The sequence below is a fragment of the Castor canadensis genome, chromosome 12 (assembly GCF_047511655.1).
Source record: "Castor canadensis chromosome 12, mCasCan1.hap1v2, whole genome shotgun sequence".
Taxonomy (NCBI): Eukaryota; Metazoa; Chordata; class Mammalia; order Rodentia; family Castoridae; genus Castor; species Castor canadensis.
Genome location: NC_133397.1, coordinates 36235915 through 36488169, shown reverse-complemented (window position 1 = coordinate 36488169; position 252255 = coordinate 36235915). Strand labels below are relative to the sequence as shown.

Sequence of the window (252255 nt, the reverse complement as noted above, 5' to 3'; positions counted from 1 at the left end):
CTCCCTATCCATAAGGAGCTCCTGGCAGGGGTAGAGATCAGTGATAGAACATTAAAGGGGTTTAGGGCAGAAGTGGCTTCTGGGAGCTCCAGCCATCTCTCCACTTAGGAGCTAAGGAAGCTTCCTAGGGGAGTGGTGCTTACAATCAGTTATGGAGACAGGCCCTTAAGAGTGTGCAGTACTTGTTGGTTCAGCATGTCCCAAAGCAAGAGAAGGGGGCTCATTGGCACTTGTGCTTGGATGAGTTGGCACAGAGCAGTGTTGGCAGGTACTGTTGGGCGGGCAGAGAGCCATTGAAGAATGTAAGTCGGGCACGACATGCAGGGCCTGTGCTTAAGGAGGCTCACTGTCCACTGTGTCAAGGGTGCAGGGAAACCAGGGGCAGTAGGGCCAATTAGGAAACTCTTGTGGTCATGATGCAGGTAGGAAGTGATGAGAGAGATGAGTGGCGGGCCGCTTTTTGTGGGAAGGGGTTCCATTTTAGACTTAATGATTTGAGGGACCTGGGCAGTATCAAAGTGGAAATACCTGCATGCTGATGGCCCTGCCTAGAGCCCTGGGGAGAGGCCCCATAGTAATCCAAATGGGCAGAATTTGGGAATTCTTGGCTTGTAAGTGGAAGTAGAAGCTAGGTTAAAAAAGGATGTGAAAATCCTGAGGATCGAGGGAACAGAGGAAGTAACCTAGGCCTAGTCCCTGAGGAAGAAAGAGGGTTGAGGGCCCCAGGGAGAGGTATGAGTGTTAAATGCCTCCCGAGGTCAGGTGAACTTTAAAACTGAGATGTGTCCTGGGAGAAGTGCCTGTTTAATTTGGTGTTAAGGAGCCTCTGGGGATTTGGAGAAAACCTTTTGGTGGTTTAGGGGGAAGTGCAGGCTACAGACTTCTTGGTAAGTAGGCTGCAAGGAGGGTAGACATAATTCTGACTTTGTTCTCACTGTAGAAATTCCATAACCATTACCTTTGGGTGCACCAGAAGTTATCTATTCCTTACAACAGGATTCCCAAAAATGAATCAGAGTTTTATCATTCATATGGTTTTCGAAGTACTCTGTCATGCTGATTGATGTTCAGTTGGGTGTACCTATTTGTGGCATCTTCATATTGTCAGTTTTAGCACACCTTCATCAGCACTGGATTTTACTTCATTATATTATCTTCCTAATGCAACTAATGAACAATGGCTTCTCATTGTGTAGAACTGCAGTACAATGGACATATTTTATAGCTATGCTTAGTTTCTGCCAACCAGATCAAAAACCATATATTGGACCGAAGGGTTTAAAATTTAAAAAATTGAAACAGAAAGCAAGCTTGTCAGACCATCTGATCATTGCTGTGGGGCTGACTGCTCCAGTACTATGCTCCTGGATAAAATGCTTAATTAATCTCTCTGGGTCTGTTTCTTGACTAAGAGTTTGTGGATTTTGTTTGTTTGTTTGTTTTGTGATACTGGAGCTTAAACTCAGGATCTAGAACTTGCACTCTACTTGAGCCACACCACTAGCCCATTTTGCTTTTAGTCTTCTTTTTTTTTTTGGAAAGGGTCTCACATTTTTGCCCAGGACTGGCACCCAACCCAGATCCTCCTACCTATGCCTCTCTCATAGTGGGACGACACGTACATGCCACCATGCCTGGCTTGTTCATTAAGATGGGGTTTTGTTAACTTTTTGCCTGGGCTGGCCTTGAGCAGAGATCCTCCTGACCTCTGCCTCTTGAGTAGCTGGAATTACAGCTAGAGTGCTGAAGTTTCCTAAGGTTCTTTCCAGTGTTAATATTTTGCTGGTCAGCTCTGTTTCTCTATTTGCATCTCCCACCCACAGTTGGCCCCGTATAAACACTGGGAAACTGACTGAAAGTTTTGGTATAGTCAGAAAACCAACAGAACAATAAGGACTCTTAAGTATTATGTTCATTAAGAAAAAATAAGTAAGCTGGGCATGATGGCACAGGCCTGTAATCACAGTACTAGGGAGGGAAGCTGAGGCAAAAGGATCATGAGTTCAAGGTCAGCCTGAGCTAAGGAGGACCATCTTAAAAGAGAAAAAGAATTAAATCGCAAACAGTCCAAAAGAAGAAAGTATCATCTGTAATGCTGTTCCTTCACTCCTACCCTACTGTTCTGCAAAGTCCTACTTATCCTTCAGGTCTTAGTTTAAATGTTTCTTTCACAGGGGACTTGTTGAGCCCTAAAGTAAATTAGATTCATTAATGTTCTCTCATCTCATTGGTCCTGCTTTACTTATTATCATTTCTAAGCTATAAATGCTTCACCACAACAGTGACTGTATAGGTGTACAGCCCAGCACATGATCAGTGCTCGGTAAATGCTGAATGGACACATCAACGCAGTCATTTTTGTAACATTTGGCATATTTCCTTCTGTGCTTTTTCTGTGACTATGTCTATGTATCAACCTGTTTTCTCCTTCTAAGAATGAGGTTAGTTTATATTGCTGTTTCATTATTTATTTTTCATTCTCTTAAGTCATTTTTGCATGCAGGCTACCATTTTGTAGTGGTCCATTCCCAACCCATAAGACAGTCCTTTGAGCAAGTGCTGGTCTGGGTTAGGGGTACAACCTGGGACCTAGAAAACTTATAGAATCAACCAACTCATTTTTATAAAAATAAGTCATCAGACTGCCCAGATGGACCAGGTGTTGGAATGGTCAGAATGGTTTAGCACTGAGGACAGTGGCCCGGAGGAAACTGGATGGAGTGACCAAGAAAGCTGAGGAAGAGAGTGATGGCCAGCCTCACCAGCATGCTCTCACATACGTTGTTGCTTACTTATTGCAATAATTCTGTAAGGTAGGTATTATTAACCTCCTCTCAAAGATAAAGTATGTCAGGGTAATGGATTAATATTCCTAAACATGCTAATTATTTGTGGCTCAGCTGAGTACAAACCTGGATCTTCTAATACTGAATCCTCGCTTTCAGGTTTTTTTGTTTTTGGTACTGGGGTTTGTACTCAGGGCCTATACTTTGAGCCACTCCACTGATGGGTTTTTCAAGATAGGATCTCACAAACTATTTGTCAAGGGCTGGCTTCAAACCGTGATCCTCCTGATCTCTGCCTCCTGAGTACTATGCTTACAGGAGCAAGCCACTGCCACCAAGCTTGAATCCTCATTTTCATAGACTACCCTGTGGTAGTGCAGGAGTTCCATGTTATAGGTAGACTAGAAGTCTTGGCTCTCTTGCCTGTAGTACTGGCTCTGTGATTTGACCTTGATGCATACAGCCCGTTGTCTCCTCACCACTGCTATTTGTCAGTCTTGCGTAGTTAGTTTATTCTGTTGAAGCTGTGTCCCTCAAGCCCAGAACATGAAATCAGTGGGTCATCTTAGTTTTAATCTGAAGGCTCAAAGTTAAAGTTGTATTTAGCTGAGGGCCAAGGCCAGATTTTCCAGCCCTGATTTTAGCAAACCTTACATTCAAAGTTTCCACTTCCTTGGGTCTTTATCTTTTGCAAGGATATGAAGGAGTACCATTTGAACTTTATTCTGACCACCTGGGAAATAGCACATGAGAACTTCCAGGGGCCTGTCAGGAACAATGTGACACAGTTTGAACAGCTAAAATCACAGTAGCATTTTCAGTTAGAAACCAAGAGCAGTCACACAGAGTAGCATTATACTACAAATGACGTGGCTGAAACTGAATATATCCTTAATCACATTTAGACTCAGGGAATGGGCTACTGTGATAAGCTTCAGCTTTGTTCAAAAAGGAACACTATTCCTAACCATCATTAATTGTTATAAGCTATAAAATCTGATACAGAAGATTAGGAGAATTAAAGCAGGAAAAAAATAAGTGCAAGAGTCTCATTTAGTCACATACAGCTTCCTGTAGTGTGATTTTAATTCTTTAATTGCTGCTCTCTTCATTTATGGAGAGTCTGTGGCTGCTGACTACCCATGGAGCTAGCCTAAGCTTTTCCTAATAATTTTAAACTACACATTTACTTGCAGGCTTTAAAATGGTTAAGCTAGCTGGACTGTGGTGGCTCATGCCTGTAATCCTAGCTACTCAGAAGTCAGAGATCAAGAGGATCATGGTTTGAAGCCAGCCCCTGCAAATAGTTCATGAGACCCTATCTCAAGAAAACCCATCACAAAAAAAGGGTTAGTGGAGTGGCTTAAGGTGTAGGCCCTGAGTTCAAAATCCGGCCCTGCAAGAAAGTAAAATAAAAGTTAAGCTAGTAAAGTTTATGATACCTGTTCTTAACCACAGTTTTAAGAAAATGCATACATTTCCAGAGGTTCATTATTTCTCTTGTGCATCACACAAGAGAAGGAAGCATTTATTTAAAAAAAAAAATTTTTTTTGATGATACTGGAGTTTGAACGCAGGGATTGAACCACTCTATCATCCCTATTTTAAAAAGTATTAGTTTTAATCTGAAGGCTCAAAGTTAAAGTTGTATTTAGCTGAGGGCCAAGGCCAGATTTTCCAGCCCTGATTTCAGGAAACCTTACATTCAAAGTTTCCACTTCCTTGGGAAACTTAGTTGTAGAAAATCATTATAGCAATTTAAATAAAATAGGAATCTATAAAATGAAACATTTTCTTTGTTCTAAATTGAACCCAATAGGCATCCACTGGTAATGGTTTGTTGTGTGATATTGCCAGATCCTTCTAGATTAAAAAAAAAAAAAAGCACAGAGACACTAACTGAAATGTGGGAACAATCTGAATGTCCATCAACAGGTGGCTGGATAGTGTGGACATAAAATGGAATATTATTTAACCTTGATGTAGAATGAAATTTTAATACATTCTACAACATGGATAAACATGGATATGCTAAGTGAAACATGCCCGGGACAGATACTGTATGATTCTGCTCACATTGAGGGCAGTATGAATGCATATAGAGCTTCTGTTGGAATGGGGAGAGAGTGTGTGGGTGATGGCTGCATGACTTTATGCATGCACCTATTGGAACTCATGTGTTCACTTAAAAGTGGTTAAAATGGTAAGTCTTGTTATATATGTTTTACCACAATAAAAGAGAAGAGCACAATATGCGATTTTTATTCTACTTAAACATTTAGAAATGGTAACTGATGTGCTGGAGGTGTTGCTCTGTGGTAGCATGCTTGCCTACATGGAAGAGACCCTGAGTTTGATCCCCAGCACTGGAAAAAAAAGAAGAAAGAACAGTCTGATAGAAAATATTTTGTTAATGTAGTACAGTATCAAACTGATAGCTTGAGGTGTATATTAGCTACTTTGGATGAGGTTATGCAGCAATAACCAACAAACTCCAATTCTAAAGACCTTATAACCACAGAGGTTTATTTTTTGCTCACCTTCCATGCCTTTCAGAAGTTGGCTGCAGCTCTGTGCCACACCCTCTTCATTTGTGGATCCAGGATGAAGGAACTGCCCTTTCTGGACCATTGCCATGCTTGTATTAAGAGGAAAAAAAGACAGCGGGAGCTTGAGACTCTTAAACTTCTGCTTTGAAGCGTCATACTTTATTCACATTTTACTGACAAAGCTAGCCACATGATCCTGTGACCTTGTGGGGTAAGAAAATGTAACCCTCCAGAAGAGAGGGGTGATCACTATTTGGGAGTAAATAATGCGATTACTATAGGGTTGTAACCAGAAATCTGACACTTGTCGGTGGTCATGAAGGAAGGGAAACGTGTATACAAGTGGGGCCTCACTATGAGCTAATGCAGGATCTAGACTCACACTATCTGGATGGGACAAGAGCCCTGAATCTAGTGTGAGGTCTTCCTCTGATCCCTGTATCTACTTAGGTTGGCTCTCAGCACCAGAGAATACACTCGACAGGAAATGGCATAGCAGGATGAAACTCCCAAGAGAAGCTCTCAAACATAAATTACCAAGCACTTGGGAAGATTAGTGCTATAAAAGAGAATTTACTAATTTAACACATAGAGAATTTATATCAAGAAACAAATAATAGGCCAACCCAAAAGACTTTACAAAGTATGATTAAAATGCCTAAAGATGTAGCAAAGAGATTGGTGTCAGTGAAGACTGGCTTCAGGAAACAATGAAAGAAAAACAAATAGGTGTAAAAAAAGATAATTGTTTATTTTTTGAAAGTTTTAGCAAGGATTTATTTTAGTATAACAGGATAAAGTATAGATGGGGAGTGGGAAAAAAGAGAGAAACATATCCTGTTCCCACACAGAAAATGGGAGCAAAGACTCTGAAAAAGATAATTATTGAAATTAAACACTATGAGGTTAGACACATGTAAAGAGAGATTAATAAATCAGAAAGTGGAACTGAGGGAAGCTCTTAGAGTCAGCTGATGACATGGAGGATAGATGGAGGAGCCAGCCTACATGAGCAAGAATTTCCAGAAGGAGAGAATAGAGTGAATTAGGTAATACTTGAAGACAAAATAGTTAAGAATTTTTCAAGAATCGAGAAGGACACAGTTGCAGGTTGAAAACACTTACTGAATATGAGGCAGCTTACAAAAAGAAAAGCTACATTTAGTACTTTTCAGTGGGGTGACAAAATACAAGGAATAAAGAGAATTGTCCTAAAAGCTTCCAAGGGAAATGACAGCCTATCTCCAAAGGAATGACACTTAGAATAATGGCATGCTTCTTACTAACCCAAACTGTTGGCTGAAACAGATGCTCCTCGACCTATTATGGGAGTACATACAGATAAACTCAAGTTCAAAGTATTGTAAGTTGAAAACGCGTTTAAACACTTAACCTACTAAGCTTTGTCGCTTAGCCCAGCCTACCTCTCACGTGCTCAGAGCTGGGCATGGTGTGGTTATCTCTGTAATCCAGCTGCTCCGGAGGCTGAGGCAAGAGGATCACTTGAGCCCAGGAACTTGAAAGCAGTCTGGGCAACACAGTGAGGCCAGGTCTACAAACAAACAAGCAGATAAACACAACAACAACAACAACAAACCTACCCAAACAACAACAAAACTTCTCGGAATACTTAGACAAAAACATCTAACACAAAGCTTATTATGATGAAAAGTTGAGTATTTTATGAAACTTATTGAATACCTGTACCCAGAAACTTCTGTACACTTAGTAGTACACTGAGAGTAGGAGTTGTTTCCCTTGTGCTCGTGTGGACACCCGGAGGCTGGGGCTCACTGCCACTGCCCAGCATGGCAGCAGGGAACTGTACTGCAACTGACAGCCTGGGAAGAGATCAAAATTCAATGCACAGTTGCTTCTGAATGAATACCACTTTTGCACCATTGTAAATCTGAAAAATTGTAAGTTGGGGACCATCTATAGAGAAGGAAAATAATTTGATTTCTATACCTAGTTAAGCTGTCAAAATTGTGTGCCCAATATTTTAAGACCTTCAAGAACTAAGAGTTTATGACCGACAGACGTTTACTGGAAGGACAACTAAAAACCGTGCTTCTGGGGGAAAGGAAAATGAATCCGAAGAGAAAGTGCATGATACCACAAGCGAAAAAGAAGAAAAGAAACTGGAAACCATGCTGACAAACTTCGAATGCAATGATTATAATAGCAGTATTTGTGTGTTTAAAGGTAACCTGACAATTACAGTCTAGACCACAAAAAGATAAGGGAGGAGGTATTTTAGAAAAATGTTAAGATACTTGCTTTGTTTGAAGGAGGCTAGAAATACTGGTTAGCTTTAGACTTTGCTGCAGAAATATAAAATAAAATACTTAAAATGTAACCTCTGTCACTAGGAGACTAGAAATAGGACATATAACTTCTTAATCACTAGAAGAAGAAAAATAAAGAATTTTATCAGTCCAATAGAAGAAAGCAAAAGAGAAGGAAAAAAGCAAAGATGAAGTACTGTAAATTGAAAATACAAGATAACAATTTTATTTCCAACTACATCAGTGATCACAATATGACAAGATTAAATTCCTTTATTAAAAGAAGAAACTGGGGCCCGGCACTGGTTGCTTACACCTGTCATCCTAGCTACTTGGGAGGCAGAGACAGAATTGCGGTTTGAGGCCAGCCCAGGCAAATAGTTCACAAGATGCCATCTCTAAAATAACCTGAGCAAAATGGACTGGAGGTGTGACTCAAGCAGTAGAGTGCCTGCTTTGCAAGTACAAAGCCCTGAGTCCGAATCCCAGTCCCAGCAAAACAAAAGCAAACCAATATAATAATCATATGTAACTATATAATAATGATACCAGACCAATTAACATTTAAGGATAAAGAAATTAATATATGCAAAGGATATTTTACACTATAGAAAGACAATCTACCAAGAAATAAGCATCATGTATTTTTGGGCTGAGGATGTAGCTCAGTGGTAGGATGTTTGCCTAGCCTGGTGAAGCTCTGGGATCAACACTAACATTACAAAGTAATAATAGCAATAATAATAATAATAATAATGTATTTCTTTACATCCAATAGAAGAGCATTATAATATATAAAGCTGGATTCCCCAGTGCTAGGTGGTAAAGCACTTACCTAGCACACACAAGGCCCTGGGTTCAATCCTCAGTATTGCAAAAAAAATAAAATAAGTAAAAGATGGGCATGGTGGTGCACATCTGTGATTCCAGCACTTTGGAGGCAAGAGGATCATGAGTTCCAGGCCAGCATGGACTACATAGTGAGACCCTAACTCAAAAAACCAACACAAAAGGCTGACAGAGTGGCTCAAGGACCTTCCTAGCAGCATAAGGTCCTGAGTTCAAACCCCAATATTGCCAAAAAAAGTCAACATAAATAAATAAAGAAATAAATATATAAAGCAAACCTAATAGAATTTGTCAAGTTTGCAGTTATAATGAGAGATTTCAACACAGCTATCTAAAGCATTGATAGATCTTTGTTTTTAGAGGTGCAAACAAAGTATAATGACAGAAACATCGTACTGTACAACTGTCACATAAAGGAGCCCTGAGTCAGGCAGGGTTCAGTTCAGAAAACCAGATCACTCCAGGTACTTTGAGCACAGAACAGCATAGGGAATTAGCTGCTTCCAAAATCATTGCCAAGCCTGAAAATAGTGTAAGTATTCACAGACATAATTTTAAAAAAATAGCTTCTAACAAGTTTCTGGCAAATATGTATTATCTGCATCTATTGGATAAAAATATTTAGATATATTAAGAGCTGTGGATTAATGATTTCAGATCATCATAGCCACAATGCAGATGTGGTAATGCCTGGAGGCTGCTGCTACCATTTCCTCATGTCTGCAAAGGTGGTGGCTCCCCATTGGAGCCCCTCAAGCAGGGGAAATCATTTCATCCTTGCCTGCCGGCCACCACAGCAGCAGAACCAGGGTCTCCACCTCTTTTCTACCTTCGCATCTGGTATGTATGCATGTGTGCAATCAGAGATAAATCAGATCCAGAACTCTGGCTGTCACATAGTCCTAGCTGTCACATGAATTTTTTTTTTTTTTTTTGCTTTTCAGCCCCTGTAATTAAGAGGGAAACAGAGAAGAAGGTGAGAATGAATGCTAAGTGCCAATTGTTGGAGAACAAACAACTAAAAATTGTGGCAGTGAGAAACAAGTGAGACCCTAATGAAGAAAACTTCAGACTGCTGCTGAACAGGCAACTGAACATATGGAACAGTCCATGTTCTTGGATCAGAAGGGTGAGCATCATAAAGAGGTCAGTTCTGTACATTAATTTATAACTGTAATACCTAGCAATAAACATGTCAGCTCTTTTAGAACCACAGATACTAATTATAATATTTGTGTGGAAAAATAAACAATGGTGAGCAAAATTGAACAAATGAATCAATGTAGGGGAATCAGTCCTACCAGATGTTAAAACGTAGAAATTCTATCAGACTGGTGGTGTGACTCAGGTGGTAGCTTTGGAAGTGTGAAGACTGAGTTCAAACCCAGTCTCACCAAACAACAAAACAGACACACAAAGAAATTCTCAGAAATGAACAGAGAACCTGAGCATGATGGCACATGCCTGTGACCCCAGCATTTGGGAGGTGGAGGCAGAAGGATTGCAAGTTTCAGGCCAGCCTAGGCTACACAGTAACACCCTTTCTCAAAGAATGAGAACAGTGAAGTGAGTACTGGAGAATGAATAGGCACAAATCAAAGATTAAATAAGAAAATATATTTGTGTTCACTTTTTTCCCTTTAGCAGTGCTGGAAGTGGAACCCAGGACCTCATACATGCCAGGCAAGTGTTCTTCCACTGAGCCACACCCCCCATAGGTATGTTAAATGTACTTTCTCAAATCAGTAGGAAAAGATAGACTGCTCAATAAAATGTATTAAGACAATCAGGAATCCATCTGAAGAAAGAATTGGCTCTCTACCACAAAGCAACACATCAGAAAAATTCCAAAGTGGTGAAAGGTTACAGATAAATGTAAAACATAGAACTATAAAAGGACTAGAAGGAAACAGGAGAATTTCTTCATAATCACAGAGTAATGAGGCCTTTACAACTTTGACTACAAAGTTCTGCAGAGCAAAGGGAAGAAGTCACCAAAATGCTTAAAACAAAGAAACTAATGGAAAAACATTTGTATCTTACATCCCAAAGGACCAGTCCCTCTAGTATATTTAAGAGCTTGTAATCAGCAGGGCATGGTGGTGCATGCCTGTAATTCCATCTACTAGGGAGGCAGAAGCAGGAGGATCTTTGTCCAAGGCTGGCCCCAGGCAAAAGAGGAAGACTCTTTCAGAAAAATACACTAAAGCAAAAAAGTCTGGGGGTGTGGCTCAAGTGGTAGAGTACAAATGTGAGTTTAATCCCCAGTAACAAAAAAACAAAATGAAACAAAAAAAAAATAGAAAATAATCAACAACCACTCAGAAAAATGATCAAAAGATGTGAAGACAGTTCACATAGGAAATACTAATTTCCTTAAATACATGAAAATATGCTCAACATCATTCAGAATAAGAGAAATGCAAATTAAATGTAGACTGAGATAATATTTTTCACCTATCAAATTGTCAAAACTTCAAAAGTTTAATAATATACTCTGTAGGTGAAGCTTGGGGGAAACAGTGGGTGGGAGTACAAATTGGTTCAGCCACTCTAGAATTCCACTTTTCCATTTTTGGAATAATGGTAAATGCATGCATCTGACCAAGCAGTTCACTTCTGAGAATTTACCTTACAGATAGATCCACATGTGAGTCAATGTGTATATAAGGTTATTTGTTGTTCATTGTATATAATAGAAAAAGACTGTTAAAAAGTCCATTTGCAACCAAAATATGGTCAGGTAAATAACTTATGATACAGCCAACAATGAAGTACTGGGTATCCATAAAAAAGGAGGAAGCTATGGCCCCAATATAGCAAGACCTCTGAGAATTATTATTATTATTATTGTAGTACAGGGGTTGAACTCAGGACTTCACACTTGCTAGGCAGGTGCTCTACCTTTGAACCACACCTTCAGTCCTTTTGCTCTGGTTGTTTTTGAGAAAGTGTCTCACTTTTTTGCCCATGTTTGCCTGAACTGCCATCCCCCTATTTTGAGCTTCCCACTATCACTGGGATGGCAGGCGCCCAGCTATTGATTGAGATGGGGTCTTGTAAACTTTTTGCTCAGGATGGCTTCAAACTGCAATCCTCCCTGATCTCACCCTCTCAAGTTGTTAGGATTACAGGTATGAGCCACTGGTGCCTGGCTCAGAAATATTATAGACTCAAGGAAGCTAGTTATATCACCTTTTGTGTGGCAAAGGAATGGGAGATTAGTATAGATTCATATTTGATTGTATAGATAAACTCACCAAAAGTTTATGTGGAGTCCAAAAATGTAATGGTGTAAACTGTGTGATCACATGGTGGCTGCAGTCTAAGGTAGAAAGAAGAAAAATAGAGATGAACCAATTGTAATACATATGTACATGGAAATGTCATAAGGAAATCCCCTATGTAGCTATCTTAAACAAACAAAAATGTCATTTTATTTCTTTTACAAAATTGGAGAACAAGAGGGCAGAACAGGTCCTGCCTGTCTGTGAGGGGGAGTTGGTACCAGTGGGAGAGGGGAGGAGGTGGGGAAAGGGAACGGGAGGGTAAATACAATGCAAACATTGTGTACACGTGTATATAAATGGAAAAATGAGACCTGTTGAAACTACTCCAGGAATGGGTGAGAGGGAGGAATAAAGGAAAATGGTGGAAGGGGTGAATTCAAGTACGACATATTGTAGGAACCTTTGTAAATGCAGTGTAACCCCACCCAGCACAACAAAAAGGAAGGAAAGGAGGGATGGAGGGAGGGAAGGAAAGAGGGAGAAATAATGGCTGCAGTTAGTGTTTGCAACTGGTCACTTTGAAGACCTGGAGGTCCAGAAGCCAACTGTCAGTTGTAATACAGCCAAATAAGTGGTATTGGGGCACAGGGATTTTATTTCATTTGCATAAAGACAGTGGATGGATAAATAAGAATTTAAGAATAGAGGACCTGCAACTGAGCTGCACTGAGTAGATGGATCCTTCTCATTGTGTTTTTTGTTTGTTTTAAGGCAGGTTTTTGCAGTATAGTCCAGACCGGACTTAAACTCTCAAAGTAAGCTGAGATAAACAATTTGAAAGGAGGAAAAAAATGATTTCAGGTGACAGTTTCAGAGATTGACTGGCTCCATTGCTTTGGCCTGAGGTGAGATGGAGTAACATGGCGATGGGTGGGTGTGGCACAGGAGGCTGTTCAGCTCATGGTGGCCAGGAAGCAAAGAGAGGAGAGTGAGAGGAAAGCATGGGGTTCCAACATCCCCTTCAAGGACATGCCCCAATGGCCTATGTCCTCCATCTAGGCTCTGCCTCATAAAGGTTGTACCACCTACCAGCAGCACCACCAGCTGGGAACCTAGCCTTCGATACAGGAGCCTTTTGGGGAACATTCGCTATTCAAACTATATCAGAAAGAATGAAAGAATAAAGAAAAAACAGAAAACAAGCCAAAAAGGCTATGAATAAAACCAAAAGCAGGCTTTTCATTTTTAAGACAGAATAGGCAGACACTTGGCAAAAGTGACTGAGAAAAGGGAAGGGGGCAGAGACAGACAGGATTAGGTCAGCAGCGTGCATGTGCCCACTCATACCATAGAGATTTTAAAATCAGGAGATGTGTTAGACGTGGCTGATTGGCACTTGTCTGTGGTTCCACCTCCTGGAAGGTGTCTTCCTGACTGCAGAGGCTGGGAGGCTGAGCACTGTGTTTCCCTAGGTTTCCAGGGAGAACTGGGGTCATGACTTGTCTGCACTTGCATGAGATGTAGTTGGCAGGAGGGAAGCAGTGGCCATAATTCTGCAGCTTTGGACTGGGTTTGTCTTTGCTGCCAAGTAAGGTTGTAGAGACTCAGAATCAGGATCTTGCTTTGAGGATTTCTGGGGCTGGCTGTAGCAGGCACAGTAGCAGCTGGAGTACTCGTGTGTCACATTGAGTCACAGGTTCTAAGAGTTTTAGCCATGGCTTCCTAACCCTGGATTATAGCCATAGCTTGTGCGACTGAACTCAGTTTTCCCAAGAGCAGATTCTGGTTGCTCACTTCCTGATAATGCCATAATGGACAGCTTCCGGAAAAAGTTAGTTCTAGAAGGTTCTGGGAGTCATCTCTGAAGCTCAGTCCTCTAGGCCTTTCAATACTTCATCGAGTTCTCTGTATTAAAACATGGGTTCCTGTTTGTATTGGGACAGGCCTTGGGTGGAGCTCAGTGCTAGAGCTTAGCATGCACAGGCCCTGGGTTCTATCCCCAGCAGTACACACACACACACACACACACACACACACAAAGGAGGTATTGTCAAGAACTTTGAAAACTTAAGGGAATGGATAATTTCCTAGAACATATGGACCCAACAAACACTGAAAACAAGAATAAACTAATAATAGTAAAATAAACTGAATAGGTAGTCAAAACCACTGCCCTCCCCTAAAGTAAAAGCTACAAAGCCAAGGCTATTTTATGGGCCAGTATTCCAAGAAAAAAATAACCCTTGGATTATTCAAGTTATTCCAGAGAAAATTAAAATAGAAAGGGTCACTCAACCCATTGTACTAGTTACTAGACAAGTAAGGTGCAGTAAAAGAAAACGTCAAAGGCTGGTGGAATGGCTCAAGTGGTAGAGTGCCTGCCTAGCAAGCATGAGGCCCTGAGTTTAAACCCTAGTACTGCCAAAAAGAAAAAAGAAAAAAAAAAAAATCAAAGTCAACTTTTAAGGGGACATAAATACAAACTTTGTAATTAAATTATATCAGTACATTGAATCTAGCATTATATTAAAAAATATCATCATGACCGTCCAAGGGTTTATTTCAGGATAGCTTTAAAATATGTTAATTAATTCACTGCATTAACAAATTAAAGGAAGAACAACGTATGATTTAAATAGATCCAGGAAAGGCAAGATTCAATAGCCATTTGTGATCAAAATTTCTTGGCAAACTAAAAATCAAAGGCCTTCTGAACTTGATAGAAAATGTCTCCCAAAAGCCTGCAGCGAGTGTCATTTCTCATGGTGGGCTGGGAACATCTTCACTAAAGCCAGGAAATGTGAAAGGATGCCTGTGGTCTGTTACTAGAGGGCAGCACTAGTCCTTAGTCCTCGACACACAAAAATGGACCAGCACCGGTGGCTCACACCTGTAATCCTAGCTACTCAGGAGGCAGAGATCAGGAGGACCACAGTTCAAAGCCAGCCTGGGCTTGTGAGACCCTATCTTGAAAAAACCCAGCACAAAAAAAGGGATGGTGGAGTGGCTCAAGGTGTAGGCCCTGAGTTCAAACCCCAGAACCACAACAAATAAATTTTTTTTTTAAAATGGTACTACTAGGGTTTGAACTCTGGGCTTTGCACTTGCTAGCCAGGCACTTTGCTACTTGAGCCACGCCTCCAGCATTTGCCGTACAATATTACAAAGAAATCAGGAAGTAGTAAGTAGAACTAATAAGGATGTTTGTAAGGCGTCTGGATTCAAGCTCAACATAAGGCAATATTTCTTTATATGAGAAATAACCAATTAGGATATAAACAAAAATAGAAATAAGCAAAAATAGAGAGAGCATTCATATTAACAAGACATGATACTTACAAATGAAATGCAAACTCATCTTTAAAAACTATAAGAAAGGACTGGGGGAATAGCCCAGTGGTACAGTACTTGCCTACTAAACACAAGGCCCTGGGTTCCATTCCCAGCACAGAAGATGAACAAAACAAAAAACTATAAAAATATATCTAGGAACACAGGAAGAACTGAATAAACCATGTTTATAAAGGGAAGACTCAGTAATCTCAAAACAGTAATTCTGCATAAATTCAATGTGACCTTAACAAAATTTCCCAGAGGATTTTTTGGTAGCCCTTTGACAAATATTCCTTAAATTCACATGGACAATGAGTGGCTATGAAAATCCCAACCCAATTTGAAAAAGTCAAAGCATTGTCAGTCTAGAGTAATTAAATGGTGGTTAGTGATACAGAATAAACAAATAGATGAGTGGAACAGAATAAAGAGCCAGAAACAGAGTTTAAATAGTCTGAGATCTTGTCGTATGATAGGTGTGGCCTCACAAATCACTGGGGAAAGGTGGATGCTTAATAAATGGTAGTAAGAAAATTGCTTTTATGTGAAAAGATTGAAAAGAAAATCCTAAAGAGCTGAGCATGAAAGCCAACTTTAAAATGATTAAATGCAAAGAATTTGTATTAGAGTAGCTAGGACATAGTATTTGCTTATTTATTAATTATGGGAATTGGGTCCTGTGATTCTGGAGGCCTAAAAGTTCCAGATCGGCTCTTTAAAAACTGAAGAACCAGGAAATTTAGGGGGTTTTTGGTAGGAATGGAGTTTGAACTCAAGGCTTCGTACTTTCAAAGCAGACACTCTACCACCACTTGTGGCACACCTCTAGTCCATTTTGCTCTGGTTATTTTGGAGATGGGGGTCTCAAGAACTATTTGTCCCAGCTGGCTTCAAATCTTGATCCTCCTGATCTCAGCCTCCCAAGTAACTAAGATTATAGGAGCAAACCACTGGTACCTAGCAATTAATTTTTTTGAATATGTAAACCACAATTCTAAAGGTTGAAACAATGTAACAGTTTAGTCTTTTCTCTCCCACCCTGCTCCCCTCCTCCCACATAAGGAATCGTTTTTATTTGTTTGTGATTTTTGTCTTTTCATTGTTTATCTGTATTGGTTTTTCCCTCTCCTTCCTACATGAAAAGTAACGTATTACTATATCTTGCTTTTTCTTCCACCACTATATCCTGGAAACTTTCTGTGATAGTTAGATTGCCAATTTGACTGGATGGAAGGCAAAATGACTAAAATACTGGTAAAGTACATTGTGGGTGTGCCTGTGAGGGAATTCCAGAGATGATTGACATGTGGGCCAGCGAATGGGGAAAGACCTGCCCTGAATGTGGGTGATACCACCCAATCTACGGGACCAGGATGGAACAAAGAACGAGGAAGCTCACATGCATGCAGAAACTTGACTCTTAATTGAGTGGGAGCTTTTTATTGTTTGTCTTTTTGTTGGTGTTTGCCCACAGACATCGGACTCCCAATTTATTCCACCTTTGACTCTGATTTTGCACCACTGACTCTCTAGGAAGCCCCCAGGCCTTCTGCCTGGGATGGAGGTCTGCATCACTGGTCTCCCTGGCCTTGAGGCTTCCAGCTTCTGGACCTGAGCAGCTCCTGGTTCCTCTAGCTCTCCAGCTTCTGATCCTGTAAGCCAAGCTAATAAATCCTCTCTTCTAATTCTGCTTGCAATCTGTTGGCTCTGCTCCTCTAGAGAGCCCTAATAGACTACCCCAGTAATTAGAGTCAGTGATTAGAGGTTTTTCTCACTGCTGTTTTTCTAATACCATTTATGACTGTATTTTAGTTTATTCAACTAGTTCCCTAAATAGTAGACATGTAGGTTCTTTTTTTTTTTTTTTTAATGTTTTACTATAAGGAACACTGCCCCCAGTGAATAACCTGTGTAAGCATTTTAATGGTTACAGAATGTGGCCTGCCCTTGCCTGTCCGAGGCGTTTTGTTTCTGTTTGTTCAGTGCTGGGGACGGAACCCAGGGCTTTGTGCATGCTAAGCCCCTGTGCTACCCTTGATTTCCAACCTCAGCCACCATCCATCAATCACCTAACAGTTTTTAAAGCAGTTGCCTGGAACTCTTACCCTCCATCTTCCTGCTCTGAATTCTTTCTTCTTGGCTCCAGTCATGTTCTGTGACCTCCCAACCTCAGTCTCCCAGCCCTGACCTTGAGGCTTGGGTGTGAACTGTCCAGGATTAGAATCCTGACTTTCCCTGGGGTCTGGAATTGGTTTTCCTCCGCTCACACTGGGCCCTGTGGCCAGATTCAAGTGACTGCAGGAACACAGCCTCCTTCTGGGGAAGATTACATTATAGTTTCTTTTTTCGTTTATTTCATTGTTCTTGTGGTGCTGGGGTTTGAATTCAGGGACTTCTGCATGCTGGGCAAGGGCTCTACCACTGAGCTACATTTGCAGCCTATGTCATAGTTTCTGTTGTCATTCCCTGGTTGTTTTTTGTGTGTTTCATTTTATTTGTGTATTTATTTATTGTGGGACTGGGGTTTGAACACTGGGCTTTGTACTTGCTAGACACTTGCACCCATGCCTCCAGCCCTTTTTGTTTTGCTTTTAGACTTTTTTAGGCAGGGTCTTGGGTTTTTGCCTCTGCCAGCCTGTACTGTTTGCAGTCCTCCTACCTATAGCCTGCATAGCTGGGACCACAGGTGTGTACAACCATACCCAACTTACTGGTTGAGATGGGGGGGGGGGTCTCACTAACTTTTTGCTCATGGCTGACCTTGAACCCTGATCCTCCTAATCTCTGCCTCCCAATAGCGGGGATTACAGGTGTGAGCCAATGAGCCCAGATGGTTTTATTTTTTATTATAAAAAATTTAAATACACAGAGAAAAAGTGGAACACTGAAATCTCAATATTTTCCCTCCCCTAGATTAAAAAATTCTTGGCTGGGTGTAGTGGTGCAAACCTATCTTCTCAGCTATTTGGGAAGCAGAGATTGAGAAGATCAAGGTTCAAGGCCAGCCCCAGGCAAAAAGTTAGGGAGACCCCCATCTCTACAAATAAACTGTGCATGGTGGGTCATCTGTAATCCCAGCTACAAAAGAGGCATAGGTAGGAGAATTGTGGTCTGATGCCAACCTCAGGCCAAAAGAAAAGAAAAACAAAATTCAAGACCCTACCTGAAAAATAACTAAAGCAAAAAAGGGCTGGAGTGTGGCTCAAGTGGTACAGCCCCTGCCTAAGCTCAAGTTTCCAAGTTCAGACCTCAGTACCACCACCAAAAAAAAACTTAATGTTTTGTCATATCTGATTCATCTATTTTTCCTGAGCTAGGTAAAAGTAAGCAGTAAAAGAATTAATAATTTTAAAAAGTTAATAATAATTCCTCAATTTCCAATATCTATCCCATAATAAATATCCCTGGTTATTTCAAAGTCTCATCTCTAGCTTACTTTTATAGTTGGGATCTGATCAAGAGCCACATAGAGCATCTGGTTGTCACATCTCTTTTCATGTAGCACAGGCCACTCCCCCAGCTTTGCTATTCTTCATTGAGCTGACTTGTAGAAGAGATTAATCGGCAGTCTGTGACGTGTCTCCATCCTGACTTGTCCATCTGTTTTCTTTTCTTTTCTTTTTTTTTTCACTGTACTGGGGTTTGAACTCAGGGCCTTCACCTTGAGCCACTCCACCAGCCCTATTTTTGTGAAGGGTTTTTTTTTTCTTTTATTATTCATATGTGCATACAAGGCTTGGGTCATTTCTCCCCCCTGCCCCCAACCCCTCCCTTACCACCCACTCCACCCCCTCCCTCTACACCCTACCCCCTCAATACCCAGCAGAAACTATTTTGCCCTTATCTCTAATTTTGTTGTAGAGAGAGTATAAGCAATAATAGGAAGGAACAAGGGGTTTTGCTGGTTGAGATAAGGATAGCTATACAGGGCATTGACTCACATTGATTTCCTGAGCGTGTGTGTTACCTTCTAGGTTAATTCTTTTTGATCTAACCTTTTCTCTAGTTCCTGGTCCCCTTTTCCTATTGGCCTCAGTTGCTTTAAGGTATCTGCTTTAGTTTCTCTGCATTAAGGGCAACAAATGCTAGCTAGTTTTTTAGGTGTCTTACCTATCCTCACCCCTCCCTTGTGTGCTCTCGCTTTTATCATGTGCTCATAGTCCAGTCCCCTTGTTGTGTTTGCCCTTGATCTAATGTCCACATATGAGGGAGAACATACGATTTTTGGTCTTTTGGGCCAGGCTAACCTCACTCAGAATGATGTTCTCCAATTCCATCCATTTACCAGCGGATGATAACATTTCGTTCTTCTTCATGGCTGCATAAAATTCCATTGTGTATAGATACCACATTTTCTTAATCCATTCGTCAGTGCTGGGGCATCTTGGCTGTTTCCATAACTTGGCTATTGTGAATAGTGCCGCAATAAACATGGATGTGTAGGTGCCTCTGGAGTAACAGTCTTTTGGGTATATCCCCAAGAGTGGATAAATACCACATTTTCTTAATCCATTCGTCAGTGCTGGGGCATCTTGGCTGTTTCCATAACTTGGCTATTGTGAATAGTGCCACAATAAACATGGATGTGCAGGTGCCTCTGGAGTAACCTGTGTCACAGTCTTTTGGGTATATCCCCAAGAGTGGTATTGCTGGATCAAATGGTAGATCAATGTCTAGCTTTTTAAGTAGCCTCCAAATTTTTTTCCAGAGTGGTTGTACTAGTCTACATTCCCACCAACAGTGTAAGAGGGTTCCTTTTTCCCCCGCATCCTCGCCAACACCTGTTGCTGGTGGTGTTGCTAATGATGGCTATTCTAACAGGTTTTTTGAGGTAGGGTCTCACAAACTATTGCTCAGACTGGCTTCAAACCATGAGCCTCCTGATCTGTGCCTCCTGAGTAGCTAGGATTATAGGTGTGAGCCACTGGCGCCCGGCTTGTCCATCTGTTTTCTCTTGGTGACATTTCCTCATTCCCTCGCCCTTGTGTTTCATTGCCTTCATTGTTTGTGGTGGTAAATTCTGTCCACCTGGAAAGGTCTCTGTGGGTTCATATTGCTCTCTGTCCCATGGAGGGTTTTCCACTAGTGTCACCAGATGTAAAGTTGGTGTCCCTGGTCTGCTGATTACTATGGGTCCTGTTCTTACTGGCTGATGTCAGTAAGTCACATTCCCAAGAAAGTGCTTTCAATCCTGCATGGAGTGGGACACCTGAAAACCAAAGTGGTAAGAGTTTGGGGGCCTCAGTCTGCCACAGGGAAAGTGGCAGAAAAAAGGAAAGAAAAGTCTTTCCATCCTTGTGCTCTTAAGTGAAAACAGCGCCTGTGGATTCTTACATCAGAGGTTCCCTGTTCTCTCCAGGTACAGGTAAGATGGTCACCTGGGAGAGGGAGTCTGGAAGTAAAAAATGACTTCTTCAACAGCTTTGCCACCAACCCTGCTTCTGCCCTGCCTCATCACTGTTACCTGGTGACTGGAGCTTTGGGGTGCACTGTGGAAGGGCGGGCTAGCAGTGTCCTGTGACCTGCTGGTTTGCCCTCCAACTTTCTTGGAAGCACCTAAATCACTTGTCTCCTTCCCACCTGCTTTCCAGCCTCCAGGGTTGTCACCGTCCTTGTCTTTGTGGGCTGTGTTCGCCACAGAGTTCTCTACTGTCACTTCAGAGGGTGCACGGGGGTGGGGGTGGGGGGTGTCTAAATCCATGCATCCAGTCCAAAATGCTTTGGTTAGTCTGACAGGTACTTTGGTTGAGAAAAGTTTGCTCCAGCTGCAGGGCCCTTGGGATTCTGGTATAGATAGGTGAGGACAAGGCCAAGGGACACTGAGTTGCCCAGCACTATGTTGGGGCAATTTGGAATCTGTGGAGAGAAGTGAGTGGTCCGAGACTGGTGGGGGGAAAGGAAGATGTGAGAAGGGTGCAGGGGTGACAGGGGCCTGTGGAAGGTCAGGTCAAGATAAAGTAACACAGGTAAGTTAGAGCACTAGGAGAGAAAGGTAGCTTCCTGTGGGAGGGGCAGGATGAAAAGATCCCTGATAGTCCCCTGTGGCTGCTGTGCTCCATGCTGGGGCAGAAACCTTTGTCTGTGACACCACTGTCACCTCAGATAAATAGCACATTTCCCAGCTTCCCTTGCAGGAAATCATGGTCATGTGACCTAGTTCTGGTCATTAAGATATAAGCAGAGTTATAACCAAGTCCTGGGCAGTAAATGTAAGCAGGTTATGTCAGAATCCCAGAAAGACCAGTTCAAGGGACTTAGGTGAGAGAACCTCTTTTTTTTTGCTGATCTGTCTTTCCTTCTTTTTCCAGACTGCAATTTGGATGCAATGCCTGGAATCCGGTAGTTATTGTGCGTTATGAGCTATTCTTGAGGAAAGAATTAGGACCCAGGTTTAATAATACTAGGTAACCACCATTACTGGGTCTGGACTGCTTATCTCTGGACTTTTTAAATGTAAGACAAATAAAATTCTTTTTTTGTTTGTTTGTTTTATTATAGCAGTCACGTATCACATGCCAAGTGCTGTTTTAAGTGCTTGGCTTATATATTAACTAATTTAATCCTCACACCACCAACCCTATGAGGCAGATACTATTATTAATCCCTGTTCTTCAGATGAGGACTAGTCCTGAAGAGCCGAACTAACTTGCTTCAGGTTAATTGACCTGGGTTTAGTAATGACAGTCTGGACCTTTATCTGCCATGCTTTGCTGCCTTGAGCTGTGTAAACACAGCCACCCCCACTCCTAACTGGTGCAGTTGTGCACAGCGGCCAGGGCCTGCTCCCACCAGTCTTGCATTACGGAGTCAGAAGACAAGGCGGCAAGCTCGTTCCCTCCCCGGATGCCTCAGAAGTAAAGGAAGGGACCTGGGTTCAGGTGGTATAACAAAGGCTCAGGGAGAAGCAGAGACGAGGGAAGGAACCAGGTACCCTGAAGGGGAGGGACAGGAGGACTGCCACACGGACTAAGAGCAGATGGGGAATGAGCCCCCTTTGTCAAGATGTGCTAGAGGACGATGGCAGAGAGAGCCTCTTGTTCGTGCCTGCAAAGCATTTCCATCTCTTCCAGTCTTTTTAAAGGCAGGGTCTCATAGCCCAGACTGGCCTGGAATTTACTATTCCATGCAGGCTGGCTTCAAACTCATGACCCTCCTGCCTCAGCCACCCAGTGTCTGAATTACAGATGTAAGCCACCATGTCCAGTGGCCTTCATCCATCTTGACTTCATCTGAGTTGAACTGAGGCAAGAATTCTTTAGCCATTTTTCAGATGCTGTAATTGTTACGAATAAGGAGATCCCCACTGAGTCTGCTGTATCTATGATAGGGAAAATTAGGGGCCAAATTTTAAGAACCTAGTAAGAGTACTTGGCACCATAAACCCATCTTTATTGATTGAATTAATCTAAGACAAGAGATACAAAGTGTCAAAAAGGGAGGTCTCTTGATTAACAAGGAGGCAGAGAAGAAAAGCTTTCTCTGAGGGCTGTAGAGAGATATGAGGGCTGTTCCTGTTGTCACTTCATCTCATAAGTTTCAATCCTTGGTCCCCAAGCTGATTGTAAATAAGCCAATTTTAAGGAAGCTGTTGCAGACTGGAAGGTGCTGGAGGCAGAGTGTGAGGTCACACTAATTAGCTGTGAGTTATGTGTGCTCTCCAGGTGATTTGGTTTGACCTGGATGGGTAGGCAGCTCTCCGGGGCTTGTCTCCTGGTCACAGGAGTGATGACAGTTGTGGGGGCTCCCAGAGGAAAGCATGGCTTGCCTGGGGGAAGCTATCATCTCAGTGATGCTGTCCGCTCTGATTTCCCCCTCATTCCTAATAAAGACACAATGCTTAATGTGGCAAACGGGCCCTGTATTTGGAATGCAAATGTGGCCTGCAGAGCCACATCCTGGCAGAGCTGCCTGGGAGGAAAACAATCACCAGAAGACTGCTTCCTTAAGATTCCCTGGCAGAACCTGTGAGCTCTGCCACCCAACACTTTCCCCCAAAATGAGGGGGTTGGTGATGGCCTGGGGGAAATCCTGCACTAAAGCTGGACTGCCCAGAAAAACCAACAGGTATCCCCAAGGAACCTTGCTGAAGAGTTCAAACTGGACTTTCAGAGAAAAATGAAAATATAAGTGAATCAGTCCTGGTTGGAGACAGATTTCGAGTTTGGAAGAGAACTCAGCCTCCAAATGCTGGGCTGAGGATTGCTGTAATAGCTCACCAAACACTTGCTAAGTTTTTGAGTCACCTAAGAGAAATGGGTCTTCTTCCTAAGGAAAGAACAAAGACTTCCAACCTGACAGTTCTGAGGAAGGCAGGGCGCTGCTCCAACAGATCAAAACGGCCTTATTCAGAGGAGTCTGATAAACAACCTGCAGCCCTCTCCTCCTGGCTTTATTTTTTTCCTTCTGATCATTGCTGCGTTTCATGACTTCTCATGCCTTCATTCATTTTTGCCTCTGGGGAGAGGGTCATGGAGCAATCAGGGACACATCCAGGAACGGAATATTAAAGGCACCATCCTTGTTCCACATTAGAGAGAGAACATTGTAGCGCCAGGGAAAATGAAGCAATTCATTCACGTAGGATGGCTCAGAATAGATTGCTCCCCGAGCTCCACAGCCACCATTCACAATCCAGAGCTTTTCTAAAAGAGTTGAAAAGATTGTATTCCTAATCCACTTTTCCCCCTGGAGCTTTGGAAATATGGCTCTGTAATTTAATGATTACAGGAGATGAGCAGAAGAATGAACTAAATGAGATAACATCAGCTTGCTTTGTAATGAAAGGCCAAATTTTCCAAATATAGAGCAAAATCCAATTGTTGTGCTATTGTTTCTAAATGTTTCTGGCATGACGTTCACATGAGAGACCCAGTCAGAACACACATATGTTCTTTCACCCATAAAGAGCTTTCTCTTTGTCTCTTTACAAAATCAGAATAAACCACAAGTCATTTTCCCTAAATCACTAGCATACTGGCAGAACAGCACAGGCTGGAATAAGCCAGACCCCAAAACAATGAGCAATAACTACAAGTTAGCAAGTCCCCCAAACTTCAGAGTGTTTCCTTTGGTTAATAACAAGACTTAAAAGTGATGCTGTACAAAATACAAGCTAATACCTTGGATTGGACCCAAAACAGTAAAAGGACCTTTATGGAAAAAAAACTGGTGAATTGCCAGTAAAGTCTGCAGTTTAGTTAATAGGAATGGATCTGTGTTAATTTCTTAGTTTTGACAAATGCACCATGGTCCAGTTATCTCAACATTGGGCTGGACCGGGTGAAGGGTGTGTAGAAACTGTGTTTTTTTCTGTAGATACAACTTTATTCCAAAATAAAAAAATTATTTGAAAAAAAGTGAGAGCTTTTGTTACTGGTGGGGGTATAAGTGGGTAAAAACACTACTTATCTGATACTCTACAAGTGCCTCTTGACTCGTAATTTCCAGGAATTACAAGGAAATTGCCAGGAATTTTTCTTAAGGAAATAGTCAAGGGTGTTCATTGCAGCATTCTCAGAATGGGAAAGTTGGCAACAAACCACAAGGTCAAAATTAGGTACCACAGGAGCAATGGCATAGTCACACCAAGGAATTTGCCAAGTTATCAACAGCAATGCTGGAGAGTTGAATTTGATAATTTGGAAAGAATGTCACCATATGTCATTGCATGAAAAAAGCAAGTTAGAAAGTAATCAGTGTGGTGTGCCCTTATTAAAAAAAAAAAATCTAGCTAGACTTGGTGACATAACTCTATAAACCCAGCTACTCTGGAGGCAGGGTAGAAGGATGGAGATTCAAAGCCTACCCAAGCAAAAGCCTGAGCCCCTATTTGAAAAACAAATTATAAGAAAAATGGCTGGGGCACGGCTCAAGCTGTAGAGTACTTGCCTAGCAAGCTTGGGCCCCTGAGTTCAAATCCCATAACATACACACAATTCATGTGGCTGGGTGCTAGTGGTTCATGCCTGTAATCCTAGCCACTTGGGAGGCTGAGATTGACAGGCTCCCCATTGGAGACAAACCTGGGCAGATAGTTCTCAAGACCCCATCTCCAAAATAACCAGAGCAAAATAGACTGGAGGTATGGCTCAAATGGTAGACTGTTTTCTTTGCAAGTGCAAAGCCTAGAGTTCAAACCCCAGTTCCACCACAAAAGGAAAAGATTAAAAAAAAAAAAATTCATGTGCTTAGAATAATGGCAGAAAACACACCAAGGAACAAATACTGTGTTTTGTTTTTTTAGGTAAGTGAGATTGTTGGGTTCTATGGACTGAATTATGTCTTCCCAAATTTATCTGTTGAAGCCCTAATTCCAAGTGTGACAATATTTGGAGACTGTACTCTTAGGAGGTAATTAAGGTTACATGAGATTGTAAGGGTTCTAGCCAATAGGATTAGCGGCCCTATAAGGAAAGAGAGAGATCCCTTGCTCTCCACATGCGTGAATCAAGGAAAACCATGTGAGCACACAGTGTGAGGCAGCTGCCTGAAGCAGGAAGAGTGTCCTCACCAGGACACAACCAGGCAGGTACTGTAATCTCAGATTTAGAGCCTCCAGAACTATGAGAACATAAACTTCTGTTGTTTTCAAGCCACCCAGTCCATGGGATTTTATTATGGCAGCCCAAGCTGACTAAGACAGTGAGTATTCTAAATGTTCTTGTTTTTGCTTTCTTATTTTTCTGCAGTGAATTACTTTATTATTTAAAGAACAGTAAGTGTAAAAACTTTATTCTTAGGGCTTCACTGTATTAACAGAAAAACAACTCTCTGGGTCTCCTTTGAGAATAGTCTGAGCAGACTTCATACAATCATCCAGAGATCTTTTCCTCCAAGAGATCCTTTCCGTGTGGAGTCAACCTGCTGTCCGGCTCCTTATGCCCCAGATGCTCAGGGATGGGATGTCACCCCACATCCCTATCATCACTAGTAATTTATAATTCACTTGTGCCATGATTTGTAGTTTAAAATACACACCTGAGCTGGGCAGGTGATGCATGCTTTAATCCCAGCTACTCGGGAGGCGAAGGCAGGAGGATTGCAAGTTCAAGGCCAGCCCAAAGTTAGTGAGTCCCTATCTCAAAAACAAAATGCAAACAAAAGGAGCAGGGGGTGTAGCTCAATTATTAGAGTGCCAGTGCTTGCCTAGTATGGGTGAGGCCCTGGGTTCAATTCCCGGTATTACAAAAAATGAAAACAACCAACAATGAAGCCCACACGTATGTGTAACTTAGCTGATTGTCTCAAGCAGAAAGCAAGAAAGGTCATATCACTCCTCACAGATAGGACTTGGGGAGGGTAAGGAACTTGCCCACAGTTACAGGGCTAGTGATGGTGGGGACAGACCAGTGTTCAACTCTGTTCTTATTACTGCCTGACTAGCTCTCTATCCCACCAGTTCTGGCCCATCTGATGAGTAGGATTCAGAGACCTGACTTACTCCTCCAGAGTCCCACACCAGGCAAATTCTGGTCCTTATAAATTTCATATTGGAAATAGAAATATATTCCATTCTCCCGCTTCCGTGCCAACTGTGAGCTATTCCTGGGCTGCACATTTTCTGAACCCCAAAGGCTGTGCAGGCTTTGACAGAGTCTCGATTCATTCCTCAGCATCCACCTGACTGCAGGCTGAAACCCAGATACTGGCCCCAGAATGCAGGCAGGAATTTGGACAATGGCTCAGCCAGAGCTGGGAAAGCCAGGATCTGTCAGTGCTGGGCCCCAGCTCCAGCCCTATCTATTTATGTATTTGTCCCACATTAGCAACCCTGAGCTTGGATAAACATCCTTAAATTCTCTCTGGGATACTGCAGTTCTTGCATTTGTGAATGAGAGCAGTTATAGACATCAGCACTGTTTGCGGATTTCTTAATATTTGAGGAGTTAAGTAAAAATTAAAGCAGCAGAATGGAAAAACCAGGAAGCATTTGTATTAGCCTGGGAATTGCTACTGCCTTCTTTGACTCTGGAACTTAGGATAGGGAAATAAAGAATATTGTACTATATGTGCATTCAATGGACATATATCAGTATTTGAAATGTACAAGACATTGTGCCAAACTTGAGGAGAGGCAATGGAATACAAAAATATTCTCTGCTATCCAGGCAAGGACAGTCCGCAGGAGAGACAGACATGTGTTCAAACATGCACTAGCCAAGGCAGTCGGGTAGGTGGAAGTGTGAAGGGAATTATTTTCATTGTCATTTTCACTGGAGGCTGTCCCTGACATTTGACCAGACAGAATCTGTCTGACCTGTGTCACACTGTGAGCCAATGAGATCAGACTCAGGATCAACCAAGAGGGGCAAACGCTCAGCCCTGCTTACTCAGAATTATCCCTCTAGAAAGAAAAGTGCTGGAGGTTGGGCCAGGACACACTCCCCTCCAACTTTTCCCCCCATGCCTGCCAGGGCAGAAGGGCCTTAGCAAGACTGGGAGGGAAGCTTCAGTGAGAGGAGGCAGGAGTGATCTGCCTCCTCTTGCCCATGTCCCCAGTCACTACCCACTATGGCAGAATCAGGTGCAGACTTTTTTTTTTTGAGACAGGGTCTCCATATGTAGCCCAAGCTGACCCTGAATTTGAAATTTTCCTGTCTCAGCCTCCCAAGTGCTGGGATTACAGGAAGCGTGCCACCATGCCCAGCTTAGGTACAGACTCTTCAGTGTGGCTTCTAATATCCTCACCAAGTAGCCCAACATGAGGACACATCTCTCCCACTCTTGCTCACCTTCCTGCTTGCTTTCCTTTATGGGAGACCAGAATATGTCTCTATTTTCCCCAAATAGGAAGGATTGTTGAGCTGAAGACAATTAAGAAGCAGATGCAAGGCAAACTCTCTGCTCCTCCATTTGCCTACAAGCAAGACATAGACTTACAAAGACAAAAGCACTCTGCTATTTCTCTACCAGGAAGAACAAAGTATAGCCATAGGAAGGCTTTCCATTTCTTCCTGGAAAGCCTTAACGCGCCTTAGTCTACTGATGGCACATGCCTAGAATCCCAGCACTTGAGGCTGAGGCAGGAGGATCACTTGAGCTCAGGAGTTCAAGATCAGCCTGTGGTACATAATGAGACCCTATCTCAAAAAAAAGAATATAAATAATAAGTAATAAGCCTTAATAACTCTCCTTTAAGCCTTAATAACTGCCCCTAGTTGCTACCTAGAGACACTCAAAGTTCTGTTCCAAACTGGGTGTGGCTCTGCAGTGCCTCCTTGGGAGGCAGAAGTCTAAGGCTGGCCCTGGGTAAAAATGCAAGACCCTACCTGAAAATAGCTAAAGCAAAAAAAAAAAAAAAGGGCTGGAGAAGTGGCTTAAGTGGGAGAGCACCTGCTTAGCAAGTGCCAAGCCCTGAATTGAAACTCAGGTATACCACCAAAAAAAAAAAAAAGAGAGAGAAAAAGGTCCTTTGCCTTATGACATCTAAAATGTTACTGTTCTTTGTTGAAGATGCTGTATAAACTGGAATTCCAAGCCACCTCTTTGGGAATTTCTCATTCCCTGGGTGTCTCTCAGATATATGTGAACCACCTGTTAACAAACTTTTATTTGTTTTTCTCTTATTAATCTGTCTTACGTTACAGAAGTCAGATCCCTGCCACCTTGAAACTCTTCTTGCTGGCCCTGTGACTTTCTGCATCAGGTTCCCATGTCCCTTTTCTCTGCTGCTGAAATCCTGTGCATCTTTCTCAGCCTCTATCTCTCCACCAGTACCCCTGCTATCTCCCAGCGCTCACCTGGCCTTGTGTCACAGCAGCTGGATGAGGGCCTCCCGTAGGTCTCAGTAGCTATTCCTTCCTTGAGGGTAAGGACTTGATTTTTTTGTCAGCATTCCAAAGGCAACACTGTGACAATCATTTTGGCTTCCTCAGTCTCACACATCCTTGGTGATGATAAATATTTCTTTACTGAGATTAAATTTTTTCTCTGCCACTGTTAATGCTTAGTAACTGGCCAAGAAATCTTTGTGGAATTGATTTGAGGTAAGACCAGCATTAGGGAGGCATTTGTTCCCCAGTTACTCACAAGAAATCGAGGAGGCCTGAAGTTATAAATGACAACTGGCAGTCCAGTTGATGGCCCATGGGTCCCAGCTTCCTGCAAATGGCAGCCTCAGCATCTCCAACAATCAGTCTTCTGAAACTGGGCAGACTGGCACCCCACAAACCTGGGGGAGGCAGGTGGGCAAGAGAGGGGAAGGGAAGCTTGGAGAGGCTGATGTATTTTTGGAAGGGAAGTGAGCATTTCTGCTTGAATATTACCACACACTCCCTGCTTTTCCAACATTTCCTCCATAAGGCCAGTAGTGGAATCATTTACGGTGTTTTCAAATGTAGGCAGGACCTTTCACCTGAGCGGTTGTGAGGTTTAATGACCAGTTAAACTGATGACTTAGGAGGTTGCTCTAATAACTCTGTTTTTGCAAATGAAAGAAAATGACCCCAAGCAAAAAACTAGGTGTTTTTTTTAATTTACTTTTTGTTTTTTGATTACTGCACAGTGGGTTCTGAGTCAAACCAGGACTGGAGATTCCATTCTGGAGGTGTAAATATTGTTGTCCATGCATTCTAGAGCTACGTGCTATGGTGTGCATTGTGCTAAGTTCTTAGGCCTCTCCCCCTCACCAAGGCTGTCTCCAGAGAGACCCTGCAGTGGAAGAGCTAGGAGGTTGTGTGACCTGTGGCAGAGCTCCCTGTGCAGCCTGTACACCTGGGTGTCAGGTCTGCAAACACTTTGAGCATCAATCAATTCACAGCCCTTCATTGATTTCCTCCTAATGCCTCCAGCATAGCCAGCCAGGAAGCTGGGTTTATGAACCTAGGAAAGTTAACCAAGGCATTGACGTTTCAGACTCTGTTTATCTGACCTATTGACTCCACACTGGTGGCGGGAAAGCTTAGGACATCAGAAACTACTACAATACAGCTGGGCTCGGTGGCTTCTATAATCCCAGCTGCTCAGGAGGCAGATGTTAGGGGGATTGTGATTGGAGGCCAGCCTAGGGGAAAAAGCTAGGGAGATAGATCCCCACTCAACAAAACAAACCAGCCATGGTGGTGCTGTAATCCATGGTATGTGAGAGTCATAGGCATGAGGATGGTGGTTCAAGACTGGGCCTATGCAGAAATGTGAGTCCCTATCTGAAAAATAACTAAAACCAAAGAAGGGCTGGAGATATGACTCAAGTGGTGGAGCATCTGCCTAGCAAGCATGGGGCCCTGAGTTCAAACACCAGTAAATTTAATAGCACCAAGTGCCAACCAGAGACTTGAAAGGGACTTGAGGCTGGTAGGGGCCTTTGGGGGTGACTTCCAGTCTCATGGCCCATTCAAGTTGGATTTTAAACTCTACCAGTGGATTTCCAGGCTAGCCTGGCCTCTTGTAGAAAAGCACAGATGGACTATAGCTGCTTATCTCAAAGCTATTGGGAAAAGTGATTTATTCTTTGAAAAAAATCATTTTTTTTTGAAGACTGCAGTGCCTCCCACTGCCCAGGCTGTGTATCATAGAACAAACACAGTCTGACATCCTTCGGGTTCTGTTTCAGGGCATTAATTGAATGGCAGTGGCTCTTGGAAGCTCTGCTGAGGACGAGACTTGTCCTGTTACATAAACTTATTCATTTGCCTGGGAAAACATGTGTTATTGTTTTTTGAGTAATGGTTAGAAAAGTAAAGTAATGTGTGACTATTCTATTATTTAGGTCCCTTGGAAAAATGGTCAGAGCCCTAAGAAGCTCCAAGAACTGCAGAATTCACTTTCCTCCCAACCAGCTTGGGTTTTATGATCACTTTGCACAAGTTGAGGACTGGTCCTGTGCCACCACTGCTGAGAAGATAATTAGGAGAAAAGTCAGTGGCAGAGAAAGCTGTCACAGCAGAGTGGCTCCCTGCTGCCCTCAGAGTGTGGATGTGGGGAGCAGAATTCATAGAGGAGATAAACAGTGAGGCCGAGCCAACTATTCTATGCAGAGATATTCTGCCAACAGCATCACCTACCAAATGCCCATCTCTCTCCTTCTTCAAGTCCCTTACCTGGAGACCAGGCAAAGAGGACACCTCTGATTATTACAAGCACAATAAAGATGACGAGGCAGCTAATTCAATTTCATTCACTAAGGTAGCAACTAATTTAGTGCCAAAGCTGGTAAAGATTTTGTGCATAGTGCTCATCCCCTGAAAATGGAATGCCAATTATTTTTGCAAGACAGATTATGTCGTTGAAGAGATGGATGGTGGGTGGGCAGGGAATAACTGCCAGGGACCCCAGTCCCAAGCTCTGGCTCCCTTCTTCTGGAGCCTGCTGCATGAAGGGGCCAGTGTCTGCAAGGCAGGCCTGTGAAGAGACACAAAATGCAAATTTCTATTTGCCAAAGTAAACAGAAATGAGGCCTCCTTCTCCACTGTGTGACAGGCCAGCAGAGCCTTCTGGAGTAGGAGTACGTGTGACGCTTATTTATGGAAACACTGTGTTCCTTAAGGTTTTGGATAGAATGAGATACTGGGTATTTCTAAACTGTCAGTCACCGCTGGTCTGCCAGCCAGCAGCAGGCATGGTCCCCATGTTTCTCTTAGGTAGGGATCTGTTTGCTCCCTTTTCTCTTTTCCATCTGTTTCCTCCCCTCTGGTACTTGTTCTATTCCAGAGCTGACCAGATAGCATCCCAGGCATCATGCATTTTATTCTTCCAGGAAAAATAATTCACATTTAATCTTTCATGGGAACACTTAGCACAGGGCCTGGCCCATAACAGACACCAACAAGAATTTATGAGATGAAGCCAGGCACGGTGGCTCGTGCCTGTAATCTTAGCTTCTTGGGAGATGGAGATCAGGAAGATGGAGGTTTGAGGCCAGCCCAGACAAAAAGGCTGTGTGAACCCTCTCATCCTTTAAAAAACTCGGCCCAGTGGCCTGCACCTGTCATTCCAGCTATGCAGGAAGCATAAATTGGAAGATCGTGGCCAGGACAGTTCTGGGCATAAAAGCAAGACCCTATTCAAAAAATAATGAAAGCAATGTCTACCACTTGACATGGCTCAAGTGATAGAGTGCCTGCTTGGCAAGAGCAAGACCCTCAGTTCAAGTCCTAACTCAAAATAAATTCAAATTCATTTAACTTATTAAATGAATGAATGAAAAGAATACATCTGTATTTTTCATTTTCTCTTTAAGAAACTAGACAGAAGAATTGACTTCAGGATCATTCACAAACCCTTTTCCAACTGTTGTAGGAGCAGCCACAGTGATGGCTGGCAGGGACTGGCTATCTTGTCATCTTGAAACCCCAAGAAGTGGCATTCTGCCACCATGGTGCCTGGCAGGTCACTTGATGTCTTTGTGCTCAAAAGAGTCTTGTCACTCATGATAGCCAGTTTGATGGCCCTTTTCTTCAGGTCCCAACTCAAGAATAAAGTGATGAAGGGGCTACTCACAGAGGCACGTCCTGGTATGGGGCATGCATTGTCTGAAAGCAGTCAGATAAAACCAAATTAATTATAAGGAGAAAAGAAAGTGACAAAAAAGAGCTCATCCTAACAGAAGGAACTTGATGAATTTATAATGACTGAGATTTATTTTCTTTTGAGACGAGACCATTAATTATCAATATGGACTGTGACTGAAAACTGCTAAGTGCAACAGTGAGGAGGTAAGAGAGGGAAAGGAGAATTTTAGTTAACCAAAGTCAGAAATGCCAATGGGGTATTTTCTGTACGTATTTCACACGAGGAGAATCAAGGCAGCAGGTGCTTTGGAGGCTAAAAAGCAGTTTTTCTCAAGGGGCTCAACCACAGCACAGGGTAGAGCATGAATATTTCCTACAATTATATACATACGTACATATATATACACAGACATATGTACATACATATATATGTATATATATTATAGGAATATTCTTCTTTTTGGTAAGTTTTTTAAATACTGCAAAAGTAAATGGAAGTCAAAGATATACATAGCTGCACTCTAAGCCTTAATATTGATCACATTGAGTAGATAATGTTGGTGTCATCATAGTCCCTTGGGTCCCCCCCTTACGTCCCCTGAAAACAGGTGTCAAACCAAGGAGCAATGAATGTGCCCATAGTTCCCCCTCCATGAGACAATACTGAGGGGACTCAGAATTTAGGGGACTGAGCCCAGGCTCAGAGACCTCATCAACACATCCTTGGTTGGCTTTCTCCCACATCCATTTCATTAACTCTACTCCCCTCCTGGAATCATCTCCAAATAGAGTACTTGCGCAAGTTCTTACTTCGGGACTTGGAACCCCACCACATAATCATCTCCTAAATGTCCACTGTCCAAACTCAGGACCCAGGGAGGAGACACAGTGGGCTCCTCCAGCCCTCTGCCTCACAAGCTCCTCTGAGCAAAAGTGCTCCCTTTACTGCTCGGATCTCTGGTGCAGACCCCAGCTCTCTTCACACCAAGTCCACATTCCTACCAACACACCTTTTCTTGTTTATTTCCGTAAATGCATTGTTAAAGACATGCCCTAATTCATAATGTAATATTTATTCCATCACCATTTGCTCAAGTAAAGTATACCATGCAGACAGATGAATTGCACTGGTCTCTCTCCTCAAAACTAGAGGTGGGGGGAGGGGGCAGTTGTAAAATAGTTGCAATACAAGGTGCTGAGTGCTAGTATATCGATGAGGAAGAAAGGTGGGGTTGACATCAGAATCCAGAATGCTTTTCTACGATAGAAACAATATGATGGTAACCAGGCAGATGTGGTAAGGCTGAATAATGGTTCCCCGAGGATGTCCGCCTAAATGTGTTACTTCACTCAGAAAGAGGGATTTAGTGGCTATAATTATGGAATAGAATTTTTTTGCAGTACTGGGATTTGAACTCAGGGCTTCACATTTGCTAAGCACTCTGCTATTTAAGTCACTTCGCCAGCCCATCACTGCTATAATTAAGTTAAGGGCCATGAAATCGGACATTGTCCTGAATTATCTGAGTGGGCCCAGTGTAATCACAGGGGTCTGAGAGGCTCAACTAAGATGACAGTGTGTGTAGATGTGAAGTGGCTGTGTCGGACCGCTCAGAGCCCAGGACAGTTCAGAACCTCTGCTAGAAGAGCTGTAGTTGGGATGGGAGTGAAGCAAACATGACCTGACGTTGAAGAAGGAGGAGAAATGAATGGGGATGTTGGGGGAGGGGGTCAGCAGCACATGGGCTCTGGACAGGCATGATTTAAAGGCCCTGAGGCAAAATGAGTCATGGCTGGGCTGGCACTGCAAGGACACTGGTCTGGCAGGAAATGAGACAGAAGTTCAGAGAAATTCAAATAATTATTAGGCAGGAAATATGGTAACTTTTTTTTGCTGCTTTGCCATCTGCTATAAGTGAGGTATACCCATATCCACTCTCTCTGAGTCCTTTGTACAAAAGCTCCATGATGTACCTGGGCACAGGACCTATTTTCCAGTCTCCCTTGCAGTGAGGCATGGCTGTGTGGTTAATTTCTGGCTAATGGGTGTGAGCATGCTCTCCGCATCTCCTTCTTCCCTCTCCATTATAGCAGTGATGACAGCAGCTGGAGCAGCCATTTTAGACCATGAGGTAGATGAGGGTGACAGAGTGACATAAAGGAAGCTGGGTCCCTGTGTCTGTAGATCCCTCATCAATGCTAGACCCCATTAACTTCTATCTTGCTGTTATTGTTTTCACCTTTATTTTAGCATCTGAAAATGTACCTTCACTAAAACTCCTGCTTTAAGCAAATTTAACATTATAACATTTCCTAGTATTCAGAATTCTACAGCCTGACTTCATGATAAAGTATTTCACTTTGCATATGTGTCACAATTTACTTAACCAGTTGCTTACTTTTGATCAAATGGTTTATTTCCATCCTCTTTCCCCCTACAGTGCATCTCCTTGTGGACACATCTTTGGATATAATTATGATATTTCTAATCATGAATCCATAGAAGTGGAATTTCTGAGTGAAAGACTACACACATTTTTAAGACCTTAACTTCCAGAGGTAACAGAACTATATGCATGAGGAAAGATTCCTCTGAACCCTTAATAACTCTTAGTGTTAGAATTAACATAAAAACCCCATGAGTCCACATTTTCTTTTGCTTTTTTGTTTTTTGGTACAGGGGTTTGAACTCAGGACCTCAAGCTTGTTAGGCAAGCACTGTTGGTACCCAAAAGCCACAGTCTGACGAGGTCGCTGTGGCTTAGCAACATTCCAACAAGGTCGGAATCTGCAGGTGCACCATGTCTCTGTCACGGTGGGAAGGAACACTAACTGGTTTCCCTCGACTGAAAAGAAGTTTATACTTAGTCAAGGACACTGGCAGTAAGAATGCAGGGTGGAAAACACAGAAAGGTTGTAACTAGGTCTGAGTGTTTTGATGTTTAAGTCTCTTCCTGTTTTGTATAAAGCTTGCTGAGAAAAATAAAATTTTGCCAGTTGGTCATCAGCCTTCTGGCCCTCTCAATGTGTGTTTTGTCATTCCCTTCCTGAGTGAGTGAGTCCCTTTGTGTGTCCTGTCTTGTTCATTCTTGCCCTGAGCCCTTTCGGGTCAAGGACCTCTGCAATCCCAGCAAAGTACTCTACCACTTTGTACTTCAACTGTTTTTCGAATAGGGTCTTGCATTTATGCCTGGACCACGATCTTCTTGTTTACAATTCCCAAGTAGTGGGGATGACAAGTGCACACACTGCTGCCCAGGTTTTTATTGGCTGAGATGGGGTCTCACTAACTTTTTGTTTGGGCTGGCCTCAAATTGTAATCCTCCTGATCTGTACCTCTTGAGTAGCTAGCATTACAGGGGTGAGCCACCATGCCCAGCTGGACCATAAGTTTTTGAAAGTTATAGAAAATTAGGCAGAACGAATAGCCAAGGCAATACTCAGTCAAAAGAACAATGCAGGAGGTATCACAATACCTGACTTCAAACTATATTACAAAGGAATAACAATAAAAACAGCATGGTACTGGCACAAAAACAGACATGAAGACCATTGGAACAGAATAGAGGACCCAGATATGAAGCTACACAACTATAACCAACTTGTCTTTGACAAAGGAGCTAAAAATATACAATGGAGAAATAGCAGCCTCTTTAACAAAAACTGCTGGGAAAACTGGTTAACAGTCTGCAAAAAATTGAAACTAGATCCATGTATATCACCCTATACCAAGATTAACTCAAAATGGATCAAGGATCTTAATATCAGACCCCAAACTCTTAAGTTGATACAGGAAAGAGTAGGAAATACTCTGGAGTTAGTAGGTATAGGTAAGAACTTTCTCAATGAAACCCCAGCAGCACAGCAACTAAGAGATAGCATAGATAAATGGGACCTCATAAAACTAAAAAGCTTCTGTTCATCAAAAGAAATGGTCTCTAAACTGAAGAGAACACCCACAGAGTGGGAGAAAATATTTGCCAATTATACATCAGACAAAGGACTGATAACCAGAATATACAGGGAACTTAAAAAACTAACTTCTCCCAAAACTAATGAACCAATAAAGAAATGGGCAAGTGAACTAAACAGAACTTTCTCAAAAGAAGAAATTCAAATGGCCAGAAAACACATGAAAAAATGCTCCCCATCTCTAGCAATAAAGGAAATGCAAATTAAAACCACGCTAAGATTCTACCTCACCCGTTAGAATAGCCATCATCAGCAACACCACCAACAACAGGTGTTGGCGAGGATGCGGGGAAAAAGCAACCCTCTTACACTGTTGGTGGGGATGTAGACTAGTACAACCACTCTGGAAAAAAATTTGGAGGCTACTTAAAAAGCTGGACATCGATCTACCATTTGATCCAGCAATACCACTCTTGGGGATATACCCAAAAGACTGTGACACAGGTTACTCCAGAGGCACCTGCACACCCATGTTTATTGTGGCACTATTCACAATAGCCAAGTTATGGAAACAGCCAAGATGCCCCACCACTGGCGAATGGATTAAGAAAATGTGGTATCTATACACAATGGAATTTTATGCAGCCATGAAGAAGAACGAAATGTTATTATTCGCTGGTAAATGGATGGAATTGGAGAACATCATTCTGAGTGAGGTTAGCCTGGCCCAAAAGACCAAAAATCGTATGTTCTCCCTCATATGTGGACATTAGATCAAGGGCAAACACAACAAGGGGATTGGACTATGAGCACATGATAAAAGCGAGAGCACACAAGGGAGGGGTGAGGATAGGTAAGACACCTAAAAAATTAGCTAGCATTTGTTGCCCTTAACACAGAGAAACTAAAGCAGATACTTTAAAGCAACTGAGGCCAATAGGAAAAGGGGAACAGGTATTAGAGAAAAGGTTAGATCAAAAAGAATTAACCTAGAAGGTAACACCACGCACAGGAAATCAATGTGAGTCAATGCCCTGTATAGCTATCCTTATCTCAACCAGCAAAAACCCTTGTTCCTTCCTGTTATTGCTTATACTCTCTCTACAACAAAATTAGAAATAAGGGCAAAATAGTTTCTGCTGGGTATTGAGGGGGTTGGGGGGAGAGGGAGGGGGTGGAGTGGGTGGTAAGGGAGGGGGTGGGGGCAGGGGGGAGAAATGACCCAAGCCTTGTATGCACATATGAATAATAAAAGAAAAAGAAAAAAAATTAAAAAAAAAAAAGAAAATTAGGCAGAAAAAATTTAGACTTGATTGGCATTAGGACAGATTCTTTTTTTAAGAGACAGCATATTGCTATGTAGCCCATGCTGACTTTGAATTCACTACGTAACCCAGGCTGGCTTCAAACTGAGATTCCACCTTGAGTGCTGCAATTATAGGTGTGCACTATCACACCTGGCTCAGGATCAGATTTTTTTTTTTCAGTACTGGGATTTGAACTCAGGGCTTTCACCTTGAGCCACTCTACCAGCCCTATTTCTGTAATGGGTTTTTTGAGATAGGGTCTTATGGAACTGTTTGCCCAGGTTGGCTTTGAACCACAATCCTCCTGATCTCTTCCTCTTGAGTAGCTAGGATTATAGGTGTGAGCCACATGTGCCTGGCATGATCAGATTCTTGACTGGGGGAAGGCATGATAAAGAGAACTTGAAGAAAAAGTTCTAGGCTAAATTGGAGAGAAAGAGACTGAAGTCTGGGCTACAGTACCTGGAGGAGCCCAGGGCTGAAGTCTACCTCTGAGGGGAAGAAGAAAGCCAGGAGAGATATTTCCATGAAAAACTTGAGTGGGACACAGGTGGAAGATGGAGGTGGAGAAGAGAACAGGTAGTGTCCAGCCCTAGGTCTGAGAGAAGATGTGAGGAGGAGGAATTGAGACCTTGAAGTCGAAACACATGGAAGCAGTCCATCCATTTGTTAATGAGTATTGACTGAGCTCCTACTCTGTGCCAGGTAAGAGAGATGAAGCCCCTCCTTTCATGAGCCAACAGTCCAGAGGGAGAGAGGGACAATGTGAAAGATAAGTGAGTGAACAAACAGGTTGCTTTTGGATTGTGGTGAACAATGAAAACAAAGAGGGAGGGTGATATGCTAGAGAGTAGAAGAAGAAAGAGGATGAGGGGAAGGCTGAGTGGCTCCAGAGGGACAGGAGAGCATCCTTTCTTACCCTCCTCAGACTCCCAGAGGGCCTGGACCAGGCCTAAAGCCCCTGGTGGGAAGACATCTTAGCTCCACTTCTGCCTTGGACGCTGGTGAGGAGCCCTAACCCACAGCTCCAGCTGCCTGACTCAGGTGTAGCAGTGTAGCGGAGGCCAGGCCTGCAGTGTGTGGGGCACAGCACACACAGTCAGAAGCAGAAATGTTTTAGTAGCTTACTCATATCAGCTCCTTTTCCCTGTTTATAGCTTCCTCTTTCTCAGACTTTGTCCAATTCCGAGTCAGCAGACACCTTTGGGACTCTCAGTTGTGACCTGCACCATCTTGAACAGAGAGCTTTGCTTTGTCACTCTCAGTTCTCATGGCCATATTAAGAAGTGTCAACAGGCTGTCATTAGGGACATGCAAGTCCGAACCCCACTAGATATCACTTCACAGCCATCAGAATTGCTTTTATAAAACAAAGAGAAAATGTCAAGTGTTGGCAAGGATCTTACACATTGCTTGTGGGAATATAAAATGGTACAGTCGCTGTACCATTGGTGCAGAAAATGATATGGTGATTCCTCAAAAAAACTAAGCATAGAATTAATTACAATCCAGCAAGTCTACTTGTAGCATACACCCTAAAGAAGTGAAAGCAGGGGCTCAAAAATGTATTCGTACATCCCAGTTCACGAAAGCATTGTTCATAATAGCTAAAATGTAGAAGCAACCCAAATGTCTATCAACAAATGAGGACAATAGAATGTGGTATGCACATACAATGAAATATGATTCAACCTTTAAAAGGAAGAACATTTTGACACATTTTATAGCATGGATGAAACATGAAGACAGAAGTGAAATAAGCCAGTCACAAAGGACAAATATTATCTAATTACTCACATATGAAATTCTCAGGGTAGAGAAATTCATAGATACAGAAAGTAGTGCTGGGATTTCCACAGGCTGGGAGGAGAGGGGAAATGGGGAGATAGTGTTTAGTGGGTACAGAGTTTCAGTCAGGGAAGTTTTTTAAAAGTTCTGGAGGTGGATGGTGTGATGGTTGTAGGGCAATGTGAATATACTTAATGTCACTTAACTGTATCTTAAGATGGCTAAGTGGTAAATTATGTAACGTGTATTTTAACACACACACACACACACACACACACACACACACACATACACATACCTTGTGAAGAAGTCAAGGGTGGTGTTCTAGCCTGTAAACAAGCATGATAAAACCTACCACTTACGCATTATTTTATTCTCTCAACAATGCCAAGATAGGCACTACTTTTATCTGCATTGTACAAAGCAGGAAATTGAGGCACAAAGAGGTGAAGTAGTTGTGTGAAGTTTCCAGATAATAGGGTACAGTTGGGACTGGAATCCAGGTGGTTGGCATCAGAGTCTAATCTTTAGCCCTCAAGTTGCATCCTCTTTCTAGAAAAAGACAAGTCCATTGGCCAAGTAGGCAACAACTTTTCATGAGGTGCTGCTACAGGTTGGATCTGGATTTCAACCAATGGCCATGTCTTAAAGGCTTGGTCACCAGCCTGTGGAGCTTTTAGGAGGTGATAAAACCTGTATGAGGTGGGCTCCAGTGGAAGGAAGTTAGGTAGTTGGGGGATGTGCCCTTGAAAGCCATATTGGGACCCCTTCTTCTTTCTCTGTCACTTCTGGCTGCCATGAGGTGAGCAGCCTTCTCTGCTACATGTTCCCACCATGATGTCCTATATCACCACAGGCCAAATGCAACAAGGCCAAGTGCCCATGGACTGAAACCTCTGAAACTGTGATTCATAATAAATCTTCCTCCTTTTAAGTTGTTTATTGCAATCATTTGTCAGAATGACGGGAAGCCAATTCACACAGGAGCAAAATGCAGGTTCTGCAAAGCACGAGCACTACCATCTTACATTTATGGGATCCGGAGAAGCCCTGTATATTTTGTCCAGTTCTGGCTTCCCACTCCTCCACAGGGATATTTTGGGCAGGGACAACGGTGGTTCCTAGTCCTTTCCACGGTACAATCTAACACACTGTCACCTCAACCCTGCACTTTCTCTCCCTTCTCTTAGAACCCACTGCCTTTTTGACGTGAAAAATGTACTATAACGAGTCTACTGGCTAATTAATTAAAATAGAAAAAAATCCCAGTCTTCAAATCTGAAGTGATTAATTACATAAGCATTAAACGCCCCTGCACACTCAGAACATGTCTTCAATTTAAACTTTCCAGAACATTATTTTCTGCTGATGTCTGTGTGTGTTTTGCCCATACGAGGCTGATTTCTCATACACCCCAGTCCATTTCACAGCCGATGGCCCCAAACGGTGTTTATCCTGCTCATTAGGAGCCTATATCAATTAAGCAGGCCTGGCTGAGCAACCTGTCCAGCTGGCACGGCCTGGTCTGCTGTGTCCTCTCAGCATCCTGGCATCCTCCGGCTGCCTGGGGTATCCCAGGCCCCCTCCCCAATCCTTAGGGGCCACTGCTGCAGAGCAAGTCTTTGGCGCAGAGTTCTGACATCAGAGGGAGATGCCTGTGGTGCTTTCACTTTATGGATTTGTAAAAGCTTGTTGCTTGACTCAGACACGTGGCTGCCAGCTGCCAGCGTACTGCATCTTTCAGTTGCTTGTTTTTAACTCAAAGAGTCTGGGGCCTCTTCCCATTCCCCAGCTTTCCAGAGGTTGGTCTGCTGCTGCAGACCAGTGCCCTGCGTGAGACCTTTTTGTTCCCTTCACCTGTGCTCTTCAGCTTGACCTATGTCCCTTGCATTGGCTTCAGAGCCTGCTGTGCAGGGGATGCTGGGTCTTGGCCCTGGGTGTGCAGCAAGAGAGGCTCCCTTCCCTGGTGCCTGCTGTCTGTGGGCAGAAGCCACTTTGTCCTCAGGGGAGTGGCCTAAGCCCAGGTGTGGGGCCCAGATTCCCTGAGGGAGCTGGTTGCTGGACAACGGTCAGCAGCACCTGCAACGTTTCTCGGAGGAAGACACGGCCATTTCACAGACGGATAAGTTGAAATGCAGTGAACTCCCTGGTGGAGTAGTTGAGTAAATAGGAGTGGGCCACCAGACCCGTCATGAGCAATAGAAGAATGAGCTTATGCCTTTGGCTGTGAAATCATGGCACAATGCTAGAAGCCTACAGAGATAAAGTACTGTGTAGCTGAAAGGTGGGGTTACTAGTGGTGGGCACATGCTAAGAATGACACTTCCATTTTCTAGAAGCATAAAATGATATTTTTCTCACTGAAATTGTGAAAAAGAGAAGCTATTATGGTTCAACATTTAGACAGGCATTAAAGCACTTTTCAGTACAAATTGAAATTATTTTGTTTTACTCCGGTTTCTTGAATTCATTAGCAAATGAGTTGGATTTCCCTCTTCTAGGACTTGGACAAACAGGGAGGTTGCTTTTAGCAGAAAGTTCTCCTTTCTCCTTCCTACCTTAATCCCCTCAAACTTTACTGTACTGGGTACGGTACTGTATGCAGTACACATGGCTGTCTAAATAAAAATGAAATAAAGTTAGAGATGAAGTTCTTCAGTCACCCCAGCCACCTTTCAAATGCTCACTAGTGCTGGAGGTGTGGCTCTCCCAATAAAGCACCTGCCTCAAATGTTTAATGGCTGTATGTGACCGTGGCTACCATACTGACCATATTACCATCATTCTTTCTAACAGCCTGCCAATCCACTTTTTTTTTATCGAAGTTAGTTGCATTTTTGGTCATATTTATTGAATAGCCCACCACCAATGTTTTAACTACATGGCTACATCATGAAGTTGTTTCTTCCTTATGTGTCCCTCCCCCCCTTTTTTTTTTGAGACAAGGTCTTGCTATGTAGCCCAGGCTGGCCTCAAACTTATGATCCTCCTGTCTCAACCTCCTGAGTACTGGGATTACAGATGTGTACCACAATGCCTAGCACTTATGTGAACCTTTGTAGGAATGAAAAAGTCCCCATGACTTTCTAAATGCAGAGGTCCACAAGCCTGGGAGAGGGCAGCAGACCAGCATCTGGCCCATACTCCAACTTGCCTCTCTGAGCCAGAATCCCACTGCTGCGGTCCCCCACGGTCCTTTCACTTTACATCCTTCTCAGCCTGACTCCACCCATTTTCTTCAGACTCCATCTCATCCCTTTATTGGTAGTCCAGTGTCAAAGGGGCTGAGTCTTGGCCTGAACAGCCTGTAGGGGCCCAGCCCCACACAGGACAAGTTGCAAAGCCTCTTTTGTGCCCAGGGGGTATAGTTGAATACTTGCCAGTCTCCAGTGTTTGTCAGTTCAGGTTACCTACATGCGGCTTCAGCAAGGGAATTTAATAGAGAATTCTTCACTACACTATTTACAATCAATATAAAAATAGGTTTGCTTTGTTTTGAATCTCAAGGCACAAAAATCCTCACCAAGAGTTGTTCTTCTTGCATCATTTAACTTGGACTCCTACCAGGCTGCTCACCCTGAAGCTTGCAGGATAAATGACATTTTTACAACTCACCGGAAATGAACTATAAGTTGACTGACCATGAGTGCTCTCCTGGGAGAGTGTGGCCACCACTGTCTGTTCTCTAATTTGATCATCAACTCCTGGAGTGCATATAGCTGGGGATAGACAGCACTGGGCAGTCCTAGTGCCTGAAGGAAAGTGGCCAGGTGGCTTGGTTTGCACTGCTGAAGTGAAGACTTTGTACTGGACATATTGGCTGGATGGTCTTTCAGATCAAACAGCAAAGTACTACTGTTGAGCCTTGTAAGGCTCTACTGGGGAGGTTTCCCTGGTACCTGTTTTTGTTGTGGGTAAATTCGAAAAGGCATCCAGTAGATGAAAGCACCATGTAAATGTAGCCTCATTAGCCTGCTGAAAAAGCAGTAATGCTGTACTCCATTGTTCTGAAAGGAGCCTTGGCAATTAGAGCAGGCAGAGGAGAAATTATCAGGGAACTAAGTTATTAGATCCGTGCTATGGAACATTAAAAAAAAAAAGGCTCATTTTCCTGAGAGAAAATTTAATGCAATCTCTTCCCTCTTTTAAAGCAACTGAGGCCACCCTGTTTGCCTCCAGCAGCAAGTGGGTGCCAAAAACAGGGGGACATGAAAGGGGATATGTCACAGAGAACATGGATGGGGTGTGTGCCAGGCAGGACGATGGCTGAGTGAGGAGCCAAAAACAGTAGGAGAGAAAACAATGAAGTGAGACCTGCCCAGACAGTAAACAGGCAGAGCTGAAGGGAGCAGCTGGGCAGGTCTGGAGATGAATGGGAGCGGCTAGGGTCCAGGAAGACTGGGACACTTACTGGGGTCATTTTGATAAGTCTAAGAGTCACCATTTGTGGGAGCCTATGATGTGCCAAGGCTGGGGAGTATCAGAGAAGAGGGGTCACAGGATTTGGCAGAACACTACTCTATCTTGTCTGCTCAGTCACTGCTACTGTCTGTATTAACAGCAATTGTTACAGTTTGGTAAGTGCTTACTGTGTCCTAGGTGTGCATGTGAACACACTCAGCCCTCACAAAGCAGACATCACTCCCATTTTATAGATAAAGAAACCGAGGCTCCAATGCAGTTAAGTGAAGGAATCTTGTGGCAGTGAGAGCGACCATCAATTAAACACTGCTGGTCATTAGTGTCACAAGAGCTTTCAAATTGCAGGATTAACAAGGCCCTTACTGCACAACAATGCAAAGTGTTTTCTGTGTGACTTGGCAGAAGTTCTTATGAGCTTTCTAAACAATACACAATGTTCGAATTCAATTGTTGCCTGTATTATTCATATTACTAAATCATTTATTTTGACTGAAAAAGTGGAATTGGTTTGGAGAGAACTTAGTGTAACCTATTCTTTAAATTTGTGAAGATTTTTCTAATACTCTTAATGGTTCTTTTTAGTGGGTGTGGGAGAGCTGGGGACAGGAAGGAATGTGGGATATTAACAGGCAAACATAGAAAGTATTCTTCATTAAAAAAAAGAAAACACGTCTAGAAATGATTGCTCCATAAACAAAACATGAGTGCACACAGCAATTTCATGTTCTCGTTCCACCCACTCAGTTGTTCTTAATGATTCAAGAACAGAACTGCCTGGGCAGATTTACAGGCTCCCTGTTCCTGACATCTGTGCAGCCTGATGTGTTCACAGAGTGCTTGCTTCTGCTCAGGGGGAGAAACAAACACCTTGGGTTGATTTTTACCTTTACCATGATTTGAATTAAAATAAATGTGGTTATTCTCCAGTATGCATCTGTGGAGTGTTAAGAGAGAGTAGTAGTACCAAGCAAGAGGACAGGATAGTCTTAAAGTCTGGGGGATGAATGAAGTGTGAGGATCACACAATTAAACGCAATGATCACGTCTTCTTTCAACTCTCCTGGTTATTACAAAGCTGAGCTTCAGCCTATGTCTTTGGCTGGAAACAAATTGCTTTCCTGAGTCAGAGTGCCAATGGATGCTCAGTGAGGGATGCTAAGGACAGGGGTGTGGCTGGGGGGATTCCAGGCTCAGGGCCAGTTTCCCTGACTGCTTTCCAAGTGTCTGAGCTGTGGTTTGAGGGATGTAGTACTTCCTCCTGGTCCTTTTCTCGTTGGGGAGATTTGCCTGCCATTTGACACTTCCTGTGGGTTAATAACTTCCTCTTAGGCTGTTTTCCATAGCCTTTAATTTCCAGACTGTAGCCTTGTTCATGTCTCAGAAGAAGACCCAAGCTGACTTTCCCAGCCCTGTTCTCCACACCAGCCATTTTGGAATCACTTGGCAAGCCTTGAGTAGGCTGGGAGCTTTATTATCTGACAATATACAGATGATCCTATGATTCATCTCTGAAACTCAGTTGCGAAGTGACTTTTCCAAGATAACTAAGCTGACCAGTAGGAAGGGCTGAGACTTAAATCCAGCTGGCCAGGTGCCTGCCACCCTTTTTACATGGTGAGCTTAGGGCCATGACTTTGAATTTCTATGTAGCAGAAAGTAAAGAAATGCCAGGGCTGGTTCAATCCCTAGCACCAAAGGATCAAAACAAAATAATAACAAAATAATGCCAAATCTCCACTCTGAGCAGGAAGGGGAGGCAGATGAAAAATGGATTTGGCATTTGAAAATAATCTGATTTTTAATTTTAATGGCAATGCTAAAAGGTTGACTGTTGTTTTAATGGGACACCCACCTCCTCTCTTTGCCCTTCAAGGTTTAGAGATAGATTCCATGTTTTTGGTGGCTGTTTTCATATTGGGATCCAACTGACAGTTCTGGCCTGCCTGTCTCATGGCCTTAACTGACATTTACTACTCTATAGGCAAGGAGAAAGGAGGAGAGACAAGCAAAAGGGTGCAAACGGGATTGAGGACATAGGGATTTTTAAGTTACAATTTTTAATTGCACCTGGCTAACTTTATGCAGACACAAATTCCAATAGATTGAAAATCCTAATGCTTTAGGTCATGTTAAATTAGTTTTTGGTTTCCATCAGTGACTACAGATCCAATTTTACTGTTTTATGCAATATTACTTCCCATACAGGCTTCCAAGTATTTATATATTTTCTTTAAGGTTTTTCCACCATATATCATCTTATTTAATCCTTGTACTCACCCTGTTAAATTTTTTATTGTATGGTCAGGAGATAGGCTAAGGAACTGTACAAGGTCTGAAATCTAGAGGATCAGGATTCCATTGGAATTTGGACATTCAATGGTTCTAGATCACCCCACATTTCATATTGGACATGTTCAGGTAGATTTTTCTAAAGACAAGACATTCTGTTACCTCAGAAGAAAATTATTCACAAATCATCCAAATGAAGTGTAGGAGTATGGTGGTTATTTATTTAGGTGCGCTGGAGATCAAACCCAGGGCCTCCTGCATGTTAAGCAAGGGCTCTAGCACTGAACTACACTCCCCACCCAGGTATTTGGTTCTTAATCTTATTTCTATTTGATCACCAATTTTCATGCTGTCAGGGCACTCATGGAAATAACTACGCAGAGTGGCTGTCCATTCTCATAGCAATGTGTAGAGGTAGAGTTCATTCATTTGTTTACTCTTGTTGGTTTGTGAAAAACTACTATAGTGTTAACCCTAATGAACCAAAGGCCCTTGAGTCACCCTCCCTGTGGCCTAACACTTGGAGATCCAATAGCTTTTCACATCTACTCAGTGATGATTAAAGAATATTCTAAATTAACTGATAGTTTGGGATGTAAGTACATGGAAACATTTTAAAATTCTGATTTTTATGCCTTTTAGGGATTTTTGTGTTATTTGCATATATATACATATACACACACACAGACACATTCACACACTATATATATGGGCTTACAAAAGTAATGTATGCACATTGAGAAATATTTCAACACTCAGACATATGTGGCTCAGAGTGAAACTCCCAGGGATTAAGAGCAACACTCCATCCCCAAAACTAGGGAAGGCCACTGCTTTCCTTTTATGTAGAAAACAGTATACATACCATATTTTTATAGATGATGGTAACGTAAAGTAGCACAAATCTTGTTCTGAATCTTGAGTTTTTCTATGCATAATTAAGTGTATTTAAAATGATTTAAAATAAATTATGAGTCATACCTCAGCCTTTCTTTACCAGTGAAATGAAATGTGATGTGTCAAAATTGAGTTAGATCTATAATCTCCGTGGATGTGCTTTTGACTTGCACATAACAAGAAGCAGGCAGGCAAGAGTGAGGCAGTTTCACACGCTGTATTGACATTCAACAACGAGAAGGTCAGAGTAGGGAGTTGATGTCAATATGTTCATCCTGAACTGCAATAAAGCTGTCCCAGCAACTGCAGTCCCAGCTGCTGTCTCTCCTCTTTCGGGTGAGAAATATGCCACTTAGACCCTCCACACTCCTTTGCTATGAAGATACGAGTCTTTAAGGATGGTTTAGAGCTGCTTTTCCAATCTCGGTATAATCCTAGATTTCAGGTTCCAAAAGCAAACTTCCACACCAGCTAGGGCTTCATTTGACAAAAAGACTAAGAGATGACAGCTGAGATTTCTGCCATATGAAAATTGCTGAGTAATTGCACAGCATGTCACATTTGAAGTATCACAAAGCTAGCTTAGCTCTCCATTTTGTTTTCCAACGTTTTACTGGAGATACTTTTCTTGGGGAGTATCAGTAGCAGTTTTAAATGTTGGGTAAATGTAGTCCCTCTACCTTTTCTTTTTGACAGATAGGGTAGACACAAGCCATGATAAAAATAGGTAGTACTTCACTGTAACACCACATTAGGTCTATTGCATTTTCTGTCAGAGACACTACCTTAGAATGGGCATAACCCATGTACAAACACATCCTTCCTTAGGCTAGGAAGGTTCTTCAGTTTGCAGTTTGGTGGCAAAGAAACAATAAAGTGGGAGAAAGCAGGGTTTCTTGGGGGGCCTCTATCCTGGAAATCATTTCCCAATGATAAATATCCCTAGGACAAATGCTTATAATTCATGCATCTGCTCCCAACAGACAATACCAAAGCCAGGTGATGGATGAGCCCTTTGGAAGACAGAAAGGGTGGAAGGAATCTGAAAGAGGGGTCCACAGTTACCTCAACTACTATGGGATCTATATGTTTTAACTCTGCCAGACCCACCAAGGGTCAATTTTTAAAAAGTCAATTCTAAGAAAATTAGGGAATCAAAAAATTAAGAAGTATTTCATGAGGCAGTTCCTATTTATATTGAGTATAACTGAATTTAAAATGTGTTTTGGTTTCCCATCCATTCCCCAAGTGCTTTCACAGAGCAGCCTGCCAGAGGCCATTACCACACAGCCCTCACAAGAAGAGAATCAGCAGCACATGGATTTGCCAGCCATCATTCTAACCAGCATTTGACACACTCAATTCACTAGGCGACTGGCAAGCTTTAATTCACTAGGCGACTGGCAAGCTTTGCTTCACAGCTGAGTCGTGGTCACTTCCCCTCAGAACAGGATCTGGGAACAACCTGAAGGGATCATGAGAAAAAAGAAAGAGCATGTCTTTGACGCTCGGTGGGATGTGCAAAAACATGAATAATGAGAAAAGGGTGTCTTAGTACTGTCAGAGTGTGCTACATTTTACTTAGGAAATGAGACAAAATCTTCCCATGATCAGCTACTCCATGTGACATCCCAACCCACACTCTGCCACTGACATTTTATCTCCCACTGAACAGCCCGGCTGTTGTAACATTTTCAGGATTCTTAATTTATGTCTTGCAGATCTAAAATCAGATGGCAGGAACTTTAAGGAAAAAAAACCATATTTTACAGTCACCTTTATACTTCAAGAAGCTGCTACACCTTAGTGTTGCTAAAAGTTGGGGAACATTCTCTCCTTCTTCCAAAATATGTTCAGAGGAAAGTGGGATAGAGATAGGAACTGTCATAAATTACTCGATTTTCCTTTTCCATCTAAACTCTATGAGAAGCCAGGCATGGTGGTACATGTCTGCAATTCCAGCACTTGGTAGGAGGATTGAAGGCTCAAGGCCAGCCTGGGCTACATAGTGTCTCAAAGAAACCAACAAAATAAAAATAAAAAAAGACTCTATGAAAGAACCTGTCCTTCTACCCAAATATTTGTTAGCAAGCTCATTCCTTTTCTTTAGGAAGAGGAGTCTAGCTTTTAATTGCTTGAAATTAGAGTAATAAAGAAAAGTTTATGGTAATTAAGATTCTCATACATAGCCAAGAACTATGGAAAAGTGAAAGAACCAAAAAGCAAGATCAACAACTTAACTTTGTGTAACCTTTATAACTTCCTGAAGTAAGTGTTGATTCTCAGACCATGAAGGAAGCTATGATGATCATCATTATTTTATAAAAGAGGGAAATGAGGTTCTGAAAATGGAAAAGACTGGTCAAATCATTCAGCTGTGGAGAAATTGAGACTCAAACCCAAATCACATGTTCTTTCCACTATATCATGGCTTTGTAAAAGCAGCAACTTTGGTTTATCGTATGTAGCTGCTGAAATCTTTGCTTTCCAGTGTATTGGTGGTGCTAAGTATTTGAGAATTTGGGGGTTAGACCTGCCAAAGCCAGGATGCCAATGTATACCCTGGCTCTGGAGCCCTCAGCTGTGATCCTCCTCTTCTTAGAGTGGGATTTATATCTATTTATCTGTAATGCAGTGCGTAATAGTACAGACTCTGATCCCGTGACTAACTGCTACTAACTAATTGCTTCATTTCTTTGGGTCCCTTATTCCTGTACAGCAAAATAGAGATGATAATATCACCTACTTCACAGGGTTGTTATAAAGATGAAATGAGTTTGTGGAAACGTCTATATCAAGCATAGTGTCACCCATCAGTTTGACACATGCTTTCATAAATGCACTAGACATGTACCTATGATGTGCTTGTGAAAACCTCTGGTTAGACGATAAAGCTAAGAAAAGCTTTGTTCCATTCCTGGAGAGAAAGAAACTAGTACACTCCTTTTATACAGTACCTTGCATATATGGAGACTTAAAAATATATTTACATTGAACTGAATACTACCAGAACTGAAACTGGTAGTTTAAATTTCACAGGTGTTTCCACTCCACTCCAGCTCATATATCTCAAAGAGCAGAGATCAGGAAAAGGAGGAACAACCAATTTCCATAAAATTCAGGTGAGGGTAAAAACCAGTTCTCAAAAACTGGCTCAAGTGGTAGAGCGACTGCACCTAGCCAGCGTGTAGCCCTGAGTTCAAACCCCAGTACCTCAAAAAAAAACAAAAAAAACCCCCAAAACCAAAAAACCCTTGAAAAATATATATCCTGGTGCCTAAAGAATAGGTCACTACGTGTATGTCCTCTGCACAAAGGCTGTTCTTATATTATTAGGGTGAAACCCCCATCAGCCTTCAGTACTAAAACAGCCCCTCAGCAGGTGCGGCACCCATTCCCCAGGTTGCCGGGGGAAGTCCGGCCGACGGGTCTACCTATACTCCTGGGCAGACTGAGTAAGAGGGAGATGCTTCACGGGATGATCTAGGAAGAAGTAAAATTGAGTAAAGAAGAGAAACCTTCAATCCAATGACCGGGTGGCGGCCAACGATACATCAGCATTCCTTCGCCAGCCCCGCCCAGTCTCCGCTCTCCCAGTTCCAAGCCCCGCCCAGAGCCCTCTCCGCCTGACCCCTGCGATGCCTTAGCCGCAGGACTTGGCGGGGCGCGCGCGCATTTATTAGGGCGTCTTGGCACTGCCATAATCTAAATGAAGCGAGGAGGGAATCATATTTCCTAAAAACCTTGGCACAGCGTCTTTCTATGCTCTCTCAGATCTGTTTTGCTTTTCTTGGTCTTGGGAACTCAGCTCTGTTTCCCTCATGTAGCTTAACAGAGCATGTTTTAAGTCAGGCGCTGTCTGGGCAGCCCAAATCCTAGTACAGGGTCTTTGCGCTGAGCCTTGGGCCGGCAAAAGGGGGAAATGAGGTCCTTCTCTGGGGCGGTCGCGCAGGCAGTGGCTGCGGGTTGCCCGAGTCCAGGTACCATGTACTATAAGTTCAGTGGCTTCACGCAGAAACTGGTTGGAACATGGGCTTCGGACGCCTATATCCCGCAGGTATGGGTTGCGCTGCGCGGGCTCTGATAGAAGAAGTTACGGCTTAAGCCTCTGGGCCAGGCATTCGCGGGTCGGCGCCGGGAGAGGATTCTGCCCTGGTTGGTTGGGTTTGCTCACCCCTCATCGTTCCTCTTCCCCTTGACTCTGAGTGGTTATCGAGGCTTTTCTTCGTATAGCTGCTCTCTAGTCGGGGTCGGCCCGGCGCAGAAGTTCTGTTTGGGACTCTACAGGGGTCAAGGTGACCTCCGGGGTCGTTGCTTGTCTAAGATGAATGAGTGTTGTCGCTGGGGTCCAGAATTGGAGGTTCGATCCGTTTCCTCTGTTTTAGAAGGTCAGGCGTTCGGTCTTCCAGACATACCTTTTATTACCCCTGCCACAGCGTAACCCAAGTACAAGATGGAGAATGGGGACGACCTGTAGAATCCTTGAGGCGAGGCGCGAGGGCCGTATGAACCCTTAATGGGCTTCTTCAAATGTCCAGGAAGCATGGGGAAGTTACACGCAACAAGGTTACACTTCCTCAGCAGTAAAGTGGTGGACGGTGCCCGTTTCTTGGATAGTCGGGAAAATATTCATGTTCCACTCAGACTCTTGCTGTTGGAGTTTCACTTTCCGGCTTGACTGTTGTAAAAATGAGATATTTTAGCGTCTCATACACGTTTGAGCTTAAGTGCTGACTTTTACTGCTTGAACTGTGTGACCTTGGCCAAGTTATTGTATTTTGAGCCTAGTTTCATCCGTGGCAGCTCTAGTACATTACATGAGGTATGTGTCAGGACACTAGCAGTTTTGGCAGGTGGCTGGTTCTAGTTGTAGCTCTTCTCTAGAGGCCGAGTCTGCGACATTACATTCATTCCTCATCCTCATAGAGTAGTGTGGGAAGGATTGGTGAAATACGCAGTTGGAAAGGCTTAACTAGAGGAGTGAAGGACCCACCCAGGTGGGCTGTAAGGGGCATTCCATTATCGCTCCTTCTTCCTTTTTCCTTTATTAAATTTTTAAAAATTTATCATGTATTAATAATATGAGGGGATTTCATTGTGATAATTTGCGTACAGTGTACTTTGAACAAGTTCATCTCTCATTCCTCCTCTCTCTTTCCCTTTCTTTCAGTGTCTGGTGGGTTTCGTTATGATGTCTTCATACATATAAAGAGTTGTGTACTTCTGTCCTCTTTAATGCTGAGTATCCTCTCCTTTCTCCCTTCTTCCAGGCAACCCCCCAGATACTCATGTTCCAGCATCACCATTATTTTAGATCCAGGTTTCATAATGGAGTGAGAACATGAGATGCTTGGCTCTTCAAGCTTGGCTTATCTCATGACATAATTTCATTTTTTTCTTTATGGCTGAGTAATATTCCATGATAGGCATAAACTGTTAATTCATTGGTTGGCCACCTTGGCTGATTCCACAGTTTTGCTACTGTGAAGAGAGCTGCAGTAAACATGAGTATGCAGGTATCTCTCTTGTATATTGATTTACACTCCATTGAATATATGTCCAGGAGTGGTATAGCCGGGTCATAAGATATATTTTTAGTTTTTTAAGGATCCTCCATACTGATGAGTGGTTGAACTAGTTTACAATCCCACCAATAGCATATGAGGGTTCCTTTCTCCCCAAATTCTTGCTAGCACTTATTGTTTTCTTAATGATTCCAGTCTGACTGGGGTGAGATGGAATCTTAGTGTAGTTTTGATTTGCATTTCCTTTATAGTTAAGGATGTTGAACATTTCTTCACATATTAGCCATTTGTATTGCTTCTGAGAACTGTTCAGTTCATTTGTCCATTTATGAATCGGATTATTTGTTCTGTCTAATTTTTCGAGCTCTTTGTATATTTTGGGCATTAATCCCTTATCTGTTGATAAGGGATTTTCTTCCATTCTGTGGGTTGTCTCTTGATTCTGATTACTGTTCTTTTGATGTGCAGAAACTTTTCAATTTGATGCAGAGCCATTTGTCAATCATTCTTATTTCCTGGGCAATTAAGAGTTCTATTCAGAAAATAATTACCTATGCCTATTTCTTCTGTAGTTTTCCCTGTAGTAGTTTCAGTGTGTCTGGTCTTACATTAAGAACTTTGATCCATTTGGAATTGATTTTGTACTTTCAGTTTTTTGCATGTATATAGCCAGTTTTCCAGCACCATTGTTGAGCCTCTTTTCTGGAGGACACTGCACCTTGCTCAAGGGGAGAATGTTTAAGAATGATTTTAATATAACACTAGATGTGGTGTTAATTAGAATAAGGAGGGCAAGAAGAAGGGCAAGTTTTTTTAGGGGAAGGACATGGAGGGGAAATGTTGAGCTTGTGATGATACTTCATGTCTGGTAGCAGTTAGATTTGTGAATGTGCTGTTTAATAGACCTGGGTTTGTTCAGCCCATAGGTAGTAGACTCTGTGGTGGAGAGATCGTCCAAAAAGTACATAGGGAAGGAAGGGACCATGATTCAATTATAGAAACATGAAGGAGGATGAAAATTTATTCAAAGAACAATCCAGGATTAGAAGGGGAGCCAGTGTGTTGTCACTGAAACTCAATTGGTGATGAGTTGTAAGGAAGGAAATGCCACTAGTGTTCCAGTGATTTCCTTTACAGAATATGTGGGAAAGTGATCATTTCTATTATCTGCTTCTGTAAAGTGTGTTTTCATTGCATGGATCTTAAGTGTTACAGTTGGGTAAGTTTTGACAAGTGCATACACTGTAATCCACACCCCTGTTAATATACAGAACATTACATCACCCCAGAAAGTTCCCTCATACCCTCTCCCTATCAACAATCCCTGTTCACCTTCCTAGTTTGTCTTTTTATCTTTGTAGATTGATAGTTTTGCCTATTATTGAATAGTTTTGCCTATTATTGAACCTCATGTAAATGAAACCCACACAGTATGTACTTTTCTGTGTAAGGCATATTATAAGTATTTGATCATATGGATCTATCAATTAATCTCTTGATTGAAGTTCTTTTAATAGAACTTTAGCATAATTTAAGCTCTTTTGCCTGGTAAGGAAAAAAAATAAAATTTTGCAGTAAAAACTGGTATTTAGAGCAGAGATTATCTTTAAGATGCATTTGATATAAGTGGGGCTTTCAGATTTCTGGGGCACCTCCTGAATTGTATTTCACCTGAGAATTCAAATTTCTTAGTTACTTAAAGATTTTTTTTTCTTGTGATGTTAGGGATTGAACCCAGAGCCTCATACATTCTGGATGAGTGTACCATAAAGGTACATTCCCAGGTCAATTAAGATTTCTTAAGATGACTGGGTGCTGGTGACTCACGTCTGACATCCTAGCTCTTTGAGAGGCTGAGATCTGAAGACTGGAGGTTTGAGGCCAGCCCAGACAAATATTTTGTGAGAACCCCCATCTCCAAAATAACTAAAGCAAAAAGGACTGGAGGTGTGGCTCAAGTGGTAGAGTGCCTGTTTAGTAATCGTGAAACCCGAGTTCTACCAAAATGATACCAAAAAAAAAAAAAAAAAAAAGATTTCTTAAGCTATATTGAAAGAAAATATTGTGTAGGCTTTATATGAATTATAGATTTCAGAGTGATTGTGAGAGTCACCGCTCCCCCCCAGAATTAAGAGTACTTCAACTTTGCCTTTCTTAAAAATATTAGAATATTATAAATGAAAATGTTTGTAACTTTCAGTATTATGTAAAATGAGTAATTTATCATGCAGTAAACAATCAAATATGGGAAAACTAGTTCTGTAACAACAGCACAAATTTGTAGTGCAACTTGATGACAGGTAGTTGTTGAAGGTATTTCCCAGTGGTTGATTGAAAAGTATTTTCTTTACCTTTCTGTGTCCTATGCCACAGATAAATTAAGGCCAAAAAGCACATGAAAAGATGCTTAATATCATTAGTCATTAGGGAAAGCAAATCAAAACCACAATGAGCTAACACTTTACATCTGCCATTAAAAATGACAGACAACAAGTAATAGCAAGTATTAGTGAAGACGCAAAGAAACCAGAAGCCTGTTAACATTGCTGATGAGAATGAAGAATGGGGCACCCACTTTGGAACACAGTTTGGTGGCTTCTTTTTCTTTTTTTGAGACAGGGTCTTGCTGTGTTAGCCCAGCTGGCTTCAAACTAATGATCTTTCTTCTTTTGCCTCCAGATTCTACAATTAAACGTATATGCCATCATGCCTAGCCAGTTTGGTTAAGTTTCTTTAAGAGGCAAACACAACTTTACTCTTGACACAGTAGTTCCCCTAGTTAAGATGGCAGAATGATATTCTAGGTAAAGGGAACTAAGAGTGAAGTGGGGACAGGGACTGGGGGAAAATCATTGAGTAGATTATCTTGGATGTAGAGGATTGAGGTAGATTTTGAAGGGTTTAGGATGGTAGGACTTAATTTCGTGAGAAATGAGTAGGAACTTAACAACTTGATGCAGACAACTGTGGTAGTTTGTCCTATTATTGATAAGGCACATGTTGGGGTTGAGGAGGGAGGATTCCAAGATGTCAGGGGAATAGCAGGATGGGGTGCTTTCCATAAGAACAAGGTAGCTCCTGAGTGGACGTGTGAGTGAATTTTGGACTTGCTGAGTATGAGGTGTCAGAGGGACATGGAGGCGATGATGCTCAGATTGCAGTTTGAAATGAATTGAGTCATTGCGGGTTGACATTGATTTCCAGTCTGAAATCCAATCCTAAGTTAGAGTGAAGGGGTTTATAGGTTTTTTTTTTTATTGCTTTTTTTCTCTTAATTTTTTTATTAGGGTATATTCATTGTACAAGGGGGATTCATTGTGACACTTCTAAATTGGCTTACATTTTACATTGGTTAGATCACCACCAACCATCTTTCTTTTCATAGGTTTTTGACATTTAAAAATTTGAGATAATTTTCTTATTTCTCCACTCTACTCCCCAAACCTAAAAGGTAGAATAAAATGTTGGGCCAATCAACATGCTTTTCTCCTAAAAAGTTTGGAGCAATTAGATACTGGAGGTATAGCTCAATGGTAGAGTTCTTGCTTAACATTCCCAAGACCCTACATTCAATTCCCAGCAAACCCTCTCTCCCCCCAGCCTTTTCTTTTCTTTTTTAAAAAACAATTAAAATAGACTGGAAAGAATTCAACTACTAAATTTGTTTAATGTTGGATGGCCCTTAATCAGCTTTGGAGGTAGAATAAATAGCTAAGAGATTCAGGATTGAAAAATAAAGTCTGATTTCACTTATTTTAAGAAGAGCTTTCAGTTGTCTTCTCCTTGCTGCTGAAAGTGATGCTCTGCCATCAGTACTGATAAACATGACTTCTGTTTATTCAAGTCTACATTGTGATGAAGCTGTAACCTTCCCTAGCTTATTTATACATTCAGCAAATATTTACTGAATGTGCCATGTCAGTTGCTTCTTGGGAAATACGAGCAGTGAACCAAACCTGCCAAAATCCTTCATTCATGGGACTTCCATTGTAGGGGAAGATACAGTAAAAGAAGTATAATAAGCACTGGACCCCTATCCTATTTATGCCTCCTGTGTAGCTGAGATGACAAGTGCATGTCAACACACCCAGCTGTTTTGTTGAGTGGAATCTTACAGCTTTTTGCCTGGTCTGGTTCCAAACCTGGATCCTCCTGATCTCTGCCTCATGAGTAGCTGGGATTGCAAGTGTGACCCACAGTGCCTGCCTTACAAGTTTATTAATGCTAGAAATTTCAGAGGTGTAGCTCAAGTGGTAGAGTGCTTGCCTAGCAAGTGGAAGGCCCTGGGTTCAATCCCTCATACAACATAAAAAAGAAAGTTCAGTTACTTTATCACTTTTTTTTTTTTCTGGTCCTGAAAGACAAAGTGCCTTTTTCCATTACAGGCTGTTCCAGATTGAGGTGTTTCTTTACTGTGTGTCTGGAAGTTTCTGAAGTCCAGTTGATGAGACATTCCATGTTGGTACATTAGTTTAGCCAGAGGAGAAAAGAGACAGCCAGGTTCCTTATGAAATCTAACCAATAGTTTATAGAGATTATAAATGTCTTCCTGGTTTGATGATAAGATAGACAGTCGATATTTCTGGAAGCTCAGATTGGGCTTTTCTTGTCCCTTTCATTTTACTGGTAGGGAGTTCTTGACAGGATTTGCTCTGGGAAAGATGAGGGTGTTTTGTCAAGTTTGAAGACCACCTGCAGGTCTGGTATTGCAGGGTTAGAGAGAGCCCCTTTCCATCCCTATGTGTGGGGATGAATGGCTGTCTGCACTATCCTAGACAAGGCTTGCTCAGATGTGAGACATACTTTCAACTTGCTGTTTTACTTTTTTTTTTCTGTAGGGGTTAAAACCTGTGGCTTCCACAGAAGCACCACCTATCATATTTGCCACACCGACTAAACTGACCTCCAGTTCCAGTATGTATAATTATGCTGGGAAGAACAGAGTTCCAGAGCTGCAGAAGTTTTTTCAGGTAAGGGAAGACAGAGAAGGCTGTGAAATAAATAGGCTGAAAAAAACCCACAAAACATCCTTTCTGAAATTGGGCTTTGGTTTAGTTTACCATCCAACCTCCTTTTTCTCCCCTCCCCTCTCCTCCTTTCCTTCCTTCCTTCCTTCCTTTCTTTCTTTTTTTTTTTTTTTTTGGTGGGACTGGGGTTTGAACTTAGGACTCCATTTATTCTGGTTATTGTTGGAGATGGGGGTCTCAGGAACTACTTGCCTGGGCTGGCATTGAACCTTGATCCTCCTGGTCTCAGCCTCCCAAGTAGCTAGGATTATAGGCCTGAACCACTGGCACCCAGCTTCCTTTTTCTTTAAATAGCATTCTCTTTATTTTAATTTGAGCCATAAACTAATAGGACCTTTTAATAGGTAGATACCAATAATAGAAGGGTTGTCAAATGTCCTCATCATTAATTAAGCATACATAGGTTTTCATATTGCATATACAGCATAGCTTTTGATTATCCGTTGTGTGGAGAAAGCAATAGCACATATAATGACACCGTGAATCATCCAGTGTGTATTTGTATTTGTGACACATGTAGTATCTTTTTGCAACAAGTTTTAATTATTTTTTGCTTGCTTGATATTAAAATTCACTGAACTGTTGATTGAGGGTAATGGAGGCCCTTCTGGATTTGCTGATCAAGGAGAGAAGACAGAATTGAAATTTCAAATGTTATTGAAGTTAGTCTACTTATAGATAATTGAGAACTTAGTGACCTGACTTTATCTCAGGTGCAATGGGAATGACAGAGCCTGATACTGCTGTTGCTACAGAGTTGCTTCTCCCTCAAAAATAGGTCCAAATTGAGGACCATGCTGGGGATAGAGCACTTTTGTTTTAATCATTTTAATCCCTTTTTAGCTGATGAGGAAGGCATTGGAGTCTTGAGGGCTTTTGGAGACTGTACAAAATAATGAATTAAATGTCTTAAGGAGTCTGATTATCAAATGGGGGTTTAATTGTTTGATGAAAGAAAACGATTGCGAAATGGACTTGAACTTACTACCTGGCGTGGTGTGCTAAACTAACCGTGGAAGCCCTTGGAGGCCGTTTCTTGTGCCTGTGCTTCTTGTTTAGCTGCTTTTTAAAAAAATCCCCCAGTGCTCTTTTCCTGGTTAAGTATACATGGTAAATACCATAGAAGTTCGGAGTTTTTGCATACTGTTGCCTCAGACTGACTTTGGGCTACAAGCTTTAGCTGCATTTTAAAGAAAACATTTTAGTCAGCATTCTGATGTATTAAGGTGTTTTCCACTGTGTTGTGTTTATAGCCATTTTAGGCTAATTTATTCTTTATTAGCCTAAAATTGTATAATTTTTTTCTTACCAACCATGCCCTTGTTAATTCTTGCTTTCAAGAAATCCGACGGTGTGCCCATTCACCTGAAGCGAGGCCTGCCTGACCAAATGCTTTACCGGACCACCATGGCGCTGACTGTGGGAGGGACCATCTACTGCCTGATCGCCCTGTACATGGCTTCCCAGCCCAAAAACAAATGAGTTCAGCTGCAGAGGACTGGTTTACTTTTTGGCATAAACCCTTTGAATTTTCATTTTTCATTGTTTCTGATAATTTTTTTTCACTTGGATGGTCTGCTTAACATTTTTGCAAAACAAAGAGAAAGATACGAAGACAATACTTTGGTTTGTTTATGAAGTGCATATGGCCTGTCAGATGCCAGAGCTCATTTGACAGTTAAAACTGTTGTTTAAAGAAATGATGCTCTGCTCTGTGTTTGGGTCCTGATTTCCCTGGAGGTTCTGGATGAAGGTTGCACATAGGCTCATTACTGTCAGTTTGTGCTGAGGTCTTTGGGGACTTGGGGTTGAGTTTTTAAGCCTGGAGTGCAGAAGCCTTTCTAGATTTGGATGTGACTGAGAAAGGAAGACAGAAGCCAAGGCCAGGTGTGTGAAATAAGGGGCTCAAGTTAGTAGTCACCTTGGGGATTTTTCCATCTTGCAGTAAATGTTAATCAGAATTATTTGCAGCCTGCTTCTATTTATTGGGCAGTTTGTTTCAAAGGTTATTTGCCTCCTCCTAGATCTTTAGTAAAATTCTATGTGTAATTGTGTATTTATTCCACCATGGGAACAGAGAACACCTGTTCAGTGTTGCATTTTAGACTGGTGTCTGTCTTGTTAGTGCAGCTGTGCCACAGATTCTCCTTTACCTTTAAAAATGTTATGGTTTTAAATTATGATTTATTTGACTGTGAATAAATATGTGAATAAAAAAATTGCAAGTTTGAAGTTCTTTTCAGTTAAATGACCTTTCAGAATAATTGTAGAATACCAGAGGGATCTTAAACCTGAGTCTTAATTTTTTCCTTTTTAGTTATATACCAGGTAACCTTTACGAAATAGTTCCTCAAATAATAGGAGTCTAATGGCATATTGACGATTACCACATGGTTCCTTATTAGAAACCTTGCTCCTTAGTGAAATGTACCAGTAATACACAGTACCTGTAAGACACTAATGCCCTCTGCTGTCATGACTGGTTGTCTTCACTTACCCTATATTAATGATAAAAACAGGTGGAATATTATTGTGAATATAAGATGATGGTCTGTACTTGCCAGAGGAAAGAACAGTGATCTCTTACTGAGGATAAAATACAGTGTTTGAGCCAGATATGTTGGCACATGCTTGAGATCCCAGCCCTTGGGAGGGTAATGTAGGAACTCATTGGCCAATTTAGGTGAGTGTACTGTTCTGGGCTGGTTGGCTCTTTGTGGCAGACGGAGAGAGAGAGCCCAAGTTGGCCTGTTCCTGGATCAACAGACGGCCCAAAGCCTTTCCCTTTATTTGCAGTTGTGGTTACTCCCAAGCATATCACTTTGAACCTTGCAAGGTTGGTTTGTTTTCCCAGAGTTCCTCTCATGGATTTGGCTCTCTCAGTGCTCTCTGGCTGACATGCTGTTTAACTTTTCTTACCTCCCCAGGTTGCATGGTTAGACCAGAGGCTAAGGAAGTGCCTTGTCTTTCCAACAGTCATCTGTGTTCACATAGTTCTGGTTTGTTGTGGCAGTCGTGGTGGTGGTGTGTGTAGACATCCTGGGATACTCAGACAAGGGTAGTTGTAAGGAAATCAATGTTTTAAGTTGTCAGTTTCCATTACACTTTCTAAAATTGAGTTGAACTGCTTGGGAGCACATCTGGCTTAAGTGGCTCCCTGTGCTGTTGTACTCTACCAAAAGAAGGGCAGCCTTTTAGACAGCTAGTTTGGCTGCAGTGTGTTGTCCTGAGGCGGGGATAGCTCTGAATATTGGTAACATTAAGAAGTATGTGACTCATGAGCAGGTAAGAAATCCTTTTGCAAGTTAGAAGTTTTAACAACACTTAAGGAGGAGCCGAGTTGTCAGATGATCATTAAAATTATTTTAGATAGTAAATAGATCACTATATAACTTTTAGTTACAACTCAGAAATCCAAAGAATTCAGTTTTACTGCTATTATAAAACTTTATTCCCTTCTATTTAGAACAAGGTTTAACAGTAATCAAGATTTAACATGGAAAACATGCATCCCTTCCAACCGTGATGCATTTCTGACACATTTTCCTCATTTAGTAGTTATCAACATATCCTATTGCTTTGATCAAAAATATATGTTAATGGTAATACAGTTCAGAATAAGAATACTTTTAAAACTTAAGGAGTTTATGGTTATAGGAAATTCAACCAAATTTAATTTCAAAATGTTAAAGAATTATATGATCAATGAGACTTTTAAGACTCAGATTAGTATAATATTTGCAGGGTAAAATTCTACGTGTGCGTGAGTGAAATGAAAATACAAGTTCAAAAATTTTTTGACTGTTCAATAGTGCTGTAGTTTGGATGTTCCCACCAAAACTCATGTAGACATTTAATCTCCACTGTAAAATATTAAGGTAAACGCTTAATCTGACATTGTATTTGGAGGTGGGACCTTTGGGGAGATAAATAGGGTTAAATGAGGCCATAAGGTCTCCCTAATCCAGTGAACTGGCTTTTTAAGAGAGGGAGGAGATACCTGAGTTAGGATTCACTGGCCATGTGATGCCCTGTGCCACCTTGGGCACCTGCAGTTTCCACTTGAAGACCCTCATGAGATGTGGCTGTCCTGTCCTGAACTTCTAGCTTTCAGAACTGTGAGCTGAGTGAGCCTTTTTTCTATTCATTTATCTTTGTAGTACTGGGAATGGATACAGCACTTGGGCAAGAACTCTGAGCTGCATGGCCTGCCCCATTGCCTTTATTTGTCATAATAATTGCTCAACCTGTGGTATTCAGCTGTAGCAATAGAGAATGGAGTGAGACAAGCAGACATTTAGATGAATGTCTAAATATCACTGCAACTGGACACCCAGTTATAAGTACATCCCACCGGATGTACTTATAGAAGTGATTTAATAATTTAACCAATATCTATAATATATAATACCACAGAAGTTATACTTCTTGCAATTATTTAACCTTAGTATGAATTTCTAGATGTTAAGCTTCAGTAGGCAAAGAGATATATATAGATTTTCAATTTTTTTTTTTAAGGGTACACAAGACTGAAAATGGCTACTTTACTTTTAAGAAGTGCCCAGTTAGTCTTCTCTTCCTTTTCTCTGTCTGACAGCCTAGTTTCTTTCAGAGTCTGATCAGTCTTCCCACTCCCTCTGTGCCCCTCATCCCACATGACTGGTATGAAGCTGTCAGTGGCAGGGTGAAGGTTGACATGGCTTTTGGAACACTGGCCAACTTTCTTTATATATTTTTCTTCCCTTCCGTACGTATGACTCTGGATCTCTCCTGACTTATCCACTGTTAAGATTTATAGGCTCCAATTCATCTTTCTGATTTGTCTTTTAGTCATAAGCTTTCCAAGCTTCTCACTTTCTGGTCTATTGATTTTCTTTTCTTTTTTTTTTTTGCTCACAATATAGTATTTTATTTTATTTATTTATTGTACTCGGGGTGCATTGTGACATTTACAAAAGTTCTTACAATATATCATAGTTGAATTCACCAACTCCATCATTCTTTGTCCCCTCTCGCCCATTCCTGGAATAGTTTCAGTGTCTCATTTTTTCATTTTCATACATATGTACATAATATTTCTACCATATTCACCCTCATACCCTTTCCTTATATCCTCCTCCCTCCCACTGGTACCAGCACCCCAGACAGGACTTGTTTTGCCTTCCTGTTCTCTGTTTAAAAAAAAAAAAAAAAAAAAAGATACTTTTGTTTAAGATAGCTATACAGGGTGTTTCCTTGTGACATTTCCTTGTATAACCCAAATTGGTTATAGAATAATTGGTCACTGAGAAATGCTGACAATTCTGGTCCCAGTGACTGATCCACTAATTTGACATTCTGACTGCACATCCCAGGTTGGATCACTGTTTGATCAGGCACCATAGACTGTCATGTCAGATTGGCTGGGAAGCAGGGAGCCCTGTCTTTGGTGCTCCTCTTGCCTGACTCACCTGTCAGGCAGCATCCATAGTTCTTTACGGCCTTCCTGACCTGTTGAGAACATGGGTCTCAAAAATGAGCCTGATAGCCTTGCCTTTGGTAAGCGAGCCTGGAGATTACATATAAAGAAACGCCTTCAAAAATCATTCTTGGGATCCTTTCCAGCACATCTCTGTCTCAGGGTTCACAGACCGTGTGGCTGATACAGCACTGATGTGGAGGAGCTCTGCAGTTGTCCCTCACCCATTGCCATCTGGGAACACTGTGTGATGGAATTGGGTTGTATTAGAACAAGCTGCCCTGGGAGGAGGGAAGCTTTGGTGGGGCTTTCTGTGTTAGGAGAGAATTAGGATGGATCACTTGCAGTTTCTTCTGTCGCTTGCATAAGCTTGCACCCAGAATCCTGGCCTTTGTGTGGCCCCAGGTGCCCACTGTGTGGTGCTGCTGCAGGCTGTGTTGGGCTGGGCAGGTGGGAACCTGGTGATGCAGCTGCTTGCTCAGGTCGAGTCTGTTAGAGGTGATTTCCGAGGGAGCTGCTGCAAAATACTAATGGGCAACAAGGGTCACGCAGAATGGCTAGGAATAGCATTCATTAGATAACATCTTTTTCCTCATGTGCTGAACAGGCTGCCTGGGACATAATGCCTTCTCTTGCCCTGACCTTTCCTTAGTCACTGACATTTGTCATGTCACATGGCTCTACTTGAGGGCTGAGGCACACAGGTCCTTCAAATTGCCCAACTTGTACTAGCCAGATTGTAATCTCTGCTCACTCCAAAATTACATGTGGATGGAATCCAGCTGAAGCTGCCTCAGGCTGTAGGAAATGGCTGCCTTGCCTCCCAGTCAGCTGGGAAAGCTCTAGGAAGAAGCCAAACTCTCCAGAGCAGTAGGACCTTGGCAACTACAAGGAAAACAGTTCTCTACCTAATACTGGGAAGCAGGTGTGTGTGGAGAGACAGAGAGAGGAGAGTGAGAAAGAAAAAGAAAGAGAAAGATGGGGAAGAGGCAGTTAAACAAGAAAAGATTGGAGGAGAGAGGCTCTGCTGGTCTGGGACCTACTTCAGGCCTCTGGCTTAAGTCATTGTCAGAGTGGAGCCCTGAGCTAGGAAGGAGACAACTTGTTTTCTCAGCATCCCTGGCTTCTCTCTGGCAAGGCTCTGGCACAGGTTATGGAAGTGCCTTGCTACTGGAAGCATGATGTTCCACAGCCTGATAATTCTGAGAGGCTCCAAGCCCATCTCCCTCCCCCGCCTTGGGCCACCAAACCTCCATGTTAGATGGTAGATTAATTTGAAAATTGCATTGCAGCTGAATGAGTTGATGTTGGCTTCAAAGTTCACTGGTGTTTAATTAGAACTATCTCGAGACTAAACCTGCTCCCAGGAAATTGTTCTGACCGAATAATTAAAGAGAATAAAGGTTAGGTTTGTATTTCTGGCCAAGTCTGTATTGCATTCAACATCTCCAAAACATGAATTCCATTAACCTTTCGTGAACCAACATTAAATTGCTTTCTATTAGTTGTTATTCTAATTAAAGTAGAATCATGCAGAAGATCCTTTGTTTATACTTGGTGGCTGTTGCGTGTCTCCTCTGGAACTTTGTCTACTTGAAGCAGTCCTTTTGTTTTCTGACTTTATATGTGCCTTTCTGCCACTGCTGTTCGTTGAGCATTGGAGAGAACCAAGTCACAGAAGTAGGCCACAAAAGTGTGGCAGGAGGGATAAGTAGGCCCCACTGATGGTTGGATTGTGTGTAACTTAGAAAAATGTGTCCTGTGACTGTGGAGATGAAGATAAGGAATAGCTGAGGTAAGGACACACGGTCTTCCCATGAACCGTGTGAGGTCAGGAGGGGAGTGTGGCTCTTTATGAGGCCATGACCTAGCCACTTGGCCATTATGCCTTTGGTATGGATGGCCTTGCTTTTTTGGGGGATAAGAGGCTCCTGAGCCTCATCCTGAACTGTTCACAGTCTCAGTGTCCTGACAGGCTCCTGTCTAATAGCCATAGCAGAAGGGATGGCACAAGGACTGTGGTAAAGAGCATTGTATCCCTGATGTGGGACTTACCTATTCCCGTTATCAAGCATATTTTTTCTTTTTTCCTGCTCAACTATGGATATGAGTTACAACCAGAACAGAATCTAAACCAACACAGGATTCCTCAAGGTGGAATTTTAGGCTTCCAGAACCTAGGAAGCCAGAGGTGAGGTCTGCTTTGTTTGGCTATCAGTCTGCACAAGATCAAAGATACTGACCATAGTGTTACTTGTGTATCTTGGGAACCCAGATGTGTGGCAGGGACATTTGCTGGTTTTGTGGTACACTGGGCCTAGAGAAACCTCAGTGTGGTATGAAATCTGGCAGTGGTAGCAAAAGTAAGGGGCAACCTGACTCTACTTGAGAAGACAGGCTTTCAGCCTCACACTTGGAGCTTGGTCTGCGGTTTCCTAGTACCACCAGCCAGCCTGACTACTTGTGAGTTTTGTCTTGAAGCTGGTTGGCCTCTTTCCTGATTCCCCAGCTCCATGGACTATCTACCCAATTCTCTGTGCTTCCCTTATGGGGCCATTATCAGGTGCCCTGTTTGTTTTTTGGCAGCATTGGTGTTTGAATTCAGGGCCTCATGCTTGCTAGGCAGATGCTCTACCACTTGAACCATGCCGACAGCTCTTTTTTGTGATGGGTTTTTCAAAATAGGGTATTACAAACTATTTGTCCAGTGCTGGCTTTGAACTGCGATTCTCCTGATCTCTGCCTCCTGAGTAGCTAGGGTTAGGCATGAGCCACCAGTGCCTAGCAGGTGCCCTGTTTAGACAGCAGGGTTTTTGCATGAGTAGATCTGGGGTTGCCTGAGGATGAGCCCTCATGAGCCCTCAGACTGGGGATGGATCCCATCTTCACCATTAAGCTCCTGTAACACACAAACCATTTGTTCTGCAATTCCTGCACACTAGATTCTGTGTAGGGTATGGGAACAGAGGACGGTAACTCCTCTTGGCCTCCAGAGCTCATGGAATGAACATAACCAGGCTGCACCTGCACTGTCCAGAGACAGAGCAGGATCCAAGAAGGCCAGGAAAGGGGTGGTGGTGTTTAAACTGCATATGATCTGAGGGAAGGGTTCATGCTGACAGGTGAGAGCATCATGGGTATGTGTGAGGGTGAGGACTAGGGGATAGGAAAGGCAGGACCACAATGAGAGGGAGGCTCAGGCCTGCTCAGGAACCTTCTTGGGGCCAGGTGGAAATGAATTTGGACTCTGGTTGGTATCAGCAGCGGTGCATGGTGAGGATAGTCACTGAATTTCATGTTTTATTGGTTTTTTTTAAGCTCTGGGGCCAGCGTGGAGGACAGCCTGGAGAGGGAAGAGACTCGAGACTGCCGAGTAGTGAAGAGTTGTGAGGGATGTGAGGGCAGTGGGCAAAGGAGGAGCTCTCCCGGGCACATGAAGAAGGCCCAACGAACACCAGCTGACAATTAGACATCTGAGGCAAGGGGGCAAGAGGATGCTGCAGGGTGACTCAGCCTGACTTCAGGTGAGTGCAGGTGCAGTAAACAGGCAAGGCATGTTTTGTTTGAGAAAAGGGGTTGCAGTGAGTCCTCTAGGCAAAAATCCAGTGGGCAGCAGGCAGAGAGAAGGCAGGGGTCTGGACTGGAGATCCACACTTGGAAATGAGCACACAGGTGATGTCTGCTGCATCGTTCAAAGGGCAGGTGGGTCCTGTAGAATCAGGGAGATGCCAGCACTTTAGGCGTGGGTGGGAGTGGAAGAGCAGAAGGAAGGTTGACACGATGTTCGTGAAAGAACAGACTGATTGCAAATTCACGTGAAGTCAAAACCAGGCAACAGTCATCTATGGTAGAGGTCACCCTGTACCACAGCACTGCCAAGAGGACCATGAGGCCCACTTCTGAGTCTGACTGGTGGTCACCTGGGTGTATGCATTGGATATAAACAAAACACTGAGACTCGTGAACTTTATTATGTTACACTATGAAAAAACAAGAAAGGAGCGAAGGAGGCAGACAGGGAAGAAGGGAAAAGAGCCCAGAGGAGAAGGTTTTGTTTTGGGGGCTGTACTAGGATTTGAACTCAAGGACTTCTGCTTGCTAGGCAGGTGCACTATCATTTGAGCCATGACCCCAGCCCAAGGATAGGGTTTTCAAGAAAGAGGATTGTGTTTAGTATCACACACACTGGCAAAACCTGCCAGTCAAGCAGGTTCTGATAAGAGGCATGAGATGGCCCGGGGGCTTGGAGGCCACTGTGTCATCTGTCCTCCCATGTATGAGAGCACAGTGCATACACATACAAGCACCAGTGTGTGTCCCTTGTGCTGTGGAATGGGACCATGATGCTGAGTGAGAACGCGGGGTTGTGGAGACACATTGCTGAGATCGGCAGTACAAGGGCAAGTCTGAGAATTCCTGTGCTCTCTGAAGCTCCAGCACCACTACTGGTGCTATCTGTGGTTTCCTGAGTGCCCGTTCAGGCACATCCCAGTCTTTAAATCTGATAATGTTTAATAAAAGATGTAATTGACTACCATGATTTAATTAACAATTCCCTTCCTTTTATTTTAGTGCAAGTTTCCCATAGAAACCACTTCAGTTTGACACTGTGAATGACAGTGTTACTAATGGAGCCACCTGCAGGCTTTCGTAGCTTTCCTAACAATCTGTCACCTTACTCATGGCTTCTGGTGCAAACAGTTTATTGTGATGGAGGCCCCAGCCTGTGATCTGGAGGGGACAGCCCTCCCTGCACTCTGATGTGAGGAAGCTAAGCTCACTCGTTCATGCTCCATGAGGGGCAGGAGACAAAGCCCTAGAGCTCACCAGGATGCCCCTCCCCTGGGCACTGTGTGCTGCAGTTGGGCACAGCCCTTCATCTCCTCTCAGTGTGGGATGTGGAGCTAAAGCCTGGGGCAGCACAGATGGTACCTCACCTTGCTCCACCTGCTATGGACACGGCTTTCTCAGGAGTTGAGTAATTACTGCATTGTAACAGCTCATGGAGAATTTTACAGCATAGCCAGTGCAGTCATGTGTCACTGAGCCGTGGGGATCAGTTCTGAGAAGTATGGTAGGTGATTTCATCCTGATATCAACATCACAGTTACTTTCACCAGCTAAGACAACTATGACGTCACTAGATGATATCACCTTATGTGACCCTGGGAGTGGCATGACTGTGTTTAGGTTTTTGCCACCAGATTTCTCCCTTGTCCCCAGGACAGGGCTGACCTTTAGGTGGAGATGGAGTTGGATCATGCCAGGGCTCCAGGGGCCTGTGAGGGCTGGAGTCCTAACAAGGAGGTTCTCAGCTCAGCTCAGAATTAATTCATCTTCTAAATGGAAATGTCAAAGCCTAGCAAACGTTCTTGCTAATGATTTTGGTGATGAGCTATTTGGGGTTAGCAAACAGTTGGCCATATGAAAATGGATTTGCCAGGGAAGCTGGGGGCCCTGTCATCCTCGGGAGAAAGCCCATCGACCTCATCTCAGAGCCACAGCCTCCCTGGGAAAGAGTGAAATTCTTATTTTCCCTTTTATTAATTCTGGATAAGGGAGGTGACTCAGCCCAAGCACCAGAGGGAAGGAGGAGTGGGTGGCTGTGGAAAGGACTTCTGAGAGCCTGAGTGAGTCCAGAAGCAGAGCAGGTGGTAGGGAGAGGAGATCCAGATGGCCTCAGCAGTTGGGGCACCAAAGACCATTGCTTCCACCCATGGCAGGAGAGGGGGTTGCTACTCACAGGGAGTGGGTGGAAGAGGAAGTAGAGGGAAAAATGGAGTTGATGGGGGAATGTCACTGGAGTTACATGGAGGGCTGCTCTCCACTGGTACTGAAACTGGAGTTTTGAACTCAAGGCCCAAACTCCTGAGATTCCATATATCAGGTCCTGCTCCCACCCCTAAATGCCAAAGAAAGATGCATGGTGAAGGCAGAAAAAAGAGGTTTATTACAAGGCTCAGGACATGCCATGGGAAGGGCAGAGTAAGCACTCAGCTCATCTTCATCCGTCTTCGGGGTACAGAAATGAGTTATAGGTTTAAGTAGATAAAAGAACTGGAGGCAGGGGACAAAGTTATGCATAGCTGAACAGTCCCAGTCACAGGTATGTTCTGGTTGACCATTATCTCAGTCCAAGAGTTCCCAGAGGGGTTCTAGAGAAGATGTTATTACTATTACCACTTGAGGGGAGTGATATGGTTCCCATGAGATGACTGCTCCTGCACCAAGGTGCAGCCTCATTATAGATAATTGTCCTCATTTGGAGGAGGGGGTCTGTCCTACAGGTCTCCTCTGTTCCTTATGGGAAGTTTCAGTCCCTTGTCATAACGATGTAATCTGTCATTTCTGGATCCAAGGTGATTGCAAAGAGAATGGCTGAGAGCAAAGACAGATACATTATGGAGGCAGGGACGCCAAGTTTCTCCTGTTTTTAGTTAATTCATGCTCCCAAGTAAGGAGTGAGTGGTTTTCAGCAAAAGCAATTTGAGTGCCTCTTATAGTGCCATTGTGCAGGACACTCCTGTGGTAGGAGGAATGAAGTCCTTCAAGACCAGACCTAAGAAGGCAGAAGGGCTAGCATCTGAGATGGGGAACCAGCAGGTCCAGCTGTAGCAGGCACATGCAAGCAGGCAAACAAAACCAGGAAGCTGCCACTAATCATTTGAGACCAGTGCCCAGCAAGATGGTGATAAATATGACTAAAACCTGAACTGACCCTGAGGCTTCTTATACTTTTGTTGTAATACATTAGCATACATCTATATGGGAGGAAGCTACCACACAAATGCAGGCGCATCTTGAGCCACGTGCAAAGGTGGCACAGGTACAGTGAAAGTCTCTTTTTTCCTGAAAAAGATGTGACTATTCAGACTCTTTCCCCTAAAATGATTGTGTGCAAGTACATTCAGGACCACTGTGGGGCTGTCTGCTGTGCTGCTTTTCTGTGATAAACCTTTGCTTTACTTTTGTTTCAGAACTATGGCTGCTTTCTTCCTGCAGGTGACAAAGGATACGCTTAGTCTGGTTACAACCAACTGGTGACAACTCCTCAAAGCTCTATCTTCTAAATTTTTTTAATTTTGAAATGATAGATTCACAGGAAGCTTCAAAAATAAGAGTCTTGGGCTGGGGACAAGGCTTAAGTAGTACAGTACCTGCCTAGCAAGCACAGGTCCTGAGTTCAAACCACCAGAAAAAGGCCTTTCCTTAGTTTCTCCCAGTGGTGACACTTACTGTAACTGTATTTGAGACCAGGAAACTGACATTGATACAACAGTAGATATGGCCCTTACCCAGATTCACCAATTCTGTACCAGTCATGTGGGCAGTTCTGTGACATGTAATCTACGTGGAGATTCATGCAATCCCCATATTCTCAGGATGCAGACAGTTAAAACCACAAAAGAGCCCTGATGCCATCCTTTGTAGTTACGTCTCTCTCTTCCATCACTGCGCCCTGGAGATCACTTATCTGTTCTGTCATCTCAGAATGGTATGTAAGTGGAAACTGAGTTTGTAAGCGTTTGAGATTTTTTTTTTCCACTGTGTAACTCCCTGAGAGTCATCCACATTTGCATGTATCAATAGTTTGTTCCTTCTTATTGCTCAGTAGTAGTCTACTGAATGGGTTCTACATAAAATATTAACCTTGTGGATTTACGTACTCTAGAATTTCAGTAGGTGCTCAATCCAAGATTCCTTAGTAGAAATAATCTACTTTCCATACTTCAAGTTGTAGCATCTAAAGTTTTCTAATTTTGAGGGAACCTGACTTTGCCATATGTCAATTCTCAAACGTACAAGGATATATTTTTTTGAGGGAGAGGCAGTCCTGAGGGTTGAACTTGGGGCTTTGTGCTTGAGGTAGGGACACTCTACTGCTTAAGCCATGCCTCCAGGCCACAAGGTTTGATTTTTATAATTTTTCCAGGTTATATTCTCCACTAGATCAGGGGCTACAGCCTTTTCAACTTTGGAATTCCTGCCAAGCCCAGCCCAGCTCCTTGATCTAGGCAGGTTTTTGTTTTTTTGATGTTGGAGTTGAACCCAGGGTTTGCACAGGCTAAGCACACGCTGTACCACTGAACTGTGCCCTCACCTTAGGCTTGTTCTTTGTATGTATCTGATGAACGTATGCCTTCAGGCCCTCAGTTCCACAGACTCCCCAGGAGTCAGCTGGGTTCTATTTGAGACTGGTGGCAGCCCAGTATGTTTTCTCTATAGAGGGACTAAAGCCTGTAAGGGAAGCTGCCTTTTTAAAAACCTTCTTCTAGAAGGTTTTCTGTCCAGGTGATCATTGAGAAGCTAATGAAAAAATGGTGCCAGGCACCACAATGGTAACACACTGCTCATTTCTGGGATTTTGGTTTTCACCCCTTCCCTACTTTTAATGGACTGTGCTGGATGTCTGTAATTTTGTTGAGATGACTCCAGAACCTGGAAAAGCCGTTGCTGTTGGTGCATAACATACTGCTCATTAGTGGTGTATCTATAGCTCTCTATACAGATTATATATATAATTTGCATTTTTATGGGAGGGGGCAGGGTGGAGAAATGATCCAAACAATGTATGCACATGTGAATAAATGAAAAAAAATTTGCATTTTTAGAAACTATGGAAAAAAAGTATCCCAGTGTTGAGTTAGCGTTAGAAATCAATAGCTCTATTAGTCTAGCAATGTTAATTTTCCCATTTGTACAGGGGTGATGCACTGTTATTAAATATGTAAGGCCTTATCTATGTGAGTTTGATTACAGAAACTAAGGAAGTATTCTCTGTTCTTTATTTGGACTCTGACCTTCAGTTATGGTCAAACAGCTCTGCTATTGACAAGAGGAGGGCAAGTCAGCTTTTCCCAAGTCACCCAATGCATTGTCAGGGTGGACCTCACTACTGACAACAGGGTAGAATAGATCTGTGCAGAGGCAGGCTCCCAGAATCCTGATGTTGCACAAGACCTATATGTTCAGTCAAGAACGTAATGGCATGAGCAGCCCTGAGGCCCGTTTTAATGGCTACCACTGTTTTCCATTTTTTAGTGTGATCTTGTGAAAGTACAGTGAGCAGTTGAAGTCAGCCTCTGGAGCCAGTCATCAGCACCAGCAGTTATCCATGTTCACCGCTGTCAGTGGATGGCTCCCTAGGAAAATCTCTTTTCTGGACTATGTCATTACACTGTGGAAAGGGAGATGTGGCAGACGATCAAAGTCTAGCAGCTGAGTGTGGGGCTGACATAGCCCCCAGACTGGTCATGGAGTCTGGGATGGGGAATGAGGACAGTGTGAGGAGCTCTTGGCCAGTGGTGAGACTGCCACATTCATTGGTGAGATGGAAACTGCCCAGAGCTTAGAAAAGGGAGTAGTGTCTTCTCAGGAACGGGTTTAAACTGAGCACCAAGGACTAAGGCATCTGCACCTGCTGTGGCAGAAGAGCAGGCTGTTACAGGCTGCAGGGGCTTCAGGGGAGTGGAGCCTGGGAGCTGGGATGGCAGCTGGGAGGGAGTCCAGCTCAGGGAGTTAGACCTGAGAGGGACCCTTCAACTTTGTGATGCTGTTCAGAGTCCAAAGCCTAATGGACCTCTGTAGTTTATCGTGTGTGTGTGTGTGTGTGTCTTTGTCTGAGGTTACCCCACTCCAGTGTTTCTCCTGAGAAGAATCACCATTATTCCACAGTGCACACATTCCATAGCCAGAGAGCATGGGACCAGCCACACACTTGGGACAGGGTCTTAGCTTCACATCGTGGCTCAGCCACTTGCTGGTAAGCTGGGAAAGTTACTTGGCTTCTCTATTGTCAGGTTTCCTCATCTACAGAATGATAATGGAATTTAGGGTTTTTCTAAGAACTGACTGAATACGTTAGGAACATTATTAAGTGTCAACTAGTCACATGGCTGTCCTGTATTTTAAACTATTGAACACTGAGGTTCTGTTTCAGCCCATTTCTTCGTTTTTATCCTCTGAAGCACAGACATAGCACCAAGTTTTTCTACCAAATTTCTGGACTGGTAAATTCTTGAAAAAAGAAGTGTTTAGTAAGCCATCGTCTCCTGAGGATATCACCCATGCAGAGCTGAAGGATGGCAGGTATAGAAATGAAGGAACAAGCTGACATTTCAGAGGAGACAAAGTTTCTTCTGTCCAGCTGGATCACTTGCTCTTCTCTCCCTGTTGCTGTGGCTGGGGAATTTTGTTCTTTACTTTAAGCTTTAAGGTTTCAGAGATCTAGGAGTGAGGGTAGAGCAGAAATTTGGGTTCCTTTTGGAACAGAGAGTCAGCTAGCATATACCATGTCACAGCGCCTAAGCCTGTGGAAGGCAGGAGCTGCCTCTGCACAAAAGGCCTCATTTTTTTTTTTTTTTTTTGGTGGTGGTGGTGGGGTGGTGGGAGAAGTAACTAGAGACTTTGCTGTGGCTCCCAAAGACATCAGCTGTGGGCATCCAGCACAAAGGGCCCCTCTCCAGCAGGGCCTAGCTTCAGTGTCAATGACCCAGATGTACAGCATCACTGAGGGTAGTGGGTTCAACCACTTCCAGACAAGGATTGAGAATGAGCTGGCCCTCTCCTAAGTTTGTATTTCTTTTACCCTCATCTTTTCCTTCTTGCTCTATTGTCTAAAGAATGTCCTTTTCCCAGTCAAGTGAAGGAAGTGCAAGCTTTGGAGTTATAAGCATGAAATCCAGGCATAGCTGTTACTTAGGTGAACGTGGGCTGGTTGCTCAGTATCCCTCCCTCATTTCCTCAGCTACACAGCAACCACCCACCCTCATCACTAGCTGAGCGCCAGGGCCATGGGCACAACTTGACTTGCAGCAGGTTCTCCTCCAATGGCGGCTTTGTTGACCTGTGTCCCACACATCTGCTCTGTAGCCTATCTTCTTGAGCCACATGACCTGGGAGGCCAAGGCAGGAGGGTGATGAATTTGAGGCCAGCCTAGGCTACCTAGCTAGACCCTCAACAATGTTCTTGTCTTTACTTCGTATCCAGCTTTAGCTGGGAACCCAGTACCTTCTAGAAGTTATGCTAACCTAACACCTTGATGTGCCCAAAACCTAATTTGCTGTTTCCCTATGGAGGAACTTTTTTTTTTTTCCTTCCCCAATTTCCTTATTAAGCAAAAATTCACACTGTTAGGTGGGTTTGTTCTAGTGCCTCTGTCATTCTGACTACAATCAGTGAAAAGTTTTCCTATGCAGGACAGTCTCTCCTAGGGTAGTCTGTGTAAATGGTTGTGAACGTAGTCATTAAAGACCAATCAGGGCAACCATAACTCCCCTCATTTTCATGGGGACTGTCTGGAATACTCTCAATTTATTCTTCACAAAGAAAAATCTGCAGCAGCCAAAGGTTATGGTATACAGAGGATCTGTGTCACTAAGTACACAGAAAAAGAAAGCAGGAATGCCATGCCCTGCTGTGTTCAAGTACTTCATGAAGGTCAACTCTCATGAGGCAGTAAGGCCAGGCAGGTAACCAGGGTCACTAGGATCCAATGTTAAATATTAGAGGAAGTGTAGAAGTGAAATATATTAAAACTAAGCAAAACTAAGCCAACCCCCCACCAAATGGGAGCATAAATCATAAGTAATTTCCTCAAATGTTATGAAGATGTTTGCTACCACCATAGCTATCTTATCCACAGCAGCAGTCAACAGATAAAACATTTCCTTCTGAATTTCATGGAAACTAGCAATATAAATGAAGAACTAAGACACATGTAAAAAGACAAAGGAAACATTTTGCTTATTTTATTTTTTAATCTTCAAAATTTTCTGCCATGACACAGGAATGCATGATAGAAATGGCTCAACATCTTCACATGAAACACTTGGATTCATTTTCATTCACAAGTTTTTCTAAAACATCTACAATTTCCTAATTCCACCCATTATCACAGATTTAACTGACCATTAAACAGTAGATGCCAGCATTAGCCAGCTGGAAAGCTTTCTGCATATTAGTAGTGTCTTTGGAAACTACGACCCAAGAATGTCACAATTATAAATCTCATTGTACATGGCAACCCCAAAGGTGACAGATGTCCCCAAAATCCCTGCTTATCATGGAGAGTGTGTCCTCCACATCCTAAAAAAAACACACTTTCTTCTCGTGGAACTGCTTGCTCACCTAGTATTTTACTTGCAGGGAACGAACTGTACATGCTGACTTGACAGTTTAATCCCCACTACTCACAGGTGGATACAGATGGCCGATGCTTACTGGTGTGCTGAGGACTATGTACAGAACATACTGAAAAAAGTCAGGTTGCTTGGAAATCTGTATCTCTTCTTTTGAAGAGAACTACTTTTGAGTTTTTTGTTTTGTTTAAAAAAAAAAAAACAGTTGTAAACAAAAAGAGATATACACAGACATATACCTAAGCAGAGATCTACGCTGAGTATTTTTGATATGGTACGTATCTCCTATCAAGAGATACACAGACACAGAGTATTCCCACTCACTCCTGGACACATCTACATCCTTCCGTATGTCATGTGAATATAAATGTTGCTAAGCGTCCTTGGGAGTTCCCTGGAGTTTTCATATTACCAAACGATGATGAAATACCTGATACGTTTTACTCCTGAGAAGATACTAGAAGGGAATGACAGTTCTGATGCACTTTGGAATGGCACAATCACGTAAACGCTTGCAGACTTAAGACTTCCGAACTCATCCAAAGTTTCTAAACATGATCCGACCAAAAAACATAAAAAAGTATCAAAATAAGGCAGCAAGTTAAAATAAAACAAAAAGATTTTGTAATCAAAGTATAAACAAATATAGAGGACATGTATATTTGTCAGTAATTATTTTAAAGTAGGAAACGTACTTAAGAAAAACAGTTGTTTGACAAAACAAAAAACAAAAACAAACAACAAAACACCCAGCTTTTCAATGAATACTAATACATGCATTGCCCCAAACAGAAGCTAGCCACGTTAGATTTGCAAGGCTTATAGCAACTTTATCAGAAAAAAACTAGCGTAAGTCTGTTAACTATGCAATTTATAAAAAATTCCTGTGACTTATTCACACTTCTGTAAAAAGAATTGGCATTTGCTGAATATCATCCCCCAGTATAATTAATTTGTATAAAAATTACAACTAAACCAATGAATTTCAAGCACCAATTCAATCATTTAAACTTACTGTGTTTATATCTTTCCTACTGAGGGAACAAATAATGATGAAGGCTAAGCTAAAATTAGCCAGGTAACTATTACAGTTTAGTTTTAAAGGCATGCGGTTTTTTTTTCCTTACATTTATTTGAATGCCAAACGTTCTAGAATGTTTAGGCCAGTAAAGGACTCCTTGGAGGAACCCAGCATTTCTGAGTATCAATGGTTTAATATACATTAAAAGCTCTTCAACAAACCAATGCTGCCTTAGTTCTAGGATAAAAAAGATTTGCACACAAGAAATTAAGGACTGTTCCTTGTTCTAACTTAGAAAAGGCAGCACCTAGAGTAGACTAAGAAGCACTCTGCACATCTACCGGTAGTGTAAGAAAACGGCACTATTATTCAAGAAGGCAACATCACTGCGCTTGGCAAGTCTGAAATTTTGCTGAGTTAAAAACTTCCATTGGACACTTGGGATGGGAGGATAGCAGGAAGAGCACATTACTCTCCTTTTTCTGCATCAGGGAAAAGATGGCTGTCTGAGTAGATGAGTAACAGTGTTGTGAAGCCTCTGGTTGTTCCTGAAGAAAACACGTTCAGATAACAAGGGGTTTATTTTCAATCAATACAACTGCTGTTTTTGTTTCCAGTATTTACACCATACCACAGTGATTTCTGAGACATAATTAATGTTCAGTCCTCTGTTACTGTTCAGCTTGGTTAAATTTTCAAAGCACACTGAACTGAACCTTTAGGTTGGTTGTATCTGAGAGACTGCAGATAAGACTACTGAAAAAAACATCACGTGAAAAACAAAATCTTGATCAACACTCATCCTGTTATCTGAACTTGATCACAAAATCACAGGCAGCTGAAAGAGGAAAGAGCTGTGCTGAAGCCAAGTCTCAGGACACGGGAGGAGTGTCCTGCTGGTCCTCGGGAACAGTGGGCTCCCTCTGCCTTTCACTCACCCCACTAGCTGGCTCTTCATCAACAGGCTCACCGAGGTCTTCACTGCCCCCCTCACTCTGCTCCTCACTGTGGTCTTCACTTGGCTCCACAGTCTGATCCAGGCTATTCTCCAGAAGTGTGGGGGAATTGCTTATTCTACTTTCTTCTTCAGCTGTCTCACTTAGGGTCTGGGAAGGAGTGTTAGATGGGATAGCACTTTCAGTGGAAGAGATGGGGGCTTTGGCTAGAGTAGTATCCACCGTAACCTCATTCTGAGGCAAGGTTAACTTTTCCACAACTTTCCACTGAATGATGCTCATGTCTTTTCCACCAGTTGAAATGAGGTGACTGTCACTGTGAGTAAAACTGACATTGGTGACATGGCTGCTGTGGGCACTGTACTTGTGACTGGGAGCCTATAAAGAAATCAGACAGGAAAATTAAGCTCCTTTTTCACAGGCCTGCTGAAAGCAATGGAGATGACTAGGTGAGGGAGGTACTTAGCTTATGAAGGAGACAGTTTGAATCATGGCCAAAGTCATCGAATCTGAGGAGTAAGCTGTCAGTAATCTCCTCTTTATATAAAAGGAGAAATAAAACAATAACTGGACATCTGTACTTTTTCATACTGTAGGTTTAAAAATGTAACTAAAAATCTCCTGTTCCTAGATGTCAGGAAGTTTATTCATGAGATTAGGGGAGAATTTACTAGCTTGGCAGGATTATAGATGATTTAGGAAATGGGATTAAAAAGTGCCAAAAAAAATTGAAACGAAAAAAACTTGACAATAAACAAAGAGCTATCAATTCTACAGCGTCTTCTCAGCCTTACAGAGGGAGAACATAAGCAGCACTCAGTGCTCTAAAGTTATCACAGAGAGGAATTATTAACACTGCAAATATTTTGTCAGTGATAAACTTATCCTCAAAGAAAAGGCTCTACAAGACTGGCTTTCTATGAAGTTGAGTTTACCTTTGCTTTGGAGCAGGGGTACTGAAACAGATGGACTTTACAGAAGTCATCAGCAACAGCTACCACCTTCCTACTGTGGGATCGCACCAGTGCATTGATGTCTGTCCCATCGGATCCTTCTGGCCAGACACCTGGGGAAACATGAGTAGGAAAATGAGCCTTAAAACTATAGCCATGATGCTACATATGGTAAACCCAAACAGCCTCAAAATGGGAAACTCAGGCTCAGCAGTATTCAGTAGTAACCAGTAGGTGGTGCTAATAAATTAGTTTCAGCTGTCTCATCTCAAGAACAAGCTGCTTCCTTTTAAAGATTCTAGTTAGAGGAACTGGAGGAGTGGCTCAAGTGGTAGAGCGCCTGCTGTGCAAGTCATGAGTTCAAGCCCCAGCCCCACCAAAAAATAAAACAAAAACCAAAACAAGGCCTTCTGATCTCCCTTTCATCCTAAAAACAGGAACTACAGACTCCTGTGAACAGTGTCCTCCCCACAGCAGGGGACAAGAAGCTCTTCAGTGGGGAGTCATTGCAGAGAGAATCCTGCACCCACAGGCCTCATCACAAACATTCTGGTTAGAGGAAAAACCATCAGTTTACTTGTACAGCAAGATGCAAAAAGATGCTACAGCACTTCAAAGTCTTCAAAGGGGCACCTCTAAGAAAACCTTGGAGACACTCTTATGCAAATGCACATACATCCACTTGCCTAGCATGCTATTCCATAGAAATCTCCTGGAAACATTATTCATGTCCACAGAGAAGACACAGCAAATGTAATTACTCAGAGTCATTAGGAGGCACTGGTGATCTTCTTCAATGTAACTGGACAAACTTGAATTAGGTTAGATTAAGGGTTGAGATGTTGGTCTCGTGGTTGAATGCTGCTCTAAAGAACAAATGTTCTTGGTGAATTTGCTACAAACATGTCAGAGCACTTTTAAATTGGTGTCTCTTAACAAGTAAGTAAATACTGTCTCATTACAATAAACAGGGAAGGCCAGGCATGGTGGCTCATACCTTTAATCACAACTACTTGGGAGGCAGAGATTGGGAGGATCCCACTTAGAAATTAGCTGGGCAAATTTAGTGAGACCCCCATCTCAACCATGGTTGAGGCATGGTAGTTCTTGCCTGTGATTTTTACTGCTATGCACAAGGTATAAAAAGCAGGATCATGGAGCAAGCTGGCCTGGACTGGAGAAAAATGCAGGACACTACTAAAAAAAAGAACTAAAGCCATAAGGGCTAGAGGAATGATTCAAGTGGTAAAGCACCTGCCTAACAAGCTGTGTTCAAATCCCCATATCAAGCCGGGCATAGGTGGCTCATGCCTGTAATCCTAGCTACTCAGGAGGCAGAGATTAGGAGGATCGTGGTTTGAAGCCAGGCTGGGCAAATCATTTTCAACACTTTATCACATGGAGTGGTTCAAGTGGTAGAATGCCCACCTAGCAAGCATGAAACCCTAAATTCAAACTCTAGTACTGCCACCATTCCCCACTTCAAAAAAACCAGAAAATCCCAAACCCAAAGAAGTTAGCAGCTACTGGCTGCTGCATGAGTTTCATCCAGAATAATGAAATTGTTTATGGACAAGTCAGGATTATTTTACTTTCCTCCTAACCTATTAGGTGTCTCCATCTGACAGCACCAGTGTTTAAAAGAATTCTAACAGATTTGTTTTCTAATGCGGAAAGCTATATTCAGATCTATGATGGGCTGGGGGAAAAGCTCCATTTTCATATTTTCACAAGGTGGATATGTACTGTTATAGGGAAAAAACACAGTATTTTGGAAATTTGCTCTGGATAGTGATACCACATCCACATCCAGCATTTTAAGTTACTAGGTATAACATCTGTTTTGTTTGTGCAAAACAAACCTTTATTTTGCAAAGAGTTTAAAAAAAAAAAAAAAAGAGGCCTTTTTTTTTTTTTTCCCCTTTCTTTTGAGTCAGGGTGTCCCTATGTACCCCAGGCTGGCCTCAACTTGCTACATAGTCTAGGCTGGCCTTGAAATTGAGGTCCTCAGCTTCCTGAGTGGAATTACAGATGTGTACCACCACACCTAACTTTTCCTTTTCTCTTTGAAGTCTTTCAGAATGATAAACGAAGATGGAAAAAGGTTGGGAAACTGTCACAGAGCACAGATTTCTAGAAATGTCCAGATTAGTAATGATCCCCAAATTTTATGTTTAAATAATATCTACTAAAAAGGTCTTCATGCCAGGCATAGTGGTGCACAACCATAATCCCAGTACTTGGGAGGCTGAGGCAGGAGGTTCAAAAGTTTAAAGCCAGCCTGGGCTATAGCAAGATCCTGTCTCAAAAAACTCAAAAAGTCTGATTATATTTCAACAAATGGAATATCTACATGCAGAAGAATAATGTATGGTGGCAAAGATGCAGAAAGGGAACCTTCATATGCTGCTGGTGGAAGTCAATGGAAAATAGTCTGGCAGCTACTTTTGACCTAGCGATTCTAGGTCACTCAAGAGAAATGAGAACTATCAGCAGAAGAAAACTTACACATGATGGTTCACATCAACATTGTTTATAGTAGCAAAAAAGTGGAAACAGCCTAAGTGTCCAGAAATTGATGAAAGGATTAACAAAATGTAGTATATATCTTCTGTACAAAAAGGAATCATTCAGCCAAAAAGTACTGATGCGTGTCTCAACGAGTCTCCTGGAAATGATTTGCATTCTACACGAAAGAAGCTAGTCTCAATGGATCACATACTGCATGCTTCCGTTTATATGAATTATTCGGAACAGGAAAATCTATAAAAGTAAATTAGTAGCTGTTGGGAGAAGAGTGCAGGTAAAGGGAGAGATGAGGCGTGCTTGCTAATGGGTGATGAAAATATTCTAAAATTAGACCATAATTTCAAAACTGTGAAAGACACTGAGTACGCTTAAGGAACAGTATATGAATGAGATATCAACAAAGCTATTTTTAAAAATGTCTTACCAACTGAAAAGCTTCAATTTTCCCTCCCTCTTTCCGTTTTCTATCTTTTCTTGTCCTCTCCTCCTTCCCCCTTTTCTTTTTTGTGATAGTCTCACTACACAGATCAACTGGCCTGGAACGCTAGGCTGCCCTGAACTCATCATCCTCCTGCTTCAGTTCCCCAGTGCTAGGATTACAGGTGTGTGGACCATGCCTGATTTTCAGGTTTCACTTAAAGGAAAGGCAATCTGCAGTGCTATGTTAAGTCCTTTCCTTTTAGTTGTCTTTCATATCTACTGGGGACCAAAAGTGTGTCATTCTGCAGACAACAAACCCTAAATTGGTTCAATCCTAATGCATTTAATTTTCCTGAAACTGACATGAATAGTGACACCACTAAAGAATGCACACAGACTATCTTTCATTTATAGATTTATGCAAGTAAACATATTATATATAAAATCTCACAAACCATCTCTCCACATTAGGTGTCATGTTCTTACCAAAGACTTGAAAGCCTAGCACACAGGTATATGTCGTCCAATCAATGTCCTTACAATCCGATCGATTCCTGATTAGTTTGCAGCCTTTTCCAATGTCCCCTTTAAATTTAGAAACAGGAAGTATAATCATAGTGCTTGTGTACAAATGTATTTGAAAGTGCATCTTGATGCAAACTAGCCACGTTTACTTGTATTTATAATCCAAACACTGAAAAACATTAAGATACATTTAAAAAGGAAAAGAAAGTATTTAACAGGGTTTTAGAGAACTACAAATTGTTTCCTGAGGAAGTCTTTTTTTCTTTTGTTCTCTAAAAATCATAAAGACTAATCCATTTTACTCCTCCCTTCCTCCAGGAAAAGTTGTTAAATGAAAAATCATTCAGAGCTGCATTAATCTGAGTTATTTTTTATTACTGCATGTGCCTTCAGTGGTACACCATTAAGTTAATTCATTACTCTCTTGAAGAAGTGTGAGACTCTCATTACTTGGCTCAGAGTAACACATGCTTTGTCAAGTCAGAGGCCAGCATGCATTCTCTGCACGACCCAAATTCCACACAGCCTGTGAGTTAGCAACCTGACAGACACATCTAAGCCCCTATAAGATTATTCATACTTACAGTACAGTATCTCATAGTCTCCAGAGTTAGACATTATATGCTGGTTGTCTGGGGACCAGTCAAGGTGTGTGATGTAGCTGGAATGTCCCTAGAGGAAAACAGAGTTTTGAATGAGAAAAGTTTACTAGTTAGTTAATACTACTTTCTCAGGACACAGGGGCCAGGAGTCCTGAAGGATGGGAAGTAATACCACAGCCTGTAGAACTCAGGCCCACAGCGGTTCCTTAGTTGTTTTTCACTGTATTGCTGGAACCAAAGATGCAGGTATGTGAAGAGGCAATGCCATACGAAGAGTCTGGCATGACTGTGGAACTCCAGGGTTGTACCACTAGAGTCCCTGGAACTTGGGGGAATCCTGCTGGTCTCAACCTAGATACAGAAATAAGCTCCTACTACTGCTGCTTAGAGTTCCAGAAAGACAGACCTTTAAACTTGTATCTTAGTGGATCTGCAATAGATACCATACACTCAGGCCTGTTTCAAGCCACTGGTATTCTATTAGAGTGACTATTTTTGAGAATGAAGCACTGGTTTCAAGTTATGTACAAAGAACAGTTTTCCTGTGCTGTGTGCTGCATATAGCGCCCACATATAGTGAGAATGGAGGTCTCCTAGAAAAACTCCTATCTCCAAAGAATGTTCTAAGGTGGAGGGAAGTCACCCAACAATGTACTTCTTCAGAACAGCTGGATCCAATGTAATAACCTGACTTCTCAAAACTTTCCTTAAATGAGAAAACTGATCTTTTTGCTGCTTATGTTTTAGTAATACTGTGGGAATCAATATTACCAAATGCTAAATTATGTTAGCTTCACACATAAGTGACTTCAAATAAACTATTTCAGATAAATTATACAGATCTTATGGTTGACAGACTGAAATTCACACTTATTCCCTATAGTCTGATTTTGTACCTTTTGAATTACAAGCTTCCTGCTTGCATGATTTTATTTAGGTTAATAAATTCAATGCACATTAGGTACAGTTATTTTTCATGACTTACACAAAGTTGTCTAACTATCCCAGGACCCTTCTGAAGTCTAATGGGTCTGTCCCAAGGTCTTTCTGGACCTATGATCTCCACCACGGTGCTGCACGGCAAATATACACATTTACATTTGTAAATGAGCTTATAAGATGAGAACTGTGAAGCTTTCTGAGGCCCTTAGAGATTAGGGGTACATTAGAAAATAGGGTGGGAATCAATCACTTGCTAGGCTCACAAGGGACCCACCAACTTAACAAGCAATCAGAATGAAGTATGTGGTTACTGGCTATTGTGTGGCAGGAGGATGGTGCTTAGATGACTTTTAAGACAGTGAACCTGAGTCTGATGCCTGGCTCTGATGTCAGAGAAGCCATGCTTCTAAAATAAAAAAACTGTTGCTACAAGAATGAAGGATTTAACCAGACTAATCACAGCAAATTACATTCCTTCAGGAAGTATTACTTCTAATGTAGAAGTACTTTAAATATGATCTGCATCTTTATAAAAAGCCTTTAAAAGCATTGTCTACAAGAGCATCAAAAGCCCTGCCTGTATGCATAATATTCATGTAACTCACACTGATGCCAGACACAGAATGTAATTTGAAGGTAAATCAATGTAAAATATTTTCAAAAAGAACTGAAATTCATCTTTCTGCAATGATGAAATCAGACCTACCTTGGGGGACATTATCAACTCACATTAGAAAAGTCAGTTTTTTTCGTGGTATCAATGCCAACAAATAAGCAAAAATTAAATGCAGCTCTTGGAGTCTATAATGCCACCTGCTTAGACACCACCTCAGAGTGTCCTTTCCCCATTCTACTTACAGGGCCAGAGAAAGTACAGGTTGAACACTTCTAATCTGAAGCTTTTTGAGTGTTGACATGATGCAAAAGGGTTTTTGATTTTGGGGCATTTTAGATTTTGGATGTAGGGACTACGGATACTCCACCAGGTAAAATTTATGCAAATACCCCCAAATCTGAAACGCATCTGCTCAAGCATTTCAGATAAGGGTTACTTAACCTGTATATGCACAGCTTGGGGAAAAACAGCCTCAAGTTTCACCTTATGGACACGTCATTGGGAGTAAAATCTGATATATCTCTTGTATTCTAACTTTCATTACTGTCATTAAGTAGCTGAATGGTGAAACCACAACAAAAATCATAAGCAAAGAAGCCAAAGATGACTACTCTGGGGAAAAAAAAAAAAAAACCCAGAAATATTTGAGTTGAATTTTGTTAACTGTATGGAAGGTCATCATCTAAATATCAGTGGTTTGCAACTGACTTAAAATTTCTTGGGGAGTTGAAGAACAAAAAACCACCAAGGCCTTTTAGCGATCTAACTTTTAACTAGGCATCTAGGTAGTTCTTTATCATCTACAGCTGAGCTTCTTATGGAACTTTTGTAATGACGGAAATGTTTTGAATCCGTGGGGCTCATGGTTACCTGTAGTTTCTAAGTGCCTGAAATTTGGATGGAGCTCTCAGACAACTGAAGTGCATTTAATATTATAAACAGAAAGTTGTGGTCAGTAACTGATATACTAGATAATTCAGGTAAAGAATAATCTTTCTTTCTCTACTGATTTGAAATATCTTTTTATTTGGTAAATTTCCAGAAAAACACAGGCTTTTTTCCAGACTCTTTGCTGGTGCCTCAGTATATCTGCCTATTGTCAATCAATTGGGATAGTTCTGTAGCATGTGAATAATTTCAGGTGGACTTTAGAACTTTATCAAGCCCATCAGTATGTTGAAAATTAAGGCTGCATTAAATTCAGAGAATAGTTTGCAGAGAACAGATGTCCTTATCAAGTGTTTTCATTCAGAAATATGCCGTGTGTCTATTCTTTCTGTTCTCAATTTATGTCTTTCAGCAATGATTTACATGGCTACTTGTGCTTTTGTGGCTAGGTTTATTCTCAAAGCATTCACAGTTTTTGTTGATATAATGAGTGGAATTTTCCCTTATCACATTTAAAAATTACTTTTGCTAGTGTGAGGGAAAACGGATCTTAACTTCGTAGTTTCCTAATAACACCTAGTTGTTGTAGTTGGGTGCCTAGCTACAACACTTTCTCAACATACTAAGCAGCTAGGAGTGGCAGAAGTCATTGAGTAGATTCTAGAAAAAACTTTAATAAGAGAATTGACTTAGTGGGAGAAATGCCTTTTAGTAGTCATTTAATGTATTGAGGATGGAAACAACATACTAAGGACATGAAGGAGAAGGAAGGATTATAAGTTCCTGATGACTTCTCCTCTCCACTCCACCCTTCCTCCACTAGGGCTCAAAACCAGGGCCTGCCTGTCAGTGCTTGCTAGGCAAGTGCTCTACCACTGAGCTACACTCCCAGTTCCTGATGACCTCTTTACAATGAGGTCATCATATACCTCATAATAATCAATATACATAATTTAAGTAACTGGGTTCTATGTATAATTCCTGTTATAGTGACACTGAATCCTACTATCCTTTTGAAATCCTGCATTAGTTATATAGTTTATTTTCTTAGAGATTTTTGGTAGTAGGTAGAAAGTCTTTACTCTTCTTTCTCTTTTTGTTGCATAATTCTAATTAGCAAAACTCTGGCCCTTTTACCAGCACTTCTTAACTATTTTGTAATGCTTCTTAGTTATATGACAACAACTTTATGTACTTCTGTGCTAATATCTTTGCGTAGCAGTGTTAAAAGTTACACAGGAATGAGTCAACAGAAAACCACTTTGTTAGCACTCAGGTACAGGGAAAAAAAAATCTTAATCTCACTGCAAATAGAATAGGAACTTTAGGTCAATCAGGAAAAAAAAAAAAAAAAACAAGGAAAATTCCAATTGTCCACAGTTATAAACAAACACAGTCATTTCTGAGGAAAAAAAATAATTTTTTTTTTTTTTTGGTATCAGAGCTTGAACTCAGGGCCTACACCTTGAGCCTTTTTGTGTTAGGTGTTTTCAAAATAGGGTCTTGAGACCTGAAGCCCAGGGTTGGCTTCAAACCACAATCCTCCTGATCTCTGCCACCTGGGTAGCTTGGATTACAGGCGTGAGCCACCAGAACCTGGCCATTTCTGAATTTTAATAGATTAATGTTAAATGCTGAGAAACATTCATAGGTACAACCCAGAAACCATCTAGTTTTTGAAAATAATGCTAAAAAAGGATTTTTTTTAAAAAAAGAAAAGAATGCTACTGTTAATAAGTATACCTACTACTTATGAATGCAGGGTTCATCGCATCTAAATCTCTTGCAACGTTAGTGGGATGTTCACTTGGTAGGTGAGAAAGTTTACAAGCCTGATGTCACATAACCAAAAGTTGGTGGAGCCAGGGCTCAAACCCAGCTCAGATGATTCTGGGTCAGAGTAAGCCAGAATAGCAGTAAAACTTGTTTTATCCATTTTTGTAACACTGAAGATGAACAGACAGTAATTTAAAAGTATCATTTTAAGATAGGGAATTTGTAAGTAAGCAAGGCCTTTTCATATATTTTTGGGAGAGTAAAGAAATACACTGTGCTGAAATGAAAGCACCAAAACTGCAAAACTACCTATCTTTGGTGAAGAAGGAAGTGTGAGAGGACCTACCAGTGGTCTTCAAGTCCTGTGTTCTATAAAATCCTTCTGTCACATTAAAACTTACTTGAGGATCCTGGCATGTAAAACAAAGAGAGTCAGATTCATACTAGTTCAGCCTACTTCATCAGGCCCCAGAAATGAGTTGAAAAGATCTTTTGAATCCCAAAGCTGCTTTATAAACTTTTCTATAAAGTATTTAGAAAATCATGGCTGGGTGCTGGTGGCTCACACCTGTAATCCTAGCTAGTTGGGAGCCTGAGATCAGGAGGACTGATGTTCAAAAGCCAGCCCAGGGCAGATATTTTGTGGGACCGTCTCCAAAATAACCAGAGCAAAATGGACTGGAGGCAGTAGAGCACCTCTCCTGAGTTCAAACTCCAGACCCACGGTGGAGGGCGGTGGGGGAGAATACCGCTTCCACAGTACATGTCTGATATAATCACAAATCTGTGAATCCTCTAGGCCCCCAATCCAATCCTACAGTTAATAACCAAATCACTTTTTGTAGTATTTTCTAAACACCAAAAAAGATGGGAGTTCTTATGGGAAGTAACACAAAGAACAAAGGCTGGAATTAAATTTCCAGTGACATGACTGACTTGAGAAGCATGAGGTGTCATAGATTAGGTCAGGCAGGTAGAGCGTGTAGCTAGAGGGGACCCGGAGGGTCCACTGATGGCAGGAAGACAGGGGAAATAAAAGACCTCAGATCAGCAAGGCACAGGGATGACACCATCCTATCTCTTTCTCCCTCAATCCTTCAGTTGGCCTGGAGTGTTAAGGCTCAGCAAGGGCCACCTGTTTCTTGGGAGATCACTGGGGTCCTTCAAAGAGATGGGCCAGGGCCACTGATGGGTCATGAACTTGCTAAGTGTGCTTATGAGGAAGCATCTTTTGGCACCTTATAGCAAGAACTAAGGTAGCTTTGGCAAACAATACAGACAACTGATGCTGGTGCATATGAACACTGATCCTCAAGAAGCAATCCTCGGCAGAGCCCTCAATCTTACTTCACTGCTTTCGTAGATAATATTGCTGTTTTACGAGCAATGTCTTGAGGCTATATTCCAGTGACACAAAGAGTGGCTAGTCTACAAAATACAGGCAGATACACAAAGAAAGCAGTTAAGAAAGTCTTCTTGTTGCCAGACTGGGCTATTTTCAGAAATAAAAAACAATGAAGCACCTTGCCCTCCCTTCCTCTATACTACTTCCAGGTGAGAAACTCCTTTCAGAGTTGGGATGCTCTTACTTTGCACTGTAACTATGCTTACTTTGTTTCTGAAATGATAAACATTGTTCAGTATTAAAAATGAATGCAGGGGTTAGAAATGGAGAGAAAGGAGAAGTGACAGGGTATGTGAAAAAAAAAGATTAAGCCAAAAGTGCTCTTGGTCAGCCTCTTCTAGAATATGTGCCAAGGCTTTCCAAGTTTCTCAGGTTTGAGTTTTAATCCAGTCCTTATCACCTCTGGAGACTAGTTTGCTCACATATTTATAGGGTGAGGTAACTGGACTGAGACTGGCTTGATGAGAATGATTAGAAAACAAAGGAGCATAATAAGAGAGCTATTGTGAAAACTGCTTCACTTTTCTTTCACATGAAATGAGGAAGCTGACCAGACAAATGTTCTCTCCTCACTTTATATGCTGAATTTTTTTATTATAAATGCAGATATTCTAGCCCTTTTGAGATCAGACTTAACATTTTAGAGTACCTAAAAGAAGGAATAAACAATAAATCTCCAAATTTATAGTTTATGCAGTTTAACACTGAAATTTCAAGCAGATATGGATAAACTTCAGTAAGATTATGAAAGAAATTTAGGATTAGTAAAAAAAAAAAAAAAAAACAACCAAAAAACAGAAATTAGTTTCAATGAATAGAAGAGCAAAATTCTTTGAGCTTACGGAAAGTAAAAAGGGTGTCCCCAGGGAACCTCTGAGAGTTAAACTTCAAAATCAAGGCAGAGAGAAACAAAGAAGTAAGGGTCGTAATGGCTCCAAAATCAACAAGCTGACTGTGGGGCAGAATCTATCCAAGGAAAGTGTTCGGAGGGTGATGTCAGGAAGGTAGTCAGCAAAGAAAAAGGAGTCACTGAGGCATACATGGGGAGTGTCTACTATGTCCAGGGTAGAGGGGTCTTGAACCAAGACCAAGGACAATGCTAGATACTCCTCTACCATCAGCTAGGCACTGCACTTGCTTCACAGGTACTTTCCCCTAAAGAAAAGGAATGTACTGGCTGGAGGATGCTCACGTACTATCCTCTTGGCATTTCGGTATCTTAATTTTTTTTTTTAAATGGTATTGGGGTTTGAACTCAGAGCCTTGAGCTTGCTGTGGAGGTGCTCTTCCAATTGAGCCATATCTCCAGTCCCTTTTTGCTTTAGTAATTTTCCAGGTAGGGTCTTGCATGGGGCTGGGTTCATACCACAGTCTTTCTACCTATGGTCTCCTGAGATGCTGAGACCACAAGCAGACACTACCATGTCCAGCTTACTGAATGAATGGGTCTTGCTAACTTTTTGTCTGGGCTGCCCTTAAACTGCAATCTTCCTGATCTCTGCCTCTGGAGTGGCAGAGACTACAGGTGTGAGCCTATTTTAAATGAATCAATTAGCATTCTGATTCTAAATTGGTTTTCTTAGGCTTGCTTAAAAAGAGAGAACTTGGTTGGCCAGCAGAAACTAGGATTGAGCGCCCTTAGCAGTTACAGTTCTTGTTGTAAATGGTATTTTAGAAACTATCTTTGAAGAATGTGGTTGATATAAGTCCATCTTTTGTCTTGTTTCTTAGTTTACAAGGTTGAGAAAGAGGGTCTGCCATCAGTCAGCTTCCCTCTACCGAGAAGTGGTGTAGCCATATTTTCAACTGGTTTCTACATAAAGTGACAGTGTGAAGAGGGACTGACCCCAATGCTTATAGCTGGTTATAATTTATAACGGGGACATCTCCTAAGCGCCAATCCCCGAATACTTCTTTAGTTACAATGGTCACTTAAATGTTGATGAGTAACAGGAAATAAAACAGAGAATAGCATTTGTATTTGGAATTCTGAGAGTAGTTCTAGCTGTCACAATTTAAGAAAGACCTCATCTTCACAACAGTTCTATCAAGGAAGGACTGTCATAACCTCTAATTTTTTTTTTTTTTTAAGCATCATTGGAGTTTGAACACAGGGCCTCACGCTTTCCCTCTTACCACTTAAGCCACTCCACCAGCCCTTTTTCTGTGATTTTTTTTTTTTTTTTTTTTCTGAGATAGGGTCTTGAGAACTATTTACCCAGGGCTGGCTTTGAACTACAATCCTCCTGATCTCTGCCTCCTGAGTAGCTAGGATTACAGGGGTGAGCCACCAGCACCCAGCTATGACCTCTAATTTTAAAATAATAAAATTAAGACTAAACAAATTAACATGCCTACAGTCACAAACTAGTAGGTAGCAGTGTTCTCTTTAATAGTGAGAGATAAAGCAGTAACAGGAGTCTGTAAGACCAGTTGGTAGAAGTAGATAGCAGAGAGAATGACAGCTGGAAGCAAAGCACACAACAGAAGATAATTAGAAAAGCTTGAGTATTTGGGTCTTCATTATAGCCTCACAGCACCATAAACTTCAATATAATGCTTTCAAACACTCATTAAAGATAAAAGATGCCTAATTAGAGCAGGGTAAGTCTTGTGCAATTGATCACCTTGCCATTTCTCAACATTTCCAAGTTCATTCTGATTATTAAATGTCACACATTGCTCTGCTTCTTTTCTGGATCAGTTGTACTGTAATGGCACAGTAAAATAACATACATATTGACAAACCTGAGGATTATCATACACTGGAAAGTTTGCTCTACTAAGAATTAGGAAAGCTGTGTAAAGTCCAGGATCTACCAGTATGTCAAGATGCAATCAGTGCCAAGTCATTAACTTTCTCTGAAACTCAATTTCTTAATCTGTAAAATGGGTATTAAGTATGCATGCCAAAGTGCTACCACCTATAAAATTTTGATTCCATGAGATTAAATATTTGATGTAACCTATTTATTAAGACATGGGACTTTTTAAAATAAAACATTATGCTTAAAAATAATTAAAAATTTGGGGCCTGGCATGGTAAACTTCAGTAATCTAAAAAATACTTACAGGGGAAAATTTCATTTGATCTTATAGTACAGTATTACATATTATAAACATTAAGGTGACAGATTATTTTGGATAAATTTGTTGTTGACCAGTTTATAAATGGGCTTGTTTTAGTATAATGGGATGAAATAAAACAACAAACAAATCTCTCTTCAAATAGTAAATGGGCCAGGCACCAGTGGCTCATGCCTGGCTATTTGGGATACAGAGACTGGGAGGATCTCAGTTCTAGGCCTGACCATGCAAATAGTTCAGAGACTCCATCTCCAAAATAACCAGAGCGAAATGGACTGGAGGTGTGGCTTAAATGAGAGCACCTGGTTTGCAAGTTCAAAGCTCTAAATAAATGGCCTGGATTTTGTTTATGCAAGTTGAACATTTCTAATCTGAACCTCCAAAATCTGAAATCTGAAATACTCCAAATCTAAAACTTTCTGAGTGCCCACATGAAGCCACAGTGGAAAATTCCACACCTGATCTTATGTGACCAGTGATCAAAACGCAGGCTATATGTATAAGGTGTATAAGAAACATAAATTAATTTCATGATTTGACTTAAATCTCAATCTGCACCTAGTAAGCAAAATAAAATTCAGACCCATACTGAAGCTTATTTTGCTTATACTGTAAGATGTATGCTACTGAGAACTAATTCTTTTATTTATTCCCTTCAAATAAACTGTTTTATTATCAAGGCTGTTAAAGAATTTGTGACACCAAAATTATTTGCTAATCCTGAATTAATTTCCTGGCATACATTACCAAGCTACTTCATTTTTCTATAAAAACAATAGGTAACATTTCTTGAATCCTCAGGTAACAAGCACAATACTAAGTACTTTATGTGCACCAACTTGTTTTAATCTGTGAAGCAGTAACTTCTATTATCCTTACTCTATACATGAGGAAACTGAAGTAGAAGGCTTAAGTAACTTGTCCAAGGTAAGTGGGGAAGCAAGAATTCAAATTCAGATCCAGTTTGTGCCCTTAACCCCTAACTGCACCTTTCCCATCCTGTCTGGGCCTTGCAGATGCCAGACAACTGCTCTACTGCTAAGCTATCCCCTGCCTTAGCTGCATTTCTTGAGGACAAAGGGACACATCTTGCACATGCTCCTGATGCCTATACCATTTCCCTAGTTAGAAGAGGTCCTGACATCCAGTAAGCATGCAAGTTGTTTACAAAATTTAATCTAATTTTCATACTATAAAGATAACATGATCATGTGAGAAATGGGCAATAAATCACAGAAACATGTCTCTGTTAACTCTGTTAAATGTAGACATCTCCATATAAATTCTGATTACAAATATTTGCCACCACACCCTACTTACATCATTTTATTTTTAAGAGCAGAGACATAAAATTCTTATATTACCTCTTGTAGGGTGTCAAGAGTAGGCAGGAATATGGGCTAACTGAGATTAAAAGTCAGAGGCCTTTTATTTCTGACTCACTCCATTTTCCTTCTTCTTCTTCTTCTTCTTTTTTTTTTTTGTAGTACTGAGGGCCTTGCACTTGCTAGGCAGGTACTATGCCCTCAGCCCTTTTTTGCTTTATTTTACAGATAGTGCCTTGAACTTCTGTCTGGGGCCCGCTATGGCTTATGATCCTCCAACCTGTATCTCCAGCCTAGTTGGGATCACAGGTATGTGATCTGACTTATTTTGTTGAGATCTTGCTAACTTTTTGCCTGGGCTGGTCTCCAATTACAATCCTCCCAATTTTCACCTCCCAAGTGATTATAGCTGTGAACCAGTGTGCCCAGCTTACTCTATTTTGAAAGTGTTACTATAACAGTTTCTCATAGAAATAGCTCTATGAAAGCACCTTAAAACTAGTCAAATACCAAGCTCTAATCAAAAGGAGATGTCTTTCCAGAGCACATAGGGAACTATAATGCTCTGCAATCAGACAGTCTCAATTTTAAGAGATTAAAGCAGATAACAATGGAAAACAACAGCTACATCAGCAGTTAATTTCCTTTAACACTAGTAAAATTTCCCAATCACTTTACAACTTAATTTACTTTACTTCACTACTTACAGTGCATTTTCCATATCTGCTATATTTTCTTCCATTTTCTGAGACTACATAGAGGTAAATAAAGTTGTCATGAGATCCTACTGCCAAGAAGGTACCATCTAGAAGGAAACAGGAAAAAGTATTGACTGGAGGAATAAATTGATAGGTTTATTGTTTCTTTAGTGGTCCTATACTAAAGGACATTTTACAAATGTCATTAAACGTCATCAATTTAACCCTATTTGGCATTTTATGAACAAATCCTATGACTCAGAACACCTGAAAATCAAATGGTCACTTAGTCCAACATAGACTCCCTCCTTGGAGGTGCTGATTGGCCATGGACTCCACCCTCATCTTTTTCTAATTAGCTAGAAGTTGTCCTCAGAGAGATTATCCTGCCTTCAATGGCGGAAGTCCACAGTGTTTACATGGTAGGTTCATATGGTGCTGCTACACATGTGATTTCTCCAATTACAGGGCAGACTCTCTTGGAAAAGGTTTCTTTGTGGTTTCCTCCACTGTACCTACCATATGCTAAGTACATAACGAATGGTCATGGTCAGCAAAGCCCAATGATCTTCGATTTTAATTGCTACATTTTGCAGTTGTTATTATTACAGCATTAAAAATAAACTAATAAAAACAAATAAAAAACATTGCTGCTTCAAGATGATTTTTTCTAGGCTTATAGCTTAGAGTACATTCTGTTCAATTTGGAGAATAGTACTCTGGGCTCATTTTGAACCAACCAAAAAACAATCATAAAGATTCTTTTGATTTTTGATCCAACAGCTATTACAATATATTTTCAGGGCTGGGGATGTAGTTCAGTGGTAAAGTGCTTGCCTAGCACTTTGCAACTTAATTTCTGGGTTCAATCCCAGTTCTACAAAAGCAAAACAAAACACAATTTCTCAGGTATAAGAAAATATCAGACTAACACCATGGAAAAATGTTGTAAAGGAAAAAGTAATTGGAATATTACTATGGAAACTTAATATTTTGAATAAAGTACAAAGAATTACTCAAAGCTAAATGAAGTTATCAAATTCTAATAATGCATTGCTTAGTATTGTATCTAATTAACAAACCAATCATGACTATGTAACAAATTTTAAAGGACTATGAAAGGGCCTATAAAATCTGTGTATTTTAATATTACTATAATTTTATACTTTTCTTTTTTTTGGTGTAGGGCTTGAACTCAGGGCTCACCACTTGAGCAATGCCCCCAGTCCTTTTTTGGTTAGTTATTTTTCTTGCTTTTTACCTGGTTCAGCTTCCAACTGCAATCCTCCTACCTATGCCTCCCTCATAGCTGGAATTACTGTTTTGTCTCACCACACCCAGCTTGCTTGTAGAGATGGGGGTCTTGCTAACTTTTTGCCTGGGCTGTCCTCGAACTGCAATCTTTTCAATTTCCATCTTCCAACTAGTTGGGATTACAGCCATTGGCCTAGCTCTCTCTTTTTTGTTGGTGTGGTACAGGGGATTGAACCCAAAGCCTGTGCATGCTAGGCAAGTGCTTTACCACTAAGCTACATCCCCAGCTCTTATACTCTCCTATATACAAAGAAAAGGTTGCTAATTAGATGTAATATTCAGCCTAGTACCTATTCGAAATTCTAAGGAGAAATAGGTTTTGAAAAGAAAAGGATTTGACTGGACTTTATTCTGCTTCAATTGCAAATGCTGCTGTAACAGTTTATTCTAAATTTATATCTGCTTGATGATTCAGAATGCTATTTAACTTTAGCAGATCGTTTATAGTTTCCAGCAGTGGAATTTAATCTGATGTTCAAGGAAACATTCAATACTTCATAACTCTAAACAGCAGAGAAGTCTACTTCATTATAAGTAAAAATATGCAATTACAGTGAAGTGCAGTGAATGCCAGGATGGAGGCGGGTAAATTTACCTACCTACTGAGTAGCGCATCACAGACAGCTGTTCATTTCCATCTGTATGGATAGAAACTAGATCTCTGGTTTCTGCATCCAGAACAAACCACCTGTTAAGAAGTAAAAATCAAAAATTCCTTCAGATATTAGCAATGTACAGAAAAAAAATTGCTGACTTTTTCTCCATTTTTAATTTAAAGAAATTTCAATAATAATCTTTTAAGTATACATGTTTCTTTTTTTGAGGGTGGTATTGGAATTTGAACTCAGGGCCTCATGCGTCTAGTCAGATGCTCTACCACTTGAGCCACATGTCAACCCTGCCTGACATGTTTCTTTTAGTGAAGGATGAATTCGTTTTGCAAAATGCTGCTAGATTCAATATAAATAAATATGGGCCTAGACATGTTCTCATTTTAACAGTTGGTATTCCCTGAATGCCAACTGTTTCTCTGCTACATTGTTTAAATAGAAAAATAAGATGACAGAGTCAGTGTTCTTGAAGCTTATACTGGAGTTGGAGGAAAAGGAAATGAGCCAATTGAAATAAAAAATGATTAAATGGTAATCTCAGCTCTGGTTGCTAAATATAACAAGGACTCACAGAAGGAAAATGAGTAACAGCAAACACAGAAAAACCTTTAAGGAAAATGGGTTGAGGTGAACACTGGGAGTAGTTCAGGCAACTGGGCAGGAAGAGTAAGAGCTGTATAGCTCCCTGTATAGCATGTGGGAAGGACTAGGGAAAGTAGGATGGCGACAACAAACAGCAGCAAGCCATTCATTTGGTATGATTTTTGAAGGAACCAGTAGAGGGCACTTTGCCTCCCCCCAGTAACTTTCAACACTTAAAACACAGAAGCTATCAAATCCTTTGATAGTTCTTCACTTCCATTTATAGGCAAAGTCAAAATACAAATGCCTCTTGGGAGGCAACAATGACTTAACTCCAACTACACTATAAATGATTGTCATCAGGCTTTTTTCTAAGAGCACTCGAAGGAAGGCATGGTTGCTTTGAAAGGGCATAGTGAAACACTGATATAAAAGATGGGAACCAAGGACAGACAACTTAAGGTTGGACAAGAGGGAGAAGGGCAGATAAAAGACAGTATGCCTAGATCACAACAGGCAACAGATATTTGTAGAACGGATAAATGAACAAGTAATTTTATTTCTATTTACTTTTAGTGGTACTGGGGTTTGAACTTGGGGCCTTACACTAATTTAAGGTAAGTTTTGAACATGATAAAAGTCAAGTTTTAGCAAGGGATATTTAATAGTACCATAGTGTACAGAAAGAAATGGCTGGGGTGGAGAGAATGGAAAAAGATCAGAAAAATAAAAATCACTGTCAATATCAGATAACTGAGTAGCATAACAAAAGTAGCAAGTTTTGTTTTTAATTATTCAGATCAGAACATTTTTACCACTAAAATAAGCCAGTAAATGGAATCATAATGTTAGTTACTTTTAATTTTGAAGAATATTTGGAAAAAGATTATTTCTTTTTCCTGGGTTCCTTTCTGAACCCAGGGCCTTACACATGCTAGGAAAGCACTCTACCACTGAAGGGAAAGGGCTTGGAAGAATTAAAACCAAACAAAAAAGCTTAGCGACGCTGCTTAACATGCTTTAGTGCAGATTAAAAACTACATGATCCCAACTCTTTACCTATCAACAGAATCCTTTCTAATTAAACATACTCGTGAAAGAATTTCAGTAATTTTGTGAGCTATGGGCTAAAACTTCTAGATAGGTTAAAGTTTATTTATGGGAAATTTGTCATACTTTGTTACACATTTAAAAATTAACATTTTTTACTTTGTAGAAGCCCCAACTGTTTTTAGAATGCTTCCAAAACAGGTTAGTCTTCCTAGAAAAACGGAATACAATTATCTTTTTGGAAACCCCCTTAATAAAAATCCCAGAGTATATGTGTAGAAACTTAAACTTAAACTTAAACTTAAACTTAAAAGCTCTGTCCTACTTTTCTTTCTTTTTTTGGCACTACTAGGGTTTGAACTCAGGGCCTTATGCTTGCTAGGTAGGCGCTCTACCACTTGAGCCACTCCACTAGCCCTTTTTCTATCTTTAATTACGTATCAGAGATTAATCCTTCTACCTTTGGCAAATAATTTTTAATAGTAATTAAATAACTGCTAAAAGTATGTAACTTCCACATGGATCCTCCCCTTATCCCCAGCAATAATTCTAGGAGTTCCCACCCTTTTCATTGCATGGACTATCTTCTATCTTGGGAAGACTTTTGAGCTCAGGACTTCCATTCCTAACAAAAAATATTCTAGGAAAGGGGATTTTCTACCAATAAGTAAGTTGTTACTGTGTTTAAGTGTATCATTATTCTAGAGTGATACATTAGAATGAAGCTTCTTTAAGGTAACATGCAAACACAAGGGGCTCTATATGGCTTAAAGGACCTAATGGATCTTTCTAAATGTAGCTGCTGAATATCGGACTCGGAGACAGGCAATCAATGGTTATATATTAACCTGATTTGAGAACCAAGTAGTAAAAGGTACTCAACTCTTGTTGAGTTTTTAAAGACATTATGTTGAGTATGGGCATAGTGGTACAAGCTTGTAATCCCAACTATGTAGGAGGCATAGGTAGAAGGACTGCAGTTGGAGGCTGGTCCTGGCAAAAAGCTGAAGTCCCCACCTGAAAAATAACTTAACAAAAAGGGTTGGGGGTAGGGCTTGAATGGTACAGTTCTTCCTTGGCAAGCACAAGGCCTAAGTTCAAACCCCAATATCATCAAAAACAAAAACATGACACTATATTGATTCCTTTAATGATAAAAAAAAGAATTAAAATATTTTAGAGCTGGAAAGTACCTTGAAGTCCCTACATGAATGTATCTCTACTCATAAAGTGAAGCTATAAAAATATACATTCATTAAAACACAAAGTGTGTCCTCTAGGTAGTAGGTTTGTATCACCCCCACCCCCTGTGTCTTTATGATCTTCTACTTATAAAAGTAAGAATGTGGCTTTTATTAGAAAAATATGGGTTGGGAGTATGGCTCAGCAGTAGAGCATCTGCCTACCAAGTGCAAGGCCCTGAGTTCAAATCCCAGTTCTGCAAAAAAAAAAAAAAAAGTAAAATGAAAAATGAGGAAGGCCAACTCAAGTTTCTTATTTTCTGAATTCCATGATACCAAAACACCTGACTAGTCATCAACCAAATAGTTAGTGGCAGAACCAAGAAAGAGCTTCTAGCCTTTGTGCTTTTCACTGTATCACACCAGGGAGGGGTGAGATTCTATGGAAAGGGCTCTATGTCTTTGAGATACTCTAACACTTAGGGATCCTGAAAAGAAAGGATACCAGCAAGAGTTTGGCATTTCTAATCTAACTGTGGGGGAGGGGAGAGGGAAGGCAACATGAATTTATAACATGGTAAGTAGTTCAAAGTAACATGGATAATAAGTAATAAGGATAATGAACTTTCAGAGCAAGAAATCATCACTGAGTATGTGGGTGGGCTAGGATTTTATGACATCAAATGTGCTAGGGATAGGTGAGACTTACGTATGTAGACAGGAGTAGATAAGAACTACAAAAATGGCTGTAATGGATATAAAGGGCAATTAACATTTCTAGCTGAAGTGGTAAGGGGAAAGGTTTTTTTGTTTTGTTTTTTTAAATTTTTTTGTTCTCTCTCTTTTTTTTTTTTTTAAGACAGGGCCTCACTTTGTAGCCCAGGATGGCTTTAATTTTCGATCCTCCTGCCTTAGCCTCCAAGAATGCAGGAATGTGCCACCAGATCCAGTGAGGGAAAGATTTTTACTAAAACTTAAAGGCCAGGCTAACAAGTTTGGATCCCACTATTTAGGCTTCAAAAGGCCTTTAGTAGATGTTCTAGTCCAGTGTTTCCCACATTTCCTTACTCCACTCCTCCTAATTGATATGTGCTCCTCTCTTTCCCTTTCCACGATCCAAGTCCTCTTTCAAAACCCAAATTCAATCCTCACCTGTGAAGCTTTACTACTCAGGGTCACAGTAATTTCTATTGATTTCTAAGAATGAGTGCTCATTTATTCAATTAGTATTAAACTACTAACATGAGGTTTTTGTGTGCTTTTATGTAGTATTTAATTAGGTTATAATCTAATTGGGTTATAATCTACATATAGTAGGGATCATGAGATCATATTTCTTTGTGACAGTCACAGCTACAGTACATTGCCAAGTGTAGGTGGTCCATAAACATATGAAAAGAATTGGAGTTTGAATCTAGGGAGATTCATTCTGATGGAGTTAAAAAACACTGTGCACCCTGGGAGTGCACGTGGTACTCTAAGGAATACCACGGGCCATGTTAAAAAACCACCAGATTATACAGGGAAAATTTATTCTCTTCTAATTAGTTTTTTAATTATATCAAAGAAGAAAGTCTCAGCTACTGCTAATATGTCTTTGACATCTTAACTTTTGAATAGAGGACATTTCTCGGGCCCAGAACATTTATAGTCAGTGGTATCTGAGCCACAATTTGGTAACAGTATTTTAGCTCCATCGCTGGCTTGCTCTTTGTTGCAGCCACCACCAAAACTGATGAGCTGAAATGCATCACTAAAGTCTCTCTAGGTCTAGGATTCTGTGATTCCAAGTCAAAAATTAAGTTAAGCTCTTTACCTACCTACTCACTAGGTTCATTTTCCCAGTTTGCTTCCTTGTCATAGCTATTCCTATCACTGCAAACTAGAAACTTTAGGGTCTTCTTTGTAGTTACCTCTTTTGGTCTGCTATTTTCCTTTCCAACCCTGTATGTTTCTATTTCTATATGTTTTATAGAGAATGTTCTATATACTGACTCAATTCTGTGAACTTCTTTCTTTGAAACATTTTTCAACCTTAACCTTTGCTCTCCCCACCCTGTACCCTTTTAAGCATATTAGGTTCTCTAATTCTGAGTATCTTACCTCCATTTAGCAGCCTATAAGATGACTTTGGCAAAGAGTCTTGTATGTGATTTGCAAATAGAATTGGTCTAGCCAAGACTAGAGTAAGTACTGGAGAATTTTGTCTGAGCTGATTATATGAATGAGATAGTAAATATCTTTTTGTAAGGTCTAGAAGCAGAATTAAGATTTTTACCAATAATTCAGAGCTTACAAACTTTCAAATTCATATTGATACGGTTCGTATGTACTGTGAGCTTTATGAAGAACTTTAAATCCCAACATGTCCAATTTTTTTTAAAAATGGAAAAATGTTACATATGAAAACTGAGCATAGTATATTCAAATGTAATTTATTTAAATGGATTCTATTGATTAATTCAATAAATCGAAGACTGATACTATAATGATGAACAATTACTATTATATACTAATTTTTTAAATTTACATGCTTTCAATCTTCATTTCAGTTTAGGAGGTAACAGATTAAAGTACTTAGTGCCAGTATTACCCTGATACCAAAACCAGATGAAGCAATCATAAGAAAACTAAAGACTAATATTATTTATGAATACAGATGGAACAAAAGACTAACAAAACTGAATCTAGTAATAAATAGTTGAGCGGGATTTACCCTAGGGTCAAAAGGTTGATTTAATGTCTTAAAATCAACTAATGTAATGCTGAACACTAAACTAATAAGGGACAAGACAAGTATGATGATCTCAAAAGACCAGGAAAGGCATTTGATACAATCCAGTACCCTTTCATGATTAAGCTTGCTCAAAAAACTAAAATAGAAGAAAACTTTCTCAGTATGATAAAGGACATCTATGAAAAACTAACAAAAAAAGATTATACTCCAATGGTAGAAGAACAAATGTTTTCCCCTTAAGACAGAATCAGAAAGGGTGCCAGCTTACCCACTTCTATTCAACATTGTACCTGAGGTCAGCATGATGAGGCAAGAAAAAGAACAGCATTTCAATTGATAAGGAAGAAAACAATCTCTATTCTCATATAACATGACAGTGTATGTAGAAAACCCTAAGGAATCCGTTAAAAAAAAATTTAGAACTAAGAAGCAGGTCAGCAAACTTGCAAGATACAAGATCAGTATATTAAGACTTTGTTGTATTTACATACACTGTAATGAACATTTCAAATATGAAATGAAGGAAGTAGAGATGTAGCTCAGTGTCGTTTGAGCCCCTGCACCACAAAAGGAAAAAAAAAAAAAAGGAGATTAGGAAAACAATTTTATTTAAAAAAACAGCATCATATTAGAATATTTCAGTATAAATTTAACAAGAATGCAAGACTTTACCCTAAAAACTAAAAACACTGTTGCTACTAAAAGATACGAATAAAAAACTATCCTATTTGTGTAAATTGCAAGACTTAATATTGTTAAGATGGCAACATTCCCTAAATTGATCAATAGAGAAAAAAACTCCCTCTCAAAGCCATATGTCAATGCTAAGAGTGAAGCTTAAGTGGTAGAGTGTTTGCCTACCAAGCATGAAGCCCTGAGTTCATCCCTAGCACTATAAAAATGAAGAAACAAAACAAACCCCTAAAAACAAAGCCAGATGCCAGCTGGCTTCTTTGAAGAAACTGCAAGTGATCCTAAACTTACTGTGGAAATTCAAGGGATACTGAGTACGTGAAACAGGACAAAGTTGGAGGACTCATACTTTCTGATTTCAAAACTACAATAATCAATAATCTGATTTCAAAGCTACAATAATCAAGATTACAGTACTGGCATTTGGACAGACATATAGATCAACAGAATAGAGAGTCGAGAGAGAAACATACATCTACAGTCAAAATGATTTTCTACAAGGGTACCGATATCATTAGGTGGTGAAAGAATGATGTTTCCAACAAATTGGTGCTATAACACTGATTATCTTCAAAAGAATGAAGCTGGATGCCTACCTTACACCATATACAAACATTAATTCAAGATGAAATCATAGGGTCTAAAAGGTAAAAGCTAAAGCTACAAAATTTTTAGAAGAAAACACAGGAGTAAATCTAAGAGACAAGAGAAAGAACAGATCAATTGAAATATTAAATTTTGATAATTTAAAACTTTTTCTTTTTCTTTTTCTTTCAGTACTGGGAATTCAACCCAGGATCTCCTGACAATTCAGTTCAAAAATGGGCACAGGATTTGAGTGTACACTTTGCTAAAATAATATGCAAGTGGCCAATAAACACATAAAGAGGTGCTCAGTGTCTTTAGCCATTGAAGAAATGCAAAGAAACAATGGAGACCACTTTATACCTGCTTGGATGGCTATAAACAAAAATACACATTTTAAGATACTGGTGAAGATGTGGAGAAATTGGAACCCACACCCACACTACTAGAGGGATTACAAAATGGTAGCGCTGTTGTGAAAAAGTCTGGTAGATCTTCAAAATATTAAACATAGACTTATCATATGACCCAGCAATCCTACTCTTAAAGAGATATTAAAAAAGTTGAAAACATAACATCTACCAGAAAAAAAACTTATATATGAATGTCTGTATCAGAATTACTCATAATAGCCAAAAAGTAGAAACCCAAATGTCTATTAATTGATAAAGTGGTATACCCATACAATGGAATATTATTTGGCCATAAAGAGTACTACACATGCTATACATAAAGTGATCAACACAGATGAAACCTCGTAAACATTACTTCAAGGGAAGGAAGTTAGTCACAAAAAGGTCAACATATTATGATTCCATTTATATGAAATGTCCAGAATAAGCAAACTTATAGAAAGTGGATCAGTTGCCTAGTGCTGGGGGAAAGTAGGTTGGTTCAAGAAGAATGGCTGCTACTAGGTATAGGACTTTTTTCTGGCTTAGTAAAAATGTCCTGAAATTTTATTGTACAACCCTATGAATTTACAGAAAAACCAACTGAATTGTCTATTGTGCTGGCTCTTTGGTTACACAAAGTAGAAGCTACCTATACAGGAACATGAAGACATCTTTAAACTTTTTACTACTTTTTCATGATTGTGCACAATTTGGACATACATTATACTAAAAACATTCTTGGCCCTAAGTATGACTTTTTTTAGGCTTAAGAAAAAAAGCAGTAGCAATCCAAATGGCTACATTAACAATTTTCAGTTTTAGACAGCATAGCTAGGTTTTTATAGACAAAGGCAAAAATAAAAATGAGTAAGTTCTCCATCAATCTAACCAGATGTGAAATCAAAGACGGGAGTTTTTTATATACAGAACGAACACTGACAACTACATTTCTGCTAGATTCTAACCAGTCCCCAATTCCATACAACACAGAATAGACTGATGGCACTATTTATTTAGTTATGATATCCCTGTCACTCATAAAGTATTCTGTACTTACTGATCCAACAGGAAACAACTGGTTTAACTTAGTGTAAGTCACTTAAATTGAGTAACTTCATTTAAAGCTTGTCAATGATGATTTCACAGCTACATAAATGTTGGAAAGTATTTCAGTGGGTTTCAACCAGACCTTTTTTTAAAATATAAAATTGGGGCTGTGTATGTTTGTATATTTGGACACATTCATATACCCTTCATCCAAAGAGTGTGTCTGTGAATTTCAAACCCTCTAGCCTTATACTCCATTTAATGTTTAACTTCCTTTTGTGTGTTTGTGTGTGTATGTCAGCCAATAAAGACAAATCTCCTTATAATATTTCAAAGTAATGCTATAAACACCAAGAAAAATATTTCCAAGAGTGCGAGTGGAGTAAAGAGGTAAGTTTTGGAATCATATACAACCTGAGTTCAAATCCCAGCTCATCTGCAAATGATTGAAACTATGGGCCTTGCTTGGTTTCTTGTCTATGCAATGGAGATATTAATAAACACCTTGTTTCACTTTTGCTAATATTAAAAGCAATACATGAAAGAATTTAGCACAGGTCTGTCATCAGATACTGAGTAAATGTTATTTCTACTCTTATTATTGTAGTGACTAGTATTTATGACATCTGCCCTGCTGTCCAAAGTATAGATCTGAAATGAACTCCTTTGTGGTTTTCAGAAAACCAGGTCAGCACTATAGGGCTTAGGTAGTTTCCTATGTGCTTAACACCCCCCATTCCCTCGCCCCCTTTTTGTTGGTTTGGTTAAAAAGAAAGTAATTTCCTCCAAGTCCAACAAAATGACTTTCACTCTGCCTATTTATTTAGACCAAGTCTAAATACTATAAAATCCTACAATAAACTATTCTTGACATACATTTTGGAGAAAAATCTGAGATAGTAAAGACTTTTATATATATTACACATATACATATTAACATAGTGATATATTATTAATGTTATTTAATAATTACTATATTAACAATCATTAATATATTATATGTAAACTACTACCAATTGCTCTCCAAGGCAGCTTAACTCTACACTTCAATGATTTCAAAAACACTCAAATAGCATCTTTAATTATATAGCTACAATTTATTATCTTTAAAGACTTGTTTTCCATAATTTTCAGTTTTGCAGTACTATATTTGAGAATGAATTTAAGTATTTCACTTCCAGAGATGTAAACTGGTATCCAAAAAGCCAAAAGAAAAACTGCTATAAAAAAACTCTAGTAATACTTTAAAAATTTTTTTTTTTAATTTTTTTAGGGCTGAGGATCAACTCCAAGGCTTTGTGCATACAAGGCAAGTACTCCATCACTGAGTTACATCCCCCAGCTGGCTATAAAATACCTTTAGGCAACTAAATTTACTTAGAATTAAATTAATTGGTTGATATGAAATATTTAAGTTGAATAAATTAAAAAATGATATTCATATGGATGTGTTCACAATAGTTTCACCCCATTAGAAATCAACATTTTGCATTTTTAAATAGGTTTAACTTGTGAAAACTGACTTCATTTTTCTCTGCCTCCTTAAAAAACCAATGTAATCTGTGATGAGGACTACCTACTAGCAATGAGTAGGCTTACTAGCATCAGCTGCAATAAAAATATATAGATAATAAACATGTTACTTAATAACCCTAGAAAGGTCTGCAAGACACATCATTAATGATTTTAGGAAATATGTATTTATTAAGGATCTGCATAGCAGTCAAAGAAAGAGAGGATGGAAAAAGCTACAGTACAAACAATTGATAAAAGCTCGACTAGGTGTTATCAGTTTCAAACCTTTTCTCTGAATGAAAGATAGTAAGAGAGAAATTTCCTGGTATTTCTAATTTCACAAAGGAGAATCAAGTCTGCTATCACCCAATCAATGAAGCCTATTCCGACTACCGTGGTTATCATTTTGCAATTGCACCCCTAATCTCAGTATCTGTTATTTTACCTCCCTTCCTATAACTCTTAACATTTGGTAACATAATTAGTTCTAATATTTATTTAAAATTATTTTTGTGGTACTGGGATTTGAACTCAGGCCTTTGTACTTGTTCAGCAGGTGCTCTATCACTGGAGCCATGCCTCAGTCCTGATAATGCTTAGTTTTATTCTGCTTCCATTTCCAACACATATTTCAATGCAGGCTCCATGAGAGCAGGAATTTTTGTTTTGCTCTCTGATGTATCCTGAATGCCCACATGAGTATGTAGCAAAGGGTAGATAGGTGCTCAATAAAAAATGATCTAAGTATACATAACAGATAAGAACAACAAGTATACTAAAGAGATTAACTTTCTAGATCAAATTAAGAACATTTCTGAGTAACAGTTTAAACATCCCACCATTTCAGATTACTCAGCTCGCTTAAAGACCCTACCTGCCTGAGTGCGTTCCTATGGCCACCACTGTGCCACTTGGATGAAAATCTGCACAGTGTCCTGGTTCCTAGAAGAGAGACAGACAGCTGTTGTGGAGTCCATGAGAAAGTCTCCCTAGATCTATGGGGACACTGAAAAAAAATCTCTGAAAATAACTTGTCTCATAAAAACGTGGAATTCTGATCAACTTTATTGTAGCCAATGAGAAATACCACAAGGATATGTAAGGAAAAAGAATTTCAGAGTATGAAAGGCATATGCTGGCAGAATGGTGAGGGAAAAGGACAACCAGCTTGTGGTGAGGCAGTGGAGCAATAAGGATAGTAACGACAAACATCTGTATAGTTCTTTAGAGTCTGCAAAGAACCTGTATATACCTTTTGGGCTAGAAAAGGTGAATATCTATGTGGGGGAGGGAGAAAATGCAGTAACAGACCACTCAAAAAGAAGATGGCAGAATCTGTTAGTGCTGTGTTAGTGAGCAGCATATACTGAATCCAACTGCAGCACTACCAGAGGTCCATATATGTCATAACCATTAATGCTGCATATATATGTGAACCCTTTGTGAGTTTTACAACTGAAAATCACCAAAAATTGAGCTTCTACTCTGCTGATCTGCTTCTTTAAAGTGGGTTTATGTTATACCTTGAGACTATACACTTCCATCTGACACCTACCCCTCTGCCAAACCATACATAGACAACTTGGTTTGAACTAATGCTTCGTTCTTTTTCCTTTGCTACTTCTGACTACCAGAAGGAGGAACTGCTTCACTCACATCTACGAGCCTTGTCCATTCCAGCCTGTGTTCCATAGAGTTCCACATGCACACCTGCCTATCCTGAGCACATGTCAACAGCAAATCTTTGAAGGGATGTGTGGCAAGACCCCAAAGTTCATCTGTATGACCCTAAAAACAATGAGAGACACCCATTATTACAAGAACCAAAGGTTATTATAAAAATATTCTGTTAATTGTTGACATCATACAGCTTACCTGTACTTCTATTTGGAAGCCATCATTAAATGTTCCCCGCAAAATAAAGTTCCGTGATGTACCTACTAAAAACTGATCTGCCTTTCCTTCTGCAACAGCCCTAATTGTGCCATACTGGTCAGGAACCTGGAAAAAAATAAATTTGGAAAATTACTAACATGCATGAATTGCTACCTGAACACTGGCTGCATTTACAGATGTAAGTAATCACAGAGTAATAAATGACAGAACCCCAAATTTGAAGACAATGATAATCTCATACTACTAATTTACTTGTTCAATTGATTTTGCTACACACAAATGAATAATGTATTATCAACATTATATGCTTCACTTATTATTCTTTTTTGGTGCTGGGGATTGAGCCCAAGACCAAAATGCTAGGCAAGTGTTCTACCACTGAACTACATCCCCAACTCACTTGTGTTCATTTTAAATTTATGTTTTATATGTTTTAAAGAGCTAAGAGTTAACAAAATTAGAGATAAGGGCAAAATAGTTTCTGCCTGATAGCGAGGGGGTAGGAGGGGAGAGGGAGGGGGCGGGGGGAAGGGGGGAGAAATGACCCAAACATTGTATGCATATATGAATAAAAGAAAAAAAAAGAGCTAAGAGTTAGAAGTAGGGAAAAAAGGGGTAAGTTCTATTATATCACATGAAGAATGAGATCTGGTTTTGTTATGTTCTTTTGGATAAGTCACTCAGCTTAGAAAAATTTTTTTAATCTGCAACATGGGGATGGGGATAATAATACAAGCCCTACCTATTCTTGATTACTGTAAAGATCAAAAAAATATAAATAACATATGTGAAACTTCTTTATAAACTAAAAAAAGTTGACTCTCTGTATCTGTAGGTTCTTATTCGAGGATTCAATCAATCATGGATTGAAAATATTAACAGGAAAAAAGCCCTGTGTCTGTATTGTACAAGTACAGACCTTTTTCCTTGTCATTACTTCCTAAACAATACAGTATAATAACTACTTACATAATGCTTATATTGTACTAGATATAAATTATAAGTAATACACAGATGATTTAAGTATACAGGGGGATCTGCACAGTTTATTTACAAATACTAGACCATTTTTAAGAAGAAACCTGAGCACTCACGGATTTTCGTATCACTGAAGGCTCACAGAACTAATCCCCTGTGGATACCAAGGGACAACCAAGGGAAGTATTATAACTGCCATTAATAAGACTCTTGGGAGATCAATTTCATTTAATGTACAACATGGTACATTCTTAGTGAATATGCATTAATAATTATAGTGATCCTAATGAATGACTCGGAAATAATGCAATTCTTTCTTCTTTATGAAGTACAATCCAAAATGACTCTGAGGACTGGGAATATAGCTCAACTGAAGAGTACTTGCCTAACATGCTGGAGGCCTTAGTTTAACTTCTAGCACAGCAAGACAATCAAACCATAAAGCCATAAAAAGCCAAATGACTCCTAAAAACACAAAGAATCAAATCTAAATTTAGGTTAGAAATGGTAAAGGAAGGCATAAACAAGGTTGTGTAGTTTTGATTACCAAGTGCATGAGATATCTGTGAAGGAGAGAAATGATAAAAGTGGCATTTCCACTATGAACTTAAGGTTGTGGTAAAGCAGCTCTGTATTTTCTTTTGGAAGTAGAACCCAACAGCAGCACTATCAGGATCTTCTTCTTTATAGAAGAGTTTGTCTACAAAGCAGGTTATATTTAGAAAAAGCACTAAGTATAAATTCAAATTATAAATGAACGAAAATAGAAGCAATTTTAAATGCTATGAGATTTGCTCTTGCTTTAAGAATTGTTAATCTAAATGCTTCTTGTAACCATTTTCCTTTCTGAGACTGCAATTCAATTACTAAGTTTTCACAGAGCACAAAATACCTGGGGTTACAGCTATTCCATGCCATGAAGCAGACATATCCACAGATAATTAGCAATTCTCATTAAGTCCACTGTTTAAAAGACTATTTTCAAGTTTTAAAATTAAACCAATTATTTTGTATGTGCTGGGGCTTGGATATAGAATTCAATAACTTATTTGTTGGATTTTAACCTTGAATGGTTATATTTTTGGATCACTTAAAAAAAGGTCTCAGACGATAAACAAACATGTTAATTACTCTGCCTGATTTCTTTTGGTTTTTATTCTTTCAAATTATTTTGTTTAAAAACAAATTAATTTGTGCAGCAATAACAAACTCTTTTCTATGGGGAGGAAATGGTAAGACTGTGCACCAGTTTCCCAGAAAAATGTAATTTATCTTAACGTGGGGCAAATTACATGAGTGTAGAGGCTTTATTATTTTTGTATTTTTATGTTTCATTTCCAACCTTACCTCTATTTCTCTTTCAGGATTCAGATCATGATCCCACAGAATTATTTTTCTGTCTTTCCCTCCTCCAGTTAGTAACATCCCATTTCTCATTTGACAAAGTGTGAACACACTGCCATCATGAGCTTTGATTTGTTTGCTGATCTGATATACACCTAATGATGAGGGAAAAATAAAAACACTAGTGATAACTTTTTCATCAGACATTAGTGTCTTTTGGAAGAAAGCTGTAGCAGAACTACAAAGTGAATTACTCAGAAAGTTCATGATGCAATAATCAAAAATCTATTTTTAGCAAGTCTCCTGCAAGACAGTGAAGCTTAAGACAATATAATTTTCTGCATTTATGTTAATTATTAACTCTGAAAATAATTTTTACAGGTAATGGTATAAAATGTATCTGTGTCAAAACTTCACTATCATTTCTTATAACTGTTTCATACAGTCTTACAGTGATGTTACTCTTTTCATGGTAGAGCTGAGGACACAGAAGTACAGGAGCAGCACAGTCAATGTCACAGTTAACTAGTAACAATGCTGCAACCAGGACTCAAGTCTCCCAGCTCAATGCTCTGTAATTTTAAAAAAATAAAAGCTTTCACTGCCTGCTGAGGTAACAGTCATAGTTACATTAAACAATCAAGGCCACCTGGAGGATTACCCCCTTTTATCTGCTGAGATATGGAAGACTAGGGAGGATGTTAGGGCAAAGTGGGTACTGGATGCTCCCAACAGTAGCTGTTAACCAACTAAACAAATAAGAATTTCAGTATTTTAAAACTGGTCAGGCTCTACCAATGTGAAGACTAAATAAGCCTAGTTTTCTTGCATGTGGTAGCCCTTTTACTATGTGCCTAGGGAGGGAAAGGTAGGTACATAAAAAAAATTTTAAGCAAAACCCTTCTGGAATAATTTTGAACATACCTTGTCCCATCCTTCCCCCCATATTTTGGGGCACAGTCTTAACATGTATCCCAGGATGGTCTGGAACTTGCTATATAGCCCAGGCTGATCTGGAATTCGTGATCCTCCTGCCTCAGCCTCATGAGTGATGGGATTACAAGTACATACCACTATACCTGGCTTTTAGATCCACTTTCTTAAGGGTCATGATAAGATTATAGTACTCGAATTTATTTTATTTTATTTATTTTTTTTGGTATTCATGATGTTTATTCAGAGAAGTTCTTTAGCTAGTTGAGTAAGGTTGGTAGTATAAGAGGAAAGCTTTCTGGATCAGGACACTTTACACAATTAGTTACCAGGTTCAAAATGGGAAGGTAGAGCCTTGCATAAATATGGCAAGTAAGACAATAAATAGCCCTTAGATCCTTTGCAAAAATGAACAGCTTTAAAACTGCTCACTTTCTAAAACTGTTCACCAACTGATGAATGGATAAAGAAAATGTGTTGTATCGTACAATGTATTATTTTATCATAAAAAGAAACAAGGTAATGACATATACTACATGATGAGTGAAGCCTGAAAATATTATACTAAGTGAAAAAAAAACAGTTGCAAAAGGCCATATATTTTATGATTCCACTTTTATAAAATGCCCAGAATAGGCAAATCCCTAGATGAAAATGTAGATTAGTAGCCGCTAGAGGATATGGGGAGGGAGGGGAATGCTAGTGGATACAGGGTTTCTTTTTTTGGGGTGATGAGAATGTTCTGAAGTTAAACAGTGGTGATTGTTGCACAACTGTGAATATAATAAATATTAATGAATTATATACTTCAAAAGGGTAAATTTTATGGTATATGAATCATGTATCAAAATGATTACTGAGATAGTTTTTTTGAACTCACCTTTCTATTTGAGCTGTCATTATATTTTTAAAAAAATTAACTAAAACGTGTAGGGCTTTGGCGTTCTTAAGAAATTCAGCTACATATGACAGGTCTAGTCATGCCTGTAATCTCCAGCTACTCAGGAGGCATAAACGAGGAAGATCATGGTTCAAGGCCAACCTTGGCCAAAAGTTAGTGAGATTCCCTACCTCAACCAATAAAAGCTGAATTTGGTGTCATCCCAGCTACGTGGGAGGTGTAAATGGGAAGATGGCAATCCAGGGTGGCTTGGGCAAAAATATAAGACCTTACTGGAAAAATAACTAAAGCAAAAAGTGTTTGGGGCATGGCTCAAGTAGCAGAGTGCCTGTCTAGCAAGCCTGAGTTTAAACCCCCAGAATCACCAAAAAATAAAAAAACAAAATTCAGCTATAGCTATACTCTGTGGTACAAATACTAAATAGATGGGTGTATGTGACAGAGAGTGAGGAAAGGACTTGTTTGATTTAGATAAGAGCTTGTCTGATTCAGCAGAGGTGGAAGCAGACCTCCAACAAACCTGCTATTCAGGTCAACTGCTTCCACTCACATCAAATTCATCATCTGAAAATACTTTGAGGTTTTTTTTTTTTAATACTTTGTTATTTTGGTGGTATTAGGGTTTGAACTCAGCCTCAGGCCCACCAGCCCTACTTTAAGCTTTTGAGCAACACAGTGTGTTCAATGGGATGGCCACACAAACATCTATCAGCTCTGCTTACATTTAGGTGTACCAGACAGCAAGGGCATCTGAGAGATGCATATTTTCTAGAAGAGTATTGCTGGCTTTACTTACACACATGCACACACATACCCCCCCCACTAGATTTTTTTTCTCCATATACTATAAAAGTAACAAGAATAATCTGAAAATACTATGTAAGAAATTACAAAAAGCAGGCATGGAGTTTCACAGTTCTCAATCAGAGTGCAGGAAAATGAAATAAAAATTTTCTGTTCTTAATTTAGCCTTCCATACTTCTAAACATGTCAAAAACCTTGTTAAACACTTAAGATCCTCCCAGAATGAAGGAATGTTAGAAAATAGGAAATAAAACCAAGGAACAAATGCTTCATCAGGAATAAAAATATACAGAGATCAACTCAGATTCCCATTCCCCTCCTCTCACCCTGGAAACATTATTTCCTGAGGAAGTCTAATATTAACTTAACTAAAAAAAAATTAAGTGCTTCAAGTTTAAATAAGTCACCAAAGTTTTCATTTTTATGTAGTTTTTACCTATAAAACAAATTTATAGCCAAGGATTTCTTTCTTATGGGCTTGTATTCCTGACATTTCAGTTAAGGACAAATAATATTTGAGATTCTTGCCTAGAAAAATAATTATCTTTGAGTTAAAAAGCCTACTCTACTGCTAGACCTCATCATATGCTCAAGTCTATACAACCTTAATTGTAATCCTTTCCTCCTTTCTTTATGTAACGGTGTTTACCTGGCTTGACAAATGAAGCTGTTGGAAGGCTCTCTGGGCCTGCTTAAATACAAAATCAAATTTCAGGGAGGTACTGAAATTTAGACTGTATTCTTATAAACTGGGCGAATGGGCCCATCCTAATAACCGGTAAGCAGGTAAAATGGTGGTGTTTCCCAGTTCCTTAGAGGAACTTGACAAAGATTTAAGAATGATAATATTTTAATGGTGCTATAGATACTCTCAATTTATACTCCTCCATTTATAAGACTGAATCATTTTGCACAAGAATAAATCTAAAACCATTTCATGTATGTAGGAAATAAATACCCTTTACCACTTAAGAAATAGTAAATACTAATTACTTTGAATATTCCTGTTAACTTACATAAAGTTCATACATGTAAAGCTGGATCTACCTACTGAAAATTTGGGACAATTTATAACTAAAATATGGAAACTTTGGGACATCTGTTCTGGTCTGCACTTTAATTTTTGCCACTGTACTCACCAAATCCTTCCCACTACTTAAAGAACTGAAAACCCCTAACAATAAAACAAAAATTTTAGCAACTTTGCACATAATCGGGTGGGTCATATAGCAGGCTACAATGCGCCCAGGAATTTGTAATACTAGGCTTCCTGTTTCCTGTTTGTGCATATGCAGATTTTCTGTGCACAGAGGTAAACCGCAGGTTTTTCAGACAAAAACTAAAATAAAAACCTCAGAACTTCTCCCTGCTCCCCACCTAAACACAAACATTAAGGCTAATGAAAGGTTCATTCCATCCAAACTCTGCTCAGTGTTGGAGGATATGTTGACAATTTAAAAGATCCTACTTAGATATACTATGCTTTTTCTGATACTGAACAAATGTGCTCAAAAAGAGAACAGAGTATTAAGTGGGAAAAATAGCCGATACTGCTGTTCTCACTTTTTTGTCTTTTTGAGAGCATGCTGCTCTGCCAATCTCCAGCACTACACTGAGAATTACTACACAGAGTGAGTTTAATGTAAGAACACCATACCTTTGGGTCCTTTCCCAGGTGTGGGCTCAACAGTAGTTTTGCTCCATACAAGCATGACTCCACCTGAGTCTCCAGTAAGAACATCTCCATTTCCCAAGAATGCTAAACACTGCACAAATTTTGGTTTTTCATATTTCTACAATGAAATGAGAATTTTCAGTTTTCCCTTTGGCATGATAATTTTACACTACTTACTCAATTTAAAAAAACCTAAAGTTTTATATATCTAATGAGGTTTCAACATTCTGACCCTTACCCCGAAAATTCCCTGTTTTCTTGTTAGTGAGTTGCCACTCCAGGTCCAAAAAAAAATATGAGATTTACCACAAGTTATTATGGTATTTGCATCTGTTGGGTGAAACTCCACAGCCAAAACAACTTCATTTGTTGTCTGTGAAATCAGAAATAAAGCTTTAGATGAATGTATATTATTTTTGCTTTCCAATGACTACTATAGCCCCTGACAATCAAAGATAAATTTTGAGGGGAAAATTTTGAGGAAATGCCTTTTCCTCTAAGATTTAGTTTTCTGAAAAAACTTAATAGATTTTTAGGATAGAGATTTAAATTTGCTGTCCTTATACTATTAAATCTTTTTTATACTATTTACTTGTAAAACCTTCACACTTGGAAGACATTTGTATGAATTCCAGCTGTATTTTAACTTCTTGTATAACCATACTGTGACTATTAAGTGCAATAGCAATGTACATTGCCTTAAAGCTAGAAACAGAACATTACCAACATTCCAGAAACACCCCTGGTCCCCTCTGCGGTTACTATACCCCCTCTCTACTCGAGTAATCGAAACAGCAGCACAGAGAGCTTTGTTTCATTTCAATGGAATTATAAGCAATGTACTCCTTCAAGTTTGGCTTCTTCCCTTAACCTTACATTTGTGAGACCCATTCAAGTAGGTACATGTAGTTGTAATGTGTTCATTCTAAGTGCTACAAAGTATTCCCTTGCATAAAAAAGATCACAGTTACTGTTTTATCCATTCTCCTACTGATTGGTATTAGGGTAATATCCTCTTTTTTTGGCTATTATAAGTGGCACTGCTCTTTTATTCTAGCAAACACATACATATATTTCTGTTAAGTTTATACCCAGGAGAGGAATAGGCTGGGTCAGCAGCAGTGTGTGAGGGTTCCAGTTACTCTACCTTCTCACCAATCTTGTTATTTTTGCCTTTCTCATGTAAGCTACTTTGATAGCTGCATAGTGGCATCTCACTGTGGTTTTCATTTGAATTTTCTTGATAACTAATGAGGCTGAACATTTTTCCATATGCTTATAAATCACTTGGATATCCTATTTTGTGAAGTGCCTGTTGAAAATTGTTTTGCCAATTTTAAAAAGCTGATTTTTTTTTCTTACTGAAGTTCTGAACATAGATAGTTTATTGGAAATATGTACTGCAAATATTTTTGCACATTCTTTTTTTGAGACCGGGTCTCACTATGTTACCCAGGCTGTCTTTGAACTTGCAATCCTCTTGCCTTAATCTCCCAAGCGCTGGGATTATAGGTATGTGCCACCATGCCTTACAAGAGAAAGTTTAGTAAAATTTGTCATTTTTCCCATTTATACTTAGTACTTTATAGGCCATGTTTAAGAAAGTGCCCTATATTTTCTTCCCAAAGCTTTATTGTTTTCACTTTTCATGCTCTGATCTATAATCCACCTAAAACACACATTTTTGTGAATGCTATGGTGTAGGGATGAAGATTAAGTTTTCTCTATATGGATATCCACTTAAACCAACATTATTCATTGAAGACCTTAATCTTTGCCCACTGCATTGTCACCTTTGCCATAAACCAAGTGATTGATCTGCATAGTCTGTTTCTAGATTCTGTATTCTTTTCCACTGATCTGTCCATCTATCATTAGACTACCAGGTCTCAATTACATATCTTGATATCTCATAGCTTAAGTTCTCTAAGTTTATTCTGCTTCTTCACAATTATCTTGACTATTCATACCACTTCCTATTTCCAAACATACTTAGCTTATTAGTTCTATAAAATCTCATACAGGGAATTTTGACTATGTTGACTACACAGACCAATACATAGAAAAGTGGTATTTTTTAAGCCCTGCCCCAAGAAGTGAACATTTTTATATTACTATATTCTGTATGATTATTCAATGTTACATCATTTACTAGGTGCTCTTTAATTTCTGTTGCTAAGGTTGTGAAGTGATGTTACTGAATTTTAAACTCATGTAAATTAAAGTTACCTATAAGTTTCTCAAATCTTTATGATTTAAACAAGAATAGAGCCCATCTATAGTTAAATAGAATAAGGTCATCACAAAAGGAGAAGCTGGTAAAGATGGTCCAGTGATCTAGCCCCAAACCAAGATTGTCTGACCCATATAAATGCAGCTGCGATGCTAACTTATATTCTTCTCTTTCTTACAAATTATAGCTTGATTCACACAAAGGGATCAACACTACCCTAAAGTAATTATAAATGCTATAGCATTTTCTATAACAATCCTAAAACCACAATTTAAACCCAAAACATTATTATATATGCCCTCAGTTATGTCAGTCATATTTAAGATTAAAATTTTCCTCTACATCTCTAAAGCTTTGAAGATTTAATTAAATCATAAGTGTATTAAAGCAGCAGCCAAGTAAATTGTTTAGTTTCCACCTACTTTGGCATTTCAGTAGCATGATGCTGTATGAAACAGTCTATAGCCATACCCCCTGAACGTACCTGATCTCATCTGAAATAAATACTGGTTTCAATTGCTTGACTATTTTATACTGTACAACTGTAATGTTAAAACCACAGAATACTAATTAATCAATAAATCTGATGAATTTGGCCAGTGGATTTACTCTCTTAAGGACATGCATATAATATAGCTCCAAATACCTGACAGGCAAATAAAGTACTCTAAAAGATAATACTCAAAATTGTTTTGATTTACCTTTATTTCCGCTCCTTTGGATTTTTTCTGCCAGTCCCATACAGTAAGCATATGCTCATTGGAGTCATCAATAATGCACAAATGAACACCTGAATCCTAAACAAGTCAATTAAAGGTATTAAAAAATTCCTGGTTAAGGCTAAACTTCTAAGGAAGAAATTCCATATTATTAAAACTATCTATAGGGCTGTAGGTGTGGCTCAAGCAGTTGAGCACCTGTTCTGCAACCATGCAGCCCTGTGTTCAAGCCAGTACTCCCAAACAAAAAACACCTGCCAACAATAAGAAAATCCAAAATTCTTTAAACTCAATTGTTCTTGAAACATAATGAATACACTGTTTACTAAAAATATATTTTCTGTAGAAGTATAGAGATTCTTTTAACTTTGTTTCTATTTTTCATTATCCCCTGGGTTCATTTCTTACTTGCCATCTAGCCACTTCCATTACTTAGCAATATCAAATCTTTTTGAGGATACCCTAGTCTTTTCAGCATCTTATGCTTCCTTCTTTGCTGTTGGAAAAAAATCCAAGATTAAAAATAAGTAAAATCTAAGGAATTTCTTCATGAGGTAGAAAGAAATGTACATAATTTCATAGATTTTTCTCCTGATGACATTTTGATGGTTTGGTGGAATAAGCTAAAATTAATAGCTATTTTAAAGTTTGCTAATTTCAACTTTTTAATGATATATCTGGCTCATTAACATGAATAAATAAGAATAAAAGAACTAAATCCTTTTCTTTGTTTTTCTGGCTTTTTGAGGTAGAGTTTCACAAAGTTAGGCTGGCCATGGACTCACAATCCTCCTACCATAGTCTCCCTGGGTGCTGGAATTATAGACATGTGCCACCACACCCAGCTACTAAAACCCCTCTCTTTTTCTAAAATCATCCTCATTTACACAATTTAATTCAGCTTAAGAGAAGGAACTATGGATAATATTAAATAATTTTTTTTCTGGTAACATTTGTGGTACATGACTCATAATGTCTCTAGAATAGAGAGAGGTAATGAATTATACTAGGCTATGTATACACTCCCCCAACTATTTCCTACTACTGCACTGGAATCCTGTATCAGGATAAAACAAAATTTAGTGTAGGTACAGTATCTTGATCCAACCTAAACCAAATTTAGTAACTTAGGTTAAAATACTAGCCATTTAGTGACAGCTAATGTTAAACATAACATCTCATTTTTCAATGCACACTCACAAAAAACCTGAATGTAGATTCTTTTCTGCTCTTTGTTCAGCTTGATTACATCTTTAAAAATGGTTACTTACTGCTTTGGAAAAATCCAGGGATCCTACTCCACGCTCAAAAGTTCCAAGTCCAATAATTTGCAGTGTGGATAGACTAACTGAATCCCACACCCTGACATGGGGTTGCAGAGGCTGTAAAAACACAAGATAACAGAACTAATTGTATTCAGGTGAATGCAAATACACACTACTACCACATGAACTGTCTGCTGTCTTTTAATAGTAATAAGAATGGATAAACATGTAATAAAAAAACTACCAGAGTAGGCACTTTTTTCTCAAATCATGAAAAGGAGGTAACAGTGACAATAAGAATAACAGCAAATACTCTGAGTATTTACCATGTTTCACATACTATTCTGTATATATTACATGTATTGTGTCAGTTATTTAATCTTCATAATCTTATGAACTGTAGGTACTATTTTAATTATCATTTAACAGATGAAGAAACAGAGGTACAGATATTTAAATAACTTCACCAAAATTTTACTGCAAGTCCAACCCAGACAAATTTACTGTGGGAACCTTTCTTTTTTTGAGATGGGAGTTGTGCTACATTGCCCAGGCTAGTCTCAACCTTGTGAGCTCAAGTGATCCTCCTGTCTCAGCCTTCCAAGTAGTTGGGATTACAGGCATGGACTACTACATTGATAATTTGTATTTAACATTACCTTCATTACTGAGAAAATAATACCTTTTTAAAAAAAAGTATCCAATAAATTACTGATCAAACAGTTCTTAATAGGATATGGAATTGGAAGGGATCTTCAAAGCTATCCTATATAAACCCTGCACCTTTTCCTTTTCATTAAAGAAACTGAACCTAAAACATATCATGAGGACCATCACACATATGCTAATCAGTCATCATCAGTATTTACTGTTGATCTTAGATTTGTTATATAAACCAATTTAATAACACTGAATAGTAACTTAAAGTCTTTAGGCAGTATCAGTTCTCCTTATATATAAAATCAAAAGGTCCCACTGATTACAAGAAACTGCAGTACCTTCTGACAAGCATTGAGAAGTCATTCTATGTAACAAAAAATCTACCAAGCATTTCAGGCCTCCCATTTTTACTAATAGTTTCTCTAGGGAGAACACTTACTATTCAGAAAAAAAATTTTAGTATTATGATTCTCTTTTGTCTTTTGAAGCATTTTTACGTCCTAATACTTTTCCCCTGCTTATACTAGAAATTCTCTATAGTTAAATTTTAAGAAAAAAAAATAAAGAAGTGTTTAAAATTACAATCAATTCCACTTTAATAGTAGTATCACTGGATATAGAATGCATAAAACTGTGCTGCTCACCCTTCCATCTTTATCCACTCCAGCTATCTGTCCAGTTGCGATCCTAATTTTGTCAGGATGTATAGCAAGGCTAAAAAGCAGCATTAACAATAATTTTAAATACAGGAAACATGTGAAACAGCAGAAATGTACCTTTGTATCAACATTTTTCAAACAAATAGTTTTTAGTCATAAGAAAACTCACTTTGACCTATTTATTCTCTTTAGAAAATTAAACAAACTTTAATTATCTGAAGATTTCTAAGTTTTCAGCTATACTTTATCTTTCTTTGTTAACCTTAATAAATTAATGGAACATTAAATTTGAAGAAAATAGTGACCTACAACTTTGGTATGATAACAAATTAAACTGTTTTCAACTGCTCAAGTTCCTTTTGAGTTCATGTACACAGGCACACATACCCACATGGTTTTATTAAAGATTTAAGATTGCATGGTGTAGCTTTAATCTATTAAAATATACACATCTTTTCATTTTACTACATAATCCTTATACATATCACTAACTTAACAATTATGTAATATTTTAGGACATTTCTACTTTTTGATAAATAAGTAAACAAAAACCCCTAAGAGTAACATCTTCAAACATATTGCTGTCAACCTTTTAATTAGGTTTTTTTTTTTAATCAATCAAGGGTTAAGTTCAACTGAAAATATAATTTTTGTTTGTTTCTTGGTAGGTACTGTTTAATATTTTCCAGAATAGTATTAATTTAAAGTGTCATGAAATAAAAATGTTCCACAAGTTTCTACAATTTCCCCATGTTAAGAATTACATCTTTAGCCTAGCAAGCATAAGGCTCTTTAAACTCCAATATACAAAAAAACTTCTAGCTTTTAAAATATTTCAGTGATTTGATAAGCATAAATGGTATCTTGTTTTCATCTCTTTGATTATAAAGAAAGCTTTATAATGTTTATCAATGTTTCTTTACTTCCTTTTCTTCTTAAATAGTTTATGTCCCATATTGATAGCAACTACACTAAAAGTAACTAAAAATCTAACTAAAAAATCACCATATTTAACTCAATGTCTCTTTTAAACACTTTTTAAAAATTATAATTTCTGGATTAGGTAATACACTTGCATGGTTCAAATATCAGTGTTTGGTTTTGGTGAGACTGGGGTTTGAACTCTGGGCTTCATGTTTGCAAAACACTCTACCACCACTTGAGCCTCCGGTTCAAATATCAAAAGCTACAACAACAACAACAACAAAACATTCTGAGAAAAGCCTCTTTCCCAGCTGCTCTGACTGCTAGGATTTCACCTACCTCATTACATCCGCATTCCCTTAAACCTATCAAGGTAGTCACTGTAATCAGTTTCTTTTTATTAATAATTCTAGGAATTTTTAAACAAATGTGGAAGCCAAAATAAATATTTTACACCTTTGTGGTTTCTTTTGGACACAGGGTCACACTAAGTAGCCCAGATTGGTCTCCAACTTTCAATCCTTTTGCCTTAGCCTCCCAGTGCTGGAATTATAGGTATGTACTACCATATCTTGCTATTTTCCAGGTGTGGCTATTTTCTTTTTTACAAAATGATAGCGTATATGTACACTTTCCTTTAATATTTGTACTTGGAAGTATATCTTAGGGATTTTTTCACATGAATAGATAAGGCCCTTCCCTGTTTTTCTGTTATTCAATCCTCCTATTTAATCTCCTGGGTGCTAGGATCGCAGGCTTGTGCTGCCATGCCTGGCTCCTCCCTCATTTCTTCCCCCACGGTTGCATGGTGACCTATGGATATACTACAACTACACTAGTCACAAAATGAAAGACAGTTAACTATCAGAACGTTGCAATAATTTTAGATATGTTATTCTGTAAGTGTAAAAGGCAATATTTTAATTATCTCAAAGAGTTTAACAGCATTTATATAATATCCTAATAGTCACATAGTTGAGAAATTTGTGTCTACATATTGTTGCCAGAACAGTATAGGAATAAAGAACCAAAACTTTTAAATGTCAGAAAATGATTTTAATAAAAAATGAATGAGTAAAACTAAAGAATTGTAAAATTCATTGAGTAAAAAATGACCCTAGTCAGCCATGATTTCTTTTCCTGTAAGAGAAAAGCCTCAAACCTAAAATTTATGTACATAGCATAAACCTTCAATGACTTCAGTAACCAGTAGCTACTCTCAAAAATCTGTAAAAATTGTCTGAACCACATGTATTTCATACTACAGACCAAAAGGAAAGGACTAAAATGATCTGAGAAAGCAGAGGAGATTCCAACTGGGATTTATAAGGGTATATTTTATTGTTGCTGATATCACACCCACCATTTTGAAGGACTAAGAACTTTTCTCTTTTTAAAATACATTCTGTAGAATATCCATAATATTCTTGCATTCTGAGCCTTTCACAAGAAATCAATTTCAGTGTAACCCAATTTTAAAAATACAAAATGAGGACAAAAAAGAACAAAACTGACAAATATTAAATGATACCAACCATTTCACACAGTCTGTATGACCCAGGTAGTGTCGCTGAGTTCTCTCCTCATAATTAAATAGCACTACTACTGATGCAATAAAATAAACTATCTCCCCCGTAGGAAGAAGGTAAACATTAGCTCGACAGTCCTTTCCTCGATAGCCATATCTTCAAAGACAGAGTCAAGGTTTTTAACAAATATTCAACTTGCTAAGCTACCAATTTTATTTTAAAGGATACTTTAAATCAGCAAGGTACGGAAAACTGAGAATTGAACTACAGCTAGAAAACTCACATCCCGTCATTATCCTTGTCCAACACTGACTGAGTCTTTTACTATGTTTGTCTTAGTTTCCTCATTCATCGGATCGACACAGATAAAGTTCCTAATGTTTCAGGCACAGTGCTGAACATACAGCTCTGAACAAAGCAAATACAGGGTCTGTGTGCCTGCAGTTTATGCTCTGGAAGAAGACAGAAATAATCACCAGATATGTAATTATAAACTTGGAAAGAACATAACAGGATGCTAGGAGAAAGCATAAACAGAAGACCTACTTTTGATGGAAAAAAGAAGAGTAAAATAAGGCACATTTGAGAAAGTGCCATTTATGCTGACCCTAAAATGATGAATAAGAAATTATTAGGCATAGTTTGATTATCTAGAATGTTTGATAAAAAGAAGTTGAACCAAATTATAAGATTGTTGAGCTTTCCCAAGCTGATTTTTACCTAATGCATGGAATTCAAAGGGTGTGGGGAGGAGGTTAAGGGGACCAGAGCAGACTAGCTTCTTTCTGTTTCACTGATTTTCTCAGAGGTTATAAGAGAAGTGAGAATTCCTAGGTGAAACTAGGAAAGCTCTGTATTAATCTTTTTTTTTTTTTTTTTAGTCTAGCAGAAAAGAAGCTAATTTTGGAATCAGAATCAACATTTAAGTTGAGCTCTTAATACATCGTTTCACAGGTTACAAAATGCTTAAGAAATGTTTTCTTATTAAAGTCTTACAACAGGTCTGTGAGACAGCTTATTAACTTCTTTTATAAGTGAAGAAAGATAAGGTTCATAAGGGTAAGTGGCAAGGTCAAAATACTAGTCTTTCAATCTTAGTCCAGTACCTTTCTATCACACTATCTGATAGAAATCAGTACCTGATGATATTGATGTTCAGGGAATACTGCTTGCTTTTTCTGTATTAATTTTGAAGGTTTTATGTTGCTAATAGCAAAATATATTCAATATGTGAAAGGATATGAGATGATGTCTCTTTTTTAAGCCTCTAAGTGGTTCTTATATTTACTATATTTATTTTTCTGGTATAAACATAATTTTGATAGAAACCAATTTTTCTTAAACTAGAGATAAAGTAAGTAAGTTTTCTGTCATGGTAGAGAAGGATACACCCACTCCAGTTTGAGCTTCTCAGGAGGCAGTTCTGTTCTGATGTCATCATAGTTGTCAACATCAGAAGGAATAAACATTGTAATAGGTCGACCTCGCATAAACATTTTAATATATTCTCCTTCTGTTGAAAGACAAGACAAAAGTTAAGTCACATGTACTTTCTATATAATTGTACAAAAGTGGATTATTAATGTGATACAATAAAAGCAAGACAAAAATAGCTACTTCAAAGTTTTATTTTCATTATATGCAGGTTTTTAAAAAATATATAGCACATGGAAAACAAAGTGATACTATAAAGACCTAGACTAAAATGGGAGGAAAAAGTCACTGGTCATTTCCTTAATTGAGGTTAACTATTTTCATAATTAAAATATGATTTATCTGTCTACAAGAAAGCTAGGAAGGTTAACAATGAAAAATGCAAAAGAAAATCATTTGGTAATGGAAGCTTCCCTAAACTATTGACAATAAATAATTTAGATAGATAACAACCATGTCCACCATACTACTTGATCAACCTACTCAATGTTTAATAACACATAAAAAACATGAACTCGCAAAGTGAAAAGCTCTGCACAGCAAAGAAAATAATCAACAGAGTAAAAAAAAAAAAAGGCAACCTACAGAATAGGAGAAAATATTTGCAAACTATGTGTTGAATAAGAGGTTAGTCTTCAAAATATTAGGAATTCCTTCAGCTCAACAGGAAAAAAAAACTAAAAATGAATTTAAGTATGGATTAAGTATTTGGATATACAAATACTTATATTTGTGGTCTCCAAAGACCACAGAGAAATGGCCAACAGGCATATGAAAAATGTTCAACATCCATAATCATCACAGAAATGCAAATAAAAATCAGAGATATCACTTCACACCTGTCAGAATGGTGATTATTTAAAAAAAAGTGTTGATGACAATATGGAAAAATTGGAACCCCTGCACACTGCTAATAGGAATGCAAAACAGTGCTGCTAACTGTTGCAAAACAGGATGGAGGTTCTTTTAAAAATTAAAAAAGAACTACTATATAAACTAGCAATCCCATTACTGTATATTTTCCAAAAGAACTGAAATCAGGATCTTGATGAGATACTAACACTCATGTTCACTGCAGCATTACTCGTAATAGCCAAGATGTGGAAACAACCTAAATGGCTTTCAGGAGGTGACTAGATAAAGAAAATGTGGTACCTACATATAATGGAATATAATTCAGTCTTTAAAAAAGCAGGACATTTTGTAATGTATAAACATATGGATGAATCTTGAAGACATTTTGCTAAGTGAAATAAGTCAGTTACAGAAAGACAATGCATGACCCCACATATTACATAAGGTATCTAAAACAGTCAAATTCATAGAATCAGTGGAATGGTGGTTACCAGAGGCTAAGGAAAAAGAGAAATAAAAAATTACTAATCAGTAAGTATATAGTTTCAGTCAAACAAGACGAATAACCTTGTGAGATCTATTTTATAACACTGTACCTATAGTCAATAATGTATTGTACACCTAATTTGTTTGAAGAAGTTAGCTCTCGTAGTAAGTGTTCTTACCATGATAAACACCGAAACCATGACCTCATAATATACCATGAGGAAAGGAGTCAAACATCTTTATAAGTTAGAATGAGGAAAGGGACTAAGAACTATGTAATATAGCAAGTAAGTAAAGCTTGGATTTAAAGAGGACCAACTTGTCTCACTTTATAATTAATTGTGCCTACGATCAGTCTTGCATCTAAATAATTAAATTCAATTATAACACACTAACATCTTTAAGACAGATTCCCCCCCAACACACACTCTGTACTAGCGATTCCATCTATGGCCTCCCATATGCTAGGCAAGTGCTCTACCATCAAGCTATACTCCCCAGCCCTACCAAACAGTTTTCTTCAGAGCAGGATAGGTTCTGAAACAGCTTTTATTTATATATACCAATAATTGTTTATAAGATATTCAATAGTCTGAAATTAAAAGTGTTTTCAAAAAGACAAGTTTAGAATCAAATCAATATTTACCATACTAAACAAATGGGACTGTTTCTTACTTCTCCAAAAACTGAAACAACTCTCCCACTTATCCCTGCCCTTACTACCTGATGGCCTACATACAGATAGAGGTTTGGTAACTACTTTGAAGTAGTTACAAAGGAACTTAAGCGGGAAGGAGGGGGGAAAAATACTCAATACAAAAAGCATAGGAAATGTCAAGCACTTGACATCTTGTCTGGTACGGTATGAAAATAGTGGTGAAGACTGAAATTATGACCATCATCAATCAGCGGTTGATAGAATCTCAACATCTCTAATAATGACTTGAGCTTGTTAAGGAGTACATAACCCAGTAATTCATAATTCATTAGTTTATATAATGAAAAAGAAGATAATCTACTTGCTGAATGCCAGTATTTCTTCAGGTGATTAAAAAGTGCATGCTGTGGATGAGAAGTTACTTATGTTATTATTACTCACAATGAGCTTGGCCTCAGGGCTTGATGGAAGAAGACTGAGACCTCCCACACTATGATTTTAATACCACATGAGGTCCATCTTTATTACTTGTGAATCTAACAGTGGGCTCTCCTTCCTGGTGATTTTTAGCACAGCTGGACTTTGATGACAAATGAATGATTACCAACCATAAATATTGTCTTTCTGCAATCATTCCTCTCCATATCTCCTTACTCTTTCTTTAAAGTTTACTCTTACAGGGGTTGACTTGTTACATAACTTTCTCTCTAGTTTTTTGTTTCAAGATTGTAAATTTTTGAAGGCAGATGTCCTGTCCTTTGGAATTTCTCCCAGAAACTTTGATCAGAAGTACACATGAAAAGTGATTTCTGAATAAAATAAAACATTTAATGGCTTCTATAGCGACTTAGAAGGGAATGTATGGTAGCAAAAGGGAAAGGGCTAGCAATAGCATACATAAAAAAGCTAAACGAGACAGCTCAGAATATCATATTGATTCTTTTATTAACTGTCAGGGAGCGAAATCAACTAAATAGGAAACTAAAAGGAACTATTAGTGCTTGCCAATTATTCTAACATGATATAAAAATGGCAATATATGTTAGGATGAAAATACTTTCCTGCCTACAAACTGGTAGTATATATGAGACCAGGTATACAAATCTATCCTGGGACTAAGAAGGAAGCAATATATTATAATCAAAGAATATGAGCTCTGAAAAGACTGGCTGGGATTTGAGTTACAGGTTTACCACCTATTAGCTGTGAGACTTAGCCTCACTTTTCTAACACATAAAATGACAATACTACTTACTTGTTGGAATTATGATTACAAGGTATCACATTTCAAAGCATAACATGAAATACTTAACAATTATTTATCTCCCTCCCTTTGAGAAAGAGTTATGATTATGACTTTTTTTTGGAGATGGGGGTCTAGCTATGTAGCCCAGGCCAGCCTTGAAATCATGATATTCTTGCTTTAGCCCTCCAAATGCTGGGATTACAGTGTGTACTATCATACTGAGCAACTTGTGACCACTTTAAACACCATTTAGTACTTGCTTATAATTTAATGTATTATATAATCTCTTCATAAGCTTTAAAGTGATTATTCACAGAATGGTAAATGTAGGCAAGTAAGTCAGAATTCTGCTGATTCTATTTGTGTACACTTTAATACAGGGTTACAAATTCAAGTATCTGTAGAGTCTGGCAGGAAATGCAGATGAGAGAAGTGGGAAAGTACATGCTGGTTGGGGAAGGGAGTAGTGGAATATTCTGTACACCATCCCAGGGAGGTAGCAGTTAGTCAGCTCCATCAGGGATGTGTACCCACTCTTATCAGAACTTCTCATTTTTTAAGAGAAATAGGGCTGGTAGTGGCTCAAGAAGTACAATGCCTGCCTAACAAGTGTGAGGCCCTGAATTCAAATCTCAGTACTACTCAAAGAAGAAAAAAAAAGAGAAATAGTAAATCTATGACTGAAATTTCCCAAAAGGGAAATCACAGTGTGAAAGCACACCTATTTGGCCTGCACACAGCACACCAGCTTGCAACCTCTTCTTGTAGAAAGCAGTCTTTTCCTTGGAAATTGAGTAAAATATGAAGACAATACTCTTTCTTCTCTAGTCATTGTCTTCTCAATGTAAACTTTTTCTTGAGACTATCAGGCTTCTTAGTCTAATAGTCAAAAGAATTATAGTAAATATGCCCAACACTACTTTCTGGTGGTACTGGGGTTTGAACTCTGGGCCTCAAACTTACTAGGCAGGTACTGTATCACTTGAGCCACTCTACCAGCCCCAACTCTTACTTGCTGTCTGTCTTCACTGTAACAAGGAAAGTAAGGGAAAGGGATGGTATGTAGAACTGGTCAAAATAGAGCTTGAGATCAATAACACTAACACAAAGTGGGTTTGTTGTTGTTGTTGTTTTGTTTTTTTGAGACAGGGTCTCACTACGTAGCCCAGGCTGGCCTCAACCTTATGATCCTCCTTCTCTAGCCTTCCAAGCACTGGGATTACAGAAATGTACCACCCCATTTGGCAACAAAGTTTTGTGATTCATGAAAAGAATGAGGAAAAGAATTTATTAAACTTCCTACCCTTATACAGAATAAGGCCATCAGTATTCAGTAATGAAGCTGCTGCTTACTGAAATATAATTAATCTCAACATTTTATCTTTTAACTTGGCACAGTGAAAATTTCTGGGACTGAGAGGAAGTGGAGAGAATACAAGCTTTCACACAGACCTTGGTTTGACTTTCAATGCTTATTTTAGCCTATGCTCAAACAAAATAGCCTTAATTGAACCTGAACAGTGATAAAATAGTATAATTATAAATAAATTCTGGGCTCAAGTGGTACCAGAATCTGTCTAGCAAGCATGAGGCCCTGAGTTCAAACCCCAGTGCCACCAAAACAGGTTAATTAATTCTGGAGCTGAGGATGTGGTTCAAGAGGGAGAGCGCCTTCCTAGAAAGCACTAGTCCCTGAGTTCAAATGTCAGTACCACAAAAATAATAAATACATCAATTTCCATAGTATATTGTTGATAAAAGCTGTTGGTTCATTTTTCTTCACAAATGTAGTATTGGAAATGTTCATTGAGTCCAATCTCTAACTTTTATCAGAAGGGGAAATCAAGGCTCAGAGAGGTTAAAGCAAAATTTTAATCTGTTTCAAAATACTATTATTTAGAACTACATAGCCTCCGCCAAACTAGATGCTTTGAAGTTTGTATTTAACTAAAATGTGGCAGAATGTTATGCTACCAAATTCATGCAAACAAATAGATAACTAAAAAATCTTAGTCTGAGCCTTTTCTCTCTTTTTTGGGGGAAGGAGAGGCCAGAACTCAGGGCCTTGCAGTTACAGAGAACCTGCTCTACTGCTTGAGCCCCAGGCCCGAACTTTTTCAGACTACTATTTCAACCCCCAAATTATATAGTTAAGCTACAAAAACATAAACAAGATACTATAAATATTAACTCTGATATAGTAGACATTGACAAAGGCCATTTTTGAAAGACTAAAACATTTTCTCAGATTTTTTTTCCTAAAGGATTTCAAGTTCTAGCTAATGATAGTTATTTTGTAGTAACAACTCAACATTTTGAAAGTTCAGTGAAACAATGTAATGTGTAAGGACTGTGAACACAGAACTTGATTTGTTCATAAAATCTAAATTTCATCCAAGACTTTTTCAGTGGCCTAGCTGTAAAAACAGCTCATAAAATACAGATACTAAATTTCATAAAGAGAGAAAATTTAGAAGGATATAACTTAACTTTTTTATTTCATACATTTAAAAGTTCTAGTTATAGTGCTTGCCAAATATAATATGACTTAGTTTCACTAGCCAGGACAAAACTCAGCTTTGAAAATTTTGACCTAGTACTATAAAATGCTACCTTCATTTTCTTTGTTCTACAGGCAAAATTCTATTGACTAGCAAAATGTCCTGAATTAATTACCCTGGGCACAATGAAGATGTAAAAAGGGATGATGACTCTAACCCCTTAGGCATTTACATCAGAAACATAACCATGTGGACCTATGCTAATTATCAATTTACAGTTATCTTTCTTGACTCTAAGCTTCTTCTAATCAATCTCTTTGCTGTTTTGCTTATAACTTTGTCACAAAATACTTAAAAATATCAGTGCTTAGGTTATTTTTACTACCTAAAAAAAAAATCTGTCTTTGGGAAAATATGGCAAAGAAGCCTATTTCAATAATATCAGAGACATAACATTTCTAAAAGACTTGCTATATGGCTCAGGCTCAGCTCCCCTGTTCATCCTGCACTCCCGGGAGTGCAGTTCATCCTAGTCTAGAGACCATGGCCACCTTTACCAGATGTGATGCAGCCACAGCCAGGGAACACAAATCTCCCCAAGTAAAGGAGCTCTACTGAAATACTGTATTTTTGAAAATTACCAGAAGAATAGGTGTTATGCGTTCTCACCACAAAAATAACTACATAAGGTGATGAATTTGTTAATTAGCTAGATTTAACATTCCACAATATACATACTTAAAACATCATGTTGTATACAGTATGTACAATTTTATCTGTCAATTAAAAGAAACATAACTAGTTTGGGATGCAAAGAGAAAAACTATTTAAGGTTGTTCAAGTCTGAAAAATGGGCAATAATTTGAGGATATTCAGATTCTGCTCTAGAAATGAGAATATAACACACTAATTTCTTATATTTAACAAATGTTAAGGGATGTAGTAGTATGCTCGAGGTCTGACTCCCAGCACTGCAAAATAGTAAGAGTAATAATAATAACAATATACTTAATAACTACTATAAGGATGAGTAATTGTACTAATTTTATTATGAATTTTGTCAGACTTACCTATTTTTCTCCAATAGGTAATTTTATAAAAGATGCTTATGGTCTCCCAAGTTAGCTCAAAAAACAAAACAAAAAAAATCCACCTCTTTTTTTAGGGCTGAGAATGTATAGCACTTGCTTAGGAAGCATGAGCACCACAAAACCAAAACCAAAAAAAATTTTTTTAGTTAGTAACTTACCAGTTGAAGAGAATTATACTAGAAAGCTAACTGCCACATCTAACAATAAATATTCCTACAGGAAAACTTACTCAAATTTTACCTTGTGGGAGGAGTTTATCTCTGCTGTAACTAGAACAGAACCCAGAACTAGGAAAGAGTCACGAGAAGGGTTCATGCTTCAGAGTGCAGACAAAGATCTAGATCAGTGACAGCCTTTTTTGAGGCTAGTCTCAGAGATTTCCCTATGTACAGCCTATTCCACTTCCTACTGCTGACAACCAAACTTCCTGCCTAAGTGCTGATCAGAACATGCAGCCTCAAGGCTTTTTTTCCTACCCGCTGTGCTTGAGGACACAGCCTTTTATTTTTCTCTGCTACCAGTCACCTAAATGTACCAAATGCAAATAGGCTTCTTCTCTTATCAAAGCAGATGGCGTGGAACAACTAACAGCTGTCATTGGGAAAAAAGAGCTAAAGACATTAATAAATCATATTTTTAAAAGAACGTCTAAAAATGACAGATGTTATTAGCATTAATAGCTAAAAGAAGATATGGTGTGACTATGCCATGCAAAATGAGTGCCAAACCTTTACAATAGGTCTACAACTTAAAACAAATGAAGATCATATAACGGTTGCCCAGACTGGCCTGGAACTGCTGATCTTCCTGCTTCAGCCTCCTGAGTGCTGGGATTACAGGCACACACTATATCACCTAGCTTAATGGTTGCCTCTTCATCTTCTCTACACATTTGAGTGCAAGGTTTTTACTGCCAGGCTCATATATATTATTATATATGTGTGTGTGTATATATATATATATATATACATATATATATATATATATATACTCATATATATTATTTGGTGTTATATATGCCATATACTGTGTTAAAATGCTTTATTACTATCTTAATTTTTATAATATCTCTTTGAAGACTTATTATTATCCCAATTAAAAATGAGAGAACTATGTTGGAGGTGAAATAACCTGCTAGTGATGAAACCAGTCATTGAAGTCCAAAATCCATTTGTTTAAACATGAACATCACATTGGTTCCTATACATTTCTACATGTCAAGTAAGTTTTAGAGCCAACTCAAGTGTGAGCCTTCAAAACCAAATTCCTATTTTTTCCGTACATATAGAAATGTTTCTATTTCAGCAGATGCCACTTACCTAGTTCTCTCAAGCTAGGCTTCACAGATTCTCTCTGTTCCTTTTTTCCCACACTCTATTAAAACCTCTAGAATCCATCTACTTGTTTCTAGAGACTCAGCCTCACTAATCTTGGTCAGGCCTGAACCACATAGTAGACTGAAGAAAAGTTCTTGCAGGCACACTCTAATCATTAGTATTCTCTAGACAGGATAGAGTAATTATAGTAGCAAAGGAATAGATTTAAATGCCACAGGTAAGGCTCAATGCAGTCAACATTTGAAGTTTTCAATTTCCAACATCTGGGACAATCTTTTTGAGGTAAAATTCTTATAATCGAAGAAGTTAAACACTGCTTTTTCTATATCATTTTCCAGATTTTCATTCCATCCTTCTCACTGCCACTGATGAAAATCCAGCTTAATGATGCTTCTATAGCAATCCCTATCTAATATATTACTTTACTTGTTGGTCTGAGTGATTTTTAAAGTTGTGTCATCAACACAAGCCATTCTTATATATACCACTCTTAAAATTCCAAGACATGAGTAAAAGGCAGGCAGCCCTATCTCATTTACCCAATGAATTTTTATAAAATTTGAGGTCTTTAGCAAAATATTTATAATAGCACCTATTTAAGGTTACAGTATATTCTAGTTTTACTGTACTTTCATATATATTATTTCATCCTTCAGCAGTCATTGAAGTAAGCTTTACAGTTAGTATCTCAGGTTAGAAAACTACTCAGATACAGTTAGTATCTCAGGTTAGAAAACTACTCAGAGACATTTGTTCTAGGTCATGAAGCTATCAAACAGAAGAGCCAGGACCATACGCTAAACACAGCAACTCTACATTCACTGTTCTTTCCACTATACCTCACCACCTCTATTAAGAAAAAATGTTTTGATATACAATGTAATAAGAATTGTCTTTGTAAATAAAATCTCATTTCTTTTTTAAATGTCAACCATTACATAACCTACACTATATTATAACGGAAGGAGAAAACCACCAAATTTCAACCTCAATTACAATTTCTATGTAAAAACGAATCATTCAAAGAAGATAACAAATATTTCTTTTCTTAGTAGAACCAAAGAAAGTTAAAAAAAAAAAACCACAGAAGTTATATTAAATCCCTAACAAAAATTTTAACTACATTTTAGCTGGTTAATAGCCCAGAAAACAAAGATAACTATGACATGTAGAAATGAACTGAAAAAGCATGCACAGAAAAGGCATGCTTTCATTTAGAACAGCATGCTTCAATTAAACTTGCAGGCAATCTAAGGAAAATGTAAAACTTATGTAGAAAACTTACCTACTTTGTAATTAAGTTAAATATATATTTACAGAAAATCTGCTCTCTATTTGGTCAGAACAAGCCAACAACAGCAAGTAGCCAGGATTTACAATTAATATAAAAGAAAAAATTAAAAGGAAATGGTTTGCTAGACTCATATTTTCAGTCTTAGCATCAAGAAATGAGTGATTATTTGCAATGAAGTTGGCAAGACATTGAGTTAAAATTTATCAATCTTTTAAATGGCTTTTCTAAGAGTAACTTTAAAAAAAAGGGGAGAAAGCATATTTTATACTGCTGTATTTATTTTTATTGCTCACCTTACATCTTCAGAACTCACAGAAAATGGACTTTTTTTTTTTTAAAGTAGTTGGATTCACTAGTTCAAATTATCATGATACTTTCCTTTGTCAAGAGGAAAATCAGAGAGTAGAAACAATGAAAAGCCAAATAAGAGATCCAGGAAGGCAACCAACTGTGTAGCTTATTCTTACCTTGGCTGTTTTTTTCACGGGTTGACATTTTTGCTGGTTGAGACAAAAATGATATATCTTACAATAAAAACTGAGCATTTTCTTAAATGACTACACATTTCTTTGACTAGTATGAGCTAATAAAGTACACTGAATGAAAATAAGTTTTATCAGTAATTTTTATCAATTACTAAAAACTTAAACTGATGTAGAAAATCAAAATAAGTATTTTTAAAAAGGATTTTTAATTTACCTTGGTTAATGATGACATCTTTATGCCTAAAAAAGGAATTCAAAGAACACATTTTGTAATTTTTATGACTGACCATTAAAATCACCAGAAAGAATTATAAAAATTTGATGCCTAGCCCATATCTTAGATAAATTTCTAGGATTGAAATTCAGTAATTAAACTTTGAACATTGAAACTGGCTGGGGAAAATGATTGGATAGAAAATGAATTTCTATTCATTTAATCCCCAGCCTACAAATGAAAAAGAAAAAAGAAATCAGGCATCAGTAGTTTTTAGTTTCAGTGGCCTAAACTACTAATAAACACTGTTTTATGAAACAATGAATATCCCTTAAGTTCACCTAAACAGTGAAAGTATAAAACATTCTCCTTATAAAAAAAACTCAGATCTTACAGGATTACTGAGATTCTTAGGGAACATTAACATTTTTAAGTCTTTTCTGAGAAGACTTAAAAAAATATACTGAGAAGAAAAAAAAAAAATATATATATATATATATTAAAATAGGTTAAAAACTCAAACCAGACGTAATTATACACGGAAAAATGATGCAGAATCACTAATATGTAGCTAAGGAAGTATAATACTTACTTTTCTGTATTTTTTATAACTTTTGATATTAATTTTGATGTTGAAACTGTTTTCAATAATTTATTACGACTATCATCTGAGTTTTCCCATGAATTATGTGGCTTTTCAGCTGCTGGCGGTCGTTTTATGCTAGAAGAAACACATTAATTTTTTAAGAGAAAAATTTTGAGTAGCAAGGACATGTAATTGACAGTTCAAATAGAACACAAAAGCAATGATTAACATTTCCTCAAAGCTAATTCAGAAAGAGAAGGAAGGATTAGTTGATAGGATCTGCCTGGATGAGTGAAGGAGTTAAACAAGGCAGCTACCAAGTCTGTTTTGTAATTTTCAGTATTATTCAGAAGATTCACGAAAACAAATATTGCCTGTTTAAAAAAAAAATATGTATCTTTTTTGCTGTTAATGGAAAAAACTAATCTGATTAAATGTTTGAGTAGTAATAGCTATTATAGTTGTAGTTTAAAAATCTATACTTCTAAAAATGCTCTTCATTTTTTAATGTATTTATGGTCTCATCTAATTAACTTATATAGGTATAAATGATAAATTCTGAATAAATTGTGGTACTAAATGAAATTCTCGTTTATAGCTTTAGAAATAATTTTACCTAGGATCAGAAATAAAGAAGACTTGACACACAAAAAAAGTGTTATCATCAACATTAATACCCTATACTTATGACTGAAATTTTTTGATTTACAAATTACTTTTTGTCTGCATTGCTAACTATCCTAAACTCATCCAGTCTTCAATATTTCTTGCAATAGTATATCCAAAGAGCAATTTAGAAGGGCAAGCACATTTCCAGGAGACCTCAAGAAGCTGAAAAAAAAGATTCTGGGACAAAGAAGATACCAAGTGAAATCAGAACCTTAAAGTGATTGATTACAAAAGCCTCCTTTAACCATTCACAATTGGAAGTTGCGTAACAATAATAAGCTATATCCAAGAAAAACCCCGCAGGAGACCAGGCAGAAGAAACAAATCCTTTCGACAGCATAAGAATCTGTGTGAGACACAGAGACAAAGCATTTTGTAAACAGTAAACATGCATCAGTCAAGTGGAGGGTATTTTTGGTTTTCCAAATTTCCATTGCAGACTTGAGGCAAAATATTGAACTGGATAGATAAGAATATATTATAAATGTTTTCAAAATAGTTGTCATTTACTTTATTAAAATCCTAACTAGTCCTGGGAATGTTTTTAATTGTTCCCTAAGATTTCTAAGCAAAAGTATGATGACAAAATATATCCCCTAAGATAAAGCTTGAATCAGCATTTCTAAAACAGGCAAATTTAATTAAGGTGATCTTAATATTTGATTACAAGGTAGCTGTAGCAGTGAACTCCCAGCATGCAATTTTAGACCCCAATTTAGGATCACACACATTGTTAGAATGTATTTCCCTTCTCCTCATGTCATAACTTTAAAATATTAATTATTATGGACACAGAGAAAAGGTCTCAAGCAAGCCTTTAGCATAGAAAAGACCAAGTGAAATGTATTCATCTCTCTATTTATCTTCCCAAGACCACAAACTGATACTGAGACACAGCCACAATGAAGAGCCATTTGTTGAGAAGGGCCCTTGCAAGTTGAAGGTTGTAATGATGCTAAAATGTGATGAGGATAATTACATATGGCAATTTTCTATCCATGGCTACAAATTTATATACAACTACATATAAATTTAAAAAGGGTTCTATAATTTTATTATAAAAATAGTTTCAGTCTTAGTAAGTTCTGTATGCTTTTCTTTCACCAGATTATCTATAACTTAGTTTCTTTTAACTAAGAAATTTTGATTTTAAATCTTTATTTCCCAATGTGCTAAAATATAAATTATAGTAATGAAGAAGAAAAAAAACAAGGCTTTTCTCTTAGAATCCATGGATGTACACCTTCTTCCCACATCACAGAATTTAGGTATCTTTACAACCATTCCCTAGCTCTGTACTTGGGGGCAGTTAAAACCTTTTGGTGGGAGTAGAATTCTTGCTTTCTGGAGTTTGTCTGTGTATTTGGAGAGGCTGTGAAGAGGGCTGGGGAGAAGGTGATGCTCGAATTTGTGGACTTTGATCATTAGAATGAGATTCCTCTTTTTTTTCTCTCTGTCCTTGTGGTCTTTCTTTCTTTTTTTCTGTACCACTGTAAAATAAAGTATAACATGGAACAATACATATTTAAACAAATTTAAAAATCAAAATAATAGGACTATTATAACTCAAAAACCCTAAATCATATAGCTAATACAACTTATACTATTTTTGTTCAATAAGGAAAAATAATTCTCTGAAAATTTTGCAAGCTATTAAAATCTTCAATGAAGAATTTATAAAAATTCTAAGGCAATATATACTGTAAAGATGGCTCCTTTGAACAGAAATTACCTCCAAAGAATTCTGTCATTTTGACAGAATAGATTTGGGGAGACGGTAAGTTCTCTTAACTGACCCCAACTCACCCAAATAAAGAATTAAGTGATAACTTTCCTACAAAAACAAACTTACTGATGCCTAAGCACACTAAATGTTCACATTCAATAGATTACTCTCTAATTCTCTGAATAATTCTGCTCTTGTCAGATGAAGGTTTTGTTTTGTTTACAGTGTTGGGGATCAACCAAGGGCCTTGGACAAGTTAAGCAAACACTGAGCTACATCCCCAACCTACAGATCAATAGAGTTTTGCTTTTGTTTTTTGAGACTGGGTCTTGCTATGTACCCCAGGCTAGCAGCCCAGGTTGACTCCAAACTCGGTATCCTTCTGCCTCAGCCTCCTGGGTACTGGTATTACAGGTGTGTACTACAACAACCCAGCTTAATAGGGTTTTAATCTTACCAACAGTTTGTTTTTCTTAAAATATGTTTATGCCAGTTATTTTAATTATGTAAATTAAGTAAATACAAAGGAAATTAACAAAATGTAGAAGAGAACTACAAGTTCTACAAAAAAAAAAAGTTCTAGTATTAATGCCCTAAAAGACTTAAAAAAAGAGTTATAAAAAATTGTTAAATTGGGGTGAGACAATTTAAAACATCATAGGAAAAAGAAATGGATTCTAACACTGTTTTAGTAAAGTTTTAAATTTCTTACTCTGCCTTTAAACATGAAACTAAGAATTATGAAGTTATTTATGAGCATATTTTATGCAAGATAGTCAACAAGAAATCTGATCAGAGATGCATCCTTTAAGATACTTATGTATAATTTTATGATTTTGTACTTTGACTCTTGATTAATGAACCACTTTCACTTCCAATCATACCAGATAAGAGTACATATACTGCATTAAAATTCTTGGCAATATTACAAAGCAGATGGAATCAAGACTTGCATTCCAATGTTGACAACGTAGAAAACTATCAGCCGTCTATAGTTCTTAATCATAGGACACTTTGAAATTTTTACTATAAGGTGCATAATCAGTAAGTATGTTCCAAGCACATTTTTAACAAATTATGTATATTAAATACAATTTAACTACCACATTCTAACACATAATTATAAAAATGTAATTATTGTTTTTGACAGTGACATTTCTTAATCTGATTTAGTTCTGATACCTTCTGATTTTACACTGGCCACAGACTACCAACTTCATGTTCAATTTTTTAAAAAGTGTGAGCTAAGAGATAAAATTTTACCTCAAAAATATCAATTAACTTTGAAATTAAAAAACTGAGTTGGAAGTTACTTCTTGTTGGTCTTCAAATTACCGTGAATGATAGGCCGTAAATTTTAGGTGGCCCAGTACAACCTAAGAGAGTTTTCCTTCTGAGTTATTTAAAAGCAAAATACAGTGCTTCTGCACATAAAGAAACAAACTCAGCTGGTCTTAGATCACTGAATCACTATTGTGCATAATACTGATCAGTGCATGGCAACAGTACAAGTGCTATTTAAGAAAAATGGCTGAATCCAAACTGTTACTAGAAATATACTTAAAACTGTATAAAAAATTTCAACTATGAATTTATTTTCTTATATTTTGTCCTTTATTGCTGAAAGTAGAGCACAGCAATAAATTTTAGCATTCTCTGAAAGGAAAACTCTAGATTCTGTGATAATGACTTCAAAGATGAAATTTTAAAAGAATTTTAAAAGGACTGATGATCTTATTTCTTCACCATCCTGTAGCCACCTGTTTGGTTAAACATCTATAATTGCACACTACAAAAAATTCAGTCACTGACATTAGTTTATTGAGGTAAGTTCTTTCCATCAGTACACTATTACACATTACATAACTTAAAAGTTTCTCCTCATGTATTTGGAGAAAACTGTTGTAAGATTATGAGGTTGATCTCCTGTGGTCTCTCCAAATTCTATATGGAATAATCTGCTAGGAATTTCAAAAGGGGGGGGGGAGTTCTATAAGCAATTTTTTGGGAACAACAGGTTAATTAATTAATGAAAAGAATATACACAGAATGCCAATCTGCAATCCACTGAAACTTTCATTATTATTATTATTATTATTTTGGTGGTTCTGAGGATTGAACTCATGGCCTAATGTATAGCACCTGAGCCATGCACCCAACCCTTTTGATTTTAGTTTGTTTGTCAGATAAGGTCTCACGCTAACTTTGTCCAGGATGGTCTCGGACAGTGAGCCTCCTACCTCCACTTCTTGAGTAGCTGGGATTGCAGTCATTTACTACTATGTTTGACATCACTGAAACTTTTAACTGCAGTAATTCCACCACCCTCTTGCCTACTATCCTCTATTTGCAGATATAGACAGACATATAAAACAGTAGTGTATTATTTCCAAAATTAGACTTTAATTTTATAGTTATGTGATTAAAGAAAAAAGTTATAAAATAGCATTTAATCTCCCACTAATAGATATAATCAAAGATTCAATTTTCCATTTTAAAATGCTATATCAAATAAATTACTCACTAAGGAAAATTCACTTACATTATTTCATTAACTATAGTGATACTTACCAATAATTTCTTGCTTAAAAAAAAAAAAAGGAAGTGAAATTTCTCCTTCTTTTAGGAGGTAAGGGTGGTGGTGGGCTTGAGACAGGGTCTTTTACATAGCCCAGGTGACCACAAACTCATGATCCTCCTGTCTCAGTCTCTCAAGTGCTAGGATTACAGGAATATACCTTGTCTGGCTGCCTTTCTTCAGTAAGAACCAAAAGATTTCTAACTGAAATTCAACAGGTATGAATATTCTGTTTATGAATATAAACAGAATATGCATAGGCTAGATGTCTCGTTCACAGTTAAAGAATTCACAGGGCACATTCCCTTGAGTCCCATACAGCTCTATTTCATATTCTTTTCAAATGAAGACTACATTCAATTGTGCAGTGTCAATTTTCCCCCTTTACCAATGAGTACCTTTTAGCAGCAGACGAAAGAGTTTCTTTTCTTGCAATTGAAACAGAGCTGGCATGACTTGGTTTTCTGTTTACACTACTTCCATTGGTTATACAGGACATGGAGATAGCTTCTCGAAGGCTTGACTGGCCTAAAGATAGTTAAGAAGAAAATTATATCAAACTCCAAAATATTTCTCAAAGATTGAAGTTTTAAAAATTAAATCCATTAGTGTTTAGTACAAGTGAGCAAAATGCTCATAGAATCACACAATACATGCCCTTTTGCATTCAGTTTCTTTCACATAACACAATGTTTTCTAGTTTTGTCCACACGTATCAGTACTTCAATCTTTACAGCTAGATAAGATTCCATCAACGGATACAGCATATTTTGTTTGTCCATGCATCTACTGATAAACAGTCTGGATCGTTTTCACCTTTTGGCTACCATTTTTTGTGCTGCCATGAACACTTGTGTACAAGACTTCATTTGAACATTTGTTTTCAATTCTTCTAAATATACAGCAGTGGAATTACTGGGTATATAGTTATTCTGTGTTTAACTTATTGAGGAACTGCTAAACACATAGCTGCATTATTTTACAATCCTACCAGCAATGTATGAGCATTCCAATTTGTCACAGCTTTGCCAACATTTGTTATTTGCAGTGTTTTCTATCTTGTGATTATAGCCACTTTGGAGGGGAAGTGCTATCTCATAACTTTTGATTTTATTGATTCTATTGTTTTTCTGTTCTCTACTTCTTACCTTTGCTTTAATTTTTATGATTTCCATTCCTCTGCTACCTCTGGGTTTCATTTTTTTCCCTCCTTTTCTAGTTCATTAAGGTATAAAGTTAATTTACTTTGAGTCTTTTTCTTTCTTTTTTTTTTGGGGGGGGGTGTTGGGGAATTTGAGCCCAAGGACTCTACCTCTGAGCTGCACTCCCAGTTTTTCTTCTTTTTCTCTTACTGCCACTTTGGTTATATTAACAGCTGGCTTTTAGAATATGAATTTTTTTTTAACTTTATATTACACAAACCACGCAGACACACAGACACAGAGGAGGGAGGGAGGGAGAGGGAGAGGGAGAGGGAGAGAGGGAGAGAGGGAGAGAGGGAGAGAGGGAGAGAGGGAGAGAGGGAGAGAGAGAGAGAGAGAGGGAGAGAGGGAGAGAGAGAGAGAGAGAGAGAGAGAGAGAGAGAGAGAGAGAGAGAGAGAGAGAGGCTAATTGGGATACAGCCTGCAATTTACTTCCCATTCTATGTCCCAAACCTCATCTCAAAAGAGAGATCAATATACCCATTATGATGGCTATTACAAAAAAGCAAGCAAACAAACAAACAAACAAACAAAAAAACCTGGAAAACAAAAGTATTAGAAACTATTGGAGTGAAGTAGAACCCTGTGTGCTACTAGTAAGAATGTAAAATGATGCATCCATCACAGAAAACAGTTTGGTAGCTTCTCTAAAAAAATTAAATATAGAATTACTATATGATTCAGCAACTCTACTTCTGGGTATATATATCTAAAAGACTTGAAAGCAGGGAACAATTATTTGTATATTTGTTCTTATAAATATACAATAGTGCTTTGTTCATTAAAGCATTATTCACAATGGCTAAAAGGTGGAAGCAACCCAAATGTCTACCAGTGAATGAACACATAACCAAACGTGTTCTATAACTAACAACTGAGTATTAGCCTTAAAAAGGAATGGAATTATGACACATGATATAAAATGGATGAGCCTTTTTAAAAAATTATTTTATATATTTTATATAATATTTGTACAGGGTGACACATTGTGATATTTACCTATGTATTTACAATATATCGTCATTAGATTTACTCCCGCCATCATTATCCCTCTTCTTTCCCCTCAACCCTGCTTTCCAGAACAATTTCAACAGTTTTCATTCTTATATTTTCATATAAGGATACAAAATGCATTCATCATGTTTATCCTTCTTCCCCCTTTGCTTGTGCTCACCCACTTCCCACTGGTACCCACCCACAGAAAAGATCTATTTTTTTTTTTTGATAGTCCAAAGGGGTTTTACCTTGGTACTTCAGACCTGTATGTATCATGCATTAATCAAATTAACCCCCCATTAATTACTCATTCTCTATCACCATGCTCCCCTAATATTCAACAACTTACAGTATAGTGCATTATATCACATTATATTCCTTTAAGAATAGGTTGTTTTTAATATTTTTCATTCTTTAACATTTTCTTTAACTCTCCTGCCTCCCACAGTCCCTTCAGACAGACTAATACAATTTTGTTCTCTCTCTCACTACACGTAACATGACGAACCTTGATGGCATTATGCTTAAGTAAAATAAGATAGTCACAAAAGTATAAATACTGTATGATGTACCTAAAGTAGCCAAATTTATAGAAACAGAAAATAGAACAGTGGGGAGAAGAGGATGGGGATTTACTATTGTATAAGTAGAGAGTTTCAGTTTGGGAAGAAGAAAAGATTCTAGAGATAGATGGTGTTGACGGATACAAAACAATGATGTCACTGAACTATATACATAAAAGTGGTGGGAATGGTAAATATTATGCTATGTATTTTAACTACAATTTTTAAATGTTTAAAACAAAAAGAGATCAACACACCACTACCATTTCTAATTGCACGGTTCACCAATCTTCAAATGCTTTCAATACAGTCTGTGTAATTAGTGTTTATTGTCACATGATTAGATGACAGTATATGCCTGGCAGTTGTGATTAATCTCAGGAGACCCTCTATTCATGTCTCAGATTTATTCTACAAGAACACATCTTTTGATTAGCTATTTCAACATATATGTCTACACAATGCATTCTTTTTTATTATTCCATAGGAAGTCTCTACTCAACCAATTATGAAATTTATTCCACAGAGTAAAAAATGTCTACAACCCACAGAAATGTTTGTTCAACTATTTGAATATTTTATCTTTATTATGTAAAATGGTTTGAGTGAAAAAAGAAGATCTCAAGCACAATGTATGAAGTCTAGGGATATAGCAACAGAACCCCTCTCTAGCCTGTGTGAGACCCTGGATTCAAAGCACCAGCAACAAAAAAAAGTATAATGGAAAATTTATTAAGTAATATGGGTTGAAAACAACAAATCTTTAGCCTAAGTTGAACTTTTGTAGGATATGCCCGATTATAGTGAATTAACTTGTGAAATAAAGCAAGATTAAAAACAAACTGATTGTTGGCCATGGTAGCTCATGTCTGTAATCTTAACTACTCTGGAGTGGGAATTGGGAGGCCAGCCCAAGAGAAAAGTCCACAAGACCTTCGTCCCAATCAATAATGAAGCTGGGTGTGGTAGTGCACTTGTCTGCCATCCCATCTATTGGAAAGCATATAAAAGGAAGCTGATGGTCCAGATGAGCCTGTGGCTCAAGTGTAGAGTGCTTGCAGGTAAACGGCCCCAAATTGAAACCTCAGTGTTGCAAAACAAACCAACAAACAAAACCAAACTGGCAAAAATTTGGACTAAAGTACAAATAATGGTTTTATTGTATATATGTATATTTTTTTAATCTTTAAAATTTTGATTGATTTTTCTCTTACAGTTTATGCTTTTTGTGCTATTTAGGACATTTTTATTAAAATGAAGTTTTCATTATGTCTACAATAAGATTTTCAAAAACATTAATTTTTATTAAAAAAGAAATCCTTGCCACATCAAGATCACTAAGATTTTCTCCTACATTTTCTTATAGAAGTTTAATAGTATTAGCTCTCATATGAAGTTATGCAATCCATTTTGATTTATATGTTACAAGAATCATGATGAAATGTTTTTATTTTAAGACCATAATAACTCTTAAATTAAATTCTTTCTTAGTCTTTCTTGCAGCAAGCTTTTGCACATGCTCTTCTACTTAGACTGTTCTTCACCTTGAATGTTCATTCTCCTATCCAAGTACTAACCAGTCCCGACCCTCTATAGCTTCTGAGATCAGGGTGGTATAGCTGAGACTGGAATGTTTGTTCTCATCACTGAAGTTTCAACTCAGTATCACTAGTATTTCCTCAAAGATGTCCTACTTTACTCTCTATCCCTTTTATTTCCTTCATAGTCCTTATCAACACTTAGAATCATCTGTAACTCTTACTGGTTTTGTGATTCTTGTAGGTATCCCCATGCTTAGTTAGTACTTGGTTTGGCACTCAAAAAGTTCTTAATATCAGAATGACTAAATGAATGCATCTTTAGTACCACTACCGGAAATTTCTCTTTTGGAAAATATTTAGCTTACCTCTATTCTCCCATCATGCAGTTTTATCTGGCATTGTTTTTTACAATGGTATCCTATTTTAATATATGTGCCAGAATGATCTTTGTTAAAATACAAGGTGTGTGTGTGTGTGTGAATTACTATAAACCTGTCTGTCAATCTTCCACTCCAAAGCATTTCAGTAGCTTTTCATTGCCCTCAGGACAAAAATTAAATTTCTTAACAAGGAACATGGAAACCTTTTACTATGGGCCTCACCTATCCATCTAAGCTCATTTCTTGACACTCCCACCCTCACACCTGTTCTTGTTTAGTCTAAACTCCAAAATGAAGTACTTTTACTCTTCTGTGCTTTTGCACCTGGATCTTCCTTCCAGCATATGCTTGTCACCCTTGCTTGCCTACACTAATATGTATTCATCATCCAACAACTCATTAAATATTTACTTAGATCCTAGACTTGCATTTACAAAAGTGTATATACAAGGCAGCTACTGAGATCAGAGTTCAAAATCTTGCAGGAAAAAGACACTGGCAATGAAAACATGTGGTAAATAAAGTAGCAGAGTGGTATCAATGGAATATCATGGAATTACCAAGAAAGACCAGATAATTCTGTAAGGATGATGAGGGACACAGAGATCAAGAAAGGTTTCCAAGACAAAATATAGAATCAAGTCTTAAAGGATAAGAAATAACCAGTTAAAGGGCAGTTGACAAAATACTGGGATCCTATTCTAGTACATGTAAAGCAAAGTTAGTGTACATATACATGTGGCACTGGCTGGGTGAGGTAGGGGGACAAAAAAGCTCTTTGATATAGCCAGAATGTAGAATAAGAGATGGCAAAGTCCGGAAAGGAACAGTAAGTAGGATTTAGATCATAGAGGCTTTATAGGATGGAGAACCATTAATGTTTTTTTAGCTGAAAAAAGACTTGGCTCAATTTGCGTTTTAGAGAAAATCCTCTAGTGGCTATGTGAATAGATTTAAGGACAGTCAAGATGATGAGGACCTGAAACAAGAGCTGAGTAGCATGAATAGAAGAGTTTTAAGAAACATATAGTACTGCAAAGATGATGTGTACAGTTTTGGGACATGCCATACTTATGAATTCAGAAGAATATACAAGTGTTAACAATCTAGCAAATAGATAATTCCAAAGTATAGATGTCTAGAGTACAGATAATTTTGGAAATGACACAAGTAGCTGTTAAGAAGGTAAATGAGTGCTGATATCACCTCCAGCAAAGAACCTTAAAATGGACTTCACCAAAACAAAAAACTTTCACTGCTTTGTTTTACTGACTGGAATACGGTCTCACCATGAAGCTGAGACTAGCCTGGAACTCATTACAGAGACCAGGCTGGCCTCAAACTCTTGATCTCCTTGCTTCAACCTACCCCAAGTGCTGAGGTTACAGGCAAATACCTTGCCAGTATGCGTGGCAAAGTCTGAAACCCTTTTTGCTACTTCCATACATGATAGCCTCTTATTCTTGCACTTTTTCCAATCTCTCCCTTTAAAGCAGTAATTTGTTTTATAACAACTTCCTGTTTCTGTAACTTTCTTCTTCTTCCTGCATTCAATTTAATAAGAATTTACTGAGCCATTCCAAAGCTATCTACAGTAAGAAACTCTTCTTGTTTTCAAATAGTTTACGATCTAGCAGGAGGAACAAATATAAATACCAAACAGACATACAAATAAAAATTTAGAACAATTCCAAGAAAAGACAAAAAAATAGATCATTTTCAAGAAATAAAGATTCTGAGGTCTCAAAGGACAGGCAAAATTTTGATCAAGAGAGGGGTACAGGAAGAACTCTGATACTCAAAATTCTTTTTATTTATCTCAGATGTACTCTTAGTCCTTTTCAGCTGCTGGCCACTAACTTTTTTTTGGAGGGTGGGGGCTTTTTTTGAGACAGGGTCTTGCTATGTACCCTTGAACTCAGATCCTCCTTCCTCAGTGTTACAGGCATGTACCATCATGTTTAGCTTCTGGCCACTAATTTTTAACTGTAAATTTTGAGTGGAAATGACTCTCAAGGCACCTGTAAATGGTCTGCTGCTTGTTCTAAGGTAATATCCACCAACAAAATTTAAGAGACAAAGAACAACTCAGATGTCTGTGATCTCAAGACAAGGAGAGGACCTCTCCTAATCTCCTACCACAGTTATCAGTCATTTTACTTTAATGGTCACACCAAAGAAATTCATACCTCCCAATCTGCTAAATGTACTTATCAAAAATGTTTACAGCAAATCTATGACAATTCTTGTCTTGTCCCAAATGTTATTTTGGATGGGAGCCAAATGATTCAGATCTGTGCCTTTATAGTAACCCAGACTCTACATAATTAGGAATGTTCTTCTGAAGAAATTAACATCCTATATTTCAGTTTTGCCTCTGGATTCTTTCATTTCTCAATGGCAATTACTATGCTTGTTGCCTTTGGTTTATCAACAGTTTTCTTGGTTTAAATGACTGATTGCTATCTTCACATAAATATGGCTCTTTACTTCTACAGCACTGTATTGCGCTGTGTGTCACTGTTTAGCTTGTCTTCACATAATGCCACTGGGCTATATTCTCAAATTACATTCATCAGGTCACCCTCAAGAAGTCCTAATGGGTTTTCCAGGCAATGGCTGTGGCACAATTTGTCTTCCTGGCAGTTAAAACTGCTTAAGTATTCCCTGGGCCTTCCTTTTTGTTCCAAAGTACAGGTAATTTTTTTTCTTTTGGCAAGGATCCAGTCAATTGCAACTGGTACATATATTATGAACACATGCCGTCAGAAGGAAAGAATTCTCAGAGAAGATATATATGACAAACTTAGATGACTGGCCACATTAACAGCTACTGGGAAAACTTTCTACCTTGGTTAATTGTCTGACACAATGTACACTAGAAAAATATAAGGCTTAGCTTTTAATACTGCTGGCACATGGGAGAAGATAAATTAATAAAAGAATATACTGAAATGGATAGTTAGGTATATTTCTGATTTTGGCATTTATTGAATGGCAATACTACTATGAAGCGACAGTAGAATTTCATGACGTCATTAACACACGCACATCAACATTTAGTTTGAGCCTTACGTAAAGCCAAATCATGTTCTCTATATCATACTACCACACAACAAAACTATGCAATAGTTGTCTTCAGCAATAGGAAACTTGACCTATCCTAACCTAGCATAACCTAGCCTAACCATAGCTTCATCTATTGTCCATAGATGTCTGACTTCTAGTGAAAAATTGTCCTGAAAATGCAATACTTTAAGATGATGATGGTGATCATTATGTCTTGTCAAAGATGAACACAGTAAGCCCCATGTATCTGTGGGAGACTATAGAAGCACCAGCCCTCTGACTCAAGTTGGATACCAAAATCTGCAAATGCTTAAGTCTACTATATTTACATATAATCCATGTTCATTGTCCTACATACCTTTAAGTCATCTCTACATTACTTAAAATACCTAATACAATATAAATGCTACACAGAAAGAGATGATACCATATTGTTTGGGGAATAATGACTAAAGTCTGTATGTGTTTAGCATAGGTACAGTTCTTCCCTCCCACCCCCCAAGCCACCCTGCCAGCCCTTTTTTTGTGTGTGGAGTATTTTTGAGATAGGTTCTCACTTTTTGCCTGGGCTGGCCTTGAATTGTGATCTTCCTGATCTCTGCTTTCTGAGTAGCTAGGATTACAGGCATCAGTCAACAGTGCCCTGCTCCCCTGGGATAGCTTTGATCCATGGTGGCTGAATCCATGGATGTGGAACCCACAGATACAGAGACCGGCTGTACTTAATTATAATTTCACAGGAGACTAAAGAATTCACATGCCAGATAAAGTTGGCCATAGTCGAAGAAATAATTTGACTTTTTAATTGACAGGAAAAAAATGTAAATCTCTACAAAATAACTACATTTTAACAAATATATTATGAAAATTTTCATTTATTTGAAAACACTTTGCTTAAAATGTTTATTCTAAAGTTTTATGCCATTAATAAATATATTAATCCTGTTGAATTGCAAGATTGACAGCTGACCTATTTTAGGCTATATACAAAAGCCAACAGTGAAGTCACTTATTTTTTTCAAATTACCTTTAATATAATAAACAATATGTAAAATGAAGCAATTTAGAATTGCCACTGGTAAAATTAGAGAATTTAAATAAACTAATTCCTAACAAAAATTATGCTTATTTATAAAGCAATTATTTTCCAAAATTATTATTATAATAAACAGTCCTGTCAATCCATTTTTATAGCTAGCCTGCATCCAAGGTAAACAAGCAAATCAAAAGATAATCACTAGTGTACCCTACTACAGAATGTAAATATGTTACCATGTTATAAGAATAGCAAAATAGGGCTGGGGTAGTAGCTCAAGTGGTAGCCTAGCAAGAATAAGGCCCTCAGTTCAATCCTGGTACTGCCCAAAACAAAAAAAAAAGAATGGAATTTTATTGTTGCTCTTATTAATAAGATTTAAGATGGTAGTATGCAAAAAGTTCCAACATAGCAGCTACAGGTGGCTCTACAAGTGGATTTTCCACCGAAGAGTCACTAACAAAATCAATCTTAGAACTTTAGAGACAAAGGAATTCTGAATAAGGACAACTAGTAAGGGACTAGAAAGGATAACTTGCAAAAAGTAAGTTCCTGGGACTATGATTTAAAGCTATGTAACTGTATTTGTAACTTATGACACTGAGAGGTAGGTGCTAAATAACTGATATGTCATATAAAATATTGTACATCTGCTGGACTTTTTTAAAAAGCAGTCTTTAAATTTCCCTTAAATATTTCAGAATTTTCTTTACTGAAAAACCTTAGTAAAAAAACTATTTAAAATTTTTCTCAACAGAAGATTAAAATATAGTTTTAGTACAGCAAAATTTTTATAATGTTTTTAAAGACTAATAAAACTATTGAGGAGAAAGGGAAACTCTCCTATCTGTTGGTAGAGATGTAAATTAGTACAGCCATTATGGAAAACAGTATAGAGGTTCCTCAAAAAACCTGCCCAAAGATCCAGCAATCCCACTACTGGGCATATGACTGAAGGAAATGAAATCAGTATGGTGAAGAAACATCTGTGTTTGAATGTTTACTGCAGCTCTATTCACAACCACCAAGATATGAAATTAACCTAGGGGTCCACTTACAGGTGAATGGATAAAGAAAACACGGTATTGTTATGGTTTGGATCTGAGATGGCCCCTAAAGGCTTATGTGTTGAAAGCTTGGTTTCCAATGCAGCAATGTTCAGAAGTGTGGCTTTGGGAAAGTAACTGCCTCATGAGGGCTCTGATCTCATCAGCAAATTAATCTACTGATGGGTTCATAATCTGATGGGCCATTGGGAGGTGCTAGAAACTTGGGAGGTAGGACCTAGTTGAAGGGAGTGGGTCCTTAGGTGCATGCCCTTGAAAGGGTTGTATGTTATCCCTGGCCTTTTCCTCACTCTCCCTGCTTCCTGGATGTCATGAGATAAGCAGTTTTGCTCTACCACGTACTTCCTGCCATGATGTTCTGCCTCACCACAGCCCAGAAACAATGGAGTCAAGTGACCAGGACTAAAACCTTTGAAGCTAAAGCCAAAATAACTTTTCTCTTTTAGGTAGGTTTCCTTGGGTATTTTACCAGAGTGATGAAAAGCTAACACAGGTATATACACAACTGAGTATTAATTAGCTATTGAAAAAAAGAAGTCCTTTCATTTGTAGCAGAATGATGGAACTGGGAGGACACTACGTTAAGTGAAATAAGCCAGACACAGAAAGATAAACACTGCATGTTCTCAAGTATATATATGGAGGCTAAAAAGTAGATCTCTAAAAAGCAGAGAATAGAATAGTGATTACCAGAGCCTGGGAAGTATGTGGTGGAGAAAGGGATGGAGAGAAGGGATGGCTAAAAGTACAGGGGTGCAACTTGACAGGATGAGTAAGTTAACTTCTAATGTTGTACAAAGCACAGAATAATAACTATGGTTGACAACAATTAATTTCAAATCTTCAAAAGTAGCTACTACAGAGGATTTGAGTATTTCCAATACAAAGAAATAATAAAGGTCTGAGGTGATAGATATGCCAATTACCCTGATCTGGCCGTTACATGTTGTATATATTTGTTGAAAAGTCACATCATACTCTATAGGTATGTACAATTATTATGTGTCAATTAAAATAAAGATTTTTTTTTAAAACTACTGTAGATAGCAAGCAAACACTTTCTACTGCAGGACTTACATACACTTAAAACCTGAGAAGAACATATCCAATTACAGATAGGAAACTTATTTTTCCCTCTTTACACAAAGTTTTCCTTCCTTATAAAGTCTATATATGTTAACTTACCTGGTTCCTCATTCTCTCAGTAACAACTCCAAATCCTCTTACAAAAATCAATTTAGAACCAGATTACTTTTTTCCTGGCTTGATGTTGGCACTCTTCAAAGATGATTCCAAGCAACAACAAAACAACCCACAACATAACATCATCCAAGGTTTCATTTCTTTTCTTCTCTTTTCTCTCTCCCCTTTCCCTCTCTCTTTTGTGGTGGTATGGGATTTAAACTCAGGACATCTTGGTGGTCTAAAACTTGAGCCACACCCCCTTCCCAGCCCTTTTTGCTTTTTTTTTTTTTTTTTAAAAACCTCTACTACTTTTTAATTTTTATTATCATACTGTTGCACTAGGGTATATTGCAACATTGACTAAAGTGCTTATAATACATTTTAGTCAAATTCACCCCATCATTCTCCTTTATCTAAGAAGACAGGGAACCCCTTCAGTTTCAACACATCTCATTTTTCCATTTTCATACATGAGTATGTTAATATTTCCACCATATCCTCCCCCTAACATTAGTACCAACACCCAGACAGGACCAGTTTCACCTTCTTGTCCTCCATTTTTGAAAAAAGACATTTCTGTTTGTTTAAGATAGCTACACAGGGAGTTTCATTATGACATTTTGAGATATATATGTATTATATATATTTTCTATCCCAAATTGCTTTAGGTTATTCTTCAGACAGGGTCTTGTGTTTTTGTCCAGAGCCAGCCTTGGACTGAGATCCTCCTACCTACACCTTCTGTGGACCTGGATCTACAGCAATGAGCCACCATGCTCAGCTTTTTTGAATGTTGGGATCGGGGGGTTCTCACTAACTTTTTTTCCTGGGCTGGCCCTGAACCTTAATTCTCCTAGTCTCTGCCTCCTAAGTAGCTGGGATACAGGCATGAGCCATCATTCCTGGCCTCTAATGTGGTTTCTACCAAGCTTTTTGCCAAACTCTCAAGTCCCTTATCCCTTGTCATCAACATATTTATCATTCCACTAATGGACAAGATCAATTCTGCCCTCTCTCTAAATCTCCACTAGGATACTTGAAGGTAGGAGGTAAAAGAGTCAGAATCACAAAACTAGGTAAAATGATACTGTTCCCCCATTCTCCTCAAGAGTTCAAGGTTAGCTTGGGCAACCTTGGCCCAAGATCCTGACTCAAAACAAAAAATAAACAAAACTGTCTTATTCTCTTAAAAGGCATCACTGCCTCTTCAGGAGAAGGACTGAAACTTCCAGTCCTGACAACCAGACTTCCACTGAGTCTTATCTCTTTCCATTCCATCTTAGAAGTAATGTCTCTGAGTCTTCTTTCTCACTTGCTCTAAAAACCCTTCTCAAACTTTCAAGAAACTTACTTCATCAGTTATTACCCACCCCTCAACATGATCTTTCTCTCTTCTGCCTTTCTATCCTCAACATTACCTAAAGCATAGTAAAAATTAAAATTACAAGGGGCTAGGAGTATAGCTTAGTGGTAGAGTGCCTAGCCTGCATGAGACCAAGTTTGATCCCTAGCATTGCAAACAAACAAATATTACAAACAAGTAAAACTGGCCTTCATTTTAGCATCACCTTCTAGCTATTACCATCTTATATAGTTAGCAATTTTTTTAAAGAGTGGCTAAATTTGCTGCTCTCAATTCCATAATTCTCATTTGCAGCTTTTCAAAATAGTAGAATTTGATTTTTAATTCTGTTACTCCACTAAAATTGCTTTTGTAGAGTTTTCTAATATTTTTGTAAGTGCCAAACCCAATGGTCACTTCTCAGCCTTTTATTTGACGTCTCTGTAGCAGCTGGCAACATAAATCACTATTAAGCCAGAATGTTGAGAAGTATTTGGGGCTTTCTTCTCATTTTACATCCTCTTTCTATTGCTTCAACTCTCATCCATAAGCTGAGTAGTCCCAAGTCCTTTTTACTAGCCAAGTAACATGAGCACTAGACCTGTACTTCAGCCATCTGTATATACCTAGTCATATACCATATACATACCTCAAACTCAACATTCAAAACTGAACTCATAATCCTTCTTTCAAATCTGTTTCCCATATCATGGTTTTTGTTCTTTTATCTAGATAAAAATCTAGAAGTTATATAAAAACCATTTGGGCTCCCTATTTGGAGTCTGGTGGGGTCTGAGCATGCCAGTGGTCCGGGCTCAGCCCACCAAGCCTCTTCAGAGGCTTCACATTCTACACCCTGCTTCATTAACAGCAGGCTGGAAACAGCCTGGAGTTGAGTGCTTTGTAGGGGAGTTACTTGGTCAGGGCCTTTTGAACAGTAGTGTCCCATGAAATACTAGACACTGTGTATGTAACAATGAGCACACTTTTTTTTTTTTAACAATACCCTTTTAGAAATTTCTAACTACTCTGTCACTGCATGACTTAACCTGGTGATAAAAGCAGTTATTAAAAGTCTACCTCTAAAAAAAGAAAAAAAAAAAAGACTCTACCTAAGTTAATAATTTCCTGTGACATTGCAGAAGGAAGGTTAGCAATTCTCTCTTTTCCCACTGCCACAACTAGGGTAATCATGCCAGACCCTATCTACTCAACCAAGAAATCAGTAAGAGATATGAAATGTTATGTTTAAATTCTTCTTTAATTGGAAAGAATTTAAAATTCTCTCTCAGATGCTGAAGAAAAAAGTTACATCTGCTCCAAATGCAAACCATCAGGATCCTGACAACTGTTTCTCTCAACCTTAAAAACTCTCAATATCTGGAAGTTAAAATTCCCACTGTAATGGAATTGGCAATGACTTTTAATGCTTACATTAATTTCTTCAGGATTCTGCTGGCTAGTAACTATGGAAAGGGCGTAGAATAAAGCTACTTAAACTATAGTAATTTTCATGTTTCTGACTACATGTATATGTAATATATAATGCATTGTGTATATATGGGATATGTATATATAACATGTATGTCTACTTATAATTAAGTAGAATGGGAGATTAAGATAGAATGGGAGATACCAAAAGAAGATTCAGTTTCTGCCCTCAGTAAATTTATTATTTAGTTGGAAAGTACTAACTTCACACAAATAGTATGACATAAGTATGTAAGTATAGTCGGTATTATTACCCAGAAGTTCCCAATTTAAAATAAAAATAGACTTTCAGAATTCTTGGGAATAAAGAAACAAACCATAATCATAATTAATCCAAAAGAGAAACCAGTCTTATATTCCAAATTTCAATTTTCAATGAAAATGTTGCAAAAAGCAAGACTTCTTATTTTATAGCTCACTTAATTACCTTTATTTGGGACTGATTTTTTCACTGAGGCCACATGATCTTCAGAAATTGCAAGACGCCTCAAAACATCAGCCAAAGCTGCCTTCAGCACTGTGATTTCATCTTCTTGTTGTTGAACTCGTAACTCAAGAGCTGAGAGGCGATCTTGGACATCAGAAGTGCTGGCAGCAGAAATACTATCATCTAAAAGAAAAATGAAGAAAACACTGACTATTTTAAAAATAAACTACTTGAGAAATAATCTCTTTCTGGTAAGAAGAACTGTATCAGGTAAATCTTTTATAAAAGACAATACATACATACATACATACTATAGCAATAATTGCATGTTTATGAGATTAATTTCTATAAAGATTTTCACAGCTAGACCTGAGATATAGCTCAAGTAGTAGAGTGCCTACCTAGCAAGCACAGCCCTGAATACAAACCCCAGTACTGCCAAAAAAACTTTTTTTATAGCTATTTTAATTAATTTCAAGTAATAAAAGTAGGTTTTTTTTTGGGATTTTTTGTTTTCCTTTGACAGTACTAGGAATTGAACACAGGGTCTCACACATGCTAGTCAAATGCTCTACCTCTTGAGACATGTCCCCTGATCATAAAATAAAAGTTTTAAGATTTTGTCAGGTATTAAAATGATGAAAATTCTCCCCATGACCCATTTTTTCATGTTTTTATACCATTGCCTTAATTGGTTTTCTCACTAAAATGTTCCCTAAACATATCACTTTGTAGAGATCTGGAAGCTTACAAGACAGCACACTATTCAAATCATCCTTCTTATCTACCATATCATGATCATACTTCTCTATGAAAACAAAAAAGGAAATCTATTTTGCCTCTTGTTATTCGTTTAGCAGCAGTGATTAGAAAGCACTCTTTACTTCTGCCTTTAATAATGTTATACTCTAACAACCTCACAAAAGGTCACACTACTATGTAATCCACAAAAGATTTGGTGCAGCTGCCTCTTCTTTCCTCCCAACAGTCCAATTTCTCAGCCCAATTTCTCCAAAATAAAGGTACTGTTTCTATAAAGCACATACTTATAATGTGCTGTTAGTATATAAAACAACAAAAAAGCTACTTAAAAAGCTTTACTTATAACAATTTCAAAGTATTTCCAAAGCTATGTAATTTTATCTTTTTTTGATGGTATTAGGGTTTGAAGTCAGGGTTTCGTACTTGAGAGGCAGGTCCTTTAATCATATTTCTGGCCCTTTTGCTACTGTTGCTTTGGAGATACGTCTTGCTCTTGCTCAGGTTGTCCTGGACCATGATCTTCCCCGTCACTGTGATGACAAACATGTACCACCATGCCCAGCTTTTTTTCTATTGAGATGGGGACTCCCAAACTTTTTTGCCACAGTTGATCCAGAACTGTGATCCTTCCAATCTAAGCTTCCTGTAGCTTGGGATTACAGATGTGTACCACTGTGCCCAACCGCTGATTGAGTTAGGGTCTCTCGAACTCCCTGCCCAAGATGGCCTCAACCCACATCCTGCCAGATCTCAGCTTCCCAAGTAGGATTACAAGTGTGAACCACCAGTGCCCAGATACTATGTAACTCTGGAATACACCATGTGTTGGGTCAATCAGAATCCAAACATATAGCTATATAGAAGATCAAATGCTAAATTGAAGGGGAAAAACTATTAAAAACACCCTTGACTTACACAGGGAAACCTAACATAAGCGTTATTTGGACCAGAGCATGATAAAGTAAACTGGGTTAGTCATCCAGACAATATGTCATGGTATGCCATTTTTCTCACACTGAGATGATGTGACATGAATGTTCGTGAACAATTTAATTCAAAGTTTAAGCTAACAATCAACATAACAGCCTCAGCATTTGAAAACCAAATCTATCACCATTGCATCACAGAGAAGTAAACAATATTCACATTGAAGATCATATATGCCAGCATCTCCTAAGCAGGCATATGTATCCTATTTTTTCTTTAGCAGTATTTTCAATGATAATCTTTGAGACATATTGGTATTGAAGGATAAACTGGGTTTTGTCTTTAATTTAATGTTAAATTCTGGTTCCATGTTCATTAGTTACATAATATTAGACAAGTTATTTTAGTCCTTTGTGCCTCAATTTCTTTTTCTTTGCATAGGACTGCTATGAGGAAGTGCCTAAGGCAAATACAAAACACAAAAAGTATAATATGGTTTGAGAGTTATAGGCAATTTGTTATGCAAAGGCAGATTTCTGCCCAGATGCTTTTTAATTATTCTCCTCCTTCTAAGAGGAAGAACTCTTCTCTCTTTTGTGGAACTCTACCATTTTTTGATGTCCAATTAGGGTTGTCAATTTATGATGCCTCATTCTTCCTTCTACTACCCTAAGGTACTAGTTTGAACCATAAAAAATAGTCTTTTTTAAGTTGGTATAATTAGCAATTTCATATGGTTCAATCCAATACTACCAGAGGCATAGTAGTGAAATTACAGGCCTGATACAGACCTTCCAAACACCAGAGGTATAGCCCATGCTCTCTCTTAGTTCAAAAGCTTGCTTTAAGGACTCAGTCCTAGGGCTGTCAGTGAAAAAAAAAAAAAAAAAAAGAACATTCCCCACTACTCTGAGTTCCAGTTGTGACTTGGACCTCCAATTATGACAGTCACTCTAATACTCCTCCCAGCTAATTCTGTAGCATAATAAATTCACCTTTTGCAAGCCACCACTTACTTCTAATTAAGTCAGTAAGCTCCATGGATATACATTCCTAAATCATTCTCAATTTATGAAGGATGTGCTATTATCTTTAAGTTATAAACATGTAACTACTTGATTATTTTGAGAAGACAGGAGAGACTAGTAGAAAGATTATCAGACTATAATGCCAAAGTGACAGTTCCACGTTTTAGTACTAACTTGGTAACTTTTACCCTTGACAAATCAAAATGTTTATGGATTTTTTTTTTTCAGTAGTTACGGGTTGAACTCAGGACCTTGCACTTGACAGGCAGGAGCTCTTTGCTTGAGCCATGATGCCCCAGTCCTTTTTGCTTTAGGATTTTTTTCGTAGGATCTCATATTTTTGTTCAGGTCAGCCCTGGACCTCAATTCTCCCAATTATGCTTCCTGTGTAACTGGGATGGCAGCTGTGCACCACTATGCCCAGCTTATTGGTTGAGATGCGGTCTTACTTACTTTTTACCCGGAACAGCCCTGAACCACGATCATTCTGATCTCTGTCTCCTGAGTAGCTGGGGTTACAGGCAAGAATCACCACACCTGACTGGGCTCTGATTTTTTAAAAACGTGGCTAAGGTTTTTATATTGTGAAACTTTGATAGTCACATGAAAGGTGATTCAGCTTGTAAAAATACTATTATAATCTGATAGATACTGGGACAGGACACAAGGACAATTTTTTAAATGGCATAACAAATGCATAGTTAACTATTAACAGTGTCCTGCACCTTTCATATTTATTACCTCACCCTGTTCCTCACACTATCTATGTGTTATACTTGAGAAACCAGCTCAAGAAATTAAACAGCTTTCCCAAGTTCACCAAACTAGTCTTGATATCTGAGACTCAAACACAAGCCTTAAGTGCTTTTATTTCACACTACATCCAAATAATCATAGGAAGGCCAAATAAATATATTCTTTCACAAAGCCACAAACAGGGTTTAAGCTGTTTAATGATATAAAGAAGATTTTTGTTTTAAAAAATTCATTTTGGCTTCTGTGTGAAAATGGACTGGCATGGGTTAAGAGTAAATGCCAGGAGACCAGACAGAAGGCTACAGTAACTCATATGGAAGATGGCGACAGCCTAGGCTAGGGTGAAGACACTCATGTGTCTCCTGTCTCAATTTTTCCTGACAAATATGTCTGCTATCTCAGTATAAACACTGTCATGATGCCACTTCTTCCACTCTCAAGTTCCTTAGCTTGGATGATCGATTAAAAAATCACTTGTAGCACAGGCAGCAGCCATGGATATGCAAAGGAGCAAGGTAGTGGATCTCCACCATTCCTATAGCCCTAAATCCTATGATCCCTTCCTAAAATCTAAAATCTCAGCTCTTGACATGTTTAGGAACATGAATTTGAGAATCCAATAAAAGCTGTGATAAAACAGCTCTGGTGTTACTAGGTTGGGTAAATATGCTTCTTATGAGCTTGGTGACTGGTTTTCTCATATGCAATTTCTTCATGCTAATTAGTACTTATCTTAGGCTTGGGGTGATTAGATGATATAATGTACTATACTTTCATATAGGAAGGGTTCAATAAGTTACTTTTCCATAGAGATGTTCTTTACTGCCTTGTTTATTACTGCCATAAAAATTAGAGCTGAACTAAACTCCATGGGATACCATGCAACAATTAAAATAAGGTGGGTATATAAGCTACAACTCTGAAAGATCTATAATACAATGTAAGTGAAATTAGTACACTGCAAAACAACGTACACTAAAAAATGTATTAAAACACACACATATGTGCACCAACACATACTTTTTCTCCCCTCTTGGCAGTACTGGGATTTGAACTCAAGGCCTCATGCTTGCTAGGCAGGCACTGTACCATTTGAGCCATGCCCCAAGTCATGAAGCCTGAGTTCTTAAGTCAAGCTTCCTCCAGGTACAGTGTTCGAATAGAATAAAGGAACATACTAAAATGAAATACAATTAACTTAAATTTGCAATCATAGTTTACTAAAGTTGAAACAATGACTATCCTAATGTCCAACAACCCTTCTCACAATTTTATGGGTATCCAAACTACAACTCTAAGAAATTAGGTGAGTTAAGAAAAGAAAGGGGAGGAAAATAAGATCTAGAAACCTCTTGGACATCAGTCTACTTATTGGAGTAAGTAAATCTCTTTCATTAGAGATGGAAGCAAATTTATATGTAACCAGTAAACTTTAACATCCAATATTAGTTTTAAAAATACAATGACAGCTACTCATTATGCTTTTATTATACTGAATCATAATTTGTTTTCAATTTGTCACAAAATACATCATCCTAAGCTGGAGGTATGGTTCAAGTGGTACAGCACCTGCCTAGCAAGCATGAAGACCTGAGTTCAAGTCCCAATACTGCCAAAAAAGAAAAGAAAATGCATCCTCTTTGCAGAGATACATATACTGCATTCTGTTCTAAATATCTAGAAGTCAGCTGTCCAGTCTCAAATCAGAATGAGGCATATCTACCCATTCTAACACTTTTTGAATTTTAATGATTTTATATATATATTTATATCATTTTAAGATGAAACACCTTCCTTTCTTGTATTTCTATTGTGACTACTTCCTGATGACTCAGTCTCCATTTAGAAAATTACTATGCTGCAAGCGCTGCAATAAAATGATGCCCTAGAAGCTATTATATTTCTAATTAAATAATTTAGTAACTGAATAATTTTGAATCTTTCTATAGCTTACCTGCTTATACTTTTGCAGTTAGGATTAACTATACCTGTTTGTAGCAATATTCCCTCCCAATTTAATTTACTACATTATGAGATATTAGATAATCAAACTTTTGAATTGTTTACATGAAGAAATGTCTCTAAAATGAGGTCCTCTTCTATTAAAAATTGTGTACATCAGGATATATTTAAGGATACCTATGCTTAGTATGTATGTGTACATATATGTGTATATATATGCTTAGATATACAGATGTATACAGAAATAATTTTATAGGTATATATATGTACATGTGTGTATATGTGCATATATATACACAAATGTATATATGAACTGTATAATGAAGGACATGATTTTAAAACTAGAAAAAGGGAAGAAAACCACAGTTACTGGTGCCCAGTCAGTGCTCAGCACTGTGACAGATACTATGTAATCTTACTTAATGACTTCATAAAGTAAGTGACAGTATTCCTATTTTATAAATGAGTATATTGAAGCCTTCAGAAATAACTGCCTAAGATCATGGAGCTAGTAAGACACAGAGATGGGACCTAATCCAAGTTTGTCAGATCTAAAATTTAGTTCTTTTTTGTGGTAGACTGCATATTATAGTAGGAACTGTACAAAGACACTCAGAACCACTTTTGGGACCATTTGGGGCTTAATTATTCAGCTATTTAATTATTTAATTAGAAATATAACCACTTCTAGGGCATCACTTTATCACAGTGCTTGCACAGTCATTATTCTAAATGGAAAATGAATCATCAAGAAGTGGTCACATTATAATTGGGAGGGGAAGAAAGAAGTGGAAGAAGGAGGAAGAGGAGGTGGGAAGAAAAGGAGTTCCTCTAGATAAAACCCTTTCTCTCTGAACAGAAGACTAAAAGGGGAGGGTGCTTTGAGGACAGAGCCCTTTGATTCTACCAACCACACAAGCCCAGTTATGGAGCTGCAACACATGACAGGGGCTCCCTTGCATGCTCTTTTTCTCTTGCTACTTCACTTTGATGTGAATAGCAACAAGAAAGGGAATACCCCTAGCTTTCTAGCAAGAGTACATGGATAGGGGGTCCATGAGAGCCTAAGTGTGGTGGGGGAAATTACAGAGAGGAATCAGCTAGAAAAAGGAAGCCATGGAGGCTTTACATGAAATCCTTCAAGCTGCATATACATGGGAACAAACAAAATCAACATAGCAAAGGCTTTGAGAACTGAATGAGTGAAGAACAGTTCCCAGATACTAAGCTGGTCCATAATGCACATCTAAGGCTGAAAAGAATAACCCTGGGAAAAACTTTTAAAGGTAACATGGTATTGGAACCCCAGACCAGGAATTGTAGTCTGAACTGAGTTGACTGTCTAATAAAACAAAATCAGCAGCAGCATTCTCCTGATTTTAATATAATCCAAAGTATCATAATGTCCAAAAGACAATCCAGAATTAACAAAGAACTAGGAAAATCTAAAATACTTAAGACAATTAACAGATACCAAGTTAACTGGAATTACAAAGATTAAATGGAACAATGGAAGTCTGGGGTTTGAACTCAGGGCTTCATGCTTCTAGGCTGATGCTCTACAGCTTGAGCCATACCTCCAGCCCTTTTTGCTCTGGTTATTTTGTAGATAGTCCAGGATGGCCTGGACTATGATCCTCCTATTTTAGGCTTCCTGCCATAGTTGGAATGACAAGCATGTTCCATTCACATGCTTGTCTCTCTTCTGTTGAGATGGGGTCATGCAAACTTTTTTTCCCAAGCAGGCCTGGAACCATGATCCTCTTAATCTCAGCTTCCCACATAGCTGGGATGACAGGTGTGCACTATTGTACCAGCTACTGGTTGAGATTGGGGGAGGATGGTCCTCATGAACTTTTCTGCCCAAGCTTGCCTACAATGGCAATCCTCCTCATCTCAGCCTCCCACGTAGCGAGGGTTATAGGTATGAGCCACTGGTGCCAGGCTGAATTTTTTTTGGGGGGGATGGGGAAGGAATTAGTGGGATTTGAACTCAGGGTTTATTTTTAAACTCAAATGGAGTTACTTGGGAGGCAGTTACCAGGATTGCAGTTCCAGGCTAGTCTGGGCAAAAAAGTTCATAAAACCCCATCTCAACCAATGGTTGAGGTTTGTCTATTTCCCAGTCACTTAGGGAAACACAAATAGGAGGATCACAGTCCTGGCAAGACAATAAAAGCAACACCCTATCTCAAAAAATAACCAAAACAAAAAGGGCTGGGGTTGTGGTTCAAGTGGTAGAGTGCCTATCTAGCAACCACAAAGCCCTGAGTTCAACCTCCCAAGTATGGGGAAAAAAAAAAAAAAAAGTTAAACGGAAATTTTAGAACTGAAAAATAACAAGGAGGAGCTCAAAACGAGAGTAAGGTCAATAAAGATGATTAAACTTATACATAGAGCTACAGAAATTACACAATCTTAACAAAAAGGGGAAAAAAATGAATACAGCCCCAGGCCTAATATTTGTGTCACTGGAGTCCAAAGAAAATAACTATAGCTGGAAAAAAAAAATGTGAATGAGTGGACCTAAGTAAAAATTCAGTTAAGTTGCAAATTTTAAATTAGGTGTATACTGAAATGGCTGTCTCTATGATGCACCAAAATAAAATCCAAGTGCAGTAGATTAAAGAACTAAAGGTACAATTATGAAATTCTCAGAAAATATGTTCATAGCCTACAAACAGGGAGGAAATTTCTAAGCAAAATAGAGAAAGAGAAATGAATAGTTATAACAAATATATATTGGAAAAAAGATTAGTATCCCAGCCAGGTGCTAATGGGTCACACTTGTAATCCCAGCTCCTTGGGAGACTGAGATCAAGAGGATCATGGTTTGAGGCCAGTCCAAGCAAATAACTGATGAGACCCAACAGCTGCCTGCTATTCCAGCAAAGGTTGGAAGCAAAAAATAGGAGGATCGCATTTAGGCTAGCCTGCACAAAAGGAGAGATCCTATCTCCAAAATACTCAGAGCAAAAAAGGGCTGGAGGTGTGGCCTACATTAAGAAACACAAAGCCCTGCGTTCAAAATCCCAGTACTGCCACACACACACAAAAATCAGTAAGACAGAAATATTCTACAGAAACACTTACAAAAGCCTTGACTAAGCACCTCATGGAAAAGGAAACATAAATGACCAATGAACAAATGCAACAAGGCTCAAGCACTTCATTACATCATTAATAATCACTTGGAAAGGAAAATTACAACCATATAAAATACCATTTTATGGGCTGGTGGAGTGGCTCAAGTAGTAGAGCACCTGCCTATCAAGTGCAAGCCCTGAATTCAAATTCCTGTACTGCAGAGAAAAGAATTACTTTGCTATTATGAAAACACCATTTTATGCACACACCACTGACAAAGAAATTTAAAATGTGACAATATCATGTGCTTGCAAAGATACAGAATGATAGGAACTCTTGTCTATTACTGCCAGGAGGTAGCTTAGCTTGTTTCAATGACTTTGGAATCTTTGGCATTATTCAGTAAAACTAAAGTTGCAAACACTCTTTCAAAAAAAAGAAAAATTACAAAAGAGTTTCTTTTTTTTTTCTTTTGGGTGGTGGTACTGGGGTTTGAACTCAGGGCCTCTTACACTTGCTAGGCAGGTGCTTTACCACTTGAGCACTCCACCAGTCCCCAAAGGAGTTTCAGTGTGATATTTCCATATATACATTAAAGTACTGTGTTTGACTTTCTATTATTCTTTCTAATCAGCCCTCTACCCTTTTTTATTTACAATTTTAAATAGGTTCCATTACTCTATTTTCATAGATGCATATAAAGTACTCTGATGAAAATACAACATTCTATGATTAGCAATTCCATTCTCAGGTATATACACCCTGACCTACAGCAGGAATAGGATGACGTATTCTGTAAAGGGCCAGACAGTAAGTATTTTAGGTTCTGCAAACCAAATACAGCCTCTGTACCAACTACTCAGATATGCCCTTGAAACACTGAAAACAGCTGTAGATAAGTATGTGGATAAGTGAATAGGGCTATGTTCCATTAAAACTTTATTTGCAAAACAGGTATCCTGTGAAACATAGTTTCCCAATGCCTGTTCTAGAGAAACTCTTGCACACATGCCCCACAGCAAAAAGAAACAAAAAAGAGAAATTCAAACCCCATAGATCATCACAAAAACAACTTGAGCATCCACCAACTATGAAATGGATAAAAAATTGTTACATAAACAACCAACAATACTACAGAGTACTAAAAATAAACTACAGTTACATGCAACATCATGTGTGAATCTCAGGAATACAATGAAAAAGCAAATCAGGTGAACTTTATGTAAAGTTCAAAAACATACAAAACAAGCACAGGGCCTTGAATTCAAACCCCAATACTATCAAAAATATTAAGTAACACTTATTGTTTCAACTAAAACTTTGAAGAAACAAGGGAATGAACAAAATTTATGACAGTTTCTCATAATGTAGGGCAGAGGGTAACATAGGGAAGCATCCAGAAATAATGTGATATTTACATAATTAAAACAAGTATTGCATTATACTTTTGGGGGAGTAAGGGACGCTGAGTGGTTTTTCACTTCTGCAGAAGTGGATGGGGAGTGGTTTATTCACTTTTTAGTGGGAGAGAATAAAATTGTTTTTGCAGACTAAATTCCAAAATGAAGTTGTATTTCCAAAGACTCCTAAGGTTTTGTGGCATTGAAACAACTAATTGTATTTATGACAGGTTTGAGAGCTAATGTGATCCTAAGTTGTTACCTATGAATAAGAAAAAAAAGTACTTCATCTCAAAAAGGTACATGATATAAGATTAAATACTATCCTATGAGTAAATATTAAAAATGAAAAAATGGTTTTGGGTATGTCCTTAAAGCATGAGGTAGAGACACTGGTCAGTTCTTATTAGATAGAATGGTAGTGGCAGATTATATTTGTGCATTAAAGAAGGTCACACGAGTAAAGAACCATGAAACACAAGTAATAACATATATTGTCTACAGTTTTTAAAAATGGTACTAGTCTAAAGGACAAGCAATACAAAACTAATGGAAAAAATAGTTATACTATGGTATACTATGTAGCTCTTTTTAAAAAGGATGGTGTATATTTATAATCACAAAGATGTAAGTTTAGTGAAGTGACAACAAATTGTAGAGAAAAAAATTGCAGGCAACATTTATACTATGTAGAACTGTATATTTATAAGTGAACACATGCATATAAATATACTAAAACATTGGAGCAAGTATCTGGGGAATAGGATTTCTGAGGATTTTTCGTTGTGTATAGTTATTTTAGATAAATTTTCTACAAAAATTACAAACAAATTTAAATTAGTTTTTAAATAAAAAAAGCAAAGCAAAATTAGGCTGTAATATAGACATATTTAATAATGTAACTAAAATTTCAGTATAAGTTTGGCTAATTTATAAGTTTTGGGTTTTTTTTTTCCCCCCTCCAGTACTGGAGATTGAATATCCCAGTCCTTTTGCTTTCACTTTGTTTTTCAGGTAGGGTCCCAAGGGTCTCGTGCTAACTTTCGCTGGACCAGCCTCAGACCACAACCTACCTACCTCCACCACCTGAGTATTACAGGCATGCCCCCACACTTCTGCAAAAGTATAAATAGTATCATGATATTCAAAAGGAAATTCTCAGACTAATGAGACACACATAAATCAATACAATGCATTCAAAGGCTTTTAAACATCTTCTAAAAAACAAAACTTATTGTCACATTAGTGAATTCATGTAAGAAGGCATTTAGCAACTCAAACTATATTTATTATTTTGTTCTAAGCTGGAATTGTTTGTCTTAAAATGTCACTGAATAACAACAGCTAAAATTTGTTTTTGGAAATAAATATAAGAAAATGTATTTCTATTTATCTTAATATTCTACTTCGAAAGTAAAGCACTTCTCTCAAGAAAGTTTTAACTATATAAGGCATTTAAATTTTTGAAACTTGGGCATTTTATTTCTTTAGTAAGCAATAATATTAATTAATTCCATCTACAAATAAGTATATGAAAATACAAGTATCTTATTTCTGACCTAAACAAAATTAACAAATAGTGACTTGTTTTCTATTTTTAAAGTCTAAGGTTGTTTTTCCTTGTAAGATATTCTTACTAAAAAGCCACCTACTAGCATAAATTATAAGATAAATTGTGTTAAGAAAATAAAAATCATTTTGCAGCTATACTCAGCGCATGATGGCTAGTCCCAAAAAAAGACCTTTACTTCCTTCTATCGTCAGGATTCACTCATAATTAAAATGGCCTTTCTTCAAAGTCTTACTTAACACAAAATTAAAAACAGATATACAGACAATTCTGCTTTGATAGCTTTTAGTCAGACTTCATAGAAGCATGAATTACACTACTAATAGAGGTACTATTAAATTATTACCCATTAAAAGCTTTGTTTTAATTTTTCCCCTCAAGAATAATAAACATTGTAAATATGACCAGCTTTGGGGGATGAGGGGATCAAGTTGAGCAAACTCCACTCTGCCCTCTCAACAGCAACATACTCACTTATAAAGTGAGTACAATTTTAAGTACTCTGTGAAAGTATTTAGGCAAATATTTATGCCATTATTGGCACATTTATTTCAAGCAGCAGAGGAAGCAAGGAGTTCAGATTTATTTCCAACTACTCAAGACTTCTTTTGTCACCAGTAACAAAGTCTGTGAGACTGGTAAGAATTCCCAGAAAAAAAAGATAAACACTTCCAGTACAGAAGTTTCTAAGTGTAGAGGAACCATGTCCCATGCAAGCTATCTTCCATTCTTGCCACCTACATTATAAGCAATACAAACCAGTTCTGTCTGTTTCCTGCTGCCTTCCCAGATAGTTCCACAGCAAATCCCAGCTCTTTAAGTCTCATGACATACTTTACATTCTGAGGAAATCCTCTTGGTCCAGATGGCCTACCACAAAGCACTTCTATGCTGGCACAAATAAAAACTGCTTAAGATAGCTCCTCTCCTTTCCCTTTGCTCTCTGAACTAAACAAAAGTTTTCTATTTATTTATAAAGGAAGACAAAGAAACTGAAGGAGAGAAAGGAAACAGAGCATGCAGGCAAAGGGAATAAACTACACAGACACAAAGTAGCTAAACCGCAGGTGGCAGAAACACATGAATTAATGCACAACATAAATATTCATTACAATAATTTGGCATTACTTTTCTGAACTTCCCTTAACTGGTTAACAGTAAGATACTATTGATACAAATATAATTTTTTTTCCTTCTGAAACCACAACAAAAAACCCATAATTTCTATAAATAACAGTTTCAAGTTCCCAAAGTGAGTAGTTTTACTAGTAGAAAATAAACTATGTGTGCAAAGTGGCAAGTCTTATTTCCTTTTGCTTTTGTTTTTTTAAAAAAAAATGAAATCTATATGAACTAAACTAAAGAATGATTCTTTTTCATTAATTCTTAAAACCTAAATATTCAGAGCATGGCTGATTTATTATAGCCATTTCATTAAGATAATGAATACAATTAACAAAAACGTTGTTTTCCTTAATACATTAATTTCCAAACTATTTAAAAGTATTACAGTTGCAGTAGTACTAAGTACCCTATAATAATAACTCACAACTGATCAGATATTCTGGTTTTAAACCATCCATGCTTACAAATGTCAATGAACAATGGAATTCAAATTATAGATATTCTTAGTCTGCTTTACAAGTCATGCAAAACCAGGTGATGATTAATGAATTCAACATGTATGTATTTTTTTGTAACCACTTCTAAAGTTAATTTAAAAAAATTCATGGAGATAAATTTCAAAACAAAAATAGCAAAGGTTTCTCTCTTCAATTTGTTGCTTTTTCAACTCTCTAAATCTAAACCAATCCAAAGTAAAACAAAACAAGACTGTTATAAACACATACATTCACCAAGAAAATACTGTGCAACTGATGAAACCCAAATCAAACTGAACATGAAAAGCTATGAACAAGAAGAGACTGAGAGAAGGATAAATGAATGGAATGGAGCAAAATGATCCAGGTGCATATTTACAAAAAATCTTTATTAGAAAGTAGAAGCCTGAGGGGGAGAAAGAGGGGACAGGGGGGACAAATGGTCTAAACAATGAATGCATATATGAATAAATGAATAAAGAAAATAATAATAATAATAATAATAATAATAAAGTGGAAGCCATCAAAAAAGTTCTCCACAGTAAGTCTCAGGAAAGTGATTAATAACTGGTGCAGATTCATCAAAAAATTGGAGCTATCTGAAAGATGAATAGGAGTGGGCTGGGCAGTATGTACTGTGTTCAAAACATTACAGACTAGAAAGGAATTCAAACTCTTGATATTGATTGGTTGTTGACAGGCTGGGAAACAGATTGTATGTTACTATACTTTTCTTCAATCACCAATTTTAAGACTCCAGTTTACTAATTTAGGTGTCAACTACTCTTCTTTACACTAAATGTAACCCAACTAAATGACTTCTCAGCCTCCTAAGGTTAGAACTATCAAGAAGTTTTCCAACTAGTACGCAACAAAAAGGTCCCTCTTACACATTACAATACATTGGGCTTCTTCCACTGCTTCCCATTTGTAGAGTACTACTAATTTGTAGATTATGTAAATTGGGCATTTCTTTCTTTTCATATCAGGCCAGTTTATGGTTCCTAGTCTCAGCTTAATTTCTATGCTCAACAATCATCCTTTCTGTTTACTATTACAGTTGAATATCCTTTTCAAAACAGCCTACTCAAATTCATTCAAGTATTTGAGTACTACCATATATAAAAGTTTTTCAGGATGCTAAAGAGAAAACATTTCATTCAAAATTTTCACTAGAAGTCAGAAATGAAAAGATAGACTTAAGATATGCTACTGTAAAAAGGTAGAAAGGTGTGATCCCTTTCTTCCTGATCATAAGAGTTATGGCTGGTACTTCTATTTCAAATGACGTGCTAACAAGAGAAAGCGTAACAAAGTCACTGTCATTTAATCAGTTTAACGTGACATAGCAACCTTCAGATTAAAGACTTAAAGGCCCAGAGAAAACTGGCCATTTATGCTTAGATTCAGTGAAGAAGAAAAAGCCATGTAGGTATGTGATTAGACAAAAAGGGTAGGATCTAATGTAATAGACTAAAGGAGGGAAACTCAGCAAGGCCTGACTGTTCAGATTCTTATCTCAGTGGCATTCCTTCCTTCTGAGTAAGGGGCAGGATCCCTTCTGGAAATGAGTCCTATTATCTACAATCAGGCAAGGTCAGAGAATTTCTTAATGGCCAGCTCTAATACAGAAAGGTGGCAGAGATTACAGTAATATTTTTAGACTTTATGGCTTCCTTTGGAGAAAAGGGATACAGTTTCTATGATCCACCTTGGGAAAGAGGAATTCTGATTTTTGTGACTCATTTTGGGGGAAATGAGGGTGAGAGAGGATGGGAGGAAAAGGTCACAGAGACTGAGGCCCCCCACCAATGTCCTTTAGTTCAAAGTACTTAGGATACCAAAGTGTCATATTTGGGAGTATCATTTCTGAGCCCTAAATCCACTCAAGACAGAAATGATAAAATATGGTTGATTAGATGAGAGAATAAAAAGTAGAATATGATTTCCATGTTTCTATTTGGATGACTAAGTAAATGGTCAAGTAAAGAAAGGAAAACAAACAGGTGGAGAACGAGGGAGTAGAGTGATGTACAGTTTTTGGACGTGCTGAGTTTGAGGTCACTGTAACAAAAGTATAATTAGGTCTCAGACTTAAGATGGAGGACTGAACCAAACATTACATTTGGAATCATATTAGCATATAATCGATAACTATAGTCATGAGAATTGATGACTTTGAGAAGAGAATAGGGTCAAGGTATCCTACAAAGAAAATAGAAAAACTGTCAGAAAAGGAGTCATAAATAAAAGGAGAAACAATGCCACAAATTCCAAAGATAACAAAAGAACAGAAAATGGTCTGCTTAATCTGACCATTACCAGAGAAGTTTCAGTGGAGTGAGGGGGACAGAAACATGGCTATAATGCACTGAATTATAACTGGGATATAAAAGCAGAATTTAAAGAATCTGATTGAAGATGGAAAGGGAGAAAGAAAATGGAATCAGGGTGGAGTGTGCAGAGCAAGTTTAATAATAGGGGTTTTTGTTCGGATGGAAGTATAACGTATTTACAGGGCTTAGGGAAGAAATCAATGGACAATTATCTGCATGATGAAAGGGCATGCAGCAGAGGTCTAGTGTTAGAAAAGATGTGAAGAACTAAAACAAAAAATTTTTTTAAAAACCAAGACAGAGTGACACTTGGAAAGAGACACTTTTGCCTAGGATGCAGCAAAGACGATGAGGATAGAAACGGTTGACCTTCTATATATATATGGGTTTCTACATCCGTGGAGCCAAACAACTACAGACTGAAAAATATCAAGGGAAAATTGTATCTATTGATATACACAGGCCTTTTTGGGTCATTATTCCCTAATATAAAGTATAATACCTATTTATATAGCACTTGCATTTTATTAAGTATTTTAAGTAATCTAGAAATTATTTAAAGTATATTGAAGGACTGCATAGATTAGGTCCAAATAAAACACCATTTTATGTAAGGGATTGAAGATTTTGACATCCTCAGTGGTTCCTGTAACCAAATTCCCACATGTATCAAGGGTGCCTGTATTTGTCTTCCTATCTAAATATTTATCTGTGAAACAGAAGACAAGGTCAATTGCTGATAAGTGTGGTTAATGAGTGTGGAACTGTCTCTATCACCTGACTCATAGTATTGTGAAATGCAGTTAATTAGCTTTTAATAAATTTACATTTAAAATGTCTAACTAAATTGTAAGGCTCTCTAGGGAAGAGCTGTTTTTTGTTTTTGTTTTTTACCATACACCTGGAAAGCATCACAAGTAGCAGTCCTCTCTAAATGGTACTTGATGGTATGGCTGTACTTTATAATCAGCAGTAAAGACAAGATAAAACAAGGGGTGAGAAAGAGATCCCTCTTATAAGTTTCAGGATGCTGAGAGAGAGGGAGTATAGAAGAAGCCATTTTAATAAAAATTTGTATGATAGAAAAGATAGGTAACTGTCCCCTACTTCCCTTACTATCCTAAATATTTCTTCCTTTCTCTGCATATCCCTCTTTTCTCTCTTGTATCTGGATTTCAAGGTGGGCAGGCAGGCGGTCTGACTGTCCACCTGTCTCCCAGCCTTCCTTTTTCAAACTCTTCTCCAATGTCTGCCAAAATGAAGTACATCTTTGTTTACTCTGTCAGTTTTAGAGATTTATTCCAAAAGGTTAGATATTTTTGCACCATTGGGCAAATACCCATGAATGGAAAAATAAATTGTGGCATATTCATGCAACTGAGCATCATTCAGCAATGATACTGAAAAACCCACAACTGCACAAAACACAGACAAATCTCACAAACACACACTGAACAAGGAAGCCAGACAAAAGAATATGTACTTCAAGATTCTGCTTATATACAGATTTTTAAAATAGGCAAAACTACACCATGTTGTCATAAATAAGACAGCAACTTTTTTTGAGTGGGGAGATGTGATGGAGCTAGTTAACTGGGAGAAACACAAAGGAACAGGGAATTTCTAGGATGTTTGATATGTTCTCTTTCTGGACCTGGATTGTTACTTGACAATAAAAAAGGTTATTAAAATGTTGAACCTACATCTTCAATATGTGCATTGTATATATGTACTATTACGCTAACGTTAGGACCATTCAGAAACATATTAAAAAACAGGAGTGAATCTGGGGGCTTAACAACATTGCTCAAGTGATAGAGTACTTGCCTAGCAAGAACAAGGCCCTGACTTCAAACCCCAGGACTGTCCCCCACCAAAAAAAAAAAAAAAAAGAATTTGAAAAGTGTGTAATAACATGGTATCTTAGTTGTCTTGTTAACATTAATAGCTTCGTCAATTTCTTATGATATAAACTTGCAAATTTATTTGTTCCAAGTGAAGCAAATATTTTAATCTTGTGATAGAAATTTTTAAATTATTTTCACACACTCCCATATGTTGCCTTATTTTTCCAGTAGGACTTAATTCCAAAAGATGCTGATGTTTAAATTTTATTCATAGTTGGAGTGATAAATATATTGGTTAAGGCAAATAAATTCCTATTTGGTTTTTCAGTCAATATTTCAAGCTGTAAAATATATATTTAGGATAAGGTTTATTCATTTTTCAAGTTTGTCTTCTCAATAATTTTAGCTTTGAAGAGGAGGACTTGTTATCAGACCTGATTATTTTAAATCCAAAGTTTCTTTGAAGAAATATTTTATGCTATATAAATATATATGTGTGTGTATATATATATATGTATAATGAAAATGAGATAATATTGTTATATGCAAATTAGTAAGACAATTTTATTTTAGGTTTAAAAAGTAAACTAAAAATTCAAGTATTTTTCCTATACTATCAATAAATCATCTTACATATCTGTACTGGCTCAAAGCATAGTATGTGTACATACAGAAATGTCACAGTGAAACACATTAGTATGTATTCATAATTATTTTTAAAAAATCACTGTATTAGAGGGCAGAAGAAGGATGGCCAGATCAAATTGGAAATTTAACAATTTCACCTTTGGTGACTAACTGGAGTATGAATTTAAGGTGAAGGAGGGATTTGAGCGAGATGAGACTAGAACTATGGAAAAAGACAAGAGATCACTAAAGCTGCACAGGTTAGAAGGTAAGTTAAACAAGGCAGTGGTAACATAAATAAAGGAGAATAAAGGATTACCTAGGCATGGCGGTGGGGTGGAGTGAGATACTTAAACTGCAATAATGATCTGGCCATCCTCCTATCCTCTAAATCAATGGTCTACAGAGTGAGGTGTATAAAATGACTTATTGGTGGTACACAAAAAAAACTGAACTTTAAAAAGTAACTGTTTTCAGGGACAAAGTATATATTTGATATGGACAAGTGGCATTTTTCAATTATATGTGTTAGGTATGTATTATATACAAATAAAACCACTTTTTTGATTTTTTTTTTGCTAATTTGTGATCTATAACATACACTTACAAGTGAAAATAATGTGCTTATCATCAAAAGCCACCTCAAATCTTGAAAACACCTCCTATAGTCACTAAATTGCTACCCTTAAGACCTACCCATTTAGAAATTTCAAAGCAGCTATTCTTGACTTCAAGGGATTGTAAGAAACACATACACAAACCTTTTGATTTTTTAAAAATTTTATGGTAAATGTAATCATTTCTTAATTTATAAAAAGCTAAAGGAACAATCAAAAGTAGAGCTGAAAATAAGCTAAAGCTTTAAAGAACTTGGAAACTTTAACAAAAGGTCAAACATACTTCTTTTCTTATCAAAACTGAGTATTGACTTCAGAACTCACCTGTTTTATGTTCACTGTGAGCTCCTCATGGCCAAGAGTCATTAACATATAAATGACATCACTGATGGTAAGTAAATGTGCTTCTGTTAAATTTTGGAAAAATGCCTAATAAACATTAGTAAACTGTGTTAGTTATACCTATTTTATAAAGTTTTCACTGACTCTGAAAAAGTCACTAGCATACTACTAGCTGAATCCAAAATTCAAATATTCTTATGGTCAAAGTAAAGCATCTTCAATATTTAACAGAGCACCCATGTACCCCTAGTATGGAATTTTACGGTGCTGTAGAGACAGGAACCAAACATAAAACTTAACACTGAAGTAAATAAGATAGGGCAAATTTAGTTCTCCTTCCCTCTACTATCCTATTCTCTTCAGAAGGCTCAAGAAGAGCCATATACATGAGAAAGCCAAGTAGTAATTCTCAAGTATGGGACATGTGGGATGTTCTACAGCCCACTACATATGAAATCTTCTAGGACCACCTAGATCTAACTCAGATCCATTAGTTAATCCCAGGATCAATCTAACATTCTAGGGATTTTCCAAAAGTGAGATTGTCAGAGTCCAGAAAAAATTTCCTATGTCTTTCCCAAAATAAATCTACATACTCAAAAGTCACACTGAATCCACACCATTTTCTCTAAAGAGCAGGTTGGCTATAATATTTGTTGACAGACCCAATATTTTAGACATATGTTCTAAAGTCAATGCTAGCAATCCAGCAATGTAGTTCAAATTACCTAACTGTTCATTAAGACAATCAAGATAAGCACACACAAATATGACCAAACATAGTCCAGAGGCGTGTTTTAAGAATTCCCAGAGAGCTTCTTTTTCATGGGCAAAAAGCTCTGTTTAGCTATGTAACTAGAAGTGAAGTTGATCTTTTTCCCATTCAGCAACTGTTTCTTTGTCATTTCTTCAGTTTTCTTTCAACAACTCTACTTAAGGTTATGTATGAGTCAGAGGGATAGGATAAAGTATGTATCTAACCCATTTTAGATGATAGGAAATATTTCATTTGGTTCAACACCTTTTCTAGAGTAGAAAATTACTTAACTGTCCTATGGGGCATGGTTAAAAATGGAGGTCTAGCCAGTCAATGAAATATCAAGTATTCCTTGATTATCAGCCAATAGCAATCTAAAAACTTCATGTATTTCTTTAAAATTTTTAAAATTATACTCTAGTAATACTTATAAAAAGATATGAAGTGGCAAATGAACAAGGACCAACCATATCAATGAGAGTAGTTATGCTTATGTTATGATCATGGATGATTATAATAAAAAAGAAATGGGTTTCTCCTTTTTTTCAAAGGTCTTAGTGAGTGAGAATATCAGGAGTAGAAATTGTGGAAAACTAAACCAAAGTTTGGCTGGGCACGTGGTAAATAAGGCAAGTTGAAAATTTCCAAAAGAAAAATTCTCAAAGACATAATATATAGCAATAAAAAATCCTTACATTTTTCTGCCTATCCTGTAAGGTTTGGATTAAAAAGAAATAGTAATTTTAATCTGAATCTAAATACCTGAGACTTCCTTTCAAGTAAAACATACAATAAGGCAGGCTGATAATAGATATATGGAAACCCAAGTATAGCAAAATATTACTTATCAAATCTAAGTGGTAGATATTTAGGTTATTAACTCAAATTCCTTCATCTTTTCTGTTTATTCAATATTTTCTCAACTAAGACCAAAAGGGGCCTCTGAGCCATAAAAGTGGATGCAGACTCAGGATTTTTACCTCCATGGTTGAGTAGTGCCACTAGGGCCCAGTCTGATCTGGGGGTCACCACCCACCTGACTGAGTATCTTCTGCCCTCGCAAAGAGATCCATTCCAACATAACTACTGACCATTCTTGAGCAGTCCCTAAGGCCCGTCCTGCCCCGAAGCTCACTATATATACTTGGTCCTCTGCAGCTAGAGTGTCACCTCCACACTGGCCATGCACTTTACATACCTGAGACCTCTGGGCACAATTATGGTTAACAGAGCAACAAACCTAATTGGAGGCTCAGGTGCTCACTCAATCCTTCTTAAAGTAAATGAAGAGTTCATGAAAAAAAATTTTTTTTCATAATAAAAATCTGTACCTGAGGTAGGCAGGTTTCAAGGGAAAATACAAGTAATTTTTAAGAGTATTCTTACAGCTTATAGAAACATAAAGATATTAAGATAGTTACATTTTATGAAAATCAGCTTGGATTATAAGATTTTGTAGATACTGACATACAGCTAAAGTTCAAAGATGAGCCCTCAATGAACCACAGCTATGAGTACTCATGCTCAATACAGTCCCCAACTTTTGAGTCTGGGCTGGCTCTGCAAGTTACTTTTTGAGCCAATTAAAGTTGTACAACTTCCAAGGCTATGAATGTCTTGCAGATTTTAAGACTCTGCTTTCTTAGAATACTTTCTCCAGGAGTACTAAGTTTTCATTTAAGAAGTCCAATCACCCTGAACCACCATGCCTGGCATGTATATGTGGCCTAAGGTAAACCTACCCTGCCAGTCATCCTGGCCAATGCACCAGACTGCAAATGAAAACACTAGGTTCAGACTGCACATGAACTTAAATCCTGCCTAGACTCCTGACCTGCAATAAGGTTAAGACTTAACATGATTATTGTTTTAAGACACTATGCTTTAGGTGTTACTTTTTCAACCAAAACAGATCAACAAAGCATTTTAAACAGTAAATATTTAGCTCCAAACCCTTGCTTTTGTATTAAAAAACAAAAACTAAACTGGAAAAAAATTTTTTAAACCTGTAAACTCTATGAAAAGCAGGTAAAGGTAAAAAAGGTAAAGTAAAGGCTACAGAATTGAGAACAGGCCTTTCAAACCACTAAATTTCTACATTTTGAATAATATTTGTAGAATAAATGTTTTAGATATAATTTTTGCTACGTAAATTCATACTGAATCCACTGTCTGACATCGTGTGGGTAATCTGTGACTCACTCGAGTTGCTGCCTTTAAATAAACAGTTATTAGAGAACTGACTGAATCTAAACAGTTTTGAGCTTCTACATTTTGGTTTTCACTGACCTGCTGGGAAAAATTGTTGAGATTACAAGCCTAGCATGAGTTATCCTCCATGGACCATAATTTTAGATATAAGCAATAAGAGAAAATTCCGTGACTACACACATAAAATAGAAATCCTACACACTCAGGTTATTAATTATAATTTGGTAAGATAACCTTAAATTGACATTTCTAAGTAACAACATACTCATTAATATTCTTAATTTTAATACTAGTTTTAGAAAGACACAAAAGTATCTTCAAGCCAGCTGTAAAATATATTTAAAAAAAAACAAACCTGCTGTTCTTGTATCTTTCCTAAATCTGACAATTTGGAAGGTGTTAGTGTCCTTATTTTTTCATATTATTACAATTATCAAACTATTCCTCCTCCTAGCCAAGGCAACAAGGCAAGATTCAAATGGTTGCTGAGAAAAAGAAAAAAGGGAAATACTAATCTAACTTAAAGGCAAAAATACATTAAAAAATATATATATAAATATTATGATGAAACCTATTAAAATATACAAAAAAAATAAATTTAAAAAAGTAAAGCACCCATTTGTAATTTGAAGACTCAGTTCAACTATACATATATACTCTCTAAAGATTAAAAAAATGCCAGAAGTTCTTAACTTTACCTTAGTTCCACTCATTTTTCTCCCCTTTATTATCAGTCCAACAGAAGACTGGTATATCAATTCTGGCACATCCATGTAAATGAACACCACACAGCAATGAAAATGAACTACAACTACACAAATCTTGGAAATCTGATGGTAAGCAAAAAAGAAAAAAGACTAGACACAGAGTCATATTTTGTGATTCCAAAACAGCAAAAACTAATCTTTAGTGTTAGAAATCAAGACAGTGGTTATTTCACGTGGGGAAGAGATGGGAGAGTAGTGACGAGAAGGCATCACCTGAGATTCTGGTAGTTTTTGTATTCTGTTATCTTCAGTGTACTTTTTCTGTATATATGCAACATTCCAATAAAAGCTTACATTAAAAACAAAAGGCACAAATCTGCAAGATTAGACTATATTTTGATATCTGAAGCAGAGGTATTCTAATACTTCATTCTTGATACTTTACACTAATATGCTTCTTTGTTTGCAGAACCACTGCACAAAATGTTATAGCTTTTTAAAACAGAAGCTAGGCATGATGGCACACAGCTGTAATCCCACAGAGGCAGAAGGATGATAAATTTAAGGCCATCCTAGGTAATTTAGGACACCCTGTCTCAAAACAAAAAAATGGCTGGGGATGAAGCTCAGTGACAGATTGCTTGCCTAGTATTTGCGAGGGCCTGGGTTTGATCCCCAACACCACAATAAAAGTGGCTGAGATCACATAAACCAAATGAGAATGCACTGACTTTCAAGGTTACATAACACAGGGAAGAGGCAGAACTCCAGGTTCCTAGTCTATCCAGTACGTTATGCTATACAATATTGCCAGCTCCTCCCTGCCTAGTAGATACTTTCAAATATTCATAAAAGGCTGGGCACACACTTGTAATCCCAGCTACTTGGGAATCAGAGATCGGGGGACTCACAGTTCAAAGCCAGTTGAGGCAAAAAGTTAGTGAGACCCCCTTCTCAATCAACAAGCCAGGTGTGGCAGCATGTCTGCTGTCTCAGCTCTATAGGTAGGAGGATGGTAGTCCAGGCTTACCCCAGCAAAAACAGGAGGCTCTATCCAAAAAATAACTAAAGCAAAAGGACTGAGTGTGGCTCAAGTGGTGGAGCACCTGTCTAGTAAACATGAGGCCCTAGGTTCAAACCTCAGTATCACCAATCATTCATCAATAAATACCCCATATATAAATTTTTCTATTCCAAAGACCTAAACAATAAACACTACAATGCTACTCCAGGAGAAATACTAGAATATGTTAATAAAGATACAGAAATGCATAAAATGAAAATGACTTGCCTGACTGTAGTACTGCATAATGTACACATACAGTAAGTGTATCTGTTTACACCATGTCACTGTATCTTCTAATTGAATAGAGAAGTATTATAAACAAAAAGAAATTAAGACAATTTTAACAGTGACTACTTGGGGTAGGGGAGATTTCTAAACTGCCTAGTCCTCCAAACTACTTAATTTCTTGTTATAAAACATGTATCATGGCTAGGCATGGTGGCTCAAACCTGTGATCATATCTACTTGGTAAGTGGAAATTAGGAAGGCTGTGGTTCCAGGACAGTCGGGGCAAAAAGATCATGAGACCCCATCTTAAACCAATAGCTGGGCACAGTAGTGCATTTCCATAATTCTAGCTATGCTGGGTAGCCAAAATAGGAGGTATTGCAGTCCACACTGGCCTGGGCATAAAACAATATCCTGTCTTAAAAATAACTGATACAAAAACAGTAGGGCCATGGTTCAAGTGGTAGAACCCCTGCTTAGCAAGTGTGAGGCCCTGACTAGAGCTAAAAAGAAAGAAGACAGACAAGAAAAGCTACTGCAGAGTCTATTTTTAGTATTGTCCTCCCCTAGAAAATCTCTGCCAGCTATACATCTGACAAGGGATTAATAACCAGAATATACAGCAAACTCAGAAACTAACCTCTCAAAAGCATCAGCAACCCACTGAATAAACAGACAAGTGAACTGAACAGACAATTCTCAAAAGAAGGACAAATGGCCAATACACATATGAAGAAATTCTCAACATCTGTGGTCATAAAGGAAATGCAAATCAAAATGACATTGAGATTCTACTTACCCCAGTCAAAATGACTATCATCAGTAACACAAACAACAAATGCTGTTGAGGATGTGGGGAAAAAGGAACACTTCTACATTGTAGTGGGAATGTAAATTAGTGCAACCACTATGGAAAGCACTATGGAGGTCCCTGAAAAAACTAAAAATAGAACTACCCTAAAATCCAGTAATACCACTCCTAGGCACATATCCAAGGGAATGTACTCCAGAATACAAAAGAGCCACTGCCCACCCATGTTTACTGCAGCACTATTTACAGTAGCCAGGCTTTGGAAGCAGCCCAGATGCCCCACAACTAATGAATGGTTTAAGAAAATGTGGTATAACATATACACAATAGAGATTTATTCAGCCATAAAAGAGAATGAAATTATGTTGTTTGCAAGTAAATGGATGGAACTGGAGAACATCATGTTATGCAAAGTAAGCCAGGCTCAAAAAGTCAAAAAGCTGAATATTTTCCCTCATATGTGGATGCTAGACCTACATGATCATATACACACACGCACACACACACATATACAAACACATATATAGTAAAAAGAGAAAACATAATTGTATTAGTGAGTTTGCCTGACAGGACTACAGGAGGCAGGAGAGGTAAATTAGAAAATGTTACAGAAAGAAAAACATTGAAACCACCCATCTAGATACAAATATAATACACTGTACTATAGACTGTTGACTATTAGGAAAGCATGGTGATAGAGAATGAGTAACAGGGTTGAGGGGAGTTGATCTGATTAAAACACAATATATTTAGATAGACTGAAGTACCAAGGCGAAACACCCCTGGATTATCAATATATTCTTGAAAAAAATAAATAAATAAAGGGCAGGAGGTAAAAACAGGTCTTTTCCAGAGTGGGTGCCAATGAGAAGTAGGTGGGCACAAGGAAAGAGGGGAATGAAGGTAGATATGGTGAATGTATTTTGTATTCATATATGAAAATAGAAAAATACACCCTGTTGAAATTGTTCTGCAAAGGAGGGAGGGGAGAAAAGGAAGAATGATGGAGAGGGTAAATCTAAAATATATGGTAAGCACACATATAAATATCACAGTGTATCTCCCTGTACAACTATTATATGCTAGTAAAGCTTTTCTTTAATTTTTAAAAAACTGTATTACTTTGACACAAAAAAATTTTCCTCCCCTATCTTTAAAATGCCAAAGCAATTAAGTAAAAAAATCTAAGTATCAAAAGGTAAAGTCCAATACTTAATTTAATTAATGATGACATTAAATATACACTAGTTTATCTGCAGACCCAGCACTGGGGGGAGCTGAGGCAGAATTGCAAGTTCAAGGCCAGCTAGGCCATATAGTGAGCCTCTGTCTCAAAAAAAAGGGGGAAAAATTATAAAAGTTCAATTTCAAACAGCATACACTGCTTTGTAAATAAAACACCATAAATTAGGATTTTCCATTAATAAGTTAAAAACCAACATTGAACACTTTTAAGTTTTAACATGATGAAAATGACTCCACAGTAGAGTAGTACAATGATGAAAGAAAGCCATTGTATATATTTATACACCATTTTAAAGTAAGTTATTCAATGTCTGGGAAGAAAATGTTACTATTTGCTGACAGCTTAAGTTTATTTTATCTACCAAGACAAAGAGTAAAACTTATCCATTAGCCAGAACATTGGCAACACACTATACAGTAAAATTGCACAACTTAAATTTCATTGTTTCAATGAGAAAGTAGGTAACTGTTCTGGAAGGGGGAGGATTTCAACCTCTCTAATGACACTTTATTTGCAGATTTTAAATATCCAAGTCCTTTACTAATTAAAACTGCCTTCTTGAGGTATACTATACTTTAAAGCAGTGGCTGTAAACCTTATTACAAAAGACAGAGGGTTAATCCATTGGTTCAGATACTTCAAATAACTTCAATTTACACCAACACAAGAATCCACCCACTGGGAATGATGCTCAGTGGTACTGCACTTGTCTAGGCCCTTGGTTTGACATTCAGCATAGCAAAGAGAAGTTATATTAAAAAAAGATCTATCTAAGCCAGTTTCCTCATTGTTCTGAGGATAATGCTCATCCAGCCTACTTTCTGAACTGAAATTACTTCCTTCTTTATCATCTCATCTCCTATTTTCAGGATCCTCTATAGTCTTGCATTCAAGAAGTTCTTCCTGTTATTCTATTTAACATGGAATCCTTCCTTTTCTATATGTACATAAGCCTCACCCACATCATTCAGTATTTAATACTTCGGAGTACATAACTGATTTTTTCAACTAACTTTATAAACTGTAAACCTCTTCATATAGGTATTTCAAACTTTTTATCTATTATGGTAGGCATACTGAGCACATTATAGGCATTCAATAAATGTAAAAACAAATACTAAAACAGTTATAGTTGCAAAGGTACAGTATATAGTTTAGTAAGAGTCACAGTTGCAAATGTATAGTATGCTCCAGTGAAATGCATGAAAGACAGAAGATTTTGTGGCCCTCCTTCTAATTACTCTGGACAGAAAGTCTAGTTTCTAATACCTCTCTAATACTCGTTAATATTTAAATATAATCAATTGTTAAAATAGTCATATTTCTATTAACTGATTTTCCATCTGTTGGGTGGTATTAAAATTAACTTGTCTAAAAACAAAGTCATTTTATAGTGCTAGAAAGGAAGATTTTTTTTAAATGGTGGGATGTCAATAGAACAGAAGAGTCAACTGAAAGAACTCCCAATGGCCAAAGCTGGAATAATCGGAGCAACAAAATAAAATAGTATTGGATCGTGACTTAATGTATAAAAATATCTATGAGTCCATATGGATATAGGTAAATGAATGAACAATATAAATTATCCGTGAGTCCATACTGAAATAATTTAATAAAGAAGAGACAAACCTCCTATGCAGAATTCTAAATATATAAGGTAGCTACCACACTGCCTTCCAGGAGGTAAAGTGTAACTCTCTACTCCACAGGTGTGGGATGTGAGTATGATTTCCTTCCAAAGAGTACAGAATGGAAAGGGGTGGAAAAAGTAACTTTACAAAAGAACTCTGGTGAACTAGGTCAGCCAGGTGGTCACGGTCAACATCACCATGAAACTGATTGCAGGTACTTCTTGATGTGATGTGATGAGAATAGTACTTTACTTCTATGATCTTCCTCCCCCATTCCACAGCCCAGTCTTATTATGGGGGAAAAAAATAGACAAATTCCAGTAGAGGAATTTGTAAAATACTTGACCAATATTCCTCAAAGTTGTCAATTATAAAAACAAGGAAAATCTGAGAAAACTGTTATAGCCAAAGGCTTAAGAAGACATGATGAGATACATGATGAGATGGGATCCTGGAAGAAGAAAAGCGTGTTAAGAACTGAGTACAATAGCTCCTGCACCTGTAGTTCTAGCTACTCAGGAAGCTGAAATCAGAAAGATTACAGTTAGAGGTCAGCCTAGGCAAAAAGTTCACAAGAAAATCAATAAAAGCTAGACCTGGTAGCATGTGCCTGTCATCCCAGCTACATGGAAGGCATAAATAGGAGGACTACAATCCACAGAGGCCCAGGCATAAATGCAAGACCCTATTAAAAAACAACTAAAGCAAAAAAGGTTGGGGACATGGCTTAAGTAATAGAGCACCTGCCTAGCAAGCATAAAGCCCTGAGTCAATCCCAAGTACTGCCAAAACGAGAGGGGTATTACATAAAAATTAAGGAAATAGGGTACACCTCAATGGGACAGCATGTGTTTAACATGTGGAAAGTCCTGGGTTTAATCCCCAAAACCAAAGAAAATGAAAAAGAAAAAATAACCACTAAGTAAATCTGTAACCAAATTTGGGAAATATTGATGAGGAAAATCTTTCCAATCAAAAGGTCCAATCAAGGATTCACCACTAATTATCATTTTTTCACCTATGAAATGGACATTAGATGCCTACATCACAAGAATGTTGTGAGAATTAAACAGGTCATGAATATCTGCTGTATAAACTGTAACATCCTGCACAGGTGTTAAGATGAGTAGGAATATAGGATGTTTTCCTGGAAATATATTGTTGAAGCAAAGTTAAAGTATTCTGCTTTGTGGTATTTGTGTAAAAGGAAAGAAAAAAAAAACAGAAATAGTAAACCTAAGTGTCTAAAAATTACTTTAGAATCATGTACGGTATTGCATGCCTATGATTTTAGGACTTGAGGGGCAGAGGAAGGAGGACTGTAAATTCAAGGTCAGCCTAAGCTACATTGTGAGACCCTGCCTCAAAAACAAAACAAAACAAAAATCCTTCCAATTCATCCCCATAAGAAAATTACTTCATGTTGTGAAACCATGCTTTTAGCTCTGTAAGGCCTTGAATTTCCTAATAACTGCTTTTATTACCATAATATTAGTGATTATAGTTTTACTATTATAATTTCTGTTCCTTTTGTAATTAGATCATAATAAAGATGCATTGTAACTACTTTTAAAAAGGAGTAAACTCTAGTGTTGCTACACAAGCCAGGATTAATACACAATTTATTAATTGTGGAGAGAAAAGACTGATTGGGATGGCAGACGAGTTCTATTTCTTACTCTGGATTGTGGTTATGAGAATGGTCATGTCATAATAATGTCCTAAGCTTTGTTTTATATGGTTTCCTATATTAGTTTAAAGAAAGAAAACAGGTTTCCAAAATAATTATATTGTAAAGAAAACAGTATTTAACTATTACAAATACAAAATCTTAAATACAAATCTTGGTTCTTTGACTATAAACATACATACAAAATTCAAAGTTTAAGAAAAGAACAAAATTGAGTCTTAATCATGGAAGACAAAATTACTCAGGTTTCAAAGCAGGTGTAAGAATAAAAGTTTATCTCAAAATGTGAATACTCACTCTATGAGCTAACCTTATTATATTCTTAAACAAATCACTGTATCTTCTATTCAATTCAGGACACAGAAGACTTGGCACCTAGGATGACTAAGAAGAATAAATAAATAAATACCCAAGTATGATTTGAAAACCAATGTTGTAAACAAATATAATTTGTATCTGTCTGCCAAAGAAGAGATAAAATAGATCTGAGCTATACCACAAGGCAGGCTCTGCAACACTGATGTCTGACTGTGGGACAGTGTCAGTTCTGTGTTGCATGTCACTTTCAGATGTGGCTTCCAGAAGCATCTCCATTACCAATCTATACTCTAACACTTAAGTTGAAGGAAAACCTCCTACAAAATAAGAAAATGTAATTGTAGGTCACATATCATAATTTAACTACAGATCAATTACAAAAGTAATAACACGTTAGGAAAGCAAAGGCAAATTAGCATTTTATTTTATATTATGCTAAACTGAAAAAGAAGTCATTGATTTTTCAACTTTAAGCTACCAGAACTAAGCCAAGACCAGCACGTAAGTAGAAAATACAACAGCCAGAACTAAAACCCTGAAGTACTAACAAACAAAAACCAGTTATTTTTAGGATTTTTCTGGCCTTCATAAATTACCTCTTAACTAACTTTATTAGTATCCAAAACAATCTGCATTGTCTCCAATGCAGAACAAGTAAAGAGCAAAAAACAAGTGGTCAGGTGAAGTTGCTAAAACTAGCAAGAAACTGACAATTCATCAATTAAAAAAAATAGTATTTCTGAGGAAAAGAACATAGGGTGCAAGGTCATTTGGTGCAGAGGCAAATAATTCTAAGGCATTTCAATCACTCAGGGTATAAATTATATTTTTAAATAGTTATGCAAAAACTACTAACATCTGGCTTTATTATATTATTTTATATTTGAGACTGCATGTGTATACATATATCTCATTACATATACTTATAAAATTTTGGTTGTACTTATATAATTATCTATGTAAACCACAGAAGATAATATTACATAGAAGAGGTATTATATATCCAACTAAAAATGACTTATATTAATCAATAATCATGTTGTCATATTTTCCGCTATTTTTACATAATTATATGGAAAACTAACAATAATAATATATTGCTAATGTATGTAGTGAACAATTATTTGGTGTTCCATGCATAGTCTCATTTCATCTCACAAATCTGTAAGTATTAGCTAGAACTATATGAAATTGCCAACATGTAACTGTTTTTAATCTACAAAAAGATATTTAATTTCTCTGTAATTGCAAATGTAAAAATTAACAGGTTAGCCAACCATAGTGGTACACACTTTTTCCCAGTAGTAGCCATAGATAGATAGATAGATAGATTGATTGAAATAGATACAGATATATGAGGTTATGCCCAAGATAACATAACAATAAATAGGTAGGGTCAGAATTTAAACCCAGGCCTGTCTTGATGACTGTGCTACTCAAACTCATCAGTGCCTATTATAATTCACTGTGAGGATTTAAATTCTATTATTTACTAAATTTATATACATGGTAAACTGATGACAAAACATCAGTTATATAGTATACGTGACAAAAAATGCATACTCTAAATCCAGTCATGAGGAAACATCAGGCAAACCCAAATTCATTCACACAAAATAAATGGCCAGTAAGCTTAAAAAAAAAAGTCAATGTCACAAAAAAAGAAAAAAAAACCTCAGGAAAAGTTCAGTTCCAGATTAAAGAACAAAAGAAGGCTAAAGAAACAAAAACTAAATACAATGCTTGATCCTAGATTGGGCTGGGGGGTGGCAGGGGAGAATGCTATATGAAACAAACTGGTGAAATTTAAATAAGGTCTATATATTTTAAAACAGTTTTGTACAAATGTTCATTTCCTGATCGGGATCGCTGTACTACTGTTGTATAACTGTAAGTCTTTATCATATAAAGTGTACATTGTACTACTTAGGGACAAAGGGTCATTGTATTTGAAATTCAAATGGTTCAGTAAGGAAAATATAGAGAAAGGATGATACAGCAAAATGTTAACAACTATGAATTTGAATGAAGAGAATATTCAGGAATTTTTTTTAATCAGCCTTTTTTTTAAATAGTTTTTACATTTACTTACATGTGTATACATTGTTTGTGACACCTCCCCCCCAAACCCCCCCATTTAGGAGTCCTTTGTACTATTTTCTGTATTTTGTTTTGTTTTATTGGGTGGGGGTCAGTACTGGGCTTTAAACTAGCATTTGCTAGGCAGGCATTCTATCACTTAAACCATGCCCCCAGTTCTATATATTTTAAGTTATTTCAAAATAAAAAATTAAAGAAATAAAAATTACACATTTTAGAAAAAAGTCATACACAAAAATAAGAAATTCATGAAGTTCCAGGACAGATCAAATGCTTACCAAATACCTACTATATATACTAAATCTGATACAAAGCCGAAGACATTGTCTCTATTGTCAAGGAGTCTCCCCTGTAGTTGGAGTGACAAAACTAAACATACACTTTTTTTTACAAAAGTAAACAATACTTTGTAGAAATATCACTAAAGCAGTACAAGAGTAATTGTCAAATGAGTAAAAGAAGCAATGAGTGCTAAGAATTTAGAGGGCAAAAAAAGATCATGATAGCTGGCGGAATGGCTAAAGCGGCAGCTCAAGCATGAGGCCCTGAATTCAAACCGCAGTACCATAAATAAAGCAATAAATCATAGACAAGAGTGGTCCTCCTCAAAGAAAAGATTTGATTTGGGTCTTGAAACCTAAGAAGAAACTGGCTAGGTGGAAAAGGAAAGAAAATTCCAAAGTGATTCAATATCTGTGGATAAATGAGTGAATAATAAAGACTGAATATACAATCTGTTCACACATGAGAATGAAACACAGCTGGAAAGTAAGGCTGAGGCCAAATTATGGAGGACTTAATTCTAACCACCCCAAATGGATTTCATATGATAGTCAAGAGCCAACTGATTAATGATTCTGACACTGTGTAAGAAATATTCTCCATTTCCGTCTAGAATCTAACCAATTCACAAATTAACTCATTTTAACAACTCCTTTAAAAATAAAATAAAATAAACCTTTCCTACTGTGCTAACAGAGATGTTTGCTTCTTCATTTGAATGCCTGCTTGATTCAGACCACACCAAATATCCTTTAAAGTACTAAGTGGGTTAGGCAAGCCAGGAAGCAGACTATGACTTGTCAGCCACCATTTAATTCAATGCTATCTACACTTACTATTGATCAAACTGAAATTAGTTTAGTCTTTCTTTAGTGTAAATTAATGGTACAAAGGAGTTTCATTGTGATATTTATATACATGTATATAATGTATTTTGATCAAATTCTCCCCTTTTATTCGCCTTCCTTGCAATTAGTTTACTTTTACTGTATTTCTTTCCTTACCAAATATAAAAATGTAAACTTTTGCTGATAAGCTTAACTATGTGTAAGGACAGATTTTTATTAGTGTTGATTTGTCAATACAAAATTTCCATTAAGCATTATAATTTAGAATCATGTATCAGTGATCACATCTGGAAGTGTTTTTGTTGTTGTGTTGTACATAAGCCAAATGTATACTAAATTCATTCTACAAGGTCAAGTTTATAAATGTCAAATCATAATTGAAGAAGCCAATTTTGAAAATTTTGCATGAATTATCTTTTTGAGAGCCCTTCACTTCACTTCCAATACTTTTTTTTTTTTGTGGGGGGGAGCGGGGGGATTAGGGTTTGAACTTAGGGCTTTACACTTACAAAACAGGCACTCTATCACTTGAGCCACACCTCCAGTCCCCAATACCATTTTCTCTTAATAGAAGTATCATATACCTCAGCACCTGATACACAAAAAGAAGAAACCTACATTTAAACTTCTTTTGATATCTAGGCATGGTGGTGCCTGCTTGTTATAGCACTTGGAGGTTAGAGACAAGAGTATCTTGGGTTCAAGGCCAGCCTGGGCTACATACTGTCTACTTAAAAATAAAAAATAAATAAAACATTAAAATGTTCTTTTGATATTATAGAACAAAGTGGCAATTTATTGTGAATGATTGAAATGAATGGTTATGGGAAGAATTTTTATGTCATTGAGTCCCACTATCTTAGCATTTCATGAATACCTGCTAAAAATAATACTTATCTAGATTTATTTCTAAATTGGAACTTACTAACAATACTATTATTCTAGAAAGTTGCTGTAAGAATTCTCCATTTCTGCTTATCTTAATAGGGAAAAAAGAACAACAACAACAGGTATTTCAGCAAGAGTTAGCAAACTACTATCCAAAAGCCAAATATGATCCCATCAACCTGTTGTTTTTTTTTAATGACCACTGAACTTATTTTTTTTTTTACATTTTTAAGTAACTGAAAAAAAAAAATCAAAGAAGAACGGCATTTCAGGATCCATTAAAATTGTATGAAATTCAGTGTTCATGAATAAAAGTTTTATAAGAACACATACCCATTCTTTTAGATATTTCTATGACTATTTTGCAAAAACAGAAGGGTAGAGTAGTTCTACCAGAGACCATGTAGCCCACAATACCTAAAATATTTACTACTTGCTCCTTTACAGAAAAAGTTGGCCAACCCTGCCATACAACATAGTAGACAAGACACTAAGCCACAGCCAATTAAATTAAATCAATCTGGGTTCAAAACCTTTCTATGCCACCAACTGGTTTATACACTTTGTCAGTCAACAAATAGTTCTAAAAATCAGATTTCTAAATGTTTTAAAAGAAATAATAGTATCTATCTTATAAAGGGATAAACATAAAGTCCTAAGCACTATACCTAGCATATAGTTAAGTATCCCTAAATAAATATTAAGTGATGTTATATTTTCATTATTATTATCACGATAGTTACTTTAGTTTTGGGAGAATCTTGCCATGTCAAACTATTGGGGTCTCTGGACGTGGTGGTACACACCTATAATACCAGTACTTAGAGGCTGAGGCAAGGAGGCTGAGGCAAGGAAGGCAAAGAGTTAAAGACCAGTCTTGGTACCTAGTGAGACTGTATCTCAAAAAATAAAACTGCTGGGGGCCAGACTTTCTTCTCACTATACATATGTTGCCAAAGTATATATTATATAATTCCTGTTCTGATTTTTTTTTCCTCCTTTACAATCAGGCAATAGCAACTCACACCAAAGCATGTTAGAAATGGCCTCTTAAATAAAGGGTGTGCATAAGGTTTGAAATATAAATATATATGCAAATGCCTGATAATATTAATCTGTGACTCTAGACTTTATAACCTACTTGTACAATTATTCCCATATCATCTTCTGTACTACAAATAAAATCTATATGAAGTTTGTGTGAATCTTGTTGAATTAGTCACTTCTCCAAGTAAGTCAAGACATTTAGTTTGCTTAATGACAAAACTAAACTTGTTCAAGTTCAGAAAAATTATATCATAGATATATAGATTCAAAATGTTTTTATTTCAAATGTTCTGATAAACAAAAAAGTACTATCTACTATAAATGGAAAGAGAAACTATGTCTATAAGAACATCAGTGAAAAAAAGATAAACCTACCTTTAAGTAACATTTATTAAGAAGTGTTAAGTAAGTCCTTGGCATTACTACGCTGCCACAGGCATGCACCGCCCTGCCCATTTTGCTGAGATAGGGTCTTGCTAATTTTTTGCTGGGGCTGACCTTGACCATATTCCTCTTAATCTCAGGCTCCAAGTAGCTGGGACTACAAGAATACAACACCATGTCCAGCCCTTACATTTTATGTTTTAATTGACAAAACTTACCACATATATTATGGGCTGCAATGTGATATTTAGATACATGCACACATAATGGAATGATCAAATCAAGCCAATTAACATCTCCATCATCTTATATACTTCTCACTTCTTTGTAAGAACATCTAAAGTCTACTCTTTTAGAACCAGGGGCACGGTGGCTCACTCCCATAATTTTAGCTATTCTGGAGGTGGCAATCAAGAGATCTCAGCTCTGAGGCTAGTCCTGGCAAAAAAGTTAGAGAGACTCCCCTCCCCCTCACCTCAACAAACAAGCCAGATGTTGGGCCTTGCCTGTGGTAACGGTTATGCAAGAGGCATTAGGGGGACCAGTGTTAAGGCTGGCCTGGGCAAAAAGCAATCCTATCTGAAAACTAAAGCAAAAAGGTTTGAGGCATGGCTCAAGTGATGACTCTGAGTTCAAACTCTAATACTGCCAAAATAAATAAATAAATAAGTAAAATCTGCTCTTTTAGCTACTTTTTGTTCTTTTTTTATTAGTGTAAATTAGTTGTAAAAAGGGGTTTCATCCTATCTTTAAGCTATTTTGAAATATAAAATACCTTATTATTAACTATACTAATCACTATGCTGTGCAAAAGTCACCACCAACCATTCCTCCTGTCTAACTGCAAACCCTGTACCAATATATTTCCTTTCCCCACCCCTTCCAACAGTCTTGGGTAACCACCACTCTTCTCTCTACTTTTGAGTTTGACTATCTGGCTATCTAGCTATTAACAGGATCTTGCTATGCAGCCCAGGCCGGCCTAGACTCCACTATGTAGTCCAGGCTGGCCTCAAACTCATTATCCTCATGCTTCAGCTTCCTGAGTGCTGGGATTACAGGCGTGTACCACCACTCCTGGCTGAGTTTGGCTTTTTTACATTCTACATGTAAGTAAGATCATGTCACTCTGTCCCTGGCTTATTTCACTTAGCATTATGTTCTCAAGCTTCATCTATGCTATTGAAAATTACAGATGTTCTCCCTTTTTAAAGTTGAATAGTATTTCCTTGTGCATAGATACACCACATTTTAAAAATCTATTCATCTATTGATGATCACTTCACTTACTTTCATACCTATACTACTATGAAGTTGTAATGAATATGGGATACAGACATTTCTTTTGGCATACTGATTACAATTCCTTCAATATATACCCAGATGTGGAATTTGCTGGATCATGAAAATAATGTATCATACATAAAACTTATTTCCATTTTTAAAAGTTTTAGTAGTTTTAAACTCAACTTCATAAACCAAGTTAAAAACTGCTATATTCTCAGCCTAGCAGCATGTCTTTGGGCAAGTTACTTAACCTAAGCTTTAAATTCCTCTTCTATAAAAAGAACACTAACTCTTTGCTAGCTTACTTTGAGGTTTAAATGAGTAAAGAGGTTTCATGTAAGGCACTTGAAAAAAAAACCTGATAAAGTGGCACTCAATATATTTGCTAGTTAGTTATATATTTAGTTAATTAAACAGCTAGATTTTGATGGGAATGCTTTCATGGTTACAATGCCCACCTAGCACGCAGCCAACAAAAATGTTTTGAAAATTAGCACAGCTCACAAAACCTTCAGTATTACTGGTAGAAACTAAAAAGATTGAAGCCAAGTGTGATGCCACATACCTACCGTCCTAGATACCTGAGATGGGAGGGTTGAGTGCATGAGTTCAAGACTAGCCTAGCCAACAGAACAAGGCTCCCATCTCAGAAAGAAAAAGGACTTAAAGGCCCCATTCTACTGCTATGCTGCTGCTGCTGCTGCTGTCGACAATTAGAGAATTCCATTTGCTTCATTTGTCAAGGTCATCCCTAGGAGAATACAGCAGACAACCAACCCATGGAGAATAGGGGAGGTGGCAAAGACCTGGAATAAACTACACTGTGGGTGGACCCTTACTTCCTGCCGCATTCCCCTACTCTCCCCTGCAAAGCACTGGAAATTTCATGAGCTATTTTCTCCCACCAAAGATTCAATGAAACACACACCAATAGTAAGTATCAAGAATGTCTGCAAAAACTAAAAAAAAAAAAAAAAAAAAAGCCAAAAAAGATTTAAAGCATTCCTTCAGATAGGAATTTAGAACCACTATGATGCTCAGGGCCAAACTGCTGAACTTGAGAATTACTGTCTCTATAAAGAAAATGTATGAGTCTGAATTAATGTCTGAATTTCTGAAACTATCTCTTCAACTACAGAAAGGAAGCTCAAGCAAAACAAGAATGATTACAATGGCTGGAAAACAAGAATTCAGTAAATACTTGTTGACTGAATTTAATATTCCCTTGAGCAACCATAAATAAGTATTTACTCATATAAGCATTTACACTGAATTCATGGAAGTATGCTGTCTATAGCTTACAGACCACATGCACAGCAAAGGCCAAAAATAATTATCCTTGAAATTCTTACTTCCTTATCCATGTCTACACATTATTGATATGTCTATTCTAACCTTAGCAACTTTATTTACTTAGTCATTGTTCATCTCATTCAGGAACAACACCATATCAAGCTATCTTTTGAGACTGGCACAATCCACAGAATACTTATAAAAGTATTATGATCCACATAACACTTATCACCTCAAAATAAATGACTTCCCTTCCATGCTCCCATGAGTGATGCAGAGATCACTCATTTCCCTGACACATTCCCATCTGACTGGTAAATGGCAGAGCTTGTAAAGTTGGGTTCCTACTCTTTCCTCTCCATCCTCTCTTTCAATAGGTTACACACTTTTCCAACCTTCTGAACTATGCATGCCATTGGCAATGGTCTTTTACACAGAAACTTCTCTGTACCTTTACAGGTATAGAGCTTCCCCCCAGGATGTCACTTCTATTCCAGCTGGGTCAAAATTGCAGCTAGTCTTTCTCTTCTACTGCTCACTCAGCGGACTAGAGATAACAGCATTGTTTTTCTTCTTCCTATTATGGCACACTTATGATTACTCCAAATGTTTGCATTCAATCCTTCCTCCGTGTGTGTGTGTGTGTGTGTGTGTGTGTGTGTGTGTGTGTGTGTGTCCTGGGGGATTGAACCCAGGCCTTGTGCATGTAGGCAAGTGCTCCACCACCAAGCTACATCCCTAGCCCTTGTAATAAGGCTCTAACTAACCTAATTACTCATCATTATCCATGAACCAATTTACCAGTCACCTTCTAAATTACATTAAGATTTAACGCTGGATTTACTATTACTACCTAATTAGTCTTTCCAGTCACCATTAACCTGGGTGACTTCCAGATCCATGTAAACATCCTAACTGCTCTTCTCCTTAAGGGGTGAGGAGATACACAAACAGTAATATTTACCTCCACTACTAAACTGAATAATCTCCCTCTGGACCATTCACCTTATCACTGAGAACATTTGAAGACTTAAAACCACAGCTCTTCCCCTTCCTGTCTTTCATATATTTTTTTCCATCATGCCTTCCTTACTGCTTACCTTTCAAGACCTCTCCCCCCATATTTACCTAGATTAAATGTCCAGTTTTCCTGTTCTTACACAGTAGCTGCTATGTACTGCAGAGAGAAATAAAGGAAGGAAAAGAGGATAAGAAGAGAGACAGGATATGAATGAACACATACACATAACAGAAGCTACCAGTCACCAAACTCATCCATAGTCACTAAGCTCATCTTGGTCTCTACATTTCCCAAGTGAGCTACAACTTCTACTAGCTTCAACTAACAATTTCAAATCTTCACAATTCTCTTCCAGTTTTCAACTCCACTATCTCTACCTCATGCTTATTTTCAGCATGTGTCGTCATTTCCTCTTTCAGAGAGAAAACAGCAAACTTCAGGTAAATACCTCTCCCCAAATTAGTATCCTTACCTCCTTTTCAACAAAACACAAAATAGTGTCCTTTTTGGTTAAACACTATTCCTTTCTCCAATGCTCTTATCTATAGAGACCTTATGCTCATCCCACAGGCCCTCATTCTCACATCTGACCTAAATACTGGCCATTTGCCCTCAGGATATAAATATATCCCTATTTCTACCACCTAAAAAAAAGTTTATGTGAAAACTTTTTCATCTAAATTTTAAATCGGACTCCCAGTAAATCCCACAATAAGCTCTGGTAGAAGTAAATTACAATTGTTTTTGATGTTTTCATTTTCCACTTACCCTGCAGGAAACTGACCTCTACAATTCCACTAAAGTCACTAAGAGCCCAATAACCTAACTTAACCCTCACAATAAATCTATGAACTAGGTATGTGCAGTATGATCCTCACTTTACAAATGAGGCACAGAAAGAATAAATACTTTGCTTTGTCCAAGGACATAAACTAGTAGTTGCGTTGCAGACACTAGGATGTATACCCAGGCACTGCAATTCTAGAGGCCTAATTCTTAACCACTATCCTATGCTTCAAATTACAAGCACATGTATAATTCTTCTAACTATCTTACAAATTCATGCAGAAAGAGAGGGAGTACATCTTGAATTTGCTCATAGCTAATAACACAATTAATGGCTTCAATGACATTTACTCACTATTCACTATTTTTTTCCTAAAATGACAATAAATAATTGCTTCCATTCTTTTATGCTTTTTAAAATGAAAAAATCACTATTAAACCATTTCCTAGATATCTTAAATTACCCATTTACCCATTTACTGAATAGATTTACAATTTATGTTGTTTATACTACTTACCTTCCTTTTTTCTAAAGACTCTTATCTTTGCTTTAATGACAGATTTTCATGTTAAAAAAATTCTATTATTCAGTTAAGTACATGTCTTAAATCTATCTTTACAAACACAACTCTAATCACGTGCAGGAAATATATGATTTTTACTGCTTATATTTGAATCTTGGGGGAGGCATCTCTTTATCATCATCAATTTTTCTATTGAAAAGTTAAAAAGACAAAATTAAATTCCTTTAGCTAATATTAACTTAGATGCCTCAAACATGGCTGCATTTCATTTTCCATAGCTCATATACTGTGTTTACTCTATGGCTAACAAAAACATAGTACATAAACAAATGAAATTAATTTTTCAAAATAGGGAGGAATTCTTATACTAATCTCACCTTGTGAAGAATGGAACTTCCCTTTTCTTTCCCGGGGGGTGGGGGAAGGCAGTCTGGAAGCAGGGATGGTTACTGTATTAGGTATTAAATTCCTCTAGTCTCTCTGTATTATACAAACCCATGTCTCCTCTTGGGGTGGGGAGGAGTTACTAATTTGATGGATTAGAGCCCAAAGTTTTTCTTGGACCTAATTTTTAACAAGAAGGAATGAAATAACTGCATATTAAACAGGCTAACTTCTCTCTTTCTAGCTCTGGCCCAGGGTCTTGGTTACGCTGATAACTATATGCAGAAGGCATACCTATAATCTTCCCACTAGCTACCATATTAAGTGTATTCAGAGTAGGACTGGCAGACTGAACTCTCCCCATTAGCAAAATCTCACAGTCAAGATTTATAGGTGACTGGAGCAGACTCTCAGCTTTTTAGATCATGTTCTGTTCTCAAATTTATTAGAACCTGGAGAGAGAAGGGCTAAGTGACTGGTATCCCTAACTTCAATATTTACATCACCAGATGATCACCCTAACAATATTAAGCACATATTAAATGTTATAATCTTTTATTTCCTTTTAATCTTAATCTTGCAAGGTAAATATTTTTACCCAAATTCATTAATGACTGAATTCATATATTCACTTAAATGGATATTAAAACTCATAAGCATTTGTCCAAGCTTCCAAAGCTAGAAAATTTTATAAGCAAAGTTCAACCTACATCTACGTTTAGTCAAAGTAAGGTATGAAAGAATGACCAAATTTAAACGATCATCCAACCTGCATTTGTCTGCCATGAAAAAGGAATAACTGATTCTGTAACATTTGGTTAATGAAGTACTAGGTTCTAGGTTCTACAGAGAAATCGGTTATTGAAAAATAATTAACCTTAACAACACTTGGTACAATAAAGATTGAAGAAAAAAAAATCTCCAATAACGTCTATTTCCGTCCAGGCTTCGTATAGTAAATATGTTCTGTTGCAATAAGGCTCCTTGAAAAATGAATCATCCTGAACCAAATACAATCAACAAGATAATGATTAACCAAAAGCTGGCACAAATCCTAACAAAGTAATGTAATTAAAATTCAGTCTCTTGTAAGATAGCTTATGTTTAAAGCTGGTATCTCAGATTGGGTTTACATAATGTGTCTAATTCATTGGCACAAGCATATGCAGATCTGCATTTAAAATTTTCCTGTGTCTTACATTTTACATTTATCATCAAGTACCCATAAAATCTAACAAGAAATGAATTTTCAGTGCCTATATGTTTTCCATTCTACACAAAATGCTGGAAAATTATTTCCTAATGTCTTCTAGAATTAATATACTTCTGTTTATTTTGGTATGGTATTAAAAACAGCATACTACATTAGGCACTATATTACAGTGACTACTATATCCTTAAAATTTTAATAATATACTGTCTTTCACACAAAAGTATAATGGTGATTATCATGCAGGACATATGTTCTAATGTTTTACCTAGTAGCATGATTAGGAGTTACCTGTACCCTCTTACTTCAGAGCAATGATACTAAGCAGGTTTACATGTCATGGCCACAAAACCAGACCAAGTTAACTGTGTCCTGAAGAATCATGATTCCATAATTCTGACATCAAAAGCAGACTTCTTCCGAGTGCCAGTGGCTCACAGCTGTAATCCAAGCTACTCAAGAGGCAGAAAACAGGAGGACTGCAGTTTGAGGCCAGCCAGTAAGACCTTATCTTAAAAATACACAAAACAAAAAAGGACTGGTAGAGTAGATCAAGTGGTAAAGCATCTACCTAGCAAGCATGAGATCTTGAGTTCAAACCCCAGTACCACAAAAAACAGACTTCTTATAACCAATAAACTAGTTAACCATTTACCTACTTGAAAAGAACCAGGGTTGGGGATATAGCTCACTGGTAGAACACTTATCTAACATGCACAAAGTCCTGGATTTGATCTTAAAAAAAAAAAAAGAAGAAGAAGAAGAAGAAGAAGAAGAAGAAGGTCAAACTAAGAATTTTATAATGTAATATTCAAAATTTAACTGTGGGTGAGGACATGGCTCAAGTAGTAGAGAGCTTGCCTAGCATGCACAAGTCCTAGTACCATACAAAAACCACAACAACAAACAAAAAAACTTTAATTAGGAAATAAAGCGAAGTCTTTAACAGACAGTGCTGCTAGTTATTCTTTGTGAGGATACTGATAAAGGAAAAAAAAAGTGAACTTTAATCCTTATAATACACCAAATACAGAAATTAATCTGAAGTATATCATAGACCTAAAAGTACCAGGCCTTAACAAATGATAAATTAGACTTCATCAGCTGGGCATAGTGGCACACACTTGGAATCCCAGCACTTCAGAGGCTGAGGCAGAAAGATCCAGTTCAAGGCCAGCCTGAGCTACACAGTGAGAAACTGTCTCCAAAAAAGAAAAGAAAAAAATTCATCAAAATTAAAAATCCCTACTCAATCAAAATATACCATTAAGAAAATAACTAGATAAGCTCCAATATGGAGAAAGAAAAAAAAAGGAAAGAAAAAAATTCATCAAAATTAAAAATCCCTACTCAATCAAAATATACCATTAAGAAAATAACTAGATAAGCTCCAATATGGAGGAAAATAGTCACAGCATATAAAGCTATTAAAAGAGTCATCCTTAGTACCAAAATTCAACAAGTCACCTATAAAAATACAATTACCCCGTAGAAAAAAATGTGATGTGAAAAATAAACTTTAAAAGGCTTGGCATGGTGGTATATGCCTGTAATCCCAGCCATACAGGAGGCAAATATCACAGTTTGAGACCAGCTCAGGCAAAAAGTTAGGGAGACTCATCTCAAAAAACAAGCTGGATGTGCTATCACACCCTGTGATCCCAGCTCTGCTGAGGTTGAGGTAGGAGGATCACAGCTGAGGCCAAAGAGCGTGAGACCCTACCTGAAAAATAAAGCAAAAAGAGCAAGGGATGTTGGCTCAAGTAGGCAAGCACAGATCCTAAGCTCAAACCCCACTACAAATATACAAATATACTTTCCCTGATCTTATTTACAAGGACTTTACTTACTTCAAATACTGCAAGACAAATTCCAGTTTTAAGTAAACCAATAGCAAAAGTGAGAAGTTTATTATGACCATCTTTTTGTATTTAAATACACATAAATACTCAAAAGTTAACATAATTTAAGTCATGTTAGTTCTCATTATAGCATTCAATGGGGTTTGTCTCTAAAAAATAAAACTGCAATAGCAATTTATTTCTGGAGAAATTTTTCAAGTCAGTCTAAACAATTACATACCAAATATAATTATAAATGCTTTTCTTCCTTTAATTCTTTGCTCTCAAACCTTTTATTAATTTTCCTTCAATTGGATAAATTGCATGCACCTTATATACTATTTATTATGAAGCATACTGTGCTGTAACTAAAGACTACCATTTGGCTAAATGTAGCCAACCAGCCAAACACATCAATTCCCCTGGCCTCCAAGTCCACATTTGACCATCTCAGACCCTGTCAAGCAGTTTCATGACCATCACTCCTCCAGATTAGCAAAGCCCTTATGCACCAAGAATATCATAGTTTCTAGTTAAGGACTGGGGAAAACTGAAAATGATGATAGTAGAATCTATTACTCTCCTGAGACATAAGCAACTGCTTCATTTGTTTCATTTTCTCATGTCTTTTGGAGTTCTTAAATTCTAGTGAAAGCCAATTATTCCAGCAAAATACACTCATTTTTTTAATGTTTAAATATGTCAAATTATCCTCACCTATTTCTCATCTACCTAATGTTGCTATAAAAATGACAGGAGATGATTAAGATTTTGTAATTAAAAACACTTATATTTGAGGGTCTGGATTGTTCAGAGCAGATTTTTCTTCTCGCCAGTACTGGTGTTTGAACTCAGGGCCTTGAACTTGCTAGGTAGGTGCTCTACCACTTAAGCCATGCTCCCACCCTCTGCTTTAATTATTTTTTGAATAGGTTATGCTCAGGGTGTCCTACAAAGTGCTCCTTCAATCTTCAGCTTCCAAGTAGCTAGAATTATCGGCATGAGCCACTGGCACCGGCCAGATCACAGACTTTCAAAGAGAGTAACTTTCACCAAGGCCCAGATTATTAGAAAAATGACACTCAAAACTGGAGACTCTTTTTTTTGGGGGGGTTGGGAGGTGGGACTGGGGTTTGAACTCAGGATGCTGTGTTTGCAAACAGGCACTCTACTGCCAAACCACACTCTGGGTTAATTTAAAGATGGGATCTTGAACTATTTCCCTAGGCTGGCCTCATGGTACGATCCTCCCATTCTCAGCCTCTCAAGTAACTAGGAATATAGGCATGAGTCAACCAATATTCTGCAAAACTGGAGAATTAAAATTCAATTTGACATAGTGATAATACGTAAGGCAATGAGAATTATAGCAAAGCAAACTATGATATAAATAGATAAAAAAGCATAAATTTAAATTAGTAAATTGAATAATGGTTGCCAACAGATACAACTTGGGATGGCAAACAACTCATAATTTCCCCCAGGTAGCAATGTCTGTGTTATCCTTTCCCTTTGTTTGAGGAACTACTCATTTTTCTATCCTATTATTCTAAACAATGATTCTAAGTGAAAACTGTTACCTTCCTATATGAACGTCTTTCCATACTATAATGATTAGTAGTGTGGGATGAAAACCTGATGTAAGCACAACTAAAGACCTGCCCTAGACATTTTCCAACTCACATTTAAGGAAGGAAACTTTGAAAACGGGGTTCCAGAAAGTCTGGTAGCCATGATGCCTGCTACTGGAGAAAACTTATTTGGAAGAATAAAGCCAACATATATAGAACAACACAGGCAAGAAGGAGACTTTCAATAATTATGTACCTTCAACTGTGCATCTTATTTTTATATTTTACTTAGTGATAAGCATGACTCATATTTCCCACTATGATCATAAAAAATTAAAAAAAATAATGAATATAAAGATACTTTATAACGTAAGTTTATCAGGGATTATTCTTTAGCAAATGTAATCATTTGGGTTTTCAATTTAAACAATGCACATTTATACATATACTTAATAGAAAAGATAGGTAATAAATTCAATGTAAGATTTGACAGCAACCATAAAACAAATGCATAAAACCAGAGGTCAGCAAATTATGGCCGGACAGCCTAATGTAATCTGCAAGCTGCTTTTGTCTAACCTGTGAGCTCAGAATACTTTTTACTTTTTTTTTAAAAATGTTTGGGGGAAAAAAAATCAATAGAAGAGTAATTTGATCTTGTGTCTGTAAGAGATGTGACATTAGTTTCCATAAAAACAAATTTTAAAACTTTTAAAAATGCTATAACCACTTCTACCTGGTTACTCTTAATCTACTGTACAGCTTCTTCATCTAAGTTTTCCCCACATCAGTAAATTGCACCATCAGGTTGATCAGACTAAGAAAACTGTAAGTCACCCACGATCAATTCATCCTTTACTTAAAAATATATTCCAAGTCCTGTCACTTTCATCATTACCACCTAAACCTCAGTCGCCATTATCTTTTTTTTACCACTACTCCTGCAAGAATCTCCTAACCATAGAGCTATGGGAAAGTAAGGAAAGAATAGGAGACAGCAGACATAAGGCTGTAAGGAGTAAGTGTGATAACACAGGAGAAGACTTCATCTAAACCAAGTCCCATTATTTTTCTTCTCATGCTGGTAGGAACATTTTTCAATTCTTAAAACACTTTTTTCAAGGAATCTTTCTGCTCTCATTTAACAAATCTTGTTTCTTCTCTCTTGCATTTCTGTATTTAAAATGAACAGTTATTCTGTAGGAAAAAACAAAAACAAAAAAGCTCAATTTCCAATTTTTTTCAACAAATGGTACTAGAACAAAGATGTATCCATGTACAAATAAACGAAATTTGGCCCTTCATGCCACATACAAAAATTAACAATAAAGGGATCTTAAGCCTAACAGTAAGAACTAAAACTATAAGAAAATAATAGCAGAAAATCTTTCAGACCTTGGGTTAGACAAAAATTCCTTAAATAGGACATAAAAACTATGAACTATGACCAAAAAAAAAAGAAAAAAAGGTAATTTCCTCAAAATAAATTGATAAAATGAAGATGGGTGCCCATGGCTCACACCTGTAATCCTAGCTGCTTGGGAGGCTAAAGTGGGGAGGATTAGAGGCTAGCAAAGGCAAAAAAAAGTTCACTGAGAGCCCATCTCAACCAATATCTGGGCACGGTGGTGCTGGCCTGTCATTCTAGCTACATCAGTCCTCACATGGTAGAGTGTCTGCCTTGCAAGTGGGAAACTCTGAGTTCAAACCCAAGGAATACCAAAAAATAAAATAAAAACTGATAAAATGGATTTCATTAAAACAAAAACTTTCTTTACTCTTCTTTTTGTTGTTGTTGAGACAGGGTCTCAACATGTAGCCCAGGTTGGCCTCAAACATACAATCCTCCTGCCTCAGCATCCTGAGTGCTGGAATGACAGGCATGCACCATTATACCTGGCAAACCATCACTCTACTAAAGACACAATTAGTGGAAAGACAACCCACAGATGAGAAAATATCTCCAAAACACATTTCTAATAAAGGACTTCTATTCATAGCAATATTTAAAAGAAAAAACTCAAAACTTCATAAGACAAACAATGTTTTAAAAAATTAGCACCAGATAATAAAATCCACAGAAACAAAAAGAGATTAGTGATTGCTGCAGATAGGAGAAATGTTAAGTCAATTTTCATAGCAGCTTTATTCTTAATAGTCAAAAACTGGTAAAAAGTGAAATGCCTAACATCTGGTGAATGGATAGCTAACTGTTGTGTATTCAAGCTATGAAATACTACTTGGCAGTAAAAAAGGAATAAATTAAAAAACCACTCAATATGGGTTAATCTCTAAAGAATGATGCTAAGTAAAAACCAAAAAAAACCCCTGAAGTTGTAAGGTTCCAGTCATAAGAACTTTAAGAAAAACACAAAACACACTGACAGGAAGCAGATCAGGAGCTGGAGGTGCAGAGAAGGTGCACAGAGGCAAGAGGGAACTTTTTAGTTCTGTATCTTGACTGTGGCATTAACTATGGAATTATACAAACTATTTTAAGAACCAATGTACTCTTAAAATTGAGTATTTTATTTTGGTTAAAGCATAGCTCAGTAAAACTGATTTCGAAATTGTGAAAGTCAAAACTACTCTGTACTGCTACTTTTTCAATAAAACCAAGATACGATAAGATGCCTTGGGATACTTTAAAACAAATGACTGAGAATCTGCTGTCAAGAATGAATTTTATTTGATAAGAAAAATGCCAGATGAAATCCCAAAGGAACAGAATATACCCAGTTTTAAATAAGTCCAATAAAATTTGACAAAAATAGCTGATTACCTTATCCATGGTAACACAAAATGTCAGTGGTAAGAGACAGAACAGCTTAATAAGCAGGGGGGAAAATGATTCTCAAAACCTTGCTCTAAAAACACTTTTCAGACAAGTTTAGGAATGTGTCTTTATCTTATCTGTATTTTTCAAATACCCTAATTTCCCCTAGGGTATTCAGCAAGTCTATCCACTTAAGACTTTAAAGATGTTTACCTTACACTTAAGGAATTTTTTCAAATGTAAATGGAGGACTTTCAAAAAAGACAGAAATAGAATCCGTTCTGGAATAAATCTGTGTTTCTTACAGAGAAAAAAAAGACAAAATAACATTGTTCAGGACAATGTTACTTAAAGTTACTTTGGTTATGTCTTTTTCTGTGTCAATTATAAACTATTTGGAACACTGGAAAAGAGATTCAATACATAGTAAGGAATGTTTGTTCACAAAATTTAGTAAAAAGCACAGACTTTGAAGTTCAAACCTAGTTGTTTTACTTACAACTCATCTAAACCTTTCTCATTTATAAAACACTTGAGACAATGTGTTTCCTAGACTACTACTGCAAGAACTACAAACTAATATTCCTACTTTCAGTTGTTAAATAAGAATTACAGGAGGCAAGTGTTTTAGACTAGGCTCCTACACAGGGCCCCAACAGAATACACTAAAAAGCAAAATGGATTCATGCTAACTTCTACAACATTGAACTAAAAAACTGTTTATCTGACCTTTGGAAGAATTAGGATTAGAGTGGCAACAGCCAAATTTTCCATATGGTCCATTTTCAATTGGCATGATAATTAAGTTCCCTCTGCCTTACCAAAGGAAAAAAAAAAAGCAACATGAAGTAATTTGATGTTAACTACTCAGTTATTTTTCTACTTCTGCTCCTTGTCCCTTTCTTAACAAGAATGTTATCTTTGAAACAACCAATTCACTTTTATTGCTTGTTTCAAAATGCTTTTTCCAACTCTTCTCATAAGACCAATCTCCTCTGCTCAGCCCATTGTACCACTTATTCTATCCCACTCCTGGATATACCCAACACAGAAAGGCAAGTATAGCATGTTTCTCTCATGTGGAATCTTAAAAAAGAAAGACAGGAAGGGAAGGAGGAGACTAGGCTGGGAAAATTAAGGAGAGAGCAGAGGAGGGCAAAAGAGGGGATCAGAGAGGTTAGCCCCCTAACTGAACAAAGAATGATAGATGTATATATGGAAACAATACAGAGAAACCTATTACTCTATACAATTAATGAGTTAATAATAAGAAATAAAAAGCAAAATTATTTTCAGTAATATGGCCTTTGCTTATCTCTGTAGCCTTAATTACTCATCACTATACTGAATTATTAATATTTGCTTAACAGTTCCCCAAAAAATATGCTAAATTTGTAAGACTATAGTTAGCATTAAATCCCAGCTTTCCAATTAATTTATCTCAAGCAATGGATTGGAAAACTTTCTTTTTCCTTTGTTGTTGCTGTTTGGTATTTTGAGACAGGGTCTCACTATGTAGACCAGGTTGGCCTCAACCTCTCAAGGGTTGGGATTACAAGTACATACCATCATACAGCTGCCGGAAAACATTTTCTTTAAAATATCAGATGGTAAAGATTCCAGGACATTCAGTTTCCGTCCCAACTATTTAACTCTACCAATGTTGTAATTCCTAAATAAATGAGTATAACTGCATTTTAGCAAAATATTAAGAATGAATGTTAAAATTTTAATGTCACATAATTTACACAAAAATAACCAAAGCCAAGAGGGCTGGTGGTGTGACACAAGTGGTAGAGTGCATGGCTGGCAAGCATAATGTCCTAAGTTCAACCCCTAGTTTAGCAAAAAAAAGAGAGAGAGAGAGAGATGGTATTTAGTGATTCACAATAGGATTAGCAAGAAATGGAAAGAAATGGAAGTTATTAAATAAACCAATAGTATAAGAAACAAAATAGCAAGAAATTAGGCAAGAAAAGTGATACTGAAGGAATCCATGTAAGAGTCAAAAAAGAAAGTAGCAAGGTGTGAGGCGAGCAAGGCAAATTTCAGCCAGGGGGCAGGAAGCTGGAGACCAAGCTAAAAGTTTGTCTCATAACAATTTGAAATGAGTAAAAATTCTTTACTGGGGGAGCAGCTGTAATTACGATATTCTAGATCGAAAGCAGGTTAAATGAAGATAGGCTGCGATCAAATGCTGAGAGATTAGGCATTAAAACATTGCCTATAGTATGTCAGAACACTGAAAACTATATTAATGGTTCTCAAACTCCTGAAACAACTAACTCCTCACATACTCAAATCCCCAAAAAGTCTCATCCAAAAAAAAAAAAAAAAAAACTATCATCGTTATATAGACACTACTATTAAACTCTCAATAGCACAGCAAAGAGCCAAAATTGCTTTAAGTACCAAAGCAGTTGTTAAAGTCCGGAAAGAAAGAGGGACAGAAGGTGAAAGAGGTGACCTCATCCTGGTCACACAACCCACTGTTTACCTCTATCATCACTACCACCCACAAAACAGCTGTTTAAAGATCTCCACAGCATTACAGGAATTCTCCTTACAACGGAATAGGAATCCTAAATCCAAATTAGCAAATAGTGACCTGTAGTAATTAACCATTTTAATTGAAATATGACCAACTTCTATCAGAAAGATTAAAACTAAAAGGAAATACCTGTTCAAACATATAAAAGTACAGCAAACAGTGAGACTTTAAATATGGATAAAACAAAAATCTAAGAAAATGAGAATAGAACGCTAACAAAGTATGTAAATATTCCAAAAACCTATAATAAAATCAGATACTAAGGTGTATAATCAAGTAACCCCAGCACAGCTGCCATGTTCTTTTATTTTTATTATTATTATTGAGATGGGGAGGGGAGGGGGTTCCTCACTACTGTGCCCAAGATGGTCTCGACCTTCTGTGCTCAAGCAATTCTGAGTAGCTGGGACTATACAGGAATGTGCCTTCTATGCCAGTAACTGATATGTAGTTATGTTTTGCATCCCCAAGATTACTTTTCTCTATGCTTATCAGACATAACAAAACCATACATGTTTATCCCCAACATCTACCATTATACCGTATTTATAATTTACAATGCAGATACTAGTATTTACGTTGTTGACCTCTAAATTATTTAATGAAAATCGCTTATTCTCTTCCTTCATTATAAACTTCATGAGAACAGGGATTTTTGTTTTGTTCACTGATATAATCCCAGTATGAAAACAATGTCTGGCATGTAGCATTTGCTTAGTATTTACTAAATTACTAGATTTTCAATGACAGCTATAGTATCAGTCATCAAAAAGCTATCAACAGATACTACAGATTGAGGATCCCTTATCCAAAATGCTTGGGACCATGTTTCTGATTTTGAAACATTTAAGATTTTTTAATTAGAGATGCTTGATCTATAGTGTAGTCATCATTCTCCAAATGAAGACTGCTATAATAGGTTTAGTTTTACTCCTTGTTACCCTTGAATTAAGATGACTTTAGTCCTTTACAAAGTTATTAATTTATGTAAACCATCTGACATAGTTTCTGAATTCATAGCTTAATAATTAGTGCTCCTGCCTTGATTCCCCTTTTCAATATTATACATTGAATCTACACATATTACAGAGCCATTGATCATCTTTTTTTTTCTTTTCTTTTTTTGAGACAAGGTGTCACTGTACAGCCCAGGCTGGCTTTGAACTCTAAATCCTCCTGTCTCAGCTTCCAGAATGTTGGATTACATGTGTACACTGCTGCACCCAGTCAATGATTATCTTTCAAATCAAGTACAAGACAGATCACAAGATTCATACTCAAAGACAAAGAAAGAGGAAATATTATAGAGAACTACCATTTATGTAGGTGAGAAGACAAGAAGCCACTGAATTCACTACCATAAATTAAGAGTGACATCAGGAAGGCACAGCTGGTCTCTTTATAAAGTTGAAAACTGCAACTAAAGTAATTTCTACAACTAGCTTGTCATTTTCTTGGAGGGACATTTGTGACCTGACCTCTGTTTTGCTGCCTAAACAAATACATTAATTTAAGGAAAAAGCTTGATGATGCAGGCCGAAGGTAAGCTTCCACATTCCATACTTTATCACACAATTTTCATTATTTTGTGTTTTAAAAGCCTACATTATAAACCCAAAAAGGCTTTGTTTATAGCTGGGAGTGCTGAGCACATACCAAGCAATCAATATTTCCTAAATACATATTGCCTGAATCTGCAGATTTCAAGTGTCTCACTCACCAATTTTGCATTTGTTGCAGGATATGATCCACACAAGCTAATACAAATATATCCACTTAAAGTACAGAGGATCAGAAAACCCATGAATCAGTGGCCTTAACTGTAGCACCTTTATGGTATGCATTAATGAACTGAGGTAAGAAGTTTCGAAGTGTTCCTACATAATCAAGTACTGAAGTGTTCAATGTGTCTTTCTAAACTTGATTCCCCAGTATCTCAAATAATCCACAATACTAGATCCTAAATATTGAGAAATCATTGTGATACAAACATATCTGAATCACTCATAACTGGAGAAGATTTAAAAAATAAGATGAACGCCAAAAGGTACTAAAATCAGTCAATAGTTTGCCCCAACTAAACTGCAAACAGGATACCCTTCAAAGTTTAAAAAACAAAAAAACAAAAAACCCTCCCGCTCACTCAAAGTCAGTTATGACACTTTTCTGAAACAAATAAATAAAAATAAATTTTGTCAGTTTCTCTGAAGTATCACTTAAAGGTTAGCATACAATAGTCACTAAAAATCAGCACATAAAAACAATTTAAGGAAAAATGTCTGATATCAACACTGAACAGCTTCATTTCAAAACAGGAAATCATCTTAACTTTAAAGTCATAAAATGTACCATTTCTGAAGAAAATTTTTAAGAAGGGAAAGAAATGCATTCTTATTGAGTATGACAAATATAACTCAGCATAATTTGACTAAAAGACCAACCCATCCCTCACATAGAGAATTATCTGATAAATCTTAAAACCTTGTAAACTTAGAAGCTCATTCAGAAACCAACTGATTTCTGATCATTTTATTAAGAACCTCATTCAGAAATGAATTGATTTATTAACTGATAATTACCAATATTAATTAAGTATAACCCTTCAGTTTAATTAGTTTCTGGGCTTTTTTTTTTTTTTTTTTTTGGTGGTACTGAGGTTTGAACCCAGGGCTTTACTCTTACTAAGCAAGCACTCTATCATTTGAGACACTCCACTAGCTTACGGGCCCTTCTTTTTTGAGGTTCTAAACAATCCTTATATAAAGTCAAACAAGCTTTGTCATCTAGTTTCCTAGTCTCAACACATTAAAAATTGGAAATTAAGGAAAAAAAAAAAACCTACGCTAGAAACACTAACTTCTAGAGTCCAGAATGCCATTTTTGCACTGAAACTATCACAACTTCTTGAACAAATAAATGATTGCAAAACACATGCACGAAGAATAAAAGATGAACTGGGAACATTTTGTCACATTAGAAAGCAAGGAAGACCACTAAGTTCAGGATTCAGGAGCCAATGTAAAGATGCTTCTACAGGCCAAAATTAGGAAAATGTGTGCATCAAAGGAAAAATAAGGGGATGAAGGAATGGTTCAAGTGGTAGAGCCCCTGCCTAGCAAGTGTAAGGCTCTGAGTTCAAACTCTAGCACCACCAAAAAAAGAAAAATAAAGCCAGGCACTGGTGGCTCACGCCTGTAATCCTAGCTACTTGGAAGACTGAGAAGGGGAGGAACAAGGCTGAAGACCAGCCGGGCAAATCATTAAGGAGACCTCATCTCCAAAATAACCAGGGCAAAATGGACTGGAAGTGTGGCTCAAGTGGTAGAGTGCCTGCTTTGCGAGCACCTGCTTTCCAAGCACGAAACCCAGAATTCAAATCTCAGCCCCACCAAAAAAGAAAAATAAGGACTGGGCACAGTGACTTACAACTGTAGTCCCAGCTACTCAGGAGGCAGAGATTAGTAGACTCAACATTAGAGGTTAGGGCTGGAGGTATGGCTCAAGTCGTAGAGTGCCTGCTTTGCAAGTGTGAAGCTCTATGTTCAAACACCAGTTCCACAAAAAAAAAAACACTAGAGGTCAGCCTGGGCAAAAAGTTAGTGAAACCCATTCTCAATGAATAAGCCAGGCATGGTGGTAAACACCTGTGGTCCCAGGGCTCGGGAGGCTGAAGTAGGAGAATTGTGGCCTGAGACCAGCCCACACAAAGACTAGAGACCATTGAATAATAAAATAAAAATAAATAAAAAAAAAAACAAAGTTAACAAGCAATGGGATTTTATAATGTTAAAACAAGTCTATCTAGGGGATAAGATAATTCAAATCTAGGCTAGTCCATTTCCAAATTGTATTTCTTTGGACAAATTATCTTCTGAGTAAAGTCTCAGAGTGAACATCTTACAAAATATTTAACAAAACTTACATTGTGGGGCTGTTATCAATACTGTATTAGTTATATATATATATATATTCAACATATTATGCACATAATACACATCAGTTATCAGTTCTGCTATTGTTATTATTGTTGCTTTAACATTACATTTCAACAATTCAGTTATAAATGTGATATTTCATACAGAAGAGTAAAAAAGGGATTTCTGATCGTAACCATGACAGAACAGTGGAGAAAAGACTTTCCCCCTCATAGCATAGAACCATAAAGCTGTACAGAATATGTGAAGCAATCAGTCCAATTTATCTAATTAGCAGCAAAGGGGAAATCACACAGCCACCACAATAGATGGTGATAAGCGAGTTCCTCAGTCTGTAGCACTTCGTGAAGGAAGTCTACGAAACGCACATAAACACCATCATACCTACTTGGGAAAGTCAGAACAAATTTCCCCTGAACAATGCAGAATTGTCTCTTCTGGGCGATTTTATTCAACATTGTGTTGGAGGTACAAGCTAGTGAGATATATAACCAAAATAAATAAATACATATGTAAATACATAAAAAGGAAATTAATTCTAAAATAAATATATCTGTGATCTTTGAAAGAAAGAAAGAAAAAAAAAGACTGGAGACCATACCTAAAAAAATAGTGAAAGGGCAGAGAGATGGTGTGTTTAAGTGAAGTGGCAGAGCACCTACCTAGCAAGCATGAAGCCCTGATTTCAAAACTCCAGTACTACCAAAGAAAATGAAGTGTGGCAGACTGAAATAGAGTAAATACATAAAAATCCTTGAGTTTCATTTTAAAGGCTATACAGAAGACAAAGAAACAAGTTAGATAGCATCAAAGACTACATATAAAATCAACACTTGTGTTAAACTCTATAGAACAAAAGATAGTTTAACAACTACAAAGGAAAAAAAGGAAAGTGAATACACAATTAAGAGACTAAGGACATACAGCAACCAAATGTAATGTATACATTTTGCTTAACTTTTAGGCAAACCACTATAAAATGACATTTAAGAGACAATTACAGATATCTGATGCCAAAACTTAGTACCCAATTTTAGGTATGATAATGAAGAGTCCTTATGTTTTAAGAGATATAAACTCAAATGAGATTTTAAAACAAGAAAGAGCGGAACAAGTAAGAACACTGACACTGTGACAAACAAGGGAGACCATTATAACTGTCTAGCTAACTGTCTCAGATGAGTCTTTATTGTATGGCATACAAATAGCCATACAATACAATAGCTTTTGAAGGTACCACTATATTTCAGCAAGAATCATGCCAAATGTTCACAGTAATCATCATCAGTCATCGTATATAAATTGTTTTATATATATATATATATATATACACATACAGAGAGAGAGAGAGAGAGAGAGAGAGAGAGAGAGAGAGAGAGAGAGAGAGCTTAAAATGACCAGATGTCAAAATAACAATACAGTGCATGGAAGTTTATATTTATATTTGCTAAGGAAAAGTTGTTGAGATATCTTAAGTGGAAAAAGACATAGTTGATTTTACTGCCTAGCTATATTTTCTTTACCCAACGCTTCCTCACACCAGCTCACCATACCTTATTCAAAGATAATTCTTGACGTTTAAATATAGAAACAAAATAGCAAAAACTATGATCTTGAATGCCTTCCCACTGACAGCAGATACTTCAAATTAATTTACATTCATGGTCTAAATATCATGCAGTTTCAAAATTATTAGAGAACCATAAAAATGTTTGCTAAATCAAAATGATACAGCTCAAACTTTCCCGTGGACCTTACTTAAAATTCGATATATACCTGTTGTTATGGGATGAACTGTGTCCCTTCCCCAAAAGTTCATATGATGAATGTGACCCTATTTTAAGGTAAGATCCTTAAAAAGCTAATTAGTTAAAATGAGGACATACGGGTGGACTGCAATCTAATACAACTGGTGTCCCTATAAAAAGAGGTGATTTGAACACAGAGACACCAGAGATGCGTATGTACAGAGAACAGACCATGTAAGGACAGCTGTCTGCCAGCCAGTGAGGGAGGCTTCAGAACAAGGTACAACTGCCCACACCTTGATCTTGGACCTCCAGGCTCCAGACAATGAGAAAATACATAAATTGCTGTTGTTTAAGCCACCCAGTTTATGGTAAAATTTGATATGGCAGCCATGGCAAACTAAGACATGTGTAAAAAAATTTAGGAAATAACATAAAATGAAATAGTTGTGTTGCTTGGTGGAAAAGCAAGCTTTCAAGTTTTTCGTTAAAGGTGTGTTCCCTATTTCTTTAATTAAAAAATATATATGATTAGGCATCTTCCCTCCCACAGTTTAGCTCTAAACCATTAAGTGGAGTAGAGTAATACAGGTTTGTAAAGAGATTATTCTGGCAAAAAAGCAGCCAAGCGTGGGGTGCCAAAGAGCAGGTGTCAACACCTAGGTGATGAGAAGGCACCTGACATACCATGCTGAAGCCCAAATAGGATTAGGACAGCTACACAAAGCAAGGGAGCAGCCCAGCACAGAGTAAGAACTTGAGCAGGAGAGGAATCAGGACCAGAGGGTGATTATATATGGGGGGGGGGGGGTGATTATATATGGGGGGGAGGAGGTGTAGAATAAATAAATATGCTAAGCAAAATGAAAGCCAGGTTTCTCACAGTTGGAGAAAGTAGTTACAAATATGTAAAGACAGAAAACAAAAATGAACCTATGCTGCTATAAAAATACAAATATGAATGTATCTCCAGGAACTTGTATTTCCTAGCTTTAGCTACTGTGAGAGAACTCCAATAGCAATGAGCACAACTAGTGACAGAACCAGGCTTCTAAATATCATTCTCCTCAAAAAGTACTAGGATTCTTTGGAAAAATGGCTGATTCCATGGCTGGAGCGGGGGAACACAAGATGATTTTGAATCACCTCACTGAGCTAGAAAGCAAGAAAATTCTCAGGGAAAACAGAATCTAGTTTGAATGGGCACCTACTGGCCAAAAAGGGGCCAATTTGAACGTCAAAATAAACAGTAATGGATTATAATCCATTGACTAAAAAAATAGAAAACCAGAGTTCATACAGATATAAATAAACCAACAAATTAAAGGTCTGATAAACAGAATATTTATAGTTCCAAAGCCCCTCCAACAAAACATTTGTTACTACAAATGAAAAAAAAGTAATCTTATAGTGAAAAAACCTGAATTTAAAAATCAAAATAGACACCAGTAATAGAAGTAAAAACTGTGTGCCACTTGTTAAGAAGAAATGACACAAACACAGTTTCTATTTTGTAGCATTCTGCCCAAGATGAGTAATTTGAATCTCTCAGGAGTAAAATTCAAATTTAGGGACATTCTATAAAACAACTGGCCCATATGCTCCACAAGATCATGAAATCCACAAAAAGACCAAGGAATTGTAACATATTGACCGAGATTAAAAAGACATGACAACTAACTACTATGTAATTCTGAACTGGATCCCTTTGCTAAAAAAGAGGTTACATTAGACAGTTACTGAAACTAGAACAGGTCTGAGGATTGGACAGATAGTTGCAATGTATCAATATTTATTTCCACATCTTGTTGGTTGTAATATGGTTAAGTAGGAAAACATTCTTGTTCACAGGAAATGAACACTAAAATGTTACAAGGTGACAGGGCATCAGTCCAACAACTGAATTGTCAAATTGTTATAAGAGCAAAAGACAGTCTCCCTCACCACCTCTTAGAGTAGGCAAAGTCTGCAAATATGTATCTATACAGGCTAGGCCCGCCAATAAAATAAATGAAACAAGTTGAGTATAAACAAGCTGAGGTCACTTACCTGACACACCATTTAGTGTATATAATGTAAATCATTTCATTTTTCAACAGAAACCAAAGACCCAGACTTTCAAGTGAAATTTCCCAAGTTTTAAAACACTCTGAAGGGCCAAATAAAACAATAGCAAAGTTTCAACCACAGCTCCACCTGGCCCAAAGGTGTGTTTCTCAAACAGGCCTAGGAATGAATGTGGAGCCACATGATACCCACATGGAACATATTCTTGGAGCCAGTTTTATCACAATGGTTTGCCCTGGAATTTTCTGGAAGAGGGGATAGTTCCATATTTTTAAAGTGCTAAATTATGTTAAATTATGGAATATAATGTAAAGCTCATAAAATTTTTTAAATATGGTATTTGAAAATAATGTCAAACTTACAGAAAAGCTGTAAGAACAAGAACAGTACAGAAAAATACAAATAGGTTTTATCAAATTCATCTACCGTAAACGTCATCCATTTGCTTTATCTGGATACTTGGAATATGTATATACTTGCATACGTGTACTTATAAAACAAATACACGGTTTGTTTTTCCTGACTCATTTGAGAGTAAGTTACAATGCATCATTGTCCTTTCTCCCAAACAACTTCAGTGTATATTCTTAAGAATAAAAATACACAATTTCAGGATAGCTAATCAACCTTAGTAAATTAAACATTGATACAATACTTCACCACATTCAATTTTGCCAAGTGAACCAATAATTTCTTTCTTTTTTTTTGCAATACTAGGGACTGAACTCAGGGTCTCGCTCTATTGCTTGAGCCACACCTCGGTCATTTTGATTTTAGTTTGTGTTTCAGATACAGCCTTGTGCTTTTGTCCTGGCCAGCCTCAGGCCATGATCCTCCTTCCTCCACCTCCCAAGTAGCAGGGTTTATAGGCATGTGCTACTAATATTGTATTTTCCCCTCTAAATACATGATCCAGTCTAGAATCAGGTAATGATTTAGTTGTATGTCCCTTTAGTCTTTCTTTAATCTTGAATGCTTCCACAGCCTTTGTCTTTATACAATTAATTTTTTTTTTAATGTACAATTCCCCCACCTTTTAAAATAACAGGATGACCGGGCATCAGTGGCTCACACCTGTAATCCCAGCTACCTGGGAAGCTAAGATGGTGAGGATAGAGGCCAGCCAAGACAAAAACAGTTCTTGAGACCCCATCTCCAAAACAACCAGAGCAAAATGGACTGGAGGTTTTGTTCAAGCAGTAGAGCCACCAGCTGTGCAAGCATAAAGCCCTGAGTTTAGATCCTCATTGCTAAAATAAGTAAATAAAATAATAAGATGGTCCTCACCTGGAGTTCAAAGTTTCCCTATGATTAGATTTTGGCTATGTATTAATGGCTGGAAAACAACATAAGTGTCATGTCCTTCTCAAGGTATCATATCCAGAGGCACATAATGTCCATTGGTGATATTTATTTTGGTCATGCACTCAATGTGTTGTCTGATTTCATCACTACATAGTTTTTATTTTTTCCCTTTGCAACTAATAAGCAAAAAATGGGGAAAAATTTAAGACCTTGCAGATATTCTGCTCCTCAACAAATACTCTCCTAGATCAGCATCTACTGATGACTCCTGTCTGAACCAATTCTTACTATGGTTGTAAAATAATTGTATGAATTATTCATATAAATAAATCATGTAAATTTTAGTTGCACAGGCTTCAACTTTAGGCTAGATCCCTCCCAGATCCCTTAGGTGTAAGTACTCAGTCTCCACTTTAGGAACACTATACTTAATGAAATACAAGAACAGAATGATCAGGGGCCGCCTCCAGGAAAACAAACAAAATATATATACACATCTGAGTCAGGTCTTACAGACTGGATAAATTCCAAATAGCTAATAAGGAAGTGGGGAACCAGTCAAGACACAGACAAGAAAACTCCATTAAGACTCCATTAAGAAAACTGAGTAACATGGTAAATCCTCTTTTAAATCAAAAAGGATATCATGCCCTCAAAGTAAGTATCATACTCTATCTTATCAGTTTGTCAAACATTATAACACACTGAGTTTGCCTGAATTACACTGCTTCTAGAACTATAGATATATATTTTGCTGCTACTGGTATTAACCATATTCTGTTCAATATTTAAATCTTTAAAACTTTTCAAAGACACCATATAATTTGTTATGATTTTTGCTATCTCATGTGTTCATCCAAACTTTCATATATATGTCAACATTCCCACCTACTCTTCTCAAAGATAGTTATTAGCCACTAAAAGTTTCCTTCATCAAACTGTGACCCACAGAAAGAAATTTTAAACTACAATCTAAGCAAATGGAAATTAAGTTTCATGAAGCATTATCATGTGAAACACTAGTATTTTATATTCTTTCTTCCTTTTCTCCTCCTCCTTAGCTCTTTTTAATGGTGGTCTTGACCATTAATAAACTGATTTCAAAATCCATTAATAGGTCGTGCACATAACGTACACTTGAAAACACTACCCTATAACATGGCGCTCATTGTTCTTTATCAGATTACCAATAAGGTCAGGAAAATATTCACTCATTTCAGATGAAATTTTAAAAATGAGAACAATATAATTAATTTTTAAAATAACTTTAACATTTTTATTCTGAAATCGTATTATAATTATACAATAATTTGGTCTTCAAATGCCATTTCCTTTATAAAAATGAAAGTGAAGGTTAAGTTAACAACTACACATTAGTCCCTTAATGTTTTTACTAGAACATGAAATCTCCACTATGATTTCAGAGACACAGAGTTTCAGCCTTTAACACAATTTATAATTTGAAAAATTATAAGGGAAATAAGGTTATGATAATTTAAAGATTTGTAAAAATTACTTCTACCTTATAACTACTAAAAAAAAAAAATTCCGTGGTAAGTGTCCTAAGAGTGCTCCATTGAGTGTTCAAGGGCAAATATCTTGGGGTGGTGAAGAAGGGAAACAGATGAGGAAGATGTTTTGTTGTTGGAAGGTACTGGGGTTTGAACTCAGGTTTTTGTGCTAACCAGACAGCACTCTACCACTTGAGTTATGCCTCAGCCCAGAAAGAATTTTTAGAAAGGGAACAACACTTGAGTTGGGCCTTGAAGGATACTGAGAATAGTCACAAGGATGAAAAGATGCAAAGTGCCAATCAAATTTAGGTAATTAGAATTAGGTCATTTTGGCCAAAACATAGCAGAACTAGTTGACAAAGACAGCTGGAGGCATAGCTCAAGTGGCAGAGTACCTGCCTAGTGAGCAGAAGGCCAAGAGTTCAAACCCTAGGACCACAGAGAAACAGAGAACTGGATGTGTGGTTCAAGCAGTACACTGCCCTGTGTTCAAACCCCAGTTCAACCAATAAATAAATAATAAAAAGTTAAAAGAGGATTTGAGAATAAGGCAAGGGTGTCTGAATTTATTTCATCAGGCAATGAAGCATGATCTAAGAGAGTGAATGGAACAATCTAAGCACAGCTTTAGGAAGATTAATCTGAGGATCTTGTACAAAATAAACAGGACAGGTGGAGATTCTTGAGGCTATGTAATAATACAGGCTTGAAATTATAAGTATTTGAACTATGGTGGTATAAAAGGAAAGAAAGGGATGAAAAAGAGGTAACAAGAATTGACAAGTCTTAGAAGAGATTTTAATGTAGTAGGCAAAAATGACAAGGAATCACACATGGTTCTGAGATGGCTTCAAGTGGTTCTGAGATAGCTTTAAGGCTGAGTGAAACAGTATTTCTGGTAAAACAAAGGTAACAGCAATATACTTTCAATGTGATATTTATGAAATAGTCAATCTAACATCCCTCTCTATGACTTAAAAAACCACCACATACAGCCTTAATTGTTATTAAGTATCTCATAAAGTGCATATAACAGTGTTTTCCTCATTTGAACAGTCAATGACAAAGGGCACAATATGAATTTTACATTTTTCACTTTACAAAATGAATGACCTTTTCATAAGCAGAAAAGTTGAAGGCTTTATCAAAAGAATGATTCTACAAAAGCTGATTACTGAAGGGAATCCTATAGTCAATCATTTTGTAAAGGAAAAGATGATTTAAACAGGAAAGAGTTTAGGCTGGTGGAGTGGCTCAAAAGGTAGAGAGCCTGCATGGCAAGTGTGAGGCCCTGAGTTCAATCCCTACTATCATGCAAAAAAAAAAAGGTCAAAAGAAGGATATGCTCAGATTCAGGTATGTTAAATTTTTATTTTATTTTTTAGTGGTACTAGAGTTTGAACTCAGAGCCTTGCACTTGCTAGACAGGCATTCTACTACTCGAGCCACATTCCCAGCCCTCAAAAAGCTTTATTCAAAAAAAAAGGCAAAAACTGCATATTCTCTGAACCTCAGTGCTGTCTATAAAGAGACAATAATTTATTTCCAAAGATTAGTGTGTAGCTTAAATGAGATAAAAGCTCTTTTTAAACTACAAAGCAATATACAAAATTAAGGTCCTATAATAGTTTAAGACAGCAAGAACTACAAAACAAGACATAATACACAAACATATAAATATGCCATAGATATGGGAATCATTCTACAATGAGATAATAGTTGCTGAAGGAGATTATTTTCTTAAACTTTTACAAGGTCTCATGATACATCTATTTTAAAATCAAAATGTATTTCTCAAATTTCCTTTAAATAAATATTGAAGTTTTAAATATTATAGAAATGAAGCCCCATAATTATTTTTGTATATGTAAATCAAACATAAACATAATACAGAAAAAGACCTTATAATATTCTTCCTTGGAATTTGGACTACCAAATCCTTTATTTATTTTAAAAAGGTAGGTTCTATGGATACAGATCTAGCAATCTCCCAATGTTCCCTCTCAGAAATCACTTGCTTGATACATAGCACACCTCTCTAAACCATGCTTCCTCCTTTTGGTATTATGCTTAATAATAAACATCTCTAGACACCTATATTTAAAACCAGGCAGTGAGCTCCTAAAGGGCAAGAAGCATGTCTTTCACTTGTCCCTTCCTTGAGGACAACCAAGCATAACACTTCCACATACAGTGTGTTAACACACATTGCAAGGTATCCTGGCTAACTCATGTTATTGATGTTGTATTAACATTTAAGAGTTACTACTCTTGTCTAGTATGTGCAAGGCCCTGGGTTCAATCTCCAGCACCACAAAAAAAAAAGTTACTACCCATACCATATTATATAACTTAAGGCTATCTTGAGCCCTTTGAGGCAACCATTAAGAAATGAGAAGTTGTTTAAGAAAAATGAAGCCCAAATAATGTTATTACATGAGAACTATTTCATCTGAATAAATATTTAAAGAATGCTTTAGACTAGACATAGTGACACATGCCAGTAGTCCCAGCAACTGTAGAGGCTGAAGCAGAAAGATGGCTCGAGTCTGAGAGTTCTAGATAAACCAGGGCAACAGAGCAAGACCCTGTCTCAAAAAAAAAAAAAAAAAGACCTAATTAATTAATTAATTAAAAATAAAAAACAGGCTGGGTGCCAGTGACTCACACCTGAAATCATAGCTAGTCCAGATGCAGAGATCAGGAAGATCATGGTTCAAAACCAGTCCAGGCCAATAGTTCACAAGACCCCTGTCTCGAAAAAAACACAACACCAAAAAGGATTGGCAAAATGGCTCATGTGGTAGAGCTCCTAACAAGCATGAAGCCCTGAGTTCAAACCCCAGTACTGTGAAAAAAACAAGCAAGTAAATCAAAATAACAATCATACACTACATCATTCCTTTAAGAAAACAAGGCTATACGTGTGATGCAAAATTACAGTTTTTTTTTCCTTTTTCTTTTATTATTCATATGTGCATACAAGGCTTGGTTCATTTCTCCCCCTTGCCCCCACCCCCTCCCTTACCACCCACTCCGCCCCCTAAAATTATAGTTTTTATATTGTAATATTTAAAAGATTGCTTTCCTCAAATATTTCATAAATTGAAGCATACTATTACTACTTGTTCATACTTTATATCCTGCACCCAAAATACTGTTTCTTACAGATACTAGCCCTGCAGATTCTTTTATTTGTGATTTCTCTTGGGGAGAAAGAAAAGGGGTCTGAATTCTCTTTTGTTTTTTAACTTTTGAGGCAGTAAAAATTAAAGCTATCATGGCTAAGTTTATGTTTCTTTTAAAGTACAAACACTAACCTCTAGGCTAATTCCAAAGTTAAGGTCTTACAACTAAAACTTTTATTATTAAAAAGAGATGATAAAAAACTAAGCAGGAAGTATACCCAATGCCTGCCTTATAAAAAGCTGTGCTGATAGTTTCCCATTTTTGCACATAGACCTGAAATTTAAAATATATACTATGTAGGTGTATGTGCCTGCGCCTATGTTGTAATTTGGAGGCAACACACCAAAATAATTTGGGGTAGGCTTAAAAAAATACATTGTTTCTAAAGTGCTGCCTTTTTTAATTACTCTAATTTATGTACTAAAAGATATTACACCTAAGGGAAATTCCAGAGTACAAGCACCTGCCAGGCGAGTTGCCTGAAATTCATCAGCTGCAGAGATTAAAAAAAAAAAAAAAATCTTTTGGTTGCTTTTATTTAAACAAAAGTAATACAAGAAGCATATCATATAACTTCAATGTGGCATTTATAAAATGGCCAATTACCTAACAAAAACCACTACATAAAGTCATAACTGCTATTAGGTATCTTTCAAAATGTATATGATAGTGTTTTCCTTATCTAAATACTGCAACTAAGAGCCCAATTTGAATTTTAAGTTTTTCCACTTTACAAGATGATTCATCATAGGATTTCCTTAAATAATCAGCTCTTCTAGAATCAGTCTGCCCATAAAGCTCAACTTTTCTACTTATAAAAATGTAGTTTTCTCAGTTTTTCAAGAGCCCATTAGTATGTAAAAGGAGATACACATACACTTCCCTGAGAATAAATAAATGCTTTCAATACTTGTTACCCCAGAAGAACTTCACATGCTTTGAATTCTTGTTCAGTTAAAAAAAAGTTTTTAAACATAGAGTACAAGTGCTTGCCTTTATATTAATGGCTCTCTTGATGATAAAATAAAGATCAACGTAACTCTAAGCTCCAGACTAATGAACTGCAGAGAACAGAAACAAGAAATTTGGCAAGAGCTGAGCAAAGAGCTCTGCTTAAAGGCTACCAGTAAAATATATGAGCCACCCTTCCCCCACTTCAACCCTTTAAGGTTTCAATTAAGATGGGGCCTAGTTTTACTCTTACAAGGGGACAGAAAGAGAAAGCAGAGCTCCTGCTGAAAAGTATCTTCATCAGGAGCAGTCCAGAACAGGCCAGGAACCATTTCCTCCCCTCTGCTGACACAGGTTCCTCTCCTTAGAGACAGTCATATCTCCCCTGTTCCTGACCAACACCAAATCTAAAAGAAGGAGTCTTGATCTCATCACATACCACCCAAAAGATGGCATCAAATGATTTTTATTTAAAAAAAAAAATCCAACACTGGGGTTACAAAAGATGGTATCAAATTAATTTTTAAAATCCAACCTGAGGGGCAGCTATAACATTCTATAAAAATGGGATTTGTTCCCCAACTGTAGTTTATTTTCATTCTTCATTCTCTTTTAGATTGGTTAAGAAGGGATAAAGCTAACAAGACATACACATTGTTTCAAAATAAAGTCAGGTGTTCCAATCCAGGAGAAAGGCTCTCAAAACACTCAGTGAAGATTCCAGGAGCCCTCCAGAAGTCATCAGAACCATCAGTAAAGAAGTATAAATGAGCTGAAATCTCATTCCTACGGACTGAGGAGCCAACCCAATTCAGAGATTATCATAGCCCCAAGACACCCTCTAAAAGACACCCAATTTTTGCCCTGGTATTCACTTTAGTGGACATACAGGCTGTCTTTCAGTACAACATGAGCTAGTGAATGAACTGAGGCATGAGGCTAAAAAGAACCAATGAAAAATTAATGACTTTCTAAAAGGGGCCCAAGCACCAAACAACTTCACTATGAAAGGAATTATAAGACATCAAAGGTGAGATAATGGACAACTGGTGCCTTTGGGGAAGAAAGAGTAACACTGTGTTGCCTCCTATTTTAGGATTGCCATTCTCAAAGTAGTCTAATAGCAATTTTTTTCTTCCCAAGAAAGTTGGTACCAAAATTAAGGGTCTTACTATTTAATATACCTAATGAGCCTAATGCTCTTCTACTTACTTTATTTTAGATTTTAAAAATCCATCTAATTCCAACCTTGTGTAGATGGATTAAAATACAGCCTACTGTCCACTGATCTATGAACATTAACCAACTAAGGCTTTATGATCAAGAAATGCAAAAGAAAGACATCTGAGGACAAGCTACCTCCACACAAAATACTCAAAATGCAAATCCCGCAGCAGGTATCACATAAATGCAGTATCTTCCACAGCAGAAAGTGTTTCTCAAACCATTACAACAGTTGAGCTCAATCTTCACAGTAACCAGATTCCAATGGCCTCAAAGAATAGTAATTCCAGACACAGGATACAGGGCACTGACTGTCAGCCTGGAGTTCTGATTCCCCTGGCCAGTCACAAAATTTACTACCTTTACTCGGGTAAAAGTGAACATTGAAAGGGCACTTCAGCCTACTTAATAACCTCTTTCTTCCCTTGTCTCCATCCCACAAAGACAACATATTCCAAAAATGGAGAATCCTTTCTTTCTCGACAGAGGCCCCCTTTCCTATGGATTCACTGAGCAGGATAACTTCTCCCCAGCATGCACGCAGAGCCAGAAAACACTTCTGCTTTCACTCTTAAAGAGGGTCCCCCAACTTAGATGCACCTCTTCCTTTCCTGTATAAGGCAAATGATGCCTGAGTGCTCTGGCCTCCCCACCACTGCAAAATATTCAGAAAAGTGGAGGCAGTGAAGCTAAACTGTCAGTTACAGAAGGACAACTAAAAGAAATCTCCAAGTTTAAAATGAAGACTGGGTGTAGGGGTTAACGGCCCCCTTCCATAAGAGGGACTGGGGGCTCCTACCCTAAATGGGCGCCTCTGCGGGGGTTAGGGCTGACCCAATCCTGCAAGAGAGCTCGGTATGGAAAGGGGGAAAGCTGTATCCTGAAGAGGATTTGAAGAGGGGGTGTCCAACCCCAAAGGGAGGTCCGTGGGCGGGAGCCATAAGTGTATGGGGAGGGGTGTGCCAGCTACTAGGGGTCTCTGAGAGGGACGGGGGTCCGCACTTCGGGAGGAGGGCCCCGCACTGAAGGGAGCTCTGGGAAAAAAGGAGGGTCTGGCACCAGGAAGGCTAGGCATGGGGGAGGGGCTCTCAGTCCCCCGGAGTCGGTGGACGACGGCAGCCTCGCGGGGACCATGTGCAGTGGAACTGCTGCCACCCCGAGGGGCAGGGTGGAGAGCAGGGCCCGGAGTGTGTGGAGGGAACAAAGCTCGCACCCCGCGCACAAGAGCAAGACTCCCCAGCCGTACTCACCGAGGCTGCCGGCGAAACCGTCCATCTTGCGGGGAAAGCGCCGGGCTCGGGGCTCAGCGGGGCGGGCACTTCATTCAGCAGACAGAGTGGCCGCCGCCGATCCTAACCACTCGCTCTCTTACGTCTTCCGGAGCGGCTCCCAGCCTCGGCCTCCGTCGTTTGTTCGTCCGTCCGTCCGTCCGCTCCGGGTCGGTCGGTCGGTCAGTCAGCTGCAGCCGTCCGGGCCACTTCCCCGTCAGATTGAGAAGCTGTACCGCTCCGACGCCTGCCCGGCCTCCCTCCCAGGCAGCAGCAGCCGCGAGCGCCGCGCCCCGCCCCCGCGCCCGCGCGCCGTGATAGCCCCGCCCCCGCGCACGCCGTCACGCTTTCCGACTCCGCCTCCCACGTGACTGCACGAGGGCGGAGCTTGCCGGCCCCTCCCCTCACCTTGCTGGGCCTCCGCGTCTGCCCGCCTAGTATTGGGTTAGTGGGTGCGCTTGCGTGGTGGGCCTCCTAAGGGCCTGGGACCTCGGTCTTGAAGCTGTTATCCAAACGAGTGCAGATCACGGGGGGCCTACAGCTTGGGATGCTAGGTGCATCGAGGGATTCTCTCCCGTCGCAGCTCCTCGGAAGCCCGCGGAGCCCAAGTCTGGAGTCCCCCATAGGGAGATGGTCAGTTCGTATATCCTACAAGTACCCCAAAAGAAGCAGCCAACTGAGAGGGATTCATGATTACTGGGGTTTCCCTTTCCCCTAATTGGGTGAAGAATAAATAGGAACGAAGCTTGACCGGTTTGAGGCACCACTGCCACAGCCGCATGCAGGTCTCAGGACAGATCACAAGCAAGGAATTTTAGTGCTGAAAAATACCCGAGTTCATTTTACCCAACTCTTCCTATGAAGAACACTTAGTCTGACAAAGAACATGACTTGCCCAAGGTCATGGAGTCTGATGGAAGTAGAGCTAAAACCCAGGCTTCCTTACTCACCTTCGTTGTTCTTTCTATCAGGGGTGCAAAGTAACTTGTAGATGGTATATCATAGAATTGTCTACCAGGAAACTATAATAAGAGTTATTTCAAATAAAAAGAGCGTGAATTCTAGATTCAACTCCATGAAGTCACCTAACTTATTTAGGCCTCACTTTATTCATTTGTAAATTCCAGAGCTAGACTTGTAGCCAAAACATGTAAGTGCATAGGGTCTTCATCTTCCTCCTCACTCCCCTTTCTCCTTCCCAAGACCTTTCTATAGTTTGTCAAATCCTTTCTGGGACTTGGTTGTGCAGATTAGAGTAATAATTGAAGAAGAAAACTGCAAAGTGCTCCGGGACTAAATTGACTGGTACAGTAATAAAGAGCTGAGCTGGGGGAGAATAGGAGTGTCAGGAGAAAGGGACAAACTAAAGCAGGGAGATGAGAAACATAAGGCAGCAACTGTCATGATGAAAGAGACTTAGAGGAATTGAGTGGTTGAAAGGATTAGCAAACATTCTTGCAGTCTACATCTCCCTTTTGGTGCCTGTTTAAAAATCTTCCCTGAAAATCAAAATGAATTCGCATTTCTTTTTTGGATATCAAAACTATATTTCTTCTGAATGTCATATTGTGTGGAGACTGGACATAAGGTAGCCAAGATAAATTCAGTTAAGAGACTAAGAGATCTCTAAAGTTTCTTCCTTCTTCAAGAGTAAACGATTTACTCGAAGTTTCCCCTGCAATAGGCATTTTCGTATCTGTATGTTTCTATTAAGCATAACCCACTTAATCTTTGAGAAGCTCTCAATTCTGACAGCTGTTCTATGTCTGCATTTAACCCTCTCTGCTTTAAGTGTATTAAAAGAATAAGATCTTGCCTTGGTATATTGCTATACATAGATAAATATGTATTTTTTAATTCAGAGAAAGATCCATATTTTGTAGGGCCTGAAGCTTTTACTATTTATGGAGCCTACTGGAGAAAACATGAATATAAAAATTACAAATTCAAAAATCAGGTTAAACAGTAGTTATTTAGATTGAGGAAGTAAATCACAACAGATCACACATTTTAAGAAGCTTATAAGCACTACAAACATTACAAAATCAAGAAATGTAGGATAGGGGTGTAGCTCAGTGGTACAACATGTGCCTAGCATGTGTGAGTGTGAAGCTCTCGATTGGATTCCCAGAAACACACACTCACACACACAAATTTAATTAACTGACCAACATATGACAGTGATTTTTTCTTAAATAGATTACATTTACTGGAATCCTACTATGTGACAGATTTTGTACCCAGGTGCTTCACATGCTTTCCCCCATTTCAACATCATAGCAAATTGTAAATTTCTAAATTTTGCAGTGCTATGATATCAGTGTCATAAGTTTTTTTTTAATTTTATTTGAAAGGACAGAAAGGTAATTCAGTTCTTCTATCATGGTAGATTAATTTTTTATTATTGATAGGATAAAACACAACTTACAGAGTGTATATAATATTGCTGTAGACATTCTAATTCTGTTTCATGTGATTCCAATTAAAAAGGAAAAGAAAGAAAATGTATGCTGCATTTAAAATTATACACACTGCATTACTGAGTATATTCCTGACAGGAGACAATGTCTGTTTTGGCTTGACATCAATGAAAAACAAATTCTCCACTTACAATGTACATATCTGATGACTGGAAAAATTTTCCCCTAGACTAGCTTCTGGCTCTGTCGAAATCCTTGTTTCTCCCACACTAGTCACATACTTCCAGTGCCAGCCATATGTACACATCATGTTATAACCTCTAGCCCTGCAACTCCATGACAGGATGCCAGGTGAGTCAATTTAGTGGGCCGTAGGAGTGTTTCTGCAATCTATTGCTAAACAAAGATAGGCAGCAATAACTTAATTCAATGGAAATGAGCATAGTCCATGTAAATAAATCTCACTGAGCCTGAAATTAAATGTATTCCCTAACACAACTTCCCTTAGCCAGACACCCAAAATAATCAGTCACCTGATGTGAAGAGAAATGTGATGAAGAGGAGATTTTAAAGGAAAGACACACTTTCCTAGACATACTTGGAAGAGATTCATGCAAGTGAGATCTGGAGCTTAAGCTCCATTAACTTCGTGATAAATCCGCCTCTGTGTTAGTTATTATTTTTGTAAAAGTAATCCACATTCATTATAACAAGTGAAGCCACCCAAAGGTTTATTAAAATTAAAAAAAAAAAAACTGAGACAGGAAAAATGCAAAAAAATATTCATTCAGAAAGAGACCACAGCCAGGTGCCGGTGGCTCACACCTGTAATCCTAACTACTCAGGAGGCAGAAATCAGGAGGATCACAGTTCAAAGCCAGCCTGGGAGAATAGCTTGAGAGACCCTATCTCAAAAAAACCCTTCACAGAAAAGGGTTGGTGGAGTGGCTCAAACTGTAGGCTCTGGGTTCAAACCTCAGCACTGCAAAAAAAAAACAAATAATAAGAGAGAGAGAGACCAGACTAGGTAGACTAGGAGAATATAGCAGTCACTGTTTCACAGCAATTCTAGATCTTGCTGGGATATATTTTATTTCTTTTCCTTTTTAATGGGACTCATATGAAAGAGAACTAATCAGAATTCTTGCAGCATTACTATGTGAAGAGTAGTCAAATCTTAGTCTTCTTTTCAAGTAATTCCCTTGTCTGTTGTACTGCATGACCTCTGGCATTGCTGCTCTGCAAAGTTTTCTTCTTACCACATTTTGTCCACATTCTATTGGCCAGAACGTAGTCAGATGACCACTTAATTGCAAGGGAAGCTAGGAAATGTCTTACTGCATATTCAGAAGGAAAAGAAAAACATTTTGTGACTGGTCTCTGCAACAGTGTTCTTCATGGTACTCACTGAAATTATTATTTTTCAATTCATTCATTTCACTGAAATGATAACAAGTTTCTCACCATTAAACTGACTATATAGTCCAAGAAAAGCTTTTAGAATGTGGGAGAGTAGTACAAGTCAGTAGTTAAGAATGCAGACTCTGGGGCTGGGCACCAGTGGCTCATACCTGTAATCCAAGCTACTTAGGAGGCTGAGATAGGGAGGATTGTGGTTTGAGTAGTTCATGAGACCCCCATCTCCAAAATAATCAGAGCAAATGGATTGGAGGTGTGACTCAAGTGCCTAGCCTTGCAAGTATGAAGCCCTGAGTTCAAACCCCAGTCTCACCAAAAAAAAAAAAGAATGCAGACTCCAGGATCATACTGCCCAGCTCCAAATCCCAACTCCACCATTTACTAGCTATGTAATATTGGACAAGTTACATAATCTTTGCCTCAGAATTGTTATCTAAAAATGGAGATAATGATATTTCTTCTCCTACAGTTGTTGAGAGGCTGCAATGTGGTAAAATATGCAAAGCACTCAGTATGCTGTATGTACTAAGTATTAGCTGCTCTTATTATCAGTAGGCTTACACTGTGCCTGTTTTTTCTCACCATTATATACTCTACATATACAGAATAATAAGTAAATAAATATTTACTGAATAATGAACAAATATAAAAAGAATTGAAAACTAATCAGTCTGAACACATTATTTTAACAACCAATTCTTGATTACTTTAAAGCACCCAGTATTAATTTTTCCTGTTTTATTTTTATTTTATTTTTTGGTGGCACTGGGGTTTGAACTCATGGCCTCACACTTACTAGGTAGGCACTCTACTGACTGAGCCATTCCACTAGCCCTTCTCTCTGTTTTATATTTATCAAATTAAATCTTATAAACTAAGTGCTTAGCACTAGCATAATAAAAAAAATTTAGTATAAATATTTTTAAATGAAAATGAAGCTGAACACTACCATAAAACACACATAGAAATCTAAATGTACTAAACAGCAATTACTGGATGTTCATTTGGATTCTTTGCCTCAACAAAGGATTTATCTTCCATTTATTTTCACTTAGAACTCTTTAAGCACAATTTATTTCAGAAAAATAAGTAATATGCACCATTTTTCAGAAGCCTAAATGTTGCAAGTGTTAAATATAGCTATATTGAATATAAAAATCTAGGATCTTGGCTGTGCCTCGTTACCTTCCTCTGGGTCAAAATGAGAAGAACATCATGGGAGGTGCTTCGGAATACTTTTGAAGGCACACAAGACCTATTGTCAAAGCCATGGCCTAACATTTGAAGAAAAACAGAAGATTCCCATACTAATCTCTTTGGTTTATATTCACTAGCGAGATGACCTTGAAAAACAACTATAAACTCTTTTTATCTGACTTGCTTTTCTTCATCTCAGAAATTCTTTAAGTGTCAGTAGAAATTAAGGTTTTTTTTTTTTTTTTTTTTTAAGTATGCTGGGTTTTCAGCTCCTTTCATGTTATTGTTTGAATGTTGTTTTAAAATGAAACTCCATAGTCATGGAGTTATATAGAGTGCATAAATCTATAGTCCACATAAGCATAAAAGTGATAGAGGAAAAACTAAAAAATGTTTTTCTTTGGACTTCAAAATCAGAAATTAATAATATCTCAAGGGGGAAAAAAGGAGTTTTTGTTTTTATAATATATTTAACATAAGCAGTATATAAAAGAGTTACAAAATCTGTTTGAGGCTAAATGGAAATGTTGTTCCAGCTTCTAACCATCAAGAATGCCTGGGAATGATTTCAAAATTATTGCAAGAGAGCAAAACATTAAAAGGTAGCTATCTCTGGGGAATGAAATTAAGGGGAGAAGTGGAAAACAGAAGAGAGATACTGGAGACTTCACTTTTGTAATTTTAACCATGAAATTTTGTTATTTTTACAGCATTAAAATGCAAAAACAAAAAATAAGTTGCAATGCATATTAATTCACACACTTAACCCACAAACCGGATTTGCAGAGACTGGTTTAAAATATCATACTTATTAAATAACTGTTTTACCAATCTTGGCGTGATTGTTATCTTTCACCTAAGACTTTCCAGATTTACTGGCTTCAGCAAAGGAGTAATTAGCAGTGCTGTAAATTCTTGGTGAGAGCTGAAATATATCTGGTGGATCACCAGCCAGGCCTCATTTAGAGGATTTGCTGCAGGGATGCATGAGTGAGTGAATGGACACCCACTGGGGATCATTTTGGTAGTTCTGAAGGTGCTATCCATAACTAGCAGAGAGAACCACCTGAGGCTATGGAGTTAAGTTCTTGCAGTGCTGACTCAAAATTTATGCCATGAAATGTGGGGTTTTAACTTGTTGAACCAACAACCAAACTTGTTGGTTATAGAACAAATTTTTAGTTTCTTTTTATGTGCTGGAGCTTCACCACATTTACTAGATGTTGGGCAAGCCTTAGGCATACTAGCTAATAATTTTCATGTGTCTATCATAAATGATACTTTTTCCCCATAAGTAATTTGTAGCAGCCTCTCACAAAATTGAAATTCTGCAGGGAAATATTTTTAAACAGCAATGATATAGTGGAAAGTATTCCCTGATTTTCAATCAGGGAAATTCAATTCTCAAAATTAATAACACAGGAAGTTTTCTACTTGATAATAAAATTTTTCCAAAAGGTCATTTGTAAGTCAGCTGTTTGAAATTAGGAACAATGCTATAAATGAAGGCTAGCTTACCACTTTGCCCCCAAAACATGTAGCGTGCTAATCCTAACCTGCCTGTGTTAAAACCACAGTGATGACAACCTTACTTAAGATTTTGAACCAGACAGGTCTGACATTGAATAGTGTCCATTATATGCCTCTGTGAGATGATGTTGCAACCTAAATACAACTTCGCACATCATTTCAACTTTCAAAGTGTTGACTTACAAATGCCCTAAGAGGTAAATGTTATTATCCCCACTTTTCAAACCCCAAAAATGAGTTTAAAGAGTATGCAACCAGAAGATGGGAAAATCAAAATCTGAACTGGTCTCAGTCTGCATCTGAAGGTCAAGGTCTTTTCAGGGCATCACTTTGCCTTTAGCCTCATTAGAGCTCAATTATGGAAATCCTCGAATGCCAGACTGAGGCATCTATCAGCAATACATTACCAGAGAAGCAATCTGAACAAGGTGTCGCTTTAGAGAGATTAATCTGGGGGTGGATAAATTGGAGGAGGTACTAGAAGTGGGGAATCCAGTTAGGAGATGGTTGCAGTAGGGAAGCAGTTGGAGAAAGGTTCAAGAAGAAAATAATGTGAAGGAAAACAACAAATGAATGAACAACAAACAAAACCCTTGCAGAAGTAGAAGAAGTAAAAGAGGTTATCCAGGTTCAGCAACCAGTGATACAATGATGGCACCATTCAAGGAACATGGGAAGTTGAAGAAATGAGGTGAATGGAGATAAAATACATAGTGATTAATTGCCTTTTGTGAGAAGCAGAAGGGAATCAGCAGTCATCTTTGGCAGTTGGCATCCAGACACAGGACCTAAGCCAATTGGAGGGTCCAACCTAGATCTTTTTTAATCTGGGGTAATGACACAAAAACTAACAGTCAGGTACTACACTTTAAGGAGGCTTAGAAATTGAAAGGGGGTGGGAAAGAAGGGGGCAGCCAGTTCCAGGGATGCAACCTCATCATTCTTCTCCTATGGGTGAACTTGGCTATGCTCTCTGTGCCCTAGACACCTGGGTTTTGTCATTTTTCCATGCCTAGTCCTCTGGTCTTCCTGCTGACTGAGTGGGCTACTTGATATCCTCATAGCGAATTCATTTTCTGCTTGAGTTAGCCAGAGTAGGTTTCTGTTGTTTGTAGCTGAGAATTTAAGTGGTACAAATGCTGCCTTCAGTTTTAAACAGATTGTGCTTGGCGTCATAACCAGATGCCCAGATGAGAGCCTCCAGTACACAGCTTAAAATGTGGGATTTGAGTTTAGGAAAAGGTTAGGTCTGGGAACATTGGTTTAGGAGACTTCTAGAAAATCTGTTGATTTACGTCATGAGAAATCATCATTGAGGAAAAAAAATATGAGAGAAAGTGGAAAGGAGCCAAATGTAGGACTTGGGGGACCACCAATTTTTTTAGGAGTCAAGAGAATGAGTCAGGAAAGAAGCAATAATGGTAACAGAGGCAAATCATGCTAGTGCCATATCACGGACCTTAAAGGAGCCAAAGGATTAAAAAATGGTGGAAGTTGGATGCTATTGAATGCTATAGAGTCCAAAGAAATGAAGTGTGAGTCACCACCAGACAACGTGAGGAGAACACTGGTCTTTAGTGGGTAAAGGAATCAGGTTACAGGGGATAAAGACTGAGAGAGTGATAGGAAAGTGGAAAGAGAAAATGCACGCTATAGTTTCAAGAACCTTGAAAGGATTTTGTCTATTTTGCTCACTGCTGCGTTCCCAGCTCCTAGAAAAGCACCTGGCATATGGTAGGTGCTCAATAAATATTTGCTGCTTGGATAAATAAGGAAGAGCAGAAGCAGAAACTTAACTTGGGTTGAAGTATAGTGAAGGACACATTTTGAGAATTGAAGATTAGGGCTGGGGGAGTGGCTCAAGTGGTAGAGCACCTGCCTAGCAAACAAGAGGCCCTGAGTTCAGATCTCAATACCACCAAAAAAAAAAAAATTACCATAGAACTGAGGGTACCCCAGTATACTTGCAGGCAAGGATACCAAGTTCTCCCTCCCACCTCCATACAGGAGGGAGTCTGATTTTCTAGACTCTTCACTGGTTACATATAGATAGCTTCTCCATCATCCTCATTCCTTCACTATTCAGCTTTTTTGTGCTAGAAGCTAATATAATTACCATTCCCTAGGTAACAGTTTCTCATTCTTTCTCATATTTTATTTTTCTCTAAAGATTCTCTTTCTTCTACTAACTTATGTCCTCACAGAAATAAGTACTATATTCCTCTTCCGTATATATATTTTGTTTCATACTCTAACAGAACCTAGTGAGCTGTTGTGGATGTTTTGATAAAACAAAATCATCAAACTAGAAGCCTCATTTCAGGTATCCCATTAGTTAATATCTCAATTGCACATTTTTGGAAAATTCACTAGTCTATGGTCTTTTTGCAATATCAAATTTTAAATCCAATAATCAAATGTTCAAATACAGTATCGAAATATTGTCAAGAAGTCTTATAAAGACAAAAACAAGGTATGGTGGTGCATGTCTGTAATCCCAGCTACTTGGGAGATGGAGGTAGGAATAGGGAGTGAAAGACCTATCTGAAAACAAACTAAGGGCTGGATGTGTGGCTCAAGGAGTACAGTAATTGCCTGGGAAATACAAGATCCTGAGTTCAAGTTCCAGTACCACAAAAGAAAAACAAAACAACAGCAACAAAAAACCTAAAACTAAAAGCAAAAGGGACTGGGGCACAGCTTGCCAACAAATATAAGACCCTGAGCACAACTCCCAGGAGTGCAAAAAAAAAAAAACCAAAAGAAGTTATAATTGTCTCTGATTTAAATAATAATAACTATAATATATTTTGTTTTATTCTAAATTTTTTCCTTCTCCAAGTGTCAGAAGTCTGTGAGTAAAGAGCAGGCATTTAATATAAATTTTAAATAGAAATCTGAGGAGTCATAGGTGGTTTTCAAGAGCAATAAAACATTTGGATTATGATAATAAGACTCAAGAACTGGAGGTTCCCACACTTGGTTTATGCTCGTCAACGGATGTAATTAAAGCACATAAAGTCTTTCCAATGAATTTAAGAAGCAGTTTCCCTTTTGCCTGCAGACTTTAGGGAGTCATTCTTCTAGTGCCTATCATAGGCTCATCAGAGCAGTCAGCTATAGCTTTAGAGTTCTTACGTGTGTAACTATTAATTTGTCTTTAAGCGGTCTGAAATTATTTTTAGAAAAAAAAAGGAAGAAATAAAAAATGATAATTTTCTTTTGATCAGGTCCTTTCTTTTAGAAATAATTATATGTGTACATCCATGCAAAGAGAATGAACATTTGTGCGTGTGTGTGTGTGTGTGTGTGTGTGTGTGTGTCCAGGTGAACTGGAGCTTTTTGTATGACCCTCCTTCCAGCCTAAATCTTTGGTTGGCCCATAAAGAGTGCAGTTCAAAGAGAGAGTTTTCATTCTCATGTACCTGAATGAACAGTCCTTTTCAAATAAGGCTTCGTTCAATCTCAACTGGGATGGGTAGAAAATTGAGGAAATCTAGGAATTGAATGCTATTCCATAAACTAAAATGGTGGCAGTTTTGAAACAGCTGATAAGGTGAGACATGACCAGGCATAGGCAGTCCATGGTAAATATGAGCGGACTTCAACCAAGAGAGAGAATCCATTCAAGAAGATCCCAGGGACCTCCAAGGGGAAGAGTTGTGGGAAAGCATCTTCCTGTCACTGCAAGGCAGTTGCAGGTCTCATTGGTCCCAGAATTCTGAACAAAACTAGGATCTTCAAGGTGGCCACATCACAGGTTAAGAAATGAAGGTACTGGACTGGAGGTGTGGCTCAAGTGGTAGAGTGCCTGTTTTACAAGAAATGAAGAAATGAAAAGGATATGAACAGACATTTCCCAAAAGCAAAAATACAAATCACCTATAATTGTGTATTGTGGATAAGAACAAGAATGTTTAAAAAGTAGTATATCCCATGAAAATCTATACATGGATGTTTCCAGTAGCTTTGTTCATAATTGCCCAAACCTGAAAGCAACTGACATGTCCTTCAGCAGATGAACAAGAAATAACCTGTGGTTCATCCAGACAATGGAATATTCAGTGTTAAAAAAAGAAATGAGCTATCAAACTATGAAAATATATGGACGAAGCCTGAGTACATATAATATGAAAGAAGCCAATCTTAATAGGTTACATACTGTATAATTCCAGTTATATGACACTCTAAGACAAAACTATGGAGCAGTAAAAACCATCAGTTGCCAGAGGTTAGTGGGGAGGGAGAGATGAAGAGCAAGAGAATGGAAGATTTTTAGGGCAGTGAAAATACTCTGAATGATACTATAAATGATGGATACATGTTTTTTATCCAAGCCCATAGAATGTACTACACCAAGATTGAACCCTACTGTAAACTCTGGACTTTAGTCAATAAAGACATGTTGATATAGGTTCATTGATTGTGACTAACGTACCACTCTGGGGCAGAATGTTGATAATGGGGGAGGATGTGATGGTAGGGGTCAGGGAGTTCATGAGATATCTCTATGCCTTTTCGATTTTGCGGTGAGCCTAAAAAATTGATATAAAAAATAGTCTCAAAAATTACAAAAGAGCTAGGCACTGGTGGCTCACACCTGTAATCTTTGTTACTCAGGAGGCAGAGATTAGGAGGACCGGGGTTCGAAGCCAGCCAGGGCGAATAGTTTGTGAGACCCTATTTCAAAAACACCAACAGAAAAAAGGGCTAGCATAGTAGCTCAAGTGGTAGAATGTCTACCTAGCAAGCATGAGGCCCTGAGTTCAAGCCCCAGTAGCAGAAAAAAAAAATAGAGAAAAGGGAAAAAATAATACAAATTAAAATGAGGAAACATTGCTTGACATCCCCAGTACTAAGACAAGAAGCCTGCGAGTCCCAGGCCAGCGCGGGATACATAGTGAGACCCTGTCTCAACAAGCAAACAAGTAAGAACAACAAAAACAAAGTACTTGACAAATCAAATTGGAAAAATGTCTAAAAAAAAAAACACTAGTGTAGAAGAGGAGACAGGTAAATAGGACTCTTAAACAGCTAGTAGGTGTGTAAAATATTGCTCAACATTTCTGGAGGCCTGTCAATACTATGAAAACCCTAAAATATTACTCCCTTTAACTCTTTAACTCAGCAACTTCATATTGAGAAATCGGTCCAAAGGAAATAATCAGAGTTACAGAAAAAGATTCATCTATTAGAAAGTCTCCTCACCTGTAGGTACAACCAGAGAGTCATGATTAAATAAATTGTATCCATAGACTGGAATATTATGAAGCTATAAAAATCCTATTATAAGGAACTATTTAATTAATTAGGGAAATGTAGATATTTTATTAAGTGAAAAAAGGAGAATACAAAGTAGTACTATTGTTTGATTTCAGGATTTTGAAAGAGAGGATCATGTGTCTATGGATCAAAATGTAAGAGAGTAAAAAAAAAGCTATCATATTTAGAGTAGTTATTTTTAGGTTCTGGGATCATGGATGATTGTTATTTTATTCTTGTACTTTTTCCTGGTTTGATAAGGCACACACATAATTTTGGTCATCGGGACCAGTGTTAGGAACAAGCAAAAACAAATATGTAGCACTAGTGTGGGATCTTTCTTGATTTAATAATTATAACCCAGGAGGTGCAACTAAAGCCCTCGCTCAGTTTCTTATCTTCTTGGAGGATTTGTGATACCAAGAGCTTAAACTACAGGGCAGAGCTCCAATGAACTTCCAGAGAATTAAGATGTCAGAGAAAAACTGCTTCCTCTAAAATATGCTAATGAAACAGCTTGCACAGATGTTTTCTTGGATCCGTACTTCACCCTTTTGGGAACAGGGTCAACAGCAAGGTAGATGTTTCAGTGTGGACTGTGCCCTACATATTTCAGCCCACGTGGAGTGCTGGGGACTTTACGTGCTCATGATTACCTTTGAACTAAGGGACACATTTAAGAGAAAGCTAAGGCAGCTGGTGTGTGTGAACATAGCCCTGAACCCTTCTGGTTCTAGTGTACATCATTAGATAAGCAAGTCTAACCCTGTAAATGATCTCCCTTTGATAATCCCCAAGATGACGTTTATTCTTTATAAGGTAGAAATAAATAGTGAGAATATTGGTTCTGAATTCCTGTTCCACTGCCAATTAACATAAGGTCATTGTCACTGTACCTATGTCTGTAAACCCTCATAGAATTTACCTAGAACTAGGAACCTACTTATAGAAGTAAATTTGAGAGAGTTGAAGAGAAGTTTTCCCCTTAATCATGCTGATGAAATGTCTCAGTAACTAAACAGATGCCTTACTATGTCTAGAAATGCCTTTTGATGGTCAGCCTTTTTAAGGGAGCACAGCTCATTTCTCAAATGTGCAAATAATCCTACAAAGATGTGGTAAAATGTATACCCAGAAAATTCCAGGGTGGAACTTTTAAAATGTACTGTTTAACGGCTGTTAGTATATGGGGGGGGGGTGTATATCACCACTCAGTATCTAATTCCAGAACATTTTCACCTGCTCACCACTCAGAAACTCTGAGCCCATCAGCAATCATTCTCCATTCTCCACTAACCTACTTTCTGTCTGTACAGACACGACTCTTCTGGACATTTCATATAAATGGAATCAATCATCTCATACATACCTTTTAGTGTCTGCCTTCTTTCACTTAACATTAAGTTTAAAGCTGTATCCATTTTGCAGTATGAGCCAGAACTTAATTTCCTTCCATAATCATGCAATATTCCAGTGTATGGATATACCAAATTTTGATTATGCAGTCACAGGTTTATGTACACTTGAATTATTTCCACTTTTTGCTTATTATGAACAATGCCGCTATGAGCAATAGTGTACAAGTTCTTGTGCACGCATGTTTTTATTGGAGTCGAGATGCTGGCTCATCAGCTCATAATTCTATTATTGAGTTTGAGGAACTCTCTGGCACTAGTCTTTAAGGGTTCTGACTGCTCTTGAGCTACTTCTGTATTCTTCACATGAATACACAAATTTGTTCTTGTTCCTTATTCAAGTTGAGTTGGTTTCAGTAACATTATTTGCAACTTCATGAGCCCTAACAAAGTCATTCGCTTTTGTTACTTTTGGTTTGGACTTTCCTGATTCCTCGATCCCTTTTCCTTTTGCTCCATTGTTTGCCTGTCTACTGGATAATGATTTAGTTTGGCTTTATTTGAGCTGCAAGTATCAGTCACTCATCTAGCTCAAGTATAAGAATGTTAAGAAAAATACATGATGAGATAATGGCACCTATAGAGGGCTGGGGGTGTCACTCAGTGATGGAATGCTTGCCTAGGGTTTTTGCCCCAGGGCTGGCCTTAGACTACAATTCTCCAATCTTTGCCTCCTGTGTAGCTGGGATTACATACGTGAACCACTATGCCTGGCTTGTTTATTAAGATGGAGTGTTGCTAACTTTTTGTCCAGGCCGGCCTCAAGCCATAATCCTTATGATCTCTGCCTGCCAAGTAGCTAGGATTTGGATCACCCTCTTTAGCAATCAGCTTGTCTTTGGTCTTAGCAATTCTGCTAGGATATAGTTTACTGTACTCAATCTTCAGCCCTAATCATATTCCCTCGCCATTCTACCACTCCATTTCCTAAAATCCAAAGGCTCATAGAGCAAAGCAAAGTCCCCAATTTCCAGTTCTACGTTCAACATGTCCCAGCTGGAGCAGGACAGGAAGCTCCTTGAGCCAAAACTCAAGCTTCATGATGGGTGGAAGACTGGCCTTAAGTACTTTCTTTCTGTAAGAACATAACCCAGAGAAAGGAATTAATTTATAATGGGAAAAATTCAGGTTTTAGTATGTTAAAGGAATATTAACTTTTGAAATGAAAATATGAACTCTTATCATTAGTATAAGAATGTTCCAGAATATTAAATTATATATACATAAATCTATTAACAAAACAGAAACATTTTTAACTCATTGAGTTTCATAAAAGTCTTCCATTTGGAAAGATACCCTGATTTCTAAAAAGGATGAGCACATAGTTTACCCTACTTTTATTTTTTTCCTGTTTTGTTTTACATGCTTCCCTGTGGCTAATGTCAAGTGTGCATTTGCCAGATTGTCTGGACACACTCCAAAAGAAATAGCTCACTCATATCTTTTTTAAAAAAGGCATTTAGTACACATGTCTAAGAGCTAAAGCAGCTTGAGGGTAGGGAGGGGACAGTGATAGAGAACAGAGAAGGGAGAGCTCCACATTTTACTAACGAACTTTCAACCAGATTTTCTGAACCTTAGCATTTTTGGAATGCGAGTTGGCCAAGTCAGTTGTGAAAGACTCATACGTAGCAGGAATTGGCAAAAGGAAAGATTATTTTCGTGAGTTTTGTACTACCTAATTGGAAACGCATCGTTCCATAACCAGGCACAACACAAACACGTTTGTTTATTTTTGGGCTGTCTGCTGCCCTGCTCTGTGAGTGCACTCAGCAAGCCAGCGTGGCATAGAAATGTGGAGATCAGAACTCAAGCTCAGGACATCTGAAGGTGAGTGCCACCCTCACAGAAGCACTTTCCTGGTAGTTTAAGGAGTCAGGAGGTAGATTTAACAATCATGCTGTCCTTTAGATGGCATGGCTATTCCTAAGTGCATTTCAAAGAGCCTGATTTCCCATCTACAGCATGGGTATACAATGTGACACCATGAGGCTAAGGTTTTGGTGAAGTGAAAGCCAAGGACTTTAAGACAGAGAAGCAAGGGGTAGGGTGTGCTGGTTGAGAGGGTGGGCTTAGGGGCCAGATTGCCTGAGTTGGAATTCCAGCCCCCTCCTTTCCAACCATGTGATCTTGGCAAGTCAGTTAACTGCTCTGTGCCTCAGTTTCGCTATCTGGAAGATCAGGATTCAATAGCCCCTAATTTGATAATGGTATTATAAGTATTAAATGAGTTATATTTGTCAGGTCACTAGGACACTGTCTGACATGTAGTAAATTATACGTATGTATGTATATATGTTAATAAATAAAGTGGAATATAATGAAGACTAGTGATCAACTAGATCACTAGAGTTCTATAACCTCAGATGAGAAAGGACATAAACAATCCAAATTGGGGTATATCTAAATGAGCCCCAGTGTGGGTGAACTCTGAAGCACTATGTTGCCACTTTTAAAATGAGACATCTATATATACTGCTGTGGAATAATTACCAAAGTACATTAACAGAAAGAGCAAGTTAACAGAATAACAATTAGAACTAACATGTACTATGGATGGAATTGGAGAACATCATTCTGAGTGAGGTTAGCCTGGCCCAAAAGACCAAAAATCGTATGTTCTCCCTCATATGTGGACATTAGATCAAGGGCAAACACAACAAGGGAACTGGACTTTGATCACATGATAAAAGCGAGAGCACACAAGGGACGTATGAGGATAGGTAAGACACCTAAAAAACTAGATGGCATTTGTTGCCCTCAATGCAGAGAAACTAAAGCAGATACTTTGGGGCAACTGAGGCCAATAGGAGAGGGGGACCAGGAACTAGAGAAAAGGTTAGTTTAAGAAGAATTAACTTAGAAGGTAACACATATACACAGGAAATTAATGTGAGTCAACTCCCTGTATAGCTATCCTTATCTCAACTGGCAAAAACCCTTGGTCCTTCCTATTATTGCTTATATTCTCTCTTCAACAAAATTAGAGATAAGGGCAAAATAGTTTCTGCCAGGTAGCGAGGGGGTAGGGGGGAAGAGGAAGGGGGTAGGTGGGTAAGGGAGGGGAGAGGGAAGGGGGGAGAAATGACCCAAGCATTGTATGCACATACGAATAAAATAAAAATTAAAAAAAAAGAACTAACATTTACTGAGTAATTTCTATGTGTTAAATACTGTTTTAGGACCTTTACATGTTTACATGTGTTTACTAATTTCCATAATAAAGAAGACCTTTTTTTTTTTTTGCACTTTGGTTTGAACTCAGGGCCTCACACTTGCTAGGAAGGCACCCTTACCACTTGGGCCACTTCACCACTCCTTCCTTGTGATAGGTGTTTTTGAGATAGGGTCTCACAATCTATTTGCCAGAGCTGGCTTTGACCGTGAGCCTCCTGATTTCTGCCTCCTGAGTGGCTAGGATTACAGGTGTGAGCCACCAGTGCAGGGTTATAAGGAACTTTCCTTTTCCCTTATAGAACTTAATGAGAAAACAGTCATAAAGGAGTAGGTAATTTGCCCAAGGTCACACAGCTGGTAGAGAAGGAGGTAGGTCTGGAATTCAGTCTTCTCCAGCACCCATTTTTTAATCACTGTGCTAAACTTCTCTGCTAGTGGTGTACTTTGAGTTGTGTACAAATAAAACTATGTGCATATAACGCAAAAACACAGATAGCATCTTCTAAAGAGGAATAAGATTTACTGGGGCCAGGCAGCACGGGATGCTTAAAGTGAAGGCAGACTTTCACTTTTTATGATATATACTTGTATATTGCTTCAATTATTTATACACTACAAATATAGATCCACATATTGCTTTTGGAATGAAAAATAATCACAAAATAAATGCATTAATTTTACATAACAAACTCTATAGCAGACTTATTTGATGCCAGGCAGTGTTCCTTAGGGTTTCACAAAGATTAAGAAAGTTAATCTTTGTAAAAAATCTGTATTTTACAAGTGAGAAAACTGAGGTACTTATCACACGTTTGGTAAGAAGCAAGGTTGTCAACTCATAGATTTGAACTCATGAAGGCTGGCTACATATTCTGTGCGTTTCAATTTTTTTTTTTGGCAGTACTGGTATTTGAAATCAAGGCTTCATACTTCCTAGGCAAGTGCTGTACCACTTAAGCCATGCCCCTACCCTGTTTTATGTTTTAGTTATTTTTCAAATAGGTTTCATGCTTTTGCAAGGGCCAGTCTGGATTTTGACCCTCTTATTTAAACCTCTCATAGCTGGGATGATAAGACTGCAACCACCATACTAGCTATCTTTTTGCCTGGGCTGGCCTTGAACTGCAGTCCTCCTGATCTCCACCTCCCAAGTAGCTGAGATTACAGGCATGAGCTACCATGCCAGGCCTGATTCTATGCTCTTAATCACAATACTATACATGTGTATATGTTTGAGCTGAGATCTGAGCCAATGGTTGTCAGACATTTTCAAATACCACCAGGCCAGGGGGAATACCCTTTAGTCTGGTGGTTAGAAGTATAGGCTCTGGAATCACAAAAACATGGTCGTGTGATGTTGGGTGAGTTATTTAGCAATTTTGATCTGAGGATCTCCAACTGTCAAAAATGGAGATAATAATAGTCACAATCTCATGAGAATTAAAAAAAAATCTTGGCACATAAAGTGCTGAGCACAGAACTTGATACATAGAAAAAAATAAATCAATTATTTATAATTATTGCCCTTATAATTTTCAGTTTATTATTGAGGCACCCCCTTCCCAACATTCATTAATGTTAGGGGTAGCCTTCTTATTCCATCTTTATTTGGAACACAAAGACATTTATCTTTGGCTCAGCAACTCTACTGTAAAGCATTTACCCTTTGAAGCCAGGAGTGGTGATACCTTCCTGTAATTCCAGCACTTGGGAGGCTGAGGCAGAAGAATTGCAAGTTTGGGGTCAGCCTGGGCTATAGTGAGACCCTATCTCCAAAATGACCAGAGCAAAAAAGGTTGTGGATCCAGCAGTAGAGCACCAGCCTCCCAAGTGCAAGGCTATGAGTTCAAACCCCAGTACCACTAACAAAAAAATCCCACAACACCTGTTCATTGAGGTGTTGTTTGATGAAGCAATGAACTGGAAACCACCTAAACATCCATCATGAGGAAACCAAATAAATGTTGATACATCCAAACAAGGAATGACATGTGGGGACCCTGACAAGCCCCAACAAAGACCAACCTTCTTCCCTCCTTGTATTCTGAACAAATTGAGAAATAAAACAAAGGAGGAGCAGATGAAGGCCTAAAAATCTCTGACAAAGACTAAGTTGGATGCTGTATTAGATGTCATCTTGTATTAAGAAGGAGACAAATAAGCTTCCTACTACCTAACTCTGGAACTGGGCAGATATTCACCAGTTCTGCCCACTTCTGAGGGAGCGGAAAGCCCACTTCCTATAGGGAGTTCCATCTTAAGGAGAAAAGGACAGCGTTGAACCTGGCATGTTTAGATTTTTCTTCCAAACTGGCTAATAAGATAAGTCATTTTGTGCTCAGGGTGTGAAGGAAGTACAGGCACAGAAAGGGGCTAGGAGTGACATTAATTGAGTGACTTTCACTTGGAAGGCATGTTCCAGAGAAAGATATTAAAGCCTGTAAGCTTAGCTACTCAGGAGGCAGAGATCAGGGAGATTTCAGTTCAAGGTTAGCCTGGGCAAAAAGTTAGCAAGACCCTATCTTGAAAATACCCAACACAAAAAAGGGCTGTCGGGAGTGGCTCAAGTGATAGAGCAACTGCCTAGCAAGTGTGAGGCCCTGAGTTCAAACCCCATTACCACAAAAAATAAATAAATAAATAAAAATAGAAAATGTAGAGACTCTCCTCAGCATATCTATGGAAAGATCCCCAAGATGGCATTTTGGGTGGAAAAAGTGAGATGCAGAGTAATAAATACAGTAAGGGCTCTTTCATGTAAAAGTTTGTCAAAGGATGTCCATACATAGTATAAGGACACACAGAAAAATAGTAAAAATAGTTATGTTTTTGGAAAGGATTCAGGGAGCTTTTATTTTTCATTTTATACTTTTTAAAACTACTTTAGTTTTCTTCTCATGTGTGTATCACTTTTTTTTCCAAAAATACTGATGGTGTTATCTAGACTGGGAGGTGAGTAAGCAATATTGAGTTCTTTATCTTTCTCTGCAAAAACAAGGTATAAAAAATGTTATTCAAAAAATAAAAACAAAGCAGCATAAAAAAGAAAAGGACCCTTTCTAGCCTTGGGAGTCCTAATGAGCTATAATCATAGAGACGCCAGACTAGTCAAAATTGGAAGAAAGAACTATAATCACAGGAAAAGAACTCTTTCCACAACTTGAAGTATCCCAGAAAAAGCAACAGTAATGACAACAGGGCTGACTTCAGGAAAAGTAGTCAGGAGCAGCCGTGGCAGACTCTGCAGTGGGTGGAGTGGACAAATGTGACATGACATCAGAGAACAAAAAAGCCACTCAGGACCCAAGTGCCTACCCCAAGGAAGGGAGGATAGAAAGCTTTGGTATGGAAGACCAATGGGAGGTGGAATTAGCAGTAAACGCTAAGGTGAGTATGACTGGGGCCTAATGGTGCCAAGGCTTGAGTTGCCTTGGAGAAGCAGGGTCAGAGTTGTGTAAAGAAGGCCCTGTGCCGGGGAGGCTGCGAAGGCAGGATGGACTATGGATGGAGCTGCTTCCTGAAGCCCCAGCTAATCAAAATGAGGTCAGTGTGATAGAGCTTTTGAGGAGGTGAGAGAGCTGCCTTAAACAAGTATTTCACCCCTTCTCCTTGTGTCTGCCAAGGTTCTGGCAAGGAATGTCATTACAACAAAGCATGCATGTGGCCTGATTACTTGTTCCACTCCTCAGTCACTAGACCAGACCCTGTAAGAGGATTCTAAAGAATTGATTGTCATGGGAACAAAATGCCATAATTCATAGTATGATCTTGCCCAAATCAGATATTTTAGGACCCCAATTACCTCAAACAGCTGTTTTACTACAAACCTCATATTCCGGCTAGTGTTTGAAGTGAGCGCAGCTGCTCACATGAAGCCATTTCTCACTGTGCTCTGGCAGTTAGGTGCTCATGAACAAAGATATTTCTTACATTTCCTTTGCTTCTCACAAAATGAAAGCAGCCATTATACAATAAAGCATGGAGCTCCCTGGGTTAAGAAGTCCCTGATGTCTTCTCGGCCCTCAGTTATTTTTTTTGTGTAAAGTACTCAGAAACAGTGAAAGTTCACAGAGAAAACATCTCCGGCAGAAGAATGGGTGTGAGAATTAGTCAGCAGCTCGACTCGCTCCTACGTCCATGAGGTTGTAACTTAATCTTGACAACATAGTCTTTCCTGGAAGAGACTTGAGCAGTGATTTATCATTTTATAATTTGTGGTTTAAATCTGAGCCATAAACCAAGCAGCTGTATTGGTTTGAGGCACTTTGGAGTCTTTTTTTAAAAAATCCAAGAAGGCAGGAAGACAGCTTCAAACTTGGGGCCCCAAACTCTTGGGGTTTAACTGAGAGAACATAAAGAACAAAGTCTCTGCACTCACTTTATTTTCTTAGGAAATGCAGGGAATGTATGCCTTTGTTTGTTTGAGACGACTTTGATAGCTAGAACCTTGTGCTGGCCCCCTTCTATCTTGTGACAGTGGGTTTTCATATGTTCCAGGGTCCCCTTGGGAAATGAGAAGCTGGAAGCTGAGAGGGGGGAAATGGGTGGAGAGAAGGGAAGCCAGGGGAAGGGAGGAGTGCCAGAGATAACTCTGCTGACTTCACAGTTTTCCACAGGGGCCTACCCTGCCTACCTCTGTTGACATCAAAGCTCTCTGAGCGCCTCTGTGCTTGCTCAGTTTGCCCTGTCTGCTGCCACTGGGAGAAGAATTGGCAATTAGCCCTACAACCAAAGGGAGAACAAAATTTTTGCAATGAAAACTTCTCATTCTTTTTATTTTTTCAACTCTGTGAGGCAGCTCTGGGTACCCCTATGCCAGGGTTAAGTATCCACCAGGGACAAAGGCAGCTTTTACAAAGATGTCTCCACAAACTTGGGCAGCTTCCCAGGTGTCTCACGGGTTCTAGGCAGTGCTGGCTGTCTGTGGGCTGCTGGGTGTGGCTTTTGCAATCATGTTGGGGCGCCTGGATTTGGGAAGATTTGGCTCCTCTCCCCAGAGCAATGCAAGGAATCAGATTTTTTGCTGGCAGCTGGGCTCCAGCGTCTGCTGCCATTCCATCTCCCTTCCCTGCTCCCCCTGCTGGGATTTATTTGTTCTCATTCCCATCTCTCTTCTCTCTGGAGTCCTTCTGGCCTCTCCCCAGGGAGGAAGCAGAGGAAATAAGATGACCATCCTGTCTGCTGTCCCTATGACCTCCAAATCTGCTTGTAGTTTGAAGCCCAAGAAGAAAAGAGTCATAGCAGCCCCACTGAGGAAAAGCAGTTGCCATATATGACACCAAATTGGAAAGCACAGGTTTAATGTGTGTGTGTGTGTGTATGTGTGTGTGTATGTGCTATACTTCACAGATAGTATAAGAAGTGTTACCCTTAACCATTTCCTACTAATCTATATGAATTTGAAGAAAAGCCTAGGCTAGAAGCAGGTTCCTTGGAAACTCAGCTCCAGTAGCAAATCTAAACACTAAAAGCTGTTTAAAGGGTCTACAACTTGGGCTGGAGGTATGTCTTAGTAACAGAGTGCCTAGCATGTGTGAGAGGTCTGGGCCTTGTTCATTAACTCCACAACAACAACAACAAAAAGAAAGGTAACTAGCTATAGAGTTGTAAGTCAAGGAAGACCAGAGACCAGCATTCTCTGCCTTTGAACTTGATCACTGCTAGCCTCTACCCTGATGTGACAAAGTTCCTAGGGAAAGTAACCTGGACCGTGGCTATTCTAGAACAAGGGCTGTCTGTGTCTGCTGTGGCCAGTTGAAGAGGTTTTTAAAAAACATATGATTGTTGTCTGTAAGAGAAATAATAGAAACATCACATTTTAGATAAGAAACCAATGAGTGAGGTACTCCAAACCTTGTAAGTAATACCAAGGACTTAAAAATTGCAAAATGGGTGCTTAGAAAAAGTTAGTGAAGAGATATATCTAAGTAATTTTTCCTAATTAATCCCATGACCAAGAATTAGTACCTGACTCAGTTTGTAACAAATGCATCCTTAGGGATCCAAATCAAAATCCAAGTAAGAGTGCTATTCAAAACTGGGCGTATTACAGCCATGTGTTGACATGGTTACAGTCAACGTAGCTGAAATTCTGCCCTTGACTTTCTAGCCCCAGATGGTCTCCCCTGAGACTGTCAACACCTTTGAAACAGACTCAAAATCCTTTTTGGAGAGCCATCTTGATTCAGCTTGCAGGCATTCTTGGGGCCCCCTTCCAAGAAGAACTGGACCATCATGCTGTCTGGGCTGGACCCACATCAGGCTCTGCCTGCCTAGGAGGGTATCATCTCTTTTTTTGACTGTCTGATGGCTAAAGCACCAGGCTCTCGCTCCTCAATCAACACCAGCAAATCTCTGCAGTGTTGGCTCAACCCACAGGCCTTAATCTTTAGCTCTCACATAGTTGAGACGATTCTTTTTTTAAAAGAGACATTAAGACTATATTAAGCTTCTCTTCCCTGAATTCTCTTCCTCAAACTCCATCATCATCCCTTTTCTATATTTACTGCATCCTTCATATGACCTAGGTGCTGAGGAAAACAAGGGAACTTGGTTCATGTCTATGAAGAAGTAGCTCTTTAATGCCACTGTATAGTGGTTTAACCATGTTAGAGATCAAAAAATAAAAGATAGACATCACAGCCTTCTGTCCCATTAATTGTGCTTTCACCTCACCTAACAAAGTAAGGGATCTAACATTCAAGTTCTTCAGTGTTCTTGGCTCACTTCCCAGCTGTGTTCAAATTCTCTGCATGCTCATTCCTCCTTTTCAGGATTACTTGTGGAATTGCCAGGAGGACCAAGGCATGAAGAATGCAGGCAGTGAAATTAAAAAAAAAAAAAAAAGACATCTGCAAATGATTGATGGAAGCCTTGTAGTTGGACAGAGTGAGGACTCTTGGTTGCAAGTAACAGAAACCAACCTGACTGATTTAAGGAATTTGTTGAAATGCTATTTGGGAAACTCATAGAATCACTGGTAAGGTTACAGAAAGGCTCAGAATACACAGGAACCAGGAATTAGAGACCATCATCATGGCCATAGTACAATCAGAGTGTAGGGGGAAGATGAGGATGCCACAGCTGCTGCTACCCAATGCTAGCCCATAAGTCATGCTGCCACCATCTTCAGCCCTGGACCCTGGGTACCACCATGAGCACTGCTGTTTTGAGAGCTTATATATTTTTGCTGCCTGCAACCTCTCCTCCAGAAAGTATCTTCCATCATACCCATTTGTTGGTGCCAGTAATATCTGATTCCATCTGGAGCAGGTGCACCTGCTCGGCCAAGTCTCAGTTATATACTCACGTACTACCTACAAAGGAGACTAGAAAAGAGAGTATCTGGCCTTTGGGAATTTGCCCCACACCTGTGGTGCTGGGGATCAAATCCAGTGCCTTGTGCATGCTAGGCAAGTGCTATACTGTTAAGTTACTTTCCCAGCCTTGGGTTCTATTTTAGGGCACCAAGATTCATGAAGTGGTAAATATCCTAAACAGGACAAGAGAGTTCAGAGGCTGAGTAGCCAGCATGACCCTTCTAAACCCTCTTCCTCTAATCCCATGTGAGGGGAGGGCCTGGGTCAGCATTGCTGGCCTGCCAGGGAATTTGGAAATGAGTCTAGGACACACATTCCAGCACTGAACCCAGGGCCCATTGATCTGAGAAGCAACCCCCCAGGCAAGCATGGGCCACACAATCAGGCTGACCTCTCCTCAGAAAAGTGAATAATGACTCTCTGCTTGTTCTCCGCTCTCCAACAAGAGTTCCTCTTAGCCCCGGTGAGGAGAGAAGAGAGAGCTGCAGAGAGACTCAGCCAGCTTCTCCACCCGCACACGGATCAGCCCTGCCTGCTCAGCCATCCTTTCCACACCAGCAGGAAGGAAATCAAAGCTGCTGCCATCTAGAAACAAAAGACCAAATCCTGTGTCAGAGTTTTGTGCCTTTGGCCTTGACCTCTCATCCCAGACCCACTGTTTAGACTTTTGATAACTGACAGATCCTGACTTGTTCATCAGGGTTTTTGCCACTGCTAACTACCAAGCACTGGGGCTACTGCCTGAGATGGGGACGGTGGAAAGAAGAGGTGACATACGTGTTAATCAGCCACCCATAGCTCCTGGACCTCAAAGGAGGTCCCAGGCCACAGTTTCCTCTCACTGATATTGTCTGGAGGGGAATTTTTTTTTTAATCTGTGGTTTATTTTTTATTTATTTATTTATTTTTTTGTTTTCGTGTCCTACCCATTAAGGGAGTTGGTTTAAAAGAAAAAAAAAAAAAAGTCCCAAACAAAGCCAAAAATGGAAAGTCTTTTTTGAGTCATCTAATTATTTGTTCACTGTCTTTGGAAGAGAGACCAACTAACTCCCAAGTGTAACACTCATTAACAGATGATCCACAGGGTCAGGCAGTCCCTCAAGTCATTCCCAGGATCCTACCCTGGGGCCGGCCCTTGGTGACATGCTGTTTTCCTTTATCCCTTTCCTGAGGATGTGGCTAAGAAGTGGCCTCAAGACAGGGTGGGAATTCTGCCTCTCTGGTTCCAGCTTGGAGGAGAGGAGAATAGGGTGGCAAGTGGAACATGCTTGTTCCCATTCTCTCTTCTCCCCTACCACAAAGATAGCTCCCACCTGGTCCCCTCTTTTTCTTATCCCTGGGGAACCGCACAGGAGGCCGTCACAAAAGCTCTGGGCAGATGAAAACTTCTGAGGGTCCCTTTATTAATAAGATAGTTAGAAACCAATACATTTAGGATATATTAGCTTAGCTTAATTACAAAAGCACCTTCCCTGAGCCAAGGCTCAAAACTGTAGCTCTGACTTTTTCAGTGGGTCAATATAAGAAATGATCAGGAAAAAAAAAAAAATTTTTTTGTAGGTTTTGAAAACTCAATTGAGAACATTGCTATGTTTCTCAGCTTCCTGGATTTTAGGATTTGATAAATTTCACTTGGAATTGAACAGGAGGACGAAGATATTTCCTCCTGAGCCAATATTGCTTCCTTTTTTTTTTTTTTTGTTTTTAATTTTACAGACAGTAAGAATGACATAACCTCTTTTTTGATTTAACTGTCAGGAAGCCCAGACTTCAATTTAGGATCCACTTACAAAATTATGTTATCTCTGGTTCCTGGTCTTTGCCTTTTTCTATGTGGTTTCTCATCTCACCTTTCATCTTTAACTGTCTCATCTATGTGCACATTTTAGCTGCACTAGAGTTTTTAAGAAGTAGACAAGTGTAAAATCAATCAACAAATCAGAAACTTGTCCAAAGTCACCTAGAACTTGATAACACCCTCCTCATGTACCCAAGGTTAGTTGGAGAGATGAGCTCATAGGCTAGCATAATGGAACTATTAGCAGAATATGTGTAAGTATTAAATCAGAAGAAAAAGGTTTTAGGGATTGAGGAGATAGATCAATGAAGATCAGAGCAGTCAAGGAAGGCTTCTAGAAGGAATTGGAACTTATGGTAAGCTTTGAAGGCTTAGAGTTAGTTTCGGGGGATTCATTTCATTGGACCAGCTATGTGGTTTGATTTGGGCTATAGGAGGCTTTGGCACAAGAACCAGGGACTTTGTCTGGTTAGCTCTTTTATTGAATAACCAATTCTAGCTTTCTGGGGAGCGACTAATATGAGAATGATACTTCAATAAAATGTGAAGTTGGTGGGGTTGGTCTGGGTGCTACTGGCATTTTAGGACAATTTTTTGGGGGGGCAGCACTGGATTTGAGCTCAGGTCCTCATGCTTGCTAGGCAGGTGGTCTATCACTTAAGCCATTTCACCAGCCCCAGATATTGTCCAGATAGGATAATTCTTCTTTGGTGGTACTAGGGCTTGAACTCAGGGACTTGGGTTTGCTAGGCAGGCATTCTACCACTTGAGCCATGCCACCCCACCTTTTTGCTTTGGTTATTTTTTGGATAGGATCTGGTGTTTAATGCCTGGGCCAGCCTGGACTGTGGTCTTCCTATTTATGCTTCCTGCAAAGCTGGGATGACAGGGCATACCACCTTCCCCAGCTTATTGATTAATGTGGAGTCTTGTGAATTTTTTGTCTTTGCTGGCCTGGAACTGCGATCCTCGCAATCTCTGCCTCCTGAGTAGCTAGGATTATAGAAATGAGCCACAATGCCCAGGTAAGACCAAGTTGTTCTGTTGCTCAGTCCTTCAAGTTCATTTTCTGTGCTAAGTCTCAGTGAGATAGTAAAACCTTTTAACCAGAGGAACAAATCTTCCTAATGTGTAGGCTAGTTATCCCATCCAGGCAATATCTTACTTTAGCCAGGTAAAAAGTACATCCTCATCCCTCAAAGACTCTCACATTAAATGGTGGTGGGAGGACAAGAAAGAGACAAGAATCGTTTTTAGAGCCTACAACTGATGCCACAAGACCCTGATGCCAAGGATCTCAGTGTTCCCAACTTTGGTGTCATGATGTGAGCTTTAAACACTACTGATACCTAGCCCTACCCTCAAGACTCTGAATTATTCTGGGGTGGATCCTAGCCTGGGGATTTTTAAAAGCCACACCCCCTCCTGGGCAGTCTAACACACAGGTAGTGTTAGAATCACTGCTCTGCTTCCTGGGACAAGCAGGAGGAAGGAGAGAGTGAGACAGTGAAAAAGAAGGAAGGGCAGAGTGTGAACCCCAATTTCAGGTGCTCTGCTTGGCAGTGGTAATTAAGGGGATTTGGAAGAATTGAGAGACTAACAAATTTCCACCCAGCAGGGAAAGGACAGTTCTAGAAAGTCATATACCCTGAATGTGTTCCATTTAGAGCAAAACAGATGTGAAATGGTACTTCTGAACATCCCAGAGAACTCTTCATTTTGTGCCAGACACTGTACTTACAGATGCCCCAGCTTACAAAGAAAAAAAAAAAGTGTCTTAGAGAGTGGCATTTTTTTGCCCAGTGATTCTAACTGATGCCAGATTCAGTCAGAGCCCAGGCTGCTCACACGCACAGCCTTGCTGGTGTTGGCTGAGGAGCAAGCTTCTGATGTCACCTTGGGCACCTCAGTGAAAGAGGCTCCTCTCTGGGCTCTGGGCAGGCTGGGAGCCCAGGATGTCAGTCCCAGGGCCACCACTACATGCCTGTCTTGCTTTTGACAAGTAGGTCAGCACAGACACGGGTCCATTATCCACTGAAAGCTGCTTGCTGCTGGCAGGAAGTTGCTTCTGCAGAATTAAAAACCATCAGAGTTGATCAAAGGAAGTGCAGGCTGGCAGGCGGGCCAGATCCTAATCTCTGCTTGCTGACCTCACACATCACTGCACATGAGTCACCCCGCTGAGCTCAGCGGACATGCTGTTTGGATTAGGCTTTTATGGGCCAGCTTTGCCAAACTCGCCTTTGCTGTCTCCTTGCACAGAGCAGCCAACAGGCAAAGAAGAAAGGTGGCCATGTGGATTAGATGGCTCAGATGCCAGGGAGGAGGCTGGAGGTTCCCCAGGCTCCAGGGAGTATCTGTAAGTCCTAGTGGCCCCAGCTCATCTCTTCAGCTCAGCTCCATGTACTCTATCAGAAGCTACCAAGCCCTCAGCAGGCCCACTCATCCTTTCTCTCCCGCCAGCTCCCCAATTAAGATGTACTATTCTAGGCATGCATTTTGCCTTCACTCAACCATTTGCCTCTCAACCAGCAGGAATTCCTTTTCTCAAAAGCAGGCAACACTTCACCACTCAGGCATCTTGCCTCAAAAGCAGTGGAGTCCAGCAAAAAAGGGAGGGAAGTCAGAAAATAAAAATTCCTAAATTAAGAGCCAACCCATAAAAGCAGGGCTTCCCTTAGCGCCTGGCTGGTATGACATCATCATGAATTACTCAATGAAAATGGTGTCAGAGCAGCGGCTTGATTAGATGTGGAAATTTTCCTCCAGAAACAGAACTTTGCAGAAAATAAACAGGGGTAGAAAAATCTTGTTGTGCACTTAGGTCTTTGGGGGCTGCCATCAGAAGAGATGATTTCCCTGGACAGAGAGCAGGGTGGGAGATTCTCTCCCAAGCAGGGTCTGGGTTGCACAGGAGTAGTAGTGGGTATAACCTAGTGGTTTGTTTTGCTTCCTTCTCTGGAAGCAATGGTAGGAACAGGATCAAAATCTTTTGTTTCAATTTCTGCCAAGTTTTGCTTCTGTGCATGGTAACTTGGGAAGAAGCAGCCCCCACTATTTTGTAAGCCAAGGATTCTTGGCTTGTAGTCTCTGCTGCGATTCTCTTTAGAGTATTTTAGACTCTCATTTATTAAAGGCCTCTAAATGGAGGTGGCAGTCCTTGACAATTTCAAAATAAATGTTGCCATCAGTCTCCACACTGCTCTTTGCTGTAAACCACAAATCTCCAAACTTACATTGCTCAATCAATTAGCTGTAATTTAAATACATGTGTATTTTTTTGGTTCCTGGCTTTTCAGATTTCTTTTCATCTACCTATAATAGTAGTCAAATATGATCATGAGTCTCTCTTTTTCTCCCATTAACATTTTTATTTTAAAATGGAAGCAGAGACAGACAGGTACCATCCTGGATAGTCTTTCAGTCACTACACCATGCTGCAACAGTACGGAACAGTGGTTAGGGTGTGACTGTCAGGCAAACCCATGTTTGAGCCCTGGCTTTGCCACCTATTAGCAGTATATTCTTCAAGTAATTTTCTTTAATGCCTTGCAGCCACAATCTCCTCATCTGTAAAATGTGGATACACATTTAGTAGCAACCTCATTGTAAGGATTAAAGGCGCTAAGGCAGGTAAAACATTTAGTAAAGTTCCTGGCACCTAGCAAACACATAAAAATGTATCATTATTTATATTGCAATAATTACTCTGTAACCAGCATTAAAGAGCAAATGGTGGTAAGCTTAATTGGAATCTACAGCCAACGATTTTTCCTTCTGAAATTCCTCAGTGCTCAGAGTTACAGTGTGTTTTAATCAAAGTAAATTAGCTTGAGGTGCCTGTGCTTAATTGGAATTGTCTTTCTTTGTTTGGAAAAAATGATGAGAAAGGAGGAAAGGGTTACCTATAAGAGAGCTCAATGATACAGTGCATGCTTTGCATGCTAAAGGCCCTGGGTTCAATCTCTAGCACCACCCTCCACCCCAAAACCAAAATGAACAAACAAAAAATACCCCAACTCATTCCTGGGGGTTTATAACTAGAAGAAGAAAAACCCTATAGCTCTTGGGGGAGAGGGAATGTGGATTTACTTCCTAGTAGGGACGGTTAGTAGAGGGGAAACCCTAAGTAGGAATTCTATGTGGCTAAGTGTATTGAAAAAGCACCTCCACCCAGTTTCTCCCAGTTCTCTGGGTAGCAGGGATGATGATCATGAATGGAGGTCTTTTCATTTATAAAGGCACAGTGATAGGCAACATTTCTGGTGCATGGGTAGCTCCTGGATGTAGTCTACAAGTGAGAAAAGGAGACTAGAGCTACTTTGCATAGCAGAAGTAAAGTCATATCTTTAATTTAGTTGGGTAGAATATGTTGGCTTCAGCAAGACTTCCCTCACTAATAGAGATTTAGACTGAGACTGATTGTTTTGTCTTCGTGGGGGACGGGGCTGGGGGGAGGACGGAGTGTGGAGATCTAAGAGTTACTCTCAAACAGAAGACCATAGGAAGAATGAGGAGGGTTCTCTTGACCTTGCACTAGCAGAGGGACCCTGAAAAGAACAAAAATTAGAGAAATGAAACATCCCATGGATTACTCTGGAAATTATCTAACCATGTGTCATGACCCCTGAGGAGATCAGACTGAGAAATGTGTCACTGTGGATTATGCGTATCTTGTAGATTATCCTCTTTGGGGAAAAGGGGCAAAGGTTGGGCAAAACCTATTGAGTGAGGACATGATGAAAGGGAGTCCCGTTAGAATGGCAGCATGCAAGGGCTTGGACTTTTGTCCTTTACATTCACTGCTCTGTTCCCAGCACCTAGAACATCCCTTGCATCATCCCTTGCAGTAGCTTCCTCTTGCTTGTGTAACAAGTTACCACAAACCTAGTGACTTAAAACGCACCACACATGTTATCTTCCTGGTCTCAGGGTCTTAACACCTAAAATCAAGGTGCCAGTTTTGTGCCACTCCTTCCAGAGGTTCTAGGGGAGAATGTTTCTCAGCTCTTTCCAGCAGAAGCTGCCTGTATTCCTTGGCCCTTCCTTGCATTGCTCTGACCTCTGCTACCGTACTCACATCTCTGACTCTCACTCTCCTGCCTTCCTCTTTCCCTTATAAGGATCCTTGTGCTTACCGGGGTAATCCAGGATAATCTCCCCATCTCAATGTCCTTAATTTAATCACATCTGCAAAATCCATGTAAGGTAACAGATTCACAGGTTCCAGGATGTAGACATTCTTGGGGCTCATGATTTTGTCTACTACAGCCCTGAGGCCACCATCAGTGTCCCATCAAGGGAAGACGGCAGCCCTGAGTCATAGGCCAGAGTCCACAGTACAGAGATCAGAGGCCCCAGGCTGGGTGTGTAGTTTAGAAGCAGGTGAAAGCAGAACAGGCTACAGCAGGGACTGGCTCTGGAGATAAGAAGCCAACTCCCTTTCTGCAAATATACTGGAAGAAGGTGATGCTTGGTGGCAGAGGCAGAAGGACAGATTCTGCTGCTATGCATACAAGGGCTGTCTAGGCATTCAGATGTCGTTTCCAGTGTGTGTCAGGGGGGAGTGTTGAGAATTTGAGCCAATTTGTAAAGTGCAGTGCTTGGTTTACAGAAGGTACCCAATTTAATAAGAACCATCTATTATTAATGGGGAGGAGGGGTGCAAATAGGGAGAATCCAAAACCCCAGCTGTCTGGGGAGGCAGGTCACATAGCCTAGACCCTGGAGAAACAGGAAGAAGACCTGTCAGAAGGGAACAAGGTATGAGACAGGTGTGCAGAGGTAGAATTTCAAATGCTCTTTATCTTAACTTCTTCCCACACCAGTTAGGCGGAAGCATCTGGCTGGTTTTTTAATGAAACTTGGAACGCACTGTTGTAGTCAAGAAGGAAATATTTCTGTGGTTTTTCTGTGGGGGAAGAAAGTAATAAATCTTTCTCTTGTTGAAGGAACACCTTTCAGTGGTGCAGCTCTGAGAGCGATCCATTATTCTTAAAGTGTACGTGCTCAAAGGTTTGTTCATGTTAGGCCATCGGGAAGGGTCACGTAGATCCCGCAGGGTAGGAACAAAGTCCAGGAACAAAGACTTGCCGCGGTCGATGACCTGGTAGTCACAAGTTGCACACATTCCCAAAGGACAGAGGCTTGAGAAAGAGGCATTGCTATTACAACAGCTAGGTTTTTGAGGTGAGCGTTTGCTTTGGAACACTCACCGCCCTCTCCCCATGGAGATCTTCCCTGTGGACCTCTTCTCTGCCAAGGGTCATTCTGTGAACAGTGCCCACTTTGATCAGCCACAGGTGGTAGAGGAAAAGGTCAAGATGTTGTTCTCGAGGAGCTCTTTCATTCTGCACAAGTGTGTTGAATCCTTGTCATTCCTGGTACTGCTCTAGGTGCAGTGGGGCAGATACAGCAGAGACCAAAAGTGACAATAGATCATAAACATGTATCCAGCTGTGATAAGGGGAATAGGGACAAACAAGGCAGGGTAAAAGGCTTGAGAGTGGCCATTGCT

At 38.3% G+C, this 252255-nt stretch overlaps 2 protein-coding genes, 1 long non-coding RNA gene and 1 pseudogene across 9 annotated transcripts; 2 read left to right on the top strand and 2 right to left on the bottom strand.

Moving 5' to 3' along the window:
- The first annotated feature begins 50992 nt into the window (after window positions 1-50992).
- On the top strand, window positions 50993-92548 carry Cox7a2l (cytochrome c oxidase subunit 7A2 like). Of its 3 annotated transcripts, none has more exons than XM_020181045.2 (3): window positions 50993-51154; window positions 57461-57592; window positions 66426-75476. In XM_020181045.2, exons 1-3 carry the CDS (start codon window positions 51020-51022, stop codon window positions 66495-66497), a joined length of 339 nt encoding a protein of 112 aa, XP_020036634.2. In that variant the 5' UTR covers window positions 50993-51019; the 3' UTR covers window positions 66498-75476. The 3 variants fall into 3 exon arrangements, with proteins under 3 accessions (XP_020036634.2, XP_073905671.1, XP_020036633.2); XM_074049570.1 differs by lacking the exon at window positions 66426-75476 and adding an exon at window positions 92522-92548 and having other exon boundaries at window positions 50995-51154; XM_020181044.2 differs by lacking the exon at window positions 66426-75476 and adding an exon at window positions 58991-59881 and having other exon boundaries at window positions 50995-51154.
- Window positions 74844-220497, bottom strand: Eml4 (EMAP like 4). Of its 5 annotated transcripts, XM_020181032.2 has the most exons (25): window positions 220184-220497; window positions 152681-152863; window positions 138780-138909; window positions 135394-135567; window positions 133415-133543; window positions 132823-132848; window positions 132591-132623; window positions 122611-122734; window positions 121228-121377; window positions 118754-118823; window positions 117456-117566; window positions 116167-116262; window positions 113471-113605; window positions 113215-113350; window positions 108923-109074; window positions 106577-106702; window positions 106358-106489; window positions 105576-105643; window positions 94905-94993; window positions 93001-93098; window positions 82237-82324; window positions 81614-81712; window positions 78161-78291; window positions 77208-77603; window positions 74844-75796 (listed from the first exon to the last, which is right to left on the bottom strand). In XM_020181032.2, the coding sequence occupies exons 1-25, from the start codon at window positions 220206-220208 to the stop codon at window positions 75749-75751; spliced, it is 2949 nt and encodes a 982-aa protein (XP_020036621.1). In that variant the 5' UTR covers window positions 220209-220497; the 3' UTR covers window positions 74844-75748. The 5 variants fall into 5 exon arrangements, with proteins under 5 accessions (XP_020036621.1, XP_020036620.1, XP_020036622.1 ...); XM_020181031.2 differs by having other exon boundaries at window positions 74844-77603; XM_020181033.2 differs by lacking the exon at window positions 132591-132623 and having other exon boundaries at window positions 74844-77603.
- LOC141415266 (small nucleolar RNA SNORA36 family) lies at window positions 132956-133061 on the top strand (annotated as a pseudogene).
- Window positions 150129-152674, bottom strand: LOC141414800 (uncharacterized). Its single transcript, XR_012439668.1, has 2 exons — window positions 152163-152674; window positions 150129-152124 (listed from the first exon to the last, which is right to left on the bottom strand). It is a non-coding gene; the product is annotated as an uncharacterized lncRNA (long non-coding RNA).
- Window positions 220498-252255: the final 31758 nt, after the last annotated feature.

Bases quoted from the DNA above. Each gene is read 5' to 3' on its own strand.
- Cox7a2l (XM_020181044.2), top strand. From the start codon at position 51,020: ATGAGGTCCTTCTCTGGGGCGGTCGCGCAGGCAGTGGCTGCGGGTTGC. The intron at 51,155-57,460 runs GTATGGGTTGCG...TTTTTTCTGTAG, and splicing joins CGGACGCCTATATCCCGCAG to GGGTTAAAACCTGTGGCTTC. The intron at 57,593-58,990 runs GTAAGGGAAGAC...CTTGCTTTCAAG, and splicing joins AGCTGCAGAAGTTTTTTCAG to AAATCCGACGGTGTGCCCAT.
- Eml4 (XM_020181031.2), bottom strand. From the start codon at position 220,208: ATGGACGGTTTCGCCGGCAGCCTCG. The intron at 152,864-220,183 runs GTGAGTACGGCT...TTTTTCTTTTAG, and splicing joins CGGTTTCGCCGGCAGCCTCG to ATGATAGTATTTCTGCTGCC. The intron at 135,568-138,779 runs GTACTCATTGGT...TTTATTTTACAG, and splicing joins CTTTCGTCTGCTGCTAAAAG to TGGTACAGAAAAAAAGAAAG.